This window comes from Rattus norvegicus, chromosome 18 (genome assembly GCF_036323735.1).
Source record: "Rattus norvegicus strain BN/NHsdMcwi chromosome 18, GRCr8, whole genome shotgun sequence".
NCBI lineage: Eukaryota > Metazoa > Chordata > Mammalia > Rodentia > Muridae > Rattus > Rattus norvegicus.
Genome location: NC_086036.1, coordinates 50483044 through 50771401, shown reverse-complemented (window position 1 = coordinate 50771401; position 288358 = coordinate 50483044). Strand labels below are relative to the sequence as shown.

The window sequence follows — 288358 nt, the reverse complement described above, 5'->3', positions numbered from 1 at the left end:
CATCTTTGTCAGAGCAGAGAGCTGTTTACATTCAAGTCACATAATAAGCGTCATGTGAAGGGGAACTGTGTGAGCTCCATTATGGCTGATTAGCCCATTGTACACTGTTACAACTAACATCTTCCTTGTGCTAAAAATAGCGTGAAGTCACGGGACGGAAGCAGCATGGTCCATCCATACTGTACTCCTTCGGAAGATAGGTAACAAAGGCTGCCTCTAACTTCCTCAGGAAAAGAAAAGGGCGACTTAATTCATTTCTGGTGTCCCACAGCATACCTGGTTCATCTGAACTGCCAGGAAATGCTTCAGAAAAAGGACGGAGAATGCACGGCTTCTAAAAACTACCCCTGCCTTCTGGGAGATTTCCCTTTATGCAGACCAGATCTTTCGGATGAACACTGTAATCATCTCTTGGTTGTGATTAAACTTGCATGGGTAATTCATCTGCATCGCCCCAGTGATAGAATGTGTGCATATGAGTCCAAGATACACAAGGGTTTGGAATGTCAGAAATGGGAGGGAATGGTTGGAACAAATTCTGAGTCTTGGGTCATTTCATCTCAGAGTCAATAGCCCTTCTCCTGGAAGGAGGGCAAACAAACTGCTTTCTATTCTATTGAAAGCCTGCAGGAATGTGCACCACAGTAATCCTAAATCCAGAGGCAATCTATTAAGAACTCTGCATTACCAATCCTGAGACTCAACGGATAAGCTCAACCTTCCCCCATTAATCCTCTTAAAGATTCTGCTAGGAAATGAAAGGGTGCCATGAAAGAGGGGGCCCCCCTTTTATTATAACCATATAAACTGCTTGAGTAAATGTTTCATTAACAAACTGCGAGAGCACTGTTGAATGCCCCTTTGCCTCCTCTGTCTGGTCCTTTTGGTTTGGGGCTCCTGGATATAGCATGGTTAAATGTGTGATTTACACATGTTTGAGAGAAACGTTCCCACACTTGAATGCTATTCCATGACAAAGGGAGGGGAGGGCTGAAAGAGCACTGTTGAACCTATGTAGACATTTTAATTTACAATTCTCTCTTTTCATGGGCTGTAAGAGACGAATAACTTCCACGTTCTCAATGGTCTTTCTAATAAGCACTAGTCCCTATGTTAAGTGCCGTGACCAGGTCATTTGCAATGGGCCCTTTGGAAAAATATAGTTAGATGCTTGTGATATCCTTGAAGAGAAGAGACACAAAGAACCCCTCTCTGACTACCAGAATGACCAAAATTTTATCAAATGGCTTCCCTTTATGTTTAATGATACCTGGGATTTTGTAGAAATAGGCATCCTGACTTTCATAGTCACTTCGTTATAATCGGATGTTTGTGTGCTTTAACTAATTCAGTAAATTCTTACAGAATGCCTGTGTGAATGGCTTATAATGACATAATCAATGTCCAGTGGAAGAGTAGATTCATGATACTGATATACATGGAGTCAGTCACTTTACTATAGTCCCATAATTCCAGCAACACTCAAGAAGCTGGGGTAGGAGGCTCTCCAGTCCAAGGCCAGCCTGGGCTACCTTGTAAAACTCTCAAGTTAACAAACACTCCCTTACCCTGAAATCAGCCTCTTGAGGACTATTTAAACCAAGACTACAAGAAAACAAATTAATTGTGATATCCACACAATTGGATTGGGCCAAGTTCTTAGAAATTAGATTTGCATTGATAGCCTGAGAGATTCCAAATTTTGGGACATGGCTACACAGGAAAAAACAAATGTTGTTTGCAGGCCACATCCAGAGTTGCCCAGTTGGGGGAAAAATTCTATTTGGGTCAGTGTATACAATTTTATTTCTAGCCACAACTAAGGTCTGGTTTCAAAGTGAATAGATTCATTTGGGTCAACAATGCCCAGGGGATAAAGGCTTAAATGTATTCATCCTAAGGAAGAGCTGAGCAGGTCAATACCTTTGTAAAGCTGCTTTGATTCGCATTGACTCCTGTCTGGCTGCTAATTCATATACATCATTGTTTGCTTCACGGAGCTTTTAACATGACTTTTGATTTATAGAAATAGTGATTCCATTTCAGCCAGACGTGGTGAGCGCAGACTGCCCCTGGATCCTTCCCTTCTCTCTAGTGTGACAAAATTGAAAGAAAAATTCTCTTGTCACAGCCTAAATTGCTGTATAAATGTTCATGCGCACTTCTTTTTTTTTAAACTTTCATGGTAGCAGGTAATAGCAAAATAGATCATCCAGAGAAGGAGAATCAATTATCTAAGCATGTTATTAACGTGTTCACAGCAAAATTACTGATTTACACTGAGGCAGTCTATCAACTCATATTTCCCCCTTCTGAAGGTCCAGGTGAAGCCATGTTGGCTTAGTGGGCAGCTCTGGGCAGCTCCAAGTTACTGGAACCCCTTGAGCACTTGGCAAAGTCTGTGAATATCATCCTTGCCCCACAGGAAGGATACGAGTCACACTCAGTGGGTTTAGTTTGTTTGAGGCCCCATCAAATGAAGACTGAAAAGTTTTTACACTGTCATTTAAAGCAGCTAAAATAAAATAAAAACTGTTTTAAACCCAGTTCAGTGAGCTGAAGTAACCAGAACTGGATTTCTGCTTTACCGAGTAAATCCCAAATGTATGTCAGGATTGAAATATTTCGAATGTTCACACGTCGAAATCTTATTCTGAGGTGCAGTGGGATGAAAGTGTTGATTTTATCGAGAAAGGTGTTCATTGCTTCAAGGAGCTGCATAAAAGTAAGGTTTAAGTAGACGAAGAATGCAGAATATAAAAGGACAGCGACAGTGTGATACCCCCAGTTACCTCCAGATACCTCAGCATGGGCCTGAACGTGACATAGCCATGGCTCAGGAAAGTTCCACAGTTCTGATGCAGATAAACTTGGAAACCAGAGACGGCCCAGCATCTCACAGTTAATTAAAGACGTGAGTGAAGCTTGCTCCCTTCTGCTTGAATAATTCACCGCCTTTATCCATTATTAAAACCCGTGACTTCCCCACAATGATTCCCAGCTCGAGATGGATTGGTCTCAGAACCCAGAGATGAATTGTAACACGGCCTACAGCTATATTAATAAATTGAAATGAACATTTATTTGCTCATCTAATTAGAACTGTGGTTTTCCCAAATAGTGTAGCCATGCATTACGGTGACAGACAGCAGTACCTACCTTCTGTGAGATAAAATGAGCAGGAGGACTTGGACCCAGATTTGGGGCATCTTTCCATAAGCAGTTCTTTGGTTGATGGCATCTCTTTTAAACCATTCATTCTGCCAGTCTGCTCTGACGATCCCAGCTTGGCAGGATAGATGGGAGCTTAGCTGGTAAGGTACTTCTTCAGAGGGATACAGAGCCAGTTCCATATAGGACACACACTCATCTTTTGTCTCTTTTCTTTTGTAAGTGTTGCTGGGATGGGGCGGGAGATTTTGAAGATTTACCCCAGCTCCCTTCCCTGTCTCTATTTCCCTTCATTGGGATCACAGGCCTTATATGACTCAGTTATTCAACAGCTTTGGGGTTCAGTTGAGGCAGGCTTGATTTCCAGCTCAATGCAAAGCTGTCTATAGTCTCAGTTTCTTCTGCTATAAACTGGAATTAGTAATTCTATGTATTCAGGCTCCACATGCAGTTCAGACAGAACGGCTGTGCATTGGGGAATTTGTAGTGGGTTCTTCATCAGTGACAAGTGCTATTATTAGCCAGCAAATCTCGCTCTTTCCCTGTTTGCAAATTAGATTTTAAAAATCATTTGATCACATTAGCATGGAGAAGTCTATATAACACAGCTAGCACTCAATCCCTGAAGGACTGAAGTGAATAATGTGGTGTTATGTCAACACAAAGCTTGTTCCTTGTGAATGATCGCCACAACAAGAGACCTACTGCCCCCGCTAGACGCTGAAACACCCACGCACAGCATTCCTGTCTTCTGTTGCACCTGCAGTAGGCCCGGACACTCAGGTCAGAGCATGGCTGCATTCGCTTTCTTGGCTTACCTACAATGGGCTTTGAACAGGCAGATGCAGGATGGCTGGGTTTGCTCATCTGACTCAAACGCAGTGAGCCTGGGACACACAGGTAGCTGGGTTTGCTAACCAGAATGTGTATATTTAACTTCCTGTGAAATAAACATTCGTAGTGCGCCCTGGCAGGGAAACGTACACAGGCCACAGAAGTTACACCCTCCCTCCTACAGCGTCCCACAGAGCCAACCATTTGCATGCCATCGTCTCTCCAGGCCACTGTCACGCTCTCTGAATGGACTCTCTTAACATCTGCAGAAGTTTTATTTACCATATACTTATTTCACACCCAAATCTGTTTGATTTAACACTTTTCCTTTCATGAAATGGAAATTTAATTTTTTTTCTAGGTTGCCAGAAAAAGCATCCAGTTCCTTAGTCCGTTGTTTGCCTTGCAGGGGAGGTGTGGGGCCGCCGCTGACTTCTTTGACAGATCTGGCAGAGGACACGTCATTATCTGAAACGGTATTGGACTTGGAGAGAGAGAGAGAGAGAGAGAGAGAGAGAGAGAACTTCTCATTTTCCCTCAGCCTCTTGCTGAGAAGCATGAACTTTCATATTAAACTTTGAAATCCTTCCTGCGAGTTAAGTTTCTAAGAAAGAAAATAATTTCTGCGGAATTAGATTCCCAAGAGATCATATATTCTTTTGCAATGGGCAAAGAGAATAGATTTTAAAAATAAATATCAGGTTACATGTTATTTAAGTAAATAATCAAATAGGCAATACTTTTCTAAAATGGGCTCCTGATCAATAAAGGAATTAAGAAGCAGGACTGGATTTAGAGAGCCCTTCAGTAATTCCTCACACTGCATGCTCCCTGCGAGCCAGTCCTTAAGGACAGTGTACATTGAAACTAAACTGCTCTTTGTGGATCTCACTGTATCTTCATTTATGTTATTATTTTAGGTGTGAGCATTTTGGCTGCATATCACATGTGCATTACATATGTGCGTGATGTAGAGGTCAGAAGAGGACATCAGATGGCCCTGGGTAAGTCACCATGGGGGTGCCTGCAACTGAATCTGGGTCCCCTGCCAGACCAGCCAGGGCTCTTAACCACTGAGCCATCTCTCCGACCCGCAAGCTATCTCTTCAACTCTCTGCGGTTTTTGTTTGTTGGTTTGGTTGGTTGGTTGTGTAGCTTTTAATCTTTCTTTTTCTATTTAAACTAGTACAAATTTTAGGTAAGACTGTGGTTGGAGAAGCAAGTCTCCAACCAAAACAGGTTACAAAGTAGCAGGCCAAAGGGAACAAAGGTTATAAAGTAGAAGTCCAGTCTTTGTTTCTTTACACCAGGAACCTTCCAGAAACTTCCAAGTCTATGAAATTTTAGGGATATGTCACCATTTTCTTACCATTACACAAATGGACTTTATATATATATATGGACTTTATATATATATATATATAATCATTTTAAACTTAATATTATGTCTTGGATATTTTGCAACTTCTTCTTTTTAATGATGCTTTTTTTAAAAAAAGAAATTAAATTTTATACTGCACTTAACCATTGTTCTAGTTAGGACACTTTGCTCACCTGACAGTATATAGAATTCCTATGGAAAAAAATTCTTGGCATATCTATAGAAGAGTCTTCAGATTGGAGAGATTGAGATGTAAAGACCCTAATTGTGAGCAGTACCATTCTATGGGCTAGGGTCCTGGACTAAGTAAATGTAAGAATTAAGCTGCACACACACCAGCAATTCTGATTGACTTCTAACTGCAAATACAGTGTAACCAGTATCTTGATGTGCCCTTCAGGATGCCTTCCCCATTATAACAGTATCTTCAATGTGGGCGTCAAAATAACCCCTTCCTACCTGAAAGTTGCCTATCAGGTATTTTGTCAAAGTAACAGAAAGGTAATTAATACTTTCTGATAGCATAGTAATATGATATATTAATATTATTGATAAACATCATGTTCACATAATGATTGAGTGAGCATCTTTTGTACAGTGTGGTTATTAAAGAAAAATTAATTGTTGCCTATCTTTTTGCTCAAAGTGTATATTTAGGAAGAGTTCCCACTATTCAGATTGCTTCTCCAACTAGGAAATGAAATTAAAATCTACAAAGACACAAAACTATTCCCATTTAATAACCAACAGTGAATTATAATCATTTGACAAGTGTCATGCTCACTCCTTGATTACTGAGTTAGCAAAGCACGTCTTTTGAGATATAATAAAGGAACTAGCTAGATGCTCAGTGGTTAGGAGCACTGGCTGCTCTTCCAGAGGATCCAAGTTTAATTCCCAGGCACCCACATGACAGCTCACAACCATCTGTAGTATACAATATGTAATCTGTACTATATATTAAATAAATTAATAACTAAATAAAAGTTAAAACAAAAAATAAGTAATAAACTCTCAGAGAGATGCCCCTTAGATCAGACAGTACATTGGTTCTACTGAAATTTATTTTCTTTGGTTCAGTTGACTTTTCTAAAACAGAAGGCCTAAAGTTAAATATTTTATCATCACCATCATTGTGGTCATCGTCGTCATCGTCATTATTTAAAAGGTTTGTTTATCACACAGTGTTGCAATCCAAGAGTATAAGGTTAAATCATGTGTGGAGCTAGTGACTCACAGACACATGGCTTAACCAAAACAATGGCAGAACACGTGAAGGAGATTAAAGAGATTGAATATCAAGATAGGGCACTAGAAACCTGAAGGGGCTAGTCTTACTGTTTGACAACAGCCCAACGCCACAAAAACTAGCTGAGGTCTCAGAAGAACTGGAGAAATCTACTCCAAAGGCAAGGTCAGTATCACTAATAATCTTGATACAGGAAAAGGGAGGTGTCCTTGAGTCCCACAGAAGTTTTCTTTCTATATTCAGGTGAGCTTTAACTCAGGAGTTAGGGTGTCAGACACTCATAGTTACCCAAAACTTCACCTAAGTCTGTGGTCTCTGGGATTTTTTCTCATGGATTCAAAGACTGAAACTCAGAAAATGGAGGAATGAGTTGAGAGGAATGTTATCATAGGTTCTGAGGGTGGGAGCTTAAGAGACAGAAGGCGGAGCTCCTGGGTATCGGGAGCAGGAAATGGCACGCCATTGAGGGTCTCCATCTGGGAGTTAATAAGGCTTTCTGGTAGAGGGACAGAAAGGGGTGAACTTGTCAATCAAGTTTCAGCTTAGTTCTCAACCCATATAGATTCCAGGCAAGGAGAAAAGACATAATAATAAAACATACACACACACACACACACACACACACACACACACACACACACACACACACACACACACACACCAGCTTCCCTGGCCACTAGCTAGGACAGAACCAAAAGCATTTTGGCTTAAACCCCTCTGATACCTCTGGTTAAGGACAGATGGGCTGACACAACTGAGGTTAAACCCTGCTTTTGATCAAGGAAAACGTGTTTACTTTCACTGTCTCCTATCCTAAAATGGCTTGCCAGTTTCTATCACCTGTTCTCACATAGCCTTTCACCTTCTGCTAGGTTCTACCTCTAAAAGGTTCTGCCGTTCCCAACACTGCTTTCATAGGCAACCAAGATTTCAGGTTCTCAACACCATTACTTCCTTTGTTTCAATTATGTAAACATGAAAGTAACATATTGTCATCTTATTAAAGTTACTCTCAGACATATGTAGAGGGGCATCACAAGAATGGAGGCTATCATCTTCATAGAGGGGGTGGGGCTTTAGAGGAAGTCAGAAATTTGAAATAAAACTCATCTGAGCTCCAGGTTTGGATCAACTCTAGTCTTGTTTTCATACAGGTAACTCTTCACTGTTTGATGGGGATAGGCTCCTTTGAGAAGCAGTTCCCCGAAAGAGATAAAGGACCTCAGAGGACATGTTTCAGGAAGGACACAATAAGGAAAGACAGAGGGTCAGGTGGAGGTCCAGAACTGACATGTGGAAGTGACGTACTTAATAACATCATTTCCAGAGTCCCAGTTATCCCAACTTACAATGATTGCTAGCATCTCTGCCAGGGGAGTAGTCAGTTTTAAACACCGTAAGACATAGTATCCGTCCTTTCCCACCTCCAGCAGTGCTAGAAGCTGTGACATCATTAACAATATGGTGAGCCAAATGAGATATGTAGAAATCATATATTCAGCTTCTAGAGTATGAAGCTGATAAGAGTGTTTCCCTCCCTTCCTCTCCCCACTTTGACAGGCATAATGAATGTCCAAGAACTAAAAGTCATCTTGAATCACAGTAACATGGAGAACCCTTTGGAGACTAAGAAGCAATAAGTTCCAAAGCCAACCTGAATCCCTCGGCTGGCCTAGTCCAGCCTACCTCTGAGTCTAGCATGTTATTTAAGAGAAAACAATCTCCCCAGGTAGAGATGGCACAGGCTTTTAATCCCTGCACTCAGGAGACAGAGGCAGATGGATATCTGTGTTTGAGGCCAGCCTGATACACAGAGCAAGTTCTATCATAGCAAGTTCTACCACAGTCAGGGCTACACAAAGAAACCCTGTCTCAGAGAGACAGAGACAGAGAGAGAGAGAGAGAGAGAGAGAGAGAGAGAGAGAGAGGAGAGAGAGAGAACAAACTATCTGCCCACTAACTTCATACTGAGTATTGTTTCAGATCCAAACAAGTCCAACTTATAAAGGGTTCATAAAACTCTACAGATTTGGGAATTCTTATCTAATTTCAGTATAGAACTTATGTAACCTCAATATAGGTCTAAGTCTCTTTTATAGCAGTACAGTGTTCTCTTCCACAACTGTTTGTCAGTTGTGTATCTTGTAAATAGGTTCAGCCTCTTTTTTTTTACAGCATTCTTCTTAGAAACAGCAATGTAGGCACTCCACATCTGAATGTCAGTAGACTGCCTTCCTGGGCTGCAACAATGATTTTCTCAGTTTAGTGCACACAAGACTGTCTGCCTTCATCCTCCCACCAATTCTGTTAAACAGATTCACTTTTAATATCCTTACTGGAAGCCCTTGTCCTCTACAAACCCATATTAATGTTGATACCACATTCTATTCCAGTTAAGAAGTATACTAGACGCTGGGCACAGTGGCGGATGCCTTTAATCCCGGCACCTGGCATGCAAGCTCACAGGCAGGGTCTCTGTGACTTTGAGATGGTCTACATAGTGAGCTCCAGGACAGCCAGGGCTAATAGTGAGACCATGTCTCAAAACAAAGAAGGAAGGGAAAAAGGGGAGGAAGGAGGAAAGGAAGGAAGGAAGGAAGGAAGGAAGGAAGGAAGGAAGGAAGGAGAAAAACCAGAAGAAAACAAAAGGAATTACATTTGACTGTGCAAAACAAAGATAGAAAATCCATGGTGTGAATAACACATGTGGTAGATGCAACGTTGGAAGTGCATACGAGGGCTCTATTATTCTCTTCGCTTTTCTTGGTCCATTATAAAATGGCTAGATGGCACCAGTGACTATAAGGACAGATAAGACAGAACAAAATGAGCCACTAACCGCACCTCTCCTATTTTTAGCAGCGTTAAGTAACTTCCTCTTATGTGCCATTGAGCAGAAGTGTGTCATGTGACCATATTAACGGCAAAGATATCTGACTCTGTGGTTTGTTTCTTAATCTGAACCCCAAGCCACTTCCACCGAACCACGATTTTGGAAGTCAAAACGGTTAAAGCCAAAGACAGGGTGGTGGAGACAGTCTAGGAGATGTACCCGTGGGTAAAAGGGCTTCCTGTACAAATAAGATCCCAAGTTCGAATCATCAGCACCTATGTAGAAAGCTGTGTGTGAGCCCATTCACCTGTAACACCAGCACTTGGGAGGAACAAAGATAGGAGCCTTATTGGGCTTACCGGCTGCTAGCCTAGCTCCAGTTCAGTGAGAGGTCCTGTCTCAGGGAATGAAACAGAGAATGATACAACATGACACCCATGTCCTCCTCTGGCCTCAGAGGGTAAATATGCACATATAATGGGCACATGCATTTGTGCGTGTACACACACACACACACACACACAAAGAGATAGAACGAATAGAAAGCAGCAGATGGTTTTATTTATGGCAGTCATGATCATTCTAAAATTTTAACTCTGAGAGTTTAGCCTTTGAAATAACTTTTATCCTTCCATCTTAGAAAGAAAGGAAGGGAGGGAGGGAGGGAGGGAGAAAGAAAGAAAGAAAGAAAGAAAGAAAGAAAGAAAGAAAGAAAGTCCTTTTGCACAATATAAACCCATTAAAGACAGCCTAAATAGTGCGCTTTTGGCTGTAAAGTCCTTCACATGAGCGTATGTTCCAATACATTCTAAAAAGGCAGACATCATCCACGTATTGCAATTTGCTATCACGTTTCAAAGGTAATAATGCTCTGTTTAACAGAACCACCAAGGCCTGGTGCTGCCACTGCGGCAAGCTTGTCTACCCTCTGAGAGATGTGCTCCAAGAAAAATGTGAAAGGAAAAATCAAACTATGAACACTTGTGTAATCAGATATATGAGAAGTGTCCCCTATAACAAGGAATTCTTCTGGGGACACCAAATATGTATCCTATAACCCATTGATTCTGGTCACTACCTATTCTGTCCACCAGGAGAGAGCATGTCAGGTTCTACAGGTCAGGGACTCAGTCCTGTAAGACAGTTCCCCTTCTTGCAATGCCAATGGGAAATCAGGCTGCTCTCTCTCTCTCCCTCTGTGTGTGTGTGTGTGTGTGTGTGTGTGTGTGTGTGTGTGTGTGTGTGTGTGTGTGTGTGAGTGTGTGTGTGTGTGTATGTGTGTGTGTGTGTGTGTGTGTATGTGTGTGTGTGTGTGTGTGTGTGTGTGTGTGTTGAGCAGCTGAGGAGCTCCCCGTCATACTTCTGATAGGACAGCACATTGCTGAGGAAAACATGTTGTAATAATGTCTATTACGTTGGACACAGATCAAGCTACATGAAAAGATAGAAGAATGAGGTTCCCACATATGATATGGGGCAGGTGCAGCTTTCATGCCCTCTTTGGGAGAATTGTCTTTTCCACATCTCCATGTGTTCAGACTGCTCAAATCTTGCCATTCAAGAAGAGGTTGCTCTCCCCTTCCCAGGAAACAAAGAGTGGGGCTGGAAGCTCCTGTGTGGAGTCCTCTAATCACTGGCTCGCTCTGTTGACTGGCCCCATCGTGACACTGTCTTAGGATCTACTCTCAGTCATCTCATTAGCATCTACTCAGGAGTTATCAAAGATGCCTCTGGTACACATCAATGGATTTCGAGCATGGAGATTTTAGGTGCTTTATGACAGGAACCAGGGACAAAGGTGCATCCTGCTTTCTCACACTTGTCAAGCTGCCTTCTAGAAAAGAGAGAAGAGTAAGACAGAACCAGAGGTGTTAGGATTTTGGCTAGTGAGTGCGTCTCCTTCATTCTTTCTACAATCTTAGAACCGCAGCGAACAATTTATTTTTTTAAAAAAAGAAAATGTGTTTGGAGCACATTATCAGTGATGTGCTATAACCGCTCTAGTTTTTTTTCTTTTTCTGGGAATTCAATTTGTACCCCATTATGCTGTGGTCACCAATTGAGGAGTCTTAGTGTCCGTCACGGCTCTGCCTTTGAAGCAGAGGGTCATTGCATCAGTACAAAAGGGGATGAATTCAATGTGCCTGCTCACCAAGTAGGGTTGAATTCACTGAAAGGGAATGACCAGGCTTCCTATTCTGGGTTTCCATCTGGACAATCCGAAGCCTCCCTTATCCCAAACAAGACTCCATTAATGAATATTCAACGGAAAGTATTACTTCATTGTCAGCGCTAATTGCTAGTTTTACCTTATTAGTAGAAGCTTTTCTGCGGCTGAGCCTGACATGCATTTGTTTGCACACTGTTATTAGCCAAGACTCGGTGAAGTCTTGCAATTAACACCTCTACATTATCTCATGCCGGGAAAGCAAAGACAGAACCAGATGACTCACTTTGTTTCAGCTTTGCTCTTGTTGTCTGATATAGAAGCACTTAAAGAGAAGTGTAAGCTCCTCAGAATACCATATGGAGCCAACAGAGACCATAAAAGGCTTTTCAGGGGATGGTGCGTGAAAGTTCATTAAGTCCACAGCACTCAAATCCTGATTTAAACTCTACCCGTCATGCAGGTACAACACCTGTGTCCCTCTCGGCCAACAGAGGATCCATATTCACAAGAAGCGGAGGAAATAACATATTCTTCTCAAAACATTATAAAGTTAATGATTCACAGGACAGTTAAATAGCTTCCAGAACTCCTATCACTTTGGAGATAAAGCAGACAAGGCAATAACTGTATTTTATTTCTTAACGCTGCTCCAAGCAGCCTATCACTGATATTTCTGTAAAGAATAGGGATGGAGGGAGAGGGAATATCAACAAATCATATTTCAGTTTTATATTTGGGGAGAGATCTTTCTCTCAGCACTCTTGGTCAAAGTCATTTTTTTTTTGTTTCCCTAGGGAAAGATATCTGAAAAACAAAAGCAGTGTTGCCTCCCCCCCCCCCCGCCCCTTTCAATTTATGAATTGTTCCTGTTGGTCCTCTTTTGTGATTTTCAGTTTTTTGAGATAAGGTTTTATGCTGTGAGCCAGGTCAGCTTTGAGGTCAAAATCTTCTTCCCGTGTCAGCCAGCCCCATGGGAGCTGAGATTACAGGAATACACTACCAGACCTGGCTATTTAAATATATATACATATATATATGCAGAAATTAAACACTTTATTCTAAAATAAGTGACTAAATCCACTTATTCATGAGTGATGCTAAGTGCTCAATAAACAAGGGAAATAATAGTTCATTATTAATCAAAAATAGGCAACTAATACAACATTTATTTGTAGATATTCAGTGGTTAAAACAAAACATCTGTGTCTGTCATTAAGAAAATGAGAACTGAACATTCAAATACACCTTCAAGGGGAGTTGCAAATTGCAGACACCTTTTGGAAAAACAATTAATCTTCTTTATAAATCTTGTCTCACAATTTTTCCTACACAGTTTGGCTAGCGTTATATAAGGCATGTTTGTTGCAGTGTAATTGAAAAAAAAAAAAAGTCCAGAGAGAAGAATATTGCTTAAAAATATCCATATAGCAGATTTCAAAATGGTTCACAAGAATACTGGAAATCTATGTGTTCTGTAGACTGATTCAGGAAGAAGTATGGAAAGTTCTCCAAAGCGGAGTTTAAAACAGTAACACTTTGTCTTAGAAACATTATCCTTAAAAAAGAGAGATGGATCATTAAATGAGATTCTGAAGTTAAATATGTGAAATCTCCCACACTGTGAAAGGAGTCTCTGTTTCTCATTTGTAAATCTTCATTTCTTCCAACACTGCACACAAGAGAAAACCCAGCTACTCTAAGAATAATAATGGACGCATGGTGGTGCAGCCATAACTGTTCCCATAGCAATAAAAAAAACCTAGCTAAAGTAAAATCACTTTTACACAGAATTTGCCTCCGATAAATGATCAACTGGAAAATCTTATTTACTAATGAAAGCAGACCCAATATTGTAATGATCTCTGTCTACACGGGATTTTTAGTATTTCGTAAGTAGCCACTAGAAAAACACCAACGTAGAATATTTATTTATCTTCCGGCCTTTCTGGATTCATAACTGGTGGCTTGTCTCTGAGAATATCAGAAGGCTAAAGCCTTTTTATGAATGCATTTTTTGTAAGATTCTATTAAGTGCAAGGAGGCAGGGTACATGAGCACGCAGGTGCAGAGGCCCAGGACGAGTAAGATTCCTCGAAGCTGAAGTTACGGGGTCCTGGACATGGGAGCTGGGATCGGAACTCTTCGGGAAGAGCATCCAGTGCTCTGAACTCCTGAGCCTCTCTCTAGACCCCCATTGCATGATTTTTTTACAGGTCCTGCTCTCCAACCAAGTTGGGGCTGGTTCAATGATCGAGTCCCACATATAACGGCATTGAGGTCTAATAAAATCATCAAACGTTGCAGATTTCTCGTGGTAGACACGTCAGGGGTGCTTAACCCAACCTCAACAGAATTAGGATAAACCAGCCAAGGTTTTTGGCAGGCAGAGCTGTGACAGCTTATCTGCATTTGACCTCTGCCTAAAAATACTTCCATTAAAACATTTTCCCCTTCGGGCCACCGTGTTTTGGCAATAGATAACTGCCTAGTCCTGCCGGTCGAGTCCTGGCCTGAGGTTCGGGTTTCTGCATATCTATTGCACCAGAAGAAAGCCGTCTGAAAATAGAAACATGGGCTGTTTTGTCGCTGTTGAATGGGAAGGCTAATAATAGTGTTGCTTCATTGTTTGGCAGGGACTCAAGGCTACCTCGGCCAAGCAGCCGAACATGCTGTGCGGCAGTAACGAAATCATAAAATTCCTCCAGGGACTGGGGCAGCTATTCAGAACATGTTTTATATTCTGGGGTTGCTTGGGAAGGAAATAGTTCAGAAGTTGTTTTGACACAAATGTGGTTTGTTTCCAATTGAAGGAGGGGGAGGGGCGGGGAGCCCAGTCAGGAGGTCAGTTGCAGAAGGGGAGATGCAAAAATGTCGTTAAGGAGCTCCTGACAGGTGGTGATAGGGCTGTCGCTGTGAAGCCTGGGGCCTAGCGGGGAGTTTGTCTCTGCCAGGCTCCCAGAGTGCTCTCTGCTGCCTTTCACACTCGTATTATGTTTATTTCTGTTGAACTTAAAGCGTGACCTTTTCCAAACTGCCCCGCACTGTTGACCCACATGCATTTTTGAGACCTCATTTCCCTGAATGCCTCCCTTCTTCCTGCAGCAAAGCTCTCTCAATAGGAAGAGGCTGAGGTAAAAGAGCCCTGGAATGGAAATCTTTCAGGCATTGCATTCTGCTTGCTATTAATAATTCAGAAGTGTTTTTTAATGCCCTGATATGGAAGGAAGGTTTTTTGACACCAAAGGCATCTAAATATTAATTTCAGAGGAATTGGTTGTTACAAGCAGTTAACATCCATTTTGTTAGTTGACCTCCCCGGGAAGGTTAATGCACTAAAATCTGGTCATTAAGTATAGTAACGAATGTTTTTTCAGAAAGGTTATTACTATCATAAACTCTAATCCGTGGTTCACGGCAGCAGCCTCTAATGTAGGGCTCGGACTAATGAAGAATTAACTATTTCTGAGCAGTTAATAAAGATTTTTTTTCTCCCACCAATCAACAGACCCTGCATGATCTATATAATTACTGAAAACATTAAGCGCTGGGTATGAGTGCACACGTGTCCGAGCAGACTTCTAGTCCCAACAAATGACAAATGGCAAACCTAATCCCATTGCTCTTAATTTTTTTTTGGTAACATGGTCACTGAAATAAGAAATAATGAAAGTCCTAAGTATTTGAAAATGATGGTGTACTGCGAAGCATTTGCTAAATGAGTATTGATGAGGTCTTTAGTCACATTTTATTGTGATGGAAGATTCCCTATTCTGGCTTAGATATTGTTATACTACAAAGGTTAATAGACTGCAAACACGACTCTCTCTCTCTCTCTCTCTCTCTCTCTCTCTCTCTCTCTCTCTCTCTCTCTGCTCCCTTGTTTGTTTTGTTCTTCTTTGCTTAAAAACCACACTCACTGTCGAGAATGTAGGCAACTTTTACACCTCCTGAAGAGCAGAGGGGAAAGGGACTAAGGCGCCTAGGGCGGTGCTTTGCTTCTCAATGGAAAGGTCTTCTCGAATTAATTAAAGTCACTTTCCCGCTGAGGTCCAAGCATTAGCTTTGCTTTGAAGGAAAAAAAAAAAAGTTGCTCATACCAACTTCTTAGAAGTCGTCATTTAAGGCGAAAACAATGCATCAGGCTTTAAGGAATAATCTCCTGTGGTAACCAAAAATCTGAACAATTACTATTCTAAGGACCCAAGGCGCTCTGAAGAGCTAGTCCACGGTTGGCCAGGAAACAGAAGGGATGATCCTCTGGCTTTCTCTGAGGCGGATCAATTCCCATTCCATAAGACCAGTCTTCACCATCTACACGCATCTTTCCCCCCTTTCTGCCATGTCAAACCAGGCTACATTCTGTCGTTTGGGCAGCTGTCCCCTTACTTGAACACAAAGCCAACCATAGTTGGCTGAAACAAAAGAAGGGTCCCGGTAGCCCTCACCCCAAAGTATTTTTTTATGTATGAAAACTCTGAGTGTGTGTGGTGGTGGCAGGGCGGGAGGGGCTAAATATACTGATTGATTGGTTCACATTCCCAAAATAGCTTCTTCCTAATGTAGAAGATTCTCCACATTTGCCTGCCCCGCTAATCAATGGAGCTCTCTAAACACAGTCTTGCTGAGCATTCTTTTAGCACTCTGTTGGAAGATGCTGAATTAGTTTCTCCTTTACTCATGAGAGCAAGAGACTGTCTTTTCTGAATGTATTTCCTCAAATGGAGAGTGATATTGTACATCTCTTTTGTAGAATATTCATTTTTTTAAAGGAGCCATGATGTAATAGAATGGCTCAGGATACACTAGTTTGAGGCAGCTGTACACAGTGGCAAAGCTTTGTACATTTGACCTCACTTTACAAACGTGACTGGAATCTTAAATGCCTCTCCAAAACCTTTCGATCCTAAAGCTGGAATCAAAGGGGCAGTGATATATTAGCCTCACTTCTGAGAACTGGAACTTTGGCTGAGTTCTGCTCATCCATCACGGGCCCCATCACCGGGACACAAAGCCGTCCCTGCCGCCTCAGCCAGAAATAACCCCTCCAATTCCTGAATTCCCATTTGCCTTGTACATTTCTCATACAGTTCTTCACACCCGGTCTCTGCTCAGAGTTATTTGTAGCCAGACCTGGAATTTGTATTCTCAGCACTTGCTGCAATGTCCCCAGTGCGCATGCTCACCCCAGGCTGGTGCATCTCACTAACTGCTCCTATGTAGTTTCTCTGTCTCATCCATGGGGAGGTGAGCAGATGGGTCCATGAATGACCTTGGCAGTTATTAGTTCTTTGTTCAATATTTTGTGGTGTATCCTCCTTTCCCAATTCTCACCTCTAAAAGGAGGATCTAGAAGTACCCTCTCCTCCTCCTCCTCCTCTTCCTCCTCCTCCTCCTCCTCCTCCTCCTCCTCCACCTCCTGCTCTTCCTCCCCATCTCCCCATAGGAGATCAGTTGGCAGGCAAAAATGTTTCTGAACGGCTGGGTCATTTCTAAGGTGGGGGTTGTTCATCAGGGTTGTCCTACACATTGACAGGGATTCTAAATGAATACAGAAAGCAGGCAGCTGCAGGACTAGGGGCTGTAAAGACAGATCAAGTGCCTTTGGAAGTTAGTTTTCCTTAACTCTGTTGTCAGAGCCCTCACTGCCATCACAGAAAGGAAAGGGTTAACATGCTTCAACTACTGATGACCATACCACCACTGACATCCTCTTTAAGCTCTTTGGAATTTGGTTTTCTATCCATAGTAACAAGTGAACTTACCCTAGTGACAACATACGCTGCTGCTCGCTTGGTTAGTAAGCCTGTGAGATGAGGGGTGGGTGCGGAGAAACTCCAACAGGCCCCGAGGAGATGGCTGAGGGGTTAAGTACATTTGCTGCTATTGTGCAGGTTGGTTCTTGACACCAACCTGGCAGCGCTCAGCTTCTTATAATTTCATTTCCAGGGGATCTGATGCCCTCTTTTGACCTCCCACAAGCTTCCGTACAGATGTGGTACACATACGTATGCCTAAATAAGTTCATAAATATTTTAAAAGAAAGAAAACTATCACTGTGTACAGTGAATTTGTGACAACAACATTAAAATGAATACTACCAGAGTCATTTCATAATCTTCTAAGTTTCCTACATTTGTAGTGAAGATTCAGTAGGTTTGGGGGAAAGGACACATCTGAGACAGCATCACATCAAAATGACTTTCCTTTTTTATTTCTGGCAAAAATTGAAGCTATTAATGTCATAGCTACCCTTTTCCCCAACACATACACTTGACTGTTACTTAACAGTAGGAAAATGGCTTCAGTGACTCTTCGCAAATGCTGAATACATATAATTTCCTTTCCTGCCACCCATTTCTATAAAAGGGGTACTAGAGAGTAACTCGTGCATTTAAATCCAGGGGTATCGAGTGCTGAGGACTCTCCCTTTTCTCGCTCCGGAGGAAGATGGCTATAAATGCTTGGAAAAACACAGTTGGGCAAATAATTGGAAGCGGCTTCGATGTCTTCATCCTCTGAGAATGCGTGTGCATGTGCCTGCTTGAAATTGTTCTTTCATGAAATGTGTATGTGTCTGGATTTGAGCTTCCCTGGGCTGTGGGGAAGTTTCACAGAGGGGTTCCGACTTGCAAAGGTTAACTGTAAAAATCAGGGCTCTGTGCAGTTCTTGCAAAGGTCAAACTCATCAACAGCTCCGGAAAGACTACTGGCCTGGGACACAGTACCCACTCTGTAGCCGAACCAAGGCTCCCGATTTTATTTCCCCAAGAAGACAACTCCATTCCACGGTCAGGTCACCAAGAGATAAAGAAGCCAACAGTCACTTGAAATCCCTCTTGAAATTACTCAGATGGAGTCTACCCTCCTGGAGTTTGTCAGCTGCTTGCTGCCCTCTCTGCATGGTAAATGCCTCTGCTCCAGGAAGCTGTTTAATAAATGGCATAGGTTCTTGATTAATGTAAGAAGCCAAAAATAGAGCATGATGTAATACGGATCTCAACAGGAATCAGAGATCAAATTGGATGGTTTCAAGGGACTGTGCTGTAGCAGATTGTTTTCTCCTAAGAAATGGAGCTCTGTTTTTACAGCACCTTGGAGTGTCAAACTGTAGCAGGCATCCATTCAGGGCTTCGAAACCTGCCCTGTGGGTCTTCGGACAGCAGTAACAGGTGACCACACAAGAAACTCAGAGAAAGTTCGAAACTGGACATTGATTGGAGTCTAGGGAGGTTCTTCTCTCCCTCATTAGAAGCTGGTGTTGTTTTAAAGACTGGAAACAGCAGCAGCTGATGAAAATGATGGTAGCAATACCCTGGCTGCATCTCTAAGGTCGGTTATTTAAATAACACATTCAGTTTCTTCAGAGGGTCTGAAAGCCTTGTGTTGCCCTATGCATAAAGGCCCTAATTTAAACTTCTCAGTGGATAAAAATAATTGGAATTCATATGGCTCTGTTCAGGCAAGATTTGTGAAAAGCCAAACCCAACCCTTGTATGCCAAGGACCTTCTTACATTTGCTGATGAATAGTACAGTATGTAAAAGGAATTCGGGGTCATTTTTCCTAATTAAGTGAACAGTAATGGAAGGTTAAAACACACTCTGGTGTGTACTAAAAGGAAGAAATAAAAGAAACCAATTCACTGCTCTTAATGACTGTGTACTGACTTCATACTTTGTAAGTTGCTCGAAATCACTGTGGGTGATCAAAGTATACTGCCCATATATATGCATGCTTCGGGGTCAGGGGGAGCAGTGCTCTCACTACAGTATCAGTTTGTATGAAAAAAAATGTATTCATATGTGGGAGTTAGTCAGTGACAGAGTAGCTGGCATGTACCGGGTCCTGGGTTCACTCTCCAGCACAGATAGGAGTGGGGTAGGGTTATACATATGTATGTTTTCATACTGATAAATTTTATCTTCCTACAATAAGAATAGCCCCATGTTCTGGTTGTTATAAAGTTGTTGACTTTTTACATTGCCTGTGAGGGAAAGCCAAGATGAACATTTTGGGACTCGAATAATTTCCTTTTTTGTCTAGAAAACAGGGAAAAGTATTTTTCCCTGTAACTAATACATCCAAGGTCAAAGATCTCCAAAGAATTTGTTAGTTTTAAACTCAGCCAAATACCCCTAACCACTGACTCCTTACACGATTAGACACTGACAGGAGATGGCCAACAATTCTCTAGAATTTGCAGCCTCACCAGAGATTCTATTGTTTTTCTTTGACAAACAGCAAACATTGCTGGGACTGGTTTTGAACAAGTCCTCCCAGCACTTTTATTCTTGAAAGAGCAGGGGAATTACAATTAGTGTAAACATTCAGTTGTACAAGTAAGTCCTAGAGACTTCCTGCACATTGCATTGTGGGTATAATTGGAAATGCTACATCTCACATTTAATTTTTTTTTCAGAGAGCCTGTTACCATGTTTCCATGATTATAAAACCTTATTATAAAAATAGACTTTACAGAATGGGATGTTATGACTTCTGGAAACTCTAAATGTAGCCTTGAAGGCAAGAGGGTATAGTTCAGGTAGATATTGTTTAGCAGTGATTACAAGTTAAAATCTCTCTCTCTCTCTCTCTCTCTCTCTCTCTCTCTCTCTCTCTCTCTCTCTCTTCTTCCCTCCCTCCCTCCCTGTCCACTGATCCTGTTGAGGGTCCCATTCTACGCTAGACTCCTCAACTTAGTTGAGCCAAGATTGGGGTACTAATTGCTGATGACTCGTGTTACTTCCTTTAAGGTTGATTCTTAAGGGTGGGGTGGATGATTTGCTGTATTAGCATATGCCTATTATCATACTTTCTGTCTGAAAAGCATTACGAAGGTATGGTATCAAATTCAGGATTAAGTTTAAGTTTCCCCCAGTGTGATTAGATACGGATTGAACATGGAACAAGGTGCTCACCGAACATAGACAACATAGACAAGGTGCTCACCGAAAGCAACTTACACAAGCTGCAGGTTCCCTGCTCCAAATCATCGTGATAACTCGAGGTTTGAACCATTGCACTTAAACTTCTTGGGGGAAGGTGCATGGGTGCAGTGTACTTTTACTTGCATATTCTTTGCTACAAGTTCTGGTCATTTAAATGCCTGCCTGACAGTGCAGGCCTACCAGAGCAATCCTAACCCAAAACTAATCGCTGTCACATTTCGCAGGCTTTGTGGCTTCAGAGGGATGTGTATTCAGATTCGATGGCCTTTGTGCTCACAGGCACTTTCCCTCTTCTTTCTCTGTGCCCTGCAGAGCTGACCCTAACCTCTTTTGAAGTCTGCCATTACCCTGGATCTGATCAGATGCACCAGAGTGACTGAGTGACTTGGGTAGGAAAGAAGTAGAGAGGTCATTACTTGCTCAGTTTCAGGCCATTTTCAACAAGTCACAAGGATTGCCAAGGGAGTTCCAACTCTCTGTTCACAGGTATAGGTGCTGATTTTTTTAGATATCCACTTAGTGTTCTAGTAACACAAGTACCAATGTCCTGGGTGGGGGGGCCCAGGGGACTTTTCGCTGATTAAAAAATAATTGTGTTCATGAATGATATAATTCCAAAGTGTGTGAGCATATTTCCCTCTCCATTCCAAGGTCTTCTATTTATGCCATTTCCTGTGTTCACAGCACCACACTTTTGTGCACCCTCCGCTGTCCTCAACATAGTGCGCTACACTACTTTGCCCTTGAGCCATTCAAACACAACCAGCTGTCTTCAATGTGCCATGTTTTCAGACACCAGAAACTCGGATGAGAAATACAGTTTATGTTATGGTGGAGGAGACAGAGAACAAATCCAAAGATAAATAAGAGCTTCAGAATGTGTTTAGGACAAGAGAAGAAAAGATAAGTCCATAGTTACACAACAAAAGTCACCATTAGCCTTAAACAGAGGGGCCAAAAAAGGCCTCTGAGAGGGTACCTTCTGGGCAGAGCATCCCAGAAAACAGCAATGCAGACTGGGAGGCAGGAAGCAGCAAAAGGAAAGGTCTTGAGGGGGAAAAAAGGTTTTATTCTGTAATTGTTTCTTTGTGTGCTCTGTTTTCCTTACACTGAAAGAAAGCATGTCCTTTGAAAAGTAGTAATTATGTGTTTATAATAAAGTGTGCAAATGACAATTCAAAGACCATTAATAGCTAACATCCCAGCTCTTAGCACATTCCATGAAAGGGTTCGAAATGTTTTACCATGTTAGCGATTTAGTTTGCACAATGGACTTGTGAAGTAGAAGACCCAAGTGAAGGTCTAGGTGGGAGATGAACTGCCCAGGATTTCACAGCATGGGGCTGGCTTAGAATTTGAACCTAAGTATTCTGGAAGCTAATAACAGTTACCCACTGTTTATAACTGAATTCTACGATGCCAAGAGTTTTCCCTCTGGGTATGGCAGAATAGAGTCATATATTCTGAGAAATGTTTTATGACAACTGTTTTGTGGTTCTGATTTAACACAGGGACTCACTATGTAACCCAGGCTTCCCTTGATGGTGACCATCTTGACTCAACCTCCCAAAGAAGCTCAGCATAGCAGGCATATTACAATCTTGGGCTGATGTAGACATTTAAAATCACATGTGTGATTCTAAGTAGTTTCTCACAAAGATTTTACAGAAATTAAAATGCACCCCAACACACACACACACACACATGCACACACACACACACACCCCACAGATAACACACACCATACAAACACAACACACACACACCATACAAACACACCACACACACATACACATACACACACACACCACAGATAACACCAAACACATTCAAACACACCACACACACACACATACACACACACACCACAGATAACATACACACACACCATACAAACACACCACACACACATACACATGCACACACACACCACAGATAACACCAAACACATTCAAACACACACCACACACACACACACCACAGATAACACACACACACACACCGTACAAACACACCACACACACATGACTGCACACACGAGAGTATGCATGTGTATGAACACAAAGCATAACTCAATCGTTCAAAGTCTCAACACAAGAGTTGTAATGGTTTCTAAATCTATCCTTGAGTCAGCTAAGGAACTCACTTTTCAACCTCAGCTTTTTTGCTTGCTCATTGATAATGGATCTGAGCCCTTTATTTTCCCTCTTCTTAAATAAAAAAAAAAAAAATGGTGACTAACTTTGGAGAAGGCACTGGGTACACAGCAGGAGAATGGCTCTGGGTCTTAGTTCAGGAGTTCTTGCTGCTTTTGAGTATTCTGTTTTCTCCAGTCTTTATCGACTACAGCAAAAGCACCTTCTCCAGCCCTTAGGATGACAGATTGTCCAGGCGAGTCTCCTGTGGCAGCTTCCCAGAACTCACCTCTGGAGATTTTGCATACAAGAATCCCCAATGAGGCAGCTTAGTATAGAATAGATTCCTAGCAAGTTCCATCAGCCACTAAGGCCATGCCTTGCCAGAAATCTTACTTTCTCAACTCTTCTTGGGGGCAGTGACAATCAGGCATGTCTTTCTTCCTTTCTTTCTTTCTTCCTTCCTTCCTTCCTTCCTTCCTTCCTTCCTTTCTTTCTTCTTTCCTTTTTTTAAACATGGTTCTGGGATCAAACTGAGGGCCAAATGCATGGTCAGCAAGGGATTTGCCACTGAACCACATATCCAGCCTTTTATGCATGGAATCGCTACTTCTTAAAGAGAGAATGATTTGATTAAAAAACAAACAAACAGGGTCACAGGGTCTCATAGCCAAGGCTGTCCTTAAACTCATAAGCATTCTTCGCTGGCTTTCCCATTCCTAAATGCTAAGATTCCCAGTGTGCACCACCACACACACTTCCTTAGAATATTCTTTTGTTCTGCCTGCCCACACATATAAGTCCTGCTCCTTCCATAATTAGGGATACTTGATAATTAATGTTCCATGTTCAAATTACTGGACTTCTTTTCTTCCTCTTGAACCTTGGGTGATAGAACACTAAATAATTTAAGATTTTATTTGGTGTTCCAAAGTAGATTTTTTGAAAAGTCAAACATCATACTTTGACATAGCTCTTCACTTCAAACCCATTAAAAACCCACCCTCTCCCAGTAGGGAACCATATTGGATACAATTAAGATTACTGCCATAAAGTCATGGGATTGGTGGACGGAGGCCTCTCCCATGTATTTACAGCACAGGAAGAAAAGACCAAGTAGTAACACTGCATGTCCTCTGCTGAGCCCGGCTGATGCATGTGGAACCGCCACACCTGGGCCACACCTGGGCCACACCTGGGCCACACCTGGGCCACACCTGGGCCACACCTGGGCCACACCTGGGCCACACCTGGGCCACACCTGGGCCACACCTGGGCAGTGGTCAATTTACTTCTGCCTTTTGCTTCCTCAGCCTTTATCCTTGAGATTTAGGCTGAACTTCATGTTAATATGCTAATGAGGGATTCATGCTCCGCCAATCCCTGAAGGACAATTAGCATAGCCTCAGTCTGCTGAGTATATAAGGCGAGCGCTTTTTTTACCTCTCGAGGTCCCCGTATCAGCAATGAGGTGGTCCTGCAATAAAGGATGTTGAGAAGAATTCGACCATGTTGGGTCTTCCTTGCCGGACGAGGTGGGCGCGACATCTCCCCACAATTATAATTTTAGGGGCTGAGCGTACTAACAGAGCACTTGAATACTGAGCTATACCTCAGCCCTAGTTTTACTTTTTATTTTGAGACAGGCTCTCCTGAAATCATCCTGGCTGGTATCTCACACAGTGGCCCAGGCAGACCTTGAACTTGTGATTTTCCTGCCTTAGTCTCCCAAGTTTACAGGCCTGTGCCATGAGGTCTATCGTCTTTCTAGTCCTAACTAGTGTTCTCATTCTTCGTTTATTATGGGCTGTTGCTTCATATTCTAGGACTGTAAATCACACAAACACTACATACATATATGTAGAGCTATACATTCATTGTGTATCTATATGTATGATATATGTGTCTGTGTATATATCTGTGTGCATGATGTGTGTGTGGGGGTTGGTATGTGTGATATGTGCATGTGTGTGTGTGTGTGTGTGTGTGTGTGTGTGGTGTTTATGTATGTATGCAGAAGAGTATGGAGATCCAAAGTTCCTTAGCATGTTTCTATCTTATTTTATTTTCTTTTTATTATTTTTAAGTATGTGTGTGTGTGTGTGTGTGTGTGTGTGTGTGTGTACACACGCGCGTGTTTATATGGGGGTGAGTGATCTGTTCGAGGGCATGTTCAAGTGGATGATTGCAAAAGTCAGACTCCCCTGGAGCCAGAGTTACAAGTGATTGTGCCCCAACTAATGTAGGTGCTAGGAATTGAACCCAACTCCTCTGGGTTCATGCTCTTAACTACCCGGCCAAATCTCCAGCCTCTCCACCTTTATTTATTGAGACTAGGTCTCTCAATGATCTAGAAGTTCATAGACTTGACCAGGATGACCAGCCAAAGAATGTCTAGAATTCTCCTACCTCCACTGCCACCTCCCACCCCCACTAGAGTTACAGAAGTCGGCTGTTACCTTAGGCTTTTTGAATGGGTTCTGGGGTCCTCCCTAATACCTTCACGCTTGACAAGCAGCAACTATATCACTTAGCCAGTTGTTAGCTCCAGTTCCCTCCTCCTGATGCCGCTCATGGCTGAGCTTGCTTCTGTCCCAGTTATCTGGATGTGGCTCCTTGTGGCTGTGGTGTCTGTGAGGCTCATCTGAAAGTGCTGTGTCTCTGCCAAAGGCCACCAGTTCTATATCTACATCATTAACGACGGCTTGAACATGGAGGCTCCTAGAAAAACAGAGGTGTCAGTCCATTCCTGGCTTGTCAAATGTTGGTTGTGTTTCATTCTGAACTTATCACTCTCCCCCACCTTTCAGTATAAATTTATTCCACCGAGTCCAGGAAAAATGATATAAATTTTCATTAAAGAAAACACCATATTATGACAGCACTAAATGAATCATCTGCAGTCTCTTTTTAAAGGCTTGATTTATTTTCTGCACTTGGGAGACATGTTGTAAAAATATTTCCACTAACAAGCATGAAATATTGAAATACATATTTTTATACACACTATATTTGGCTATGTGATATTTTTCATTTCGGTGTGTATCTGCACTGAAGTGTTTGTCTGTTGCGGGGCTTTCAGGTAATTTCTTGATCACATTTGCTTCCTTGATGAAAGAATAAAATCAAGAACAAATTGGCCAAAGAACCCAGATCCAATCCATCTAGCTGAAGGAAATATTTTCCTGAAGTGACTCATACTCCCATTATTCTGCACTGGGTGACACAGTGCAATGTCACTGATATGCAGGCTATTTCACTTTGCCTTGAACAAACAGAGACTGAGCTGTGGGTGTGCTGAGTCCTATTTCCATCCAGAGGACACGGTTATGCCTGTGTAAGAGGAGAGAGGTGAGTCTAGAAAGCCGCTACCCCATAAGAGCTGGGTTTGAAAACATGTTGTGCCACTGAGTGACTTGAATACCCAAATCCCTGGCAGAGAGATTCTGAGCTAACTGAGTTTGCAAGGAGATCAATGCTCCCCTCATTGATTTTCCTCAGTTGCAAAGCCAGGATTATACACATTGTGAAGCTGTATGCCCTGGGCCGTCCAATCTGATTTCCTTGTCAGCTCTAAAAAGTCACAGTGTTCAGCTGTAAACTGGAGGTTATGAAAGTTGAACTGCATCGAATCTGTTCTTCTACTAAGCCTGCATATTAAACACAAGGGCTGTCGCATATTCCTAGAGCCATAGAGGGGCTGCATGGGGCAAGACAGACTCTGTTTGTGTGCGGCATCTAAATAGATGCCAGAGATGCCAGGATTGAATCAGAGATGCCCTGTTCATATTCACACATCTCCCCAGACACTCCCAAACGAGCCAGAGCTTCACTGGACTTCATTGAAATGCAGTGTAAGGAAATGGTTTCTTGCCCAAATAAAGAGGTTGGCTCTGACCATTATGGATTTGAAACCATCTTAGTATTTATCGCTTGAGAAAGTGGGTAGTTGGAAGACCATAAAAGTGAAGAATATGAAGTTTAAAAAACAAAACAAAACAAAACAAAACCCCAAGGCTTTATTCTACCATTAGGTAGTTTCATAATACAGTTAGTACACAGTCTTCTTGCCTTCCATAAAGTATTGGACTAACATGTAATTTAACTTATCACTGTCACCTACAAACTAAAACACCCCCAAAAGGTAACTTTAGCTCTTTTGGTAGTTCAGCTTTTATACGCATACATGTATGGGAATGGGTCCCTGAGTCTGTCTGTCCATCTGTCAGTCTAAAGTGTTACTGTGGTGACTGGGATGAGAATGGCCCCTATGAGCTCATGAGCCTGAATGTCTCAGTCAGTAGACTGAGAAGGAATGAGACTTGTATCCTTGTTGAAGGAGATATGTCACTGGGAGTAAGCTTGGAGGGATCAGAAGCCCAGGCCACACCTTGTCGCACTTTCTTACTATCTCCTGTCTGGGGTTTGGGTTCTTAGCTCTTAGTTACTTCTCCAGGGCCATGCCTACTGTCATGCTCATGATGACTAACCTTCTGAAACTAAGGTTAGAGCTACTTACATGAAAAGTGTGCATACCCCCACTTGAAGGCTCAGTCATGGTGTTTACATGACAGCAACTGAACGGTGACTAAAATGGTTAGAGAAGGACAGAAAGAAAGAGTCTTATCCCTAAAGATCCACACCTCCACTCCCCTCAGAGAATGGATACCAGGTTGCGTTGTAACCTGGACTTCAGATTCATTCTTAAGAGGCTGGTGACATATCCCAGTGCAGGAGCACTTGCCAAGCATGTTAGGGTCTCTGGGATCAATCTTGATCTGGGGGAGAGATTTTGAAAAGATCATGTAAAGTAAGCCATTCATTTCCTACTAACACAAGATAAATGATCTCATAGTGGTCAGCCTTTCATATACAATTTTCTCCAAATCCAGGCTTGCCATATTATTCCTGTCACTGTTAAGAATGCCCTTTTGTCTCCCTCTCAGGTATACTGGGCTAAGGCACTGGTTCTCACTGTGCCTCTCCTAAAATCCATGTAGGGTAATAAAGTCTCAGAGGCAAGGGAAAACCACTACCCGAGAGACTCATGGGCAGATCTATACTTAGGTTAAGCCTTTTCCAGGTCTCAAGTTCACTGTGGAAATTAGTCTGTTGGATCAACTCTGGTAGCTAAGACATTATAAACACGTTGCCCAGTTACCTAGTCAGAGAAGAGTTTCCTAGTGAAAGATTAGCCATCGTGGGATCAGTTTCTCTGGGGCAGGAGAGGAAAAGCAGATTCTCTGCTCTATATTTCTCTAATTCCCACCTTCTTCGAGACACTTCCATCAAATTTTTTAAAAAATCAAATAAATATTATTTCCCACTATGAACTTCAAGACCTGTCTGGCTCAGTACAACAGCAGTCACACCTCTGTCTCTACTTTTCTCTTTATAGCCAAAGACATTGACGACACACATTTTACTGGGACTCACTGGTAACTAAATGTATTTTCCCAGTTAACCACGACATAGCAAATGGAAATAATTTTTCAAAGCATTAATTTGCTCTCCATAAAGCAACTTTTTTCCCCTCAAAGGAACAGATTCCAAGATATTTGAAAATAAAACTGGAACTAATTTTTCCTGAGTGTAAATCAATGGCGCCCTGACCCAGACTGCTTTCCCCCTAGAACAGTCTCTCTTACTTCTGAGGGAGTTTTGTTTTTATAACTCGGTGCCCTTGATTCTGTGATAGTCTAAGGAAATGTCCTGAAGTAATCTAATGATAGGAAGTAGGAGGAGACACTGCTATTTAACCTCCACACTGTGCTAATTACGGGGATGGGGTGGACTCATCCTGCTGAATTATGGAGTTGCTGTTCTAACCCAGTGGGACTGTTTCTAAGGCATGGCTAAGCACTGATCCCAAGGGTGCTCTGGGGAGCCCACAGCATCTGGTTTCAGGACATCTGTCAATGAGAGTCAGACTTTGGAAGAAAACCACATTTTCTGTTCTTAATAATAATAATAATAATAATAATAATGATAAATTCCTCTGTGTTACTTTTGTCTGACTTATTTAACCTATGCAAAACAGAAGACCAATCTTAAAAAAATTGTTAATAAAAAAGAGCTATGATGTGAAGAGAAGTTCATTCTGTTGAAATAGGCACTTTAAAAGGACCATTTTCACACAGTAAGGGAAAAAAAAATACGCGTTTTCTTTATAAAACCTGAACGTGCTAAGAGATTATTATACACAACATAAAGTTAAGGCTGTTTGAACAGGGAAAATAGAAAGCACTGGCGGTCATTCAACCCTGAATACTTAGGACATTTCAATTCTTTTTACAGCAACCATATTCAGTAATAAAAGATCAAATGCTTCTGGTTACTGGACTGAAAAGAATCAAATTCTACGAACTTTTTAGCACTCCATGTTCCTTGAGTAGTTGCTGTCAGCTGTAGCTCATTGACTTATTCACCGGGGTCTATAAATTGCAAACCAAAGCAAAGCACTCCTGATTTTTTTTTTAAAGATTTAACTTTAAATGTCTGAGTGTTCTTTGCCTGCATGCATGTATGTGCACCAGATGCATGCCTGATGCCCAGGGAAACTAGAACAAGATTTCAGATGCCCTGGAAAAAGACGTTTAGTCTGACAGAAGCTGTCATGTGGGCATGAGTAGTGAAGCTGGGTCATTTGTAGGAGCAGCAAGTACTCTTAATCACTTATCTCTTGAGCCCCAAATTCCTGAGTTGTTGTTGTTGTTGTTGGCGGTGGTGGTGGTGGCACCAAACTGAGATACACCAAATTGTGGTTGCTTATAAGTGTTTCTTGCACAGAGATGTTGTCTAAGTGACATATATTGTCACTGCTCTGTCAGTTTTTCAACAGTAATGTATTTAGTGCTTGTGATATTGTTTGGTTGAAAAATGAAAGCTTCTTTAACAGGCCCAAGTATGACAAAGCTGGTTCCCACAGATTTTGCCCTTTCCCTCCCCCCTGATAAAACATTACACTCCATTCCTAAAGTCCACCCCCCACCCCCAATGTCCATGTCCTTATTTTGACTGCTGACTCAATCAAGAGACTGATCACCGTGGAAACACTGAGATCCAGCAATTCAATTAGAACTTACCAACTCATCCTGATACAGACCTCTACGTTTTGCTCCTTAAAAAACTCACTCCTGAAAACACCTGTTGTCTGCCTTTGCCTAACCCAAAGGTAGCGCTGCCTTTTCCTTGACCCTCTTGGGATATAAATCTCCTTTGTGCTGAGAACTTGGTGTCTGGGTGTGTTCTGTACTGACTCTAAGGAGACCCTTACAGAGGGTTCATGAACTGGAAGATTGGCTCCCAGTGTGGTGACATTAACAATGTGTTAAGACCTTTAAGATGCCGGATATAGATGGGGCGTCATTAGGTACGGGACTGTTACATTGGAAGGGATTAATGTAACTCTTAGGGGACCCCAATTGTTCTTCAGGAATGAAGTTGTTATAAAAGAGCAAACCTGCTCCATTCCTGTCCGCTGAGTTCTTATCCGAGTGTGTGTGTGTGTGTGTGTGTGTGTGTGTGTGTGTGTGTGTGTGTGTGTTACATGAACTTCTGCCATGGTGCTATCCTACGTGAGTGTCAGGCAGCAAGGCAACCCTCACTAGAGCCAGATGTTGGAAATATGGTCCAATACTGTGAGGTAAGTAAACTCATTTTTTTTCAGGTTTTATTGACCCTTGAGTATTTGATGGGCTGATTTTCTTTGGCATCAGTGGTGGAAATGTGGTTACAAGGTGGTACTGACTGAGACTGAGAAAAGACAGAGCCAGGAGATCAAGTTAGGGAATTGAGCATTCGGGTAATGGCAAGACACATGTCGTTACAGGTTTTAATTAGATTTCCCCTAGTTTACTTAAGACAAAAATAGAGTACTTTAACAATTCTAGACACTTTACACAGAATTACAGACATATTCACATATCCCTGTACTCAAGGTAATCACAAACCTACAGTCAGGAAACAGAGTTGAGTCTTAAACCCAGAGTATGTCAGCTTGGAGGTTACACACTTGTTTATTCCACTAACTACCTCTTTCTCCTTCCTAAGAGATGTTGAGCAGGGAGTTTGCGAACCAATGAAACAAGAGTGAGTTCATTCAATGTGCCGTAGATATTTACCCATTTCAAGGTTTCCTTGTTATAATACAACCTATGAGATAAAGTAACAGTCTAGGGGCTGGGAGATAGCTCTGGTGTAAGAGCGCCTGCTGCACATGCATTAGGACCCAAGTGTGAGTCTCCATAAAATAGGTAAAAATGGTGCATGTGATCACATACACATGTAACCCCAGCCCTGAGGGAGGAAAAGGGTCAGACACAGAAGGATCACTGTAAATGACTGGCCTCTAGCCTAGTTCTAAGTTCAGTGAGAGACCCTGTCTCAAAGAAATAAAGCAGAGAGTGGCAGAGTGAGCAGGACATCTAACATTCTCATTTGGCACACAGAACATGGACCTTCAAACAACGGACACAATTAATTAATTAAAAACGTAACAATCTCCACATTCTGATTCCTGCAGAAGATGGATTCGTTCATTCATAAGCAAATGTCTATCTGAAAGGTGATATTGATAATAGTGCCAATTTTCAGATTCAACTATTGCTTGTTTTTATTCCATGTACTAAATTAAAGATGAGATCTTCACAATTGTTGAGTCCTAACCAAGCCAAGATAGCACTGTGACGTCATCTATGCAACACAAGCAGAGAAGGTAACTGCAGGGCTGTTTTAGAACTGTTTTAGAACGATTTAGTTTTGCAACTTAAGGGAGAACAAGTTTATTATGACTCATAGTTCCAGGGTATACAGTTCATCATGGGGAGAAAGTAACATGGCAACAGGAACATGGGTGGCTGATCACAGTGAGGGAGAAAAGGAGAAAGAAAGAGAGAGAGAGAGAGAGAGAGAGAGAGAGAGAGAGAGAGAGAGAGAGAGAGAGAAATGGTAGCAGTCAGCTGGCTTTTTCTTCATACAAAACCCTGGCCCTTAGAATGATGCTGAACACATCAAGGGTTGATTTTCCCACCTCAACTAAGCCAATATAGAAAATTCTTCATAGTGATACCTACAGGTCTCTATAATTCTGAATGTCGTGAAGATGACACTATTATAGTTATCTGTGAGAATCTTGGGACAAAATTCCATTGGGAAAAAACTTTAAATAACTGTAAATCTAAAACATGTATCACAAAAGAGAGCAAGTTCTCATGAAAGAGCAATCGAGATCCATTCTTGATCCCTGCCTTCATCTCCACGTGTGGTTGTCACTTGTGTCTTTGCTTAGATTCATTTATTCCGCAAATACCTGCTCACAACTGAACTTGTTAAAATGAGCTATACACCCCAGAAAAATCTCAGCTGACATCTTGCAGAAACTGACAAGCAAGTCACAAAATTCATATGGAAACTCAAGAGACTTTAGGACAAAAAAATAATAATCTTTGGAGAGAACAAAGTTAGAAGATTTCTTCTCAGTGTCAAAACCTACTACAAAGCTTAGTCATGAAGACAAGATAGAAAGGTTGGAGAGATGGTTCAGCAGTTACAAACACATGTGGCTCTTGCAGAGTACCCCAGTTCAGGTCCCAGCACCCACACTGGGTATATAACAACCACTTGTAGTTCCAGTTTTAGGCAATCTGATGTCCTCCCTCCCTCTTCAGACCTGCAGAGACACAAGCCCTCAGGTACTAAACATAAATATATAGCAAGACTCACATGAGCACATAATTTTTTTTAAAAGGGTAGGACAGACATGGACATATGGTTAGAGGTGCTGAAGAGGTTAGCCCTCACAGTTAAAGCCAGTTACTTCCAAAAAGGCACCCAAAATATTCTGTGATGAGAGAGCAGTCTTTTCAGCACTGTCCAATTCAGTACTGGACAACTAGATATGCAATATAAAAAGAAAGAATGAATCCATATCACATGCAAAAACTATTCGAAAGCAGACCAGAGAGAAAACTATGGTGGTACATGCTTATAATTCCAACAACTGCAAAGCGTGCATACAAGCCCAGGAGTTTGGGAAGATCCAAGGATACAGAAGCATCTTATCTGAAAACAAACTAAACAAGCGAATTCTAAGGCTAAAGTATGAAACTTAGTAGAAAACATACATGTGAAACTTTCTGATCCTGGATTAGTTGATGGTTTCAGGTGTGTGTGTATCTGTGTGTGTGTGTGTGTGTGTGTGTGTGTGTGTATTTCATATATATCAGAGACAAAAAAAGAATACTATATACAGTCAAAATTTAAAACTTGTATATAATATAAGTGAAATATATAAAATGTTCCACAAAAACCTAAAGAGCCAGGTGGTGATAATGCATGTCTTTAATCCCAGCACTTGGGAGGCAAAGACAGATGGATCTCTGTAACTTCAAGGCCAACCTGGTCTACATAGTTCCAGGACAGCTATAACTACATGGAGAAATTTGGTCTCAAAATATAAACAAAGAAAAAAATACAAACAAAGAAGAAGAGGAGGAAGAGGAAGAAGAAGGGGGAGAAGGTGAGGGAGAGGGGGAGGGGGGAAGCTAGGTATGGTGTCATAAGCCTCTAATTCCAGTACTCAGGAGACAGAGACAAGTGATTTGTTCTCTGTGAGCTGAAGGGCAGCCTGGTCTATACAGCAAGTTCTAGGCATCAGAACCACAGATAAAACCCTGCTTCTAAAAGAAAAAGAAAGGGAGGAAAATGATGTAAATCATATACCTGAGAAGTAACATGCCTAGAATGTATAAAGACATCGTACAAATCAATGATAAATGGGAAAATGACCTAGTGCAAACATCAGATAAAGATTGGAATAGGTGTTTCTCCAGCAAAGAAATACAAATGGCCCATAAGCAGGAGAAAAGATATCTTGGTATGCTTATTCAGCAGAGGAATGGAAAACAAGCCCACAGTGAAATACCACTATTTTACACCAGTGGGGTATTAGGATTGCTAGAAAATTTTAAATGTTGCTAGGGTTGTAGAGAACGTGGAACCCTCAGTCAGCATGTTACTGGGAAAGAAAGGAAATATTGTGGGAGTCACCTCATGGTCACATGCATGGTAGATAGTATACCATTTAGCTATACTCCAGACTAGAAACTTAAATTCTTATAACCACTATGAAAAATGATGTTCTGGTTTGTCAACTGATTAAGAATAGGATGGCTATATAACCCAGAAATTGCCATCAATGTGTCTACCTATGAGAATTGAAAAGAATCACCCACACAGGGACTTGTACATGAATGTTCATGGCAATATTATTCATAGTAGCCAAAGGAAAGGAAATCAATGCAGGGCCTATAAAGTGGTGAATAAACAAAATATGGCATAAGCTATTATGGGATATTGCGGTGACAAAATATCAACGCACACTACTATAGTACAGATGAACCCTGAAGCATAACAAGAAATGAAAGGTGACAAAGACCACATGCTGTGCTATTCCATTTACAGTAAATGTGTAAGTGACGGGCAAGAATAAATAGATACAAAGATGAGTGTTGCCAAAGGCTAGAGAGAACAGGGACATGGGAGGTGATGGCGAAGAAGTGCTTCTCTCTGTCTCTGTCTCTGTCTCTCTGTGTCTTTGTCTCTCTCTGTCTCTGTCTCTACCCTCCATGTCTGTGTGTGTGTGTGTGTGTGTGTGTGTGTGTGTGTGTGTGTGTGTGTAGATTGTCTAGGTGTGTAACCCAGTCAGTCCTCTAACTCCTGATTGTCCTGTGTTACACTTTTGGCAGAATTTCTCTTGTACACAATGACAGAACTATAAAGTTAGACTGTAGCCATGACTATACAACTCTGTATCATACTTTAATTTATCGTATAGGGCATTTAACTGTGAATTCTGACATATGATTTGTATCATAAGGCTGGTATTTTTATAAGGATATGTAGTTCCTGTTCTCATAGTGTTTACCTTCTAGAAGGGGTTCTAGTATATTGGGGGCAGGGTATAGGTGCTATAAATAAAACTACAGGGCAAAAAGGTGCCATACAGTCCCACAAACAAGGTCAGCGAGGGTGTTTCCAGGGAGCTGAGTTGACTCCAGTGTATGATGTAAAGACTGTTTTGAGGACTCTGGGTATTCTTGGTTGTGCTGTTTTTGTTTTCTTTCTTCTCTCCTGTAGACCTGGATGATCTCAGTCTCACTGTGGCGCTAATGCTGGATTAGCATTCCTGATCTTCCTGTGTCTGCCTCTCAAGTGCTAGGGTTACAGTCATGAGACGCAACACCCCTCAGTTAGAACTGTATTTTATCTGGAGTAAGATGAGATGCTAGCGGAGAGGTCATAGCAAAACCCTGCAGCTACGATTTTTATTTAAAAGGATCATACCTCCTGCTGGGTCATACGGAGGTGGGGAAGTGAGACGAAAACACACCCTCAGGATCTGAACCAAAAATACAGCAAAAGTGTCAGAAATGAACTGGATCACTCAACTCCTGCTTTCATCCTTTACTGAGAGACTTCCTAGGTTTGGGGCTGGGGGAAAGGATGGAAGGCAGGACTAACGAGATAGCTCAGGGTTTAAGAAGAGGAGCCAGGTCCAGTTTCTAGCATCCATGTGACTGTTGATAGCTACTTTTAACTCCAATTTCAGGAAAACTGACATTGTCTTCTAATCTCTACAAGTACCAGACACCCACATAGTGCTCGTCATGCATGCAGACTAAATACTTCAATACATAAAATGAAAACTAAATAAAAATAACTTTTATAAAAATGGAGGAGAGATAAAACTGATGGGGTAAATTACACCAAAAATTATATGATAATAAAATAAAATACACACACATACCTGAAAAATACCTACTCCAAAAGAAATCCAATCACTGCCAAGGGAGGAAAGCAGTCAATAATCCTACCCAGTATTTAAGGACTTGAACTATGGCAATGACAAGCACAGGAAATATACAACAGGGTACAGTAGTGGACTCATATCTTGGCAATAGCCAACAGCTATCTAATTGGATTTATGAACAACTCAGGGAGAAAGTTATGCCTTGTATGGTAAACTTAGTCAATTAGAAAAGAATTATGCTTAATACGGTAAACCTAGCCAATTACCAGTGGCTGGTAAGGTCATAGACCCGAAAAGAATACCCATTATTGCTATTCTCGCTAGCCAGTGTAGTTCCCAACTTCATCCTAAATGTCTATCCTTTTATGCACAGGTAAGTGTAGCTCTCATCCTTCAGCGAAGATGCTGGCTTTAGATATAGAATAATTACAGAACAGCACAATTGGTCAACATGCCAAGAACAACTGATAGTGGCGTTTTCAATGGCGATTGATACACTCACAATACAGTGGCTACACCACTGTAAGGCAAAATCGTAGAAAACGGGACAGAAAAATTGTAAGAGCCAAAGAACCAAGATAACTGCTACTAGACTGTGTCTTCCAGACATAAAAGGGGAGCTGCGCTAATGAAATCTCAACAGTATGGTTGTGTAAACAAGACTTGAGCAGTAGACATGCCCAAGCCGACAGAGCACAGTTCATGGAGCCTCAGTCTAAGATTAATAGGGTGCGGTGATTAATGTCTGTTGATAGAGGGGGAATTAGTCTTCTCCAGGCATGAGCCCCCTTGATAGATTATACAATACCAAGTGCTCAATCTCTCTTTATATATATACACATATGGAAATATATATACATATTTGCACATATACATATGAGCATTACTAAATGAACTCAAATATATATAATATTAATTCCTTTATTTTACATATTTAGTATATATGCATTTATTAATATTAGTACTATTTAGTATAGTAATATATAAAATACTAAATAATACTATTAGTAATATATATATATATATAAAAGGAAAAATGTCAGAAATTCATGGAGATAGAGGGCACAAGAGGAATTGGAGAGAAAGAGAGATAGGAATGATGAAAGTACAGTACCATGTATAAAATTATCAAAATTTTTATATGTAAAATATAATAACATAGCCAGGAATGGTGGTGCTTTTAGTTTAGTCCCAGCACTCAGGAGGCAGAGTCTGGTAACCTCCAGGGCTGTTACACAGAGAAACTCTGTCTCAAAAACCTGAAATAAAGTAAGACCCAGGCAGTGGTGACATATATCTTTAATCTCAAAACTCAGGAGGCAGATCTCTGAGTTTAAGAGATAGCCTGATCTATTGAGCTAATTCTAAGACAGCCAGGACTACACAGACATATAAACCCTGTCTCAAAATATAAAAATATAAATAAATAAACAAAAAAACAAATAAATATGATGATGAATAAAAATAAAATAGTAATGTACTTGATACACAATTTAAATATATTCAGAGAAACAAATTATTTGGGGAAAGGGCAAGGTGAGGTAAAGACTTGATAAATACAGAGGTTAAAAAAAAAAAGACAAGTAAAACGGAAGCAGGAAATATAACCTAACAAATGGAAAGTCCATGACCCAAACACTTGTGTTCTCAATAAATGAGACTAGATTATATTAGTGTTTCCTTAAAAAAAATAAAAGCAAATTAAGAGGAAAATGCTTATTTTCTTTTATGTGAGACAAAATCTCACTCTGTAGGCTTGACTGGCATGGAACTTGCTATGTCGACTAGACTGGCCTCAAACTCACAAAAATCCTCCTGATTCTCCCTCCTGGGTGCACTACCACATTGGCACAATTATTAAAGTGTGTGTGTGTGTGTGTGTGTGTCTGTCTGTCTGTCTGTCTGTCTGTCTATCGGTCTCTGTTTGTGTGCATGTGCAAGTGAGTGAAAGTGCTCAAAGCATCCAGAAAAGAATGTTGGCTCCCCTGGAGTTGGAGTTACAGGCACTTGTGAGCCCTCATGTGAGTGCTGAGAAGCAAACTGGCTGTCCAGCTCCATATTCTGACAACTTTCAAGCGAATGAAAATCAATCCTTTACCCTCTTTTCTAGTGTGTTTTCTTGTTTCTGGTGTGTTCGACTTGTTTTCTTCTTTTCTTCAAAGGAGCAGTGACCATGCTGGGGATCAAATCAAGAGCCTTGTACTTGCTAGGCAAGCATTCCATATATCACTGGTCTCTATGCCAGCTCCATTTTTTCCCTTTTCTTGCTTTAATCTCTTTTCATTTATATATCTGTTATGGGGAGATCAGGGTGGGGTGTAGCTTGCACTATGCCTTCATCCAACAACTTGCAGGAATCAGTTCTCTTCTTTCGCCAAATGAATCCAAGAGGTTGAACTCCGGCTGTCAATCTCATCAACCTTGGTGGAAAGATTCTTTACATCTCACCAGCCTAACCCTCAGTAGTGCTTTTAGCATCAATCAATCAATCAATCAATAATATTAAATCAATATTGGGTATCAATAAACCACTCAATGTAGCACTTTTGTTACCACTGATGAACTTATACCAGAAATCCACAACCTCACCAGGGTTCATTCTTGATATTGAATATTCTGTTTTTATTTAGGTTTGGGTTTAGGGATTTTTGAGACAGATACACACTGACCTGAGACTTGTTACATAGTCAAGGTAGGCTTCAAGTTCCAGATCCTTGTGCATCAGCCTTCCAAGTTCTGGGATTACACCAACATTACCCAACCCAGATTTTTCTCTGACTTTTGATAGGTGTACTAATGTCTAAAAGCTATTTTATTATCATACAGAATATTATCCTACCACTAAAATATCTTCTGTGCTCTATCATGGAGAATACCTCATCCCAGCCTATGACAAGCACTGATAGATTTTTCTTGTAAATTTCCTCAATAGTTTTGCCTTCTCCAGCATGCCACGTATTGGAATTGTGCATTATACACCTGTTTAGATTAGTAATTAACATTACTCTACCTTCTTTTTTCAGAGACTTTTAAACTATGCTTTTAATTGAAATAATTATATCACTTTCTCTTGTCCCTCCAATCCCAGCTACCATCGCTTGAACAACTCCTATGTCCCTTCACACTAAAATCGATAGCTGCCTTTTCTTTGATTATCATTGTTATGCATATGCATATGTATGGATGCATATATACAAAACCATGTAAGTATAACCTGGTGAATCTCTCTTATTTGTGGTGTATTTGCGGCCAGCACCAGACAACCAAATAAGGAGGCTCATCCCTAGAAGAAGTTAATGTTCTACCTTATAGCTTAATCTCCTTCTTTTCATGCCCAAAACACCTTGTAATATAAAGGCATGACCTTCATCTTTATGCATTTATTGAAGGACCTTTTAGGTCCTTCCAAGTATTGACAATTATGAACTCCTACAATACCTGTATGCAGGTTTGTTATTAGACTCAAGTTTTCATTAAATATCAAAGAATATGACTGCTGGCTCCTCCAACTAGAACATCACTAGCTTTGAACAAAATGACCACACTAGCCTCCAAGTGATGCATTCTCCAAGGGACCTACCACTTTGCCTTCCTATCGGCAGAAGAGCTCATGCCAGTTCATGAGCTCTCAGAGGTCTCCCTGTTTGGTACTATCAGTTAGGTTTTGGCCACTCTCCTGGGTGTATGCTGATAGATTATTGTTGGTTGACTCATATGTAGGTCTACAGTATATATAACTGTGTGTGTCTGTTGCATATACATATTCATGCTCTCATTATACGTATTTTGGGATGACATATGTTCACATCTGTTGCCCATTTTGCTGTATGTTTTGTATTCTAGTTGCTAAGTTCTAAGCAATCTTTAGGTTGGTAATTATAGGTGTGTTTGAGATGGCCTTTGTCAGGTTTGTCTTTTGCAAACATGGCCTTACAGTCTGTTTTCTTTTCCTGCTCTCTTTGTAGTTTTTCATTTTTTTTTAAGCTTGAGGCATTGGTCCACTGACATGACACACAAATAGGAAAATTTAAATATTTTGCCATAAAATGTGCTTTATCCCCTCCATATTAATTGAAGCCATGCGAGTCCCAGTCACCATCTGGTACCTCAAATTTAATTCCTTCAAAGTACCGAGAGTGATTTTCACACTCACCTCTTTACAAGTCTGGCTAACTAGATTTTTCTTGAAAAATAGGCTTGTTATATGCTGCTCTTTAAGCACCAAATGCCTGACGCAAACACTGAAGAAATCTCCTCACCCATTCCCATGTATATGGTCTTTTTTTTAATGTCCTTTTCTTGATCCGATTTCCCATTTACTCTGGCAGTTTCCCCATTCCCCTGCAGAACTATAAAATAAAATATGTACCTTAATTTCACAACTGAGGTGGAAAAAGAATTGGATGCAGTTGCTTTCACTTCAAATACAGTGCTGGAGCCAAAAGCAAAGCGAATTCGTTTGCTCATTCGTATAATCATTTTCAAGTATTAGCATCTTCCTGTTAAGAAGTGAGTCGTGGAAGTTGATGAAAGGGAAGCTTGCAGGGGGAAGTTTATTTAGACTTTCAAATAGTTTGAAAAATTAAAACCCAAGTCTAAGGCTCAGTAGGAAAGCTCTATTCTTCATGTGTGACTGTGGAAATGATGAGACCATGGAATCACAAGGTGTCCCACTTCTTCAGAGTGGTCAAGGAAATCAAAGAACTGTGGAAGCCATTACTGTCCAGGAACCAATCTTGGAAGCCTCATCACTGAAGACAGGACCCTGAAGCAGATGAGAAGGCCAACAACTAGGCACAGATGGTGAAATCCAGATGCTTCCCCTGTTCAGCATAAGGGAGAAAGCATAAGGACAAAAGCCAACCTGCTAAGGGATAGCAATACAGTGTCTAAGAATAATGATGTCATTCAACAGACATTTCTATGTTCTCTACACCGGGTGAATCAGTTCCCAGAGTGAGACAACCACTCAGATGGAGACATCCCAGACAAGAGCAGCTACATGCAGAAAAAGAGCAAATGTAGCTGTGTAAGTTCTTCAGACGAGAAGGCCCTCCCCCAACTAGGAGGTGTGGCCAGCTAGGCTTTACGGAAGTGAAGATGCTGACTAGAGGATACAGGTAGAAAGGGTGGTTAGGATGGGAGGACATCCTGAGGAAAATGGCGGATGTCAATATTCGTGTCCTCTGGTGCTGTGTGAGGACAGATCAGGTGAGGCTCAGACATACGACAGGATACGAGGAGATGTGGAGAAGTGCACAGGTTCTGAGCATTGTATACTACTATTGTATACAATATTACCCATAGCCTAACAGCTTCAGACAACAAAAAATCGTCATTTTGTGGCAGTGTCTGACGGACAGCCATCCTGTTGCGATTTTGTGGGTCTTCCCATTTTCTCATAGGTCTACTGTCAAAGTTTTTCTCTAAGACTGGTTGGCAGGGGTGTGAGGCTGTGGATCTACTTCTAAACTCAAGGAGCTGTCAGTCAAAGACCCCAGTTTACTCTCGTGTGAGTCTCTCCATGGAAGGAAACTTCACCTACAAATGAGGGGGGCATTCGGTGCAGAGGGAGAGAAAAGAGAGAGCTGCCTTGTTTTTATAACCTGAGGCTGGCAGCAGTTCCTCATTGCATCTGTCAAATTCTGGTCTCAGAGACCAATCTTCTTGCACCGTGGAGACACACAGGGTGTTGTGAGAACATTTGGGTCATCTTGGTGTCTAACTATTACAAAAACCACTTTAGATGTATACATATGAGACACATGCATCTTTGAGTATGTTGTTTGTGTTATAATCGAATCTGAGCAGTAGACTACAGGAACAAGAAAATAGAACCGTATGTCTCACAGGTGTACTTAGTGGCACATGAACGTGTGTTTGATGAATGGCAGGAAGAGGGAGCACTGGGGAAAACAGCTGGAAACACGGTACAGGTGTTCCCGAGAACTAGGGCAGCCTTAGCTAGCAGAATGGAGCTGGTGGGGTGGAGGAAGTGGGCCAGAATCTCAAATCAACAGCACAAACCTGGATGAACAAGATCTACTGTCAATCTCCAGACTAGTTCAAGTAGAGAGCTCATATTTTCCTTCTTTCACCAAACACTGAAATACCTCTTCTGTGCCAGGCACTTGCCAGGGCACAAGAACTGGCAAAATCTTCCATTCTATTTGGGGGAAGATAAGTAAACAGAAATTGACATTGCAGGCAATAGGTAGCATGTTCTTGGGGAACAGAAAAACGCGTGTACTCTGAACTGCCACCCTATGGTTTGCCACTTTGGTAGATGGACTTTAATATGGAAAAAAAACCTTCTGACTGAGTCAGGTAGGAAAGTCCGGAGTTAAACTGTGAGAGCTTCACATGCTGTGATTTTTCTAGGGAGCATATGTTATGGGGAGAAAGGAAAAGAGGCAAAAGATGAAGGGTACCAACTGGTACGCAGTTAAACAAAAAGTAATCTAGACAAAGGCAGAGATTTGGAGAGACAGGAAGAGCGATGACAGGGTAAGAGAGACGATGGTGCTGAGAATCAAAGACTGGAGACAGTTCTGCAGAGGCTGAAATGTGTCAGAAAGGGGGATGGAAATAAGGACGAGAAGATATCTGCTGAGTTTAGCCATGGAGCTGTTTGCTGCTACATTGGCAAAAACAGACGCAGTCCCTACCATAGAGAGTTGCAAACAACCATAAGGCAAGAGAGTGCAGCCATTCATCAAAGAATGTGACAACCAACGGGAGGAAGGAAACAGAAGGTGCCATAGCTGGAGAGGATGTGGGCCGGCTGGAAACTGCAGATACAGCAGAATGGATAATGTAAGAAGCAGTGTCTCTTCCGAGATAAGGAATGGGCTCAGAATCTCATGTGGAAGACAGGCTCGCGTGTGTAAAGAGGAGAGAAGGAACGAGCAAGCCAAAAAGTTACACTTCTTAATGTAAATAAGTGAGCTGCTTTGGGAAGGAGTTGCCGGGCAGAAGGAGGAGTTTGAGGAGACTGGTTGCACTGGTGTGCGTTAGTAGTGCTGTTCCTGTGGGATGGAGGCAGGGAGACCGAGTTCGAGACCAACCTGGGCTACAGTGTGAGCCTCTGGGTCAGAATAAATAAATCAGAAGCTCCAGACATTCCCTGTGCAGTGATGAAGAGGAAAGCATCGGTCTTTGAGGAAAGGGAATAAGAGCAGTACTGGGGGGACGTTTGACCTTCTGATTCTATTATGACACCAATTTGTGGTGGTTTTCACTTTGACCGATTCACTAAAAGTTGATTGAATGCTTCCCATGACTTAAACAATGTTGGTGTTGAAGACTAAGGACTAATAAATGATTCTAACAGGCAATCTGACAGCACTCTTAGATACATGTTTAAGGTAGAAAGTTCCACACAGAATGAATCAGAAAACTGACACTCGAGGCGACACTTTTCTATTTCTGTGATAAAACACCCAAACCAGGGCAACTTATGAATGAAAGCATTTAATGTGGCTTCTACTCCCAAAGGGTTAGAGTCCTTGATGGCAGGGAAGAGATAGTGGGAAGCAGGTGACAGGAGCAGGGCAGCTGGACCAGCAGGGGCTCACACTTCTATTCATGAGGAAGAGGCAGAGAGCACACTGGGAATGTTATTTGAAACCTCAAAACTGGCCCCAGGTGACTTGGCAACACCAATCCTTCCTAAACAGTCCCACCAACTGGGGACCAAGTATTCAAACACATTGGTCTCAGAAGCTATTCTCATTCAAACCACAGCATTGGGCAAAGGAGAGCCAAGAGCAGCAGGGCAAGCTCTATTGAAACCGCAAAGTTCAATTTGTTGAAATATGTAGGCCTGTGGCCCCCAACGGTCACTATCACCATAACGGAGGAGTCAACTCTCTTCACTTCCACCTCCATTGCTTCTACTCCATTTTATAGGTTCTGTTTCTATTATCTGGTTTGTGCTTCCATCAACCTCAGATTAAAATTAGGCGGGGGAGGGTGGGGGGTGGGGTTGGGGATTTAGCTCAGTGGTAGAGCGCTTGCCTAGCAAGCGCAAGGCCCTGGGTTTGGTCCTCAGCTCCGAAAAAAAAAAAATTAGGCAGGGGGAAGTATTGGTACTAAACAGATATAGTATTTTTTTGCTCATAATTCCCCAGACAATACTGTGTAACAATGATTCAGGTAGCAATTACATATGTGTCATGTTTTAAGTGGTTATAGGTGGTTTAAAGAAGGTATGTATAAGTTAATATAAATATCATACCATTTTATACAAGACCTTTAGATAGTCTCTGATTCTGGTATCAGCATGGGTTCTTGGAATTAATACCTTTACAGATATTGAGGATGCAGAAATAAATCAAATTTCTACTACAACTAACATGCTTGCTCTATGAACATGAATAGGTGAATACTTTGTGTTTAAACAGTGGGTGGAAGGCACATCTTCCTATGGATTGAGGCAGTGACAGCACATTTCAAGAAGCAACCATGGGGTTGGGGATTTAGCTCAGTGGTAGAGCGTTTGCCTAGCAAGCACAAGACCCTGGGTTCAGTCCCCAGCTCCAAAAAAAAAAAAAAAAGAAAGAAAGAAAAAGAAAAAAAAGAAGCAACCATTATGAAGTCATAGTTGTATTTCTACTGGGTAAACTAGTCTCATAAAAACCCACATAAATAAGGCATGGAAGCCAGTGTGCTGCTGAGTCTCTCTTCCCCACACCAGCACTCTTTACTATTACCTGCCAGCAAACCAACAGGCCAGAACCCACACCTGCCATCCACTTCCGCCCTTGGAAGGCAGTCAGATAGCTGTTGAGACCGTGTATGTCATGAAAGTACTAAGTAGGTCAAGTCGTCCTGTGAAAGCCAAGCTGCCAACTGCTTTATTAGTAAGAAGACCATTTATTTCAATTATTTATGTATTCGACATCTGTTTGTTGAGCTGGAGACCGTTTGATGGAGATTTTGAGTCCTTCCATAATGAATCAGAGACACTTGCCTCTGGGAACTCACAAGTTACAGGAGAGAAAGACACAAGGCTAGCCATGCAACACCAATTCTGCAATGCCAAAGCTCAAACTGTCCATCCATGCTTTGTGGTTTCCCTACTGGTAGGTTCAGAAGTGGACAGGAAAAGAAAAATCTATTTCTGGGCCAGCATGTAGCTGTTCTGCTGGTCCATGACAATATGCATAGTTTAGGTTTCACCCAGATGATGCTTTAAGAACTTGAAATGTCATGCACTTGTACATCGATGTATGCTCCTGTGCACACCCAATTGTGGCCAGAAAAAAAAAATAGCTATCATTTATTATTTGACCAAGACAGTCAAATAAAACTACCAAAATATGTAGGAAGGAAACAGAAGATCAGTAAACACACACACACACACACACACACACACACACACACACACACACACACACACACAATGGCTAGAGGCCAGAGACAGGTCAATGCCACTTACAGGTTGCTCAGACTGCACATCGGAAATGAAGCTAGTAGCAGAGGCAGCTAAACATCACTGATCAGAGCTGCAGCCGAGCAGTAGGTCAGCAGAGGCCTTGCCGGAGGAGATGGGCTCCAGGAAGAGAACACCCCACTTGCACAAAGTCACAAAGAAAGATCCAGGCAGAGTCTAAAGGTAGGTCCACAAGCCAGGTAGGCAGGGGACATGCCAGTAGAAAGGTGTAAAAAATACAGTGTGGGTGGAAAGCACACACCACATGGTTACATAGATGAGCAGAATAGGAGATACACCTAGAAGGGGAACCTGCCCCTGTGATGGCAGAAGCACTGTCTGTCACCACCCAGCTAATGCAGGCATTCCCAAAGCTAGCTATGCTTACACTGCTGTAGCACACACTTTGTGACTGTCCAACCCAGGCTAAAATCTCATAGGAATACTGACTCATGCTCTATTTTCACTGCCTAGTAGAGAGCTTAGCATATGGGAACCATTACATGTTTGCTAAACTAAACAAAGACTGACAGTTTGTTGGGGCGGGGTGGGGGGAGGTTGTCTATTTATTTAATTTTGTTCATTTCTTTTAGTATTAAGGATTTTTGTTTTTGCTTTTTTTTTTGTATGACAGGTTGTTACCAGCAAAATATTAAGTTAGGATGGCTCTCCTGAATATTTATCATTTACTGTGCATCTTCAATCTCTTCCCTTTGACTGTAAGGACTTCCCAGATTCCTTTCACCTTTGAACCAGAGAAAGGAACAGGAGAAAGTGAAGGAGCTTAAGTGTCACAAAAGGAGAAGGGGGCAAGTGGGGGAAGGGCTACCAGCAACAGGGGATGGTGGGGGGGGGGGATAATGGAAGGTAGTGACAGGTGAAATAAAAACATGATACATGTATAAAAAAAATATCCCATGAAATTCTTAAAGATGGAGCCAATTACCTTCCCAACATTCCTTGCAGTAGGTCATGGGCAATGATCTGAAATTCCATTACCTTGAGTTTCAATAGGAAGCCCCTGATGCAAGAAACCAGGCAGAAAGCATCCCTTGAACTGTGTGGTACAGGTACCATTTACAGAACTGAGTACACGTGACACTAGCACCATGCCTCCAGCACAAGGCAGTAGCTATGGTGACTGCTTCAGTGCTAGCTACCTGGGGCAGAAGCACTGAGGTCCTTGTCCAACTAGTTGATGGCCTGTTTTTGAGTACTAGCTCTATTGACAAGCTTCCCAGCCTGTTTCTGTTGCCCTCCTTGCAAGTCTGTGATTTGTATAATATCACCTTCTCAAATCCATTTTTTTTCTTTAAACCAACAAGAGGTTTTACTGTTGTTGTTATTGTTTTGTTTTGTGCTTTGTAATTTGCAAACTGGAAACCCTGACAATCTGTGGCTAAATCCTAGTGGACCAGATTAGAGCTTCCAAATATTATCTACAGGCAGCAGGAAGCCGTTAGTGGTTTTTAAAAGGGATTGTAATAATCTCGGAACTAAAAGAAGATTAAACTGGTAACAGCACACAGCTCCGACTGGAGGGAGATGATTCCAGAAGCAGACAGACTAGGGAGGAAGCTTTTGTACCAATACAGGTGGGAAGTGATATGGTAAAGTGTGACGGAAGGAGGAGACTGGGGTGGAAGGCATGCCCAGATACCTCTCTGGGATATCTGATTCTCATTTCTCACTCCCTGTACTATTTAATAATTCTGAAGAGTCCCCAGAAGTGGTAACATTGCGAAACTGTTTCTGTCTGTTGGTGTGCGATCCTGTACAGCAGCAGTTCAGTTGACTGTCTTTCCCATTGTGAAAATGACCAGTTTGGCCACCATCTCCTCCTTAGTTTTAGTGTTTCTAATACATAAACAAAACTATAAAAAAAACTCTCCTCTGAACCTTCGAACTGGCTGAAACATCCCTAGAGTCATTAAGGGGTTAACTCTTCCGAGTGTTGTTCATATTTATGTGACATATACTTAATCCATCTTCATTTCTTTGTGAATGGTTTCCTCAGAGAAGCTGCAGAATACGACAGACAGCTGCTACTGCTCTTATCGAAGGATGGAAGGTACTCAGCTGCACAGGTAGAAGTTTCTAGAACATGATGGAATTTACCCTTAAGGGGAGTCCTCTTCCACTCTGTGACTGAAGGCTGTGAATTAAATGGATAAGTGACAGAGTCACTGGGGGGGAAATGTTGATTTCATAAGCGCATGGATGAGGCTAATGTGAGGGAACAGTGAAAAGCTCCAAAGAGGCCCTTAGACCTGGAGGATCCTATACCACGTGGTAAACAGAGAGCAATAAAATGTGGAAAAAAGACAAAGCAAGGGCAGAGGGCTGGGCTTCAGTGAATGCTAAGTTATAGGGCGGTGTCTTTTTTTTTTTTTGCTTGGGAATTTTTTTTTTCTTTTTTTTTTTTTTTTTTTTTTTATTAACTTGAGTATTTCTTATATACATTTCAAGTGTTATTCCCTTTCCCGGTTTCCGGACAAACATCACCCTCCCCCCTCCCCTTCCTTATGGGTGTTCCCCTCCCAAACCTCCCCCCATTGCCACCCTCCCCGCATAGTCTAGTTCACTGGGGGTTCAGTCTTAGCAGGACCCAGGGCTTCCCCTTCCACTGGTGCTCTTACTAGGATATTCATTGCTACCTATGGGGACAGAGTCCAGGGTCAGTCCATGTATAGTCTTTAGGTAGTGGCTTAGTCCCTGGAAGCTCTGGTTGCTTGACATTGTTGTACTTTTGGGGTCTCGAGCACCTTCAAGCTCTTCCAGTTCTTTCTCTGATTCCTTCAACGGGGATCCTATTCTCAGTTCAGTGGTTTGCTGCTGGCATTCGCCTCTGTATTTGCTGTATTCTGGCTGTGTCTCTCAGGAGCGATCTACATCCGGCTCCTGTCGGTCTGCACTTCTTTGCTTCATCCATCTTGTCTAATTGGGTGGCTGTATATGTATGGGCCACCTGTGGGGCAGGCTCTGAATGGGTGTTCCTTCAGTCTCTGTTTTAATCTTTGCCTCTCCCTTCCCTGCCAAGGGTATTCTTTTTCCTCATTTAAAGAAGGAGTGAAGCATTCACATTTTGATCATCCGTCTTGAGTTTCCTTTGTTCTAGGGATCTAGGGTAATTCAAGCATTTGGGCTAATAGCCACTTATCAATGAGTGCATACCATGTATGTCTTTCTGTGAGTGGGTTAGCTCACTCAGGATGATATTTTCCAGTTCCAACCATTTGCCTACGAATTTCATAAACTCGTTGTTTTTGATAGCTGAGTAATATTCCATTGTGTAGATGTACCACATTTTCTGTATCCATTCCTCTGTTGAAGGGCATCTGGGTTCTTTCCAGTTTCTGGCTATTATAAATAAGGCTGCGATGAACATAGTGGAGCACGTGTCTCTTTTATATGTTGAGGCATCTTTTGGGTATATGCCCAAGAGAGGTATGGCTGGATCCTCAGGCAGTTCAATGTCCAATTTTCTGAGGGACCTCCAGACTGATTTCCAGAATGGTTTTACCAGTCTGCAATCCCACCAACAATGGAGGAGTGTTCCTCTTTCTCCACATCCTCGCCAGCATCTGCTGTCACCTGAGTTTTTGATCTTAGCCATTCTCACTGGTGTGAGGTGAAATCTCAGGGTTGTTTTGATTTGCATTTCCCTTATGACTAAAGATGTTGAACATTTCTTTAGGTGTTTCTCAGCCATTCGGCATTCCTCAGCTGTGAATTCTTTGTTTAGCTCTGAACCCCATTTTTTAATAGGGTTATTTGTTTCCCTGCGGTCTAACTTCTTGAGTTCTTTGTATATTTTGGATATAAGGCCTCTATCTGTTATAGGATTGGTAAAGATCTTTTCCCAATCTGTTGGTTGCCGTTTTGTCCTAACCACAGTGTCCTTTGCCTTACAGAAGCTTTGCAGTTTTATGAGATCCCATTTGTCGATTCTTGATCTTAGAGCATAAGCCATTGGTGTTTTGTTCAGGAAATTATAGGGCGGTGTCTTAGTCAGGGTTTCTATTCCTGCATAAACATCACCACCAAGAAGCAAGTTGGGGAGGAAAGGGTTTACTCAGCTTACACTTCCACAATGCTGTTCATTATCAAAGAAAGTCAGGACTGGAACTCAAACAGATCAGGAAGCAGGAGCTGATGCAGAGACCACAGAGGTGGTCTTACTGGAGGTGGTCTTACTGGCTTGCTTCCCCTGGTTTGCTCAGCTTGCTCTCTTGTAGAACCCAAGACCACCAACCCAGGGACAGCACCACCCACAATGGGCCCTCCCCACTTCATCACTAATAGAGAAAATGTCTTAGAGCTGAATCTCATGGAGGCATTTCCTCCACTGAGGCTCCTTTCTCTGTGCTAACTCCTGCTTGTGTCAAGTTGACACACAAAACCAGCCGGTACAGAGTGTGAGGAGTATACATGTAGGGAATGCATTGCGTAGTAAGCCTTGTTATACAGAATTGCGTCCTCTTGAGTGATGTGTTATCTCCTGAGTAACTCTTTCTTCACAGCACTGAAGGATCCATTTACAAGTGAACAATCCTAGCACAAAACCAGACTTTCTTTAATAAAAGGGAAACCTATGTCCTGCTTTTATGCAGACCAGGGCGGTGCCAAGAATTCCCTGTGTTTGCTTCAGTTTACAAAGCATCTCCAGTTCAAAAGAATCTTTGTTTAAAGGGACATATCTCAACGTAGTATATCTGATCCCCTTCAGCTGCCATGACAACATACAATGGGTGGCTTTCACAAAGCTGCCCCATTCATGCGTGAAGTATTTGTTACCAGTGTGTGAAATGTATAGGAGACCCAGGTGGAGGCATATGAGAGTCTATGACGGCAGACCTGCTCTGCAGATCTCAGTGTGTACAACAGACAGATGGTAGCTATGTGTGTTGTGCACATCTTGCGGTTGTGTGCCAAGTGTCCTGCGATGAACTCCAAGAACATGACCCAATTCTTTAGTTATGCTAAAATTTGATTATATGGGATGTGACTTCACAGAAGAAATCCATTCCCTGAGAATAGGAAGTCTTGAACCCCCAGTGAACGTGATTGTTGGGGGGAGGACGGCAAGGGAGGGAGCGGGGAGGGGAACACCCATAATGAAGGGGAGGGGGAGGGATTAGGGGGATGTTTGCCCAAAAACCGGGAAAGAGAATAACATTCGAAATGTAAATAAGAAATACTCAAGTTAATTAAAAAAAAAAAAGTCTTTCCACCATGCAGTTGTTTCCGGTAAATAAGAATGGATTTGTACCAAAATTGTCACAATATTCTAAACAGCACAAGTCACCCTCCTTCGGGCTGATGTCCTGTGTGCATCAATTTATCCTAGATAAATGCGCTCTCACCATGCATTGCAATGTGTTTTTTGACAAAATTATAGAAAAGGGTCCGATCTGCCGCAAAAGTGAATCATGTATCAACTAACGGCATGTTGGTCCCAGGCTTCTGACTTGGCAGTTGGGTGAAGAAAACCACTTACTGAGGCAATACCTCACTGTTAGAGTTGGCTTGTTGCTCTTGGCTCCAACACATAGTCGCCTTCGAAAGCAGGTGACAAAGTGACAGCTATAAAGTTTTGAGTATGAGGCTGTCCTTCGGGTCATTTGTAACTTCCCATTTCTGTTTTTTAAAAAACACTTTACAAAGTTAATAGACTTGCTTAGTATCCTCGATCTTCCTGACTAGGGGCATCTCTCAGAAGGAAAACATTAGTAGTACAAGGACTGCAGAGACACACTGCTGTGCTACAAATTATGTCTCTATTGTTTGGTTGTAAGCAAATTCCATATGCTTTCCCATACTTGGTTACTCACCTGTAAATCTCAGTCCTTCTGAGCACTGGATACATAAAGCATTTAGAGTGAAGTCTGGTCTATATAAGTATTTTCTGACATTATTAAAACTTACTTACAGAAATTAATTAATTAATTAATTTAAAATTTGGGCCAAGAGATGCAGAATATTCGAATTAAGTTCCAGTACTCATACAGTTCAAAAGTACCTGTAATTCTAGTTCCAGGGCCTCTGAGGCACCAGCACTCACCTGCCATACCACATGCGGACACAGACACAATTAAAAAGAAAGCAACTCTTTTAAAAGGAAAAAAATCCGAGCATAGCGGCAAACCTTGTAAGCATAGCACTCAGGCACATGGGAAGTAAAGGCAGAAGGGTCAGGAGTTCAAGACCAGCTTCAGCCTAGGCTACATGGTAAGTGTGAGGCCTGGACTATGTGAGATCCTATCTTCACTAAAGTAAAGAAAGAAGGAGGGGAGGAAGCAGGGAGGGGAGGGGAGGAGAGGGAGGGGGAGGAGAGGGAGGGGAAGGGGGAGGAGAGGGGAGGGGAGGGGAGGGGAGGGGAGGGGAGGGGAGGAGAGGTAATTAGGTTGAATTAGAAGCATTCTTACAAATGAACTACTCAAATCCAAGCTACTTTGTAGTATGTGGAAGACAGAATGTAATTCCCAGTTACCAACAACTAGAAAAGATCAAGATGATTGCCTCTTGACGCCTGCATTCTAATATCTCCTGTCTCTCTTCTACATTTTCTACACTTCTGGAAAAAGTCCTTAGTGATGTACACACTTTGCAGACATCTCCTATAAGATGTGGGAAACATGGCACCCAACACTGATGAGAGTTCTTTAAGGAAACTTCCGTTTTTGTTTTCCTCAATGGGGATAATGACAATTTTATCTGATGGGGGTTTTTTGTTTTGTTTCTGTTTTTGCTTACCATTTTAGTCAATCTCATTCGAAATTGCAGTTTTGTGTGTGAGATAACCCCACCTTCCATCCTTCTTGCTCATTAGCTAAGAGTTCTGAGAGGTGTCTGTATAGCCTCTATCTAGTTTGTCTTCAAGATCCATCCCAAAGGAAGGACTTCCTGCTCCAGCAAAAGAAGGGTAGCATGTTACTGATGACCCCATTAGTGTGCTCTGTATAGACGTGGGCACCATATACCACGGTTTTGTTTCTCTAAATAGGAGGAGTTCAGGAACTAGAGAGATAGGTGACATGGACAGAATTCTCACAGCATGAAAAGGTCACATAATTGTGTATAGCATACATGCAAGATGAGAAAGAGACAGCAGGGTAGCAGAGAGAGAGGGAGGGAGAAAGAGAGAGAGAGAGAGAGAGAGAGAGAGAGAGAGAGATGGTGATAGGGAGGGAGACAGACGTAAGCTATGGTAAAGGCAACCTAAAGGTCAAAATTGTAATATTAAATAAATCTTACAAGATTTTATAAACCCTAATTTATTGTCTATGTGCAACTGACATTTTAGCTCTTGGTTTAATACCAGACACTTCAAAGGATTCTTGTAGAAGAATGGTTGATAACCCTCTTACACAGTATAATTGGAATTCTGCATGTTAGAACATTTGGTTTCTGAAAGATTTTTGTAAATGTTAATAGCTGTCTTTTAAAATGGTGTAAGTGTGAAATGCTATGAAAAGCAAAGGTTTAAATGTCACTCCGGCTATAATTTTCATATTGTAAAAACTAAGTTTTTCAAAATGGAAAGCCCTAAAAGCTTGCTGCAAGCCAGAAAATACTAGCGAGTTCACTCTTCCTTCTTGAAATGGATATGACATTTGACTAAATGAGGCAAATTTAAAATTAAAAGTAATCTGTTTGTCCTAAAATTTACTATTGGACATTGATGGCTAACTGAAAAGAATTTGTATTTCTCTGCCCTGTCCGGCTATACTTGAGTCTAGAAACCTCATTCTGACTGGGGCTGTAGAAAACTGAAACACACACAGAAAAGCTGAGGTCAGGTGGGCTATGCTCTCTCTGCTGAAGCTGTACCAAGTAAGCAGTAACAGAACCTCCTCACATTTCGTATATACAGCAGAGGAAGAAGGGCTTATAAAGCATTGTAGAAGATTCTCTGTGGAGCAATAGCTCTCAACTTGTCTCAACCCCTTTGAGAGCCAAATGGCCTTTATACAGGGTTCACCTGTTAGATAACCTGCATATCAGAACCTTACAATACAATTTATAACAGAAGCAAAATTACAGTTGTGAAGTAACAACGAAAATAACGGTATGGTTGGGGGTCAGCATAATATGTAGAACTGTATCCAAGGGTCTCAGCATGAGGAAAGTTGAGAGTCACTGCTATGGAGGAAGAGTCTTGGGTTGGAGTCACCCAGAACTAGGGAGCTGTGGATGCTATTGTTTGCACACACTGTCAACCTTCACACTCAGACCAGAAGAAGGCTTTGCTAATTTCATTTGATCCTCCCCCAGTGAAGCCACTCCCATGGGTCTGAGGCATTGGGGGCTTTTGCCCGTGTCAAACGTTCACTCAAGACTTTCATGGCTCCCTACAGTTCTCTGCTTCTTGCTACTTCATGCAAGATTATGAGCCAATGTCCATCTTTTTTAAGTGTACCCGATGAGCTAGTCAATGGGCGAAAATAAGGGACAGAGTATTTGTTATGGCTGGGAAATCGTTATTAGCCTTTCTGCCATCAGAGCTCAGGAAACATGGTAGGAGAAAAGGCAGAAAGAATGTAAGAGGCAACAGATAGGCAGGAGTGCTTTGAAATGCTGTTCTCTGGATATGGCATGGCTAATTTAAACATGAACTCATAGCAGCTATGGTTACCTGTATGATATCTAGAGAAGATCAAGCCAGCCCAAATCCAACCTACATGTAGTAGATGATTTCCAGGGTCTACCCAACACTAAACCTTATTGGCAGTGGATACCTGCTGAGGATGGGAGAACTGTTCATTATTAAAGCTATTTGCCACTGGCAGGTTTCTTTTGCTTGTGTGGATGCTTCCACATCCGTGCAATAGGGACATCACATAGACTTAGCAGAATATATAAATATAAGTGTACATACTTAATTTAGCATGTGTATATGTATGCATTTATGTATGTATGTCATTAGGTTGGGAGGATGATATGTTGGGAGAACAAGGGGAAAATTTAAAGAAGAAAGTAGGAGTAGATAAGATCATATGTCATTGTATGCATGACTGAAATTTTCAAGAATAAAGAAGAAGTTTTAAGTATACCCAATGAGCCAGCCAGGCGAACATGAATATTCTTGTTTGAATTTTTATTCTTTACTCTGGGCAGCAGACAAAAGGAAGGGGTTGAGCACTATTGGCTGACGATAATGGAGGGTGCTTTCGAAGAACCATTTGTAGTTTTCTTCCATCTTGCAAATTGAAACCAGTATTAAGCCAAACTGATATTAAAAGCAGTCCAGGGAGGGATACTATTGGCCAAGTCTAATGTTGAAACTAAGATATATTAGAGATGCAAATAGGGTGATCTCATTTTTTTCTTAATTTAAAATGGTGTGACCCAGTAGGTATGGTGGCCTCCTTTCTTTCCATGAACACAAGACGTTTTGTCAAAAGGGACAATTGCTGATGATTGACCTTGTTACTCAGTTGGAACAGAGCAGTGGCTTTCAAATGCTAGAAAGGACCAGTCACCTGCAGTGACACTGAGTATAGAGTCTCCACTCCAGAGCTCCTGGCTGGGAAGATCTAGGGGAGCACCAAGGGTGAGCATTTCTAGCAAGTTCCCAGATGGTTCTGGGCTTTCATAGCCCAGCCTTTGGCAGCTGCTCAGGAAGTCTGTTTTCTATTACCAGTGCCAACAGTTAACCGGGTTAGAGTTAACCCTAAGTGGAAAACTCACTATGGTTCCCAGGTATGAATTTTACGTCTTCCTTTGCTTAGTTTAGTAGAAAGACCACACACACACACACACACACACACACACACACACACACACACACACACGAGAGAGAGAGAGAGAGAGAGAGAGAGAGAGAGAGAGAGAGAGAGAGGAATTATACAAAGCCAGGCAGTTTTGCAGTGATGTGCCAAGGTGGCAGCCTAGCAAAACTGCTTAAAAATTTTCGCAAGTAAATTATTGTGAACATGATCTATTTGGAGCTTTGATTAAACATTCAATTATAATTTCTCCCTGAAAATGAAAAGCGAACAACTCCCACCTGCTCTCCTCTTCTTCCAGCACTGCTGTGTGGTTTCAGTGGGTTCACCTCATTCAGCCCTGCCTGCCATCAGGGAGGAAGCTCTGTCATTCCCATCTGACAGAACTGAGGACACGACTTGAGGAGATTAAGAGCACATTTGAAAATAATGCCTTCAGTATCCTCCAAGTTAACCTTGGAATAAACAAGACTGTTCAAAAGAGTTGTCACTAACTGGCTGGCTCCTTTTGTCCTTGGCATGAGGCAATGGACCACAGTGACAAGGAATCAGCCCCGTCGTACATTTACTACTTTCCTGGAAGGATGTGGTCAGGAGCACGATTTATTTCGTGGCAAAGTGTCTTCTCCATGCTGGAGAATTTCCCTCCTGTCTTGGTGCCAAGGAGAGTTATGTTTTCCCTGAGCACTGGGTTCGTTTCGTGGCTGAAGCCTATAGCTAGCAAGCAGTCTGGCTTTATTTTCCCTGGTTTGTCATCTCTCAGTCTATCTGGGATAATACTGACTTTTTAACATATTCTTGGTAATGGCATGACTAGACAATTTAAGGAAGCCGATAATAAACTCTGTCTCAAATTAATTAAGCGTGTTTCCTGCAGGAAGACACCACCTCCTGCTAAGAAGGACAACAATAGGCGGAAGTGGGAAATAACTGCGGGGGAGGGAACTAACGCTGGAGGAGCTGGTGAAGGCTGGAAAGGGAAATCCAAGCTGCGCCATACTGAGGCCCTGTAAACTGCCATCCGGAGTTCTTGCTATTCAATTTCCTTATTTCTATTTCGTTCCTTATCCCCTTTAACATTTCTTTGCCTGCCAGTCATCTTCTCTCACAGTCAGCCTATGTGTGAAGACTATTCCTTGCTTGCTTTGTCAGGAAATAATTCCATTTTGGATAGGCTGGTAGAGGAGAAAGGCTCTGCTTGATTCTGCCCAGGACTGAACGATACACAGTGTGGGAAAGCTATAACTCTGCTATGTTTAGTTTGGTCAAGATTTCTTTTTAATTTTAACTATGTAAGGAATCCTGAATGCAGGAATGTTGCTCCGGGGTAGAATACTGGCTTACCAAGTGTGGGACCCCGAGCTCAATGGCCCCAGCATTGGAAAAAATTAAAAAAAAAAAAAGTAGAAAGGGAAAGACATCGGTGTTGTCTACAATGTGCTTCTGAATGCTCATCTGAGGCCAAAGATAACAATACAATAAAAGGTGTCTCTTAAAATGCACTCATTAAATATAAGGGAGCAGCCAAGAGCTTACCTGTGTAGCTCTCCACCCTCCCTAGCTCAAGGACCCTAGTTTCACACAGTGACAAGGACACAAACACTACCAACCTTGTGTGATTGAGCGGGGAGAACATGCATCTTGAATCATGTTATAATCAAATGTCAAACTGAGGAAGTCGCTATAGAATGAAGGGCACAATCTCTTGAAAACATATTGTGAAAGACAAACGTTAAGGTTGAGAATCTTATCCATTAGTTTTCATAAAGAGTAAAAATCAAATATAATTTCGAATTCTCTCTTAACCGCAGTACATTTGCTCCGAAGTGCATGATTGTGGAGCATTGGTAAAATAGGAATGAAAGTTTACCGTGGACTGTTTGAATTTCAGTCTTTTCATTGTCTCGTGGTTATTGCTGTTCTGAGTGGGTATCAGTAGCTTAGGACATACACACCCAGCCAATAGAAAGTAAATACGTCCACATTTATTCTTAAGTGATTTATAACTACAATAATATAATAATCCTATAGAGATGGAGATGTGGACATATCATACCCCGTGCTCACTAGGACTCAGAGAAAACGCTGATACAGAAGAAAGATAGATGGGTGGATGCATATGTGGGTGGAAGGATAAACTGATAAAGGAATGCATAGAATACTGAGACAAATGAGTCAAAACATAAATAATGCCGATACAGCTCTGTGACATCACATATAATAATTCTTCGTATTTTAGTACAGTTTTTTTAAATTATCATAGATTTTATAGTGCATGTATGTGTTTTGTGAGTGCATTTCTCTTTCTTTCTTTCTCTTTCTTTCTTTCTTTCTTTCTTTCTTTCTTTCTTTCCTCCTTCCTTCCTTCCTTTTAATGGAAATAGCCATTGAACGTTTCTTCCCCATACTGAGTTCAGTAGATGAAGTGTATGTGATATGGGAAAGAACACAGCTACAAAGCAAGGTCGTTCACCTAACAACCATTGCATAGCCCACAGCCATCTCAAGAGAGCCTCATCTAGTCCTGCCCAGCACTGACTTAACAGCTAACAAAACAAAACAAACAAACAAACAAACATTTAAAGCCCTGGCCCTTTGCCGTTGGCAAGGCCGAGTTCTCGAATGGTAGCAATGTTATACCGGCCATCATACAAATGTGTTTATATCAAAAAATGCCCTACCTTCTAACCTATAAAAAAACATCAACATACCAACACATTGCCAGTGCCGCTTGGAGGCTTATACTCGTTTTCTGACAGGTTAGTGCCATTGTTCTTCAGAATGCCCAAGTAGATGTGTGCTAAGCATTAGCACTGATTGTTAGTGTGGAGCAAAGGAAAAGAAACCATTTGTTCTGTTCCATCCCTGAGTGCTTTAATGTGATCTCTCTCTTTCTCTCTCTCTCTCTCTCTCTCTCTCTCTCTCTCTCTCTCTCTCTCTCTCTCTCTCTGTGTGTGTGTGTGTGTCTGTGTGTCTGTGTGTCTGTGTGTCTTTCTTTTCCTCAAAGAGATCATCCAGTGACCTTGAAATCTGCGCTGGCATTTTGTTGGCAGGAAAGAAAGCTCTCTCTTCTCATTTGCAAAATGAATAACAATTTGATCATCCTTAAACTTCTAAAAGGTTAATTATGCTCTCTCTGTGAGTACCAAATGAAAACCTGTTTTATCTCTGCCCAAATGAAGCCCACAGGGCTCACCCTCCTTCTGACTCTGCCAGGAGACCAAGTCCTTCCGGCTGTCAATTACCCGCTATCAACTCTAGATCTGGGAGAGCTGCAGTAGATTTTCTCATCCCCAAACCATGACAGCCCTCATTTGCTAGAGCTGGGTGGTGGCTTTAAAATTTTCTCAGCAGGAAAGTGTTATCTGGCTTTGGGCATGATGGAAAGAAAAGAGAAGCTGCCAGAGTGAGCAGGAGAGAAAGGGAAAGATTAAAGGGTGTCTGATGACTACAATTTCACTTCACTTCAAAGGATTCCACCCAGAAACAATAAACCAACAACAACAAAATGCTAGGATGGTAATAATAAAAAAATCATCACGGTAAAAATTAAAAGCAAATTTAAAATATTAAAAGTCTACCATGCTGAGAAGCCTTAGATCCTTGACTGCAACAACGTTCAGAGCAGTTCTGTCTGTACACGCGAGATAACGGCAACTGTGGGTCAGTGCTCATGGTTGGGGAAGGGGCGCCTTGTAAGGAAAAGTTTGGCCTCTACCCTTCCCCCTTCTGAAGTTTCTGAGCTGCTGCTATTTTGTGGTTATGTGTAGCCTCTTTAGCCATAGCCAGAAATCGTTTCTTTAAAAGCAGGGTTGAGAGAGTTACATTTCATTTTTATTATAAGGGAACCTCATCTTTCAAAGGAAAGTAATACCGGAGAATGGCGGCTGGGGCGGGGGTGACCAGGAAATCTTGCCTCTGCCTGATGGTCGTAGCTTCTTGATTTTTAATAACTTGTACAATTTCATGTGAGTCAATCAAACTTTATGTTATGTGGAAAGGAAAACAGAAAAAACATTGGAATGGCTGAGCAATGTATCCCCACCCCCAACCACCCCACTACCCCCGCTGGAAGGAAATATGGCGCTGCCTAGAACAGCTCAGACACTTCACAGTGATGGGGTTATCAAGACACCATATGGACCTGATCTTTGGTCTAGGGGAGAGAAAGAGACAGAGAGAGAGAGAAAGAGAAAGAGAAAGAGAAAGAGACAGACAGAGAGAGAGAGAGAGAGAGACAGAGACAGAGAGAGAGAGAGAGACACAGAGACAGAGAGACCTAGGAACGGAACAGCATGCTTTCTTTACTGTAGCAAAGCTATAAGAAGACCCAGTGGGGACAACTTTCCCATGATTCCATAAAAACTAGATATGGATATGTTTATCTTCACATATCTGTAACGTGTGTAGCCTAAACACCAGGTAAACACTCCCTGTGAACCCGTCCCTCTAGGTGCCACTCATCTCTGTTCTACTTCCTGTCTCTACAGACTCCAAAGTAGGCCCACATAGAAATGAAATCGATGTTGGTTAGTCGTTCTGTGCCTCCCTTTCACTTAGCTCGTTGTTACCGAGATTGAGCTGTGTTGTAGCCTGTACTGAAACTCCATTTCTTCTCTGAGGTTGGCTATCCTCCCACGGTGTGTTATCTCCTCATCGGCTCGTGGGAGTTTGTCCCGTTTTCACTCAGTTATCATGAAGAGCGGTTTTAGGATTGCCGGAGGACACCGGGCTGTTTGCATCTCTGCTTTCAATGCCTTGGTGTATGTACATAGAAGGGCAATTACTAAGCCCTTGTTTTTTATGCACAACTTATTGTGATCGGTAGCACAGCACACATGGGTTGTGTGATATAAGAGTTAAAAAGATATTTTACTTAGAAAATATTGAGAATTAATTTCATTTTCATTCCACTCTAAGATATCTTTTTCTTATTGTCATTGAGTTATTTGAACACTTGGAGAAAATTATTGAGTTTTTGTTTATTTATTCTAATTTGTCTTATTTTAATCAGAGTGCAGTCCCCAAACTCCACATTTTTAAAAAAGCCTTTCTGGGTGGTATACAAGGGAGTCAAAGCTAGGTAAACCTTTGGGTCTGGTTGCCCAGTCACCTAGCTCATTTGGAAAGTTCAAAACCAGCGAGAGATACTGTCTCAAAAACTATGCAGAGGTCACGAGGCAACTTAGAGGACTTGGTTCTTCTCCTTCAACCATGCAGATCCAAGGCATTGAGCTCAGGTCCTCAGGCTTGGTAGACGTGTTTTTGCACGCTGAACCATGCCCAAACATGGGAATTTAGATGGAATAAACTCTGAAGCAAAGAGAAATGACTTTATTAAGATGTTAGGTTTAGAGGGGACATGTCATTTAAAAATCACACAATGCTAAAGTTTTGAAGGAAAAGAGAAAGGTAGCAAAGAAGACAATAAAATCGATAGTACGACAGTAAGATAGTAAGATAGTCCCCTCACAGGGACTGGTACAGACTCTGTGTGAGTTACAGATCTGTTGGGAAGAGCTGCCTGTGTTGCTAGTACCATTTCAAGATCTCCCAGTAAGTTTCTACACCAATAGACACTGAGTTGGGTTGCCTGAATTCTGTACCTGTTCCCTGAGCCATTTTGTTCCCTGCCCTTCCACCCCCACACACTGCCTTGCTCTCATACCCTGGAAACTGGCAGAGAACTTAGCACTCCGCTGAGGATGACCTTGAACTTGTGATCTTCTGCCCCACCTCCCCAGTGCTGACAGAAAGAGCATGTGTCTCCTCCCCTGGCTTTAGGTCATGCTGGGACATAAGGCAGCACTCTATCTCCTTAATTACATCTCAAGCTTTTTTGTTTTAAATTATTTTAGATGTGTTATGTGTATAGAGGTTTTGCATAAATGTATGAATGTGGAAAATGTATGTACCCAGGGCCCTCTGAGGTCAGAAGAGAGTGTCGGATGCCCTGGAACTGAAGTTTCCCAGACATCCTGTTGGGAGCCAAACCTAGGTCCTCTGAAAGAGCAAATGATACTTTGATTAGTGAGCTGATCTTCCAGCTCCCCGAACCTTTTAAAACTGAGAGGCCTTCCTGTTGCTTTTTCTCCTACATCTTCTGCCTCCAATATCCTTGCCTGTACTTCTGAGTTTCCCTTTTCCTTTACCACGGGCCTATGTCTCAGACACAGTGATGGACCCATCCATATTGAAGATCTGGAAAAGCTCACGGGAATAATATAGTACTTCTATGTAGCAGCTCTGTCAGAACGGGTTCCAGGCATCACATTTTATATTTGAAATGCACGGTTAAGCTGGGTGTAGTGTCACACGCCTTTAGCCCCAGCACTTAAGAGGCAGAAGCAGGCAGATCTCTGAATTCAAGACCAGATTGGTCTATAAAACTATACAGAGAAACCCTGTCTCCAAAACATCACAACAAAATATATTTATTTTAAAGTGTACATGTGTGTTTAAGGAGCAGGGTAGAGCTGTCCAGAGGCCGGGACATGGGAACACAGAACATTTGTGAGCCACCTAATGTGGGAAAAACAGTGTGCACTCAATGAGTAGGCCATCTCTCCATCCCCATGCAGTTCTTTCCTGGACACTGAGGTGGGTTTTTTTCTTAGAATGATGGAGAATCGCTTGGTTCTAGTGAGCTTAACTGAGGGAGCTTAAGGTATCAGATAATCAAATGTCACCAAAGTCACCCTGAGTCACTGGCTTCTCAGTTTATTGTCTCAGGATCAATATGAATAAGAAAGGTGGGTAAGTAAGCAAGTATAGAGGATGTTATTTTTATTCAGGAAAAGCTCCTGAGGGAAAATTGTCCCAAGACAAGGGATTCTGGTTCGTTTCCTGCCACTGGCCTTTGTAAGTCTTAGGATGGGAATCCAATGGAGGCCAACATATCACTGGCTGACCCAGTGAGTGACTTGCACACCCTTTGCTATTCACCTTGACTCAACAAGAGAGGTGATCATGTATTCATTCTCCAATCAGGGGAGTGGTCATGTTTGTCCACTCTCCCCCAACCCCTTTTAGATGTTTCGTAGACTGCTAATGACATCACTTCTCTTTCTAGTTTCTAGGCTACATAACTGGCTTGTGATTTACCAGGGTCCCTTGTCCTTATTGCCTGTGTAGAGTCAATCCCTGTCTCACCACGTATCTAGTTCCGTTGGGAATAAACCTAAAGCCTGAATTGCTGGGCCTCATGGGAGGAGTCAGCCTATTGAGCTTGACCTCCTCATGTTTTTCCACTTTCTGCCTGGTGTGAATTGCTCTGCCAGTTTTGTTCCTGGCTGTTTGGTATTCTTTTTCATGTTTCTCGTCTTCTTGTGTTTCTCTTTATTATATTATCATTTAAATGAAATCCCCCTAAGTCCTTTTCTTTGGTAGCTTTTGTTACATACGTTTTATAATGCCTTTCTCTTTCTCTGTCCTTAAGCTTCAGCAACGTCTGCCTCACCCAGAGAAAGGGAAGACTTATGTGGAACATAACCCCATGAGTAGTTCTATGCATGAAGACTTGGGAAACAGAAGGATGCAGTCAAGGGTGCACAGATGGAAGATTGTAACAGCTCAGATTTTAATGGCCACGCTGGTCAGATTTTCATCGCTGTATTCAGCAAGTCTCACCAAGAGGCTTAATGGTGGCCTGTTGTCCCTTCCATCCATCTACCCAAGACAAAGCACAAATGCAATGTGACTCACCGATAACGGCCACAGCTGCAGCTGCGGGGTATGTCACCCTCAGCAGCACTAACCCTTTGCCTCAGGCAGCATATGGACAGTGACAGGCTGATCACCCCGATGATGAAGAACTGGGTAGACGGAGGATGGATGCCTTTGAGTTGTCGAGGCCCGGGTGCCTCCCATTCATTGGACGGCTTCTGTCTCCTTTGCACGGTAAATTCAGGTTGGATCCGAAGAGGTTCCGATTTTGCTCAGGGAGAGATTATTCATATTTTCGAACTTTTTGACAGCTGACCAATTAAAAACTAGATGATGCCATTAACAAGCTCTAAATAAGCCAGGATTTTGAGCAATAGAAAGCACCGAAGTCAGTACAGTCGCACCACACGCAGCAGGAGCTGGAGAGAAATTCAAAGATAATTACAGTTGATGCTAGTGGCCTCAGGGGTACTGGGCAGGACTCAAGTCATTAACTATGGTGCAACAAATTCCGTGTTTTATACATATCTCCAGTGAGTCTTTTATTTATCTAGTTTAGAATTTTCTTTTTGTCCTGAAATTTCTGAGATTTTCTCCAATTCCGGTTAATGATGTCCGCTGACCTGATATGCCTAGCTTCGCCATCATCACCACCTTAATCCTCTTAATTATCAGAGAATGTTTCACTCAGCCTGAGCACCGTGCCTGGGTGAGGTAGTGTGGCCGATTTCACGTGTAACTTAGACAGCATAGTGCAGTCAATTTTCAGTCAGATCCCATTAACCTCTTGGTCCGTGAGTGGTGAAGCCGGGTTACGTGTGCAACGAGAAGGCAGCATGAACATATTCCTAAAATCCACTTAAGTCACCATTTTGCCAAAGCTGTCCGAGCTTTCTCGAGACTAAACATGAGCTATAAAGAGGCTGGAAGAAAGCATGGCTTGCCATTTTTCTGAGCCCATAGTTCTGATGATCAATCCACACACGTTAAGCGCTTGGACTTCTATGGGCATAGTGGATTCGGAGAACAATGGGGATTTTTCTTTTTTTAATTTTATTTTTCTTGGATCTTTTATGTATTTACATTTCAAATGTTATCCCCCTTCCCCCCCAAACTCCCTCCCCGTGCTCCCTGCTTCTATGAGGATGCTCCCACTTCTGCCCACCCACTCCCACCTCAACGCCCTAGCATTCTCCTACACTGGGGAAGGGAGCCTTCCAAGGACCAGATGGGGATGTTTTCATTCTTATGTTTGTGCTCTTAATTAACTACTATACAAAAGTCTTTTCTAACGAAGAGCTCAGATCATACAGGGCTTTCCCTCGTTTTTATTTTATTTTGTTTTATTTCATTCTTTATTCTTCTCTCATATATTACATCCTGATCACAGTTTCCCCTCTCTCTCCTCCCTGCACACAGGTCTTTGGACCAGGAGTGCATCTTTACTTCTGAGCATGACATGTGTGTCTGCTCAGGTAACCTGTGCTGGAGGCTGCTGGACTCCAGCATGGGGTGGGGGTTACTATTAAATAATGCATATGTAAGAGGCTTCCCCATAGCACAGCATGATGCAAATTGCTTCTATAAGCATCAAGCACACAACCACGAGGATCACAGCAGTGGTAGCAGGAGGGATGGTAACAATGCTGTGACTGGAGCTACCCTTGGGAGGACAGAGCTGACGCTTCCACTATGCTGGTAGCAACACACAGAGCCCCAGCAATACGCACCACGTGAGACCAATCGAGAAGCAGCTGCAAGGTTTCATGATAAGCAAAACTTGGGGATCTGGAGGCGAGGAGAGGAAATAGGTCTGTAAGCAACATTTTATTTTGTTCTTATCAGAAATGAGAATGTCCACAAACTCTGTGTTAACAGGAAAATGACCCACAGGAAGAAGCCAGAGCAAAGGCTACTACATCTGTTTCTTATGCTGAAGAACCCTTTCCTTTAATACCTCAGCTCTCTTTTCCCCAAGAGCTTGCAGTGTTGAAATTAGGGAAGCCCCCAGAGTCACACCCTGCCAAAAACACTGGGACAGCCCAAGTTTAAAGGATGCCAGACACAGAGAGTTCCCATCCAGCACTGGCATTTTTACAGTCACTGGAAAAATATCAAACTAGCTTCCGATTTATTTCAGGCTGAATCCAAGGCCTGGTGCAAGTCTCACATCTACCAGGAACCAGTCATAGTGCAAAACTTGTATCCACCAGGAGCCAGACACTCAGTCCAGATCCTCAGTGAGTGGTAAGGGCTCTCAACCTCTCCTTTTCCTCCACACAACAGTTTCCTGACACCCGCTCCCTTCACACACAGACTCAAACCCCTCACAATGGTGTACCTCTGTTTCCTGTCATAAACAGATATTTACTAACCACTCTCATGTGCCCAGCGGGTAGGTGCTTTGGGAAAAAAGTGACTACAAAGTAAACATGAACCTTGCCCTTACGTTATTAATATTTACTTGTAGGGGAAGAGTAAGAGATATCAACCATGTGCCACTTAAAATTTATGTTAAAAAAAATAAGTAAACATTTTGATTCCTATCCTGATTTCCCTGCTAGCTAATCTCTACACAAAAGGAAGAAGGAGTTCAAAATGCAAGCAAAGTGGACTCAGGATGGAGTTAGCTCAGTTGGCATTATGCTTTCTTAATATATGCACAGGGAACTGGGTTCAAACCCCTGTTGTTCATAAACCAGGTATGGTGATGCATGGCTGTTATCCCAGCACTAAAGAGGTAGAGATGGGAAGGTCAGAAGTTCAAGGTCAGCCTGGAATATCTATATCTATGTCTATATCTATATCTATATCTACATCTATATCTACATCTATATCTATATATCTATATATGGGTTGTGTGTGTATACATACATACATACATACATACATACATACATACATACACCGACTTCGCTGGCACTTCCAAATATTCTGGTGAAAGACTATAAAGTCCCTTGCGCTGTCAAAGTTCTAGCCCCTGCTCTCACTTCTGAACCTCAGCCACACTCATCTCTCAGCCTGTCCTCCAGAGACAAAGGCTGACCTCCCTTCAAGCTTCCCAGTCTATGGGATACTTTCTAGAGAGCTCTTGCTCAGAGGTCTGGAGTGCCCATTTCTCAGTGTAGACTACACTGAAACGTCACTTTGTCTAAACCACTCTTCCTAACAAGTTACTCTCCGTGCACTCTGGTCTCTTTATTGATTTATTTATTTTTATCTTATTTTTCGGAGCTTTATCCTTTCCCAAGGATGTTTATTATCTCCTGTCACAGGACATATTTGCGTGTTGACTATTGTGATAGTTAATCCTAGTTGTCAACTCGATTGGAGTTAGGAGTGCTTAGGAAAGGATGAGGCACACCTCTGGGTGTGTCTGTGGAGTGGATTCCAGAGAGGATTAACTAAGAAAGGAAACCAGCATGAAAGTGTCTGGCACTGTTTCAGGGGTTAGTGACCTGCACAGGACAAAATGGAGACAGCCAAAAAGTGTCAATGGTGTGCCTGCCTTCTCCTTTATGGTTTCCATTGGCCAGAAAGTGAGCAGTTCTCCCAAGCCCATGACACCTGCCTCAGCAGACTGGGACAAATGACCAGGGACCAAATCGGGAGCCAAAATAGTGTTTGCCTTCCTTGTTTCTTTCAGATATTTTGGTCACAGTGACAAAAAGTAACAAACACACATGGTTTTCTCCATTCACAGTCATGCATGTGAAAACGCGCACATTCATCTCCATTCACATCCGTATTCGTGAGAACTAAATGCTCAGCTTTAGCGGAGCTGACCCTCTGCAAAAAGGTTAAGCAGAGAGAACGACATCTGGGAATTCCAGAAACAGGACAAACTTAAGTGTGCCAAACCATAGACAGTAAAACTGGTGGCTTATTCAATTCCACTAGGTAAATACTACCTGAAATACAAGCAGAATCAAATTTAAAAGTACCAACATTTCCCAAGTCTTGAAGTGGGATCAAGGACAAGAGCGATGCCGGACTGAAGACTTTAAGGCCCGGAAATGGGAAGCCAAGCCCTGTCAGTGAAGCCTTAGGTTGTTTTAAAACTCAGGTCAGAAAATCACCCCCAAATGCAGCATAGTTATTCCATGGGTTTGTAGAGTTATTTTCCCTTCGTGGGGAGGGTGGTGGTGGTGCTATGTAGAGCTAAAATCATGGACTTCTACACTGACTCTTTTCTTTGAAGTGCTGAGGATAGGACTGATAGCCTTGCCTAACCTAGGCAAGTGCTCTACCACTGAGCTACAGCTCAGCCAGAATACCATCTATGAAATTACACTCAAACTCCACCTCGCGTCTGAGAACAAAAACCCTTCTAGATGTCGAGGAGATTCTCTTCCAATATTCATAGTTGAATCCTCTGTACTTGGTCAAATTTCTTTATAACAGAGCTGTGCCGTCATGTATTTCTAACACTTTTAACTTAGTTTTCATCGAAACCAGTTCATTTTCAACTTGATTCTTTATTGGCTGAATAAATGTTAATTATATTTTATAATTTTGAGAGCAATTACAACCTGCACAGTAAACAGGCTCAGGAAAAGGTGTAACTAGCTACATGAAACATACAGCCTGTGGGAGGAGGATTGTTGAGGAACTGGTATTCCTTCATTAGCTGTGTCTCTGTGATGTTTCCTCTCAACACTTGATGTCTGAGACCCGGACCCAGGTTGACTCTGTTATCCGAAAAATATAAGCAAGTTAATATGCACTTTTAAACCAGTTTTTGAACTATTGTACAATAGTTAGTGTCTTAGTTTAGTGTCCTTAGCTGACATCCACTGACTCTCTACTTGGAACTCAGCATGTGTAAAATTCTTTTGTCCCTTGTCTCTACCCACCACAACATTTTTTATCTGGTATGTTCATAGTTTTCAACAGGAAAATATTAAAGCAGATGAGAGGGGGCCAAGGAAAATATTGACCTTAATGATCTCTCGTAGGGCATGGGGAGATAGCTCAGTTGGTAAAGTGTTTACTGAACGAGCATTAGAACCTATGTTCAGATCCCTAGCAGTTACAAATAAGGAGTAGTGGTAGAGGCCTGTAATCCATGGGGAGATGGGAGACAGGAAGATCCCTGGGAATTGCTGGCCAGTCAGTCTGGCACAATTTGTGAGCCTCAAGTTTAAGGGAAGCACTTATTTGGAAAATGTAAAATAAAATTGTAGTAGAGGAAGGCATTCAGTGTTGACTGCCCCACACATGCATACAAGAGCATAGGCACATACAGAAGACACACACAGATATACACAACACATGCAAAGGACTCCACTGCTATTGAATGAAAAGTTGTAATTAACAATCGTCTTTAGCTGACCTCTGCTGCTGCCTCTTTTGAGCTCAGTATTATGCAAAAACACTTTCATCCATTGCCTCAATTTATCCTCATAGCATTTTTTTTTCCTGAGAGACAATCCCAACCCTGTTATTTGCAGATATGTCACCTGAGGCTAAGAGAGCTACTTAGCAACTCTCACCAACTCAAAGCTACTGCCACCCTGCTTCTTTATCCCGCAATAGCATCAACAGTCAGAAAGCCTGCCTTCATTCCCCACTCCCCCTCGCTGAGCCCTTGCGATATTCTTTCTATCACAACAGAAAGGTTTCCTTAAGTCACTCTCTCCACCCAAAGTAACCACTGAAATGAACAAGACTGAAAAAATTTTTCAAGGCCATACCAAGTGTCATCATCCCAAAATCCCAAGCAAGGGACAAGTTGCAGGTACCTCACGTCAGCAGTCTTGAGGGAATCCAGTGGCCCAGGGTGACATTTTGTCTAAAAATCATAATAAATTCAACTCTTCTTACTTTGGGACTAAACCCCAAATTTTATTACATCCATTATACTTAATGGGACTTTTTAGTTTTCAAAGAAAATTGAATAAAGAGGGAAAAAATGAACAAGGTAAAACATTAAGAAGGAGCCATGAACAACTTCTAAGACATTGTTAATTCAATGCCCAGATTCATCAAAGGCCAAATGTCATTCGCTGTGCTTGTAGTTTTATAATAGATTAAATAATACAGTCATTATAAATTACTCCAGGGATACAGAAAAACATGAGATACAAGAAGAAAAAGAAAAGAAGGGAGGAGGAGGAGGAGGAGGAGGAGGAAAGAAAATTCCCTCCCCAATGACAGAAACATTAATTTATATCTCATATTTGAAGTGCACAGATAAAGTTTTGATGTCATACTTTTTTCCCTGTAAATAATCATCTCAGATTTCACCTTCGTGGAGGATGATGTGTAGGTGCCAGGCATCATCTCCTGAGGGTGTTTCGGGAACACCTTCTGCAAATCCAATTAAAGTCAGGCAAACACTAGGATGCAGGTTTAACTGCGTCTCATGTCAAGCACCTTGGCATTTAAACAGTGTGACTCACGCGCCTCTCTTGTGAGCATCCATATATACTTTCCCCAGTAGAAGCAGCTTCTCCTTATGCTTCCACCATATAATTGATCAGGGTTTAATTAAATTGAATTCCATTGATTTATTGCAGTGTGCTAAATTGAGTTGAATTAAAGAAGAGTCATATGGGAATCACTGAGCAGTTGCTAACATCTCTCTATTCTGTGGTACTGTGCTGTCTTCAGTATTCTGTGGTCTTTACAGTGGAGCAGAAGGACTTACAATCATTGGAGACAACAAATCCACTCTGACCATTGTGGTGTTATTTCATCTAAATGTCCAAGGTAAACAAATTATGCTGCCACAATTCTCCTGAAACGTAAATCAGAGCAAAGGATCTCCTTTTTTTCATATGATAGGTAGATACTGTTTTTATTTTGAAAATCACATCGTAATCTGTGCCCAAAGCCTTCCTACGAATGGAACTTCTGCTAATAAATATTTCAAATATATTAAAAAAAATCTCCTGTTAGGAGACCTCAAGAAGTTACAACTAAAATTATCTAATGGTTAAGCTTTTATGACTTCTCACTAATGAGTTCTTGGGCATCATGACAATCTTTTGTTATTCTCGTTCTTGGGTAGAGTACAAAAGGATAGCATTGTTCCAAGTAACACAAAACAGGGTCCAGTGCCCAATCACTGCCATGATAAGCCCTGAAGTAACATTGTTTACAGAAGCAGAAGGTTTGAGAAGAACTTTTTGATTTTTTTCTAACTGCTTTCACAGCTGTGAGACTTTTAAAATTCTATCTCCAAATGGAAATCAAAGTTCTTTAACATGTGGTATGATCAGGCAATTGGTTTTTGTCCTAAGGTGGGCTTTACACTTGAAACACACCCTATTCTTCAACAATAAACAAGGAAAGCCAGGCAAGTCCTACTGGAAAGCCATTTCACTGCAAAAAATGGAGTCTAGAAGCAAAATAAGGTAAACAGGAGCCTGTCCTTTGTCCATAGAATCAAAAACAAAAAACAAACAAACAAGCAAAGCAGGAGAGAAATTATAAACCCCTGTGGCTGATAACTAGCCACCATCTGGCTCCCATATAGCCTCCAGGAAGAGGAGAAAGCATTTCAGGTGCTAAATGGGACAAAAGTTATAGCCCATATGTCAGAAACCAGCACATTCACAAGTAGCTATACCCTCTTTTACAGTTCTTTGCAAATGACAGCAGGGACAGTTAATTTGGGCCCCATAGTCACTCTCTTCTTGTCTAGAGTCTGGTCCAGGAGCCCAGACACGGGACTGTATTTTTCAGCCTCTCTTGAAGTTAGATGTGACCATGTGAAGATCTGGTTAATGACACAGAACCAAATTGTTTGTAGTATTTACTGAACAGTTCCTTACAAGGCTGGAAATGAGCTCCCCTTTTCGCCTCGGACTTCGAACATGAAAACAAAGACCCTCTCTTAGAGACAGTGGATCAGAAAAATCAGGAAACTCGAAAGATTCCTGCTAGTCCTTTATTTCTGACCTCTGTGGCTAGTTTACTTAATGAAGAAATAAACAATTTTTTATCATTTATACAACTGTTATCTGAGAGTTCAGTGCTGTTTACAAGGAAACTAATCTGAACTAATGCAGACTAAGAACAAAGACAGATTTATATAATGCCCCAGATGTATTGATCAGTCAACATTTACACAAACTAATGAAAAATGGTGCCCAAAATTAAATGAGTAAGTCAGCAAAAGAAAAAGGCTGGGGACAAGGAATGCCAAGCAGAAGGCCATGAGAGCAATCACATCTCTCTCCCTCCAGTGAGCCTGAACACAGATTCCAGAAACTATGCAAACAGAGACAACTCATGTCATCACTATCAGTTCTGTGGCTTAATGCTTGAAATTTCAGCAAAAAAGAAAAAGTTACAACTACTACTACTACTACTAATAATAATAATAATAATAATAATAACAATAATAATAATAATCTTTTACTATATGCTTCTTCTGATAAATACAGAAAAGGCTTCAAGCCCTTGTCCTTGAGACAGGGATACATTGCAAAGAGTGGACAGTCAACTCCCTCAATGCTATACTCACTGAGACTAAATAGACGTGAACTCCTGCAGCTGCCCAGGTGCTGTGGGTATACACGAAGGGGCTCTGTTCTTTGTGTACAAAGCTGCTGTCAGTCTCTTTTTTCTGTTTCAACAAATGGAACAGATGATACCTACAATGAGAACCACCCATGGGCTTGCCCACAGTGAGAAGAAATTCCCCAGCTTGCTAACCACAACTGTGTCATTTTCTATCCTCCCTCAAGAAATTACACAGGACTTAGAGTAAAAATGACATTACTATAAAAGATGTAATGAGGTGACAGCTTTAAGTTTGTTTTACATGGATATTAAATAATACTGAATCTTCATAAATAACTTCTTATTTGGAGAATTTGTTATGATACTGATGCAAATAACTCCAATATTTAGTAGCAGCTTGGAGAAAACTCATTCATTTCCTCAATGATCTCCCAGCCTGGGAGAACCTTCCCTGCGTAGAAAGCCATTCACCAGGTAAACAGCTGAGCAGATTTCCTTGTGCAAATGAATACTGAATAAAAATCTCTTTAATGAGAATAATGAGGATGGTGATCAGAGCCAATTATTTCAAGCTTCATAATTTGTATATTAACTAAACATCCTCATAATTAAGCAAGTTAGCCCAGGGATATACCATTCATTACAGGCTCTAGTGTTTCTTTGCTTCTGAAATTTCTGCTTTCAAACATTCCTATGAATGGGAAGCCAAGAAGAGAAGTTTTAAACAACTTTAGGCTATTATTAATCTATTATCATAGTTATAACAAGGAGTCTAGGGGTAAGCTGACTAGAGTGACTGCTATGCCTCCCAAGAACTGGGTAGGCTTTTTATCTCTCTGCTGTGTGTGGCCTTTAGGTGGGTTCATCTCCTTGGGACTCCAAGATGGCCACTCCATAGTTCAATCTTGAGGGAGGAAAAGGGAAAGACTGGGAGCAGAGGGAGTAACAAGTTGAGACACTTTCCAATGTGTCAACAATCTCTACTAGCACTTTTCAGTTCTATAATAGTGATCCTAAGTGTCCTGGGTTACTTCCAGTTGCAAAAGATTGTAGAGGCTGTAGAGTTTTTAGAGCAAAGAGGCCGAAAAGTAGAAATGAAAAGGCAGGCAAGCCGTCAGCACCATCTTCTATCTCCCTGAGTGCAGAAGGGTAAAGAAGGACTATCATTGACAAATTCTAGAAGTTGCTTTTTAAAAATCTGCACTCAATTCTCCAACTAAGGTCATCAATGCCTATTTGAAAATGACGTGAACATAAAGACACATGCTTGGCAACAGTCGACCAATGCAGACACAAGTATCCATGTCTGTAAAGAAGCACAAGGTAGACACAGATGAACCTGAAAAACAGACAGCTGCCTGAAGCAATCTAATGGGGTGAGGACAAGGGTCCTGTAAAAGATGAAAGAGAGTTGAAAGGTGGTTTCTACTGTTTTAAATTGTTTTGTTCCTTGTTTATCCCTATAGTACCATTGTTCGTTTTATTTAACCTTCTGTTTTGCCCAGATCTTATGATTTAAAAAAAAAGAGTTCTAACAAAGATAACCCAGTAACATATTTCTCCTATCTTGTCAGGGCCTCCACTACTCTGTCCAGTACAGACCTTCTTTATAAGGGTATTATAGGGGTTATTTAGATATCAAACATGGTTTGACATCTGACAATCAGGCAATTCCCAACTCCCACATTAACAAGGACAACAATCCTGGAATTAGCAGTTTGTCGTCACTTTTGAGGATAATGTTTATGAGTGAGGAACAACCCCTTCTTCCAAAAAACACACAGATTATCTCCAGGGCCAGCAACAGTTAAAAATTGTTTAAGCCCAAGATAAGACTTTTAGATAGGTCATAAGTTCTTTTTTTTTTTAATTTACTTTATTTATATGAGTACACTGTAGCTATCTTTAGACACACCAGAAGAGGGCATCAGATCCCGTTACAGATGGCTGTAAGCCACCATGTGGTTGCTGGGAATTGAACTCAGGACTTTTGGAAGAGCAGTGCTCTTAACCGCTGAGCCATCTCTCCAACCCCCGGTCATACGTTCTTAACGTTTGTGGAAAGAGTTGATGGAGTCTTAACATATAAAACCAAATTGTGAAAATCTAAACATTTGATTAATATGAAATTTCTCAAAATATTGTTAATCATTAGAAAAATTTCAGAGGTAGGAGGAATGACTCAGAAGTTAAAAACACTGACTGCTCTTCCAGAGGACACAGATTTGTTTCCAGTACCCACAAAGCCACTCACAACTCTCTGTAACCCCAACTCCAAAGGATCTGATACCTAATTCTGGCCTCCACAGGCACCAGGCACACACATAGCACACAGACAAATGTGCAAATGAAACACTAATATGCATAAATAAAATAACTGTTTTAATTTAAAAAGAAAGAAAATGTCTATAAGTTATTCCACCCAAAATAAAAATGACAACTTATTGATATTCACAGTGATCCTCTCAGTAACTCCAGACAGAAGTTATCCAGTTTTTAACATAAATAGAAATACTGGTTTAATAGCTTTTACTGCTTTTTTTGTATAAAAATGAATCACCCATGCTTATAGATTGATAGGCCAAGGCAGTAAGCATATCATAAAAAATGATTCTCTCAGCAGAATACAGTTTTAAGTTTGAGAGTTTAGACTCCAGTCTTCCTGCTAGGATTCCAAAATGCTTATTCTCCACTGTAAGCACCAGGGTTCACCGTTCTTTGCTTTGAGTCATTGTTAACAGGCATCTTTTTTTTTTTTTTTTTTTTTTTTGGTTCTTTTTTTCGGAGCTGGGGACGTTAACAGGCATCTTAACGGTCTTTGTCCAAAATGGATTTAGAGAATGCTTCTCGATCCGATAAGATCTTGTGTTCTTATCTCTCACATCATCAGTCCTCTGAAGTAAGTAAATACTCTACTGACTTCTGCTTTTTTATCAAGTAGATTGATAAATCTGAAATGTAAAATTACAGGATGGAGCAAGAGTGTGTTCTACCTTTAGGTTACCTCATATGCTAAAACCATCGTTTCCGTGAAAGCCTGCTATAAAGCATAGGAAGGGGCCTGAAGAGATAGCTCCGTGTAAGAGAACACTGACTGCTCTTCCAGAGGTTCTGAGTTCAATTCGCAGCAACCACATAGTAGCCCACAATTATCTGTAATGAGATCTGATGCTGTGTCTGAAGACAGCATACTCACATACAAAAAGAAAAAAAGAACAATGAGACAATTAGTCTTCAAACCTTCAGGGAAAACAGATTTTTTCCCCCCATGTTCAAAACCAAAACAGAACAGCGCAGTGGTAAAATAAACATAGCATACAATTTACCATCTTCACCGGCCAATCTTGGTTGTCAAGTTAATGGGGTTTGGAATTGCCTAGATGTAGCACTAGGAGGGCATCTCGAGAGTGGCTTAATCAATGAAGGAAAACCCAGGCTTGAAAGTAGGTCAGGTAGAGTCCTGGAGTGAATACCAAGGGGAAAAGTTGCTTGTAAAAATTTACCGCTGTTTCCTGGTCTGAGCAGGTATGAACAAGCAAGTGTGTCTGTGTGTCTGTCTGTCTGTCCGTCCATCCTCCTTCCCTACCATGATGCTCTAGGTCTTCAGACTGTGACAGAAATAAACCCTTCTTTTCCTAAGTTATTTTTACATGCTGTTTTTATTGAAGAAGTGAGCAAAATTAACAAATGTGTCCTCTTTAACTATCACCCAGCACCGCCACCTACCTCCAAACCACTAGACAGTCTTCACCTTCTCTACTCGCTAAATAGCAACTTGGACTTGGCGCCCCTGCCTTCTCCCCAGGCTACACTTTTACTTCCTGTCTCTGTGAGGCGGACTAGTCTGTAAGTGGAATCACATGGCTGGTATTTATCCTCTCCTGATTGATTTATTGAACTAGGTTTGCCTTCAAGGTTCATGTGTGTTGTGGTGTGCATTAGAAAGCCCTTTCTTTTAAAAGCTGAACGTCCCACAGTGTGTGCCCACCCTACTTTGTTTGTTCACTGTGTATCTATAAGTACTTGAGTTGCTTCTCTTTTTTGACTTTGGGAAATCTTGTTGCTAAGAGCAACTGTGCACAAATACCTCTTTGAATCCTTGTTTTCAACTCTTCTGCTTCCTGTTATTTTTTTTTTTTTTGGAAGAAAGCTGAATGTGGGTGTTCATTTTGTACACAAGGGGGGAAAACTCCAGGAATAGTCAGGAAAACTTCCCACAACTAAAAAGAACAGAGCGAGAGTGTTGGGCAATATAAAATATAGCTTTGTCTCTGGCTTCCCAGATTTCTATCCTATGAGACTGGATTACTTTCCAGTTTCCTCATCTGTGAAACGAGGGCACTAAGGATGCGATTATCAAGTCTAAGCACCGAGCAGCTGAGAACTGTGGTTTGCAAAGCTTACACTATGGTGTTTATGCTGCTTCAGGACCAAATCCAAAATTAGAAGCACTGTTTTTAAAGTTCACTCTTCAAGGTGTGGTTAAAGAAAATTTAACCCAGTTAAAGAAAATTTAAGGAGAAATTAAGATTTATTTTTAAAAGCCTTAAGGTTTTCCAACTGACACAGTTGAGAAGAAAATTAGGGCACCAATTCATCAATTCATCTCAGGTAGTAAGCTTTCTGGAAGAAGAAAGACATTCATCTGTACACTGAAGTGCTAGTCCTCAAGATTAACCACCACCTTGTTCTTCTTAAAATAGAGCTTGACAGAGTCAGAGGGATGGATTCGAAATCAGAGTGGATTCCCAGCATCCACTTGGTGGCTCATAACTGACTATAATAACTCTAGCCCCAAGGGACCCAATGTCCTCTTCTGGCTTCTATAGGCAGCACACATGTGCAAGGTGCACAAAATACAAGTGGGCACACACATACACACTTAAGAATACATTCTATACATTTAAATAAAGTTTAACTAAAAGAACATTACATTATTGAAATGAGGTTTTTCAAATTTAATCTTAGACTTTTAGGATGTGTGTTTCTCTCTCTCTCTCTCTCTCTCTCTCTCTCTCTCTCTCTCTGTGTGTGTGTGTGTGGTGTGTGTGTGTGTGTGAGTGTGTGTGTGTGTCAGAGAGAGAGAGAGAGAGAGAGAGAGAGAGAGAGAAGAGCAAGTGTGATAATGTTGGTATCTACATTTTGTAATAAATAGCTTCAACTTGTTGATTTTACCAAATTTGGAAGACTACTTGGTTCACGTATATTAATAATTACTTTCCTCTTTGTTTTCTGTAAATAAAACAGAGTTTATTTATGTCTGTCATTCTATAATGTTACCCAAGCCAACGTCCCATTCAGGGATCAAAGCCAGTTGTCCTATGCCTTTAGCCCCTGGAGGAACACCCAGGTTCTACTCTCCCTAGAGCAGGGAAATAGAGAGTGAAACTGTGTTTCTCCAGAATGAAAGTTATGGCAACTCCTGTAGCCGTCTACATTTTGTGATGCCGGGAAGGATGCAGGGAGGAACGGTTCTGGTTGCAGTGGTTACCCATAAGCCAACACCTGCACTTTTTTTCATCTAAAGCATAACACTACCCATCCCTTTCTGCTTCCATTCCTGCAAAATGTCCATGGTGTGGCATCATGTTCAGTCTTTGAGCCGTGGCCTGGGGATATCTTCTTAACTTCCGTGTCTCGGTTCCCTCCTCTGTAACCAGAGAGTCTTGTTTCACCAGTGCCTTTGTGCATCCTGTAAGAAGACAGTGACATCGCTGGCTGTGTAAGTGGCCCACCAAGAGCACTGGGAAGCTGTCGGTGATGACTGCCATTTTGTCCTCTGCACCCTTGACCCTGACCCTCTGTCAGAGCTTACCCCCACTACCTCTGCTGATGATAGAACTCTCGTGTCCCTTCTAATTCTGAACCTCTTTCCTGGCTCCAGGCCCTTGAAGCTTGCCTAATGCATTCAGGCACTGATTCCACAGTCTGACGGATTTCCAAAGGGAGCACCGCCCTTTCTTATCACATTCTCCCAAACCTCTGTCCTACTTCCTTGTCCAGCTGCCCAGCATGGCTCCAACACTAACACCATTTAAGGTTTGGGCATCAAAAGCTCTCTTTTTACAACCTGACCTGAGGAGACTGGCTGAGGCGCGTGTGGCTTGGCTGCTGTCTGAAACCCCAGAAGACTGGAGCTCCTGCAAACCCTCGCACCACTCTTCCCCCAGTCGGTTCCGTAATAATTTCGGGCTGAAGCCATGTCTCTTGCCCTGAATCACAGGATTTCAGCCACAGAGCCAGGAACCGGAGCCAGCTCTCGGCTTTCCCATGGTTCTGTTCTACCCACTCAACAATAATGCCAAAAAGGGGGGGGAAAAAAAGGCTCAGACATTTCATCAAACCTGTCTCTTCTGTCAAATTGCGTTATTGTCAAATTGTGTAAGACTTATGTAAACACTCTCGCTTCACACACGGGGTTCCACAAGTCCATGTTGCTGTGTGTTTCTCACTCTGCAGGTTTCTTATGGATGGGCATGTAAAAAGTGCCAAGATTTCAGACTTAAGAAAACACTTACAGGGCAGCCGTCCAGTGGTATTACAGTCAGCTTGTGCCCAGAGGCACAGAGCAGATCGTAGCAGGACCTGCTGGGTGACACTCATTACCTACTGAGCCGGGCAGCCCAGTGGCAGCGCTAACCTCTCCGCTGTCCGACTTTTGAGGTGTGTTTTTTATACTTCCCAGCTGCGTATTTCTTCCTTCTGTCTCTCCTCATCACTTTGTCTTCCCGCTCCGTCACTCATCCTTCACAAGAGCCACTCTTTTCTCCTTCACTGCCCCCTCCTTTGGGTCCCTTCCTCTCTGTTAACTAACTCCACTGCAAGCTGGTGGATTTGTTTGAAATGATGTCTGAGAAAGGGTACTCCCACTGACAACTTTCTACAAACAGCCACATCCATTCACACGGAAGGACTCTCCTTATATCTGATGGGTGTTCATAACGTGGCTGGGTTTGCATTGGATTTCCTGTAACTGAAAGTTGGGGTTTTCCTCTGACTATTACTAACTAATAATCATTAAATTAGCTTTCACTACGATAAAATGAAAGCATTAAGTTGATTATTAAACAATTTAAGGTGGGCTCACCATGGCATATTGGTGCAAATTAATAGGCCGTAGCATAAAAATGAAGATGCCAAATGTCTAATCATGAGCAGCTTTAGAATGCAGCAGCCAATGTTATAATTTATATAGGCCACGCCGATTAAGACACTGTGCTACACAGACAGACTTCCCAGCTTCCCGTTTATTTTCTAGCCGTCCTAGCTAACTTAGAGTTCCCTTCTTAATCTTAACCTGCCTTCCCATTCTTTCGGGAAATGCATGGTTTAGGTTAATTGAGACCAGGAGCGTTAGTATTGGTTTCTGGAAACAGCCTGCGCCTCAGGTGGGAGGGCAAGGTGGAGCCTGATAATTTGCTTATCTAATGGGTTCTGGGTGAGACTGCCCAGTCTAGAGACCACAGTTTGATTTTGATGCTGAAGACCTTGCTTTTAATGCTGTAGCCTTCACCTGCTGCTCTGACTGAGCCTCCCTGTGTGGCCCTTCCTGAGAACCTACTCTGAAGGTGGAAATCTTCTCTTCGCTTTCTTAGGGATGTCTTCTCTCTACTGAGATGGTGTCTGCTGCTGAAACTGCACACCCACACCTTCTCCATGCTGTGGAACATCCTAAAGGACCTCGGGGTTTTTTTCCTTTGTGGAGCGTCCTATAAGGCCTTTGGATTTCCCCCATCCCTTGCTTTTTTGTGTGTTTGTTTGATTGATTTTTTTTCTTGCTATGAATTTGCTTGTGTATATGCTTACCTGTATTATTGCTTAATTATTCATAAATGTGAACAATTCGGTTTTTTTAAAAAAAATCTTCATCTTGGCTAATAGATTAAACAGCAAGATAACTGTTTTAAAACTTATTTTGGATGCTGTTTTGGAAAACCCTAGGAATGATTACTCAAGGAATCAGATTGCTGTGGTAGTGCTTTGGGAAGCATCGAATTGACCGTGTGGTGGATGAGTCCACAAGATTCTCTGCTGAGTGCTGAGGAAAGACCTTTTACCAGCACATCCGGAGGAGTTGAAAGCTTTCCACAGCACGGGGCTTGCTCCATACAACAAAATGAATTCCATAAGCCACACGCAAGTCAGTCAGACTCAGATGAGCGTGTGGGTTACTTGAGCTTCCTGCCCCTGTTTTGCTATGTCCAGAGGTGGATTTACCATCAGAGTCCATCAGACTCATCATCTACATCTCAACTACAGAGTATCCCCAACGCCAAGCTTCTTTGGCCATCTCTCTTTGTAAGTCTTAGAAGAGTAAAAATAAATAAATAAATAAATAAATAAATAAATAAATGTATCTTTTTTTTAACAGAGCCTACAAAACTGTGTGAACATCCAGTCCTGTGTGATTTGGATCAAGCCCTAGAGATGATGCATGTTTATCTACGTAAAACAAGTTAGGCAGCCGAGTCAGAAGAGTGACAAACTCAGAAATGAATGAGTGCCCTTCCCCAGCTGATTGCTTTTTTAATCCGGAAACGCAACTCTAGAACTATTTAATCAAATGAAGACACACGCCTTACAATTGAAAAATTGACTGCCATCTTACTCTTTCCTGAAAATGGGCAACATCAGTTTGTGTGTTCATTGATTTTTTGTGATTCGGGTCATAGATAACATTTCTTGAAACTAGGCCAGGACAATTACAATAGCAGTAACATTTGTAAATCAATGTGGATTTCTGATTGTTTGAGATGAAGGTCTTCCATTTATTGGAAGAACTGCAGTAAAACTCTGAGGAGGATCTACGAGAAACATTTAGACAACTCCACATCATTAAAGAAGGACTCACAGAAAGAAAAAGCTCATATTTTTATGACTGGACTGAAGAGCTACAAATCCTGAACCAACCCACATCTCACTGTTGGCTTAAGAAAAACATGGAGCTCAAGATGCAGCAATAACGCACTGTCTAACTCTGCTGCCCTAGAAGACACACGGATACAGCTTAGAAATGAGACTGACGGTGGGGTAGCGGGTAAAGGTGCCTATCATCGAGCCCCAAGCCCTGACTTCCAGAAGTGACTCCTAGAAGCTGTCTTCTGACGTGTGCACACACCTGTGCATCCATGCACACACGCAATAAGTACACAGGAAGTGATTTAACTTAGTTAAAGAATGACCTAGGGTTGGGGATTTAGCTCAGCGGTAGAGCGCTTGCCTAGCGAGCGCAAGGCCCTGGGTTCGGTCCCCAGCTCCGGAAAAAAAAAAAAAAAAAAAAAAAGAATGACCTAAAAGGCATAGCTGGCCCTTTGAAGTTTCTGGTCAAAGAGTGTGACTTACAGATACTGGAATAGATCTCGTGTTTACACAAATTTGTTTCAAAAACAAAAAGGAGTGTTTTCGTTCAAAGCAATTCCTCGTGAGCCATGTGTCATCACTGAGCTTCTGGTACTTGACCAATTCTTTCAGAAACTTGCTGTAAAACAAATGGCCATTAAACTCTCACAATGTCACAATAGAGAATTCTTATTATGACTCATTCTTAATGCAAAATTGGCTTAAATTACTATATTCATTGAGCGCGATTGCCAAACTCCATTTCATAAACAAAGTCATTTTCATAAGCAGTAAATCATAATTCAAATTTCTCTTCACTTTCATCAGATGCGCTTTTGCTTCCCATGTGTAAGATCTTAATTGTTTTTCTTCAAGCAGTCATTTTCATGAACAAAGATGTTCATTTCTAACCCTCATTCCTTGGAGGGGAGGCGGAAAGTGAGGGAGATGAAGTGAAATTGACATTATTTGGTACATTAGAAATTAGGCACACCGTATTTAAAGCCAAGAATCACAAGCTGTTAAACCTGGGCTTCAAAAATGGTATTTAGTAAAGCCATTACAGCTTAAGTTAAATATTTAAATGAAATAATAGCTGTGCGCTCAGTCCTTGAAGCAGAGACACCATTCCATAAATGTTAGTGGATGACATCACATTCTCACTTCCAAAGGTTTGTTCTGTGATTTTTGCTAAGGAGCTCAACAAGAAAAGACCCCCTTTATTTCCAAGAGTCTGTGCAGAACTTTATTCTCCTGAGAATAATGTTTACTTGAATTGAAAACTGGTGCATGTCAGAGAAAGCTCTTATTTATCCTGGGCTCCAAAAAAAAAAAAAAAAATACACAAAAGTTGACCCAAGCTTAGGGTTACCTGGAAGGTAAGAATGTGTCAGAGTTAATATCTCTGAGCTGTGGGATCTAACAACCAGTTCCCCCAATACGATTTCCAGAGATTCCCAGATATGATCCTGGCTTAGAAGTTGGGGATGTCAAGTCTCCAATCCAGACCTGCTGAATCAGAGCCCACCTTGAAACAAAATGCCCAGGTGGTCTTGCAAACACACCGAAATGTGTCTGATTTAAAATTTAACAAAAAAACAAAACTTGTTGAAGGCAACAGAGAATTGTCCCACAAATGCCATCCAGCAGGATTATTTTTAGCTGATAGAAGTTGAGAAGCGGGGCTGGGGATTTAGCTCAGTGGTAGAGCGCTTACCTAGGAAGCGCAAGGCCCTGGGTTCGGTCCCCAGCTCCGAAAAAAAGAACCAAAAAAAAAAAAAAAAAAGAAGAAGTTGAGAAGCTACTGGAACAGGAAGTATACCTTGGTGTTCTCTCTGCTGCCTAAAACAGAGAGAATATCTTTACCTTTGTAAAGACGGTTCCGTCTCCTTACCTGGAAGGGGCAACCTCTTAGGACTAGAAACAACGCTTGAGACACAAACTTGACTGCATATATTTCCAAGTCAACCCCCCCACCCCACCCCATGTACTCCCTTCAGGAACTCAAAGCACCATTTCATCCTTTCTGAACAAGTTTTCAGACTTTAAGGGGTTGATTTGTTAGCCTTTGTCATGCATGGCTTGATTTTCACAGCTGTTCCGTGAAGACCTTGTGCTCGATTCCGCAAGTCTCCTTTTACTTGATTGTTTGCCATTTGTCAGTTAATTTCCAGTTATCTTGAAGGGGGAGGTTTAGCTGGGTGTGGTGGTGCATGCTTTTAATTCCAGTACACAGGAGGCAGAAGCAGGCAGATCTCTGGGAGTCCGAGGCCAGCCCAGTCTACAAGCGAATTCCAGGACAGAAAGGACTATGCAGAGAAACCGTGCATTGGAAAAAAGAAAGAAAAAAAAAAGAAAGAAAGAAAGAAGAAGAGAGAAAGAAAGAAAGAAAGGAAGAAAAGAATACAGTTTTACCTCTCCTATGCTACTTTAGGATTAGTGCATGATTTACAAAAGGGACAAAGGACAGAAAACAATTTTGGGTATTTAAACATTTAACACATTCACTTAACACAAACCTGGTCCAATAAAGAGAACCCCCCCCAAAAAAATTGCTTGCTTCTAACGCATATAGTATGATTTATATTAAATCCACCTCCCATGCAAGAATAAGTGGGGTCTCTAACTGAATATTAGCATTTCATTCTCTACCCGAATTCTTAGCATTTCATGAGGGTTGCACTGAAGGGTCCAGGAGGCCGGTGTTCAGCTCTGCGCTGCCTTCTTTGCCATGCACAGACTCAAGCCAGCAGAGATGGAAAACACTCAGAAGAAGAATCGCATCTCTGTTGAACAAGCCCGAACTCTTTCTGTCAAAATACAACGGAGTGAGATAACAGTGTATACAGTATTTGCATTGTGTAAGGTATTTAAATAATTTAGAAGTGATTTAAAGTATCAGGGAGGATGTGTGTGCATTGTATACAAACACTGCTGTTTTGTAGAAGGAACTTGAACATCAGCAGATGTGGGCACCAGAGAAATGGGGGCGGTTCCTGGAACCGGTCCCCTCCCACTCCCCACCTCCCCGGATATCGGAGAATGCCTGTAGTGGAATAGAGATTGCTTCTGAATTTAGAACAGAAGCTTCTGTCTTTCTACTCTTCTAGACTTCCTGCTGGCTAAGAGCACCCCCTTGCCTCGAGGTATTGATTATAGCCAGAAATAAATCAGAAACTTCTGTGCCTGCTTGAGTTAAGAGAAATCAGACTTCCCACTCTTGACAGCTCTGCCCGGGCTGAGAGCTGCACCCAGCCAACACCAATCATCTATAAACAGAAATGAGAAAGCATTCTCCCAGCAAGGCCACAGCCATTGAAAGCATTAAGTGAAGGCCGCGCTCAATCCCAGAATTAGCAACAGCGGCAGCAGCAGCACTTGGCCACATCTAGACTTATTTAATCAGAAACTTAGGGGGCGACAGGGCCCAGTAATCAGAGTGTTAGCCATGCTTCCAGCTGATTCTCATGCAAGCTAATCACTGAGCTAATGAAGGCTCTTCCTCCACGCACTGCGCTCCTCCCATGAACTGGCGCATTTCTGAACCTCTTAACTCATTTATGCTTCCGCACCAACCCTACGAGATAGGAACCATTTTAAACTGTTTTACGGATGAAGGCCAGTACAGAACCAGGCATGAGGCTTAGGTCTATGACTCCAGTACGTGGGAGGCTGAAGCAGGGGAATCATGAATTGAGACCAAAGAAGGCTGGGGCTGGGGCTGGGGCTGGGGCTGGGGCTAAGATGATGGCACAGAACCTGCCATCCAAGTCTGGAAACCCGGATGTGGTCCCAAGAATCCACATTAAAGGCTGGATATTGTGACACTCTAATTCCAGCACTCCTACCAAGACTTGGGGGCAGAGCTAGAACAAGGACCTAGAAGGTCAAGGGACAGATAGCCTTGAGTATGCTGCAGAGATAAGAGTCTGCCTCCACACAGGCAAACAGTAAAATGTGTAAACAAATTCTAAAAGTTGTCCTCCAGTCTCCACAAGCCCACTATGGATATGATTTAAGCAGCAGAAAGTTCCTTGGCAGATGGGGACTAAGGAACACTGCAGAGGCACACCCTGCATGGTGTTTCACGTGAGTGGATTACTCGACGAGAGGGGTACTTAGAGGTTGACTCTGACCCAGGGTGGAAGGTAAAGAGGGTGGAAATGAGAAGCTACTGGCTCTTTAGAAGAGTGTCTACACAGAGAGAACACCAGACTCATGGAGACTGAAAAAGTGTGTTGCATTTTCAAGACTGATGAGGACATGGCCTGCTGTCCCTAAGTAACTGAAAGTGGACTTAGGGGTGAGCTTTTCCAACAACAATGGCTCATACTTATGCCCATATACACACAGCACACACAACACACACACAACTTTTTTTTTCTTTTTAAAGGAAAAGGAGTCAGATACCAGGGGACGCGCCTTTAATCCCAGCACTTGGTACGCAGATGCAGGTGGATCTCTGAGTTTGAAGCCAGCCTGGTCTACATTGCAAGTTCCAGCCAGAGATCCTATGTCAAAAACAGAAAGAGGGAAAAATATACATAGTGAGTGAGGATGGGAAATGAGTCAAGTCTTAGGAGTTGTACAGTGAGGGTACTTGGGCATCGTGGTGGGTGCTGTGCTCGTGAAACCTGTGGAGAGGAACCGCTAAGAACAAGACCAAGCATACAAGGGAAGATGAACGAGGCTCATTTGAATATGTAAAGATGAATGAGGCTCATTTGAATATGCAAAGAAGTAAACTAAGGACTTAGAGCACTGCAAGGTTGCTTTCTCTTACAGACAGCCGGATGATGTTACAGCTGAGGATGTCTCAACTTCTCCTCACACAAGCTGCTTTGTGAACATCCCTGAAACATGGTTAACAATCCAGGGACGAAGGCAAACAAAGCCAGATGCTTTTGGGGGGCTTACAAGAAAGTGAAAATATATAGCAAGAGACCAGATCTTGGGTTCGGATTCCTTCTTAGAAAACCTGACCTAAGACTGAACTCGAATTAACTAACGAGCTGGCATCTAACACCAGTTCTAGGAGACTCCTCAACCAGTCACTGTCTAGCGCCAGTTTCTGGGTTACTCAAAACACTTCCAGGTTGCAAGCCTGCCCCTGACACTTCACTTCCTAGCAACCACCAATCCGGAGGAAAACGGTAGTTAAGTTTCTGATTTGGCTCCCAGCACCAGTCAATTATGTTAAAGGTCAATAAAACTCCATAGTGGCCCCCCAGTCAGATATGTGCCAGGCTAGAACCCCCCTCGATTGCTTACCATTTTCTATAAAACATTGTCCGGCCGAGAGCTTGGGGCTTCAGCCTCCCATTCTGCTGCGCCAGAGATGGCGGCGTAGCCCAAGCTCCGGCTTGTAAATGAATAACCCTAGTGCGATGGCATCGGAATTGGCTCCTTGATGGTCTTTCGGGGTTCACAAACGAAGCAAAACAAGGGCACCCACTTGGATCTAATTTGGAGACAATTTCAGTGCAAATCCAGTACATACAAATGAGAGACACTGTTTTACTAAAATAATGCCTCTGTTTCTGAAATTTTCAAATTAACTGAGCAGAGTGGATTACTTTCGTTCGCAAGTCAACCTCTGAGCAGTCAGTTCAGAGGTCAAAGAGTATCCTTCGTTTAAGACCCACTCTGCCAGTTTCTGACTCAGTAAGAAGGAAAACCACATATGAGCACAGATAAATGAAGAGCATGAAGGTGACTGGAGTTTAAAACATCAGATCTCTATCTAGTCTCCAAAGTCTCGCTCTGGGGGATCATTTAATTTCCCCTATCCTCAGAAGGGGGAGCAACCTTAACAATATAGGTAGCAATTATCAGAATATTATAGTGTCAGAACACAAAGAACAAAAGGAAAGGGAGTATAAGCTTAAAGATAAAACTATCAACAAGATCAGCGTTTGTGAATATATGTGAGTGGATATTTGTTAAAAATTGCATCTTTGTCTGCAATACGAAAGGCTTCCAACATCAGCAGCACTTGTCTTCTGCCCTTTAGGATTTCATTGATGACGGTTGTGGGGATTTTAATCAGCTTCTACGTGAACTTTCTTCTTTCCACTGAAAAATAGTATGTTGCTTCCATTCTCAAGCCACATAAGTCATTACGAGCCAATAACTTCTGACCTAATAGCATTGTTAAATGAAAGACTTTTACATTTTGCAATACCAGAAATAAGCTTGATGCATCCTATTTTCTCAACAGTTTAGAAAAGAAGTAGAAATGGACATTTTAATTAATGTTTGGAAACTTTTCACCTCCTTTCAGTCTTGCTGAAAACCTGCCAGGCAGGTATTTTAACATGACTTCCTGTTTCTCCTTGAATTTTTATCCCAGCAATGTGCAACCCAAAGACATCATTTGGTTAAAGGATTTTCAGAGAACAGGGTTTTAAATGCCTGCGTGATTCTGTCCAGTTGCACGAGGTGTCAGAGCAGGGGTAGGAAGTAATTACTGAGTGTCCTAGTGGTTTGACAGTTGGGTAATAGGTCAAAAGGAAATGCTACAGCTTCTATGAAGTTACTCTAAAACCTCTAATTAGAATGTACATTTTGACAGGCTGGTGAGACAGCTGAATGGATAAGGGTGCTTGGTACCAAGGCTGATGACCTGACTTCAATCTTAGCACCCCACCCCCCCAAGGTGGGAGGACTGACTCCCACAAATTGAAACTGTGAGCCACAATAAATCCTCAATTCGCCCTTATCAAATCAAAGCCTGGCAAAATAGGTCATAAATACCTACTGGGACTTCTAAACCAAAGGCTCACAGGCTGGGTTGCAGGATGTAATCCAGTCTGCCCTGTTAATATAAATTTTTGCAAAGACAAAGACAATATTTTAGTAAAAACTTTGTCTCAAGGACAATTTCCACAAATTTTCCTCTGACTTCCTCATGCTAACTAACACACACACACACACACACACACACACACACACACACACACACACACACGCATGCACTAAATTAATTGACTACTTGACTTTTTAAATTTACATTTGGTACCCTACCTCTTGGAAAACTGTTCTTCATCTCTTTTCTTCAATGAAACTATATCTGTCCTACATAACGACGACCACAGAATCCTAATCATCCCAAGAGCCCTGGAGACTCAGCTTTCTTCCCCTCACTCCATACTCAGGGAAACTGATGCTCAGAAATGCAAAGTTCCCTTGTTTGTTTGTTTGTCTGTTTTACAGCCTTGAAGCTCACAGTTGCGGCATGATTCCTGACACAGCATTCCCTACCTCTCCAGTCCATGAGAGCTTGGTGAGCACTGACCACTTCTTTGAGGAACTCTGCAGGGTCCATTTGCCTCAGCACAGTGCTCAGAGGAAACACTGCTACTGATCCAATGAGTGTATGCTCCTGTTTTGTGCCGTTTGCATCTCTGTGACAATTTAAGGGAAGAAGAACTTATTATAGCTCTTAATTTTAGAGACTCATTTCTTGGTCAACTCACAGCATCCCTTTCAGGACTGATGAGAGGGGAATCAGAGATGGAGATAAGATGTATCTGTTCTTCAAAGGAGTACTTCTGGTGACCTAACTCCTCCAATCAAACTTTCCCTGTTAGTATTTTCACCACTTCCCAATAATGTTCATAATTATGGATCCTCAGGGCCAGATAGATGACCAGATCACTCCTTTAAAAACTCACCTCTGAATATTGCTTGTATCAAGGTCAAGCCTCTAATGCATTTGCTGGCTACTTTATACTGAAACTGTAGCAGAATTAGAGACATAATTTCAGAAAATTTAAAATCCAATTATTTTCCATAAAAAGGGGTTAAATAGACCTGTAAATGCTTTTAGAACCTTGTTGGAGGAGGATGGGTCACTAGGGAATGGGTATAGGCATTTCTGAGTTGTAGTGTTGCTGATATTCCAAAATAACTGAGACCTATCAATAATCAATTCCAGGTTACCAGGGTGAAACTTCTGAACATGGAGGTAGGAAGATATGATAGAGTAAACGATTGGAATTAATATTTTTATCATATAGTATGTTCAAATAACCTCAAGAGTACAGGTAACAGGAAATAATCTGGAAGTAGGGGGGGTTGATGTATTTTCCTTGTTTTAATAAAGATTTATTTAATCACAAGTTTGCATACTTTGATTTCTAAAATAAATGACTATTTAAGTACTAACTTGCCACAATCCTAAAAATGTAATAAGTAGTTCTTTCAATAATTTTTTCTGCTTGTTGGAATTGTTCTGGCTTATGTAATGGCCACATTTGTCCCACTGGAGAAATTACTAGTGAGTACTGTGGCTCTGGAAAACCCTATCAGCATTCTGAGAGAGAGAGAGAGAGAGAGAGAGAGAGATCAGAATGCTTTTACTTCTACTATACAAAAAGATCAGGGCATATATTTCAGAGGAAAAAAATCAAAATTATTCAAGTCACATTGGATGATTTTAGAAACTTGGTGAGCAATTAAGACTTATGAAAATATTTCTGAGTTGGCTAAGTATCACAAAAGACAGTGGTGTTCCCTCGTACTTGTACATATTTATTATAACTGACAGATGAAAACAAACTTTAGCCAATTTCCTGGAAAACATGATGGCCTAATTTAACCTATTTGTGATTATGGTCTAAGGACTGAGTTCTAACATTATTACATTTGCATATTGAACTATAAATAGTGGAAAACATCCATTATGTTTATGATCTTCTGTTGGCTGAAGTATCTCCTCAAATGAGTTTTGTATAACAAGATAAATTCAAAATTAATAATAGAAGTAACTAGGAAAGTGACACATTGTAAATGGACTTCCCTGATTCAAAGGAGGTTTTCGCCTGTGCACACATCCCCTCAGCAGCCGCTAGTTCTACAAGGAATCCTTCAACTGCACACAAAATCCCAAACAAACAAGCGACAAAACGGACTTCCTACCAAATTCATACAATTGTTCTCTTGCCGTTATTCCCTAGACAAGGAGATGATTTATTTATACTTTATTAATAATCTAGAGATGATTTAAAGTATACAGGAAGCTAGGTATAGTTTATATGTAAACACTAGATAGAGCCTGTTATACAAGAGCCTAAAGCACCTGTCCATCTCTGTAATGGTAAGAAATGAGAGGGAGTCCTGAACCCCATGGATACTCATGGATACTCAGGGACAATACCTCTCACTCTATCAAAGCATGGTTTCCGGTATGGTAAGATGTTGTCATTGCTATTGTTTCACTGTTTCATGAGACCAGGTCTCCTGTAGTCCAGGCTGGCTAGCCCTGAATTCCATTATATGGCCAGAACTTCTGATCGACCTGTCTGCCCCTTCTGAGTGCTGGAACTCCAGGTGTGTGCTACCACACCAGATTTGTTGTTATTTTGGAGCCTTGTTTTGCAATATAATTAACTCCAAAATTATGTTTGAATGAAAAAGAAAAGAATCCCCAAAGCAATTATCCACTTCACAACAAAAAAGAATGCTTGAACAAGCAAGCTTTTCCAGGAGGGCTGGCTTTGCTCCTTGGTTTTTCCTAGCAGAAGTTGAAGTGTCCTTGTACTTTGTAAAGGTCATTATTTCATGGTTGTTATGCAAAAGAATTTGGGTTTCTAGGGAATCTCTTCTGGTACTTTCAAAATGAAAGTGAATCTAAAATGTCCAAACTCTCTGAGACTGGCCAATCTATGACAATAACACCAATACCCATAAAAACTTGTAGGGTCCTATAAAGCAGCTGGCCTTGCATGACAACTTTGGCTAAAGGAAATAGATCTCGCTCGAATGCTTCCATTGGCTTATGCCCCATGGAATAATAAGAGACCGTCATCAACAAGCTATATCAACAAGCTATATCAACAAGCACAAATGAGTCCCACTGAGTGCCTGAAACTCAGTTAAGCACTAAGACTGTATACTTAGAATTCTAGCTTGCTTTCCACTGCTGTGATAAAGTCCATGGCCCAAGCAAACAGGGAAAGGAAGGGAAGGGAAGGGAAGGGAAGGGAAAGGGAAAAGGGAAAGGGAAAGGAAAAGGAAAAGGACTTATTTGGCATCATTTCCCAATCTCATTATTCAGAAAGCCAAGGTAAGATCTCAGGACAAGACTTCAAGGTGAGAACTGAAGCAGAGTCTACCAAGAAATGCTGCTTATTGCCCTGTACCCCTGGCTTGCCCAGGTTGCTTGGTTTGCTTTTTTAATTTAACCCCAAGTCCACCTTTCCAGGGATGGCATCACTCATAATTATCTGAGTATTCCCCTAATCAACCATCAGTCAAGAAACACCCCCACAGTGTTGCCTGCAAGCCAATATTCTCTTTTGAGGTTCCCTCTCGTTAGAAGACTCTCACTAACGTCAAGTTGACAAAATAAAACAACTAAGTAAAAGAGATGAACTCCCTCTCCTTACTGCAGGCTAGGGATATAATTCAACCTGGCCACGACTTAACATCGCAAGAAGGACTTACATGTTTGCTTCTGGTAATATCTGTAAATAATATAGTCATAGGAATGTATTGACAAGCTTGCAATCTTTTCTAAAGGTCAAGTATACTGAGCTATGATTTGCATCGTAGTAATTCACCTTTCTAAAGTGTAAAGTCGAATGAATACTGGCAAAACGCTACTACTACCATCGCAGAACTATAAGCTTGCCTTGTATAACTGATCACACTGTCTTGCGTTGTGAATGACCATTTTAAGTATTTAACCATTTATTATTTTGCAAATCCAAGCTTTAAATTTGTCAGCCTAAGAGTCTAAATATTTGTTAATGTTTCTATGCCTATCTTAGCCATACTTCATCTTTAACACCATATCATACCATCAAACAAGCCAGAGTATACTGGTTTCTTATGCTACGAGATCTTATCACAATTATGTAGGTTTCATACATAGCTTTACTTTTTAAAAAAAGGAGAAAGAAAACAAAAAAGGAAAGGTGCATGCATGATATAGTTTCTATATTAATAATTAAGTTGTATTTCTCTTACCCTATGCTAACCATACTCTTTCTTTAATATTCCCCAATGTAAGTGTGGAAAGATTACATGATATAGTATGTGCTAGTCGCTCTGGACATTCTAACTGTAAAGACAATGGCAAGGCCTTTTAGCAACCCCTCCTTGATCCCATTCCCACTTTATGCTGCTGGAAAAGAAGAGTTACTGAGGTTTTTTGTTTTTCTTTTCTTTTTTTTTTTTCTTTCGGAGCTGGGGACCGAACCCAGGATCTTGTGCTTCCTAGGCAAGCGCTCTACCACTGAGCTAAATCCCCAAGCCATGAGGTTTTTTGTTTTTGTTTTGTTTTGTTTAGCCATTGGTTATTTACATCATAGCAATAGTCCACCTTAAAGAAACTGGTCCCGGGGTTGGGGATTTGGCTCAGTGGTAGAGCGCTTGCCTAGCAAGCACAAGGCCCTGGGTTCAGTCCCCAGCTCCGGAAAAAAAAAAAAAAAAAAAGAAACTGGTCCCAACATAGGAAGGAAGACTCAGTCAATGGAATGAATGGCCAGGCAGGATTCCACAACATCACTCAACAAAGATTTGCACCAATGACAACAGTGGAAGGTACATCCATTCAGAGAATATTTCCCCAGTTCAGTTCTCCATGCACTCAGTGTGAATTGGTGCTGCATTCTCCATTTTCCCATGACTATAGATTGTCATCTTTGAGATGAGTGCACATGAGTACACATTATATACCATATGTGTGTATATGCATATATACACACACACACATGCACGCGCACACACACACACACACACACACACACACACACACACACACACACATACACAGAAGTATACAACAAACAATTTCCTGGGGGAACTCAGCGAGTGACCTATTTATAAGCAGATCCCCTAGCTCCAAAACGGTGTTTGATTATTTCAATTCCTTTTATCCCCCTTTTCTTAAAAATAAGTTTCAAAGCCATTTGTAGCTATTAAGATCCACATTAACCTCAGATGAATTTAGGGAGATGATCAATTATGCAGGCCCTTCATGAGAGTATCGGGATACCACAGAAGTGCAGAAGTAAAGCCCCCTCTCCAAGGATCTACTGTCTCAGGGTTTCTTATCTCGAGTAAGTTAAAGCATCTGTGGCAAATTCTCCTGTGTGAGCAATGGAACAGCTTGTCTTCAATCTAAAGCAAACCAGAAATTACGTAAGCAAAGGTGGGGACTGTCTGAATCATAAACTGCTTCCTCAGACAGCAGCTATTGCGTGAGTCTGCACAGATTCAGCCATTTTTATTCAGTTGCCTTTTGACATTCCTTTAAAGGGACTAAAGAGAACAAGACTGGACTACGGCCTTCAAAAATTCATCACTGAATATTTGTTAACCTTGCTCCCTGAGATGGCTGAAATGCTAAGGTAATGTCCCTCGAATGGAGATGAATTACAGTCTTTCAAAAGATTATCACGGTCTTAATCAGGTTTGCTCCGGCAGCTGAACAGCCTGTGACCTTGTTAGCTACACAATACACAGAATTGATACTCTCTGGTCCTGAGGTGGTGGTGATGGGGAGGGGGTGGAAGGTGGGAGGGGCCTTTAACCTACCTGTTTTCTGCTTCTGTGTCTGGAGGCAGATTTCCTTTAGTCAATGCTTCTGTAGGTGGTATGGAGGGCTCTCTTGTTCTATATCAAGTGTTGTTGTTGTTTTACAATGACAGGGATTTAACCAAGAGTCTTGTGTGCACACTTGACCGCCGAGTTGTATCCTCAGTCCTTGGCATATTTTAAAAGAACATATAAAACAAGTTTGGATATGTATAGTAAAATTTTTTTTTAAAGATTTATTTATTTATTTTATGCATGTGAGTACACTGTAGCTGTCTTCAGACACACCAGAAGAGGGCATCAGATCCCATTACAGATGGTTGTGAGCCACCATGTGGTGGCTGGGATTTGAACTCAGGACCTCTGGAAGAGCAGTCAGTGCTCTTAACCGCTGAGCCGTCTCTCCAGCCCCCGTATAGTAAAATTTTAAGAGTGTTTTTCATGACCTAATTTCAGAATTACAGAGAAGCTGAAAAAGTCAGACTCACATAAAGACTTGTTCAGATTCCCCAAATGTTAACATTTCATAGATGGAAATTTTAGTTATAATTACCTTGGCGGAGGAATTAGAGGCACATAGAACAGTGGTAGAGAGACCTCCTACTATGTACAAAGCCCTGGATTCAATTCCCAAATTGACCTAACAATAAGAATGATAATGATTCCAGAAAATATTAAAGAGAGCACATTACTAGTCTCTTTGAAAGATATCAACAACTTTATAAAGTATAGATATGACACTAACTATATATTAGCAGATTCCAACATCTGGTCCAGTTTTTGAAAAATATGATTATGACATCCCAAAAAGAGCTCAAAGTGTATTTATCTCAAATGTGATATTACAAGAGCCTGGGAATGTGAACATTGAGTATTACAGAATGCCAGCACACCACTGGTTGTGCCACAGTGCCAACTTTCAACAGAAGGGATTGAGAGCCTGAACGGTATTAATTATTAAACGTTAACATTTAATCTTAGATCCTCATTATCTGTGCCAAGAGAAAACATCTGCGGTTGCTTAGAATGGGCAGATCCAGAGCATCCACACAGACTCTTACTAGGTTTCCATGAAGCTTCCCAGGGAAGAAGGCGATTTGGGAAGCTAGGCCTTTGCTCTCCCACTTACTCTAACAACTTCTCTGCGAGTACCTCCCAGGTTCGAGTAGAGAAGGGGAGAGGCTACCTTCCCACTTCAGCTTGGCAGACATGGGTTTTGTGTCCATGAAGGGCACTCAGTATCACTGCACACCACTCTAGCGGAGGCCACCATCCCTAGGACAATAGCCATTCATTCTGCTCCTGGCACCTGGCCTCTCTGTTGTACTGTTCCTTTGTAAGTGTTCCTGACATTTTGTTTCTCTTTTTCATAAACCTTCTGCCAAGATTATGTTTGAAAATGAGTAAGAAAGAAAAGAAAAAACTTCCCCATCTTTCAAGTGTAAAATTTCCTGTAACGAACATAATTCAGTGCCAACTTCTAAACACTGAGGACTTTTCAAGACTCTGAAAAGTCCTCCACTAACTTGAGGGGAGAAAAAAAATTCAGATCTGAGTTATAGATGTGAAAGCAGAGGACAGGGGAGACCTCTCATTATGAAATCAAAGTTTTAATTAATATTCTTTTCTCTCTATTGGCAAGCAATGGTAAAGAAGGGGGAATACATTTTCTCTTTCAGCTCATAAGTCTTTTGATGTGTGTGTGTATTTCCTCATTTGCTCTTTTAAAAGGGGCTTTTTAAGGTAACTAAAGACTTGAAAAATATCAATAGTATTAATTTTGATTGACAGGTCACAATTGTATATTTCGTGGGGAATAATGTATAAGTTGGCATATAGATACAGGATGGTGTGGTCAAATCAAGCTAATTAGCATCATCATATCCAATAAGCTCAATGACCTATTCTTTCTTTTCATTAGACTTATGGAATCTACTCTTCTTTTGAATGTACAACGCAGCACTATTGACACAGCCGTGTTTCAGGGCAGATCCCCTAGCTTACTTTACTGATCTAACAAACTTTGCATCCATGGTCAACAGCATCCCATTTCTCCCCTTGTTGTCCAGCCTCCATAACTATGCATCTAGTCCAGACTTCTGGGGCGTCTGAGTGCTAGATGTCAGCAGCATTGGCAAGCGTTCATTATTTTAGCCTGAAAACTGTCACCCATTTTAACAATGGATGCCCCACTGTAGGACCTTGGCATTCTGTGGTGAAAAACTGCAAAAGACTGCAGTGTACCAAGACCAGTTTGTGGAGAGGCCAAAGAAAACACATCTCACAGAGAAGCCAAGGTCGACTTTTAAATTTAGATTTAATTCACCATTGTAAATCTGATTTCCCTGTTATCTGATTTCTGGCCCATGCTTGTCATTAGGTAGTGGGTAGATGCCTTGCCCCTTCCTCCATTTCTGACCTTCCTTTGATCTCTCCTTCATGTATTTGAATCATTGTTTTCTTCCCTGATTAGGGCAATACTTTAAAAATGAGAAGACCTGGGGTTGGGGATTTAGCTCAGTGGTAGAGCGCTTGCCTAGGAAGCGCAAGGCCCTGGGTTCGGTCCCCAGCTCCGGAAAAAAAAAAAAAAAGAACCAAAAAAATGAGAAGACCTTTAGCAGAATAGCCAGAAAATTTCACTGACTTCTATATAGTGTGTTTATAACATTTATAAATCCATCGGTAAGACTTAAACATTTAAACTTGGTTTTCAGGTAAAGGCAAACAGCCAAAAAAGTAATTCCTGGTCTTTATTTATGCCCTTCTTACATGCCTCAGAGCACCCAAGAATCTGCTGCTCGCTACAACAACTAGATACCTTATTCTGTCTCTGAACTCCTGAAACTCTTCCATCTCGTTGCCCCATTGTTGTCTCTGTCACTGCTCCCTTGAAAAGTTAACCTGTCTTAATAAGTTAGTGCTGTAAATAAAAACCAAGACCATCCAATACTTATGAAAAACCATTTCATTGGGGCTGGGTAACAGTTCAGAGGATTAGTCCATTATCATCATGGCAGGAAGCATGGTGGCACACAGGCAGACACAGTGCTGGAGGAGAAACTGAGAGTTCTCCATCTGCATCCTCAGGAAGCAGGAAGTGAGTCACCAGCCTGGCTTGAGCACCCGAGATCTCAAAGCCTGCCCCTGGTGGCACACTTCTTCCAACAATGCCACATCACATAGTGCCGCTTTCTGTGAACCTAAAGGAAAGCCATTTTCTTTCAAAGGACCACAGTGTGGAGGATACATTTCTCCTGCTTTATTACCCATGATGAAAGCGCTCATTGGAATTTTTTTTCACTTCTGTGTTGCCAAACTGGCAAGGTGGAAAGCTGCAACAAGAGCCACATTAATTACCATTTTCTTTCACTCTCTTTCCCATAGCCATTTTAAGTCTTAGGACTCTGTGCAAAGCCCAGTACTTGGGGGTTGGGGATTTAGCTCAGTGGTAGAGCGCTTGCCTAGCGAGCACAAGGCCCTGGGTTCGGTCCCAGCTCTGAAAAAAAAAAAAAAAGAAAAGAAAAAAGACCAGTACTTTGAATCCTCAAGGGCCATTTCTGAAATTATGATTAGGAGGAATTGGTGCCACTTAACCATGTGGCCCCACATAGACATATGCAAAATGTCCCTGTCTTCTGTAGAGGAATGTGTAGTATCCTCTGGAAGTCAGTGTCTATCATAAACCTTAGAATGTTATCTTGTAGTGATAATTTTGGGCTTCTTTAAAAAAGAAAGAAATGTTATAAGAATATGTTTTTGTTTTAACCGCAAGTATGAGATTTGGGGCTGCTTCAGCCCACAGCAGCTGACCATGGTTTATCTCTAGGAGGGGCATGATTTTACCAGCTACACCTAGTTTCTGAAGTTGTGTGACGTTTGGAATTCTGGGGACTTTTCAGAGGATATATAAATGTTGGTGCTCAGAGAGGTGGCAACGGTAGTGGTGGTGGGCTATTGATGTTGTTGGTTGATGTTGGTCTCAGTTTGTTAAATAGTCATGCTCAGAGAAAGAAGAACAAGAATAAATTAGATATCCTGACAGTGAGGATCAAATTTGCCTGGAGAAACTTGACTCCCTAATCAACATTAATAGTCTAATGATAATGTTGGCTCCATTCCCCTCTATCCCCCTTTCTCTCCTATCTAATGTTGGGGTGGGGGGTGAAAAGGGGATGGAGAAGGATAAAAGAAAGAAGAACCCATGAAGTAGCCAGTCTGGCTATATTATCTAATCCATAGTAAGACTCATCAATTATAACTAAGAAACTACTGTGAGATCTTACTAGATTAGAGTTGATATTGATCTACTGAATATTCTTGGAGACAAAGAAGTAGACATCAGGATCCATAGGGAACATTCTGTGAAGAAAAACACTGGGTTCTGAGCTATGATGCCACAAGCCAAGGAAGGAACACCAAGCACCTCCACTAGTCAAAATATGCAAGCCCGCTTCTCCCCTGCATACTTGAAGGTGTCTGGCCCCAATGGCATTTTGAATTTAGATTTGTGGCCTCTCACAGAACTATGGCACACTCGCAGTTGTTTTCCAGATTCAATGCATGTGCAGAAACTGGTGCACGACCAGGTTCTAGGCTCTACTTACTCACAAGCAGAAGCACAGCTCAATTTATCTGAGCATCATTATGCTACTTGTCAATATGAAAATCAGGGAAATCGGTGCTCCACTGCTCTGCACTGCACGATCACTGCACTGAGCAAACTAAGTCATAAGCCTGAAAATTCTGACGTACAAGCAACATCAAATAAATGTGGGTATCTACTTCTTTCCCTCTTTCCCCCCAACTTATGTTAACCATGATAACTTGATAACTTGGATAGGTCTTTCCTTGAGGCAGGATGTCTCGAAGTCCAGGCTGGCCTCAAACAATACAGTCAGGAATGACCTTGAACTTTTATTGCCCTGCCTTTCCTTTCTGAATGCTGCAATTAGAGACATATACCACCACTCCCAGTTTATGTAGTACTGCTCAAAGAACCCAGGGCCACATGCATGCTAGGCAAGCATTCTACCAATTGAGCTACACCACAAATTCTACCAGCTTCCCACAAATAGTTACATCAATAACAAGAATGACCTATTGCATGTGCCAATTCTAAAGAATTGAACTGTACTTTTGGGTTGGATCAACTGGGATTGATGAAGATCTTGTCCTGTAAATATAATTTTGAGAAGTATTAAGACAAAGCAGGGTAGTTCTTTATATCCTGCATTAGTCAGGGTTTTCATGGCCACTATGCCTTAAGATCTCCATGTCAAGATCCAGGTCAGAAACCTGTGTTTTCCAGCCTCAAGATCTGGGCCACAGGTGTGTTCTCTATGTCTGAATTGTAGTTCATTCCAGATGTAGTCAAGTTGACAACCAGGAATAGCCATCACATACCCCAAGTTTGACATGTCAAAGAGTACTATCGATGTGTTTTCCTTGGCATTGTGACACTTTCCAGTAAGAGTGGGGATGGATTACTTGGGAGAAAAAACAAAGATATACAAAGTACCAAAACAAGACTGTGGGTAAGTGTGAACAATCTAATACATTTCAAAGATATACAACATTGGAAGCTATAACCACGGCTATAATTCCTTCCACACATTGACCACAAAGACCACCCAAGTATGGCAGGGGGATCAAACCAGGGAAATAGTGATGGGAAGCAGCTATTCATTCAGTGATCTTGTGTTTACTACAGGCCTGATGATCGGAGGCATCTGGGCATTGTCCTCCCAAGAGGATCTGGAAAGATTGAAGCCACAAACCCTCAAAGCCAGAAGCTGTGAAGGCTACCAGCTGCTTGCCAAGGTCACTACCTAACAGGACTACAAAAGTCCTAACAAGTTACCAGGAGTACAGATTTAGGGTTAAGTATGGCTCTGATGGCTTTAGCTCTTAGATAGGCATGAATGGCCCTAAGAAAAAGCTTTGGATGTCTCAACTGTAATAAAAAGATAAGTAAGTAAGTCAACAAACAAACAAACCCTCCTCGGCAGCTTTTTGTAAGACCTAACTGGTTGCATATGAAAGAACTCTGAGACATAAGACAGAAGAAGAAATTGATTCCTTCCTTTGAGCTCCTATAAACTGGACTTAAAAAGAAATGGAACATTAGCAGTATCTCCTACAGACAGCTGGATTTTCAGAGTGAGTGACTGTACAAAGCTTCCTGTCTTTTTGTCAAACAAGAGCTGGGGTATACATGTTATACACACACTTCGGTGCTCCTGAAAGCCAGTTTGCTATAGATCAAGAGTAGAGAAATGATCTTTTTTTAAATGGCAAATTAATAGGTACTAAGCTATCGGAGGGTCATAAAGCTTAAAAAAATAGGATAAAGAATGGCAAGGTCAAGAAGCTAATAAAAGATACCTAAAATTTCAGGATGAATTAAGATCTTGAATGAGAGGTTTAGACTTAAAGAAGATGGATTATCTAGATGGATTTCAGTTTCAAGTAACAGAAAATTCAGCTCCAAATTGCTCAAAGAGTAGATTTATTGGCTTGTATATCAGGGGGCTCGACAGAGGGAGGGTGAGAGCATTGTTGGATACTGAGCTCAATACATTGAGTCAGGTCTCCATTCTTTCACTCATGGGTCAGTGTTAGATTAGGACAAAGGTTTTTTTCCCCCCTCAGTCACAAGAGAGTCATAATGGTCCTCATTACCATAGTGCTTTTGGTCCATATTTGATGAGAGGAGAGGATCTGCTAGCCATGCAGGAGTCAGCTATCCTTGAAGTATTAAGGCTGTGGTAGATCCCTCATATCAGGATCAAATCAGGCTCTTTCAGGAAGAAGTATAAATAGATCTAGAATAAGCTATTGATCTTCTTACACTCGGGAGTATTAGAAATGTAAGCTTTACCGATTTCATGGTGTTCAAGCCCTGGTTTCTTGGATGCGGCACAATGGTACACCATGAGTAACTGAATAATGAAATCAAATCTAGGTAGTTCCCTCAAGTTCAAGGTTGTAAGCTTTTTTTTGTTATTGTTAAACTATTTTGTCTTAGCTATACCTCACTGCAAGAGTTCCAATGAGATTAGACCTCAGGAGGGCCTTTGTAAACTAAAAATCCCTACATTGAAAATGTGTTGCTGACACATCTACTGTTACAGCTCAACCTCTTTACCTGCCCTGTTGCTATGTACTGGCTGGTTTTATGTGTCAACTTGACACAAGTTAGAGTCATCAATCAAGGAAGGAGCCTCAGCTGAGAAAATGCCTCCATGAGAACCCTCTGTAAGGCATTTTTTCAATTAGTGATCAGTGTGGGAGGAGCCAGCTAAAGGTAGGTGGTGCCATTCCTGGCCTGGTAGTGCTGAGCAAGCCAGGGAGAACAAGTAAGCTGCACCCCTCCATGGCCTCTGCCTCAGCTCTTGCCTCCAGCTTCCTGCCCTGTTTGAGCTCTTGTCTTGACTTCCTTTGATGATAAACAGCAACAAGGAAGTATGAATGAGATAAATCCTTTCATCCCCAACATGGTGCTTCATTGAACTAATAGAAACTCTACCATACATTAGAACTCTTCTATTACTACAGTTGTGCAAGATCATCTTCATACACACCTTCTTTTGACCGATTGAAAATTCCATGTAATTTACTGATGACAGCATACTGTTCAATATGAGGTTTAGCTTGTTCCTGCTCCTCCTGATTGAATAGCTAGCTAGGAGCTGAGACTAGCGGCAAATGCTCGATGACTGTAATACTGCCATCTGTCTCCAATGGAACCTGAGCCTTTTCTGTGGAAATCTTTTCCTTGTTATCAACAAGACACTGGTAGAAACCCTGGTGTAGCTCTTTGGGAGTGTCTCTGCTTGTCATTATCTGGTATAGAGGTCTTAAGGACAGAGACTAGAGTGGCACTATGCTATGTACCTTAATGTGACTATGCACCATGAGGGTATGGGAGCACTTTCAGAAGCCTCTTGTGAGATAACAGAGGCCTTGTTCTTTCTTAACTTTATAGCCCTAAGGGTCAGCAAGTTAAAGATATTACAGTGTCAAAAATGTCTACCATTCAAATGGTAGACATTATTTTCAGAAGGGAATAACCCGTACTCTATCTTTCATAGCTGGTTGTGGTTTGAAGGAACCACAACGGAAATTCAGTCCAACCTAACAGTCATTTCACAAGAATGAAACAGACCATGTGTCAGCAGAGCAGTGCTAAAGTGCTTCACACAGGATGCATTTTAAACTGTATGTAACTCACCTGACAAATCCCTTCGTGTGTCAGATACACAGAGAAAGTTCCCCCTATAATCCCCAAGGAACAATGATATTACAATTATGTAGAACTGTACAATTGTACAATTATGTAGATTTTGTAATTATGTAGAATTTTGCTGTAGTTGTTTTTTGACCATAGTTCCTGGCTCATTCTCCCTCAGTATGGCAGGCCATATTGGCTAAATCTTCTCTTCTCCTGGCCATGTTATCAAAGATCAACTCTTCCCTTGCCTTTCTGTCTTGGACTTCCTGCCTGGCTGCATCTCCTAGATGTCCACAAATTCTCAGTGATAAGATCTTTATCTCAGAAGCAGGGCTTGGCTCAAGCCCAGGAGGAAGCAATGCTCCACAGGGCCTACAAGAATCTGGCCCTTCTGAGCTTCTCATTTAGCTCTATTCGAATTAGATTATAGCCCTTTTAACCAGCTTCATTTCAGCCTGGTCATCCACACTTTAGTCAAGGATCCAAAAATACAGAGCTCAAGAACCTTTGAGGAACTGAAGTCTAGTATAAGGATGGGGCAGTCCTGAAGGAGAGAACTTTCTGTAGTTCTCCTCTCTTTCCTCAGCCTGTCTATCTCTTTGTCCTGTGCTCTATAGTAAACTAGTAAATGTCTTTCACTCCATTCTTCGAACTGCTCTTTGAGAGCATTATGGAATATCTCACAGAAATCCAACCAGATGTAGAGATAAAACAATTATGGTTGACACCTCAAACTTAAGGTACAATCTGTTGGATGGGTTTCTGAGGCTGTGTTCAGGTGCTCAGTGTCAGAACTATTTGCATTAGGGGACACCCCACAGGCATCTGCCACCACAGAACTACTTGCTTGATGGTAGAAAGAAAACCTCCTACTCTCTGATATCACAGAAGTGATTTGGGAGCTGAATACACTCATAAATACCTACATAAGATAACTCTACTCAGTAGTAAAACCACGTCACAGCAACTTCCTAGTAACATTTATTTGAGATTCCCCAGGGAGGAAAAGTTTCCTGGCAACTGCTGGGTTTTTTTGGGTTTTTTTGTTTGTTTGGTTTTTGTTTTTTTTTTTTTTGTTGTTGTTGGTTTTTTTTTGTTTTGTTTTTTGTTTTTTTTCTAGAACAGATCAGCACTTTACCTGGACCCAGGCTTCCCAGCATGCCTTGCCTAGGATCTATGTTGCCTTTTCCAGTCTTCAAATTACATAGTCCAGAACTTGTACTCTCAATCAATCTGTTCATAAGAAAGTCATTGTATTTGGATGTCATTGGGGGAGCCTCAGCAAACAGTATATTCCATCACAAATCCCAGCCCCTTAAAACCAAGGGATTCTCAAGGTGCTGGCCAGTTGTTGAGGAAACAAACCCAGTATCCACTTATTGGCCCTTTGTGGTTGAAGTAGCACGCTCAATCCCGACCTCTACTATCTACAGCTTTTGGATTATTTCAGGATGCAAAATCATTAGCATTCTTAATTTAAAGAGGAAACCTTTGGACAACAGTCTGTGGCTATAAATCAATAATAAAGATTTACTCTGAATTATGATGTTTTTACCTGACTCTGAAATTGGATCTCTCCTCATGCTTGTCTTTAAGCTTTTAAATTTGACTTAATGTCTGACTGTGTCAGGTTCTTGTGGTGAATTGATAATGAAATTAGAAGAGACAGGGTCCATTGACTCAGAAGACCTGTGCCATTAGTTAAGTCTTTCCTCTGTTTCTGCAATTGGCCTGACACCTGCTTAGTCACCATGGCTTTGCCCCTTACCTGTGAAACTGACACTTAATAGAGCAGGACTCAGAGTGGAGATGGGGGGGAGGTTAAATAGGAATTTTCTGGTGAAAAAAAGAGATAAAGGTGAAAAATCAATACTTCCATTAGCACTTAAAAGCAGACTTTTCAAAGAACACTTATTTGTTTAGCTGACAGTCATGTACCAAGAAAACCAATTCTTTTAAAGACCAAAAGTTCCATAACAACCAGTATGGTAGCCCACTTTTTTCCTCCACATTTTGCTTAGAAATCTCATGAATAGAATTCAGAGTTGAAAGGAAACATGCAGAAATCTGCTTCCCCTCAAATATATGCACATAAAGGGTACATTTTTCCAAGAAAAAATATAATAAAAGCCTACTGAAATATGCCAAAGTTACTAGTAACATATCAACCCAAGAAGCTGATCTCTTGAAGTCTGCTGTGACGAGCATAAATTTGTACATCACACACACACACACACACACACACACACACACACACACACACACACACACACGGTTTCTCTGTGTTGTACAGACTGTCCTGGAACTCACTCTGTAGGCCATGCTGGCCTTGAACTCAGAGCTCCACCTGCCTTTACCTCCGGAGTGCTGGGAAAATAAAGGTGTGACCCACCACAGCCCAGGGGGAATACCTCATTTATAAGTATAAGGTGCTCCAGTTTGCTTTTCTGTTGCTGTGATAAATGCCATAACCAAAAGCAACATGGGGAGGAGAGGGTTTATTTCATCTTACAACTTATATTCCACCATGAAGGGAAGTTAAGGCAAGAACTGGGAGCAGAAAGGGAAGCAGAGACATTGGAGACATGTCGCATTGGCATTTTGTCTAGGACCTGCCCCTCAGTTACCTGGCAATATCTAGGTGTGCCTGGCTCATTATGAAAGGGGCTGCTCACCCGCTCCTCCCTCTCTTGCTCTTTCTCTTGTTCTTGCTCCCCAATTCTCCCCATTTCCCTCCCGCCTCTTCTGCCACTATCTCATAGCTGGCCTCTACTGCTCTATTCTCTCATTCTGCCTTTCTCTGTCTAATCCCTCAGCTCCCCTCCCTATGCCCTGAATAAACTCTATTCTATACTATACCATCATGTGGCTGGTCTGTTGGGGCTGGAGTGGGAAGGATGGATTGGAGGTGGGGGGCAGGGAGGAATACCTCAGCGTGGGCAGAAGCACTCCCTTCCCCTACACACACCTTACCCCACCTCCACCAAATATTTCCTTCTCTCCTTGTTTCTTTATAAAACACAACACTGGCTGGTTTTCAGACTTCGGTTAGGTTTAGCTACTTTTCTTCAGATATCCTCGGACCCATATGCCCAGGGGTGACACTGCTTATCGACTCACTGACCAGTCTGATAGAGTCAATCCCTCAACTGAGGTTCACATTCCTAGGAATGTCTAGGTCTGTGTCAACTTTGTAAAGTAGATAGATAAAATGCCCGTATTTCATTTTTATTTTTTACTTTTTATTCTTATTTATTTGTATTTCATGTGTGCATACCATGTACCTATGCCTGGTGTCAACAGAAGTCAGAAGAATGCATTGAACTAGATTTATGAATGGCTAAGAGCCATCATATGGGTGCTAAGAACAAAACTAGGTCCTCTGCAAGAGAACGAAGGATTCTTTTTTTTTTTTTTTTCGGAGCTGGGGACCGAACCCAGGACCTTGCGGTTGCTAGGCAAGCGCTCTACCACTGAGCCAAATCCCCAACCCCAGAACGAAGGATTCTTAAGCACTAAGCTATTTCTTCAGCTCAAATATATTTTATATATTTTTTATTTTTTTGTTTTATTTTTCTTGCCCTAAGACTTCTCCTGGCACTGTGATGTTAAAAAGCCGATTAATATATCACTCAATTTTCTCCTATGTCCCCACAGTGTCAACAATAAGAAAGGGTAGGTTTGCATAAGAGCTTAGCACAGGGCCTGGCTCCCAGCACAGTCTACATACATTATATCTGCCACATGCTCACCTTGCTCTTCCTTGTTTTCGAGTTCTACTATCTCGGTCCTTGGTACCTTCTGATCCATCAGAGGGGAATGCCTCTGGGTAAAGGAGACCACAAAAGAGGGATGTTGGCATCAATCACTGGAATCAGAGTGACATGTAGCCTTCGCCCCAATATCAGGTGAGTACCTATCCTGAGACCGATTGGTCCACTGGCATTTCCTTCTGGTGCCTATGAAATGAGAACACGCTTCATGTGACCATCACTAAGCAGTATAGGATTTGGGATCTCTCTGGTCTCTGAAACAAATAGAGAAACGAAGCTTGTCAGCTTGGACATGTTTGTTTTTAACTTGATTCAAATCTTCAAGGAAGGGCAGCTGTAAAACAAAGAAGGGCTAAGCATGGAGGACAGAAGAACATCAGAATTCAAATGAGAAGACAGAGGCGTTGAGCTTTTATTGCCCAAGCATCCAACAGTATGGAAAAACACATTTTGAAAGTTCAAAGAAAATATGTTTGGTCTCATTCCCAGGTCCAGAGGTTTTTTTTGGTTTTTTTTTGTTTGTTTGTTTTGTTTTTTGTTTGTTTTGTTTTGTTTTGTTTTTAAGAATCAGAAGAGGCCCAGAAGAAGGACAAAATTAAATTCTAACGATACAATAAAAGTTATTAGAGATGGGAGGAAAACTAAAGAAATCAATACGGTTGCTTAGGGAACTCTTTGAGCTCAGCCCTTTAAAAGCATGCTTAGGAGCTCAAAGAACCTGCAGCCAAGAACAAAGCAATTCAATAAGCCATCCCTAGAAAACTGCTGCCGTAAAGAAATAAAGTTTTGCTCACCAACATGGATGCTGAAACATGACCTGAACTTGAATGACACCAATAGCCATGCTAACACAGACAGAAGAAAACCCATAAGGCTTCAGTCCTCGACAAAAACCGACAGGTAACTAAGGCATCCTGAGAGCAGGAGACACAGTCTTTCCCAGGGAAGAGTACAACAATTGGTTATCCAATACCAAATGATCAGCCCTGAAAACATACAGATGAGTAACATTATACAGACAAAGCAGATTGTATATTTTATGATACACACACACACACATGTATACATGCCCAAGCACACATGCACACAGTAACAATTAAAGAAAAAGAGGCCAAAAAGTTCATGAGGCAGTTTGAAGGATAAGAAGGGAAAGAAAATGATATAATTATATTGTAATCTGAAAGAAAGTATATTAATAACACCAAAACAAAGCATGCTGAACAAAGCATAGGAAACAAGCCAGAAAACAGCATTCTCCAAGGCTTCTGCTTCAGTTCCTGCCTTTAGGTTCTTGCCCCAACTTCCTAATGGCCTGTGATTGACACTTGTAGCCTGAAATCACCCCATGCCTACCCACCCTGAAAAAAAGAATAAAGGTGTTTAGTTGTGGTAGTGGTTGTTGTTTTGGTTGGGCTTTATGTGTGTTGTTTGTTTATTTGTTTGTTTGTTTTTAAAAAAGAAATGTGAGGGTATGTGCCTCCACCTGGGAGGTGGGGACAGCAGGTACAGAACTTGTGCAGGATTGTCTTTGACTACATAGTGAGTTCAAATCCAGCTTGGGCTACCTAAGATCTAATCTGAAAACAAGCAAACAAGCAAAAACTAAAAAAATAATGAAGTAAAAAATAAAGTGTGTGTGGGGGGGGGGGGTTGGGTTGTGGCTGGTGAGATGGCTCAGCAACTAAGGATGTTTGCTCCTCTTCCTGAGGACCAGAGTTCAGTTCCCAGAATCCATATTAGGTAGTTCTAAAGGATCTGGTACCCTCTTCCAAACTCCATTGACATCTACACCCTTGTGACAAATTCACAAATACACATGAACAAACTATTCCTCATTTAAAAAAAAGAAAGTCAGTTCTGATGAAAAAATAAGGATTAAAAAAAGAAAACAGAATGCTTTACCTCTGACCTTGCTTCTGCCGTAGACTGATCTTGGACTACAAAAGCAGATACCTGCAAGATAGGCCTAGCAGACATGTTTTCTGGACCTCAGGGAGATTCCAAGTGGGTCTTCATGAAAGAATGCAGTTTGGCAGTGTGAGAGCTTATGGAGGTGGGAAACTCAAAGCCAGAAACACTGACCACCATGATGGTTCATGGACCAGGTAATGTGGGATGGAGAGAGACCATACTACAGGATATCGAAGGGGCAAGTAGTGAGACTCTGAGAGTTGACTACAGAAACTTAGGATATTCTGTCTGGGGGGGGGGGTGTGTCTTGAAAAGAGTTCCAGAAGGAGAAAGCCAGCAAGACTAAAGAGAATGAAAGTGCAGAACAACCACACCCAACCGTGAGGGAGAAGGACAGCCAGGCTGTTTTTCCCACAATTTGGTTAGGTTTTAATTTTGCATTGGGATTCAAAAAAAAAAGACATATTAATTGCTCAAATTAATGAGTTTTATTGTAGCATTTTTACACAAGCAGTGCTGTTCTCTGAGTATGAGCCTCCTCTCTTCCGATTTCTTGCCCTCTACTCCTGTGTTAGGGGGCATTTAAGGCACAGTGACTTAACACCAGACCTGACAGAATCACAAGACGTCAAAGAAGGAATCAGCTCTGTGTAGAGTTGATAAAGGAAGGGGTCAAGTCTATCTCCAAGACTTACCACCTGTCTTAAGGCCTATACAAAGGGTCCCATGCCTGGAAAAGTTTTAGAGGTGATTGCGTTCTTGTTGTTGTGGTTGTTGTTTGTTTGTTTGCTTTGTTTAGTTTTAATAAAGTTTTGCCAATTCCCAATGTGAGCTGGTACTAAAGATCACCCTGCTCAACCTCCCAAGTACTGGGATTACGTAAGGTCATCACCATGCCCAGTGAGGTGAGTTTTTAAGTAAAGCCATTCATGAGGTGAAGATGTAACTCAGCTGATACAGTGCTTGTCTGCTTGCTTGAAATCCCTGGTTCCGCCTCTAGCAACACATAGGCCAGGTATGATAGAACTCATCTTTTATTTCTAGCATTTGGAAGGTAGAAGAAAGAGGATCAGGAATTAAAGGCCAGTTTCAGCAACATATCAAGTTCCAGGCTACCTGACCTATCGGAGCCCCTGTCTCTGACAATCCCTCCATCGTGTATTAGGTACCTAAATGTGGACACAGATGGCCTCTAGCCACTTTCACTTTTTTGCAATTCATTTTCCTATAGTTAACACTACTCTGAAAAAGCTAAATGAAAAATTCCAGGAATAAACAGCTCACGTATTAAAAAGCTTATTACACCATATTGTTATAATTGTTCTATTTTATTCTGGTTGTTGAACTTTAATAAACTTTAATATAGGAGTGTATTGAAAAGTCCACAATAGGGGTTGGGGATTTAGCTCAGTGGTAGAGTACTTGCCCAGCAAGCGCAAGGCCCTGGGTTTGGTCCCCAGCTCCAAAAAAAAAAGAAAAAAGAAAAAAAAAGTCCACAACAGCTGAATGTGGTAGCATGTGACTTTAACCCAGCCCTCAGAGGCAGAGTACAGGAGACCTCTAATAGTATCAGGCCATCCTGGTCTAGTGAGCTCTAGGCCAGACAAGGCTACACAGTGAGATACTGTTTTAAAACAAAACCAGAAATGAACAAGCAAAAAAGCCCACAAACATATGGAAGAGATGTATCTTGGTTTTGTGTGTGTGTGTGTGTGTGTGTGTGTGTGTGTGTGTGTGTGTGTGTGTGTGAATTTGACACGAGCTTGGGTCATCTGGGAAAAGGGAATCTCAGTTGAGAAAATTCCTCTATCAGATTGGCTGTAGACAAGTTTGTGGAGGGAATTCTCTTGAGAAATAGTTGATGTGGAAGGACCCAGCCCACTGCGGGCAGTGCCACCCCTTGGCAGGGGCTCCCGAAAAGTATAAAAAAGCAGACTGAGCAAGCCAGGGGAACCAAACTGATAAGCAGCATCTCTGGGGTCTCTACTACAGCTCATCCTTTCAGATTCCAACCTTGAGTTCCTGCGCTGACTTCCCACAGTGATGGACTGTGATTGCGATGTGTAAATCACAGAAATTCTCTCCTCCCCAAGTTGCCTTTGGCCATGCCTTTGTCATAGCATTACAAACTAGGGTAGATATAATGCAAGCAGAATACAGAATATGTCCAGAAGAGTTTGTGAACTTCCTTCAGCAATGTATAGGGATTAGCTAGTTAGCTAGTTAATCTATGAGTTAACAGGGAAACTACTGCAAACGGCAATGCTATCCCCTCTTTCCTATTAAAGGCGAAGAATTATTAATTATCCATTTGCAAGCTGTGAAAGTTACCAGTGGAGCTTATGATGAAGCTTCCGGAGATGGACTGGAGGTAAGGAAGGCTCTCTCAAGGAGGTGACAGATGGTCTGAAAGCCTGAAGATGAATAGAACTTAGCCTGAAGCAACAGTGTAGACATTGGAGTTAAGATTCGTTCAGATCCAGCTGTCTCACTTTACGGAGACATATTGCCAAACTGGAGTTCCGTGATAAGAGAAACCAGAGACAGCTAGCTAGGAGTCACTGGCAGAGTAGAAGAGCTGTTTCATCAGCTCTCCACAGCCTTACAGGAAGAATTCATCCAATGGTAAGGCATTCCATCTCAGCAGGCAAGCCTAATAACCTGAGGTGGAAGGAGAAAACCGACCTCATCAAGTTGTCCTTGGTCCTTGCACGCACGCATGCGTGCGTGTACACACACACACACACACACACACACACACACACACACACACACACGAGCTAATACATAAAATTAAATTTTAAGTAAATGTTTCTCCAAATGCCAGGGTTGGGGAGCCTGATCCTGTGTGAATTGTTAACGTCTCAGGTATTATCTGCGCTGCCCAGGTAGCATTTGTGAAAAGTCTGTTTTGCACAGATTGTTAGGAGGGAGTAAACACAGGCCTGGGGTATAGCTTTCTTTTCCTGGAGCTTGCCTGGCCTGAGGAAAGCCCTGGGTTCACTTCCCAGCAGTGCATGGTGGAACACACCTGTAATCCCAACACTTAGGAGGTGAAGGCAGGAGGGTCAAAACTCAAGGTCATTCTGGGCTGGAGTCTGAGGCCATCTGAGCAATACTTTTGTTTTTAGCTAAGAAGTCTAATGAGTATAAGCTGTCATAAAATAGATAAGCATATTGAATGAAAAAGAAAAGAAATAAAAAAAAAAAAGAAAGAATGTGACTGGCCCTGGGTTTCAACACCAAATGAATGAAAGGAAAAAAAAAATAAAAAAAAAAAAGGACTTCTCTTCTTCTCTTAGGTATGGTGGAAGAGGAAGTTTATTGTAGACATGTGGAAGAGCATAGCCAAAGGCAGGGACTTCTTGGAGAGTCCAGAGTGGCCATGAACCTAAGCCATGTGAGGAGAGCGGCGAGAGGAAGGTGAGGGGACAGAGAGGAGCCAGGACCAGCCTCCAGGAGGTCCAAACAATGAAAGTGGTTGAATTATACAGGGAAATGCAGCCCAGCCCTCTGAGCTGGACAGTTCAGGGTAGTGTGTGCAGTATGCCAGCCAGAAGGACCTGTAACAAGTAGGGGTGGAGGGAGGCAGGGAGAACCTGGTGGCCATCATTTGCTTTGATATGTTAAGTAGGTATCTTAGCCATTTATCCCAGGCTTGAACCCTAACACATATGTTGTTGCATATCAAACTACATTTTTGCAATTCAAATTATTAAATGATGAATGATGCAACTTAAAAATACCCGAAAGGGTTTGGGGACATAGCTCAGTGCTAGAGTGGTCGCCTTGCCTGACAAGGTTCTAGGTTTGAATTCTGAGGAGTGCAAAAACAAAATAAAATTGAGAGAGAGAGAGAGAGAGAGAGAGAGAGAGAGAGAGAGAGAGAGAGAGAGAGATGCCTGGTGTATAGCCAGAGGTTAGCTGGTAACCTGGAAGAAAACAGCAGTTGTTAGCTGCCTTGGACGAGCTAATGCATTAGGTGATCCGCCTTACTTACTTACAGACTCAGTAACTTTACGTGGACTTTGATATGTTTCTTCTAGTAAATAATTTATCAAATGTCCTGAGGAACACCTCTTGGCAGGAGAAAGTGTCTGTTTTATAGATTCACAGAACTGTGGGCTTTCAGTCACACCAAGGCTGTATATTTAAATCTCTGTTGAGTCTAATCCTGGGAGAAAACTACCTGTTCCGTTTATAAGGTCTAGACCACAGCATTGAGCTTTCAATAAACCTTCATCCAAAATGTTTGATGAAAGAGTTTTAATTTACTACCAAAACCGCTGTGCTCTTTTCTTAAAACAGTTGTCATTGTTGAGCTGACTGTATGTCAGTTAGCTTGCAATGAGAATCTTTTAGAACTATAGCAGGTTCTGGTGTGTGTGTGTGTGTGTGTGTGTGTGTGTGTGTGTGTGTGTGTGTATGTATGTGAGCATATGAATATATGTGTGTATGTGTGTTTATGTATGTACATGTGTGCACGCATGTGTATATAATGTGTGCATATGTATAAACGTATGTATGTGCATGTGTATATGTGTGCACATATGTATACACATGTGTATATGTGTATGCACATGGCATGTATGTGTATGTAAGTGTGTGTATGTGTGTGCTTGTATGTATATGTATGTATACGTATATAAGTGCACGTATGTGTGTGCTTACATGTATGTGTGTCCGTCTGTCTGTCTGTTGTTGTTGGTTGAGTTTGAGATGACTTGGGGTTGTTTGTCAGCTTCCAGAAGGTTTCTTCAAAATCCATGTTGTCAATGAGAGGCAGTGATAAAATAGTTAGTGACTCATCTGGGCTCTCAAACACAAAAAGAAACCACAGAGACCTTCGCAGGAGAGTATTGGCCCAGTTTGCTAAGAATGCAGCCAGGCTGATTTGCTCAACGGTGAAAGAGTAACAGCAACTACATTAAGCACCAGAATGGTCAGTGCAATTAATGCAATTAAAGTAATTAGTCCTGGCAGCTGTAAGGTCAAACAGAGGTAGCTGTGTAACAGCAATCTGCCACTGCAAAATTACTGACATTTCCAACCAAATTATATTCTCTAAATTGTTGCCTTAATGATAAATAAATAAAGTTATGCTAATGTAGGGACTGATTACAGATTGAAATTAGCACAATTGCTTGTTATACAGTCTGCTAGGGTTAACATTTTTTTAAAAACATAATTAATGGCCTTTGCTTACTGTCTCTGGTTATAGATCCTGCAGCTCATTTGCATTCTTTTGCAATATGCTGACAGAGCTAAATGTCCAAGAAGGGTCTCATCTGCAGGCAGAAAATGTGTTTTTCACGACACCAAGCTGAAACTTGCTATGGCCTCAGAGCTGTGTCCGTCTCAAAGATGACGAGAAGGGGACCAGCTAAGAATGAGGCTAGGATCCATTTTTTTTTCCTTTTCCATCTTGTGATCCAAGCCTTTTCTGGAGTCAATGTGAAATGTAATTGCTCTTTTGACTCCTATCTTCTCTCTCTCCAGGTCTGGGGAAAAGCTACACTGGTTGATTATTGCAGGAATGAAAGGCACTTTGACCTTGTCGACCAAACGCCTTGCTGCTTTCAGTGTTGCCCATTATACAGAGACCAGGCAACTCCTGGAGAGAGGCGGAATCTAGAGCGAGCTGCTCCCCGGGCAGCCTGCCAGAAAAGGCTTCATCAGCAGCAGTTGAGACAAGACCAAACAGCTCAGGCAGTGAAGGAAACAGCTTTGGGGGAGGAGAAGCCTAGTATATCAAAATATTGTTAGCACACACCTCAAGGGTTCTCACTGTGCTAAGACTGCCCTGTCTCAGGCCCCTGAGCTGAATTCTGACCTAGAAATATTTGTTGGGGAATAAAAGAAGTTATTTACTGTAAAGTACACCCAGTAATTGGTTTAGATGGACAGTTGCTTTTGCAGAAGCCCTTATGGTAAAACTCCTATGCAAATCAGAACATGGAGTGATTTTTTTTTTCCTGGCAGAAAGTAGGCTCAGGTATTCACTTACAACAATTGCTCTAGATTCTAAATTATTCACTACTCACCTGCCTGGACTATTTTTAGAATGTGTGGTTGGAATAAAGGTTAGGCTACAACTAGTCACAAAAGCAGCATGCTCCCCCCCCCCACTCCCCGCAAGTGCTGCAGTCAAAAGAAGCTTTGTTTAAAATCAGCTGAGGTTCGTTTGCATAACTAATTTAGCTCCAATCAAGTCTATTCAATAAAATGTTATTAAGTATTTATTACGGGCTTAGGCATTGTGAGAAATATAAATGACTATATGAAGTACCTATGTGTTCAAGAGACCAATCAGATGCATAAATTTTGCCATGCTTTTTATTGCCCCATTTTGTACCCAATGATATTGGGTAAGTCTGACAAGTTTTAGGTTTGTCTTGTAATCCCCCCTCTTTCAAAGGTGTAAATATTTCTTTAAAAATTTTTAATGATTTATTTTTATTTTATGAACATTGGCATTCTGCTTATGTGTATGGGCGTGTGTATCAGATCCCCTAGAACCAGAGCTACAGACAGTTGTGAGGTGCCATGTGGGTGCTGGGAATTGAACTCGGGTCCTTTGGAAGTCATCTCTCCATCCCCTCCAAGGAGGAAGTGAATGTATTGTGACACTCTAGACTTTGACACCTGAATTGCTCGAGCTCGAGTTGTTCTCTGTCTTGTTCGTGTTTTCTGTTGCTATATAAAATCGTCAAGACTGGGGAATATAGAAGGAAATGTGTATTTTGCTCACAGTCCTAGAAGTGGAAAAATTTTAATGGGGTGTCTGCCTCTGTTCAGCTCCTGCTGAGAATCTCACTGCCAAGGCCACTTGGGCACATGGTCCAGAGAAGGCTGATTAAACTTTTTTTTTCTCTTATAATCTCATACATGGATATACTAGAGTTATTTTCAGCTTCATTTTCTTTCCCATTGAAACCCTTGTTCCCCACAAGATCCCTCCTCTTCTGTTTGTTTGTTCCTACTGAGTTTAGTGATGGCTGCACACAGGAGCATGAATGGAGATTATTTACTGAAATAGAACCATTGATGAGCGCTTACACATTGAAGACAATGGTACCTGCTTTCCCAGGCCCCATTACCTGCCTGCTCTCCTTCAATGAGTGATTGAGTTTCCTGAGCTCCTCTCCCCGACATGATGAAATGGAGATGTGCCTAACCTTGTACAAGTCTTAGGTCACTGAAGTAGCAATGAGTTCTTTTGTGCAATGGATGTGTCCAGTACAGACTGGCCATGAGCTCTATGAAGTCAAGGAGGACCTTGAACTTCTAGGCCTCTTGCTGCTATCTCCCCTCTTCACCTCCTTTGAGTTGGAATCATAAACATGGGCCACCACATCCAAATCGGAATCTTTGCAAACTTAAAAATATTCTACATTTCTCTCATCGTTAATTGGCTTCAGCATTGCAATGGGAGGAGATCGGACGAATTTCAGACATTTTCTGTCTTCACAGTTCTCTGAAAAACATTGTTCTGCAAGCACACTTTTCAGATTTCCTGGAACATTCTGACCCTTGTGTTATAGCCTGCTGTGCACACAAAAAAGGTAATCCTTGTCAACTCTCAAATTCAGAGAATGTAACTGCACTACCTAAAAACAAAGAATTACCTCAGGTGATTCAAATGATGGTTAAAGGCTAAGGATAAAGGTATTAAGAGATAATTTTCAAAAGAAGGATAAAATCATGACCTTCCTACAGATATAAAAATGAACACATGTCCAAGATTTGCTTCTAGTCATTGATCAAAGAGGAGCCCAGAAGATATTGTCATCACTTCAAGAAAATCTAAAGTGATGCATGGAAAGACAGGAGCTTGAAATAAAGATGGAGAGGAACAAAACACTGGGGTAGCCCCTGCCCCCAGTGATGGAAGAGTGAAGTCAATTAAATCTTTTCCAGACTGGGAAGATTTGCATGTCTAGCAATTACCTACAGAGATGTAAAATTGCTCCCAGGGAAGACCAGCTTCCCAGACAGAGAGAGAAGGAATTCGGAGATGCAGATTCCCACCACAGCAAGCCCAACTTCCTTTCTTTTGGGATGGAAAAGGCCCTTTGGGATCAGTGTTACTCTAACTTGAAACAAGACTCCTTGGCATACTAAGCATTTTAAGCCAAAGGAATTTGAGAAAGTGGAGTTGGAAGGACTCTCTCCTGAACCAAGTCAGAAAACCTAGGAAGGATTCCTCTACAGACCTTAGCATCCTCCTGTGAGAGGAACTGTCCTGGCACCTTGGTGCAACGAGCATCCTCCTCTCTAAATACTATAGAAATCCAAACTAATAAGTGTCTTGGTGACCGCTGATGTAATAAAATACCCTAAAAAAAGCAACTGAAGGGACAAAGGGCTTTCTTTTGATTTCAGGTGTAGAAGGATACAGTCTTCTATATCTGGAAAGTAACTGCAGCAGGAAAGGCACAAGAGGCTGACTGGCCATGTGACAGTCACCCAGGAAACAGAGAGTCAACAGGAAAGTGGGGCCAGTCCGTAAAGCCCCAAAGGCCACTCTAGTGACCCACTTCCTCCAGTGAAGATGCAATCCCCAAATTCCTACAACCTCCCCAAACTGAGCTGCCAGCTATGGTGACCAAAAGTTTGACCACTCTGGCTTTTGGAGACACTTCACATTCAAAACAGAACAACAGGTCTGTTTGTGACCAGGAAACACCACCCTTTTGTCCTCCAATCTTACTTCGTCACCACACCACATCCTTCTCTAAGTCTAAGCACAAGACTATACAAGTCAACGTGCTTCTTCATTTCCTTCCGAAGGCCTTTGGTTCACATAAAATATATAGTAAATCTGTCACTTTGGGTTTTCATTTGATCTTCTTTTGTTATAGAAACTTTGACTGTGACACAAGTGACAAGACAATTAAAGGAAGTGTGTGTGTTTTGTCCCTTCTACAAGTAACTGTTACACTGAAATATATCAACACAGAAGGGGAACACTGTTATCTTTACTAAATCCTTGAGACTAGGGATACCACAAGAGGAAGAAAAGTGCCATGCTTGTCTACATGACACAGCACAGATGGCCCTGTCAACTTCCGGTGGGCCTCACAGTGTTTGCTAAGTCCAAAGGTTAAACAAACTAGCACCATGAAATAAATGTTAGCGAAGCCTGCATTAAGTCAAAGGTTCAGATAAATGTCCCACAAAATAGTTGCTTTCCTTTTTATTGTTTGAACCTCAGGAATTAAGAAAAATGTATCAACATCAGGTTGCTTTTCTTTTAGACAGACTTTGATTGTGTAGTCCTAGTTGGCCTCAAACTTGTACTCCTCCTGCCTCAAGCTCTCCAGTTGTGGTATTATAACTATAAACCACCGTGACGGGCAATCTCAAATTTTAAAAAACAGGAAAACAAAAACCTGTGAGAGCTAGGTACTACATCCAAAAGAAATCAATAGTAATAAAAGTATGTTAAGAGAAAAAACCAAGGGTGGAGGGTAGGCACCCAGAGCGGGGCTTGCCTTTTGAGAAGGGAAAGGTGGGAAGCGGGAGGACTTATGCGTAGGATAGGAAAGGAAGGTCTGATATTGGGTTATAAAGTGAATAAAGAAATTAATTTAATTTAAAAAAGAGAAAAACCGATAAATGCATAGAAGTTTCCCTCCACTGAGACATGGATAGGGATTGGGGTGTGCCAACACAAAATACAACACTGTGGTATGTTGACTATTTGAAAGTAAAGAGAGTTGAGTCAACTCCAGAACAGAACAATCTCTCTCATTTTCTCCATTCCATTTCTGAAGATGGTTACAAAGCCTGAGGAAGATTTCCTGACCTTCTGAAGCAGGCCCCTGGGACATCAGCTGGGAAACACCCCTGAGCCCCAAAGAAAGAAACCTTTTTCTCTTAGAGCACAGCATCTTGGAGAAGAATCTCAAGGAACAGATCTATGACTTAGTTTCTTCTTATCATTATGTCGTGATCTGTGCTCCATCCGTATTTCTCAAGAGCTACCCAAGCCTCCATCAAAACCAGAGCTGAAATGCTCAAAGCTTCCTGTTTCTTTGGGTCTTTATCTCCTTACAAGCTCGCATGTTGTGTTAAATGTATAATAAGTAAAGATGTGCGCTCTGTCTTTCAGCTTCTAACATTTTTCTATGGGGTGTGGTGGTGTACAGGTTTGATCCCAGTACTACAAAGACAGAGGCAAATGGATCTCTGTGAGTTCGAGGACAGCCTGGTCTACATATAGAGTTATAGGCCAGCCAGGGTATATCAGGATAGTCTGTACAAACATAAAAACCAGGAAAAGGCATTGTCTCCTGGTTTCTAAAACTACAATGAAATACCATGACCAAAAAGCAAGTTGGGGAGAAAAGGGTTCAGTTTAAACATGTTGCTGTTCATCACTGAAGGAAGTCAGGAAAGGAACTCCAATAGGGAAGAAACCTGGAGGCAGGAGCTGAGTAAGAGGCTGTGGAGGTGATGCTTGCTTGCTTGCTTGCTTGCTTGCTTGCTTGCTTGCTTGCTTGCTTGCTTGCTTGCTATGGCCTTCTCAATCTGCTTTTTCGTAGAACTCAGGACCACCTGCTCAGGGTTGGCACCACCACAATGGGCCTTCTCCCGTCAATCACTAATTATGAAAATGCCTTACAACTGGATCTTCCAGAGGTTCCCTCCTTTCATATAACTCTAGCTTGTGTCAAGTTGACATAAGACTAGCTAGCACAGGCATTTTTCTTTCTCTAAACGACATTCTTTGCCAAGGAACTTGGGAGTCAGTATTCTTCTAGTCTTTCCCAGAAGCTCTGAGATGTAGAAGATACACCAACACTGTGTTTCATCAAAATGTCATGTTTTAAATAGAAGCATATACATGCCGTCTGAGTTTTCAAAAGCCCAGTGAATGTTTAAGTAAATGCAAGTTAGCAGAATGAGCAAAGGGCACACTTCTAAATATAGCAACATAATTACTGTCATGTAAATTACCTCCTCTATAAAGCCTTAGAACAGCACAATAAAGGGCTTATCTTGACAAAGCTGAGATAAGTAGAGAGGTGGACATGTTCTGAATGTCCAGGATTTCTGCCTTCATGGTATGGCATGGGGATGCCCCCTTTCATTTCCTTTGTATGTGGGCAGCTCCGCACGATGTGATCTTACACTGTGGGGAGCATGTGTCCCTATTGGATCAGATAAAGAAGGAATTGTTGATTACCCACCTGTAGGGCAAGAAGGGAAATCAGGTCTGCCTTCTCCCCACTGGTCAACGGATCTGTATTTCAAACCTCTCTGTTTCTTCCTTGCCCTGACCTGTGGAGGCTGTTTCCAAATTTTCATAAAGATATTGCACATTGAATTCCCTGGTTCTTTTTCTAAAATACCATTCAACAGGGAATTTTACATCATCCCAATGCCTGGGCAGTCATGCGCCCTATTATTTGAGTGTACTTGTCATATAAAAATCATTCAAGGCAGTTTAATTTAGATATTTCTAAGTAGGTATTAGATATCTTTTCTGTAGAGTGGAAATAGTAAAAAACACAAATGCTTTGCCATTTTAAAACAAACTCTAAATAGAAAGACAGAAACTGGAGCCAGTCAGCTGAGGAAGAGAAAGAATAATCAAGAGTTTGAGGTCTACATGGGCAATTCAAGAAGAGTATGCCTCAAAAATTCAATCAAACAGGGGCTGTAGAGATGGCTCAGAAGTTAAATGCACTTGGGTGCTCTTATAGAGGACCCATGTTCTGTTTCCAGCACCCACATTGGGGTTCATAACTATCAGTAATTGTAGTTCTAGAGGAGGGATCCAAACTCCTCTTCTGGTCTATGGGCACTAGGTACAAAACACTTTATTGTATATTAATATAATTATTATATTCTAATACTATAATATATTATAAATACTCAACCAAACAATAACAGATAAGGATAAAGCTGTGATTCAGAGCCATGCTCAATGATTAGAAGGGAGATTGGTAGCTGAGTGGTAAGAAAGTACAAAGACGGGCTGGAGAGATGGCTCAGCCGTTAAAGGCTAGGCTCACAACCAAATATATAAGAAAGTACAAAGACCTGTACACTGAAGTTACAGAGTATACATGACTTTTTTTTTTTTTTGATTCTTTTTTTCCGGAGCTGGGGACCAAACCCAGGGCCTTGCGCTTCCTAGTCAAGCCCTCTACCACTGAGCTAAATCCCCAACCCCTATACATGACTTCTTATCTTGTTTTATCTTTAGAGAAATGAAGGGATCTACCCAGAGTCCTCAGAGGGCAACCATTTCCTACTCCCAAGTAGAATCCAAAGACTAGGAACCAGGTCTGAGGACTGAAGCTAGAACACAGAGCAGGGTATAGGGAACTCGGGGATATAGAGAACAAAGAACCATGCTTTTTTTTCACTTCTGCTGGCCTGTCAGTAACTGGATCTGCTGAAATAGCATAGCAGCAGGCAAACAGGGGAGAAGGGATGCAAATTTATTACTGGATAGTGTGAAAAGTAGCACCCACAAAGAAAACTGAAAGAAACTCAGAAGCCTTCTTACCTTCTGCAGATGGGAGGGTAAAAGGAGACATAGGTGAGGGTAGAGAGAGAATATGTGAGGTTAGGGGAGCCCCGTGGACCTGAAGAAAGACAGGATAACTGGGGTAAATTTCTCTGGGCTCTAGGTGTGGCGTCAACTCCACGTGTCTTTAAGATACACATCTGTCTCCTCAGCTAATGAGCTACCTTGGGAAGGGAGTCACAGAAATTGACTGTCTCCAGGAAGATCTGTTCCTCAGAGGCCCAGAAAAGAACTTCAGAGGAAGTCCTTGCCTGCATCTGTGGCTCTTCTTTTGAAGATGAGAAAGGTCAATTTTCAGAGATCATTTTCTGAGCCTCAACAGAGACTCTGACAGGCAAACCGGGACACTGAATTTTTTTTTTTTTATTTCATTACAAACTTTCAAAGTCTCCATAATGGGGAAACTGTGTGCATAGCAAAAGTGTGGGGAATCAGCATCTCCCAGTGAGGGGAGTATAGCCATTAAATATAAGCATTTTTATATAGTGAAAAACAATATGGAAATGCATAGCAAGAAAGACACCATCTCTAGGGAATGTTCTAAAGGTCTTGGGGGCAGGAAGCACTCCTTTAGTTGACCAGAAAAACCTTAACAGCCTTCTTGAAACTTCCTGTAGCCCTTGACACCACGCCCTTCCTTAGGGTGAAAAAGAATGGGATCTAGAGAGAACAGAAGCACCCCAAAGCTGACGTCACCCTTCTCTGAATCATCCGGAAACTTCATCACTCCAGGCTGACCATTCACATGTTCCTGTTGTCCATGGTTAGTACAGTCACATTGTGTCTGGTAAAGGAATCTCTCAGGCTGAAAGAAAAGAATCCTGGGCTATTTCCTATACAGAGATCCAAAGCAACTATGAAATAAAGTTTTGTGAAGACATGGTGAAGCCCAAATGCCATCTATAGATGAATAGGTAATAAAAATGGGGGCCATTTACATAAGGGATATACAAAAAGTAGATAATCCAAAAGTATCATATTAAGAAAGGTGACCCAAACTCAGAAAGACAAAGAAAAAAGAAACAGCATGAAGCATGTTAACTCTCATATGTGGACTGTGGATCCTAACATGCATACATTCACACACACACCCACACACACACATGACCATTGGCAACTATGATGAAATCATTGTGAAAGAAAGGTGGCGGCTACAATGAGAAACCATCGGGAGCTGTTTGCTCCTAGGTGAAAGTACATTAATTAATAACATGAGAGGTCCATTACAAAAGGGTGTCCAATACAGAAAACACCTTCTAAATGTATTTTCTTAAGCAAAGCATCATAAGATATCCTAAATGAAGACCACAAACGAAAGCCATTTTGAGCCATGTGTGCCAGCACATAACTCTGATCACAGCGCTTGGGAAGCTGATGCAGAAGGATCACCTGTTTGATGGTAGCCTGAGCCACACAGTGAGACCCTGTCTTAAAACAGCAATGAAGCAGTGCAGAGAAAACAAACAACAACCCTTTGGTCTAAACTAGGACACCCCTTCTTTCAGATAAGAGACAAACATGATTTAGTAGCGTTGACGGAGACCAGCAACCATGTACTGCCAATGTCTTATGTGTTAGGAGACTGGGATACAAGCTGGTACCAGATAGCCTTTATTTTCTCTGTGTTCATAGAACGACACTAGCAGAGAGAGAGTAGGAAGGGGAAGGGAAAGAGTGAGAGGCATAGACAAAGAAATAGAGACAGAGAAACAGAGAGGCTGGTTACCTATGAGATTATAGACACTGAGGAAGACAAACAGAAATGACTAGAAATAAATGGAAAGAATTCCTAACAGTAAGGCCTACCCAAACCAAGATAAAAACAGGTCAATGTCTATGTTTTCTCAAGACAAATTAAATGCCATACAGACATAATCCACAATCTTAGAATGGAAGAAAATTACTTTATTGGAAAATGGTTATAGTCTTTAAACCCTAAGCAAAGAAATAATGAAAGCATTGAATAGCTAGCAAGTTTCTAAATCATTGCTTGAAAATAGAATTCTTAAATATGTGCCTGCTCAGGTCAGTAGGTCAAACACAGTCAGTATGGCCATTGGTTCAGAGGCCCTGCAGTGTTCGTAGGGGTTTAATTCTGCAAATTGGAAATACTAGCAGATAGCATTCCTGCACAGAACGCTGTGTTCCCTTAATGAGGGCTTTGTATCAAGGTATAGAGCAAGTGAAGAAAGACAACAAAACCAGATTTCCTGAAAATCTCTAACAAAGCTAGTTACTAAAAACACTCAACATCCAGTTAGCCTTAGACATCCTATTTAGCAAATACTTCTAGGCACACATAGAGTTCAAACACAAGAGAGGAGACAAGGTACAATGTTGGTGGTCTTGGTGATGGTGGAGGTAGTGAAAGCGATGTTGGAGATGGTGTTGATGGTGGTAGTGATGGTGTTGATGGTGGTAGTGATGGTGTTGATGATGGTAGTGATGGTGTTGATGATGGTGGTAATTGGTGATGGTGGAGTAGTGATTGCAGTGCTGTTGGGGATGATGGTGATGATTGTGGTGTTGGTGAACGTTTTAGGTGTACTTTTTTTTGGATACTTTATTGGGTTCTATTACCTACCACCCATCCAACCCTGTGGGGGATGTGGAAGTCAACGTTGTGAAGAAAAAAAAATGGGATGGCGAACGAGGCGCCAAAGCTCCCTGGGACTCCTTGAAGAATCTGGATTTGCGGGATACCGCGTTAGATCAAAATTGGCTCCCAGCACACTGGGGAGGCCAGGGTGGTAGCTGCGTCCCCTATATTCACAGAAGTCCTCACAGAAGACACTATTCTCCCCACTCCTTCTGACCGCATTAGGCAGGGCTTTCATTGGAGCATGGTGTGGCGATACATGATTGGCCAAGAATTCAGGGGCTTGAGACTGGTTCAAACATTGTATAGAAGCTTATTGGCTGGACCATAAACTCAGATCTGCACCCTGGTGCTGGTCTGTGGAGTCAGATTTCCTCTGATTCATCATGTGACTCCATTGTTTCTTCGGGGGCGAGTCCAATCTCCATTGTCAGGGTATCTCCAGCCCGCAATCCAACAAGACAGCAAATCAGCAGTGCATCAATAGCAAACATAGCAACAGGAACCAGCAGCGGCCAGGGCAGCACCAGGGCGAACAGCAGCTGCCACAAGTCCCCTCAGGCCTCTCACAGTTACACCCACTTAAGAGTCCCCAGAATTCCAAACTTAAAACTACCTGCAGCTGGCAAAAATCCCACCCCGTCTAGAGCATGAGACAATCTCATTGTTAGTATCTGTGGACAGTATGAGGCAGCCCCATATCCCACACCTTTGTTTGACATTAAAACAAAGATATATTCACATAACATAACTTGGCTTTTAAAGAAACCCGGAGTCTCACAACAGATGATGGGCGTGGTAATGGCGGTGTGACGGCAGTAGTGGTGCTGTTGGCGGTAATAGTAGCCATTACTCAAAAGGACTTATTTTGCATATTGTTCAAAGTCCCTGCCATACCCCTGGCTCAGTAAGTGCTTCTAACAGCCTTCTGGGAGATTTAAATCCAAGAGTGCAGGAGCAGAAACTGAGGCATAATGGTTCCTCCCTCTGAAAACGAGACACAAGATAACGGAAGGCGAGCTTTAAGGAAAAGTCAGCTCTCACTCTGCCTTCTTCTCTCTCTCCCCTTTTCTGAATCTGACACATTCTATTTTAAGACAGGGTCCCATGCACCCAGGACTACCAAATTAATAAACAGCCAAAAAGTAGTCTTGAACTCTTGATCAACCTCCCTCTACCTCCCAAGTGCATGAGACGCGTCTCTTGTTTCTATGTATTATATTAGTGTGTGTGTGTGTGTGTGTGTTTCTTTCTGTCTGTCTGTATGTGTATGTGTATGTGTATGTGTATGTGTATGTGTATGTGTATGTGTATGTGTATGTGTATGTGTATGTAGGCCATGACATGACATGAATGTAGATACCATAGAACAGCTTGTGGGAATAAGTCTTCTCTGTCCACCATGTAATATCCAGACATAAACCTCAGGTCATACTTGGTGGCAAGCACCTCTCCCTGCTAAACTCTCTCACTGGCCCAGAAACCAATCTCTTACTTTAAAAATGGATGGATGGAAAGAGGACTCAGAAGTCTTCAGACAAATGAAATTATCGCTTAGGTAAAACTCTAAATCTTGATCAAAAACAGACCAGTTTAACTATATTGCATTATATTAAATCCTTTCAGATTGTATGGATTGCCACAAAGATATATTTAGAAATTATCACAGCTTTAAAGAAACGACGCCTTTCGATTGTTGATAACATTGGTTAGTGGGAACTGTGGAAGCCAGCTGGAAGCAACTATATTCAGTGGGTTTCTTTTTTTTTTTAACATTAAAATATCAGATGATAGTGTGAGTGCTGCTGTTGGGAATGTGGGCGTGAATGTGTAGGAAAACACACAGTTGTTCACATTTTAATTTAATCTATGCTTTTATAAAGAAAGAAGAGGGGGCTGAAGGGATGGCTCAGCAGTTAACATTTGCGGCTCCTACAGAGGACAGGGTTTAGCACTCATGTCGGGTAATTTACAGATACCTATAATTCCAGTCCCAAGACATCCAACACCTTCTTCTGACCTCTTTGGATACCCACACATATGTATGTGTGGACACACACATATGAAAACTCTCTAAAAGAAAAAATTAGGAAGGGACTGTGCCTATTAAAATATTGCATAATTATGTCCTAAGAGAGTTTCTACTACCCACATTTTAAAGAACCATTTTCATATTGGAGCTGTTCCTCCATTAACATGCCTAGCTATCATTCCCTATAATTGCTGGCATTGGTTTCTTTTAACTCCATCAAGCGCATGTGTCCTACTCCCTGCAGCTTCAAGAGCAGAGTACACATTTGTTATGCCACCCAGAGAGAAAAGCTTGACAACTTCTCTAAAATGTTCCGCTTACTTTATTGACGTCATCTAAATGGTGACACAATTGGTGTCCATTTGCTGTTGCTGCCTTGGAAATATTGAAACGTCATTATGACTTAGCCCTTCATCCCAGCTTTATCTCTAAAATTAATGCTGTTAGGCTCAATGTATGCCTGTCAACAAGTAATGATCATGGATGGGAGCTGGCTCATAATCCTGGGGTACTAAGTCGCAGAGGGTTACCATGGAAACTGTTTTATTGCATTTCTCTCTTCTTGATTTAAGGCATTTGACAATCATAGCAACTGTTTGCCAGTCTTCACACATCATAAAAAATTCAAAAACACAAACAACCAATAAGAGGAAGAAATGGAAGAAAATTGAAAGAGGAAGGAAAATGTTCAACTGTTCTTGGACCTCAGTAGAAACATTAAAAAAAAAAGAAAAAAAGAGAAATAATTGACAGCCTAATATTTAACATGGACCTTTTGTGAATGCTTTATCTCTCAGATAGTCCAGGCGTGTTGGAAAATTCAATCAGTGGTTAGTCACCGAGCAGGCCTGTCTGGTTCGTTTTGTTTATAACATCATGTATCTTTTATGATCTCTGGGACTTTAGCCTGAAACAGCATTTTCTTTAACAAGGGCTGTGCTCCTTTAATGTTGTTTACTACACTCCCAACCATTGGAAACATGGTTTCCCAGTGAGCAAAGGTCTGCAACGGAATCTTGCATGAATGTGTTTATTTAGGATCTAGAGAGGTTTTTTTTCTAAATTCCTCTTTCAGTTCATATAACATTAATCACTTTGCAGGTTCAGCTGAGGTCACTGACACATTCGCAGCAGTATTAAGGCAAACCCAGATTAATCACGGACATTAAACCTTGGAAGAGGAGCAGGTGAGAAGGACCTAAAATTAGACATTTGTTCAAACACAGAGAACAGACAAGCAAAAGGGGATTAGCTTACTGCAGTTTGTCTTGGACACAGCCTGCCTGCCCTTACCACACATGGTCATATAACCCCCTGAACCCGTAGGCCCCCTTTTACCTATTTCTGGAAGCTTTTTGGTCGATCTCAGGTCTTTCCAAAGATTTGAAATGAACATTCGTTCACCAATTTTTTTTGTTGTTGTTGTTCAGTACATACACAACAGCAGGCACCACCTACCCATTGTCTGTGCAAAGATGGAGACAGCCCTTCTCCAGGACATGTGTGATCTACATAGTTAGGCTGACACCAGGCATGTGCAATGGGAACAGGGCTCAGTGGGAAAACAGAAGAGAAATGTGGTTGCAAGTCAAGAAAATACTTTCCTGGCACTGGCTTTGGAAGCTGAGGAAAGAGAAAGAAAGCAGTCGGGCAAAGGGAACTAAAAAAGCTTAGGGACTGCTGGTAGGACACATGATGCTGTGTGCTTTCCTGATGTCATAAGACAGGTGGAGCAATATATGTGAAAGAAAGTGGCCTGACATGGGATTACAGTGGAGGCTGGAGGCAAATTGCTGAGTTTTGTAACCATGTACCATATGTAAAGACCAATGGGAAGTCTCTGAAGAACTTTATGTGGTGGAAAAGTGGGATAGACTGATTACTGTATTACATATTGGTTGTTGTTCTAGAACTGATGGCAGATTGGGTGGCAAGGAACTAGAGTCGCTGTCTCTGAAGAGGAGGAGACCAACATGTTGAGATGTTGTCCTAACAGTTTCACTGTGAGCACAGAATGGATAGAGAACCCAAGAAGAAGATGGGAAGGGACCACTGGCCTGAATTCCTTTTAAAACCATTAAAGCCAGAGTGTTGGGCATGAAGGAGAAATCGTGACTGGAAGCTGGTTCATTGGGTTAAATGTACAGATGGCAATGCTATTGGCCAAGACATGTGGTCAGGAGAATATTTAAGTGGTTGTTTCCATTAGGGTGTTGAGCCTGGCCTGGTGTTATGGCATTGATGAGGGACAGAGGGTCTAAAAACATTGACTTACATCTGATTAAATCATAAGAAAAGATAAGAATATTAAAGCCATAAAAATAGAAAGAAGGAGAGCCCAGGAAAGAAATTATGGGAGAGAAACTATTTTCTATTTATGTGATAGTTTTTTTTTTTTTAACATTAAGAGAAAAAAATACAGATGAGGAATTTTTATGTTTTTATCTTGGTAAAGTTGGCACGTAGGACAATATTTTCTGAAAGACAGATAAAATTCAGAAACAAACATTAGATTAAAGTATTTTACGGTGTTTGCCTATATGTGTAATGCAATCTGTATTTAAGATGCTAGTGGGTTCATATTTAGAGAGTAATGTTTCAAATAAGGAGCTTAACATTATCTTGAGCCATGGCTGTTTTAAACGTTCATAATATGCATATTTAAATATGTACTTACATTGTATATGACAGATTCACACACTTCCTGTGTCAACTATCATACACTTCCATTAAAGATTTATTTATTTTTTAAAATACGTTTTATGCTCTCATAAAAAGGGGAAATTGAATCGTAAAAATATACATGAAGTTAGTGTTTACAGTTTAACTACAACTCGACCAAGATTCCTGAGAGTCGGGGGATTGTATCTCTTGTTGAGTATGAGGAGAAGTGTGTTGTTCTCCTTCGTGGAACTTTGAGGTAGCTGGATTTCCTTCAGACCCACATAGAACACGTAGAAGGCTGAAGTGGTTTTCATCTCTACTTCACCTTATTCCATTAGTACTGAAAGTGTCAGAATTAGTCATTGCCCAGTAGAAAGAGACTATTGAAAAGTGAGTTTTGTGTGTAAAGAAAGGGAGTATATACATTCCAATGAGTATTTCGTGGTCTTTTATAGTAAATCATTCATTCATATAGTGACCCATTTACTCATATAGTCATTCATTCATTCATTCGTTCGTTCATATAGTAACTCAATTATTTAACTGAACTGTTCACTGAACTATAATGTTCCAGACCGAGTACATAACTTGAAGATGTGTGTGTTTGTGTGTGCATGTGTGTATACACATGCATCTGCCTGCATGATCCACAAAACGTTTGTGTAGATCAGAGTACAACACGTTTAAATCCATTCTTGCTACGTGGGGCCTGGACATTGAATTCTGGCTCGGCCACAGGCGCTCTTCCTTCATCTCCTGGCTGCAGACTCAGGCTGACTTTGTGATTTATTGTGCAAGCTATGTTTTGTACAACTCCTGAGAAGGCCGTTCACACATAGATTGCATAACCTTGACTTCAGTCAATTGGCTTGTCCAACATTCTGGCATAGGACCATGTCATTTCCATAAGAAAATCTGTCCCTTAAAGTCAGTAGTGAAGGAATGGAACACCTTGCAGCTCGGGGTTTATATACTTGCTTGGATCCTTCAAATGATTTTTTTTTTTTCGGAGCTGGGGACCGAACCCAGGGCCTTGCGCTCGCTAGGCAAGCGCTCTACCACTGAGCTAAATCCCCAACCCCCAAATGATTTTTTTTAAACATTTGACAGGTGTGTTTTGGTTTCTACAGACACCTAAGAGGGGGCTCTGAAAAAGCGTACCCCAAAACGGGGAGCCGCGTCTCTCGCTCCGATCGTGGGGGGGGGGTGCCCCCAGGAATCATGAGTAGCCATTCTTGATGTAACAACAAGAGGTAGCTTTATTAACGAGATCCCGGGTCTTAGCGGGATCCCAGGTCGACACGTATCTCACACAGGAGACAGAGGAATCGACCCTGAGCCTCCAGACTCGGGGGATTATATAGGGGAGGTTAGGGGCATTCTCGAGGTTACACATGATTGGTCATTTCAAATGGTGCACAGTTACTTTTGGCGCGAAATTACATCAGCAAGGAGTACGTGCTCTCTAGCAGCTCGGCAGGCAGGTAGGGTGGCTCATCTCACTCAGGGGGGTGAAGGAAGGGGAGGGGGTGGCTACAGATGGTCAATGTCCTTGGGGCTGATAGCTGGTTTGGCAAGTCCTATCTCTGGCTCTCCCTCAGGCACGTCCGGCCCTGCACATCCGGACTCCGACAATGAGTAACTTTTTAAAAACTCTAGTTCTACAGCTCAAGGGACTTTTTTCCCCAGTATAGGACCAATCACATATCTTTAGCTGACAGCATTAAAAGATCTTGATCTTTTAACAAGTAAACAATCTCACCATACACCAAAGTTCTCTAGAACTATTCCATGATTCAGGATATTCAATACCCACATGGACATTTTTTCTTTTTTTCTTTTTTTTTAAAGAATTATTTATTTATTTTATGTATATGAGTACACTGTCACTGTCTTCAGACACCAGAAGAGGGCATCGGATCCCATTACAGATGGTTGTGAGCCACCATGTGGTTGCTGGGAATTGAACTCAAGACCTCAAGATGAGCAGTCACTGGATCATCTCTCCAGCACGTGAACATTTTTTCTTTATTCACACACAAGTTAAGCGCACGGGTGCCTTTTGGGAAACACAATGGGGTGGGTCCCAGTGTGATATTTAATCTTAACTGGATTGAGAAGTGACTAGGAGATGAGGAAAGCATACTTTGTGTGTCTTTGAGGAACGTCAAGATAGTATTAACTAAGGGTTAATCTGCTCTGAATGTAGTGGTACCATTCTGTAGTCTGGGGGCCACATGGGTTAAACAGTAGAATGGAGAGGGACTGTTAGCTCTCTCTACTCCCTGGCCACTATGGCATGGGATGCTGTTTCCATCTGCTCTTCCACTCAGATGCTCCAAAACCTCCAAAACTGTGAAGCAGAGAAGCTCCTTCTTCTAGTAAGTTGTTTTCTCTGATATTTTGTCACAGCAATGATACTGACTCAAAGCAGAGAATGGACAATGTGATCAGGAGACCTCGGCTAGAACCTCAGCTCCAAACCTGGGAAATGTGAGAAATTCTCCAATCCCCTCCCTCCAGTTCAAGCAATTATTTGTTGCTGTGTTACACAGAAGTCCCAAACTGAGCAAGCTTGAAACAGTCTTCATCTTATGACTGAAAATTGTGTGGGCCAACAAGTTAAAAGAGACTTCACAAGGGGCTGGTTATGTATTTTGGGATCAGACATGAAGTCAGAGCCAGCCATATTGTCAATTTGCAGAGGCTGCACCATCAACCTGTGGGTCATAACCCCTTTGGCAAACCTCTATCTCAAAAAATATTTACATTACTGTTACTAACAGAAGCAAAATTATACTTATAAAGTTACCACAACATGAGCAACTGTATTAAAAGGGTCAGGTTGCAGCATTAGAACCATTGGTCTAAAGATCACATGTCTTTCTGGGCTTCTCCCTTTTCTTCTCCATGAGTGAGAAGCCAGCTTAGACTCATTCATACTGTGATCTCAAGGTTACAGTCATAAGCAAAGAGTATAAGGCCATGTGTGAAGCACTTTTAGTACCTATTAATGTCCCACTGACCAAAGTGAATAAGCTGGTAGTCAAGCCTACATGTAAAGACAAAGAAATTGTACCTCAGTGAAAAAACAGGATCACACTAAACAAACACTTTTGTTTTACAAACCGGCCCAAAATGTCTGAGGTGCCACATATCCTGATTACTAAATCACAATGTTTTGTGATTACTAAATAAGTCCCCTCCCACCTATTTGTTGCCTAGATCACTGAGACACAGAAATACAAATGGAGTAGGCCAAGACTGATTTCAGTGTCATAATAGAAGTTTCTTGGTACTGAGTTGAGGCACGGGGAACTTACTTGAAGCATCGGGAGAGATAATAATGCTATCTGCACATTGTGTGGTACAGTCTGAATTTATTTAGGAATCTATTCTTGTGGTCATATAGAGAAAAGATTTGGAGGCTCAGTTTTGGTTGATCAAACGGAATAGATACGGCTGCAAGGAAGAAAACAGAAAGAGTAATAAGAATTAAAATCCAAGGCAGTAGAACGAAGGTCATAGCTAATGAGTTGACTTTGTGGGTAAAGAAAAAAGCAGGATCAAAGGCTGCATTCTGTGTACCTGAGATTTAATGGTATGAAAAGCAGAAAGGCCAGGTATCATAAGAGGTTCTTATTTGGCAGAGCAATGGAACCTCTTGTGGGGATGTCAAGAAGACTCTGAAATCTCAATGTAGCTGTTTTGTGAAAAGGACACTGGTTGTTTGAATAATAATGTCCTCCAAAGGCTCGTATATTTGAATACTGAGTCACCAGGGAGTGGATTTCTTTGATAAAATTAGAAGGATTAGGAGACTTGGCCTTGGTGGAGGAGATATGGATCAAGGCATAGCTCTCAGCTACTGCAGCTACTGCTCCAGTCCCATGCACACCATCATGCTCCTCCGTGAATATCAAGGACTAAACTTCTGAAGCTGTAAGCAAGGCCCCATTAAATGTTTTCTTTCCCTTTTGTTTTGTTCTGTTTACAAAGACAGGGTTTCTCTTCATCGTCCAGACTGCTCTGTAAACCAGGCTGCCTCTGTTTCTCAAGTACTCTGTCTCTCAAGGATTAAAGGCCTAAAACACTATGGTGGAACCAGGGAGTAGCACTATTAGGAGGTATGGCCTTGTTGGAGGAAGTGTGACTTTGTGGGGTTGGGCTTTGAAACCCTTCTCCTAGCTTCTTGAGAAGATAGTCCTCTCCTTTGGATCAAGATGCAGAATTCTAAGCCCTTCCCATAACATGCCTTCCTGGATACTGCCATGCTACTGCCTTGATGAAAATGGACTGAACCTCTGAACCTGTAAGCCAGCCCCAATTAAGTGTTGTCCTTTTTAAGAGTTGCCTTGGTCTTGTTTTCTGTTCATAGCAGTAAAACCCTAAGACAGAAGTTGGTACAAGGAGTGGGGTTCAAAGCCACAAATACATAATTCCAGAAAAGCTTAAGTCTAGGGATGATGGTACACACATTTTAATGCCAGCATTCAGGAGACAGAGCTATGCAGATCTCTGAGTTTAAGGTCAATTTACAGAACAAGTTCAAGGACAGCCGAGCTTAGGCAGTGAAGGAGTTGAAAAACAGAAAGATGGTGATAATGTAGTAGAACAAAGGGGACATGATCCAGATGCACCAAGCCACAGACCTCAGCAGCTTTGGCCATGTGACTCTGGCTTTAGAGTCATGAATAGAAGGAACTACTGGGACAATTGATGCTGGTTAGCTGGAGCTAAGAAATTAGCAGTGATTAAGAAGAAAACAGCATCACTGAGATGAAATCTTCTGGGAAGTATTTTTGCAAAAACAAAAAAGCTGTGTTTCAGAGATATCAAAAGTTGTACCTTGCGCTGGACTTGGTCAATGTGTAAGAATCTCCTAAGGAGCATTGGTTTTGAAGGCATAAAAGGGATCATGGAGAACGACTGACACTTGGCACTGTGACAGGTCAGGAAAAACGATTGGTTAAGGGTAACCTCAGTTGCAGTTGATAGCATAGGACTGAAGGGGTCATGCAAGAAAATTGAGGCTTGGCAACATTAAGGGAGCCTATGAGAGGCTATTGGTGAAGCCTAGTTGCGGTGAAAGACTGCAGTATATTGGAGATGCCAGTATGGGATGATGACAAAGAACAGCAGCAGCAGTGGGGTAGAGTCAACCAGAGCCTAGAGTGCTACAGAGGACAGAGCTGTAAAAGTGACCCAAGTCCCTTGGAGGAGCCCAGAAGATCATGTGTGGATTCCTGACATTGGAAGAAGCTATAAAGTTGAAGTTGCCTTTGGAAACCCCAAGATGTAAGTGATACCAGAGTTGACACATACCTGCTGAGAAAGGCTGCTAACAAGGAGTAGAAGTAGCCCAAGAGAGCAACCCAAAAGCAACAACCAAAGTTTGTTGCTGCTGAATGCTCCATCTAGCCCATTCTTTGTTAGGGTTTCATTGCTGTGAAGAGACACCATGACCAAGGCAACTCTTATAAATGCATTTGATTAGGGCTGGTTTAGTCTACTATCATCATAGCAGGAAGCATGGCAACAAGAAGGTAGACATGGACTACTATAAAATGAGCTGAGAATTTTGCATTTTGATCTGAAGGCAGACAAGAGAGGACTGTCTTCCAGGCAGCTAGGTGAAGGGTCTCAAAGTCCACCCCCATAGTGACACATTTCCTCCAACACAGTCACATCTCCTCATAGAGCCACTCCCCAAGTCAAACAAATTCAAACCACCACAACCACCAATCCCTGGCTTAAATGTCTTCTTGCTTTGGAGTCTTTTCCCGGCAGTGGAACAGTAAAGAGTGAAAAAACAGGGAGAGTGAAAAAGGTGCTGACATAGAAAAGAGTTTCAACGGCTATAGCAAATGCCAAGTTTCACATTGTGTATCAGAGTGACATCTTACCAGGAAAATAATCTTTTATCACACAGAGCTTTTTCTTTTTCTAATCTTTTTTTAAACATTTATTTATTTATTATGCATATATACATCATACGGCTTTCTGCCTGCATGTATGTGCCTGCAGGCCAGAAGAGGGCACCAGACCTGATTATAGATGGTTGTAAGCCACCATGTGGTTGCTGGGAATTGAACTCAGGACCACTGGAAGAGCAGACAGTGCTCTTAACCGCTGAGCCATCTCTCCAGCCCTCACACAGAGCTTTTTTATGAGAGCAGAATCCATCTTGTTTGTTTGTTTGTTTGTTTGTTTGTTTATCAGAGACATGAATGTTTTAGAGAAGTTCTTGCTATGTAGCCAGGGGTGATCTTGAACTCAAGGTCTTTTTGACATTGAAGATGACTGACACATATTGTCAGTATTTATTCTTAAGATGTGTGAGTGGTTCTTTTTTTCTTCTTTTAGATCTTTGTTAAAATGACAACTATTTATCAAATCTGCCACCTCTGTGGGGTTCTTTTGTTTTGTTTTGTTTTCTTGTTTTTTTTTTTTTACCGGAATTTAGTATACCACCACCACCACCACCACCACCACCACCACCACCACCACCACCACCACCACCGCCTTCCTCTTTATCTGATGGCTTTTGACACAATTATAGTGTATGGAGTTTTAGGTTCTGTTTATGGAGCCTGCCCAATACACAGCCTGGAGTAATGCTGTTATCTGAGGTCCTTACCAGCACCACCAGGCTCCAGGCCACCATTCACCTACCTTGGAATGTGACTCTGACCCTACCTTTTCTCCCACCTCATTTCCGCATACCATCTTGCCTTCTGTCTGGTCCATAGTACATTCTCTAGATAAGAGCCCAGCCAGTATTTTAAGAACAGAAGTGAGATCCTATCAATTCCCTCTTAGTACTTTCCAGTGGTTTCCATTTTCACTTAGAAGGAAATCTAGCCTCACACATGGCCTGGAAGAGCCTGGCTGACCTCATTCCTATCCACATTTCTAACAGCAGAGCTCCTTCCCCCCTCTGTATTTCCTTTGCCTCTGTCTTCATTCTTTGCCTCAAGACACCAAGCCCATCCTTGCCTTGTGACCTTTGCATAGACTGATCTTTCTGCATAGAGCTTTGTCCCAGATTTCAAATGTTCTTCCTCTTCAATGGGGTTTCCGTGCTCCATCCTTAGACAGATATTCTCTGGCTGCATCAAATGCTGACTGAACCAGCCCTCTCTGTTCTTCTATTATTTTAGTCTCCTCTTAGTGTTTATCACTCTATAAAAATGATCTGTTTTGTTGGGTTTTCTTATATTTATGATCTATTTTCATTCATTTAGTTTTAAATATCACAAGACAGAGTAACAGGTTTGGTTTTCCACTTTGTCCCCAGCTCAACAAGCTCCTGGTCAAACACAGTTCACGAGACTTCAAAATTCCTCCTGTTGTAAGGTTTCTAGATTTTTTTTTTTTTACTCCAGACACCTATCTTGGTACATAATGTCCTCTGGTCCTCAACATCCTTCAGAACTAGCATATTCCTCCTCCTAGATTTGATGACAGTAGGAGATCTGAAGTATTTCCCAGTTGCTTCTTTTCCCTAGGTGTGGTCTAAAACCAAGTTTATAGTTGATATGAAAATTACAGAAAGTCAAATCTTCTATGGTGTTCTCTCATAAATTGATCCCAATACACATCTTAATTCTGTCCCCTCCTCAGACTGTCCCTAAGTACCCCAACCTACAGAACAATTGTCTTCGTTCAGTTTTCTCATTCCACCAGTCTCATCCTAGTTCGTCTGGATCCATATTATGTCAACAAGGACGTCTGCTTGCTTTGCTAGAGGTGTGTCAAATTTGATAATTGCTTTCCTTCCCCCTGTCTTCTGCAAAGTAGATGACAAAATATTGGCTAAAGAAGCCCTCGGATGGATGTCTGCCACTCAGAGACCTCTAAACATTTCTCTGGAGCACTAATCGGTCACATGTCAACCAAGGCCCTCACTGTCCAGCCTTCGTCTCTCACCCTTCCTTAGCACGTCATCGAAATTTTATCTTACAGTGTTCTCTTAGCTAGCATGTCAGGTTCATATGACACTAATTTTCTCTCTACTTCACTAGTATTATGTTTACAAGTGAAAACAGAGTTGTACCTCCCTGGGAAAATAAATGCCTAGTACTCGTCGTCTCTAGATTTGATCCCTACCAATGAAGAACAGTTTGGTTTTTTGTAATTTATTTTTATACCCCCCCCCCCCTTTGGTTGTAATTCAGTCACTAATTCATTCTTTCTAAGGACTTTCTCTATTACCTCCAGGCATCTTCTTGAAGACACAGGGACCTCATCCATTCTGTAACATCACTCTCTTTCCTTCCTGATGTCATCATGGTCATCCTACTGCTCCACTGCCTTTCAAACTGGATATGCCCTCAGAGTTACTCAAACGCCTCTTTCCAATCCAGATTCCTGCATTTCATTCCCAAAGTTTTCAACAAGAGTGGAGTTGAAGTGAAAGTTTTTCATTTACATTAAATTCCCAGATCATGCTAATATAGCTGGCCTAGGGAGATTTAACAACTAATGAGACTTAACAACCTAATGAGGTGTGTGTGTGTGCATATGTGTGTGTGTGTGAGAGAGAGAGAGAGAGAGAGAGAGAGAGAGAGAGAGAGAGAGAATGTGTGAGTGTGTGTGTGGGTGAGAGAGAGAAAGTTAGTGTGTGTGAGTGTGTGTGTGTGAGTGTGTGTGTGTGTGAGAGAGAGTTAGTGTGTGTGTGAGTGTGTGAGTATGTGTGAGTGTGTGTGTGTGTGAGAGAGAGAGAGAGTTAGTGTGTGTGAGTGTGTGTGTGTGTGTGAGTGTGTGTGTGTGTGTGTGTATGTGTGTGTGTGTGTGTGTGTGTGTGTTGGTCTCTTTCTATTGTGTGTGTTGGTCTCTTTCTATATCTCTGACTGTTCTGGATCTTACTATGTTTCAATAGGAACAAAAGGCTGGCCTCTAACTCTTTTGGAAAGATACTTCTGCTCCCAAGTACTGAGATGAAAGAAAATACCGAACATATTTCTACTTTTCTAAAATCACAACAAAAGTTTCCTTTGATTTTTTTTTTTCCAGAGACCTCTAAAACTGGTCTCTGGAAATTTCCTCCTTCATGGTCCAACTTGCTCAGAGTACTTTCTATCAACCCTTTTCCATTTTCTTAGGTTCATCCTGATACCATTTAACCATCTCAGTAACTTCTGTCATGGATCTCTGGTTGCCAAGTTTCAAGGTCACTTTCTTCTCTGGCATACTCTCACCCAGTTCTTTTTAGTCTACTAAGATTTATTCCTCAAAATACTTTTCTTCTTAGCAGTTTGCAAATCACCATGATATGCTATAATAAGTAGACTGAAGGAGCTAGAAGTCATGATGTTGGAGGAGTTTGGAAATGGGTTATAGTCATAACCAATGTTTTCTGCGCCACACCGAGCTCTGGACCTCCTTATTCTGGGTTCTCCTGGTGTCTCTGTCCCAGTGTATTTTGCTTAATGCACTGGACTATCCTGTCCTTGCAACACATCAACTCTTCAAGCCATTTTGCACCTCATGATGGCTTCTTAGGTTTCATGTCTGAATTTAAATAGCAGCTTATCAAAAAGGCTTTCAACTTGCCTCTCCAAGTAAGGCATGCCATGGTCACCAGCTTACTCATTAAAGCCATTTGTGCTAGACATTGTTTAATCATGTCTGTACTCCCAACACTCTGGAGGCTCAAATTTGGAACCCAGCCTGATCTACATGTTTGTCGGTGCCTAGCCCTGGACTCAGAGTGAGCATCTTAGAAACAAACCCAAAGAACAAGTGTAAATGGCCGTCCTTGGTTTGTTGCATTTTTCTCCTCAGCTAAAACATTCCGCTGATTCAGCATTAAGTCCCCAGTGTCTACCAAGGTGCCTGACTCACAGTTGGTGGGAACTAGATAACTCTTTGAAATCTGGAAGAAATAAGAGACTGTGTGAACAAGTGAGTACTGAGAGCATGTTTGTTTATTGTTTGTTTGTTTCATTGAAATTCACAACGAGACAATACTAAAAGAGAGTAGTTCTTTTGCATGCAGTGTGTTCCAGTGTTTTACAGCTACCATTCAGGATTTTAAAACATTTTATCCTTCACATGATATACACGCCTATACCTGATAAGCAGTTACACCCAATTCCCTCCTCCGCCAGTCACTTACAACTGACACTCCACTTCTGTTGTCTCTGGATCTAACTATTCCGCATACGTCATAGAAATGAAATAATTCAGCATATGATCCTTCATGTCTGATTTCTTTCATTTAGTGTAATTGTGTCAAGGTCATCTACATTATCGCTTCTGAGTACTTTGATCCTTATTACAGCTGAATAATATTTCATTGTATGCACATGCAATTTGTTTAACCGTTCATTTGACGGACAGTTGGACTGGTTCCACTTTCAGCTGTTGGGAACATTGCTGCCGGAACACACGTGCACTTCTTTCTAATAGGTCACAAGCTCCACTTTGGAATCTGGGGTTAAAGCGGTGTTCCCCAGAGTACAAGTTCCTTTAACTCTTCCCTCTCTCTGACTTTCTGTGTGTCTCTCGTGTTCTAGAAGGGTTCAGAGTCTTCGAGAGCTGCTTTCCACACACATTTGCGTAACCTTCACAGTTTTTAATCAAGTTATTTACTCTGTGGATTAGGGGAGCAGATCCTAAACCTCATAGGTCTAGAACTAGAAGGGGGAGTGGGTAGGGAGAAGCTAAGGGGAAGGGAAGGAATGGTAGCTAAAATTATGACTTGTGAAGAATATGCCCATTATAAGAAAATCAGTTTACTCATCCAGCAATGAGCCCTGAATCTCCAGGAAGTGTTAGGAGGCACCAATGTGCTCTGAATTAAACACTTGGAGTCCCTTGGTGGTATGTTTAATGCCATCACCAGTGTTAGAAACTTTTAATCTGCAATTAGATATATATTAAGCCATTAAAATATCATTGCATTTTAATGATTTGAATCTATGAAAATATGTAAATTAGTAATGGCTTATTAAACTTTACAGTTTTGTGTTATTGTAAAAAAAAAATTCCTCATAGAAAATGTTAGGTTGGGGTGGGGAGCCTTTGTGTGTTTTATTACATCATCCTTCAGTGAGGCTGACAAAAAGGAAAATGTTCCTGCGATCAATAATTAAAAAATATAAGTATATTAGTCATTATGAGCAGAAAGGACTCCTGCGAAGCCCGAGAGCAGAACTTGTTTAAGGCTGAGCACTTTATCTGCATGCCCCTGCTCTATCTGTGCTCTGGAAAGCTGAACTCAATTTAGAACATAAATTTCAAAATGGTTTCCTCCCTGGAACTGTTGGAAAGCCTGTAGTTATATGGTTACTTAAATATTACTTCCGTAGCTCTGCTGGCTTCCAGCCTCAGCTGGAACGCATATCAACAAGCTCCCTGTGAAAATTGGAAGGGAGGGAGCGAGAGAGGAGACAGAGGACACTAACTTCCCTTCTTCCAACGAGGAGGAGGTATAATGTCTTTATAAAGTAATAATTAAAAGAAAAACAATTGCTTGAGCCTTATCAGGGCTAAGCAGCTGCACTGCCTCTTTTGGTGTTAGCGGTGTTTCTAAGGTTATGACAAACCATGAAAATTGCATCTTTAGAGGAGTGTTATTCCTTTTCCTATGATTTGATTGAAACAGACAGCTACATTTTGTGGATATATAATTAGGCAGTAAAATGGGCTTTGAAGGCAGGTTCCGTTTAGTATGTGAGTCACATGCACAGCAGCGTTTCATTCAGCAGCCAAAGACTGATCTTTTTAATGCTTCAGCTTGCTCCACGTGTTTTCTGAATGCTACATCTTACACATCGGGAGTTGAGGAGAGGAAGGGGAAGGGAAAAATAATAGCTTTTAGCCCGCAGTTCCTTCTTTTCCTTTTTTCATCTTCTTTCCAAAGGAAAAGCTTCCAAAAAGCCAATCTAGGAAGTCTTTGGTGGTTTAACCTCACGACAAACTGATTTTATCATCTTTTTTCCAGATTGTCGTCAGGGGCACCGCTGAATGCTGCACCAGCTCCTGGCGTGTCTAATCCCTCTCATAAAAGGCCATTGTGGCAGTAAACTGAGACCAGTGGCCTTTTCATTTTGTGCCTCTCAGCTTTCAGAGTAATGGTGCTGGGTCCCACTCACAGAGCTTTTCTCCTTCAGAGGAATAGTTTCTCCCTTTAACTAGGGTGGGGATGGGGTGGGGCCGGGGAGAGGGGGACATCTGTGTGGAGACACATGCTATTTTTCAACAGTGTCCCTATATGCACTACATGTTGTCTCCCGCCCGCCTCCCCCCACCCATCCCCCACTTCTTACATTGGGAAGAGCTTTAACATGGGGCTGTTATTTGAGAGGCAGTCTGTTTTTATGAGAGATTCTTCTCTGAGATTTCATGAGTGCAGTGAGAACCATCCTGGATGCCACCCCGCCCCCACCCCAGCCTCACCTCTTGTAATAGAAATCAAGGTTATCAGCTGGTGATCACTACCTTGTCTGTTTAAAAAGTCAGAGGGGTTGGGGATTTAGCTCAGTGGTAGAGCGCTTGCCTAGCAAGCGCAAGGCCCTGGGTTCGGTCCCCAGCTCCGAAGAAAAGAAAAAAGAAAAAGAAAAAAAAAATCTAATCTCTGCTAATCTCTGTTCTTTAGTTTGCTGTAAAAGGCTTGCAATCTCCCACCCGTCCCCTAAATGCACAGGAATCATATCAACCTACTCAGTTGATTTATGCAAGTAAAAGTCTGCCATTGGTAGGAGGTCTTTCTTCTAAAGACCTGAAAGGACCTTAGGTACACTATCACATTGACAGGGTTCAGCTCCGACAGAAAGGCACAGAGGTAACCACCGTAGTCTGCCAATCTAAACTTCTCTGGTGATTAGTACCCTGGTAACCAGGAGACATACCTAGGTTTTCATTTTTGATGTGAATTTCAATGTTCATGCAAGAATTTCAATTTTCAACTCCAGCCTATCACTGGGTAAACCACTCAGTATTCAATTTACTTCCTGGGATGTCCCCCTGGGGAGTCTGCTCCCCAAGATGAAGGGCTTTACATGACAGGCAGGTGTATATATTTCCTCAATTGGCCTAATCTAATAAAGCCGGACTTGATTTATATGTGCAAAATGTTGCCATGTTAAATAATTCAGAGTGAGACCGCCGTTTCTACTTGCACTGCAAATAGATGTCAATCTGCATTTGATGGAGTCAGTGTCCCACAGGGATTCTGGATCAACTGAAAGAAATGCATGGCTTGCCCTGGTTCCAAGGAAGAACACCGGGGACAGCTCTCTAATGGAAGCCTATGGATTTTGGTCCAAGCTAAATGAGATTTTCAAAGTATGCCATCTTCCTTGGCTTCCACAGAAGGTATGACAGCCATCCGGATCTCTACGTGAATCTGATAGCAGGACTTCCTTGTTGTAAGCAAGATACATCTGTAATCAAGATGCCCCTCCCTCCCAACTGCCCCCACCCATGGGATAAGCACAGCTCTCCACCTTAGTCCTTTTCTCTCTACTCCCACCTCACAGCCTTTCCTATTCCCTGTGTTTAACCTCGGACTGAGCATTTCTTGACGTTTTCTGTTTATTATTTTCTCTGAGGCAGAGTCTTGCTGCTCATGCATCTCAGGCTGGCCTCAGACTCAACGTCTGCCTGTCTCAGTTTCCTGAGGACTGGGGTTACAGGCATTCACTGTTGTGCATGGTAAAAGCATCCTCTGGGATTATTCTGTATTAGCCATAGTGACACAATAGGAGCTTATAGAAACAAGGTATGCATATTTCCATTATCACTGTGCCTGTGAACTTCAGCCACAGCTTTGTATGGATGTGCTGATGTATGGTGGACAACGTTTCCCCAACACAGTCTCCTTGCTGATGAAGATGATATGGAGGCATTACGAAAATGGTACAGCCAAGATTGGGAGCTTCTTGATAATAACTTCAGGACACCAGTCTGGATATTCAACTTGGCCTAATGTTGTGAACTCAGCAGACCACAGCAGTGAGCTAATTCATCAATCTTTAACAGCTGGTTGGGATCCAGGCGTTGAGTTACTAGGAAAGGAGATGCTGCAAAAGGCCAACGGTGGTGAAGAAACTGTGCAAGGAACCCTACTCCTGCCGGCTCCCAGGCACACAAAATCCAAGTCATGGTTTCTCCAGGACTGGCTCTAATGAAGCAGGCAATTCTTGGTTAATATTCCCTTTAATTAAAGCATAATTTCGAAGTTTGTTTTAAACCCAATTCTTAATTGGTATATGCACATGCTCAGCTCTAACAAAGAACAGAGTTAAAATATTTGCAGGGAAGTGGATGGAGAATATTAAACAAGGTGACACAGGCTCAAAAGGAAAATAAATGCATGTTAAATGCATGCTTTCTTTCATATGGAGAACCTGGGAAATAATATGTGCAAATATGTAAATAAATGTAAGCCTAATACAGTATAACAGGTAGAAAAAAACAAGAAAAGCTAAATATCAGGATGAAGAAGGACTGAGAATAGGTAATGGACACAAGTTATGAAAGGGAATACAAAGCTAAGTGTTTTTCTAGTTCTAGTTCTGACACTGGAGCTTTTGGGTTTGGTAGTCGATGGGTGCATGAAATGTGTCCTACACTGATTATGTGGAGGACTCCAGTGTGAAAATCCACAGCTTTGGTGTCAAATTCCCACTCTAAGTGCATAGATCAGCAGTTCTCAACCTGTGGGTCATGACCCCTTCATGGGTTACATATCAGATATCCTGCATATCAGATAGGTACAGTACCATTCATATCATAGCAAAATTACAGCTATGGAGTATCAACAAAATAATGGCATGGTTCGAGATCATGAGAACATGAGGAACTGTGTTAAAATGTCTCAGCATTAGGAAGGTTGAGAAATTCTGTTGTAGATGTAGATTGAATTATATAGACTTTGGGTTTGGTTGTCTTTGTGTATGATATTTTTATTTATTTGCAGGGTTTTTTTTTTTTACAGTAAGTCCTTAAACTTAAAAAATAATTCTGGGGTTGGGGATTTGGCTCAGTGGTAGAGCGCTTGCCTAGCAAGCGCAAGGCCCTGGGTTCGGTCCCCAGCTCTGGAAAAAAAAAAAAGAATAGAAAAAAAAATTCTGAGGAATATTCTATATTATAAAAAGAAGACCATATTTTACTGAAAGGAAGCAGATAAAGAAGTAAATGTCTCTTGTCCCACCTCCCTTGTGTCAACCTTTCCTATTTTCTTCATAGCATTTGTTGCTATTTGAAATCACTGTAATTTGCTAGCTGTTTAGTTATTATATTGCAACTTCATTAAAAATAAGTCCCATTAAATATAGACTTTGGTATATCTCATATCTAAAATAGAGCCTAGTATACCATGGGACTCTACAAATATTCTAAAACAAACAAACAAAATTAATCACAGGATTTAAAAGATGTAAGTTAACATTTGATAGATTTTTTCTATAATTCTATAAATATTTAACTACTACTCAAATTACTTGATTATTATTTCAATAACCCTCTAGAACTAATTGTTTGACAACATTTAAACACTACTATTCTTTAAAAAAATCTACAGTGAAATGGAAATGTAAAATGCATGTAAGTAACCTCAAGCAACAGATGTTAACTCTAAGCTAAGTTACAACTTAAAGACAATTTTGGATACAGGTTCTGGGTAACTTTTTATATTCAGACTCATTGAGAGTTTGCAGGAGGCCTGCATTGTACACCTTGAGTCTTGGCTTCTCACCTGGTAATATCTGAACTACACATCATCTTCTCCCTCTTACCTCAGTGATGGAATTTGAAAGTCTGTAGATCAAGCTCCAGCTCTCACTTGAGTGCTTGCTTCACCCCTTCATCAAAACCAGGATTGATTGATTGATTGATTTTGAAATTTTAAGATGAGAATTATGTGAGCTACTTAGTGTCATGACTTGTAGATAGCCTTCAATAAAAGTCACAATCATTCTTTCTGCTAGTTTCAAACCTATTTTAGCTAGCCCGACTGGACTTCTGAAATGTATTCCTTCTGTTTACAGGTCTCAGGTCTCTCTTCAGCTAGCTTGGATAGTTTTCTCTTATGAAACTTGCTTGGTTGATATCTGGCCTTTTACTGGAATGACACTCTCAATCATGGTTGTACCTGCACTTCCTTTCGTGTCCCCAGCAGCATCTTGTCTAGTCCAGGAACCATATTCTAAATCTAACTACCACCTTCACTCGGTCTCTTATTTTGAACTTGAAAACTGGTTCCAAGGAAAATTATGAGTTGCTTAAACATCAGAATAATCTTGTCACTGTCTTGGATGTGCAGCTGTGGACAAGCCACATGCTAACTGAATTTCCAAGTTTTCATCATTAAATGAAGAGTTGTTGAGTTAGAATCTCCTTGAAGGGTTGTGATTGCACATCAGTGTTAAGGTGTTTTCCCAGCATGCCCCGTGTTTGCTTCTCAGTGTGGAAGAGGAAGAGGGGAGGTGGGAAAGGAGGGGGAGAAATAATAAATCAAGAGTGTTCTTTTAAGTTATTTCCAACTAAGAATGTTCGATTTTAATAAGTAAACGTTTACATCTATATTTTATGAGTTACATTTTCAAAGAATTTCTACTGTTGCAAGGTATCGCATCTCACCATTTTCTCCAAAGTTAGGCTACCTGACCAAGACTTTATATGTGCTGTTCTACCTCAGTATCTCCTACACCTGAAGATTTCTAACCCTTTGGCATGTTTATATACATATATACATAACGATGTGACTCATCTATCGATTCCTACCAGAAGCGCAATCTGAGGTTTAGTATTAGAAAACCAGTAAGACCTATTTTAAAGTCTACAGTGTTCAAGATGGATTTCCATCAGATGCCAGGTTTGGTAGCTTCACTGGACAACATAGAAAGAAACAATGCAGCTGGGCAGTGGTGGCACTTACCTTTAATCCCAGCATTTGGGAGGCTGAGTTAAGTGGATCTCTGTGAGTTTGAGGCCAGCCTGGTCCAAAAGAGAGTTTCAAGGCAGTCATGGACTCACAGAAACCCTGTCTCAAAATAAAAGGAAAGGAAAGGAAAGGAAAGGAAAGGAAAGGAAAGGAAAGGAAAGGAAAGGGAAGGAAAGGAAAGGAAAGGAAAGGAAAGGAAAGGAAAGGAAAGGAAAGACATTTCATGGCCTCTGTGGAAATCTGTGTTTCTTAGGTCTCAGAGAAAATAAGTGAAGGCCTTGCAGCAAAGCTTCTGTGAACCCCTTCCATCTTCCAATTTCTACCCTCTGCTCTGTTCCTAAAGCACCTTATAGAAACTACAACATTTTCCTTACACCAGCCATAAAACCGGAAAACCTGACTTTAACCTCCAACTTTCTGTAAATGCTGGCCATAAAAAAATTCTTTGACCTCCTTGTTTGACAGTAAGTAATAAGACCCCCATTCTAGAATACAGTTCACTCCATATCCAGGAGGAAGAGATTCTACAAAAATATAAGTGCAAGAAAAATCTGAACAGACAGGCCTTTCTCGTTGACCTGCTCTGCCTATGCCTAGTGATCCAATCATTCTCGTCCACTCTAAGTTGTTTGCTTCACTGAGCCTTAGCGTGACATAGATGTTTTCCCCTGAGTCTTTCTCCTGAAGGCTTCTATGTCACATAGAGCTATGAGTGACTAAATCTGGTGTGCTTTTCATGGTGGCTTGCATTTGGTTATAGAGGTGACAGCTGTAGGTCTCATGAGGGACAGGAGAGGCATTGTTCTTTCCCACTTACACAGCTTCATGACTCAAAGTACATTTAGTCACAGTGACTTCTATGACCCTCACAACAATCTAATGAGATAAGTAGGGCGAGCTTATTGTCCCAATTTATACGAAAAAAAAAAAAAAAAACTAGGGCACAGAAGAAAACTGAAGTGGCTTGCCCTAGGCAATACAGTTGATTAGTAGCAAGTAGGACAGGAACCCAGGATTCTAACTCCCAATCGACGGTTATTTCCAAGTTGTCTGGCCCTATTCTTAGCAACTGACTTACCCCGTGAAGTGCCCATCACCAAACCTCCAGAGCAGGAAGAGATCTTTCCTATCCACTGGCCACATGACTTTCTTTGTATAGAACTTGTCTTAGACTCAGTCATGAAAAAATACATACATCCATGTACTTCCCTACAGATGAAAAGGTAATGGAGTTACACAGATGTGGCTTATAGTTGCAGATGTGACGTGTTACTAGAGATCAAGACACTGGCTGTGCTCTGCTTTTGTGTACTCTTGCCTCCTCCAATAAGTCCCCCCTAGTGGGATAAGTGTGGAGTTCTTGAAAGAACTATGAGGCCAGATGTTCACGCTTACTGACTTAAACATACCTGCCCAATTTTATTGCTGTTACAATATGTATTTTGACACATAAACCAAACCAGGATAATTAGTAAATCAGAAAAAACCCTCTATTAATACAACTATCTATGTTCTACCTATATGCCCAAGGAAATTTCTTGCGTACGGTCCTGTAGAGTTCTCAAGGCCTCTGTTTTTGTTTCCCATTGGTAACTTCCTGGTTAGAGCTGGATCAAAGTTTGGAGAGTATTTATTTCAGATCTCTTCACTGAAACAAGGCAACTGACACTCAGTTTAAATACCACATGGCTTAGAAATTTTGTCATCCAAAAATACTTGATGTGTTCCCCTCGAGCCCTACGGAGAGAAATATGTCTTTCCTCCCTTTGAAGGGAGTTTTCCCAGTGACACATTTGGCTCTTGTAACCAACTATCTGGGGTTACAAGTATGAGTTTTTAGTATTGGAAGTCCTCCAGTTATCCACTCTGACCCAACAAATTAGGAAAAGGAGTCATCCGAAATGACGAGTGTATGTAATTTTAAAGACTGGTTCATAAAGACCATGCAATTCACTGTCAAAGACCTAGAGTTCCAAGGCCACTGTACTAGAATGGTCATGAGTGCCATTTTGACAAGGTGCCAGACTGTGAGGGCAGTTGCTTTGGACCTTGGAAACCAGACCGTGCTCTAGCTCAGTTCTGCTAAGTCACCTCCAGTGACATCACATCAAACACAAAGGTCCACCAGGAAGGTATGCTCTTACCAATGCCAGCCAAAATTGTGAACCACATCGGATTCAGCTGTCCTTGAAGCTTGCAGGACTGAGCATTGCTTGACACAAAACTATAGACAATGAGAACCCTGGTTGAAACTACAAAGATTGTCAGGATACTTCATTACTGGCTCAGTGTTCTCTCTACCAGAACCCAGTCCTGTGATGTGTCCTTCCAAAATTATTATGGATTCCCTTTCTGAGCTGAGATGCAGCTGTATAGACATTACTTTTTTTTTTTTTTGGTCTACATAAAGTAAAATGCATTTTAATAAGAAAATGAACCTAAGAATGACATTTTTAAAAAGACATATAGGCTTTGCTCATGGTATATTTTTATATTACCCTTGGATAATCACAGAAGAGAAATTTGAGAACAATTTGAACAGAGAAAATTTACTCTAAAGAGTTAAACAGAGGCTGAAGTGATAGGTCCAGGTTATGAGTACATAGTGCTCTTCCAGGGGACCTGAGTTCAGTGTCTACAACCCCAGTAGAATGTCACACAGCTGCCTGTAACTCCAGCAGGTATAATAATCTCTTCTGGGATCTTTAGGGTGCCTGAATTCAATACAAAAAGAGAGAGGGAAACAAAAAAGACACCCACTCCCCAAAAAAACAACAAAACAACAAAACAACAAAACAAAAAAACAATCCGTAAGGGCCGAACATATGAATCACTGGAAGAGTACTTGCTCTCCTCACTCCTATTCCTAGTTCTGGGTTCCTGGAGTAACCTCTGGATCTTTGCATAGGTTCTAGGGATCCAATCTCAGCTCTCTTTCTCTCAGTCTGAATAACATCTTTTAAAAAGGGAACGCTCTATTCCACTGGAGTGCAAGTAATTTCTCCTCAGGAAACTGCTTTTTAAAAAATCCACCCTTCTGTTGTACATATTGCCTAGGAGGTAGCCAAGGGAAGCAGTAAGGCCCAGCCATGGCCAACCTTTTGACAATGCAACATAACGCCATTGTCTACAAAGCTAACACAAACCAACTAAACACACATAACCACGTATGCATGCATGTACCACCTCATAATTTTTTCAAAGTTTATGATTTTGTGTTAGGCCATATTCACAAGTAACCTTCAATACACATAGCCCAGGGGCTTTAAGTAATACTGGTGTGTGAGAATAGGCCACTGAATGTTGTTGGATGTTCTCTACTGCAAGATCGTGCGGCTCTTGTTGCTCAATACTGCTGCTGTAAGAGCCTTCTGTGCTTCAGGAGCCTACCAGCTGAACATGCAGAAACCAAACACACAGTCCTTTCCTTCTGCAATTCTTCTTCAGTACCGTCAGCTAATACTGCTCAAGAGTGTGTCTGTCAGCAAGGGAAAGCAGGGTTTAGATTAAAGGGTTCAGATTCACCTCACCTAGCAGATAGAACGGGTCAACTGAGTGCAGCAAGTGTAAGAAAAGACAACTGGAATTCCTGTCTGCTATGCGCCAGAATTTTACTTTATGATAGATATAACTTGAGCTTCCCATTTTAATGCCTATGAAAGATTGTTTCTAAAGGTGACTAGTGATGGTCATATATTGTGATCATATTTATTTTTTTCTTCTTAGTAAAGAATTATTAATAGTGTGTGTGTGTGTGTGTGTGTGTGTGTGTGTGTGTGTGTGTGTGTGTGTGTGGTGGGTATGGGAGTGTGTGCATGACCATAGCACTCCTCTCGAGGTCAGAGAACAGCTCTGTGGAGTTGATTCTCTTCTTCCACCTTTATGTAGGGTCCGGATTGAACTAGGACATCAGGCTCATTCCTCGACTGCTTTCACTGCTGAGCCATCTTCTTTTGTGACTACCCTGTAATATCAAGTAAATGTGGTTTCTAATGTTTCAATTTGAAGTCCATATGCCACTGTAAATAGAGCTGCAGTTTCTTTTTGGGATAATCACACTGTTCTAAAATGATATTGTGGTGAAGGTTGCGAGGCTGAATGTTAAAATTCATTTAATTGTACACTTCCCTGAAAGAAAAATCAATGGAGTCTTCAGTCTGCAGATGACTTGATTTTTTCTGAATCATGGGCAATCATTGATTGTTTACTTCCTAGACATTCTCTGTCTTAGGGTTTCATTGCTGTGTAGAGGTACCTCGAGCAAGGTAACTCTTATAAAGGCGAACATTTAATTGGGCTGTTTTACAGTTGCAGAGGTTAGGACTATGATCATCATGGCAGGAAGCATGGCAGCCTACAGAAAGACATGGTGCTGGAGGATCAGAGAGCTCTAATCTTGATCCGAAGGCTGCTAGGAAGAAACAGGAATTCTACACTAGTCAGGCCTTAGGCCTAGGAGACCTCAAAGCCCAGTCCTACAGTGACACACCCCCCTCTAAGGAAACCACATCAATTTCAACAGGGCCACATCTTCTTGTAGTGCCACTCCCTGTGGGCCGAGCATTCAAACACATGAGTCTATGGGACCTAAACCTATTCAAGCCACCACATACTCCCAATTTGTATTTTATTTTGATTAAATTTACCTTTCTTTTTATTTATTCAAGTGTGTACATTCCTTTTTGCCCTTTTCAATGGTGTTGGTGATGGTGGTGTCATTTTTTTGAGGAAACTCTGGGCTGGAACTCTGTGCAGATACCACTTAGACCAGGCTGTCCTTAACTGAACTTTTAGTGATCCTTCTGCCTCTGCCTCCAGAGTGTTAAGGTTTCTGGTATATTCTACAATCCCAGGCTTCTCAAGCCTTTATAGTTTTTGCTCCATACTTACATGTTGGTATTCTCCAATGTTTCATGATTTATCTTATGTTTTGTCTATTGACTTAACATATACATATTATATATAATATAATATATATATACATAATATATATATATTATGCAGGGAGCCCTCACTCTTCATGTTTTCAGTCACACAGCCCCTTTCTTGGTTAATGTATTAGGCTGTACTAAACTCAGGATTTCTTTAGTCCAGAGAGAGAGAGTTGTCTAGTTTCAGTTTGTCTTGCAATAAGGAATGGCAAAGGTCACATTTGCCTCAAAGTTGCTACATAGCTGAGGACGACTTTGAACTTCTGATCCTCGTGCATCTCTCTCAGAGTGCTGGGATCACACAGATGTGCCACCACACTGGTTTCATTCAGTGTGGGGGGTCAAGAGCTGGGGAGGCAAGTGCCCTCATGGCTGAGGACCATCCCCAGCCTGATTACCTTCTGTCCGTGGATGTACTTGTTAGCAGAAATAGTGTCCCAGTGCATTCTGATTGCTCCTGTTTCATGGGGAGCTCTTCACACACATGGACATTCTGTACAAATTAATACCAAACCTTCGGAATAGCCTGATTTCTACAAACTTGTCCAGACATGTAGTATATGATTTACTAACTCTTAGACCTTCTCAGAATACTTTTTTATATATGTCAATAAAAGCCTGTGAAGAAGAAGAGATTGAAGTGTTTCCCATAGTTACTATTCAGGGTAGGCCACCACCCTGTGATTAACTCAAACTCCTCTGTGCAGGACAAGTGACAGGAAGCAGCAGGGCCTTCCACTGACACAGCACCGAGCCAAGGGCTCACTACTGAACCTCAGCTATGCAGGTGGCAACTTCCATTGTTCCCAAGGGAGAATTTGCATGAGGTCATAACAGTCACCTCTGCCATGTCTCCCCTCAATACTCTGTTGCTCTTCTTCAAGACTCCTACGATTCAGCCTTGGCTGGCACTGAAGCCCCAGTCTTTGCTTTCTCTACCTCAGTGTTCATCTCCTCTGCCCTCCCAGACCTTTCTTCCATCTCTATTTGAGCATGGCAGTCAGTTTAAACTGCTGCCTCCCCAGAGCCCGGACTGATGCCTTAGATGAAGCTAGCCTTTCTTCTTCCTACAGTCATACTTCTTGTGTGTATTACCATAAATCAATTCCTTCTCAGTTTGGCAAGTATCTTATCTTCCCTAGGAAACATGAATCATCACGAGGGCAGAGACAACTACACCTTCTGCCCCCTCCTGTCTTCTGGGAACTTCATAAAGCACAGTAGAGGTTTGCTTAATCACCGAAAATGGGTTAATACTTATCAAAGGTGTAATTCTCGGCTCAGGTTGTTATGCAGGTGTTTGTTAAATAAAACGAAAGGTTGACAGGACATGAGCTTGGATTTAGGAGCGCCATTGCTATTGTAATTACTGGAAATGGTGTCTATAATTTATTAACAGACTCAGATAATTTCCTCTTTACTACCAGATTCCTACGAATGTGGAGCCCTGGATGGAAGCACGGCTTTCTTTTTTTATATTCTGTCCCTTTTTCTAATTACATATCATTTCTCTCACAGTGATAGTTAAATCTCATTATATTTAATGATTTATCCATTTTCTGCTGTAACAGTTTTATCAGCAACTCCTTGTATTATAATCTCATTATTTCACAAAATTATATCCTATTTGTTAAGAACAGTAGCTGTTACCATGATTTTATCTCCAATGCTCTTTTCAGTGTCAATGTCTCAGCCCTCTTTGTGTAAAGATTAAACATTTTCCTCTCTTCCTCTCGTCAAATTCTGCTCAATGTTGCATATATAAGTGTCTTTCACTCTATTTTGCTATCTTATTTGAAGAATTTCATTCTCATCTGAACTGAACTCATTCATATAATTCTATGTTTTGAGGGAATAAGATGGCATGGGCTAAGGAAATTTATAAATTATCGATTTTTTTCTTTATTCTGAGGTATAATATACCTGCAATGAAATACCAGATCTTTATTTCTTGATTTCTGTTGACTCAGTTCCCCCTATGTGACTGATATTTTTAATGTACTTTGTGGGAGGATCAAAAATGTTCAGCTAAATCTCAGAACTGTGTGCCGGACAAGCAGATAGACCACACGTGACTTGCATGAGCCTTTGCTTAACAAAACAAACAAACAACAACAACAAAAAAAAAAAAAAACCCAACCTGTGTCAATACAGGAGAGGGTTCAGATGTAGCCTGCTGTTTGCTTGCACATGTTGTGTGTATTATACTGTCGCTTGTGGTTGCTTCCCTATATCAGAGTGATGTGGAAAAGTTTTCAATGTCAAGGTTTAAATTGTACTTCTTTTTTTTTTTTTTTTATCATCTCCTCACTCATCCAGGAAGAAGGGGAGATCAGTTACTACTGTACTTTATTGTGTTCAACCAAATCACCATGTTACAAAAATAGCAAGCTGCCATGATAAAAAATAAGGCTCCTCTATCCAGCACCAGATAGCATCATTTTACTTTCAAGCCTAGAAATTGCACACTTGTATATAAACCAACCGAAGATGAGGATTGAGAGTTCATCTTGGTGGATTTTTCCTATGAAGTGTCCTTCCTTATCTTTTTTGATGACTTTTAATTGAAAATTGATTTTATTTGATATAATTAGAATGGCTACTCCAGCTTGGTTCTTCTGACCATTTGCTTGGAAAGTTGTTTTCCAGCCTTTCACTCTGAGGTAGTGTCTGTCTTTGTCTCTGAGGTGTGTTTCCTGTAGGCAGCAGAATGCAGGGTCCTCATTGCGTATCCAGTTTGTTAATCTATGTCTTTTTATTGGGGAGTTGAGACCATTGATGTTGAGAGATATTAAGGAATAGTGATTATTGCTTCCCGTTATATTCATATTTGGATGTGAGGTTATGTTTGTGTGCTTTTCTTCTCTTTGTTTTGTTGCCAAGATGATTAGTTTCTTGCTTCTTCTAGGGTATAGCTTGCCTCCTTATGTTGGGCTTTACCCTTTATTATCCTTTGTAGTGCTGGATTTGTAGAAAGATATTGTGTAAATTTGGTTTTGTCATGGAATATCTTGGTTTCTCCATCTATGTTAATTGAGAGTTTTGCAGGATACAGTAACCTGGGCTGGCATTTGTGTTCTCTTAGGGTCTGTATGACATCTGTCCAGGATCTTCTGGCGAAAAGTCTGGTGTGATTCTGATAGGTCTGCCTTTATATGTTACTTGACCTTTTTCCCTTACTGCTTTTAATATTCTTTTTTTATTTTGTGCGTTTGGTGTTTTGACAATTATGTGACGGGAGGTGTTTCTTTTCTGGTCCAATCTATTTGGAGTTCTGTAGGCTTCTTGTATGCCTATGGGTATCTCTTTTTTTAGGTTAGGGAAGTTTTCTTCTATGATTTTGTTGAAGATATTTACTGGTCCTTTGAGCTGGGAGTCTTCACGCTCTTCTATACCTATTATCCTTAGGTTTGATCTTCTCATTGAGTCCTGGATTTCCTGTATGTTTTGTACCAGTAGCTTTTTCTGCTTTACATTATCTTTGACAGTTGAGTCAATGATTTCTATGGAATCTTCTGCTCCCGAGATTCTCTCTTCCATCTCTTGTATTCTGTTGGTGAAGCTTGTATCTACAGCTCCTTGTCTTTTCTTTTGATTTTCTATGTCCAGGGTTGTTTCCATGTGTTCTTTCTTGATTGCTTCTATTTCCATTTTTAATTCCTTCAACTGTTTGATTGTGTTTTCCTGGAATTCTTTCAGGGATTTTTGCGATTCCTCTCTGTAGGCTTCTACTTGTTCTCTAAGGGAGTTCTTTATGCCTTTCTTGAAGTCCTCCAGCATCATGATCAAATATGATTTTGAAACTAGATCTTGCTTTTCTGGTGTGTTTGGATATTCAGTGTTTGCTTTGGTGGGAGAATTGGGCTCCGATGATGCCATGTAGTCTTGGTTTCTGTTGCTTGGGTTCCTGCGCTTGCCTCTTGCCATCAGATTATCTCTAGTGTTACTTTGTTCTGCTATTTCTGACCGTGGCTAGACTGTCCTATAAGCCTGTGTGTCAGGAGTGCTGTAGACCTGTTTTCCTGTTTTCTTTCAGCCAGTTATGGGGACAGAGTGTTCTGCTTTCGGGCGTGTAGTTTTTCCTCTCTACAGGTCTTCAGCTGTTCCTGTGGGCCTGTGTCTTGAGTTCACCAGGCAGGTTTCTTGCAGGGGAAAAGTTGGTCCTACCTGTGGTTCCAAGGCTCAAGTTTGCTCGTGGGGTACTGCCTAAGTCCTCTCCGCGGCGGCAGCAACCGGGAAGATCTGCGCCGCTCTTTCCGGGAGCCTCCGTGCACCAGGGTTCCAGATGACGTTTGGTGTTTTCCTCTGCGTCTGGATGTGCACAGAGTGCAGTCTCTTCTGGTTTCCCAGGCGTGTCTGCCTCTCTGAAGGTTTAGCTCTCCCTCCCACGGGATTTGGGTGCAGAGAACTGTTTATCCGGTCTGTTTCCTTCAGGTTCCGGTGGTGTCTCAGGCGCAGGGGTCCTGCCGCTCCTGGGCCCTCCCCTACGGGAACCCAGAGGCCTTATACAGTTGCCTCTTGGGCCAGGGATGTGGGCAGGGGTGGGCAGTGTTGGTGGTCTCCTCCGCTTTGCAGCCTCAGGAGTGCCCACCTGATCAGGCGGTGAGGTCTCTCTCCCACGGGGTTTGGGAGCAGAGAGCTGCTGCGGGCCAGGATCCTCGGGTGTGGGTAAATTGTACTTCTTAAAGGTACCCCTCCTCCAGATCCTCATAGCTTTCTTTTCCTTCATATTTTAATATAGAGAATGTCATAATACATTATATAAGTAACGTATGACGTAATTTATTCTTTGAAAAGTTGTCTGTGTGTGTGTGTGTGTGTGTGTGTGTGTGTGTGTGTGTGTGTGTGCTTGCGCGTTGTCTGGGTTGAAGGTGTTATCACATAGGGGTTAGCATAGATATGAAGGCTATCGGGCAGCTTTCGGTGGTCACTTCCCACTTCCCCCTTTGTCTCACTGACAGCTGTGGCTCTGCTGCTGCTGCTGCCGTTGCTGTGCTGCTCAATCCAGACCTGAAAATTCAAGGAGTTTCTTTGCTTTCTGCCTCTCCTCACAGCGCACGAGTGCTCCAGTTAAAGATGGTTGCAGTGCTGTCTGGACTTGACAGACTTGGTTGTGTAGCCTCATCTTTGACGCACTGAAACCCCCCCCCCCCACACAAACACACTACATTAGTCTTTGTATAAGACAACCACGTGTACATATTCTACGCCTTCATTGGTACCTGTTCCTGAATCTTAGAACCAGCGAGAATACATGTCCCGTAACTGCTTACCCAATAGTGTCACGTTTTGTACCAGACATAGTCTAGATCGTTAATGGAAGCTTTGACACTTTGTTTCTCTTTGATATGAAAATATTTCAATTCTTTCATCCAGGAAAATAATTCATGCCCTCTAATGCTCCTGTGTGTAACTTAAAAGCTTTATGATGCTGGCATACATTTTGTGGCAAGCCAATATAGCAGTGAAGTCCACAGGGTTCCTGGGTTAAATTTCAATTTCTTCATCTGATGAAACTGGTACTTTGTGTTCTGGTCTGCTGTGACCTCCAGGGAGAATTAAGGAGTGATTTTGGGACTTGTACATCAGGGCTGTTTCCAGATGCTGTTTCCTTGAACTATATTCTCTTTCTGTTTGTATGTTGTTTGGTTTTCAAGACAGGGTTTCTCTGTGCAGCTCTGGTTGTCCTGGAACTTGCTTTGTAGATTAGGCTGACCTCAAACTCAGAGGTCTTCCTGCCTCTGCCTCCTGAATGCCGGGGATTAAAGGTGTGTGCCACCACTAACTAAAGAGTTTTAACCTAAAGCATTTCAGAGCAGAGTATATACTGGTTAAACGTCTAAAAATCAATGCAAATGTTCTTTGTTCTGTTCAATTTTGTAGGGATCCTCCAATAAGCAGGGCACCACACTGAGAACCTAAACAAGCAGAAAATATTAAATGAGAGGTACATTAAAATCTATTTTTAAGGGCTAGAGAGATGTCTCAGTGGTTAAGAGTACCTTCCAGAAGACCCAAGTGTGAGTCCCAGTTCACAGCTGGCTATGAGTTCATTTCCGGGGAATCTTAAGTCCTTTCTGGTACCTGCACACACATGGTACATACATTCACACAGAAATGTATACATAAATAAGGATAAACCTTAACATTCTGTGTTTAACAGCTTCCCAATACGATTGTTATGCTCTTTTTTTTTTTTACAGGTGTGTGTGTGTGTGTGTGTGTGTGTGTGTGCGTGCGTGCGCGCGCGCGCGCGCGCAAATGTGGGTAAAGAATGGGGGATGAGGAAGAGAAGGAGAAATGATTAAAATAATTTCATAAGAGGATCCCACCAACAGGCTAGCTTGCCAGCGTTTGTAGAGCTGGAGAAAGCTGAACAGCCCAGGTCCAGGAACCATCCAATCAGGAGGCTGAGAGCCACATTTCCATAACGATGATTGGTTAGTAGTCTGGAGGCTGGCTGAGCTGCAGGAGGATGGGGAAGAAATGCTCTACTGAGAAAATAGCAGAACAACTTTCTGTTGTTTACTGCACATTCTCCAAATGACTGTAGTGGTTCATCCTTTAGCAAGGCTTGTTTAGCAAACAAAAGAGGCACAGTTGTTCTCAACAACAGTAGCTTTCCACGGCCAAGGAGCTGAGCAAAATGGAAGTCTTCTGTAAAATCAACTTGAGGCTCCTGAGTTCTTCTAACTGAATATGTAAACCCTGTCTAGGAGAGGCACGAGGATCATAAATCACTAATTCGGGTTTGCTGGTTTTGACGAACGCCACCTTTGCTTATTAAACGTGTGTCAACTTTATGAAATCTGAACAAAGTAGAGTTTATCAAGTATGAAAATCCTTTTAAATATACCGAGTGTTTTCATAGTTGGGGGGGGGGTGTTCTGCCACCCTCAATTACAAAGTTGTCCCGGGTATTTCTTTTTCCTCCTGCAGTCATTTATACATGAAAATCTTAGAGATGCAATGTGTTTCATAATGCTATCACAAATTTTTATACTTAGAGCTATCTGCTCTCAGTAAATCACGGAGAGATTTCTCCCACAGAAGGACACAAAGAAAAGAAGGCCAGGAAGATAATGGCTGTATCCCACAGCCTTTTGTCCTTTCCAACTTGGTCCTTTTCTACTCTGTTGTTTTAAAATCACACAGAGTAGTGGCAACATTTCACCTACAAGTTTTTAAGTTTTGCTTTACAACCCCCCCTCCCCCACCCAGCGTTTCTCCTTCTGGCATCGAGGCTAACCCTGCACAGCAGAGTAAGCAGAAGTATTTTGCAGACTTTCCCAGTGACCATTCCTTGGCTGGCTAACAGACCAGCCATTCAGAAGCAATTTTCTTCAGGCTGAAATTATGTGCTGACCGTAGCAGATCACTTCCCATAATAACCCTTCCCCCACCCAGCGCTAAATACAATCTGTCTCCTACTCACTGTAATAACGTGCAAATGACTGTAATTTCGCAGACAAGAAACAGCCCAAAGTGAAACGTGTCTAAACAGAGGTCGATTTGAAAAATCAGGGCTATTACCTAAATCCGTAAAATACATATTGTAATAAAACCAGCAACAGCAATATCCAATAAGTAGTTCTAAAAAACGCAGCTTGTGTTTTGATCTTCGTTATGCACTCGGTCTTCAGAAGCATAAAAGAGAACTCCTTCCCTAGAAATGGTTTCATTGCATGTGATGTAAATTGCCTAGCTGATCCCAGACCCTGCTAGGGCACCCATGCAGACCAGACATAGTAGCCAACACCACCCTGACAGTGCCCAGGGCCACGCTGAGGTATGATTTAAGACACTTAAGGCTGACCTACCTCCATTGCTGTTTTCTCAACACAAGTACTATACAAGTGTTTTTCAAAAAAAAAAAAAAAAAAAAAAAGGGAAAGAGTGCTGTTAGGTTTTCTCAAAGTGAAGTGTAGCAGGGTCAGACTGCTGCCTTTTCTTCTCCATTAAGAAATTGGAACTGCATGAGAAAACAGGAGCTATTTGAGCATACAGGGAGAAGCCACCTTTGTCTTTCTTTTTCTGGCTTGGTATTGAACCCATGTCATCGAGCAGTGTGGCAAGCACTCCACCATGGAACTATATTTCTATAATTTTTATTTCTTTACTATTAAAATTCATTGTAATATTAAAAATCACTTGATATATTTGCCTTATATTGGTTTTTTTTTTAAAACTAAGCTAGATTACAAAGACCTGTCTATCAGAACTGCATAATTCTCCCTGCCTTTGTGAGTCAGCTGGTAAGACTGCAGGCTAAAAGGTGTTAGCAGGATATAAAAGCTACCTGAAAAGAAAGCTAATGTGGCAATATTATGATATGGAACAATATCAATATTTGTGAATGTCTATCAGAAATGTTTTTTGCCAGGGGCTATCATGAAGTCTTTCTCCCCTTTTGCCAGGGGCTATCATGAAGTCTTTCTCCCCTGACCTGTTTCTACCAAGGACTTAAAAAGGTTCTGTGTACAAGATCTTTTCCCCACTTGGAACTTTATTTTGGTCTAAAGCTACTTCAGAATTATGCAAACAATCAAATGTTTGACCAAAAGAACAGTAATTGGCACAATTTGATGACAATTATCCAGAGATAGATATTGCTAAAAGTACTCAATGGAACCTTGAGTCGGATTTAGTATGCAGGGTGTAAAAGGGTAGCAGTTTTTTGTTTTGTTTTGTTTTTTCTTTCTTTTTTCTTTTTTCCCCCCTCTTTTCAGAAGCTCTTTAGCAACTAGGAGCAATTATCTGTAGGTGAAAAGAGTAAAGGCCTAATGTTTCTGTGGGTGTTTCATTAATCAACTTTCTATTCTCTAGAAGGAAGCCGAGGCAGACCAGTGCTTAAGGGCTCTGGGTGTCTAAGAGTCTTTCCCTATAGTTTTGTTGGGTAACCAGTACATTTATAATTACATCTAACCTAAGTCCCTTTCATGCAAATTAAGCTCATATTATTTATATTTTAGGATTTTTCTCTTTTGGTTTTTCTCTTGATCTTGAGAGCTCCCAAGAACTCCCAAGCATGTGGTACGTGTAGATTTAGAAAAACTTCGACTTGCTTCCAAGTAAATAAAAACCCAAGAAAGATGTCTGCTGGCCATGAGGGTACACTCTATAACCCTGCCACTGGGAAAGCAGAGAATGTCAAATCCCTAGCTAGCCCGGGCTGCCTAGTAAAATGCTTGTAGAAAAAAATGGTGTGTGGGGGGGGAGGGAGTAATAAAACTGATTTTGATTTCTGGCCTTTAATAATACAACCCCAATCAGAAGAAAGACTCTCAAATAAAAACTACCTGTGTTGTTGCCTGAAGTTGTTAGCCTCCTCTTGAACTCTTTCCAGAAAAAAAAATAGAAAGGAAAAGAAAGAAGGAAAGAAAGGAAGGAGGGAAGGAAGGAAAGAAGGGAGGAAGGAGAGAAGGAAGGAGAGAGGGAAGGAAGGAAGGAGGGAAGGAAAGAAAGGAAGGAGGGAAGGAGCAAAGCCAAGCCAAGTCTTTTGCCAGGATGGCAGGACAACTGTTCCACCTCCTTGCTGACGATGTGTTATGTGTAGTGCTGAGCTGATTTGGGGGGCCCATGGAGGAATGATGGTGACTATTGCTGGTAGGATGACACTTTCTAATTACCTTCTTTACACTAACCTCATGTCTCCCCCTCCCCTCGACTCCAAACACTGCTCTTTTTTCCCAGACATCTCCTCTGTCTCTCAGGTAGACACCCGATGACACATAAAATTACCCAGTACACGTGTTGAAAGAGTGTACCAGTGTAGGCAAGTAAATGAGTGAATGTCACTGGGGAGACAACCACTTCTTTGATAAGAGGCACAGGAAGAATTGGAGGGGAAGGGACAGAGGGGTGGAAATTATGTACCCATATGTGGAATTCTCAAAGAGATTAAATTAAAAAAATAGATCAAGATGAAAAACTTTTAGTTCTGTAGACAGAAACAAACTTTCCAATTATGTGAGGTAAGAGAGTAACTCCACTTGTCAAAGCTGGTAGCTAATTATCTTTCAGCCTTCCATTATCTGAGAGTCCTCACATGCCTCCCGATTGTCCTCCACCCCTTGTCAAGCAAAACAAACACATGCAAAGCCAGTATAACAATAGCAGTCTATTCAAAAGTTGCCTGGAAGAATTTGGGAGGTGGGAGAGATGGGGGTGGGGAAATAAAAGGCCTGTGGGAATAATAAAATGGAAAGAAAAAAAATGCTTTGATTTGCCAAAATAATTTGAATTGAATATGTACTCAAGTTGACCTTCTTCAGCCAAAGATTTAAAAAGGTTATGGGTTTAGGTTTGGCTGTAGAAGACGGGGTTAGGTTCAATTACACATCTGGGTGGTTACATTTTGGATCTAGTTCAACTCTGTGATTTCTTTAGTAAGGAGGCCTTTTGAAAGAGCTTTACCCTCCTCTGGTGCTTCTAGGTGACATTGTTTAAATACCCTGGGAAATGTTTCTGTTTTGAGAGATAATGGTTGATTTTTTTCTAAACTAATGAAACATATGGGGTAACCTCAGCTTGACATGGAGAGAACACCCCAGGGACACAGGAAGCACACAAGTTGGTCTTTGGAGGAACCACACTCCCCCCCCCCCCCCCCCAGCTGAGGACCGAACCCAGGGCCTTGCGCTTGCTAGGCAAGCACTCTACCACTGAGCTAAATCCCCAACCCCGGAACCACACTTCTAAAAGAAAAAAGTTATGACTTCTGTAAGGCACTGCACCCTAACCAAGGAGCCACACATGGATGTAAAACCTGGAGAGGAAAAATACTACCCAGACATCAAAACTAGAAGAGAAGAGGAGTTGATACTAGGTTTCTAATTTGCCCCCAGACAATGTTTGTTATTGTATATCTTCAGTGTGAGTGAAGAGGAGTTGTAGGGCTAGAGATCCCTTTCTATGTCTTACCCCAGAAAAGGCCAGCACTTGCAATTGCATTTTAAGGCATCTACTCTAGTTCATCTAGGGCAATGGAACAACAAATTGGCATTTTTTTAATGGACTAAATATATTAAAAACACAAACATTAGTCAATAGCCATTACTTATAACATGTGGCATAAATGTTTTTATTGATCCACAAAGTCGCCTCCGAACATTTACATCATAGCTGTCTTCGTCCAGAGGCAATTTATTCTTCTGTGCCCATTTGTGTAAGCTACGGCATGCCTAAACCTCCAATTGTCAACTGAAAAACCCAGTAATATCTGATCCTTCACACTTTGGGTTATAATTGGTTTACTTGAGACTAAGTGACCTTAAAATCCCCACATTCTAGCTCCTCAAATAGTTGAAAATAACAACTCAAACTTAAAAATAAACCGTGCTCTAAAGACTTACTATGTAAGACTACATTAGCTTAAATATATTAACGGGCTGTTTTCACATTAGCCTCCTGTCCTGGAAATTGAGCCCCATTAGCTTGGCTGCGTTTGTCTTACCATAAAAGTGAGAACATGTTGTGTGTTTGTGGGTTGTAGACACAGCATTAAGAGAATTTAGAATCTCTGACCCCAACAAGAGTTAAAGATTTGAGGAAAGAACTTTGGCAGATAATCCAGATAATTAAAAATTGGGGACTGAGGCCGTTTAAGGGGTTAATATGCCTAGTATATTTTTATCTTCCACAAATCGATTTATTTTTTTAATAAGACTCATTTGAGGTCTTAATGTGGTTTGCCGCGGCCTTGTTATCTGTCTATCATCTATCTGTCTGTCTTTCTGTCTGTCTGTCTGTTCTTCGGCCGGTCGCAGAAGATCAGTTGCAGGAATTTTGTTGGTAATTTGAAGAGAGCCATTCAGTACGTTTGCTCAATGGTTGTCTGGGTCCACAGTTCAGGAATTGCAGCTCAGAAACCTGGAAACAAAAGGGTTACTTGTTCCCCCACCACCGGACGCTCCCCACTGATTTTTCTTATTTAATGAGAGAGAGAGAGAGAGAGAGAGAGAGAGAGAGAGAGAGAGAGAGAGAGAGAGATGGGGGGGCAGGATTGCAGTAGGACAAGGTGGTGGGGAAGGGCTGAGAGGCAGAAGCTGCAGAGCTGGGCTGCGGAGTCCTAGGGACATGGAAGGGACAACAGTAAATCGCTCGCGTGGGTTTCCACCGAGCGGTGTCCCCGCTCTGTACGGGTGGCTCAGCTGGCTTCCCTCTGCCACCGAGCGATCACATACATTATTTCCCCCAAGATAACACAATCAAACTTGCATTTACCGATATCCTCTCTTCGCAGCCGGCTTGAGATGTGTTTTAATAAATAAGTGTTTTATGTGAATGATGTAGTAATTGAAACAGGCGCCCCAGCTCCCCCCTCCCTCCGTCCTGCGGGAGGTTCCGCAACCCCAATCTGCTTGGAAAATAAAACGCTTTGTCTCCACCGCCACCCCCCATAGCACCCCCACCCGCGCTCAGTGTGTGTTTTATACGTGTGTATATCTCAACCCCCTACAGTAGCCAAGAGAAAGCAGCTAACCAATGAGAGAGCTCAGTTTCATAAAAGCTGCTCTCTGATTGGCCCTGCGCGAAAGGGCATTGGGAACAAAGAAAAGTCCCTTTCAGGTATACAGGCTGAGAGCTCCTTTGGCTCCACTCCCCCTGTGCGTGTGTTGTGTTTCAGTTCTGATTTCACTGTTCCAGAACAAGCTTGGTGTGTGTGTGTGTGTGTGTGTGTGTATGCACCGGGGGGATTTCTGTGTTCTGGCTTTTTGCTTTATTTTTGTTGTTTTTTTATTTTTATAAAAAAAATACACGGGACGGTCTGTGACATTTGCTGGTCCATCTTTAATAAAAAAAATTGAAGAAATTATAATTTCCAAAATAAAGCGGCTGCAACCAAACACACTCAATGCAGTTAGAAGGAAAAGGTCAACTCGCTCCCATACAGACCGTAAGTACGGTTGCGTGGTGTGTCGCTATATAGCACTTTAGTGGGGTTTTCATGCAGGGGAATGTGAGAGTTTTATGCATTGAAATGAGGAACTAGTTACAGGGTTTGGCTATGCATTTAGAACAGCCCAAGAACGGTGAATTTTATTCAGTGGAGGCTGACTTTGTAACTTCTTTAGACAAATTAAGCTTGACTGGGCACTTGGGCTAACTTAGAGTAAATTACCTTTTGGGCTCTAACCCAAAGGAGACTAAGAGTGATTCAGTTACACACCCTGGTCCTCCCTGTCAGGTCTCCTGCGCACCTTCCCCCTCCTTTCCTCTTCTACCGGAGCTGAGCTGACCCCCGCCCAGACCGAGCCAGGCAAATGGGAACCCGGGTAGAACAAGCTGATTTCTCTCCTGTCACATCCCCCTGCTCAGTAATTTAATAGTAAACTAGGGAATATTCATCCATTACATGTAATGACTGTAACTACCATTTTCCACCTTCTTAAAAAAGGGGGGGGGGCAAGAAGAAAAAAAAACATTAAGAGAAGGTGTGTGTGTGGGGGGGAGCCCCACCCAACCCAAACAAACCCACAAATAGTAACAATGGTGTGTTTATTACAAGTCCCTGTTTGGGAGCTAGCAAAATGTTTTTCTTTGTTTAATACATGGTGGGGGGGTGTTTCCTAAAATCCCAGCAGCTCCGAGGTACTCTGCCCTCCCCCCAGGCGTCCTCCGCTTTGGCCCCTTGGGAAAGCCGACAAATTGGAGATCAGTTGAGGAAAGGTTTATAAGCTGTTTCTTTAAAACATCTGCTTTGCTCTTGTGGCCATTACATTTCCCTCCTTCCGAACTTCCGAGATGGCTGAGAAATGTTTCACATTCATAACTTGTAGCTTCGCCCACTGTAGGGCGTGCGGGGGGAGAGGGGGTTGCAGGGGGAAGGGAGAAACCTTCAGCTTTTTTTTTTTTAAAAGACCAGATCAGTATTTTCTTGATACGCTTGTCACCATTTTTGTTCTCACGACAACCAATTGAGCCCTTGATCCTCACGTGATGTGAAAGGCTTGCACTGTAACAAAACCGCTCCTTTTAGATGGTTGGTGTTGCTAACGCGCCCATCCCCCTCTCCCAGCCCCGACATTTCCAGCAAAGCGACTCTCCACTTCCAATCCATCAACAATTCATTACTGCTTTTAGCTTCCAAACGCCAGCTAATTAAAAATACTAAGCCAAGCTCCGAGGCCATCTGACTAAACACAGGAGGGGGTGGGCGAGAGGTGGAGAGAGGAGGAAAAAAAAAATAGAGACGCACTGTTTGCTGCGTGTAGAGAAAGAGAAATTGTCCTGGAGAAAGGTCGCCTTAAAAAAAAAAAAAACCTTTTTGACTCTAATTATCGAATTACCACATGACAGATCGGCTTGCGCGGCGGAGGATTTTAACCCCTCCTCGGGGACTATTCTAAGAACTCGGTTCTTTTTTTCTCAAAAACAACATAAAACAGGAAAACATCACATCCTTCAGGTTTCCAAGGCAGCCCCTTTTAGACGCCGTTATTTTCCCCGCTCCACCGCCCCCCGCCCCGGGCGAAAGCTGCTCTAACTGGTTTATCAGCTCCCTGCACAGTCTGCTCCCTCCTCCTCCACACCTTTCTTTTTCTCCTCCAGCCCAGCGCCTCATCCCACCCTTTCTTCCTCCTCCTCCTCCTCCCCATCCTTTCACCCCCTCCTTAAGTTAGTTGGAGAAATCAAATGTCAGGACGAGCGGAAAAATGCCACTTCCCGACTAACAGGCGGAATCCAGCCCAGATTTTCAGTCCTTTCTTCTTATTCTTTCTTCCCTTTCACTAATTTATCCCGATGTTAGCACATTCTGTCTCGTTACTAGAGGACGCCTGTAGGTTTGCTACATGAGATCATTACTTACTGATCACGGTGACTCTGAAGTCTGCAACCGAAAGCGGAATGAGAAGTTCGGAAAAGTTTTTTCTCTAATTCTCTCTCTCTCTCTCTCTCTCTCTCTCTCTCTCTCTCTCTCTCTCTCTCTCTCTCTCTCTCCCTCCTTCCTTTCCCTCCCCTCCCCTCCCCCTCTCCTCTCCCTCTCTCTCAACACCCTATTATTCTGAATGCTTGTTAAGAGGAAAAACACCCTTCGGTGCTTGGGTTGCGAATGTGAAGCATCTCTCAGCTGCACAGTGACACATTTTTTTTTTTTTTTTTTTTTTAAGGAGAAAAGGACTCCAGAGCTTTTTGCCAAAAGGGGGATGGGGAAGTGGAATAATGTTACTGAGTGATTATTTTGGCTGGGATGTGTTACTTGCTTTCTTCCTTTTTGATCATTTGGTGTTTAAGTAAAATGAAGCACACGGTTGTGTGCCTAGTGGACTGAGAAATGTTTTTTTTTTTTATTTGCGGGCCTAATTAAAAAAATGATAAAGGATTTAAAGGTAAGCATTCTCTCTCTCTCTCTCTCTCTCTCTCTCTCTCTCTCTCTCTCTCTGCGTGCCTCTGTATGTCTTTCTCTGTATATTTATTTATTTTCTTGACAATCAACTGTTAAAAGGGGACTGATCCCTTTAAAAAACTGTTTTAACTGCTCTTTGTCAAACACACACTCATTTGTGGTCACTGAGGCCACCTTGGCGCAGATCACTTAAAGTGTACGTCTTAATCAGTTTCCCTACAGACAGTAGCACCATATTTAACTGACTGAGCAGTTCTGTGACCCAGGGGTATGGCAAAATTATTTAGATGGATTTTTCTTTTTTTCTCCAGAAGACAGATATTTAACCTTTCCTCTCACACTGTCTTTTTACTGAGAAAAATACTCTTAAAGAGGTCTGTGCATATTTCATGAAGAATTGTGTAGCTGCTCAGGAAGGAGGGTGGTGGGTATGTGTGTGTGAGGGGAACTACTGTTGTTTTTCTGTTTCTTGTGGAGAACAAAACCTAGGTTGTCTAGACAATTTGTAAGAAGTATTAGAATTAGAAATAAGGAAAACTTAGTGACATTTTGAATACTAGTCCTAGAGAACTTTGAGGGCCTCTTTTTGTTTTTGTTTTTTTGTATGTTTTGTTTTGTTTTTACATTGCAAGACCCAGGACATGTTTAGGGGATGTTGAACAGGGTGTTTTTCTTGTATGAATGTCCAGGATCTTTTCCTGGGGTTGAAATAGCACGTGTGCCAGGCAAAAAAATAAAAATGTTCAACTTAAAAAAAAAAGCCACAAAAACCTTTCTGGGCTTGAATCAGATCCTTGGAGATATTTTAATGCTTTTAAAGAACTGGCTATCCCCCTGCTGTTTAGAGGGATTTTCGTTTTAGCTACTGTAAGATGTTTATTGTCAGGGGGGTGGTTTTCAAGTCTGCCAGTTTTCCTTTAAACCTGGTATTGGACTCTGAAAACGATAATGAGCCCCCTCCTCTCTGTCCTTCCTTGTGTCCCTTACTCACTCCCCAGTATTAATGGTTTTCTATTCCGGTAATACCCAGACAAGAAATATTCGACTTTTTCCCCCCTCTACAGGAGAAGGTGGACCTAGAGTGGAGGGAGTGAGATCCCGGACACATTTTTGGGGCAGGAAAAAGAAGAGGAAAATTGGAAGAATTTTTTTTTCTTTAAAAGAAAGCCCAGAGGAGCTAAACGAATGTCCCCTCATCTCTCAAGGAAAGTTCATTGGATTTTTAATCTCGAGAGCTCATCTTCAGGATGTCCGTGAACGTTTCGACTGCAGGAAAAGGTGTGGATCCAAATACAGTTGATACTTATGACAGTGGCGATGATTGGGAAATCGGGGTTGGAAATTTAATCATTGATTTGGACGCCGATTTGGAAAAGGACAGACAGAAATTTGAGATGAATAATTCCACCAACACCACTACCAACAACACTAAGGATTGTGGAGGTCCGGCCTCCAATGGGACCTGTGCTACCTCAGCCTTAGCTGATGGCCTAAAATTTGCTTCTGTTCAGCCCTCCGCTCCCCAGGGGAATTCACACAAAGAGACCAGCAAATCAAAAGTGAAAAGGGCTAAAACTTCTAAGGATGCTAATAAATCTCTGCCTTCTGCTGCCTTGTATGGAATTCCCGAGATCAGCACTGGCAAGAGGCAGGAAGTCCAAGGGCGCCCTGGAGAGGCTACTGGCATGAATTCAGCGCTGGGTCAAAGTGTGAGCGGCGGCGGCGGCGGCAACCCAAACAGCAACGGTACCAGCACCGGGACCTCGGCTGCCACCGCGGGGGCAGGCTCCTGTGGGAAAAGCAAGGAAGAGAAGCCAGGGAAAAGCCACAGTAGCCGAGGCGCCAAGCGGGATAAGGATGCTGCGAGATCCCGGAAAGACAAGCACGACGTGCTGCAGGGCCACCAGAATGGCGGAGGAGGCCAGGGCCCCTCCGGTGGTGGTCACCTCTATGGCTTTGGGGCCAAGAGCAATGGAAGTGGCGCGAGCCCCTTTCACTGTGGGGGCGCTGGGAGTGGCAGCGTCGGAGCTGCAGGGGAAGTTACTAAAACTGCTCCGGATTCAACGCTCATGGGAAACTCTATGCTGGTCAAGAAGGAAGAAGAGGAGGAGGAGAGCCACAGACGAATTAAGAAACTGAAAACCGAGAAGGTAGGATACGGTCGTCTTCTTGTGTGCCCCACTCTGTGCGTTTGTTTGGGGTTGTGGGATGTGCCTCCGGGTGTCTTACACTTCCTAGCGCTTTCGGGTTCTCTGTGAGATTTCTATGACGTTCACCCTTTATGGATGCTATCCTGAGTGCAGTGTTTGGCTCTTGCTTGCTTCTGCTGCTGCTGCTTCTGCTGTTTGTGGTGCCAACGTTTGAAAGGTCATGGGGTGGGGAGGCTCTGAATGTCCCAAGTGCCTTTTTGCCTTGTAAAGAGCTCCTGGGCAGTCAGCAAGTTGTCCGTGTGTGCTTTGACCAGAAAACCTGCTGCGGCACTACCTTGAGTTTCGTCCTGGTTTCTTCCCTAAAGAGAATTGTCGACTGTGTTATTGTTAACAGTGTGTCCTTAGGAACAGGGTTCTAGTTCCCTCTGTGGAAAGGAGTGTGTAGGGTTATTTATACTCATTGTTCTGTTACTTTCACCCAAATAGTTCGGTCAAAGGCTGTACTCTAAGCTCGGAGTACTGGCCACTGACTTTGTAACTATGTAGCCAAACCGTGCGGTTTTTGGTGACTGTGGACACACTCTCTACCTTTGCTCTCTCACCTATTGCAGCTAGAGCCCTGAGAATGTTAGCACTTCGCTATTTAGCTTGCCGGGGCAGCTGGAAGAGGAGTTAAGTAAGAAATGGAAAGCATATTAAGCTTGTGTTCCTGAAATGCGAGGATACGACCGAGGGGGCCGTAGGGGCAACTGTGAAGCCAACTGTGGCTTAACAATGCTTGACTTGGGCCATTTGGACCCCTGCACTCTTATTGGTCATTTTCTTAAAGTCTGTGGTTAGATACTGTCCCGGAAAACCTGCCCCGGTGTTATCTCGCTTAGGCATGGAGGCCTGGGTTTTGCTTGTCTGGGATGCAGTTGCTTTGGGGTAACGTCTGGGAACTGATGGGTATGTGTTCACCAGGCACATTGGTTGGGAGGTGAGAGTGGTGTTTCTGTGAACTTAATCTTTAGATTTATTCCCTAAGTTGTAGCATGCAGATGTAGCATGCAGATGTAGTGTTTCTATTAAGCGGTTGTGGTGATGTGATTTCTTCTAACTATGCTTCTTATGTGATTTTCTTTTCTTTCTTTTTTTCCCCCCTTTCTGGCTGGAATGATGCTAAGAAGTCTCCTGGGAATTACTTCTGCATGAAACAATTCCCAGTTCTCTGACTCTTTATTTTCAACTTCGGGTGCTCAGAATTAAAGTTGGAACGAACATAGGAGTAAAGTTCTGATTGTAAACATTGATGGAGACAGAGAAAGGTGTAGGCTACACTGTCAAACTTGCAAAAGGCTACTGATTACTTTTTGAATCCAAATCCTCTTAGCCTTTTACATTGATGAATTTAAATTAACTTAAAAAACATCTCAGGGTTTGCTTCTGACTTTAAATGTGTGGTTTCACATAATTTCTACTAAAAGACATTTTGAAATCTTCTTATTACTTAGTACAGTGGGGCATTTACTTTTGTTGCCAATAGTCTTCAAATTGCAGCTCTAATCTGCTTTAACTATCTGGATGAATTGCCCTAATCCACTGCTCACAATGCTGTGGTTAAGGAGTCAGAGCTATTTGATTGGATCCACTGGCTGCTGGGAATGTGGGAGGTTCTGGCCTTTTGCATTCCTCTTAGCCTTTTAATCTTCCAGCCAAATGTTCACATTCAACAATTTTGTTTAGCTGGCAATCGGAACATTTCAGGATCTCAAAGGCTGCTGTCATGGCAACTGAGATTAGTGCCTGGTGTCGGTTCTCCAGTTTGTGTTCCTTTTCCTTCCCAGTCACAGAGGGAAGTGGTTGAAGAATGAAGGCGCTGAATTATTCACACGCATGCAATGCGTCTTCAGGCAGAGCAGTAATAAGTGGCATCGTAGGAATTCCACAAATGAAGAGCAAACAAGTCATGCTGGGGGGCGGGGGTGGGTGGAGGTGGGGGAGGGAACAGAGAGAACCTTGCCTTGCAGTGTGGAAGCTAGACACCAACCTCAGCCACCAGAGTTGGCCCAGAAATCATTTTAGGATGGTTTCATGGCCCTGGAGCCTACACTGCTAGCCACTCTTGTCAGGCTGAGATGTTGGCTTGGGATCTTAAACATTGTTTCTTAAGCGCTGTCCTCCCCATCCCCCAGAAGACTTCATAATACCATCCTTGCCTCTCAGAGATGGCAACTCCCTGGCATGAATACCACCCAGGGAAGGAAGCCTAATTTCACTAACTAATGGTTCTATCAAATTAGGCTTTTTAGACAATGCTTCTAAATGGCAGAAGGATGCCTGTTTAGGAAGCAAGAACTTAGTAGGGCACACTTCCCTTGAAAACATGCTTCACATCTGAGGCATCTTTAAAGAAGTTTTTTAAGAAAACATTCTATATGTTTTATGTTCAACATAGTTGAAGAACCAGGCTACTGGAGGGTAAGTACCTTCAGAGTGAAGAAGGCAGCAATCACGTGTGCGGGGAGAACACTTTTTTTTTCCTGGTTGGAAGGTGAAAGGAGATTCATAAGACGTGCTGTCACTGGTTAATTTTCACAGCATGCTTAAACATCTATATTTGGTCTGTTTCTTCTGTTTCTTCACTACGCAGAATCATGTAAAGCATGATAAATTGGACCTTATGAAACCTAATTAAATCAGTGAGTGTCTGGCTCCTTTATGTGGAAACCACAAGTATGTTGTAAAATTCGCCACTCCCTTAATACGTGAAAAAAAAATCAAAACACACCATAATTCCAAGATCTTTGAGCTGTATTTCTATAGCCCATTTTGTGGTTAAGCCACCAGTGAGATGTCTGCCTAAGTAGGTTTGATGACTTGGCTTTTGGTTGTTGGAACCTGCCTCTCTGCCTTCCTCCTGTCTCTCAAAGCAGAATGGCCCTGCATTGAAACTGTTTGCATATCTCTCTTCATTTTCTGACAGTTTAGATTTATCAGAGAAGAAACCATTGGGCTGATCTAAATAGTTATATTGAGCATTGTTACAGTCAGTGGGATTATTCAATCACTAGAATACTGGGAAACACACAAGAAAAACAAAACAAAACAAAACAGAGTCCTAAAACCAGATAACACTTAAAACAGAAACAAATGAAAGTTAGATAGTTGTGTCTTTTCCAAGAAGGGTTATTTCTGTAACATCATATACATTTCCATGGGCCTTGTTCCCCGAAAGATGGTCTCTATCAACGGACCTGTCTATAATAAGATATTGTTCACTTTGTTTTATTCTCTGGTAGAAGCCTTTTTACACGTCACTAGGGAATCCTGACACATTCTCTAAGTGTGTGTGAGCAGTTTAAGAACATATTTTGATTAATGACTTTTGTGGCTATGTCCCCCCACTCCCATAATGTAGTGTGTCCTGTGAATTAGGGAGTCCATTTGATCTATGGTGGGATGAAGGGCAGGAATGTCACTTGCTTTAATGAAACAACTGAGACCACTGTAGTTAGACAGTGTGCTGTTTTGAAAGTTACATATGGATTTTAGAGGTGGCTTCCTGTCAGCACCGATCCAGCACCGATCCTCCTTCTAGTCTGGTCCAATAGATAGATATCCTGGGAGGGCGGCAGAGGGGCTGGCCAGAGGTGTTTGTGAGAACACATGAATCTATGTACATTTAAAATCTGTTAAAAAAATGAAAGATTGAGCTAAATAAAAAAAAAGATAATGTTCAGCCACTTTAATAACTTGGCAAATAGCCCGTAATACTAGGGGGAGAAGGACAGGGGGTGGGAGTGGGTGTCCAAGTGTCTAAGGGTTAAGAATATGCTCTTCAAGTAAAATTGTTTGGGTGCAAGATGGTTTTAATTAGAGCATTATAAAGACTTATTTTTTCCTAAGCAGCACTTTTAGAGTTAGTAAACTGAGTGAATGCTGAAAGGGCTAAGCAGAAATCTCCCTAGCCACGGAGGTGTTCAATAACCAGATTCAAACAAGACGGAAAGTACCATCTGTTCTTGGTTTCCAGCATGGAACATGGGGATTGAATGAATGGCTGAGATCTGCCCCAATTTTGACGATGTCTGTGCTTTTTTTAATTTAAAAGAAAAAGTTCACCTGGTACTTCATAGAAAGTTGAAATTACAATAATCCCCACACTACTGTGAAAACACGTGTTCCCACATTTCTTTTAACCAGTTCCACTTTTTTCTCTTTTTGGAGGATTTCCAGAAGCTCAGCCATTGACCACTTTCCTCTGGGTTATTTTGTTTCTACAGGCCTTCACAATGAGGGGGTCAGTTCTTCAAAGATCTAAATGATCCTGTCAATTTTCTTCCTGGAGGCTACAGGGGAAAGGCTCCCCAGGGCTAACCCGGTCATCACTCTTCATTAAACTAATTTTGCGTGATAGTGCTAGGAACTAGTGTTTACTATACACAGACTATACTCTCAGAGCCACCTTCTAGAATCCCGGATAAACAACAGCACACTTCTTTAAGGATAACTTTTGAGTATTTGGCTCAGAGAGATGGGTATTCTTGGATTTAGTGGGAACCCTGGGTAAAACATTATCCGGCCTTTGTTTGAGGTCTTTTATTGAAGCTAATGACTGGGCTTGTGCCTTCCCGAGATAAATGACATTATCTCTGAGTGGGCTGACAGGAAACAGACATGTTAATGGTGAAGCTGCAGGGGAGTATCTGCTTGGGTTCTGACAAAGGAGTGGAGAAGGGACCCCTGGTTGTGGTCATTAGCACATAATGCATTCTTGCTCATCCTAAGAGGCCCTTGATAATTGGAGAGCTATTTTAGCTACGAGCACTTAAATCATACATTTACTACCTTAGAGTAGCAATGTAAAGTGTTTTTGTTAAGAGGTATCTGCTTGGCCCTTTGAAGGTGGTGGCAGTTGAGGCTGTTGGTCCTGACATTTGGGACAAGTGGCAGGTTGAGTCGTTTGTTTTAGAATCAGGTGGGCACCCTCTTTTTCCTTCCACATTGCTCAGCCAATGCCTTCACAAGGCCAAAAAGAAAAAAAAGAAAAGTCGATCCAAAGCTTCAGGGAAGTCAGTTTTGTATTTGAAGATGTCTCGTGGGAGGGGAATAAAAATCTCTTTTTTTATAAGCCGGGAAAGAGATTTTGTTCAGTGATTTGAGTGTGGTGAAACCTGCCTTTTGAAGTGTATGTTTAAAAAAGTCATGGGTATAATTGAGTTTCAATGCAATTTAAATTCTGCTGCTTGAACGAAGATAATTGCCACGTTGAACACACTCTAGAGGTGTAGAAGAGGTGGAGGGATCATACTCTCCTATTCTCTAATATTAAGCATTGGGAAGTTTGTCATAGTAATTACTGTAACACAACATAGTTTTGATTGCCAGAGCTCTCAACTTGCCAGCGATCTGAACATCAAGGGTATAACTTGGATACTAAACAGTTTATTTCTAAGTCACTGGTATAGTGTTCTTCTGTCATGTAGAAGCTAGAACTGAGGGAATGCTGGGCTACCCTTGGCCGCAACTTCACAGCAGAATATCATTTGTTTGCTAGGATCATTACCAGTGAATTGTACATGCTTGATTCTGGGTCACTGAGTATGGATGGAATAGGGAACAGGTGAAATCTGCTTCAGTAGTCACAGAGTAAGTAATGTAAAGATCATATTGGAGCCAGGGAAGGGGTCTTGCATAGAGGTCTCAGACTCTAAGTGATGTAATTGCATATGTAGATGTTGGATTGGAAGTCTTATGTGATGTGAGCTCTATTCTTAGAATGCAAAACAAACAAGCAAACAAGAACAACAAACCAACATTTTGAGATGGCTCAAAGGATAAAGGCACTAGTCACCAAATTTCAGGATCCAAGTTTGTTCCTTAGGACCCACTGGAGAACCAACTCTTGTAACTTGACCTCTGACCTTCTTCATATGCCCTGTGACAGGGGCACACACCTATACCCAAGGGCAGACCATGCACCTGTAAATAGATAAATGCATTTTAAAAATAAATAAAGGCATCACTAATTTTGCATTTCACTCTGCTAGAGACAGAGACAGAGACAGAGAGAGAGAGAGAGAGAGAGAGAGAGAGAGAGAGAGAGAGAGAGCGCTCCTTCTGGGTCCAATTCTGTCTCCCCACTGAAATTTCACTAGTGACTGCCTGCTTTCTGTAACAACTTCTCAATTCAAGCTAAAGGTTTTGGCAACTGTAACAAAGCCATTGCGACTGAATGAAAGGTTGTTAAAACCACTCTTAGCTGCCTGACCCGTAGTTGGGCTGTTTGTAATGTTATTTTGAGAGCTTCAGGGGAATTCAAGATGATGAGTCTGGCACTTTGGAACCTGAATGTTGCATGCCTGCTGAATTTTGCTTAGGAACACCTTTGGGGATGTAGTAGAAGAGATTATGGATTCTGCTTCAAGAAGTAAAGTGACCACAAAGCAAATGCCTGAGTTTCGGTAGGCCAGTGGGCCTCAAACTATAGGAATCCCATTCGATATTCAAGGAGTCCTTTATCCCCAGGGAAACTAAGTGAAAAATCTAATATCTATGCTCTAGCTCTAATGGAGAATTCAACGGGTAGGGTGTTCGGATTAGGACAAGTCCATTTGAAATGGTGAACAAGTGTCTGAAGACAGCTACAGTATACTCATATAAATAAATACATATAAATAAATACTCATATAAATAAATACATCTAAAAGAGAAAGAAATGGTGAGCAAACATCATTGCTGACTTTTCAAAGCCTCTCTCTCTTCTCTGCCATTTGGTCATTGGAACCAAGTCTGATTATTATTCAACGTGACTATCAGCCACGTAGCTTTCTTCATCCTGGGACTCTTCAGAACCCTAAGAAAAATGTACAGTTAGGTATATCCCAATGATGCCTTATGAATGTAGGCGACACTGTTTAGGGGTAAATAAAAACATACTGAATATATTTTTGTGTCGTTCATAATGGTCTTAGAAAGCACGCATTTAGGGTTGAGAATGGGCTTATTATGTTAACCAGAGAGCAGATGGCACGGTGCCACAGACGTATAATTTTACTTAAAGGGACTTTTAAGGTTTTTGATGTGTTTTCTTTTCCTCTTATTTCCCCGATGGCTTCTTTTTATTGAAGGGTAACTTAAGGAGACCTGGTAGCAATTTTACTGCTTCCCTTGACAGTTTGAAATAATAGCTTGGTCTTTGGTTGTACTGATCTTCTACCAGTGAGCTTGATTCTGGTTTTTGTCATGTGGCAGCAAATTTATTTATTTATTTATTTATTAAAAAAAGTGTAATATGTTTTAAGAAATGAACTCTTTTATATGCTTCAATTAGCAACAGACGACCAAGTTCCAGTTGGTCACACTTTTGTAAACTCCTGGAAGTCATTGCTTGTGCCTTTGATTAAAGAGAACTCCTGATTTGGTTGGAAAGCACATCTGGCCTTTGGGACACTTGCTTTCCTTCCACCTCTGTGTCCTTCACATTAGTCACTGAGGGTTCAAGGGTCATGTCCAAGTTGTTCCTTGTACGTTACCAGCCTCTGTTGGAGGGCTGCCCTTTGGTTAGATACTGGCCTTACCGCACCTCTGAATTCACTGAATTCACTGTTTATGTTTCTGTGCAGATTTTACAGTTTAGCTCATTCTTCACTGAAAATAAGAGGGGAATTTGGAGAACATTCCTCCCTCCTCCTCTCCGCCCCCTCCTTTCCTTTTTCAAACTGTGCTCAGCCAGACCGGCTTACTTTTGAATTTCCTGTCATCTCCTTCACCGATTTTTATGGATAGCTCATATTAAAAACAATAATGTTTGACTTGGAAGGACTGAAACCTCGGCTTTTCATTCTTCGCGGGGAACTGTTTATTTGCATGTGGCTCACCACGGTGCATGGATAACGCTATCAAATCTGGGCTTTCGCGTGGGCTCATGGTCAGCACAATGGCTCTTAGCTCTGCGTTCCCCGGTTCCAGTTCTTTTGTGATGGAAATGAAATTAGGACCCAGTCTAGGAAGCAAAGGAGAAAACAGGCAACAGCAAATAGAACCTGACCCTTGACCTAGTTCAAAAGCAAGCAGTGGTGATGTAATAAGGGGGGGGAAAATCCCAGGGAGTGAAAGAGAGGGTAGTCCATTTTAACTTGGTGCGAAGCTGTGTGGAGGTTGAGCGGAGCACAGATGAATGGTGGCCAACTGGTCAACCAGACAAACTGACGGCTTGGTCACTGATGGAGAAGCTCTGAGCCTTGCCAGATCTGTCAACTGCTGGAAGGGACAATATGAGCGAACTCTCTCTCAGATGTGCTGGGGTTGCCCAAAGGGAGCAACAGGATTTCACAAGGGAGCAATTGGTCTCCCTCCACCCCCCAGGTCCATGCATCCAGCTCTGTTTGAGCAATTTACATTCCTCGCCCAAATCCTTCCCCCACTCTGCCGTCATGGCGAAGCAGATGCCAGACTCTGAAGTCGAAAGCCCGCAGCTGTTTCCATCACTTAATGGCTCTATCGGCCCTCACTAGCTGCTTCCCCTTTTCCTCCCCTCCCCCACCTGGTAAAGGAGGGCCCTCTCCCTTGACCTTGGGTCCCGACCCGTATGTCAGTGTGCAGGTCCCTTTGTTTTTTGTGGGTGATGGGTACCAGAGACCGGCCTGGTTCCCTGGGGGCGTGGCCTGGGCTCCTAGGGGCGAGCTGCTCGCTTCTGGACTTAGGGGACTCACCCTCCTTGCAGCCGGGGACCCGTTTATAGCCCTGAGCACAGTAAATCTGTCAGCTCTTCAGGACGCCTTCACCTCTTTCTTCATTTGCTCCAGCTTCTAGTCTGACAACGTTCCCCGGAGGCGGAATTCTAATCTGCTTCCAATTAGTTGTAAAATGTGACTGAAATTTCCACATTATGACTGCTGTTTTACTTACACGCACACATCTAGAAACAAATTAATGCCCTTCAATGTTTGTTTGTTTATTTATTTATTTATTCATTTATTTATTCATTCATTTATTTATTTATTTCTTAAGCCCTTGGATTTACTGGAAGAGGAAGAGTTACCGACTGTTAGAATGACTTCCATGGGTCTCATCTCCTCCACTTTTATAGGTGGGATATATTAAAAATAATAAATAAAATAAAAACAAGAGGACTCCTTCAGTTAGGAGTTCCCTCCCAGACACTCTTCAAGAGTTCCCAGAATGTATTGCATATGTTTAAGTCTTGCAAAGAAAAAAAAGTAGAATTGCTAAAATAAGCTAAGTAGGGACCCCTGTAGCGTGTTTTAGTAGATACAAATACAAATTTACTTCTGAATATAGCACAGCTATATTTGGCCCAGACAGATTGCTACCTTTTAAAAATTATTTCATTACATGGCCAAAAGCTGTAGCCCCTGATAGAGGAATTGGGTCGCCCTGGCTTGAAAAAATAGGGTTGTGCTAATAATGTCCCTGAAGGCACTAAGGAATACACTAAATTGTGTCTGAGGCCGGGGAGCAAAACTTCTCAGGGCTCTTGGGTCCCCATCCACGGAATCCCATGACTTAAGCCCTCAATGCAATGTCCATGCAGAAGTGGTTGGCTCTCTGGTGGGAGGAATCTTTACACATCAGAGCTCGCTACTCTATTTTCTCCTCTTAGTGAATTTTCACGAAGTTTGTTGATCCACCTGATCTGTGTGAATATTGGAAGGGTTTAAATCTTGGCCTTCAAAGAGACATTAAGAACACGATTTCATTACATCCCTTGGAAACTACTTTCTCAAACACTGTGCTGGATAATTTTCGTACATCTAATGGTGGACCCAAGGCTTAGCACTGGTGTAGAGGTGGTACTCTTGATGTTAAAGGATATAAACAAGAGAATTTATTGGCACCTTTTATAGTAGAGTTCCGTCCTCAAGCATCTTGGCAGATTGATACAAACAGTAATGGGCTTTAAAGAGGTGTGAAGGATTTTATTGATGGTAAAGAGCTTATGTTGATCACGTCACTCTGTTAGTTTCTAAGTAACGCTTTCTTTGAGTAAATAGAGGCATCTATTGTCTTTTCAAGGTCATTGTCATCTAATAATAAAAGACCCATGTTGATTGATTTTCTTTTACCCTCCTTTTTATGTGCTATTTTCAATCTCTGCAATCAAGAGAAGTGTTTATTTATTTCACTGCATTTAAACAGGTCTTATTTTACATTATTTATTGTATATGGAATATAAATTACTTAGATGATTTTATCAAAACTCTTAATGTTTATTATCTATGAAATAGAAATGGCTCAAATAATTTTTACAAAAGCCCTTTATTTAAACTACTTACGGATTCCATAAAAGCAACAGGCAAGTCTTTTGTAATGGCTTCCTTTCTTCTTAATGTCTGGTAGCAAAAAAGAAAAATGGGCAGATTGAAATCCCTAAAATTTTTAAACACGGGCCTCTTAGATTGTGGAAACCCCCTAGCCTAAAACACTTTGCTGTTGCCATATTGAAACCTCACAAAAGGCAAGACTGTGGTAGCCCCTCCAGTCCTGGGGTTCACTAATTACCCCTTAATGAGGTCAGTCTGCCCCAGTCGCAGAGGAGGAAAAACACACTGGATAGTTGGATTTCAAGTGGATCTTGCCGTATTTGCAACTTACCATAACTGCTTTGAAGGCCCCCAGGGTGCTTAATTGGGGCCTGGCATTTGTGTTTGGGGGTGGGGTGGGGGTGGGGCTGCTGCACACAGCTATTCATTGTGTGTCTGGAGGCCACTGTGCATCTTGGAAGCATTTCAGGCTTTTGTTGATGGTGCATAGTTTTATAAACTCTGAATGAGCTTATTACCTTTTAACCATTGGGAGAGCAAAATAGTGGGTGAACTTAGAAGTCTTTGGGCTGGTCAGCAGCCAACCTCTTAACCGCAGCAGCAGCAACAACAACAACAAGAACCACAACAACAGGGATGATGAATGGTTGAATTTTAAAGCAAACCATTTGTTTCCCAATCAAGACCTAACTCCTCACTGAATCCTATGGGCTGGATGTGAGGCTGTACAGTACAGGAACCTAAGGCCCAGGATTGTGTTTTTTGATTATGCTCAACCGTTTCCCTCACGTCTTTCCTTTGCATGAAAAAAAGAGGCAAAAGGGAGAAATTATTTAGTTATTTAAGGGTGAGGCTTCTTACCCAAGAGCATGTCTTAAACTATTAAGAAATGAGGTAGGAGGTGGAAATACAGGTTCCTTACCTGGTCAAGACATTAAACCCTAAGAGAGCTTGGGGAAAGGCTTGAGGACTCTTGCTATGTTTCGTTTTCTGTTTTGTTGAGATGGTGGTGGGGAGGGTCACTTGGGGACGTGGACTAGGAGGGGAGCAGAAGAAAAAAGTCTGGGTAGTGGAGGGCCCTTGGTGCCCCAAAGTCCCACCCAACACATTCTCCAGAATTGTTGGGAAATTTGTCAGAAACATCCCCTATTTAATTGGGTAGTGACATGGTTCTGAATAGAACGGGACTCTCCAGGAAGGCAGTGATGTGGTTGGTATACAATCAAGGGGCCAAAGAGCTGCTGTCTGGCAACCTAAAATTGGTGTGATTCTCTTTAGAAAAGGACAGATGAACATTTTTCTTAGGACAGTAAAATACCAGAAACAATAGCTTTTGTTCCCATATGAGCTGTATGTAGTTCAGCTTTCTAATCTTGTGGATAAGAAGGCTTAGGAATGTCTCCAGTAAACTACTGTTTTCCAGAAGTGTCAGGCTAAACACTTCCCCATTCACTACTTTTATTTTTACATCAATCTTGTGGGTGAGAGCTGCTCTTTTGTCTACAAGCTGCCACACTTCCTGATCACTCCAGGTCCAAATATGTTTTTACTGCCTCTGATCTCTTTGACCACAGTTAGAGCCGTCCCACTGGAACATTAAAACCATTCGTTCCTTACTTGGTGTGTTCTTTCCTATTCTGTGTGTATGAGTGTCTGGGCCGCATTTGTGTGTGTGCGCACCATGTGCAGACTTAATGCCCCCTGAGAGGCATTAAGAAGAAGGACATTGGATGTCCTGACGTTGGAGTTCGAGATGGTTGGGAGCTGCCTTGATGCTGGGAGTGAACCTGAGTCCTCCCGGAGAACAGCTGGGTGCCCCACATGATGCATTTTTGAAAAAATGGAACTTAAGATCCTAATCTGCTTCAGGTGACCTTGATTGTTTTCTTCCTCAAGATTTAGTACCTCTACTTCAGTATTTTTATCCCTTTGCCATGGCATGACTTCCTATTCAAATGGAACGAGGTGGCTTCATTCGATAGCTCTCTTCTACGGATTTGTGTGTGGAATGAATAGGATATGAAAGATCAGGTCTTAATGGCTTTACTGTCAAACTTCTTATGGCTTTTTAAAAAATGTGCTATTATTCACATCTGATGCTTTTTCCTAGGAATATACAAATGAGGGAAGTGACTGGGCTTTATGTCTGTGAGAATTCAACATAACTTTTAAAATCGTAGACTTAAATCTTCACTTTTACCACCGAAGTACCATTGTCTATAAGATGACTAAATGAAAATGTTTCTAAATGTAAAGAATTACTGGACCTGGTGCCTTCCAGTTTTAATCCTTGCACTTGAGAGACAGAAGCAAGTCTATGAGTTCTAGGCCAGCCGGGGCTACACGTGAGAACCTGTCCCGCACCCCCACCCCGAACCAAAACACTGAACCATTTCGAATGCTCAGATTTGATTCAAATGCTTAGATTAGACTCTTCAGGGAGCATTTTTTTGTTTAAATGTTTATGTGTGCTCAGACAAGGTTTACTTCACACACCAAAATGTAAGTGTGAAAAAAATATCTCCATTCACCTGTGTGAAAGTCCAGAAGTATCATAAGTACGTCCCTACAGCTTTAACCTTTCCTGAGAGAAAGCTTTTGTCGCCAGTTGTCACTGCCTCCCTCCGTGATGTAAATACTTGCCAGGCTTTTAAGTCACCACCTAAACATGCCCTCTACTCAGTTTGATTCGCAGGTAGCATAAAGAATTGAGTCAGGCAGGTGCCGAGTTTTCTGCCCCTATAACTTAATATGAGTTCCTCTTGGGTCTTGCTGGTCCCAGTGAGCCTGTTTTATATGCTATTTAGATGACTCCTTTTTGTTACCCGTAGAACGTGTGTGTGGGAGGGAACTAACCTAAGACGCTCTGAAAATGATTTTTATAAGTCTGCTTACCCCAAGTCTAATACTTGCTATCGTAGCTTATATTAAAGGATTAGGGAGCGCTTTGAAAGACTACCACGTGACTCCACAAGCTTCCTGCAAGATCCGGTACATTATTCCCTGGGACCAACTAATCTTTTCTGGGTACTGGAGCTAGTGCAGCTGTGGTTACTTCCACAGGCTAATCCCGCTCACTTTTAAAGCGACAGGAGCTCTTACTAGCTGCGGTTACGTACCGGTCGGTGATCAGATAACATGAGATAATTTGCTTTGCTAGAGTTCAGCTGTCTATACGTAAAGACCCCGAGTTTCTGACAACTGTAAACACTGAAGAAGCTACATGACTTTTATACTCGAACGTTCTATTTATCCCACATCTTTCCTAGAACACTGGACAACATAATTGTTCAATTTTGAAAGGATTTATTCTAATTATTAAAATTATGTGTATGTGGGGTGGTACGGGGTATTTGGATGAGAGAGAGAGAGAGAGAGAGAGAGAGAGAGAGAGAGAGAGAGAGAGAACTGGAGACACAGGTTGTGAGGAGCCTGGCATGGATACTGGGAGTCAAACTTTCAACCTCTGGCTGAACGGTATGGCCTTTTAACTGCTGTACTTTTTCTCCAAGTGCTCAAATTGCTTTTTAATCTGGCGAGTAGCTTGCGACCATATACCAGTAGAAGGAAGGGGCTAAATGGTGGCAAAGAAATAGGTAATGATTTATCTTTCATCTGCCACAAATTCTGAAAGCTTCGGTAGCCTCCCTCATTTTGCGTATACTGTCCTTTGTTTTAGGATCTGAGGGATGGAACTAACTGGGTAAATAATTCTGTGCAATAAGTCGCCTTCATGTTATTTGAGCCCGAATGTGCGTGCATAATTGGGAAGATTATTGGAGAGAGAGTGTTTTGCTGTGGTAGATGTGGTTTCAATCCTAGCGTTGAGCATAGCATTTAGTTTCTCAGCTTACCCACAAAATCTGTGACTAATTTAGTGAATGTGAAGATTTTTGTCCAGATGGTTAGGTTTAATTGTAAAAACTGGAAAGATTTCAAAGTACCCTTTGGGGGAGTGTGGGAAATGAGTAAACAACAAGAAAGAATTAAAAGTAACGATAAATCACCAAATATAGAATATATGCATATTTTATATTTATAAACACACGCTTATATATACTTAAACATACACGTGTATTTATATACAGGCAGAAAAAAGCTTAAAGAATTGATTATAGTGGCAGGAAGGTAGAGGATCTAGAAAAGAGGAGTTTGCTGTGTTCCTATGGTTTGCTTTCTCTCAGCTCAGAACAAGCTTTGTCACAAGGGCAGCAAGGACCCACTTCCTCGCCACCGGCTGTTCATGGTTAAGGTGACTGGTTATGAACTCTCTAGACGTTGGAGTGGATTGTGCTCTCGCCTGAGATGTGGCTTAGAAGCCTAGGCCATCATGTTCCATGCACACTGCTGTGTCGCCTAGAGTGGTAGGAAGTTTGATTCCAGCACTCATTTCTTCCCCACAATTCTCGCCTATGATAGCCATATCAGAATGGTTAAATAATCTGGGAGGATGCTCTCCCAAGTACTGAAGAGCTCCTTCTTCCTGTCACTTCTTACGGAGACCGGTGCCGAAAGCACAGACGTTGCCTCTCTTGTGCTTTGTGGTCAGGATGCTGATGACCTAGATCCTGACCTCATAAATTATCTTTCTTTTCCCTAGTAAGTTTTCTTTGAAGTTGGTAGGCTAATAGATTCTATACTGAACGTTTTTTGTGTTGCCTAGATTTGCAGGGAGAGAAAGAAGTGATGTGCCAGTGGCTTTAGGAAATATCTAGACAGAAGGGGAGGCCACATGGCTGTGGACAACATCTTTGTGTTCAGCAGACATGGGCTATGGAAAAATGGTCCCTAAGGAAGCAACACCGGCATATTTCTTGCACAGGAACAGAAATGTGTCCAGACATCAGAAAGTGTCGAGGAGTGAGCTCTGCGAGCTAAATCAGCGTGCTACATTTACCATATACCAGTTGCTTCCTTAGCTGATCTGGAGCACTTTAACAGCAAGAGGAAGGAGGCTGAGGCTGTTTTGCATGAACAGAAGATTTGAGAAAAAAAGATCGGGATGGTGATTTTCAGTTTCTGAAAAGACATGTCTACGAGAAATCAGACCATGGGAAGATAACCCATAGAATCAACTTAATCAGGGCTCGTAAGGCCTCCCAGAAATGAAGCTACAAACGGGCTCTAGGGGTCTGAGCTGGGTCCTCTCTATATACCTTGTGGCTGTGTAGCTTGGTGTTTTTGTGGGAGTGAGGACTGTCTCTGTCTCTTTTGCCTGCTCCTGGAACCCTTTTCCTCCTACCGGGCTGCCTTGCCCAGCCTTGAAATTAGGGTTTGTGCCTAGTCTTACTGTATCTTGTTATGTCATGTTCGGTGGGTATCCTGAAAGGCTGGCTCTGTTTTCTTTTCTTTTTTAGAAAAAGAGAGGAGGTGTTGATGGGGGTGGTGATGGCTGAGAGGAGTGGAATGGAGGGAGTGGAAAGTAAGGTGAGAGAAGAATTAGAAAAGAGAGCAAAGTTTGGAGAGAGAGCTTTCTGTGTGGGAGTAAGTTTAAGTCTGCTAGGCTGTTGTTAACCAATGACTTTGGAGAGCAAGGTTAACTGAAGGTTCTCTATTCTAATAAGGAAGTGGCTGCTCCCCTAGGCTAAATTCCTCCAAAAAAAAATCTTTTCTCTATCTCTTCACAGATTCCTATCTGGCTAGAGTCTGGTTTTTCTCCTTCTGTTTCTCAAGAGCTTTGACCTCTGTTAGCAATCCATTGAATGGTTCCTCCTGATGATCCTGCTAGGGTGCAGCAGTGCAGAGTGAATGGACTGATACGGGCAGAGATAAGAACGCAAATGTGGGGACTGTCCGCAGGAGAGTGTGGTCGAGGTCTTCAGTAGCTCGTCTTAATGAGCTACATTTTCTGCCTTTGTGTCAGGCTGATTTCACAATCAGCTCGCTCTAAGCTCTAGTCCTTTTCTTCCTCCTTTGCTTTCTTCCTGTTTCCCTTCCTTCATCCTCCTCCCTCACCTAAGGCCTCATTCATGCCAGGAAATGCTCTATCACTGAGCTCTTTCATTTCCTCCGTTCTTTCTGTGGAGATGTCTTTTAATACGGTCCTACAAACGAATGCGATTCTGATTTTCAAAACCTTTTTATAACTTAATATAGAGCATGTGATTCGAATAGAGAACCAGGAAGCCCTAGTTGATCCTGGGGATGGACCCTGCCACTCAAGTAAGTGTACTGAGAGACAGCTTGAGAGCACCATTCATGCTGTCTATTTCTGTGTTTTGTATTTGTTATGAATTTCGGTATATCCGTCCAGGTACGTGGTGGTTTCTAGAAATGATTGCAGATTTCTCATGGACCTGATAAGTTAGTTCCAGACGTGGGAATGAGAATAGTGAACTCGGAAGAGAGGAAGGCAGCTTTCCACAGTTCAGGTCACAGAAGCCCCCAGGATGCCATGGGTTCTAAGAACACAGACATGTGCGAGTAGTAATGCATTCTAGCTCTTTCCGAGCCTTGATTTGGCGAAAGGGAATTTTGTATGACAAAGCCTGTGGTTGTGTTTTTCTGTTGGAACTCTGGACTATCTTACGACACGATGGAAAAGAAGGTCACTGGAAAATTGTAGCCTACTTTTGTCGCTGCTTCTTAAAGACTCTCAATGACAGGAAGTTCCTATCATAGAGGAGGTTGGATCTCAGAGGCTGAGAGGGCTGTGGTCTGAAGCTGTATTATAGGGTACAGAGCCTTGTCCAGTTTGTGCTTGAAGTGGAAGGCAAAGAAGAGTTGGAGTGGGAGGATCTGCGCTAGCAGATCCAGCAAGGGATGCTGCTCGAGAGGGGACGCGAACTTAGAATCTGGATTGATCGGATTGGACACAACCACAGTTTTTCTGGATGCGCTTTCTTGCTGTTTTATTGGCTGACTGCACATGCTGTTAAACCCCCTCAGACAACACACAAGGCATGCATTTTGCCCAGTCTGTGTCCAGATTTGGTTGGGACCTGGTCCTAGGCCTTGTCATGCAGGGCCTTGTACTCTCTGGTTAAGGAGTTTGGATTCTAGCTGGAGTAAAATAAATAACACGATTTAGTTGAGTAGAGGGAGCCAATTGCCAGAGGTACAGTGAAACTGGTTGTGGACCAGAAGTTCCTATAAGACACAATAGATGTCTTCATTAACCACAGAGTTTGGTTGAAAGTAGTCTTGTCGTTCAAAGGGAAAGGCAGTCTAGGACTTGATCTGGAGGTGTGAAACAGTAAATGCTGAATGGGATGGGGATGGGTCTGAGGAATCAATAGGTATGAGTCACTTTTTTTTTGCTTGTCTGTTTCCGTTTTTTGAAAGGGTATCTCATGTATTCCTGACTGGCTTCTGTAAATACTTATGACTTGGAACCTCTGATCATACTGCCTTTGCCTCCTGAGTGCTGGCATTGCAGTTGCACACCAGCACAGCCAGCTAAGGTACACTTTTGACACAGCCTGAGGCAAATTGATGTATGCGACGGTTAGGGTCCTGATACAGATTAGGGTGAAGTTGTCTTGGAAGTTGGTAGGCTGAAAGAGGTCACCCAGAGTGTGAGTGTCCTTAGAAAAGACAAGAACGCAGAGACGAGCCATGGCGTGTTAAGAGGAGTCTGGGGCACATGTGCTTTGGAAGAGGAAACCCCAGGCAATCTGGTGTTTCTGGAAAGCAAGTTGAGAAATTCCACCCAGGTGGCTCTCATCATCTGTGCCAAATGCTGCCAAGAACTCAGGTTAAGATGCGACTCAGAATCGATGGCTGCTAAACTCAGCAGTCATAGTCCTTACTGAAACACAGGGACAGGGAAACACAAGATGTCACTGAAAGACTCAGGTTATTGTGTAGATGATGGGGGGTGGGGTGGATCAGAATATATCAATCCCCTTTTAAAAAAAAGCTTGACATAAGGACTGAAATGTTAATCTAAATGCTTAATTATTTACCAAGTTACCAAGCAGGGGGTGTACTAGTGGGTGTAGCTCAGTTGGTAGTGTACTTGCCTAGCGTGCACAAAGCCCTGACATGGATCTACAGTGGTTTCCTTAGCACTAAAGCAAGTTCAAGGACAGCCTAGCGACCTATCTCAAAAGGAGGCAGGAAAGTAAATATCTATCACTTTCAAAATGTAAGGAACTTTTAATAGCCTGTTTATGCACTGCCGTGGAATGAAGGCAGGTAATTACACTGGAGCCAAGGCGATAAATGTTCTTTATTAAGCCTGGGGGTCAGGGTAGGGGAGATTTGGTACAGGGGTGGGGCGTGAGGAGGATGGGGCTGCCTTGGAGCTTGGCAGTTGAATGAGTCTTCTATTGTAATATGGAAAAATGAATTTGTGGCTAAACAAAACAAAACAACCCCTCTGGATTAAAAATAACAGCAACATCTAGCAAATTTTTGCTGGTGATTACACAGGCCTTGAACATGCTAGGCATGCTGGGGCACTTCCGCCCCTAGCCAGGAAGATTTTATTTTACCATCTGTGCAGTGTTGTTATGGTGTTAAGGGACTTAGAAATTTGTTTAATAGAGATGTTGTAGACAACAATTGTGTATCCATTTTTCCCCATCTCCCCTGTGGTTTAGGGATCTTTGAATACTCTGTGTTTTTTCAGGAGTAGCAATAGTAGGAAAGCAAGGTCCATATATGTTTCTCAGTTTAATTTTCCATTCACATCTTTATCCATCTCTCGGTTGAATGAGTCTTTTTTGAATGCCTGTGTCGGAGTCTCCAGGGCACAGCAGTGAGCAAACCAAGTCTTCGTCCTGTGAAGCAAATATTCTGAATTCTTATGGAGAGATCCTTTTTGTTTCACTGTATTGTGTGTGGTAAGGGGGGATGTAGCAGGGGAGGATGGAAGAGAGGTGGGAGAAGGGAGAATTTATATGTGCTTATGCTGGATTCGGACCTGAATATGGTCAGGGGCCATTTGACTTGTGGAGGGACTCTTACTAGACCCAGAGTGCGATCCCTGAGGTGGAGAGTGTTTTCGAGCCTGAGGAGATAACAGTATCCAATGTGTCCTGAGAGAGTGATGGAGAGGACAAGGGGGCCCTGTGATCTCAGTGGTATTAGTTACACTTCTGAGCCCATCCCCCAGGTCATTGGGTTTCTCATTTATTTCTCTGTGGTCCTGGGAGATGTCAAATATGCATCCCACACAGAACACTGTGAATCCTGAGGGCTATTCATAGAACCTTCCTCAGAAGACCTTAATGAAAGGAATACTTTCTGAGTGGAGCGTTTTCTTGGTTTTTGGTGTTCACATGTGCACACACACAACCGCACATACACACATTTCACATGCACACCTCATATGCTGGTCACATTACAAATAACGTTATTATTCCATCTTCAAACAACAGAATTAAAAAGCGATGTGCTAATGATACGAAGACCAAGCCCTTTTGTTTTGCAACCCTCCACCTTCACACTCCCTTGCAGCTGACTTATCTACATGTTGGGTGTTGAGCAGGTTGCTAGTACCAGCACGCAGAAGACTGAGGCAGAAGGATCACAAGTCAGAGTCAGAGGACAGCCTGGGTAATACAGTGAGGCCCTGTCACAAACAAACACATATAAAACAACTGAGACCTGCCTCACTAAACTAAATTAATTGTGCTGAGTAAATTGTTGTTTTGTTGTGTTGTGTTGGAATCTTTTATGTAGCCCAGGCTAGCCTCAAACAGAGAGCCTCCTGCCTCAGACTTAAAGTAATTCTTAAATAACTTTAAAACATAAAATAATATCACTACATGAGTCTTTAGAAGTAGAAATTATCTAGCCCATGATGGAAACTGGGCATTCCTTTCCCTAATACTTCACCCCTCCTAGCCTGCTCCCTAGAACCAGTCCCCATTAAGCTCCATTCATATCTTTCTTGAAATGGCCCTTCTCTGTCGGTCATGTGTCCTGTATGATGAGAGCACGAGAGATGCTCATCTGCACGTTTCCCTTTTCATGTAGCTGTGTTTTGGAAATCACTCACTGCCCTTGTGTCTTGGATCCCACGATACTGGTCTCACAGCCCGGAGGATGCAGGCAACATTTTTCAGTTATTAGAAATGTTCTACTGAACATCTTTTCATGCACACATCTCAAAGTTTAATTTCCCTCCAACCCGACTGTACGGTGTGAGTCACCCAACACTAGAACATTCAGTCAGCCTTTCTCTACAACTCCCCACCACCGTGGCTTATGATTGTCCGGCTCCAATCTGATAGTGATTGGCCATTTCAATTTGTATTTTTCATGAGTACTCATTGATAACTTGTAATTTTTGCCTGGTTTTATGGTGAGCCAGCTGCTTCTTGACTTTAAATATTTCAGGTGTATGTTAACTAATCACACTAATTTTTTACGTCTCACAGATTTCTTGCTTGCACCCACACGTTTGCACTCCCCAGAGGTCTAACTAGACTTCATGGTGCATGGTTTGCAAATATTTTTTCCCATCTCTTACCTCTGGATTGTGTTTATTCAAGTCCCCTACCTGCCCCCAACTACCAGTCCTGTGTAAAAATCTTAAAATGTGTAATGAAGTTTATAATTAATTTTCTTTCATGGCTGCTGGGCTTTGCACTGACTTAGGGAGACCCCCTAAGAGTATCACATTGTTTTCTACTATTTTCTGAGTGCTGAAATCTTCCTTTAAGTCATTTTTGTTTTATTGAGATACAGTCTCACGTTGTAGCCCTGACTAGACCGAAACTCACTATGTAGATCAGGCTGGCCTACTGTTCTCAGCGATCCATCTCCTTCTTCCTCCTGAGTACTGAAATTAAGAACATGCTCCACCATACTGGACTTTAACATTACTGTTTGATCAGAGCTGTATTTTTCAATTACCTAAGGAATTCTTAGTCTTCCCCTCCCATTTTCCAGGTGCCCTGCCCTGTTTTTCCTTTGTGCACTTTTGAAGACAGATTCAGACAATCTGAAGATTCATATCCCACCCCACTTTCTCTCAAGAATGGTTATTCGAATCTACTTAAAAAAAAAACTCCTTATTTAAAAAAAATCACCATGGTACTCCCTTAAATAGCAGTTCATAAAGGTGTTTTGCAGGTGGTTAATTTGTGGATGTGGCCAGATGGGAGATGGAGCCCAAAGCACTGACTGTCTAGACCCAGGGAAATATATGGCCAGGACACAGTCCTGCTTCCTGCAATCATGGGGCAGGAACTTTGCAGTACAAATGAACTGGTTAAGTAGTGAAGATGAGGCGGGCCGCTCTTGGTTGACCACTTTGGCTTAGTATTCCAGATACTGGCCAGGGTAAGGGAAATGTTTAGGGAGAGTCCAGACAATGGGTTCCACCAATTTCTTCCACAATCTTACTAATGCAGCAGGACCATCTCTGTCAGTCAGCTGGGGGTTGATCTCTAGTATGATAATGCACAAAAGCCACTGTTTGGGTGAGCTTGCTTTTTATTTTTATTTGTTTTCTTCTTCTGGGGCTGCATTTTCTGAATGCCCTTCTATTTCTCCAAAAAGCTGTAACTCTCCCATCCCTATCTCTAGTGTTCTGCACTGCAGGCGAAAGTCTCTTCTCTGCACCTTTTCCATTTTTTCTGTGATCTGTGCATGCACATTTCTCTTGTGTGCTGGGGGACCCCAAGGACACGTTTACTTATTTTCTTAATCTCTGTCAGTACTTGTTGAGCTGTGAGTTCTTTTGCTGTAGTCACAGAATAGAGGAAGATCTTCAGTGTGGCTCCTCTGAATCCAGACACATCTCTCTCTCTCTCTCTCTCTCTCTCTCTCTCTCTCTCTCTCTCTCTCTCTCTGTCTCTCACTCATATACAGTTTTAATTCTTTAAAAATGCCGTTATGTGTGTAATTGGTTGGATTGCATATGCCGCTCAAGTCTGGTAAGGCCTGTCTGTTAGGTAAAGAGCAACAATAAAGATGACTACCTTAAAAGGCTTGTACTGTTGTACTGTTTCAGCATAACAGATTGTGGTGATGTGCTGTGTGGTGGGAGATTTTTGTCTGATGGTTTCTTTGTTAACCACAAAACTGCCTGGGCAAAAATGGACAGCTACTCTTACAAGAATGGGGTGGGGGGACCCTTTCAATAGTTGAATGAAAAAGAGAGATGCCTATGGGAAAGTTTGTACCAACAAACCTGATTTACAAAAGAAATAAAATAGGATTGGGGGGATTTTGGGGGGGGATGTAAAAAGTTTGATGCATTTGCATGAGGACCTGCAGAACACTGGCACCCATTAAAAAGCAAAGCATAACAGCATCCACCCATAATTCTGGCTCTGGATGGTACAGACAATGTTCTCTGGGGATTGCTGGAAGTGGAGGGTTCTGGGTTTAGTGAGAAAGGTTATCTCAAAAAATAAGGTGGAAAGTAGTTGATGAAAAGATCCAAAGTCAGTTTCACATGTGCACACACGTATGTGTGCAGATCCAGTCATGTATAAAATGTTCAGCCCATGTGTTTGGAGTGAGATGAGCTCTTAGGAACTCAAGCATGAATTTGGCCTTTTTCTCTATGCTAAGATTCATGAAAGAAGTCTCAACACGACCCTGTCTGACGCTTTCTATACGCCACCATTGTTTGTACTCACCCGGAATCAGTCATCACCCATAACTGTTGTGGAAAAGAACAGTGGTTTTGGTGCATCACAGTGGTGCCAGCATTCAGTAGGCAGATGCAGGCAGATCTCTATGAATTTGAGGCTAACCTGGTCTTTAGCAAGTTACAAGTCACTCAAGGATTTGCATAGTGCGAACCTGCCTGAAAGAAAAAGTTGAACGGTCTTTTTGATTTATGTTATGTTTCTACTTTTAAGTTACCCGTTAGACCCTATTTAAGGATACTGACTTTATTTTATTATTATTTTTGCTTTTTTTTTTCAAGACAAGATCTCCCCATATAGCCCACTATATCACTGACTATCCTGGAACTCACATGTAAACCGGGCTAGTCTTGAAATCACAGAGTTCCACTACACGTAGTTTAAGCATATTTTTAAAAAAGTGTACTTTGCAGTATAAATTCTGCCAATCAGATGCATGCTTGTTTATGATGAAATATCGGTTTTAGCTGAATGAATCCTGCTACTTCTGCACTGCGCAGGAATGGTCATGGCTCTTAGAAAGCCTCTACTGAGTGGTGGTTTCCTTAACATTTAATGGTTTTAATTGTGCAAAGCAGCTCACACCTGTAATCTAAGCTCAGGGAAGGCCAAGGTAGGAGTATTCATTCCTGCAATTCAGAGGTCAGCCTGGGCTGCAATAGTCAGAGCCTGTTTTGAAAAATAGAACTACAGGCACACACACAGACAAAAGATAGCGTGAGCAAAACCAGTAGAGAATTCTTGTGGCAAATATTGGAAGAGAGCATGTCCATCGATGGGAAATCGTTGCATCCTTCTGATGCTATCCGCCGAGCCCACCACTTGAGACTTTTACCCATTACGTTTCCTAGGCACATTATTTACCTGGAAGGTTATTTCTTTTCAAATAAGTTAAAATAGTCAATACTTTTTTGATTTTGATACAATAATCTTTAATCATGTTACCTGAGGAATGTTTCTTGATTTCAGTAGCATCTGCAATTATGTTTAAGAACTTTCGAAATCCTATTGGTTTTAGGACAACCTTCAAAGATGTAATTATTATCCCCGGTTTGCTGACAAAAACCCCTCAGGTTTTGTATGAATTTCAGAATCTAGAAAGAGATCCTTTTTAAAAAAAAATTTAAAAAATTCTTTTGTTTTTTTGTTTTTTGTTTTGTAGTCATGACTGTCCTGGAATTAATTCTCTATGTAGACCAGGCTGGTCTCAAATTTACAGAGATCCACCTGAGTGCTCTCTGCCTGAAAACAATTAGAATGTGCGACGTAAGGAGCGTTCCACAAACTTTACCTGAATCTCCCTGCTGCTCAGTCGCCTCTAGGATAACAAGTTAGGATTTTAACTGAGCATCTATGGTTCCTGTCTCCAGGGTTTAGGGAAAAGGAAATATATACAGACAGGAGCTTTTGTGATGGCGGGCCTTCTACTGATCCACCAAGTGTTTGAATCCGAATGCAGACTCAATGATTTAAAATTACTTGTCAACAAGCCCTTGAATTAAGTGACTTACTGGGAACCAAAACAGGAGAAGTAACAGGAACCCCCTGCTTCGCTTCCTTCTCCTAATGTTTTCCCCCCAACGCCCCATGCTGATTTTCAAATGAAGAACAACAAATGAAATAACAGGCGAAGACTTTGTAAATATAGAGTCTTTTACAAATCCAAGCACAAACAAATCTGTAAGTGGTAGGGAAACCCAGGCCACGAATTTTGTGATGGCTTCTGTTCATACATTAGGAAGCCTGATGGGAACCCCACTAAACAATTAGTTACCAGCTGTTGGCTTTAATCTGATCATTTACAAAAATACAGCAGCTCCTTACTGGTAGTAAATCTGATATACATAAAACCAATAACATGCTGGTGATTGACACTTTCTTGCAAATGCTATCTGGGTGGTGGAAACTGGTTTAATTCTTAATTCCAGAAATATCAATAAATTTATATCTGTCTTCCCGAGAGAGCTGGAGAGAAGACACTGAAGTCTTAGAGAGTACATATTGTGATTTCTTCCACAATGGAGAGCACCGTGTTAATTTGGAGAAACTCATTAATGTGTAGGTTAGTCCTAGTAGTGCCTCTTAATTAAATTTCAATGGATGGAAGGAGTATTAGGAACAGAATACATAAGAGATTTTACAGAATCTCGGATTGAGGCAAGTCACTGGTTATTTCTACTGTGCATGCTAATTTACAAATAGTTCAATAAGGATTCAATTTGTGTCATCCTGGCATTTACAAGGGCACATGAAGAAGTCTTGCTTGTCTCTATTCACCAAATAGCAGTTTGCAGACCCTTACAAGTTCCCATATGTTATCGAAAAACATTTTCCAAGAAATTGGCAGGACTGCAGCTTGTAGTTGATGCCAGCTTCTTCCTGGGGCCAATTCAACAGAGAAGAGAGAGAAGGCAAAAGGAAAAAAAAAAAAGAAAAGAAAAGAAAAGGCCTTCCTTGTGTTAGTGGCTGAATTACTCTGACAAGCTTTCACCTTGCCCCTCCTCTTATTAATATTCTTTTTGATGTGAGCTTGTAAAACAGAGGATTGGCTGTTAATCTCCAAGATCTCAAGGGCTTTTGGCAGTGGCCCATAATTGATGTGTTCACATGGCTGTTGTCTGACTACTAATGATCAGACAGCAGCGTTATCTACCAGGTAAATCTGTGTTGCTTATAAATCACACTTGATAAACTGAAGTTTCATTTCTTCAAAGAGTCCGTACAGAATGCCAGGGGCCTTTCATGATTCTCTGACAGCTTAGATTGGGTTTATTTTTCATTTCTGTTTGACAAAATATTAGACTCCCTAACTTGAGGGAAGGGGAATTTGTTTTGTTTCTCTAACGAGGCAGCCAGAGGACGGGGCGATAAGCAGAGAAGGATGACCTGCCTTCTACCCAGAGGATGCACAGATTGGGGTGGCAGATGGAATTCCGATAGTGTTGCCATCCTTCAAGGTGAGTGGAGTTTGGTCCATGGCATAGTGAAAGACAAAGGGCAGAGGAACGTTCTAAGAATGTGGGCCTGGGCTCAGATTGTGACATGGTTGGGGCAGGGTAACTGGAACTGTGAGATTACAGTAACCATTCAGTCACAGTGTGTGTTGAGCCTGTGTGTCAGGTATGACTTCCTTCTATGGAAGGCCAAGAGGAAGAAGACAGAAGGTTTTACACAATAAGGTAACCACCACAGAACTTCTGTCTTCTGTCCTTCACCACTCACTGGGGATACTTAAGGCCACAAATACACCCAGAGTTCCCCCTCTAATCTGGAGATGTGAAACCAGGTTACCGGACGCACATTTACGATGTGATATGACTGGGAACTTCCGCTAAGTCATGGTTGTTTGTTTTGGTCACAAACTCCTGTGACTCTGAGCTAACTTCCAGCATGTATAAAAGGGAAAAACAAGAGGACTAAATTTCATAGCTCATTCTGTAAATATTTTGTAAATATTCATGTCCTTTGACTTTTCTTACAAAGAATTTCGCTAAAGCATTGGTTTGTGTATATGTGTATTATATATATGTGTATATACAATACATATGTTATATATGATATTGAATATTTACAATATCCTATACATGATACAAGGTCTCTCTGTGTAGTCCTTGCTTTCCTGGAGCTCCCTATGTAGACCAGGCTGGCCTCAAACTCACCAAGATCTTTCTGCCTCTGATTCCCCATCTGCGTCACCATAAATTCTTAGATTTCAAGGAAAGGGTTAAAATTGTGATATTTAAGAATGAATTTTGTTTTGTTGTGTTTTTGAGATAGGGTTGTACTCTAGCTGGGCCTGAAACTACTGGTGATTCCCCTGCCTCAGATTCCTGGTTTCTGGGATTACAAACACCCCAAGCACTATGCTTGGCTAAAAACCTAGGTTGGCCTTGAATTTTCAGTAATTCTCCTGCCTCTGCTTTCCCAGTGCTGGGATTAGTGGAGTGCGCTAGTTATTATACCTGGGCTGAAACAAATTAAAAACATAGTATTTTAAAGAGAAACTTACACAGTTTTGAGATGTGTTGGAAGTTATTTTCTTTACCAAAATGGGTAGCTTTTTGGCCAGTGACGTGGTTCGGTTAAAGAAGCATTTGCCATCAAGTCTGAGGAGCTAAGTTTGATCCCCAGGACCTGCATGTTAAAAGGAGAGAACTCACACCTTGTCCTCTGACCACCCCATGTGCGCATTTGGATGGTTCCACATTGGATGGCCATCCCAAAAAATAGATCTCTTTTTATTATTATTTTAATGTATAGCGTGATTCAGGGTAAAATCATGTGGCATCTGGTGGAAATAGGGATTTCCTCATTGTGATAGTTCAAAGAGGTGTTGCAACTCTTTCAAACCAGGAGAATGTCCTTAATTAATAGCAAAGCTACTGAAGTGAATTCCACCAGTCCACCCCTCGACCCAGTCCAACCCAACGCAACCAAGCACAGCTTAAGATCATAGGAAACCAAAGCTATACACATCTCCAAGTACTACGTTCTTGAGTACTTTACTATTTTTTAAGATTCAATAAGAGGTGTGTGGGGGGGGGGTGCGCTCGCTCGCTAGCTCATGGGTACTAACGGAGGCTGTTGAAACCTTTAAAGCTGGGGATACAGTTAGTTATAAGCCATAGATTCTGGGAATTCAACTCAAATTCCCTCAAAGTACGGGCTCTTAATTGCCGAGCCATCCCTCAAGCCCAGTTTTTATGTTTTAATCCTAGGTGCCAAATGTATTCCTTATCTGGCAACAGTGGCCAGACATGAGCATTCCCTTTTCCTGGAAATATGCTGTAATTAAAATTAGCACTACCATCAAGGAGTGGATGTTTATTGATAAACGTCAATGCTGATTAACAAAGGAACTTATTTCTGCTACTTACCATGATTGATGGTTCTGAGTAATTCCTTTTTTTTATTATTAAACAAAAACAATTTCAATGTAAGTTGTTTGGGTTAAGGTTATTAGATTTTAATATACTGGAAAAATATCCATGATTAACTTTGAGAAGCTAGTTCTTTGCCTATTCAAATGGAGTCTTCATTGAACTTTGTTATAGAATCAACGATGTAGAGTTTCTAATAGCTGTAAATTATGGGACGAAGTGCATTAAGAGATGTAGAGTGCAATTTTCATTATAAAAAATGTGTGCGTGTAGAAAGGCTGGATTATGGTATTAAAAATAAAATACTGAGAGCACTGAGAATATTTGAAGTTTTTTAAAATCTCATCTTTAAATAATAACCCACCTGTGCGTTTTATAAAGTTTATAGCCATTATAGCAAAAATAAGCATGAATTCTTTAATTTTTAAAAGATAGCAGTTTTTCTTGACTGATGATTTAAATAATGACTCAAGTCAGCTTGATTTAAATTTAGCTGAGTCTACTTCTAAAACTGCAGGTGTTTATTGACTAACTGGAGAAATGAATAAAATTTTAATATAGATATGAACAACTCCAGTGGCCACCTTGTGCTGGGAGTTTGGTAATAGTGTATGGAGAAAGCCCCTGTCATTTTTGGAAGAGCACATTCTAAGAAATCTATGATTCACATGTTAAGAAATCTTGGACATTCGGGACAACCCTCTGAAAAACATAGCCACATCTTTTTTCTGTTTTCATGTGACTAAGATTTAGAACAGACAGTATTTATTAGGTATGAATGAGGCTGCGTGAAGCGTCCTTGAATTAGTAAACCTCCATGGCCACCGTTTATGTGTGTGTGCCTGTGTGTGTATGTGTTTGCGTGCGTGCGTGCGTGCGTGCGTGTGTGTGTGTGTGTGTGTGTGTGTGTGTTTAATTTCAAGTTCTCCTTTGTCAGCCTCCTCACAGTGGGGTTAGAGATACACGATCAACATTTTACCTAGGTACAAGAGACATGAACTCAGGTCCTCGTTTTTACTGACTGATTGAGCTGTCCTCCCAGCCCCCTGGGATAGTCTAAAATTAGATTTTTTTGTCTGTCTGTCGTGTTTTGCTTTACCCTTTTAAGATTTACTTTTGTTTATGTATGCAAGAGCTTTCTTGGTTGGTTTTGAGACAGGGTCTCACTGTATAGCTCTGGCTGGCCTGAAACTCTTTGTAAACAAATCTGGCTTCAAACTCACTAAAATCTGCCTGACTCTACTTCCTGATTGCTGAAATTAAAGGTATGCGCCACCATGCCCAGCTCTGTGAGTTTATGTACACCAAGGGCAAACAGAATCCATGGTGACCAGAGAAGTTACAAGCAGTTGTGAGCTGCCCCACTGGGTGCGGGGAACTGAACCAGGGTCCTTTGCAAGATCAGTAAGCACTCATAACCACTGAGCTATCTGCTGTCTCACACTGAGTCTTTGTAACTTCTCCTGATGGTCTAAATTATCTTCTGAAATAAAACATATCTAAAAATATTTTGGAAATTTGAATGTCCAGAGAATATGATTCTGTTAACACCTCCTCTGTCTGGGTGTCTATAAATAAGAGATATTAGTAAGTGTGAAAGGTTTTTAAATTTGCATTTGTGATTCATAAAGATCTCTTTCTTTTCTTTTTCTTTTTTTTTTTTTTAATTCTGGAGGTTCTACTGTGGCATCGTTGTTACACACCTTCAGAGTGCCATTTTATAGATGTTGACAGCAGAAGACTGATCCCCAGTCTTCACCTAGGGTTTTGCCCAGAATACAAGTTTTTAGAGGAGGGAAAAAAAAATCACCCTTTGTCCAAATCTCATCAAACACCAGATTCTAAGTGGCTGTAAATATTGAACGTTACTTTAGCCACCTCAGCCGGTGACACATTAAACAGACGGTGAACTTTGCTGTACTTGGTGCCTTAGGGATGGATCACTGGGTGGAGGAGGACCTGGCAGGGGAGCATGAAACGGCTTGATCCCCACAGGTTTTGTGACTCCTCTTTTCTCCTGGCTGCCAAGGAGACGCCACAGGTTGAGGTGTTGAGGCATTAAGGGTTTTGCAAAGGCGGTGAGTCAGTGAGTGAGTAAGGAGCACTGACATTGAGTCATCATCTGCGCTGAGACGGAAGCTCCTGGTCAGTGAGAGGACCACACACCACGAGTGGCCTGTAGCTATAAGGGTGAAGTGATGGAAAGTGCTTGAAAATGCTAACAACCCTGTTCTTCTGGCTGGCGAGAGACAGGGAGACTTCAGCCAGCTCCTGGTGGGGTTGAACATCGGACCTCTGACACCAGTTTCCTTTTAAATCGGGTCTTCTTTGATTGAGGCTACCTCCTGATGACTAGGGCCATCATTCTGATCAGCCTCCCTTTCTTCCTCAGCTCTTTTGGGGTTTATTGTATTCCTTCCTCCTTCCTTACAGCCCTCCTTGAGAACTGTGTTTGAAATCATCCTCATCCCCCACCTTCTCAAGTCTTAGCTGTGTTGGAGTTCAGCCATGGCATCTTATAACATAATAAATTTCAAAATATCTCTCTCTTTCTCTCTCTCTCTCTCTCTCCCTCTCTCTCTCTCTCTCTCTCACACACACACACACACACACACACAAACACACACACACTTATATAAAAGTCCAATATGGGCCTTACCCAATGTGCCAGATGATTTTTCTATACCCCTACTTCAGAAGCTCACACCTTATTTTTTAGTTTCACAGAAACCCCTAGGTTCTTATCCTTGCCTGAACTCTTGAATTCCCTCTTGTGCTTGCCAGCTCACTAAACTGTCAGTCCCTAAACTAAAGTAGCATTCAGGATGGCTTAGATCTATCCTAGCCTCTGATTTCTTCCTTAGGCCAAGTCCTCCACAGGTTTATAAATCCACCACAGTACACTCACTGCCCCGCCCCCTTGATGCTCCCATAATGCCTTGGGCTTAACTGACCATCTGAACCCTGACCATATTCTCTACTCTGCAGTGACTATTCATCTCTGCTGGAACAATGCTTGCCACATAGAAGCACCTGACAGACAGATACTGGATAAGAGGATGACTTCCCTAACAGTGAGGCAGCTTTCTTTAGCCACTCTTACAAAGGGGAGGGCATGGGGTCAATACACGGTCCTTTTGTCAGAAAAAACAGGTCCTTATATTTTGACTAACTCTGTTGCTCCCCACGACTTGTATAGGGAGCTATTATGAGGAGCCCTCATCCTCAGCTTTGGACTGTTAGTTCTTCTCTTCCTCCTCTTCTGTTTTTCTGAAACAGGTTCTATGGAACTAAGGATGACCTTGAACTCCAGATATTCCTCCCTCCACCTCCCAAGCCCTGGGATGACAACATGTGCCCCTACATGCCCAGGTGCTTGTTTTTATTCAATGTGAAAAGCTTAGCACCATTTTTACTAAAAGATTTAAAAAAAAACCCATCTGAGTGTGTTAGCACACACCTGTAATCCCAGTTCTTTAGAAGGTGAGAGTTTGAAGCTAGCCTGGGCTACACAGTGAGTTCCAGGGAAATCTAAGGCTGAAGTGTGAGACATTATCAACAGCAAATTGAGAGAACGTTTTTAATGACACCGGTGGTTCCAGTTAGTATTTTATGAATATTAAAGACTATAGCGGAGGCATCTCCTACCGTGGACGTTATTCTGTGGATAAACTTGCTCAGAGGATACTTAACATACTTTAGAAAAAAAAATTGTTCTCACTAGGCAGAGACCTATTGGGTTTTAAAATCTGTTCTGTTCTCAGAAGGGAAAATAAGCTTGAACTTGGGAAATGCAATTTTTTCGTGGAGGAGTTGTGTTATGGGTTTGGGGCAGAACTTAACCCAAGCGTGAAGCTCTGGGTGAGTCTGACCCTCAAAAGCAAACATACATAGAGTTTGTGTGATAGTGAACTTGGCAGAGGCCAGTACAGGCATTACTGGGAAAACTCACAACTTCTAGTTTGTTTATTGTTCTTCTACCCCGAACCCCCACTCCCTGGCTTTCCCTTTATACTTCAGTTTCATCATTTCTCACAATCAAATAAGACTCACATTTGTCTTTGAGTCGAGGTGTGGTAGGAATGACTGTGTTGCAATATGTCCTTTAACTAAACGGGTAGGCATTTGATACCAAGATACAAAAGGTCAAAACTCTTACCCTCTATGAGTTCTAAGCCTTTGCAAGACACTGCCTGAGGGCTTGAGGTGACTCAGATTTTTCCTTGTCCTTTGTCACTAGCAGCATATATTGTACAATGCAATATATTTTACAGGACTGCCTTTGGGTGGTTGGAAGAGATCACCTAACCTGGGTAGAGAAAGGATTTTAGTTAAGAACAGAGACAAGAGGTTTTTCTTCAAATAGACTTCCCTTTTTTCTTTTTAAGATTTATTTATTTTATGTATATGAGTATACCGTTGATGTCTTCAGACACACCAGAAGAGGGCATCAGATCCCATCATAGAAGGTTGTGAGCCACTATGTGGGTGCTGGGAATTGAGCTCAGGACCTCTGGAAGAGCAATCAGTGCTCTTAACTGATGAGCCATCTCTCCAGTCCCCAAATAGACTTTCTTGTCCCTTCTTCCTTATCTATCCATCCTCTAAGAAGTAATATCCACATCTAGCAGGGTGACATGAGACGCGGCCATTTATTCCTCTATTTCAACCTGACTTCATTAGAGTTTAGGAACCCTGAGTTCAGTTGAGTTGAAATTGACCCCTTGACTCCCACAGGTACCCCTTGCTGAACAGCATCAGAGATCACTTCTGAGATGCCTTCGTAAAGAAATGGGAATGAGACTTAATTGGTTGAAACAGCATTTGGGTGGAACTTTTCCCCCCCGAACTCCGCTTTACACCAAGGGATAGATAGTAAAAGAAAGAAGGCGGCTGTTCTAGTACCTGCTATGATCTCCACCACCTTTGCCTGTGGCTTGCTTTTATATTTTAAGAATCTCTGGAAACGATGTGAAAACCAACCATTGACTGCTACTATTCAGAGCACACCCTGCTCACTTTCAGAATTGACTGAGTGTCTGTGGCTCGGCAGTGGGGCAGACATTTATGAGAGAACCCGGAAGAGACTAAGCACGTAACAACTCGTGGGATATGGGGGAGGCTTCTTAAGACCAAATCGGTATGAAATCACATCCTGAGCATCTTTGAGGGGAGATTTAGTTTAGCTTCAAAAACAAAATAAAAACAAAACAAAAAAATTTAAAGCATTGGGCTGAGTGGTGTAATTATGCTGTCAGTGCACACTCATACCTTTGATGGCACTTGGAGAAGAGACAAGGCTAGACAACGAACTTTAAAGACATGCTGCTGTTTAAGCATGTTTTTTTTTACATGTGCTTGTGCATAGGGCCATTTCTGGGATGACTCCTGATGACAGTGACAACCCCGCCCCCACAAGCAACATGCTAGCCTAGATTGTTGACATTCTGTGTGTCCAGCATTCTGTTTGTCTTGGCTGGAAATGGAAGCAGTCTTCCCGGCCCCAGGGCATGAGAGCCATGGTTTTGACTAGGTTTTCGCAGCATCTCAGCTATGGTTTCTCCCCTTGATGCTATTGAGAATGGAGTCCAGGGTTTTTCATATATGCTACTCTACCATGCAGCTATACCCCACTGTTCAAGTGTATGTGTGTGCGCATGTGTGTAAGGTTTACGCACCTGTATGTATTATGTATATTGATTTGCTTCTGCACACCGTCTGAGAGGGCACAGAGGGTATGCTCAACCATTATCTGCATCATTCCCTCAACACAAAACCTGAGCTAGGAGACGTCCAGAAAGCCCCAAACTATCTCTTGTCTGTGCATCCATCCTCCTCGATACCACAGGGTTTACAGGTGTGGGCTCAACCGTGCCCAACATTTTTTCATGGATTTTGGGGATTCAAACTCAAGTCCTCTGTCTCTGGGGCTTAGTCCTTGCCTTAGGGCTAGGGGTTCTGGAGAGATCACAGTATTTGTGTGGAAATATCAAACTGTAGGCGTTTAAATAACTCAGGTGCCTGGCTTCCTGTGTGCACAAAAGGATAAGATAGTCCCTATGGAGGAGGCTTTCTCTCAGTCTCAGGCTCTGTTTTACATTTAGAGCAGGTTGCTGCTTTTGGTTGACCTTGGCCAGTTTAAATTCTGGCTTGGTTGCTCACCCTGAGAGACCCTTCATCCTCCTCACCACTTTGTGAAGATCAAATGAAAAAAAAAAAACCTTAGTGCACAATATAATCCTGCCTATGACGTCTGTCTGAAAACTATCCTAATCCCTTTACGTCCTGTGTGTTAAACTGGCTCAGAATGTGAACTCTTTCTACAAACAAATCTAAAGCAACAAGCAGGCAGGGCTTTTGAATTTTTAAGCTCTGGATAATTTGCCTTCGTGTTGGGGTTCTTGTTTCTGACTCTATAAAGTGGCAAAAGTGGAGACTCTGGGTTGGAGGTGAATGGGTCCCTTAAGTCATTAACATCAGTTTGCCCCTACCCCTTTATTTTTTGCACAGCAAGTACCAAACCATAAATTGCACTGATCTTGTTTCTCAGAAGTGTCTACTACACTTAGCAGAGGCTAAACTAAGAATAATGACCGAAGCTGGCGCTGTTCTGGTTTGTCCACCGGAGATGGAAATTTAAACGTGATTAATTTTGGAGAGGAGATCAGGGTCTAAGGAACATGTTTTTAAATCGACCCGACTTTGCTAATGCAACAGTGACGTCAGTCAGCAGCTGTCTAACACAGATTTGCTGCCATGTCATCAATGGTCACCTCCAAAAAAGCCGGGATTTCTACTCATGGCAGAGCAGTCTTCTGCCTAATGCGTTTTAAATTAAGAGGTGACTGTGGGCAATCTAATAAAACAGCCAAATACCAGGATATGAAGAAAATATGAGCCTTAAGTACCCATGCCCCAGCATGCTCCGAGAATCAAAACATTGACTCTGTGCAAACTGAAACACCACTCCTCCCGCCTGTGGCGGTTGGCAGTCTGAGAATCCCAGGATCGAGGGGTTAACGGCAGGACCGTGTGGAGATTTGTGAGAACAGATGGCAGAAACCTAGGTGCCTTGTCAGGGTTCAACCCCGATGCAGGCCAATAGGAGTGGGGGATGGGGGCGGGGTGCTCTCTGCCTTAAGGATGCTCCTCTGTGGGAAGCCCTGGGCTCCTTTCTCAGTCCTTCAATGCAGCACTCGATGGCTGTCTCCTGTAGCAGAGCCACGTGGATGTGTCTTTGTTGGTTCAGAGTGCCTGCTGCATTGCCCCTCAGCCCAGCCCCGGAGACCCCTCTGTATTTGCTTTGGGTTTCCTGGTAGTGCAGACCCACCCTGGCTGACACAGTCAAATGTTGGATGATGAAAAGCAGCCACCAGCCTTCCTGGCTCATCAGCACTCAGGAAGCCCTTGAAATAAGGTGAACAGAGAAAATATTGCCAGGACCTCTGCAGGGTCGCCCCTCGCCCCCACCGCGCGCCCCTAGCCCTCTGATTACATACACTAAGTGCTGGCTATCTGTGGAAATAACCTCTTCCCCGCCTCCCTCCACCCCTCTGCTCCCGATTCCCTCCGCCCCCTGCTCTTAGGCTCTCTGGCGTGATAAATAGCCAAGGCTACTGCACAGCGTGCACCAACACCTGGGAATAATCATGCAAAAATAACAGTGAGAGACTGCGGCGCGTCTGTTCTTGACATTAACTTTCCTCAGTTTGACAGGCTGCCACCACCAGCTGTTAGACTTACGAGTCCTTTTTCCCCCCCTGCCCCCTCCACCTCCACCCCCCCCCAGATGGCTGCTTTCCTCTTTTGGGCTTTAATAGGTTACATCAGTGTCCTATCAAGATGACAGTCAAGAGTTTTGACCAAGGAACCCTTGCTGTAACTGGCCAGTACTTTTACACCCCCCTCGTCTTTAATTTTCCGCTATTAGTGGCATGTAAGCCCAACCTCTACCCCGTGAGTTTTAAATGAGGGCTTAGCTTATTGGAAGTATGTTTCTTCCCCAAAAGGTATGTAAAGTTGTCATTCCTGAACTGCTTTTTGTACTAAAGCCTAACCTTTGGCCTTTAGGACCAAAGCACTCATCAATTTCCCTTCGCTCGGGTCTCAGACGTTTTTGCCATGATGGCCGCACTGGCTCCTACTTACTGTCCTACACCCTGAATTAAGGTTGTGTGTGTGACTCCCTGTCCCGTCATCTAGGGACTATTTGTGGTTCTTTTTTTCCAGATGAAGGCAAGAGTCACATAGAGATCCAGTGCCCTGCCTGAGCAGCCACAATGAGTAACCGAGCTAGGTTTCCAACTCTAAAGACTATATTGTCTGCACCACACTGCTGATCATGAGTGTCTCACCTCTACACTCTTCCCTTAAACACAGCTCTACGACTGAAGTTGTCATTTCAATTCATTTATGATTAATTAGCGTTGACTGATTCTCTTCATGAAGCTTGTTAGCCTTGGGGGATAGGGGCTCAGGCCCACTCTTTTTTTTTTCTTCTTTCTTTTCTCTGCCTTTTTTCCCATTTCTTCCTTTTTGTTGTTGTGTGTTGCTCAGGGTTTCGGAGTAGTAGCTCTTTAGTGGATGTGGGGTTTGATCAGGAGCAGACTTTTGTGAAGGCTGTGTGAGAAAAGGCACAATTGGAGATTGGAAGACTTCTTGGCAATTCGGGGCTCATCAGGACCTGGGGTGCTCTGATCTTTGCTAGGATACTATGAAATGGGTGTGGGCCGCACCAGCGGACGGCTGCCAGCTGTCAGTGTTTGAAAGAGCCCATGTTTCTCCAGGCAGAGCTTCTCTGGGTTAAGCCCCCTTTTCTTATACTTTTAACACATTTCAACCAAACTTAGCTATATGTTTAGAGGGGGTTACAGATTTATGTTAAATATAGTAGCATATGAAAGTAGCTTTGTAAGGTTGTGTGTAGGGTTTAGATGGCTGTAATATCAGACTGGGGAATCTGCCACTCCTTAAGACATAGTGTTTACAGAGATGCACCAGTCTTCCAACCTGTGCAGGTGTTGGTCATCACTTAATACCTTCTTTTGAACTGTCCCCCATGCCGAACATTCCTTTTGCATGAGCTCTCTCAGTTTTCCTTGCAACCCAGTGGGTGCGATGGCCATTACTACCCCTTTTCTTAGATTCTGATCCCGATGATAGCTGTCATTAACTTGGCATGAGTTGGTAGAGCCAGGACTTGAACCTGGGCCTCCTGTTCACAGAACCCCTTCAGCTGCCCTGCTCAGAAGCTGCTGCCCCAGACAACAGACAGGCCTGTGGAAGCGGTGTGCAGTCCCTCTAACCTAACAAGCTTCATTGGCTGAAGAAATTATGGCCTCAGTGTAGATCAGTGGCCTGAGAAATGGCTCAAGTGGAGTCGATCTATTTGTATAACTATTAAGGCAGGGTGTGGGTCTTACAATCCCAGAACTAGGAGAGGAGGAGAACGCACGGATTGGAGGCAGATTATTCTGTCTAAGGAGACCCTGTCTCCACAAATACTAAATGAACTTTAATACATCCTTTAAGGTCCTGCTCATGGATATGGTATGCCTGTTTGATAAGACCATGACATAAATGAGAGGACTGGAACCTTCTCAGAGGACCATTTCCACCAGGCATTATCTGGTAGAAATTCCTGGCCATATTTTCTGAACATTCCTCTCTGTTTTAGTCTCCTGAGCTAGGTCATTCTCTTGTGACTGTCCTACTGCCAAGTGTTCTCTCCTGGCCTGGCTGACATCAGAACTAGCTTATTGTTCTTGCCCAAATGTGGGACATGAGTTTCCCTAGAATTGAGTGGGTTGGTCTAGGTAGCCTCCTTGCTGGAACATTCCATGATGGCCTCAGCCAATGTTTCGAGGCACGGACACACCGAGCTGCCCGTGGTTGATGTGAGGAATGTGGGCTCCGTGAAGTGCCATTCCCAGTCCTTTGAGCTAATGGAAACTCAGATTCTTCTCTAAGCTCCTAAGTGTTTGCAAATAAGAGGACTGCTTTTTGAAAATAGCAAATCTGCCAAATAAAACACTCTGGGAGTGACTATAATTCCCATCCCGAAAGCCTTCTTTCCATTTGGTGACCCAGAGGGAGGAGGACCTGTGGAAGGCCACATGGGTGGTCTTTGTGCCCCACCTCTGTAGGACTCCTAGGGCTGTGGGAGAGAACAGTTCTTCTGGAAACCGCAGTAATGGGTTCCATAGGAAAAGAGAGAATACTTCACTTTGTCCAGCAAAGATCTGCATATTTGAGATTATATTACCTACCAGGTGTTAAGGCCTTTAGATGATTATCATTTTATGAGTAAGTTCATATTTATCGTCAATCTCTGAACCTTCTTCATTCCCTTGTTTTCCTTACATTTGAATTGTGTTCATGAAAATAAGCACGATTGGCTTCTTATTCGGATGCCTTTCTTACCAAGAAATCCATATTCTTCAGGAATTTGAACCTAGGGTCATGAGTGTCTCACAGTAAGTAAGAGCATAGACTGAGTCTGCCTCAGACCCTGAGTTTTGCTCCCCCCCCCCAGCAACAGCAGCAGCAGCAGCAGCAGCAGTAGCAGCAGCAGCAGCAGCAGCAGCAGCAGCAGCTCCACAGGAAAAATTTCAAAGGAAATTTGAGTTTTGGAATTATATAAATATCACAAATATTATAGGGTGTGTCCGATCTGTCTCTAAGTGAAACCAAGTTGAATTTAATGCAGAAACAAGTGTGATAAGGTTTGCTTGCAACATTGGGAGGCTGAGGAATCCATTTTCAGATTAAAGAATGTGGAACTTAGTTAGAGAGGTTAAAGGATTAGGGAGGGTCACAGACTAATTAGCTTCAGGTCCAGAGCCAAAGTCCTAGTGTGAGCGCACGCTGTACCCAGAAAGGGCCTGTTCATTATCCACTGGGTCCTTGCCTTCAGAATCTAAACCACGGCTCTCCCAGACTCTTTTTCACACATCAACTCAAGAGTCTTTGTTCTCAGTATTAGTGTGGACTGTGAATCAGGTCACCTGAGGCTATTTTCAGGAAAGTGTTCCCTATTTGTCCTTTTGGCATCAAACCATCGCCTCGCAGTTTTTAATTTGGTAGCGTGATTCTGATCTCACAAACAGCTTTTTATCTGCATTAAAGACTGTAGTTAGGGTTGCGCTCCTCTCTCTCTCTCTCTCTCTCTCTCTCTCTCTCTCTCTCTCTCTCTCTCTCTGCCTTAATTTTCTTCCGCAGAACCCTTTCCTCTTTATCAGCCCCCCACTTTAAACCGGAACTTGCTGCGCGAACTTTGACCCACATTAAGCAGCAGTAACTCGAAGGCATAAATCACCTTATCTAAGACTTGGCCCTGCTGAGGGCTTTTCTTTCTGGTACTGTGTGATGATGAGGATCAGGAATGCAGAACAATAAAAGGCAAGGAGCAAAAGAAGTTTTATGGCAGCTTTGAGAGCAGGAAATTAAGTTTCTTTAACATGCAGATGGGTGAAGGGCTGTTCTCTGGCGTCTAGAGTAGCCTCAGAGGAAGAAATGCCAGTTTGTCATTTTAGGTGGGATGCAAATGGTAGAGGGTCCTCTGGTCCTTTCATCAGAGCCCACCCAGCCTCTGTCATTTAAGAAGAACAATTTCTCATCCGACTCTTTTGAAATACTTTTCTCCCCCTTGCAACAAAGACCATGTAATATTAAATCTGTAGTCAAAGACTGCAAAGTAGACGCTATGAAGCAAGGGATGCATGCACAACAGATGGAGTTTTACTAGGTCAACCATCTGTGTGTCCTCCTTAACATTTACTGTTTGCTAACCCAACTGATAGCAAATGCAAGATGCCATTGTCTGTGCACAGTGCATTGGTAATCCCGAGTCCCAGTATACAGGTGTGTCCCTCTCTGTCCTCTTCTCAACCAACGACCTGTTTCCAAGGTCAAATCGGTGCTGTTCAGTAGCTGTACTAGCAGCTGTTACGTGAGCCAAATAAATGGCTGGCTATGTGTCTTGTACATACATGAGCTTTGTTTTCATCCCAGCTGAGCATCTAAGCTGGAGAAGAACACCTCTGTTGCTTGTCTAGGGGCGCCAAGGGGGACATTGTTGGACAGCTAAACCTTGTCCTTGGCTGCCGATCTCACTTCTTTTGGGTTTTGAGATGGGGCTGCCAAGGTTTGGTCAAGCTCCTCATTTGCCTTGATAAGATGAGCCACTGAAGGCTTTGTGGTTTGGAGAGCTCAGGTTATGTTGATGCCAGGCACACACATACTTATTTATCCTCTTTATGAATTCCTGCTAAACTTCACGCTAGAACACTTAATTAGGAATTGGTTCTTAACACAGGCTAATATTCAGTTTATGTGCCTCAGTGTGTATAATCAAGTTATAAATTTTATGTATTCAGCAGAGTAAGTTAATATATTTTAGTACTGATTTAATTCATTATGCTTTATAAAGTACTCTGAGAATAATTGTAAGTCCATCTCCTTTATTTACATGTCCAATAACATAGATGTTGTTGTTTATTAGCATTTATCAGAGTTTCCCCTTTTAGATAATGTTATAATCTTGAAAAGGAGGTTCCTGTATGAATGGGAAGGAGTGTTAATTTTACAGAACATTTTCCATTCACGTTCCCAGAGACTAAGAGGTGGTCCATTGGTGAATTTAGAAGGCCTGCTTCTCCTTCAGGAAGCTAGCTCTCCCCTCTTCACCTTCTTGGACTTGCAAACACCAAAATGCTGGTTTCTGTTCGCCTTCTGTTTTGGCGCCCCGAAAGCACTCCAAGCCTAGATAATTGCAAATGGAATGTGGGATAAGGGGCTGTTCTAGAAGCGATGTAAGCAGATTGCAGTACAGAGAACTCCCAGAATGCATCACCCTGCAGTAAGCCTGTCTGTCTTTCAGGTTGACCCCCTGTTTACAGTGCCGGCACCACCGCCGCCGATTGCCAGCAGTCTCGCACCTCAGATTCCGCCCTCCTACTTTTCCCCATCTTCATCCAATATTGCAGCACCAGTCGAACAGCTTTTGGTTCGGACTCGGTCCGTGGGTGTCAATACGTGTGAAGTTGGAGTAGTGACAGAGCCAGAGTGTCTTGGGCCCTGTGAACCTGGGACCAGTGTCAATTTGGAAGGGATCGTGTGGCACGAAACAGAAGAAGGTAAATATCATTTATTTTTATTTATCTCCCTCTGCCCTCCTCTCCATGATGTATCTCTGTTCATCTGTGAGGGGAATTTATTTTCCTTGTGCTTTGAGAGGGCAGAAAGTTGGTTTGTAGGTTCTCTGACTTTTGGGTTACACAATGATGCTTAACCGTCGTGTGTGCTTGGCTGCCTTTACCTGAAAGATGAGTCGGAGCCTTAAAAAGGCTTCTTCATACTGCGGGCTAGCATGGAGGATCTGTGAAACTTGGGGTCAGAAGCGACTGTCTCTTAAAAGGTATCAAGGAGACAGAGCTCAAGTTCATTTTATTTGTGATATGCCAGCCAATCTGTCTGTTTCTATGTTGTGGGGTCTTACGTTTCTCTACCTACCCACTGAATCAAACAGTGCCCCTTGCCGATAGTCAGGGCCATTGTCTTGATGCAGCTCAGAGCTAATGAAGCTAAGGCTAACGGTTTAAGGCCCAGTTGAGCCAGTCATCTCTTCTGCATCCCCAGACAGAACCTTTCTTGCCCCTTAACTCAGCAAGATGTTTGGCAAGCGCAACCCATTAGTCACCAGGGAAACGCAGCCCTGGGAAACTGGATGCCTCCACCTCCACCTTTGGGAATATAACTCAGTGTACCAGCCATGCGGATAGTCCACATCAGGTCACCATGTCTCATAGCACATGACGCGGGGCGTGTCAAGTGGCATGCATCACTAACAGGCCAGAAGATAGAAAAGAAGCTCCCAGAATGCTCCCAGGGAGCAGCCCGCACACTAGTTGTTTCAAGAGGACCATTGGAAAATGAACATGGGGAACCTTTCTCCCCTTTAAGCTAGGTTGGCCAAGGGCGTATTCCTCTGAAGGCTTTATTGCTGGACAGAGTAGTAGCTCTGACTGTTTTAAGAAGGAAAGATTGGAGAAATCTGTGAATTCCACTGTAATATTATATGTATTCTTGTATGGTTTGGTTCTTGATAAATAATTTAAAAACAAAGATTGTAGGCAGTAATGAGGAAGAAAGAATTAAATACAGTAAAAGGGACTGAAAATAGCTATGGCGTTAGTTCTTGTTTGTTTAAATAGAAATGATACCTAAAGTTCAATTTGACTTTAGAACATTTTTTTTTCCATCTTCTCTATCTTTGCATTTTAGCTTGGGTTGGCTGGCACTCTGAAAAGCCACTTAATACAATACTGTGAGAACACAGGGCTGGGAGGTGATGCGAGAGCAGAGAAATTTAATCTTTTCTTATCCTGCCTGTTTGTTTAGGACCCACTTCCAAGACCAAGGGCCAGTTATATCAAATTCTAGGCCCCAGCCCTCAGGCTGTATGGTTTTCCTCCCTAGGGTTCTCCCTGTAGAACAAATGGTGGTCGTGGTGGGGGGGTGTTCAGGCTGATCCTTCTTCTTGTGGAAAGAGAATCAAGACATGAAAAACATCACTTATAATTAGTTACATAAAGATTTTCAGCAACAGGGGTAAAAAAATGATTTGAAGAGAATACGAGCTAACTTTCATAAACTTGAGATTGATATTTCTTAGAAAATTCACTCATTAAAGTGAGGCGCTGTCTTCCTGGTTCTTAATGGGCTTAATGCTTGTCATGATTTTATTTATGTAAGCGTGGGATAGGACAGGTTTCCTGCGGTGTAACCTCACTGGGTGGTAGATGTTATAAAATTAGCCGCAAGCTTTCTGGGACAGTTTGGGTTATTTTTCAGTTTGCCAAGAAGTCTGTTTAGTTTTGACTTTTAACCTTGGCCTCTAATAAAAGTGGATTATTTGGAGCAGAGGTTGTTGTAGGGTTGCGTGAATGTATAGCCAAAGAAGTCCATACATTGAAGCAGAATCCAGATACTCTGACCCTGGATTTAAAGAGCTTGAAGATACTGGTTTAATAGTATACAAATAATGAAAGCCATAGAACTTTCAGCCCAGCCTCTAAAAAATGATTTTTTTATTTTAAAAACCTTTTTTTTTGAGACAAAACTTCAGTCTGTATTGGAGTCTGAACTCATCATGATCCTCTGGTCTTCGCCCTTTTGAGTGTTGGGATTCCCAGCATGTGCCACCATGCCTGATGATCTCCAGATAGAGAACTGGCTTTCTATGCCTCCACCCAGTCATATCTGTGGATGTCTCTGCACAGTCTCATGGCTAGAGAATCAAACCATAGTAGCTGAGCATGGGCAGACCCAGTCTCCTCATCGCCTCACAAGTCCAGGTCACGGCACGTGCGGATGTCTCCTGTGGTGCTGTAGAACGTAAGGCCTCGTCTTTACGGAGGCCTGTGTCTTAAGATGTGTATTTAATATACACCCATTTTCAAGAAGCTTAATTTACTTTATTTCTTTCTCAGTACAGTGTGCTGAAGGCAGTGTCCCCATTTTAAAAATTCAACTCAAATGACTCTTTCCCCTTTTCAGGAAAAGTAAAGATATTTGGAGGCAATTAGTCTGCAGAGCTCAGAGAGGAGGGACTCGGGGACTGAGGAAAGGGAAGGGCAAAGAAAGATGCGAGAGTTTGTCCTATGAAGTTTGACAAAAGAAACGGGTGCTTACCCTCACACTTGTGACACTGTCAGGTGCCATGAGCTGAGTCATAGCCATTCCTACGATCATAGAGAGTGTCTCACACACACACACACACACACACACACACACACACACACACACACCCCAAACATAATTTGATAGTGTGGAGATTGTATATGCCTATGTTTTAATTTGATGGTGCATTTGAATCTCAATAATTCATAGTCACAGTCTTCACGGGCTATTGGATAGTTTTGCAATCTCTTGGAGGTGGTAGATATAGAGACTGGGCTGGACATTGAGTTAACTATTTAGCTGCCTCCTGAATTTGGAAACCCTCATTAGGGTTGGCTTCTGTTTAGCTAGTCTTCACTTCTCCAATTACAGCCTGTAAGTGAATTTCTGGTTGTTCAAGAACCAAGTTGTGCATGGAAATAAAGTGTTAATAGTGAGGTTACCTCTGGAAAAAATTAACAGGCTTCAGCCTGTGCTTAATAGGAGAGAAAAACTATTACTACATGTGTGTGTTTGCTTATTTTACTCTGATCTTTCTTCTCTAAGGTGAACGTTTAGGAGCCATGATGGATTGTACGAAATGACTCACAGATGTTGGAGGAATTTCCATAGTATTTCATTTGTGACATTTGGGACACACATGCCTAAAATATAAGAGTTTGTTTGAAAACTTGCTCTTAAAAATGGGGGGGAAATTGGTGAATTCAGCATTGTGTGTAAATACATGTGTTGAGCTTGGCTTTAGGAGTCTTGAATTTTTTTTTTTTTTTTTAGCATTTTATTTAAGTGGGGGGATTTTCAACAATTTTTATTTATTTTTAATTATGTGCATGTGAGTGCATCTGTGGGCATGTACACAAGAGCACAGGTGTTTGAGCAGGCCCAAAGAGGGTTTATATTCCCAGAGCTGGAGTGATAGGTGGCTGCATTGCAGGGCACCCTGGGTGTGGGTGCTGACAATTGAACTCGTGACCACTGATCCAGCTCTCCAGCCCCTCAATCATGTTTCTTATTGGGCCTTTTTTGCGTAGGTGGCCATCCATGGGAGAAAAAACTCAGTTCAGCTGTGTCCATTCCTATAACAGCCCTTCCCCCTCCCCTTTAGTTTTCTAATGGTTAACTGAGTACAGTCAAGGGGAGAAAGGAAAACTGGCATTTGCCAATGACAGCCTCTTGAACATCTACAGACAGATGAGCTCTCGGCACTGTCCTGTTGGACCAGTGAGAAAGGAATAGGTACCTTTCAGACTCATATCACCCTGGATGTGGGTATTGAGTTGGTTTGGTTAATGACCTGCCATTGGTGGTGCAATATTCCAAACGTGATTGGGGAAGCATGGGAGAGAAAGGGAGAAAGAGAGATGCTAGGTCCTCTCCAAGTTCCTCGATCCTTTCTCTTTAAGGGAATTTATGTATTCATTGTCTCAAGTACTCAAGCATAAAATGAGCCAGGGCCACTTGCCTTTGCCCAATGGTTGATAAGGTCTACCAGGATGCTGAAGAATGGCAGGAGAGCACAATTGTTCAGTTAGTAGTGAGGGCTGTGGGAAGCCTTGAACATCTAGATGAACCAGAGAGGATTTGAAGGATAGCCCTCACAAACAACAAATTGATACCACCTTCCAATTATATTGGCACCTGCCTGTTGAGCTCTCAAATGAGCCAGGCACTATAAGTTTATTCCTTTGTAGTTTCTGCTGAATTACTTTTGAAACAGTCCAGAAACCAATGGCGATGTTACTGTAGCATCTATGCTGGAGAAGGTGGATCTCTCTTGCAGTTCCAGCAATCTGTAGTCAGACAGAAAGAACATGAGCCCGAGGCCAGCTTGGGCTCCAGAGAGATCCTGTCTACAAACAAGCAAGCAAGCAAGCAAACCAACCTTGCTTAGATCATCAATGGGAAATTTCCTAGGAGACAGCGGAATACCAGTGGCTCACTGAGTGTGACTATAATAAGACAGAATCTATATGACAGAATATAATAATGATAATATAATATAATAATATAATAAGACAGAATATATATGACTATAATAAGACAGAATACGAAAGGAAGAATGCCATATAGGAATTTCTTCACCTTGTGTTCTGTGTCTTTACTTTCCAATGGGGGTGGGGCTTAGGAAGTGAATATTTTAAAGGTAATTAACTAGAGAAATAAATGACTTTTTTTTTAAAACCACTAGAGACACTCGTAAATTCTGCTTCTCTTGGATCTCCCAAGTCATAAATGTGCTATAACTCATTAACAGGCAAATGGTCTGCGTGATTGAGGATAGTCTAAAATACAGAGTTATGATTCTTATTCTGCCGCATTCACTTTACTGATCCCACCACTTCCAACAGAACATTTCTTTTAGAATTCTGATTAATTTGAGAAGAGATTACGTACTAATCCAGGCTTACACCATGTTTGCTGCGACTAAGCATGGAGTATGGGCGATGCTTTGCTGGGTGAGAAACTGTTATTGAGGTTCATAGCTGTGTTGTTATAAACTTGTCTGTGATTCACAGGGGCATGAAATGACACTGTTGACTTGCATGCTTCATTATCCACTCTCATTACTGATAACCACGCTGTCACTGGAAACGTCGAGCTAGCCAGTGGCTGGAGCTGGTGACCAGTGCTCGGTAGAAATGTATCAGCTCGTGTATTTGTCAAAAGTAAATAGTACTTTAATTACTATACTGAAAAGAAAAAGGGTCTAGTCTTGATTTTCAACCCCCATGTAGGTTTTGAGGGGCTGAAGGAACTAATTTTTATAATTTGTCCCACTGCGTGTACTAGCCATGAACTTTTTCGTCGCCTTCGTTGCCTGACAGTGAGAATGAGATGGTCCCTTGAAAGTCACCATCGCTGGTGGCAGAGCAGTGCAAAGCTTGTATCTTCCAGAGTGCATGCACATTCATGTGGAGAGGAAACCCACATCAAAAACTAAAGAGTGTGTTCACCAAACACAAACCATGAATTTATTCTGGTTATTCTGAGAGCAGGGTTATTGTTTTGTTTTTGAGAGTCTTACTAAGTTGTCCTAGGACCAAGCCATCCTCCTCCTTCAGCTAAGTAGCTGGAGTTTCAAGTGCAAATCACTGGGTCCATCCAACATCTTTAAATGATGAAACCATTTGCCATGACAACAGACCTCTGGGAAGTGCAGTTAATGCTGTTCTGCTGAAGTAATGTGGGCACGCCTTGGACACAGTGAGGGTTGGACTGCGTGATTTGTTAGAAAGACCAAGTACCTTTCCTGTTATCAGGAAATATGAATAAGAAAGTGTGTTCAAGTAGAACCCTGCTTCATTGTTTTAGATCAACATTTATTTTTTGGTTATCGCTAGCCGTCCCTTGGCGGTGGCATCAGGTGTTAAGTAATGAAGCAGAAGTCTTGAACTCATTCAGAAAAACATTTGAAAACCCTTTCTGTAGCTTCATCTCAAAGATAAGCTTCTGTCTTTGAATATAGAACTTCAAGCATTTTAAAGTAAATTTTTCTTGGGACTTAGGTATGAGAAAAGATGAAAGTTGTCTTGTAAGGTGTGTGTATATGTAAGTGTGTGTGCGACTGAAGTATTTTTTTTCCTTAAAAGAAGGAATTTATATAAAGAAAACTTGAAAGAGTCTTAATGTTACAGTGGCTTTGAACTGAAGATACATTTATAACTAGAAAATGGTAATCAGCTCACTATTAATAGCTACTGACCCTTCTAGATAGACACATCAATTGAAGAATTTCATTGGTTCTTCCTTCCTTCCTTCCTTCCTTCCTTCCTTCCTTCCTTCCTTCCTTCCCTCCTTCCTTCCTTCCTCTTCCTCCTCTTCCAGTTTTTGAACCTTTATTGAAATGTAATTAACACAGCGTGCAGTCTGTCCATTGAAGGTGTGATCATTGCTTTTTCTCTGCATTAGAGCTAGGGAAACATCATGACAATTAATCTAAAAAGGTTTTCACCACCCCAAATGAAAGCCAGGACCTTTCTCCTCCTGCAAGTGATTTTTTCATCTTTGTTCTTGACTCTTGGCTGGTTTATGGATGAACATGTGGGGTTTTGGGTAAGACAAAAGGTTGGTTCAATAAGCACTTTCACTATACCTGAGCATTGATCCGGGACTGATTTCACTTAAACCAAAGAAAGCCCCCTGTCATCATCCCCATTCCAATAGAGATGTGGAACTCAGTTGGCTTGTGCCAGGTAGCATACCTGTCGAGTGGGAGAGCCTGAATGTGAACTCTTATGCGTTTACACTCTGAGACCCTTGTCTTTTACAACGCCTCTCCCTTCTGAAGTTCTACTGCCTTCCATGGGAGTTCTCTGGGAGTATGGTGTGATGTCTGGAGACTGAGTGTGAAGTGTGAAGGGAGAAGAGTTTCTTTGTGTTTCATGAATCTGATCTTGGCAGTCATTTTCAAACGTCAGCTGGGCTGATGTGTACACACTGTCCTTTTCAGTTCCGCTGTCCTGCAAGCTACTTAAGGGTGTATCAGCTTCTCTTTCAGTGTTAGATCCTCTATGCTTGACTAGAACAAGCCCAAACACACAGATTTGTTGACTGTTGAATAAATTCATGAAGCAAAGTGATACCCACTAAATACCTCTGTCAGTTGGAGTCATGGAGTTTTCTAGCCAGGAAACTATTTTTGGTCTGGACAATGAAAAATAACATCAGAAATACCTTATTGTTGGTTTTTTTAAAAAAAAACAAATGTTGAAAACTCAGATTTAAAAAAAAATTCAACTTCTAACCTTGCTATTTTACTTTATTAATCAGAAGCAAAAGAAAATATTATCAAGATTATTTATTCAGGGATGGTGACATAGTTCAGAAGTTAGGGGCACTTGCCTCGAAGATGTAAGATCTGAGTTCCATCCCCAGGAACCACAAGGTGGAGAGGGCTGAATCTTGCAAGTTGCCCTCTGGCCTCCACATTCAAGTCACGGCATGCCCATCCCCCCATACGTACATAATACACATACAAAATAAACAGATAAATGCAATAACCTATTCATTCATTATTACCCTCAAAATGTTTTTTTTTTTATTTTCTGATTATAAAATGACAATAAATGGGATTCTGGATGGGTTCATGTAGGGCTACTTGGGAGTAAAGGCAAAATGTATAAAACTCTATAATTATGTTCAGATGACTCTTAGTATGTCAGTTAACTTTCTTAATTTGTTAAGATTGTTAGCTACAGAGAGCATGTTGTGTATGAGTCTTTAGAATAGAGTCATCTCTCAAGGTTTATTACATCCAGCATTAATTGATTTCACACGACGTCACACATGACAGGAATCACTTGTAATTTAGAGTTGCATAATATTCTACCTGCACACGCGCGCGCGCACACACACACACACACACACACACACACACACACACACACACACACCCTTTATTTTATTTTATTTTATTTTTTTTTGGTTCTTTTTTTCGGAGCTGGGGACCGAACCCAGGGCCTTGCGCTTCCTAGGCAAGCGCTCTACCACTGAGCTAAATCCCCAACCCCACACCCTTTATTTTTATTATCCACTGTTCCATTAAGAAAAATTTCCACATCATGACACAGATAAAGAAAGAGGTTGTGTGTGTGTGTGTGTGTGTGCGCGTGCGCGCACATGCGAGCACGCCGGACAAAACTACCAGGAGATCCTGACTTTAGTGGTATGGGGTAAGTACCCGAAATGTGAATGCTATCTTTTGATTTCTATATAATAATTGCTATTCTGGCAGACCTAGCAGTGCATGCCTATGAGGGCAGTGCTCTGTCATTTGATTTACATTTTCTGGATGGTTAGTGGCGTTGGGCACCTTTTCATGTACTTGTCAGCCATTTTTCATGCTTTTAGAGGAAATGCACACTCACGTCTTTTGATAATTCTGTGAAACACTGATGGATCAGAGGTTTTTACTCCAGATCTGAAGGCTCTCGTGTTGTTCCTTTGTTGGTCAGATACAGGTTTCACAGCAGCTCTCTTCCAACCCTGCCCCTGTCTTCTCTCCCCATCACTGCCTCTTGCTTTGAGGAAGCCGTTAGCTTTATGCAGCCTCACTAAACTGTTTGCTCTTTGCTTCCTACTGGCACAGCATTTCCCTTCGATTCAAAAGAATAGTTGAGCTCAGATACTAGACACGCTTTCTAGGACAAATGTTTAATAACACGTTCATTAAAAGATCTCTGTCAAACTGCCTTTGCCAAGCGATTGGGCCATTTCTGAATTCCCACCAGGGATGAATCAAAGCTCCTGTTACTCTACACCCTTTAGTATTTAGTGTTCTTAAGTTCTGACTTTTGACCCATGAATGAGCATCTTGTTTTGGGAAGTTCCTATTCACCTACAGGATGCTGGGGTAGAGCCTGCTTCATGGTCACATTGAGCATCTGTCTGTCTTCTGTGATGGTTTGTGTCTTCTAACATGGATGGGCCATTCAAAACACTAGTTTGTTTTCTTGCTACTTAATTTGAAGAGCTCTTTGCCTATGGCAGATGATAAATATTGTCTCCCAGTGCAGAGCTTGTCTTTTACTCCTCTGACAATGGTTCTGTCTCTCTCCTCCCCCCTTCCTGCTTCCTCATCCAATTCATTTAGATTTCTTCGATGCTACCTTTCAGTTTTATAGTTTTGAACTTCCACCGAGGTCTTAGTCCATCTTGAATATCGTTGTGGAGGTTATGAGACATGCATCTAGATGTTTTTGTACAAAGTTGATGTAGCACCTTTCTGTATCTGTCACCTTTGCTTTGTTGCCGAAGATCAGTTACTATATCGACACATGTCTAAGCCTGGGTGCCATTATGGTAGAATGCCTTTATTCATTTCTGCCTAATGCACATGTGACTTCGCAGGCATGCCATGGTGCACATGTGGAGTTCAGAAGACAACATGTATGAGTTATCTCTTCCCCCAGTGTGTGACTCAGGGGTGAAATTCAGGTTGTCAGGCTTCCATGGCAAGCCCCTTTTACTGCTGAACCATCTGGGCAACCCTGCGTTTTAAATGTTAAATTCCACTTGTTTCTGACTGAGATGGGATGGGAGGGGGTGACTGCCTTTTGTGCCCTGTGCCTTGGCTTAATTGTTACATGTACAGTGCTATGTTGGGTGCTGCCCTCCCCCTCCGTCCCTTCCTCCTCGTTACACACAGCTGGGCATTATAGCCCACATATTTAATCTTAGCACTCAGGAGGCAAAGGAAGGCAGATCTCTTGAGTTCAAGGCCAGCCTGATCTACAGAATGATGTCCAGAACAGCCAGATCTACACAGGGAAGAGAAACCCCACGTGCTTCTGGCTTCTGTGTCTGTGCATGTGTGTGTGTGTGTGTGTGTGTGTGTGTAAAATGTTTTCTACTATTTTTAAAAATTGTTTTAACATTAAAAAAAAAGACTAACTCTCCCTGCTCTTTGTTTGGATTTAGGGACAGGTGCTGTGCTTGCTCCCACCTATTTTAAGCAGCCATATTGTTACAGTACCCTAAGTGTAGATTCCATGATGTTTCTAGGAGACAGTTTTAGAGCAGGCCTCCTGATGCTCGGACTCCTACAGTTTCCTGAGTGTGTAACCTATTCTGCTGTTTCTAAAGCATTTCCTAAGATGGGCGTGGTGATGCATGACTGTGATCTCAGCACTTGAGAGTCTGGAGTGGGAGGTTCATGAATTCGAGCCTATGCTACACGATAAGTCTATGTTTCAGAGAGAATGGCACCTTTTCCTTCCTAAGAATAAGTTTTCGTTGATATGGAATATTCTGCAGAATAGATATAATTAGTTTAGTGCTTATTCACACGAGTTCCATGTTTTAAATGAATGCAAACTCATAGGATGACGCATCTTTATGTAAAGGGAGGTGCTCGTAGATTTGGAATCACAGGTTTTCAAGAAACTGATTGCTAAGTCTATAAAAACAGACATTTGTGATGTGATACAGTAGGACACATGTTTTAACTCCTTTGTGGAATGGACTGGACCAGTGTGGATGCCTAGGGTGGAAAGAGGTGAACACTTTTCTCACCCAACATAGCTTTGGACCCCTTCATTTTAATAACAAAGGGGATTCGGCTCCAAGTTCTGTATCTAATTGGTGATGCCAATGTCCAAACAAATTGGTCTCTGCCTCAGTAGAGGCCTTTGTTCTCTACCATGGAAAGGTTTGGCTTTGGCCTCTGCTTCTATCTAGAACGGCGTACATAATACCCCATTCTACATGGAAAGGGAAGGAAGTTAAAAGGGGCTGTCAAACACCAGAGATTCACACCCACAGTGAGGAAACACTAGTTCATCTTCCAGTTCCCAGAGCTCCAACCACTCAGGCTTGTCTTCCCAACATCTCTTTGCTCAGTGAGGAAGCAAGGACCGGATATTCATAGACAACCTTTGAGTGTCATAACCTGTTCATTATACACACTGTTATTTGACATACTCAAGCAGTGTACAGATTTGTCTCTGTCACATCTATGCCTTGTCCCTCTGGCTGCCTCCTATGCTTCCTTTCATAGTGTCTCCTCCCTTGACAGATAGAACTATCAGGGTACCTTTTACCAGCAATGTCAACCAAAGCACCCCCACATATCCTCCTTCTCCTGCATTCCTGTTCAAAAAGAAGCTTGGCTGGTATTCCCTTGGCAAAGGGAAAATAAGCCATAATATGGCAGAAGGCATATCCTAGGTTCCACATAGCTGTTCTCAGCAAAGAAAATTGCAGGAATTAGACTCATGGGCACAATTGCAGACTATCTAGCAGTCTCACACCCATTCAGGAGACTCAAGAGAGGGGCAGATAAAAAGTGCAGCGAGGTACGCAAACCCCTGATTGCTCGTTCGATTACGTCTTATAACCTAATGGTAAATTGAGCAGTCACACGCATGTTCGTATTTATATTTTTCATTATTAAGCCTCTCGACTCAGTAAGTATCTGAGGCACTTTTGTGGCATTTCAGTCTCTGAAAGGTGCCTCCTGGCTCTACATGACATAGGACACACTTGGTAGGTCTATGCCCTTAAATGCTTTTGTCAGGGAAAGGGGGGGGGGGTTACCTTATTGTTAGGGTTTGAGTCTGCCGATCCCCTGCCGAGCTCACACTTTGAGCAATTGGTTGCCAGATGGTAATTTCATTTGGGGAAGGTACAGAATGTTTGGAACGTAGTTGGCAGATTTGAGACACTAGGCCTGAGGCTTGGAAGGCTATGCAGGCCCACAGATTTGGTGTAACACTCTCTCTACTTCCTGGTTGGGCTCCCATGTGAGGAGTCCCTGCTCTCACTGCTGTGAATGTTGTCTTGCCTTCCTTACTGCAATGGACTGAAGTCCCCCAAAACCGTGAGTCAAAATGAATCCTTCTAGACTGAGTGGCTTCCTTTGGGCATCGAGTTACAGCACTGAGCAAACTAATACACACTCATGAAGCTCTATCCATCTAGTTAGTCTCATGCTCTAATGTAGAAGACTCCATAACAAAGCTAATTCTTTTTATATATAATATTTTATTTAATTTTTTACTCTTATACATAGCTTTTGATCATATTTACACATACCTCCTCCCAGACTCACCCTTTCAGCTTCATGTTTTCTGTCCCCTCCCCTACCCCACTTTCTTTATAAAATCCACTGAATCCAATTTGGACTGCCTATAAACCAGTGGTCCTCAACCTATGAGTTGTGACCCCTTTTTTGGGGGGTGTCTAATGATTCTTTCCCAGGGGCCACTAAGACCATTGTGCATATCCGATATTTATATTGCAGTCCATAACCATACCAAAATTACAGTTATGAAGTAGCAACAAAAATAATTTTATGGTTGGGGCGCATCACAGTATGAGAACCGACATTAGGAAAGTTGAGAACCAATGCCCATAGACTCGTGGGTATGGCCATCCTTTAGAATATGACCATCTACCCGAGGCCACAGTCTTTAGGAAACTGACCCCCCCACCAGCTGTCAGTAGCCCTTCAGGCAGGGATGGATGCTCATGTCCCCTTACCCCTACCTCAACGGACTGCTGACTATTGATCTTATACAGATCTGATGCAGGCAATCACAGCTGCTTCTGTTCATGAGAGCAGCAACCTCATTTCCAGAAGACACTCTTGAGCCAATGCTCCCCAACCTCTGATTCTTACGATTATTCCAGCTCTACCCTCTATGATGTTCCCCAAATCTTGGAGGGGAAGACCATTTTAACAGAGTAGCAGAACATCTACATAAAGTGACTACTGGCAGTATTTTTTTCAGACTCCCTCATTCCTAACTGAAGTAATTAATCTTCTCTAGTTGTGAGTGTGCGGAGGGATATAACTAGTTTTTAAAAACTGCCAAAAAGCAAATAAACACTTTCCTGTCTGTTAAGATTTTGGCTGAAACATGGGAACTCAGTTTGGCTTCTAGAGAGAAATGTTTTTTAAATTTAATATTCACTAAATATTTTTATGAAATGCCCCAAATATAGTTTTCATCTATGCGCGTCATAACAAGAAAAATAAAAACAACGATGCACGTTCCTTTCCTCGGAGAAGAAGCACCGCGTGTTCTCCTGGGCTGGCGGGAGGCTTGGATCCTGCCAGCTCTTCAGAAGCTCCCACGTACATCATCTGCAGTCTGTGTTTGCCCATGTAGACCTCCACTGACAGACAACTTTTGAAGTCTCTCAAGTCAAGAGAGCTGGCTAAGAACATTTAACATGTCTCACTTCACTGGCGCAGCAGCAGAGACCAACTTGTCTAACAGGACCAAACAAAGGCAGCTCTCCTGGGTTCCTCAGCTTCCTGAAGAGAGGCACTCACTTCTCAGAGTGTGAAAGCACGCCTATTCCACATAGCGCCGGAAGTTAGTCTCTTCTTAGCAACACCTTTCTTGTATATGTATAGAATGATTTCTTTTCCTAACAGATGCCTCGGGGTAGATACTCAAGTTGGATGGAAATGGAACAGGGTCAGTTGCCTTGATTTGAAGTTCTTGGAACCTGTCACCAAGGTGGCTGCAGTAAGATGATTGTATGAGAGGTGTCTTACTTTCAATGGATGTTTGAGTACTCAAGGGCAGACTAAGGTTCCTCTAGACAGGATAGCATCAGAGACACGGAACTCTCTGTAGCCCCTGCTTGATAGGAAGACTGGAAAGCAGTGCATCAGCTTGGGAGGGTTTTGTTGTTTGTTTCTTTGTTTGTTTTTGGTTTTGAATTGAGAGTGGGACTTGGAGAATAAGGGGTCCATTTTTGAAGAAAAAATGTTGGGACCTACTTAAAATTATATTGACTGACATGAATCTTCAATGACTTAGGAGAAGAGTATTGTCTCAAACTCCCCAGTCTGTTACTCGAAAATTCTTGAATTGTACACCTTCTAAGAGATCTCATTTTATGTCTGGCTTATGGATTAACTATCTTCTTGAAATAAATGTAGTCAGTTGGGCTAGTCCCCCTGAGTCTGCAGTTTCTTGCAAGCAGCAGGTTTTCTAAGTATGGAATTTCAACGAATCATATCATATGTCGGATGTAATTGTTACATCAGTCTGCGAGACTGATTTAACATCCCCACCTTTATTTTCTTGCATTGAAGAAAATAAAGCAGTGTGGGGAATTTATGACCCATTGTGCAGTCAAGACAGGATCCAAAAGAGAATTTAGAGTCACAAAGTTCCAAGGCTTTCGTGATGGTCTGTTAGGAACCTGCTTGCTTACCTACACCTACCCCACGGTTCCCGGAGAGGGTGGGCTGGACCATACATGAATGAAGAGTCAGCGACTGCAGCTCAGCCTGATCCCTGGGAGCCCAGTTTTGGGTTTGCTGAGAGGAGTTAGGGTTCCCCTCTAGGGTTGCTACTTCACCTGACCACCCTCATGAGTAGAATCACTATATTTTACTTGACCTGTGAAGAATGCAGATAGCCTAGCAAGGGGTAGGTGGTCCCTGTTTACTGTGGGAAAATTGTAGGTTTATGTCGAAGGACCACTTTGCAGAAGAGATTTGTCGGGGAGCCTGATTTTGTGTTCTTCGGCTATGAATTCTGGCAGCCCAACTTGTTATGGTTCAGTGTTTGATGTCGTGCTCTCATGTATTTCCTTCTAGTCATTAATGAAAAATGATTGGAGGGTAACAGGAGCGCCTGGTTTGTTGGTGAGCATAATCACACTGATTGGAGTGCAAAATGGAATCAGGGCAGTCCCTCCAAGGCAGTCAGAGCCTTCTCCCCACTCTATGCGGATCTCTCTCTCTCTCTCTCTCTCTCTCTCTCTCTCTCTCTCTGTGTCTATATCTCTCCATTATTTTTAAGTGTGACAGTAAGAAGGCAGACATAAAACATGGCTGCAAATTGTGGGCCTTCATCTCTTGTGATGACTGTGCAGAAGGATCGTTTTTTGTTTTTTTGTTTTTTTTTTTTTTAAGATTTATTTATTTATATGTAAGTACATTGTAGCTGTCTTCAGACACACCAGTAGAGGGCATCAGATCTCGTTACAGATGGTTGTGAGCCACCATGTGGTTGCTGGGATTTGAACTCAGGACCTCTGGAAGAGCAGACAATGCTCTTAACCACTGAGCCATCTCTCCAGCCCCCAGAAGGATCGTTTTATACTTCATAGAAGATGTTGGGTTCGTTAAGACCTAAAGGGGCATGATTCCATAGCTCAGGAAGCAGCTACAACATTTTTGATTTATTTATTTGTTGTCTTGTTATCTGTGATCTATTGTCTCTTCATCTAGTTATATGGCAGACTCCCCCAGGGTCCTTAGTAATGAAATACTGAAACCCTAGACACACACTTTTTGGGGAAAGATGGTAGGTAATCCAAGAGGAAAAAAAGTAAACAAAGTGACAAAAGTACAAACAACAGACGAAAACTACGGTGACAGAATTGACGCAGCTCTAGGTAAGGATAATAAGCTGGTACCAAAGCAGGTTGTGAGGGTTCATACTTAGAACCTCAGCATTTGGGAAGGCTGAGGCCGGAGGACTGCCATGAGTTTGACACCAGACTGGGTGCATAATCAGTTTGAAAGCAGCTACACTGATGATAGCCTGCCTTAAAAAATATGGTAGGATTGGAAGACCAGGTTGGGGCCTCACCTCATCCTTCTGTCACGATGTGCTACATAAATATCTGTGTGTACTTCAATGTATGCCTGTTGCTTCCTCTGCTCTTGCAAACATGATGGACCCCTCCTCTTCTGTTTGACATCAGACACATTTTTTGTAATTCAAATGAAAAAGATGGGGGTCAGACATGCTTTGGGACTTGGGGGGATTAATAAGATATACTGAATAAAAGGAACCCAAGATAGCAGTACTGGCTTGGGTGTCAAACCCACTGCTAGGTTTGGTGGTATATGTTTCTAATTACAACCTGTAGAAGGTTGAGGCAGGAGGATTGTGAGTTTAAGGCAAGTCTGAGGTACCCATGACTGAGAGAAACAGAGACATGCAGAGGGAGAGAGGGAGGGATAGAGAGAATGAGAGTGTGTGCACAGGCTACAGTCTCACTGCTCAGCTTTCCTCATCTGTGAAACGGAGTGGATTGGAGTGCATGATCTTTTTGGTAGGATTGAAGGTCCCACAGCAAAGGAGTGAAATGATCTTGGTTGTCCACACCAATATCATGCCAGACTTGATGGGTTCTGTAGGGAATGCTTAGCAGATCACTCCAGTGGCACTACTCTTAAATATCTTCTGGGCTAGTGACATGTGCTACACGGGTAGGCTGGATTTGCATCCTCCTGAACTGACATTTCTCAGACTCTTTATTTACTGGAAGCGCACTTCGATCCATCAGCACTTGTGCAGGTAAAGTGACTCCTGACTCCTGTAGCTCGCTCTCTTTGAGGAAGGGCTCAGTGAAGGTCTAGTCTGACAAGCTGTTTGGAGCCAGGATAGCTTCACTGGCAGGCAGGTCCTGAGGCCCTTGGCCTAATGGCCCTGTGCAAGCACCACTGTGAAAAAGAGATGATGCTAGATTCAGAAGAGCTGACATAGGAACGCAGTGTCATCTCCATTCTAAATTCTAACCAGGTTACACACACACACACACACACACACACACACACACACACACACACACAGATGAAAAGTCCACAGATTTCTCTTAGGCTGATACCAAAAAAAAAAAAAAAAAAGTAGCTTCATACCCCAGTTTTCCTTTTCCCATTTTGTGTGTGTGTGTGTGTGTGTGTGTGTGCGTGTGTGTGTGTGTGTGTGTCTGTGTCTGTCTGGTCTGTCTGGTCTGTCTGTCTGTCTGTCTGTCTCTGTGTGTGTGTGTGTGTGTGTGTGTGTAAGTAAATATTTCTTTCTTATTTGGAAACAGAATGACTAAGCTCTCTTTTTCCCTCCAACACAAATATATTTTGCCCGACCCTTAATCCCAATATAATTATGAGTTACGAGCTCCTTATGGCTGTTTTACGAATTATTCTAAAACATCGAGCCTTATAATAACAAACATATATTATGTCACCGTTTCCTTCGGTCAGGAATGTGGAAGCAACTTAGCTGTTTGATTCAGACCAGGCAGTCTCCCAGAGGTTTTTGTCAAACTGTGGCCAGGGCTGCTGTTGATTGAAGACTTGGCTGAACCTGAAGGACTCTCTCTTTTGAGCTCACTTATGTGGTTATTGGTATGCTCTAATCTGTTGTGGGCTACTAGGCTAAAGGCTTTAATATGGGCTTTCCATGGAGCCACTCACAGCATGGCAACTTGCTTCTTCTTCAAGAAGGATGGATGGATGGATGGGTGAATGGGTGGATGATGGATGGATGGTTGATGGTTGATGGGTAGATAAATATAAAGTCCAAATAGAATCCATACTTTTGTATAACTTAATGTTAGACATGATAGGTCTTTAGCTATACTCACTTCAAGCTGAGTGTGAGTACTAAAAAGAGGGTGGAACCAGGAACCACTATAGGAACTGCCCACCACAAGTAGTTCTCCGTTGGACAAATATTCAATGTTTACATTATTGTGGTTATGAACGTACTACCCACAGCACAGCAGCGTGCTGTGATCACCTTGCTGTGTCGTCCACCTTTCTTTTCTCCTTGGAGTTAATATTTGACTTTTACTTTGTTTGCCTAGTGTTCCCTGATCCCATCACTAATTCACCATGCATTATCCTGCCAGAATTAAATTGCCTCTCATTACTTTGAAAGGCATCGAGTATCCCACACCGCTTACATATTGGACTAGGTTTTCCCAGTCTCTTGACCTTCTCTAGCTTTGACTGATGAGATAGACAGGCATTACCCATGCTGCAGAGTCTGAGGTTGCTACTTTACACTGTGCTGAAGATACAGGCCATCTCGTTGTATTGGATGCCCTTCTCTCTTGGTCTGCCCTTAATGTAGGGGACTCTATCTTCCAATAGAGTTCATGGGAAATAAAAGTTGTGAAGTCTGGAAGGCCTGAAAAGGTGCTCCTTCCATCCTGACACTTAGTTAATACTACCTAGTTGACTGGAAGTTGCTTGAACTCAGGCCCTTGAAGGTGGAACCTCACTGGCCTGTGTTGTGTTGGAGATGTCCAATGCCACCCCAACTTGAGATCTTGTATTTGATCCTTGTCATGTCCTGTAAGCCTTCATCTTTTCTTTGTTTAGAGCATTCTGACATATCTTGTTGACATCCTTTGTCGTGCTAAGCTTGGTCCTTTGCCTGGAAGGGGTCTTTTTAGAGACTGTAGACAGGCTGCCTTAGAGCAATCATCAGTTCCAGTTTACTTTCTCTATTTAGACCTCTTATTTAGAACCTCCTGTTACAATCATCCCTTTCCCCCCTTTCTCAAAACTCTGGTATATAGGTATTTATGTATTTTCTGATTTCAGCAGACTTTTCCCCAAATTTATCATTGTCTTTTCACTGACAATTCTGTTCTCATGTATCTTCCATTTCTGAAAGCTTTAAAAAAAATAGAATTGTTTCCTTAAGACTTCCATTCTAGTTTTATGAATGACCCTCTTCATGTTTCCCCTGGGAAAAAAACGCTTCTTTTCACCTTTGTGTTAGTTTTAATTTTTCTCTTTTGATTATGCCTAATTTGGGCTTTCACGGTGGTGACACTCCTCAAGTTTCTGTGGATCTTTGGCTGTCTGCTCCTACCTGCTAAGGAACAGACCTTGGTGGGACTCAATGGAATAAAAGAAATGGAGATGGGCCATTTCTAGAGCTTCCCTGAGCTGTGGATTGCCTTGTAACATTAGTCTGCTTTTGTCAGTTTCCCTAGAAAAGCTTTCTCTAATTCTCCACTGTCATCTTTCTTGCTACTGATTTTAGGCAACCAAAGGCCATCAGCATTCTCTTTATTATGCAAATTTAGCTCAATCTTCCTGATTTTTAGTGACTATATTATATTATATTAGTTCTTAGCTATGAATTCCTGGTAGCCACTATGAAGTCATTTCAGTTGATATATAATACACCACTGTAATTATCACTTAAATACAGCAATTAGTTTTTTCAAGATTATTGTCATTTTTCTTTGAATCAGAAGCATTTGCACATACCATGGAGTGGAGATTGGGGTCGTGGTGCTTCAGACTCCCATGATCTGGGGTTGTGGTCCATCTAGTATTATAGAATGTTAGACCAGGTTATCCCTGATAAGTGTGGCCTCCGTTGTGTCTTAGTCTTATACAGACTCTAAGTTTGGGAACTTCGAACAGGAAATGAAATTTCTAATGTCACCAAACTCCTTTGTCGTTGTTTGGCTATGGTTGTCTAACACAAGACTAGTGGCTTTTGGGATGAACTTTCTGCAGCCCTCACCCTGCCTACCTCCATATGGGTCCTTGCCAGTCATTCTTTTGGTCAAAACTCTGCTCTTCTTATTTTCATTTAGCAAGAAGAGCTTGCCACAGCACGGACATTTTTTTCCAAAACTCTTTTCAGCATTTGTTGTAAAAAGATAAAAACCCTTCCTTCTTTGTTAAACTTCCGTGAAGTTGTAGTCGAGGCAGGTTTCATAAGTACTTTCTTTCTCCAAAGGAAAGATGTCTTAAACAAAACAATTTCACTGTTGTATACACTTGTAAAGCCACACTTGGGCAGGGTGTGTTTGGAATGTCTCTGAGAACCATTGCTCACTTAACCACACACAGTACATGCAACTACTTGTATTTTCAAGTATTGTTATTTGTCTAGAAAGGTCCTGTTTGGTTTAGTCTACCCAGTTTAGTGTAATGGTACCTGCCTGTATTTCTTGAGTATAAAGACCAAGAACATTACATTGATGTCTCTGGGACATAGATGTCTGTCTTCTTCACAAAGCACGCGTTATTGTCCAAAGACTTTATTTGCTAACCTGCAAAGTGATGATTAAATCTGTTCCTCCTTCCCATACCTCTGTCCCACCCAGTTCAAGTCTGTGCTGGCATGGAGTGGGTGATTGGGTTGTGTTGTGTTGGTGCAGTAGGCTCGAGGCTCTTGCTGTTCTATCAGTCAAGTCAATGAGATGACAGACAGTAAACCGAGGGAAATACTGTTATAACGTTTAAAGTGTTATCTTGGAGGAGCAGGGCTTGTAAAGCTGGAGTGAAGAGAAGCCCCTTTTACATGGGTAAGTCAGTGCAGGCAAAGCTACTAATTTGTTGTTAGCTTCAAGGAGACTTAGAGCCTTGGGCGTCCCTGGCAGTTGGAGTGTACAACGGAATCATTTTTCTCTTCCTTTATCAAGTCTGCTACCCAGTCTAGGGAAGGCTGGGGTGCTTAAAGAGTGGTAGGACCAAATGCTTCTTTTACTGATAGACATGGGAATTTGTTACACAGAACATTTCTGAAATAATGTGTTTTGTGGAAGATGCGCTCATCCTGTTTTACATCTTGAGGCAACCACAGCCTGGCCACAGAAAGGAGAACTGGAGCACTAGTCCCCAATCTGCTGTTAAGGAAACAAACAAAGCGAAAGATTTTAACCCCCATCCTTGAGCAGTGCTGTCTCCAGCCTGGGAGAAATAGATAGCAAACAGAAATATACACATCCGCTGACATGCTAGTTAGCTACAGTCCTTTTGTAGGGTGTTAGCTGAGCTTAGCTAAACATGGCCAGCAGGTCAAGGTGTATACACAAGACCTGAGGCTTGTTGGTAAAATTCTTGCCTAGCATGCATGGAACCCTGAGTTCTGTCCCCAGAAGCCATAACCTAGGCATGGTAGTGCATACTAGTAATACACCCTTATATCTACCCTTATATATATAGGGCATGGAGGTACATACTAGTTATCCCAATTACCAGTATGAAGAGGGGAAATAGAAACAGGAGGGAGAGGCATTCAGAGTTATCCTCAGCTTCTCAGTGAGATCAGGGCAAATCTGGGCTACATGAGATGGCATCTTTATTTAACAACAAAAAAGCCTTGAGTGGCAGGACTGCTAGTGGCAGCACCAGCTCAAGTTGCGCTCCCTGGTTGCCAGTTAAGTCTCAAGTTCAAGCTAGACTATATTTACTTGTTGGTGGCACTGAGCAGAGTAATACAGAGGACAAAACACAACTGGATGGTTTTTGTTTGTGTTTGCTTGTCCAGAACCTTCATTGGTAGTTAAGTTTCCATTCTTAATTGTAGTGTATCATACTTTTCTAGAAGAATTTTTTGTTGTTTTGTTTGTTTGTTTGTTTGTTGTTTGTTTGTTTTTGGTAGTAGCTGGATCTACATTCTAGAAATTGCTTCCTTGGCAGCTTTTCTCCTCCCACCCCACCCTCAATGGAAAATACATGAATAATTCCTTCTTTGAAGGTTTAACACACACACACACACACACACACACACACACACACACAATAAGCTAAGAACTCCCTAACTGAACTTTACAGGCTGATGGGTCTGACGTATAAACAGCATTTGAAACAACTTCTAGTCACCATAATTTAGTAAGGGGTGGCTGCCAAAAGCCATGGTAAGCTTTATTTGATCCATTTATGAATTAAGAGCCCACAGTAAATTAATTACCACATATTGGGGCTAATAAAGTCTAGCAGAAAAGAGACCGCCTTTGGGTTCATATTCAGAGAGGAATCAAAGCAGAGAGAGAGAGAGAGAGAGAAAGAGCTGCTCCCCAATGTCTGAGGGTTTCCTGGCCTGCGGGCCTTCTACAGTGCCAGGCAAGGATGCTGGTATGTGTGCCTCAAGTCCACCGAAGAGGCCTTTGAGCCAGCTTTTGCCTCTGAACCGCTGCGAGGCTTCACTTTATTGATCATAATAAGCTGTTTCGTCTTATTAAAGTTGCATCACGGAGTCTGGTTTTTAGGAATCCTGTTGTGAATTAGTTGCAGAAGAAGTGATTTGCTTGTATTTCCCGACAGTTAACAGGCCAAGCAGATGGGACAGCAGACCTGAAATAGTTGGATTGGCTGACTGCCACTGTTCTGTGAATTTTGATTTGCATGGATCTGTAATGTTTTTATTATTCTTTTATTATTTTTTTCCGAGGTACTTGCCTACGCTGATTCAGAAAATTAAGCTTCAATTTCCTGTAAACACACCGTTCTAAATGAATGGAACTGCATTGTTCCTCGAAGACTCTGTGCTATGTCACATGTGAGTTAGCTAAGGACACCATAGGTTGCACTGTCAAAGATGAATACACAACTGGGTGTGATGGTGCTTGCCTTTGATACCAGTACTTAGGAAGAAGAGGCAGGATGATCTCTGTGAGTTCAAGGCCAGTCTGGTCTACCTAGAGCTACATAGTAGGACCCTGCCTCCAAAAGAAAGAAAGAAAGAAAGAAAGAAAGAAAGAAAGAAAGAAAGAAAGAAAGAAAGAAAGACAGACAGACAAAAGATGAACACACACAGATGAGTTTCTCCTGTTGAACAATTTTCATTCTGAATTTTCTTTTCATTTCAGAGAATGGAAATTCTTTTCGTTTTCTTGACATCGTGCTCATTGAAACAGAGTAAATACAAGAGAGATGTGTATACACTTTAAAAGAGGGATGTTGGTGCATGTCATAAGCAGAAGTGTCATTTGTCTCATGATCTGGATTCTTGCTGACAGAACAGTCTAATATCTTGTTCTGATTAGTAATGCTGAATGCATGCAAACTATTACTTAAAATGTTTGAGGCATCACTCATAAAGAATAACATGGGAACAAGTATTTGTCTTTCTACGCCAACTAAGAATAGAACTTTCCAATTTCCAACCATTGAGGGATCTAGGTGAATCTTCTGTAGTCTTCCCTCTCCATAATCTCTATTCTGAAATTTGTGGGGTTGGTTCCTATATTTTATCACAGATCTCTAAGCTTCTACATAAGATGCTGACTGCTTGGCACACACACAGGGTCTTTCTTGGGTTTGCGGTTTTTCATGTAGCACTAAGCCGGAGCTCATTACAACCGCTGTATCTATCAGCCTCCCTGAATGCGTCCTTACAATGTCTTCCTTCTTGTGCCCCTGGACTTTTGGACTGTGGCCAGTTCTTTGCTGTTTCAAATTGCTGTCTCTTGGTTTCCAAGCTTGTGTTTAAACAAACCAATCTCCTTCAAACAGCACGTTGCTATTTTTCCTTAAGGTTTGTTTGGCTAAGGGGATACGTCACTAAGTATTTCGGGTATTACAGATTATGAAACAATCACTCATTACACACTTCAAAGAGAGGGGTGCGTTTACTTGGTCGTGGAAGGGCTCCACAGCATGGCCTCTCTCCTCTTTGCAACCATCCAGATAAGAGCCATTATTGCTCCAAAATGGATTGCATTCGTGTTTGCTCAGACCACAGCTCAGAGAGCCAAGTGGAATTTTAAGACAGAAAGGAAAGATAGAGAGAAAGAGCAGTGTTATTTCCACCTGTGCGAGGGTTCACAGGGCGCTGGCTCGCCCAGCCCTGTGAGTTTCTGCTGACGTCTCTCTACTAGCATCCAAAGGCATTTTGAGGGCAGCTCTTGGATTTTTGCAGCCTCTCTTCTGCTGCCTGTGGGCCACAGTATGTCATGACCTTCTATCTCATGGTTTTTCAATTCTTGGCTCAGATATTACCTCCTCAATAAAGTATTCCTTGACTGCCATCCCCGCAATGCCTTTCCCTCCCTTGTCTGTTTAACTTTCCTTAGAGCCCTCATGCCTAAAAGTGCAGCTGTTCCCTTAGTGATAATCTGTTTTGCTTCATATGGCTGCAGTTCGTCTTCACTGTAGTGTCTAAGCTTCAAGAGAACAAGACAGGAAAACAGGCCTAGGAAATTACTGTTACCGACGCAACACAAAGACTTTATTTCTAAATAAAGGATAGCTGTACTCTCACAGAAATGAATCTTGGTGGCACAAGAGATGTGTAACTAAACCATTAAACTCCTAAAGTCTGTTTTAGCTACAAAATGGGGTTAAGGATTTGGGAGGTAGTGAATGGTAATAGATTAAAAATAAGACTTTGGAAAAACACGGGAAAGCTGGTGCGTAAACGATAGGATGGTACACTATCTGTCTGGGCCACTGGCAGGACCATGACATTATTCAAAGATAAAAGAGTGGGTCGAGTTTGAAGGCTCTGGAAAATGTTTTCTTTCAACTGAATTTCCCTCCAAGTGAATTTCAGACATTTTCATGGCGTATCTGGATACTTTTGGATGATTTATGTCCTCACCAACAGGAGGCATGTTTTCTTTTCAACACTTAGGATATTCGGAGTTCTATAAATATCACCCTTGCTGATGGAGTATTTGTAAAAGTCTCTTGTTCTTTGACCTTGGTGTATTATTTATCTGAACAGACGAGCTCAATTTCCACCATAGGAGAAAAACGGTTTTGTTTTTTTAAGGCATATTGTATTTGGCAAGGCATAGTCTTCTGGTTCGCAGAGAAAGTATGTTTGGCTAAATGTAATAAATTGTTTAAGTGTGTTTTATTAACCTTAAAATCCACTATGTTTTTCTCAATCTGGATTTCACCTTCAGATCATATTAGGACTTTAAAAAAAATGCTTTTTCTTTCTTTCTTTCTTTTTTTTTTAAATTGGTTCAGGTTTCTGGACCAAATAATTGTATTCATTTTGTTTCAGAGAGAGTGACATCTTTCTTTTCCTTTTTTTTTTTTTAGCTTCCTCCCTCTCTTGTTTCCTTTCTTAGTTAGTGCTGTTAGCCTGTAACGTCCACATGTTGCTCAGATGAACAGAGTGGCTAACTCCTCATCTAGACTAGGATGTCACTTCATACATGCATGTGTTTCTATCCAATCACCAAGAGATTAAAACATGTTGATGCTTATGGCCCTTCTCTAGTCATTGGCTAAAAGCACCCAAGATAATCCTAATGTACTGGCAGTTTCTGGGCCACCAACACTCACACAGGTTTCAGTGCCAGACAAAGATAGTGTCTTCTCCCCTGATGTCGCCTGTCAGTGTAGTTTATTTGTAATGCACCAACTATGCATAGTCCTGAACGCTGCTCTTTATCCACAGGGAAATGCTAAGAATTCTAGCCATGAGCTCCCTCTCCTGTCCCTTCCGTGTGTGTGTGTGTGTGTGTGTGTGTGTGTGTGTGTGTGTGTGTGCGCGCTTTATAATACAAATTTGAAGACCCTTCCTACTATATTATGGTTATGAGCAAACTGTTGCATAATTTTCCTGCTTTGCAGACACATGCTATCTTTGAATAATTAAGATTAAAGACTTTGATATTTAGGGAAAATGTAGAAAAGCTGCAAAAGGTGTCAATTATGCCATTCCAAGGAACAATTATTGCTTTTTCTTTCTGTAGTTAAATGATCATAAACTGCATGCTATGTAAATCTGAGAAATAAACAGCCTATTTGGAGGTAAGATTTTTGATCATAGGAATATGGCAGATTCTTAGCTGTAGTCTAAGGAGTACAGTGATCATAGGTAATTAAAGCCAGAACTGATGAAAAGACTCAGCACTTTTGAGGGTTCTCCCTCCTTCCTCTTCCTGTTGTGTTTTTTAATTACAGGTTGTTTTGTGTTTTGCTGTATTTCATTTTCATGACTTGTGTTTTGTAGAGATACTGAGAGATACAGTGTGTGTGTGTGTGTGTGTGTGTGTGTGTGTGTGTGTGTGTGTGTGCGCGCTTTATAATACAAATTTGAAGACCCTTCCTACTATATTATGGTTATGAGCAAACTGTTGCATAATTTTCCTGCTTTGCAGACACATGCTATCTTTGAATAATTAAGATTAAAGACTTTGATATTTAGGGAAAATGTAGAAAAGCTGCAAAAGGTGTCAATTATGCCATTCCAAGGAACAATTATTGCTTTTTCTTTCTGTAGTTAAATGATCATAAACTGCATGCTATGTAAATCTGAGAAATAAACAGCCTATTTGGAGGTAAGATTTTTGATCATAGGAATATGGCAGATTCTTAGCTGTAGTCTAAGGAGTACAGTGATCATAGGTAATTAAAGCCAGAACTGATGAAAAGACTCAGCACTTTTGAGGGTTCTCCCTCCTTCCTCTTCCTGTTGTGTTTTTTAATTACAGGTTGTTTTGTGTTTTGCTGTATTTCATTTTCATGACTTGTGTTTTGTAGAGATACTGAGAGATACAGTGTGTGTGTGTGTGTGTGTGTGTGTGTGTGTGTGTGTGTGTGTGTGTGCGCGCGCACGCGCGCAGTTCACATCACAGGCAGTCATGGAGGGCTCCTGCAATTCCAACACTTAGGAATCAGAAAGAGGAGATCCTATTTCCAAGCTGGATAGTTATTCAGAATTGGTAAGATTCAATTTCAATAAAACCCGCCACAATAAATACAGAAGTGGGAGGGCGAGTGAGGAAGACACTGGATGTGGACGTTGAGCCTTCATGATCATATGCAATGCTTGTGCATTCACCTGCATACATGTAAACACGTGTGTACACACACTCAAAGAGAGAGAGGCATGCAAAATATTCAATAGAATTTATTATTTTATTTATTATTTTATTTGGCTAACATTGTCTAAGCAACTAGGAAAGGAATTAAAAGTATGGCAATGTCGTATGCTAGATACAAACATGCCTATCCAATGTCAAATTTATTTTTATAATCCACCGACTTATTAATTTATTGTGAAAATGAGAAATCTATCTAACCTCCATCTACAGGTATGGGACTGTCCAGCATTTCTGATCACTTATAAGACCCCTCCAGTTATCGGCAAAGACAGTTCCCATTGGTGGATATTAAGAAACCAAGTTTAAGAGCAAGCATTTCTAGCTTTATGATGTACTGAAAGGATGAACAATCTCCTGATGCTGAGAGATGCTGGGAATCATGCTATTTCAGTAAGGCCTCCCACAGCAGACGGCAGTCCAGAAACATAATCCCATGTGCTCGCTCTCCCGGACCGTGTGCCTCCTCCAAGCTGAAAGTCAGGAGAGTCATCTGTGGCTTGTGCTGTCCTCTCCCCATGGTATTTCTCAAGAGTTGGCAATCATTTAGTAAAATCTTGCTGATAAGACCATGTGCTGACTACAAATGGGTTCACATTGAGGAGACGCATTTGTTTTCTCTAGACTTCCTCTGAACAATGTTAGGATCTGAGGTTTTTGCCTCTTGGCATGTGAGACCTAACATCAAAAGGATATTCCTTCAAAGAATTTCGTGTTGCTATATTTAAATGGTAATTACTTTCCCCCTGGCTTAGCTCTGAGCTTGATAAATTTCATAGGCTCAGTTATTTTTATTTTATTTTGTTGGTACTGTGAGATGAATTTCTTTCTGAATCAAAACCACCTAAGCTCAGGTTAAAAAGACAGATGAATGCTTAGATTGAAGCTCTTTTACCGAGTTACATGTTAAAATGTCTATGTTCTAGCAAAATAAGTGAATAATCCTTTTGTTCTTTATTATTCCTTATGTGTGAGGTTTGTTATTCAAGTGTTGGAGCACGGTTGTAACAGACACTCCAGCCTACGGAAGTAATAGAGGGCACAGATTTGCTTGAACAGTTCTTTAGAGAGCTACGGTTTCCAAGGGAAGAACTGAGGCAGGGGAATTTCAGCCATGTCCATACATTATGCGACATGCATGCCTTTTAGAAGCTGTGCTGGAACTCAGATCAACAGACCCACACAATTTAGGGACTAGTATAGCATCATGGTTGGAAATACAAACTCCAGTAAGCATGGCACACAGCACAATTGGAAACCAACTACCCAGACAAAGCAGTTCCACTCTGTTCAGCTGAAGTTAAATGACTTAAGTAAAAGCTCTTTAACTAGATCCCTGGGAACGTTTTCTGTTGTGTTTCTCAGTAGAGTTTTAGGGAAAGAATGGTTTTCTAGTGATTTCTGCCTGTCCATTTCTTGACTCATAATTTGAGCCTTTCTCTGTAGAACTGGGTTTCTGAGAACTGGTGGTTTCTCTATGTATTTCTTTTTCTTTCTTTCTTTTTTAAGGTCCATTGACAGTTAAACAATATGAGGCATCCATTTCCTAACCACAAGAACAACTCCATTTCTCTCTCCATGTAAAATGGTTCTAGTTCAGAACACTTTGCCTTTTGAGGGAGAGCGTAGGCGGAGGTACTGGGGTCGGTTGTGCCACCATGCCTTCTTGCTGAGGTAGCTCTTGGAAACTTGGTGGCGAGTGGGTTTTGTTTTTGTGGTTTCAAGTGACCTTTGGCTCTGGTAAGCTATTTAAAACCCCAAGCAGGAAGGTGAGTCTTGGCACATCTAGGAATTAGGTTGGCAAGGTACACATAGAGAAAGACTTTTCTGGGCCTTTCCTCATGTTATGTATCTATTTCCTGACCATTTAGCTGGCACTTCCTTTGAATATTTTATTATCTGCTTGGTTTGTAATCAAGACCACCCACTTGATTTTAGCCTGCAGACTTTTCCTCCCTGTCTTTTTATTCCCTCAAGCCCTCAGCGCATGTGTATTCATGCTTTTGCTTTCCATTCTCGGAGACCTCCAGCTGGGAAAATATAGTGTGTACAATACTCTCTGCCTTCAGCTGACATTGCTCATAAATTGCAACAGAAACACTGCTATCAGCAGCTTAATAGCAGGTAGAATACAGCTCTACATATCAAGCCTCAGCAGGATACAGAATCTATGGTTACCAAATTTCCAGAGGAGCAGGGGAGGGGCAGAAAGTTTTCTAAGAGCAACTACAGCAGTACTGGGTGCGTTCACTGAAAGCAGCTTTCTGAAAAGGGCTTGGAGCCCTGACTCCGTGGCTGCTCCACTGGCAGGCATCTTTGCTGAGCTGTTATTTTTGAAGCACTCCCAGAGTTGATTCTGTGGTAGAACCAGATATAAAGAGCGAGTTTGTCTGGTTCTCCTCCTCTCTTTCTCTTCTGTCCCTTTAAAAGGAAAGGTCTTTGAAAATGTAGCGGAGAGGGTTCTGATTAGCAGGTTTTAGGGCGTTGTATATTTGGTGTGCTTGTGCGGCACACTCACCTTCCCACACAGGCATCTGAGCAAGCAACGCTATCTCTTTTGTCTTGGGTTAGTTTATTGTGCATAGCGACCTGTCCAAGGACGTTTACTACAAAAGCACAGAGATCTGAGATCACATCCTTAGAATCTTCATAAGAAAGTTGGACATGGGGCCAGCGAGCTAAATCATGTAGGTAAAGGCCTTTCTCACCGAACCGAAGTTCAAACCTCACAACCAATGTGGTAGAAGAAAACTTCCTCCCACAAGTCATTTTCTGAACTTTACCATTCTTTTTTTTTTTTTTTAATTTTTTTGGTTCTATTTTTTCGGAGCTGGGGACCGAACCCAGGGCCTTGCGCTTCCTAGGCAAGCGCTCTACCACTGAGCTAAATCCCCAACCCCTATTTTCTGAACTTTACATGTGTGCTGGAGCACATGAAAACATACAATAAACAAATCAATCAATAAATTAAAAATTAATGTGTGCATGTTTAGCTGAAACTCCAGCACCGTGTGGGACAGAAACTGAAGGGCTGCTGAGTCTTCCAACTTAGTTCCATACTCAGTGAGAGACCCTGTCTTGTGGGAATAAAGCTGGAGGGATGAAACATGACATCTGGCATCTTCCCATGGCCTGTGTGTGCTGCTGTACCTACACACACATACATATGTGAACCTGTGTATATGTTTGTAGGGGGAGTCTGAAGAGAATAGGCGTGTTATAGATGTATTCCGTTAAAAGTTGTTTGGCAGTAGAACAGATAGCTTCTGTGGTGTAAGATTTTCTGCGGCTTTGTTATCGTAAGTGAGGTTATATTAACATTTTGAAGAGTTGCAAGCTCCTGTCCATGAAGGAAAGGATATCTGGGGCCCTGTGAGAAGCTATTGTTGGTATTCTGCCTCTTGCCAGAAGAGATTAGTGTGGAGGGTGGAATAATTCCCTTCTTAAATCAAGTGAAGCTGCTCTGCTAATACTTCTGTCAAAGGGCTCAGGCAGTTAAAAGTCTTTGGCCTCTGTTAAAGTGCCTTAGCAAATTTCCCCAAAGGGAATAGCAAAATGCATCCGGGCCTCACCCTAGAGTATAGGGAAGGAACTCCTCAAAATCATGGCTCCCCATTTCTTTCCTAGAAGTCTTCAGCACTGATATATGTACATCTTATTTTATACAGTTTTCTTTAAAGACCACTAGCCTGATGAATCTAAGAGTCACCTTACACCTTACAGTGGTTAGAGCGCTTGCCTAGGAAGCGCAAGGCCCTGGGTTCGTTCCCCAACTCCAAAAAAAAAGAACCAAAAAAAAAAAAAAAAGAGTCACCTTACATCCTGTGGGTAGAGCTGGCAATTAGTATCTTCAATAAACATGCAGTGGGATTGTATAGCTCATGGGGAGTTTGGGGAAATATTCAGTATGCTAGAGCTAAAATACAGATACACCATCCAAAAGGAAAAGAGGTTCACATTCCTTGTGGTCCTTTCAGGATAGAACCTTGACCCTCGCTGTGTAGAGAGTCTTGAAACCTAAGTGTCCACATATACTGACACTCCCACTTGACTTGGCCATTGTGAGCTTCAAAATGTCCTGCCAGGTCTTTCAAGTAGCTGCAGGCTGACATACTGGTTCATCCCCCATTCAGAAAACACTCCTGCTTCTATTTTTGATACTCACGTCAAATGCATCCATGAGGATCCGGCCCCTACCTTTCAGCCATCAGGAAGGACTTTCTGGCTGATGTGAGTTAATAAAGCAAAAGTAGGCAAGGGTCTTAGATGAGTCAGATAAGCCCTGGTCCTACTGTGATTTCCAGGGAAGGACCAAGTGTCACCTGCAGCTTCACCCAGTTCTCTGTGAAGTGTCTGTGGTCAAGGTCATTCACCAAATCCTGTCTCTCAGGGTTGCTTTCTCTGTTTTTGTTTGTTTCTTGACTTTAAACAAATTGAATTTTGTAGTGTTATTATCACAATGAATAATCCTCATGCTCATCTTTTTAAACATTTTTTTGTGTCATAAATTTGACACAACCCTCTTTAGTTTTTTTCCTTGCTAATGGGGCCAAGACATTTAGGACTTATTAAGTGAAGACTCCCAGATTACCTATCACAGGACTTCAGTATTTCCCAATGCATTTCTTTGTTTATTCTTTTTCTTCCCTTCTCTATGAAAAAAAATAAGATTTTTTTTGAGACATAGCTTCTCATGAAGCCAGGTTGACCCTGAATTTGATATATGACTGAGGAGGACCTTGAACCCCTGATCTTGCTGCCTCCACCACCCAAGTTGTGAGACTGTAGGTGTGCACTACTCTGCCTGGCTCATATGATGTTGGAGATGGAATCTAGGGCGCCATGCATGCTCGATAAACATTTTGCCAACTGAGCTACATCCCTGGTCCAAGAAACTTTTTCTTGATTCTCCTATTTTCCAAAGCAACTTTTCCTCCCTATGTGTTATTCTCACCAGAGTGGAATTCCTGAGGACTCTTGGCTGTGGGCCATGCCACCCCACTGTGTTGGGCAAAGCTCTTACTCAGAAGGAACACTAAGAGACCTAGATGGGTGTCTTTAGCCATGCGGCCACGGCCACGTAAAGACAAAGGGCCACTGGCAGGGAAGATGGTAGGATACACTCTTCGGTCTCTGTCCTGGTTTCCACAGTCCTCATTACATTAGTCTTGGGAGCCCAGATCATCAGCCTTTCATATCTCTAGGCCTAATTTAAGGTGTTTCCTTCTCAATAAAGATTCCCCGAGATGCTTTTGTGTGTAAACATTGGTTGGGTCTTTATTTATTTGTTAGGTTATTTGGGGTAGGATTCTCTTCCCTTTTAGTTTGTTAGTAGGGTTCAGTAAATTAATATTTATGAGGTCCTTTGAAAAAGGCTTAACACACAGTGAGCAGCGTTGTTCATAATCGTGTTTGTTCTAGAACCAGCCATGGGAACGTTCCACTAGCCAGCCATCATGTTCCCTGTGATCAGATTTCCTCGAATTTGTAGGTCTTGCGATATTGCCTACCTATTACACAGAGGTGGTGTGAGGGACAAGCTCTTTGGTGCAGGAAACAATGCTTGTGCCTAGGGCCCAGCTCCTCTGATGATCCCGTATGCCTAGTCTCTGGGTTGAGGTGACATGTAAATACCAAGATGACTGGGGACACATCTAGCAGCTAATTGCTCGGTAAAAATTATTTAAGCACCGCCCCCACTCCCACCCCCACCCCATCTGCTGTTAATCCAACATCCACACGATCATGTGAGGACTGGGACTGTGAACACTGTCTAAGGAGAAGTGATTTTATAAGGTTGACCCCAAATCCCTCCAGCAGCCAGGGATCAGGCAGTTCATTTTGAGTTTGAATTGGATTAAGTAAATGGAATTTACATTTCTGCAATCTTATGGGAAGAGAGCAAGGCAGCTTTGATCAGACTTCCATCAGAATCTGAACTGGGCTGTACTGTGACCATATTTTCTTTTTTTAAATGACAGATTACGTTTTAAAAACATGCTTGTTTGTGATGTTTCCTTGTCTGTTCTGTGTAACACATGCCTGGATAGCAGAGTTTCTGTCTACTTACTGTTTCTATTTTCAAACATGCATCCACATAAAATTAGATTAATTTAATTAATTAGAGGATTAAGTATTAGAGGCCATCCATGATTTGTTAAACAAATTCAACACACTCACACTAACAAGTCCACACACACACACATACACACACACACACACTACAGTCACAAACACATATAGTATTCCATATGGACAAGAATTTAATCCTAATTCTTATCCACATCTGTCCCCTATACTTGAGGCCAGGTACATGATTCCTAACAGGCTGGCCACCTGGCATTTATAAAGAAACTTCTCTATTATCTGAAGCATAAAACTTAAAGTTCCCCAGAAGTACACAGTGAGGAAACACCTAGAGGTCACAGGCACTTGTCAAAGAAAAATGATGGCGCTGCCCACTTCTGTTTGGCAGGAGCACACCCAGCAAGGGCGCATGAAGCCATCTGTGCCAATACTGGTCACAACAGGCAAGTACCTACTGAGTTGTCCGATGTGGATACTTGGGAATGTGTGATCTCTGAGCTTTCACATCACCAAGCAACAAGCTGAATAATTTGGTGTCTCCTTGAAATCAATTTCTGCTGATCACACACGGAGGTGGGAACCGCGGCTTTTGAATATTTACATCCAGCAAATAAAATTTACGTTCCCTGAAAGGCAAAGAAGGCTGCCATTTCATGCTTCCTAACCTTCATTGTGTCTTTCTCTCTGCTGCACACAGCAGCCTTAGTAGGCACAAACGTCCATGCCCGTTACGGAGGGGGGAGCTTTCTGCTTCGTCAACTTTGCTTTAGAAAAAGCTCTGGTTTCTTTATTGCATTTATCTATTACATCTGTAAAATTTATTTAAGCAATGACAGATCTCTCTTTGGGGCTCCAAGTCTGCGAGAATAACCATTGGCGAGCTATTGGGAGGAGATTTGTTGAATATGACTGTTCGTTAAATTGCGAGTAGTCTGGGAGGCTAACAGTCCGGATCTGCCATGCCTGGGCAGGTTATGGTCTATGTTTCGAGCCTCTATGTCAGGTGGACGACAAATGTGTCTCATCAATTACCTTTGGAATATTTAAAAAGAAAATAGAAGAACGGAGGGAAAAGGAAAGAAAGCGAGTGCTTTTTGAAATCCCAGAGGAAAAGTTCCTGGCCTGTTTATCTTACAAGACTGTTCATTCCACATGAGTTTTCTATCAGACAACAACAAACCTAGAAATCCAACCGATTTCTGCCTGTTTTATAAGATTGAGAAGTAGAAAGCAGGGCCTCAGCAGCTGGGGATTTAATGGGTGTGGCCCTTTAGTCTGCTACCCCTTCATTCAAGGGCTAGGCTTCCATTTTACCTGTTTGGCAAGTGCTCACCGTTGCCTATTGAAAAATGTTACTTAACCAGAAGAAGCTGGGTGGTGAACGTCAGGACTCTGGGCCTCATGGGCAACTCTTTTGGCAGGAATACCACAGGAATGGTTAGGTATTGTAAGGGATTTGGAGAAAAGGCTTTCTGGAGCACAGTCTTCCTGAAGTTAAAGAAAACCAGGTCCAGGGAAGGTGGGCCATGGTTCTCCAGGCCCAAGATGGGAACAAAGAGTTATTTGGAAGTATTGGGTCCCAGAAAAGATTAAAGGCGCCTTGAAGTGTGAGGCAGGAGAAGCTACCCACAGAAGCCAAATCCAAGCCTAGGATTGCTCCGTGATGTGGGTAATGGGGAAGACGTGCTATCAGGAGTCCTGGTAGACACAACCTGATGCCCAGAGAGACGCAAGTGCTTCAGCAGAGAGGGATCTCTGAACTGTCAATTTTGATTCCTTTGAAAGAGAACCCACATCAGAAGATGTTAGAACTCTAGCCCACAGAGAGTTCTGGAATCATATACCCCAGATCTTAATTAATTACCTCCTGGGTACATAAACATAGATTTAGAAGGGGTTTGAGACTATGCTTTGTCCAGACATCTATGACAAAGTGCCTTATGGGGCAAGAAATGAATGTGGGAACCACTAGAATGCTGCAGTAGGCGTCAATCACATGGCCTTGGCACAGGGCTTGCAGTTGAATTGGGTGCACTCACCTCTCTGTTGCACTTGCGTCTTTCAAGGCTGTCCACCTGCCATGACCATGGTCAGTTTCAAGCTTCTGAAGTGATACCACTTACACCTCCAGTCATCATAGGAGGCATTGTTATTTACCCCTAGGGCATCCCCATGCAGGCTCCTGTATAGAAACTGGGCTATTTCTACGTACACGTGGGAGCAGAACAACAGAAGATCATGTTCAAATCTCTGACTTTCTAACCAGGGGACGTCAGTTAAGCATCCTTAGAGTTAATTTGCTCATTAGTAAGATAATAATTAAGGAACCTGACACACAAGCTCTGGGAACACAAATGAGTTGATCTGTGTAAAAGTACTGATGCTTGTGACTCATGCGTGGCAAGGTCCCACCCCGTGACTGTCCCTTGTGTTTCTTTTCCATCTTTTTCTCCTGGCAACTGCACTGCAAATATTAGCCACTTGATATAGAAGATACATTTTAAATCGCCTTTTTGATGCTTCAGTGGGTATCCCCAACCAAGGTTCCACTCTATCAAGATTCAATGGGAAAGTCTCCAGTTCTGTTTGTCTGTGGCTTTCCACTATTAGTAATGTGCTTGTGTCTGTCTTAGGATGTTTTGTACCACTCCAACAGAGTACATGGAATTGGGCAATTTACAGTGGAACAGAAATTCATTTTCTTACAGTTGTGGGTCTGAGGAAGTCTAAAGTCAGGACTATGACTTTCACGCTAGGGAGATGGCTCAATTGGTAAAATGTTTTCTTTCCACACAGCCATGAGGCACCAGATCCTTAGCTGTAACAACTACATATCAAAGATGTCACTAGTGCTATGCCAACTTGTTTCTGTTGTCCCAAAGCAACATGAGAGGACAAAACATTTATTTGACTTATACTTCTAGATCATAGTCCATTGGCAAAGAAAGTCAGGACAGGGACAGATGAGAAGGGAAACTGGAGAAAGCAACTGAAGCAGGGACAAGGAAGGGACAATGCTTGTCCCTACTGTAGGAATTAGCACCCCAAAAAACACCCTCACAGACAAGCTCACAGGCCAATCTGATGGAAGAAATTCAAGTGAGACTTCCTTTTCCTAGGTGTGTTAAGTTGACAACCAAGACTAGCTGTCCCATCACCTAAATAATAGAACAGCTATTTTCATAACCTTAGTGCTGTTTAGGCCTTTTAAGAATATAAGAGGTTCTACCTTGGTGTTTTACAAGAATTGTGCCCTGTAGGTAAAGCTTTCAGTGTCTGTGCTAGAAGAGACCTTTGTCCTAAAAGTAGTCCCCCAGATCTGACAGGATAACTTGTCTGCTCGGACTTTATTCACACAGTTATTTGGTTTCTCTCTGGTTTCTTTCTTAATTTACTTCTTGTCTACAAAAACAAAAAGTAAAGCAACAACAATGAACAAAATTTTAAAAAAATGGAAGAGCTTTTATGTGAAAAGTCATTCTCAATTTGAACACTTCGAGAAATATATCTTGTCCTTTGGAGCCCATTGTGTTTGTGAATTTAATTGGCTATGATATTCATTGTTGTGTTTTATTTTTAAAAAAAAGATAAGGAAAGAAGGAATAAGTTTGGTGTAGTCAGGTGTAGGGGAAGGGGATTCCTCTGCGAGCCCAGGTTGAGGCATCCCTTTTCTCTGAGGGACCAATAACGGGACAGTATAGTATAGAATAGTTTATTCAGGGCACGGGGAGGGTAGTTGAGAGAGTAGTAGAGACAGAAAAAGGAGGGGGGGAGAGAGAGAGAGAGAGAGAATGAATAGTGGAGTATAGGCTGGCCATGAGCAAGAGGACCGAGAGGAGAGCAAGAAGGCAAGAGTCGAGGGGGCAAGCCGGCCCCTTTTATCAGGCACACCTAGCTGTTGCCAGGTGACTGTGGGGCGGAGCCTAGACAAAATGCTAACAGTCCTAAATACACATAAGGATTTATAAAAACACATTGAAACTATAGGAACAAGACTATGATCTAAAAAGCAAGGCTCAGAGTGTCCCCTGATTGAATTTTCTCTAGTGTTCAACTTGAGTGGTCCTCAGTGGGGAATATAATCGGTCAAACCCATAGGCTCACCCAGATAGAGAGCCGCACCCCGTGTTCTCTGAGGCATTTAGCCTTCCCAGAAAGCCCATTTAAGAGTCCCATTACGTGTCCATAAGTTACCAGCACACACACAGAACAGACTTTAACATGGCAGTAGCACAGTGGCTTTCTGGGAAAATCGTTCCTTGCTTTAAGAAGTGTATGTGAATTCATGCATACTGATCCACACCCTGGAATACACTACCAGAAACAGTATAATCCTTTGGTTAAATGTCAACAGTTTTATAGTAGAGAAAAATTTTTTTCAGTTTAAAGCTTAATTTACCCATTTAGTGTTAGTGCTTCTGCCCCTCCCCCATTCAAAAATACTGATTTCTAAATCATCAAAGTATGATTTCTTCCCTCAAATTCTGCCCTGTTGTTTACCACTTTCCACAACAAAAGGTGTTTGGCACTGTGACAGGCCTGAGAGGGGCTGAGTGTAGTGGTTAACAGGCCTGGTTGGGCAGGGTCCTTCCATCAGCCACTGGCTTTCCCACCCTCTCCCAGAGCAGTCAGTCTGCTTGGGTAAGAAGAGATAATAGCTCGCCTGCTTTTTCTTTCAAAGAAAGGCAGGAAGCCTTTGGACCAATAATTCTGCAACAGCTTTAGAGTGCTGGATTCCTCAAACAAAGCCGAGTGGCATCTTGTTCTCTTCACCCCAAGGCCATCTCTCCGCTGCTAGCTGCTCATAAATACAGCTCCCAGTTTCTACTGAAAACATCTTTAGTTGTTGTAAGCAAGGGACATCAGAAGGAAATAATAGGTCTGCACCTCATTCTTCCACCAGGCATTTTCCTGTCCTGGGTACCAACCCCACAGCTTTTTGTTCTGAAAACAAAACAAAACAAAAAACCCTTATCTATTGCTTCCTGTGCCAGCTTCCAGTATTAGCCATGCCTAGCCAGAGAGCCTGTTTGCAGTGACACTGATTTAGCAATCCAGGGATGGGAATCAAATTCTTGTCTCCACCCACCCTCTCCCTCTCCCTCTCCCTCCCCCCCTCTCCCCCCCTCCATCCTTCCCTCTCACCTCTCTCCTCTCTCTCTCTCTCTCTCTCTCTCTCTCTCTCTCTCTCTCTCTCTGTGTGTGTGTGTGTGTGCGTGCGCGTGCGTGTCCCTATATATCTCATCTCTCCCCATGTATCTGTCTGTGTCTGTTCAGTCTTAACAGAAGTACAAGACAACCTGGGCAGACATTTGAAACGTTGAGCCAGGTCTTTCTGTGTGAAGAGGTGTATAAAGCACATCCCAGTCATGAGTACCAATTAACTGCGCGTTGCTTTCTGGAAAAGACTTCAAGTTGGCTGCCCTGCAGGTCAGAGTCAATAAAGACTGAGTTACTAACAATAGCCTTTCTCTCTTGCTGAAGCCTTGGACTTAACCCTAACTTCATCAGAGCAGAGAAAGAGAGAATAATGCGAACAATAGGAGTCTTGGGGGTTGACTTGAGCCTAATGCTCAGAGGCTGTAAAAACTGTCAGAGAGCTTGATTGATTGGTTCATATGCTCTAGTCCTCCATGCAGAGGACTAATGTTTCTGCCTCTTCTGAGCGAGTTTGATGTGCCACCTGGGGTCAGAACTTATCAGCCTGTGGGGCTAATGTTTCTGATGAGGCCAAAGTGCAGTCAATAATTTATACAGAAATGTGTGTTCAGGTTCACAAGGGGAGCGGGTTTTGACTTGCATCCCTTCCTCCGTCTGCAAAAGTGTGAAAGAGCTTCAGGTTGTCCGGCCAAGAGCAGCGGCCTTGGGTGTGTTTGAGAAACAATTGTGACTTCAAAGAGACTTTTCAAAATCATTGTGGAGTATTCGGTTGGCAACGAGGCCCGATTGTGGAAGTTTCCGAGTCCATTAGTAGAATGGGTAAATGGGTAACGGGATATTATAAATCAGACTCGCCTCTAGAATGTAGTGACCATGTCGGTTAGACCTGGAGTGACTTTGAAACAGTTCTCAATGACCATGGGCCAAGTCCCCACAGTAGAGGTCTCAGGGTAGAGCCAGCAGAGAGAAATAAATGCTGTCCAGTAAGCAGAGAAACAGAATCTAGAGTTAGCCATGATGGCTGTGCATGACCACGCATGCATACAGTGCTTCACACTCCCATGTACACGCAAATTCATAGAGCTCCTAGAAATTGAGAGAAAGGCAATGACACGGAGCAGGGCTGGTCAATCAATACCCGGCTAAGTTCTGTTCTCCTGCAAAATGACAGTTTGCTCCAGTAAGTGCTAACAAAGGCCCCTTTACCTTCGCCCAGCACTAGGAGAGCACTGTTAGTCACACTTCATTAGGTTTGTTTACAGAAAAGAGCTGGTCTCTAAGCAGGGTATTGAAATCCTTGTAACTCTATAGGGCCTTTAAAAAAAAACTTCCCTCCCTGAAAGATAAGAACTTTGGAATGTGGGTGGGGGAGGGTGCAAAGGGACCTCAGACCATTGTTCGGAAAACTGGTTTGTTCAGATGGGAATTGGAAAAAAAGGAGTTGGCTTTTAAGGTGTTGCTGCCTTGCTGGGAACCAGAGCCCTGAGAATCAGACCAGATACGAGAATCAGACCAGATACGCTGTCCTCACTCAACTGCGAAGCTTCCATTTGGCCTTTTCGTAACCTAGCAAAAGTGAGGTGCTCTTGAGGACTTGAAATGAGTCGTCTTTACCTTAAAAGTAATTCCAGGAGTGGTTTCCAGGATTTCAAGTTGTAGTCTAGAGTCAGAGGAGGAAACCTTTGCTTTCAACAATGAACGCTTGTTAGGAGAGATAACTTCCTAATGGTTGAGATTAGTGGTGTGTATAGAGAAGCAATAAAAGGTTCTCAAGGTTGGAATTTGCCACCCATAAGACTTTAAAACACAATAAGTCACATCCTGTGCCCTGCTCCTTACTAGGAATATAGAGACTAATGGGTGCAGAAGCCTGGCTCTGAAGTTGCCTCACCTAGAATGAATGCAGGAAGAGGTGCCTCCTTAGTCTGATTTCCTTCAGCAGTGGCCTGAGTTACAAGACAGCCTAAAAGATGGGGCCGCATGGCTCTGACTAGTGAGGGTAAGCAGAGCTCAGGAAAGTGTAGGTTAGCTCCAGAGAGGATTGAGAATGAAGAGAAGCTGCCTCAGTTGCTGCATTTGTTGGGGGTGGGGCACGGTGCTCCCTCAGGTTAGGGTTCTTCCTGTCTAGTCTTTTCACCACAGATCCCTGTAGGGTAGAATACACGTCTTCATCTTCCCCTGCTACTTCTGAATCTGAGCTATATTTTACGGAACCCCATTACAGGAGTAATCAACCCTTGTGCTACCTGTGGGATACGGCCAGCGTAGGAGGGAATGGGAATGGGCCAAAGTGTCCATCAAGCTAAATTCAGTAACAGAGAGAGTGCTGGGCCCAATGTCTCTGATATCCTGTCCTTCGCATCTTTTCAAGTCTGCACAAGATGGTGGCTTTATCCGTTGTATAATAGTTACTGCTTTGTATGCCTCATTCCTGCAAAATCTCTCTCTCTCTCTCTCTCTCTCTCTCTCTCTCTCTCTCTCTCTCACACACACACACACACACACACACACACACACACACACACACACACACACACACATCCTGCCGTTCAGAGAGTCAGTTCCCAGTTTGAGCGGCTGCTGTTGTAAATTGCTATTTTAAATTTCAGCGAGTGGAATAATAGCTGAGCGATGATCCCCAGCAAACGTTGTTGGCCTTTGTAAAGAATGGCTCCTTCAGAGGCTTTCTGATTTACAGAGGACACAGCTGGTGGGCAGCAGAGCTGTAGGAATCTGTGCTCTCCTGGGCCTAGCAAGCTACAGATGAAAAGGGCCCAGAGCTGGCACAAAAGCAAATAAGCGCTCTGACTTTAAATAAAGCATCCTAATTTATAGGAAGCCTAGCTCTTCAGTCCCAGCGAGATCTATGGATCAGTAGCAGCCTTTTGATGTGGAGCGTAATTGTCAATTGGTTCCCACTGTTTCCTTATAATTCAGGACCAGGCCTGGTTTTAAAAAAAAATTTTTTTTTAAAGCACAGTCATGTAATCTAGAATGGTGGTACACATATTTTGACAAGCAATTCAATAACGTTTAAACCTGAAACTCTGCAAATTACTGGGACCTATAACGTGGTTCTGATCTGGAGAGAGAATGGGTGACTAGAGGACCACCGCCTCCTCTTCCTTTGCCCACTCTTTCCCTAGGGCCATGAGGCTTCCCATTCTCAACTTCCTCTCAGTCCATCCGATTCACTCATCTACAGAATTGCTTTCTTTCCTCCCAGCTTTCCCCTCCCCAGTGCCTGGTCCAGATAAAAATGGGAAAGCTGTCTGCTACGGGATTCCATATTGACAGCATGTGAACGCCTCTACTCTGGGTGTTGAATATGCTCTTCTGAGGGACTGATCTTGAAGAGCCCTTTTCGCCTAGAGTAACTGTTCCCATCTTCACCGGCTGCTCACTTTGCCCGTTTCCCAGCTGAAGCCATGACAACACGAAGAGCTTGGCTAAGGAGGAGTTGTTGATGCAAAAGAGGCACAGGAAGTGCAGGGAACTGTGGGAGTACTGATTTCATAGGCTGTATCTTTTGGAGTCTCTGTTGGTTTTGCTCTGGGACACCTTGGCCGTGTGCCTGTGTGCCCAGGGCCACTTGCACATAGCTGTGTCTTGAAATAACATTCTTAAGAGAGGAGTGACTCTTAGGAGACGATATTGCTGGAGTTCTTAGTAAGCCTGATTCAACAAACATTTATAAAATGCCTTTCTCACACTCTTGAATGGCTTTATTTAAAGGAGTGGATTCATGCCTTCCCAGGTGGGAGGGGTAAGAAGGCCTTCTCTAATGAGTGAGCGAACTGCCTCAAAGGGTGTAAGAAATCTGCATTGGAAGTGTCCATCGTGGCAATTCAGATTTTGCATGAACCAAAGAATGCCTGCAAAGCCCAAGTGCATTATTAGATATCGGAAGTAAGAATGGCTTTGGCCTCCATGATGTCAAGCCTCCAGGGAAGCAGCTACTTACTGGAAAGCATAGTAAAAAATCAGAAGTGAAGCCTCTTTGTGCAAATATATACAGACACATTGTACTCACGGTATAGCATTTGCTTGTCCTGTTTATGCATTTAGATTACTTCAAATGTTTGCCTCAGAAGATTCCCTCAACCCCCACATCCCCTGTGCCTCCTTGTCCTTTCCTTCCCACTGTGTGTTGACTGAGCCTTGGTGGGCCATGACCTGCAGGGGTTGGCACAGTGCCCAGTGAAGTGTCTCTCTGGCTTGTTGCCTTGTTGTGGAAGCTCCCCGGAGAGATGTCCTCTTCCCTGTTCTGGCACTGTCATCTCAGACTTGCTTTCCAGTGTGTCTCTAAGAAAGGACTCTGGACACTTTAGAGCCAGAAACTGTTATAGGAGTTTGCCAGCAATAAGGGTACTTACTGGTATGAATGCTGTCTATATAGAGAATATATTCGAAAGCCATGAATGCTACTTTAGGGTGTCTATCTCTGCTTATCATAAAGGCAAATGCGTTTGTTACCGATCATTCATAAAGCTACTTTCTAAAGGTATCCACGTGGTACTTTCTTCCATGGCACTTTCATGACATTTGAAGCCTATTTGAAAACCTTTGACATTTTGTAGGTAGGAAACTTGCACAACATAGGTCCTCCAGGCTCTTGCAATCAACAGGAATTTATCTCTAATGACCGGTCAGGAAATGGTTTTGTTTTTAGACACTCTTATATCTCAGCCTGACCTTGAACACGTTCTTTTCTAGGCTGGCCTTGAACTCTTGATTTTGCTACTATCTCCTAAATACTAGGATTGTGATCATGTGCTAGCATGCCCACCCATTGTCCCAGCATTCCTTAGAAGTTGTGTCTTAGGCTATTGTGATGTTCGTTCATCCTTCTACATCGATGATTTTTGGCTAAAGGACATTTTATCCCTATCTTCACAGGCAGCAAACACATAGAATAGCCTTTTAGTGTTTCTGATTATGGCTATCAAAAGCCTCATTCCTACTCCCTGTTCTTTGCCAGTAGACTTCTTAATAGGCCATTGTAATTTGTAGACATGGGAGAAGGTATCGTTACTGGGGAAAGCAAGGAAAAGAAAACCAGCAGGAGCTTCCTTTAGCTGACCAGTCAGCTGGATATTGACCACCTGTCTTCATGGGAAAGAAATAGATGGCAGTGAATAAGTGAGAGTCTAGTTTTCCAAGAAGCTGAATGATTTTCCCAAATCAATACAGCTCATCAGACCTCGGAACAAAGGCTGCAGGGGCGGTGACAGAGATGGAAGTGGTTCTGTGTTCTTCTGTGTATTAAACCATAAGGCCCATGGGGAAACAAGGCTTCTCTGGCAGTGGGATTGTGCGTGTATGTGTGCGTGTGTGTTCTTTATTAAAGACTTATTAAAGTATATTCGTAGAAAGGACATCCTTCCAGATTGAAACAAAAAAGAGCTACATAGATTATATGTGGATGCTCAAGTATTGGGGGGAAACAAAAAAGAGCATTGAGACTATTTGTCTTCTAAACGGTAGATTAGAGCCTTACTTTTTGAGTTTTTCCCTTCTTGCTTATGGTGGTGTTTAGACAAGCTCAAACAAATGTCTAGATATGAACATTAGCCCCTGGCAAGCAGCCCAAACTAGTGTGCCATGAATGAAACCAGCACCTCATGCCCTGGGAATAGCAACAAAATGGAATGCTGGACCGTCATATAGAGGTTATAATTAACAAAGGTAGAACGGTTCCAGTGTATTCCAGCCGTCAACAGAGACTCACCAGCAAGCTCCAGTCCTTCTGTCCTTTAATCGTTACGCCCTCTGTGCTTTCACAAGGTAGTAAGTTAAGGCCAGAACAGCGTGTCTGTGGGCTTTATGACTGGGGTGGCGGCACACTGGGGCATAAAGTATTTCATTATCCTTCCTTTTGTCAGTCCTGCCCTATCTCGCAAGCTCCATTGCCATACATTATTTGTTCAGATAAAACCAATGTTCAGGGTGACTAATCGCAGAACTGTGTTCCAGATGGTTTGATTGCAGGATGTGGTTAAAGTGACTCTTCAAACATTCAGCCCAGCAGTCGGGCTCTTTTTAAAAAAGAAGAAGAAAAAGAAAAGAAAAAGAGGGGGGAAACAGCAGCAGCAGCAACAACAACAAAAAAACCCATTATTGCATGGTCATGTGACAACATTGACTTTTCTTACCCTGATACACTATACGTGCATCCTTGGTGTCCATAATAGGAAAATCTTTTTGCTCTTTGGCTGGCATGTATTTTATGGTCAAACTTAGTTGTAAATTTAAACATTTCACACACACACACACACACACACACACACACACAAAATGAGAAGCTTTGTCTTCGGAAAGAGAATCTAGCTGAAGGCTGAATGGGTCTGAAGCCTGACCCGTGAATAAAGGCTCTGTATCAGCTTCCGCTCTGAAAAAGCACCAGGACAACACTCAACAGAACAAAGCCAGAGAAGTGCTGTAGAGCGAAGTTCTGCACAAAGGAACGAGATAAGCCCCACCCTGCACAGTGGTCACACTAGGACAATGTAGGGGTAACCCCCACTCTGAAATAGTGGCATTTCTGTTATCATTGATGTTTCTCTTGAAAAAAAATAAAGTGTCACCATAGAGGGGGCGGGGGGACCACAGCACAAATGGCTTACAACCTGGAGTTATTAGAACGAGGCTTGCATTTTCTGCCTGAGTGCACACCAAGTCTATCCAGATGTGGCAGACTGAAGAGGAGTTCAGGAAAACTGTGGGGTTCCTAATTTGGCATCTGTGATGCCTGCCAACGTTCTTGGTCCTGAGGATGGAGACTCTTTGAAGACTCAGTCTTTAAACTGTAACATAAACAGATTTATGCAAAGCCACTGGGCTATCAGCCTTTGCCCAGTTCTTGAGGAAACAGCTTCACAAATACAAGGAGTAATAATTCATAAGCCACATATCTAACCGCAGTGGAGCAGAATCTCGCCACAGAGAAAGACTGTCTTCCATAAGCTAGTGGGAGGTTACCCTTATTGGAAACGTATGGTAGGAGTGAGACCTCAAAAGTCAGGGTTCTGTTCAGAGTCTTATTGGTTCCAAGATGTTCAGTGAGCTTCCACTTAAGGTGCAGCACTTCTCCTCAGGGCTCTGTATGCACACAGCATACCAATAACAAAGGAGGACTGTATTGTTGGAGGAGACCAGGTCAGCATGCACGTGAATGGAGGGAAATGTTAAAGGAACATCCTCTCAGGATATGACACCCGTCCTCAGCCATATTCAAACATGGTATGAGTTTCTCACCTAAGGACTGAGAACTCCTAGTGAGTGGAATACTTTCTTCGAGGGAGACTTTGCTGCCTTGAACTTGTAGCCTTCAAGGTCCCTTTGGTCTTTCCTATTCCAGGCCAACAGAAAGAAAAGTAGACTGCGGGATTGTATCCTAGAAGTTCTTAAGAACTGTGTGCGCCCTTTCACGCTCTCTCCTTCAGTAGAGGGTAATCACAGCCCCAGGTAGACAGGCAGAGAGAATCCATCTATAAACCAAGTTAAAAGGGAATAGCTAGATAGATGCTAGTGAACATCTATCATGGTGGAGACAACATGGAGTCCAGTCAGTGTCCCAGGAGAGAACGGATTTACGGGGTAAGACAGTATGTGTCTGCAGATGGATAGACGCTATCACAGGAGTATGTCCTGATTTATTAGGAACTTCAGTTCTCCCTGAGGAATTCTGTGTAGGCACTCAAGCCCTCTTTAGGGGAGTTAAGTGTGATGTGAGGACCAGCCAGCAAGATGGCAGAATGTGTCAGGGAGCCTGCAGTCAAGCCTGATGACATGAATTTGATCTCCCAGATCCACATGGTGGAAAGAAAGAACTGACTCTCAGAAGTTTTTTCCCTGACCTCTGAATGTGTGCCACGGTGTGCAATCACAAACAGACAGACAGATGCATACAATGTGATAAATGCTTGTTTTACAGTACTGCTTAAGAAAAGGCTGGAGAAACTTGGGCTGGAGGGACAAAAGGTGTGACCTGGAGGGGAAATAATGATAAGTTATTATTCTGCCAGGAAACAAGGCCTTTTGGCAGAGGATGAATGGGATGTTTCTTTGGGGTTTCAGACAGTAGAAACAGGAGCATGGCACTCTGCTGTAAATCAAGGGAATACACACACACACACACACACACACACACACACACACACACACACACACAATGGCAGGATGGTATCTAAGACCTTGAGCAAGTGCTGATAGTGTCTTCTAGGTGATAAGATTGCAGGAAAGGGGACACATGGGTGCACACAGGCACACGTTGAAACTTTGGCCAGTATTGGCATCTTCATCCAATCTTTTAGCTATTATATATCTGAGGTTCTTCCCTATCCTGGTCCTCTTAGTTAACACAGAGAGCTTTTGACTTTACTTTGTATCATCATTTATAAATTTATATGTCATTAATCCAGATTCCTGACATATGTATGTCTGCAGCGATATGAGGTCAGGTTCAAGAATATTGGTCTTCGATCTTGCTGGTCTAAGACATATTTATGAGCAAAGTGTGAGGAGAGGGCACGAACCAAAGGCATCACACCCAGGCTTTAATGATTAGAGCCTAATCTAATGTGTGAGACTAGTCTAGTCTAACAAAGAGCCCACTCTGTAAGCACAGGCGACATGCAAAACAATGCTTCTATTTCTGGATCGTGATGCATGTCTATATTGATTGTAAGACTGTAGACTCTTTAAGTACAGAAGCTGTACAGGGTTTCCAACAAAATATGATTGAGTAACGCCAAGTAGGTAATTTAATAAAGACCCAATAGATATAGCCAATCCTGATGGGCCTGAATAGGAAATAGAACATAAATTTGTATGCAACTTGCAACTTCAGTGTGTGTGTGTGTGTGTGTGTGTGTGTGTGTGTGTGCGCGCGCGCGCACGCATGCGCGCTTGTGTGTATTCCAGTCATATGGGACCAGTATCAACAATATAAAGAAGAAAATCCTATGGGGTGAGCCTCCCAATCTATCCTCATACACTTGGTTCTACTTGCCCAGGATTAACAGTAATATACCGCAGGTATTTTTCAAATAGCCCTTGGGTGGAAGGGGAAGGACAACAAACCCAGTGAGATACTTGCTATAAGCATAAAAAGGGCTTGCAGAGAGTCTCACCGCCTCACAACCTCCTAACTCACAGGCAGGGCATCCAGGAGAGCACATGTGCTTAGAAAGGCAAATCTTTGGGGAGCTAATGCATGTGCCAGTGTAATTTGTTTAGAGAGAAACATAACTTTAAGCCCGGGGTTATAAACTCCACACCTGTACTTTTCTGAGCCCTAACTCTCATTGGATCTTTATCACTCACTGTGCCTTTAGTGAGTTATATGCTCTGTATGGGCTTAGGTTACAAAACGTCTGAAATTTGTAATTTCACCAAAATAATATATATGCTTGACTTATTGATTGAGAGAGGGTCTCACGATGCAGCCCTAACTGGCTTGGAACTTGGTATGTAGATCAGGCTGGCAACTTGCTATGTAGACCAGGCTAGCTTCCAGCTCACAAAGATCCATTTTTCTCTCCCTAGAAATAAATGTCTGTGCCATCATCGCCATCATTTTCCACATTTCAGAGTTAAACCTCTTATTTGGACCTTCAGAATGGCATGTTTTCTAAATGTAGGTCTCCTATCCCCCCCAAAACAAAACGACGCCAACAGAGACCCAAAACAACAACAATAACAGCAGTGCATTGCAGTTCCTAGAGGAACATTGTTTAACCTCTCCTCCAACACAGAGCCACAACTGTCTATGGTGGCACCGTGAAGAGCCTTGTACACCACAGGCCCATGAATCTAATTAGCACTGCTTGAGAAGACTATTTGAACAACAACTCTCCCTGGGAGTGGAGCATTTGTTTTGAGCATTTTAAATTCAGACTGCTTTTAAGGGGGGAAAAAACCTAGGGTGACTTACTTAGGCTTCCTGGAGTTCAAAGTAGGCTTTTCTTTACAGAATTGTACTACTCTTGGTACAGACAACAACGTGGCCCACGTGGCTTCTAGGCAGTAGCAGGTGTGAACTGTTTTCATGAGGAAGTTGCAACTGCAGTTCATCCTTTGTGACCGTTTCAACCTGCGGCCCAAGATAACCACTGATTGATGGCCTGTGTTGTTAGGTCCCTTCCTTTTCTCTGGCCCAATTACCCTCGCCTGGCTTGAGGCCGCAGATTTGGGTACTGCGTGCTTGGCCTCTTGGCTGTATGGTAGGGATCATTGTGGGGGCGGGGATGGGGAGCCTGCTTCCAGCTTCCAGGGCTTTGGTGAGGGGCTCTGGCAACGCTTCTGCTTCCCCGCCATGGGGAGCATCCTTCCCCTTGCCCAGCCCTTTCTCCTTGCCTTGTCTTCCTGTGTTCGGGCTGCATCAGGCCAGCCAATCAGACGCAAGCGTTCGCTGCAGGCACGGGCCAATCGGCAGCCCGCATTTGCTGGAAACGCGAAACCCTTTGGGGAAAAGCAGTAACAAAAGCCTTTCACTGCAGACAAATGTTAAGTGTCTGTGCAGACTTTTCCTGTTTTTAATTTTATTACTGCAAGAATGGAGGGTTTGTTGTTTCTTTCATGTTTCCTTTCAAGCAATTTTAATTATACATTTGTGCTACATCAGGGACTCTGGAACGGAGTGATTTCAGCCTATTGCCTCTGAAGCTAAAATGCAGTAACCTTCTGGCAATACAGATACATTCCTGCACTGTAAATATAGCTGACATGCTAAAGAATTTTAAGCAGCTGCAGAGGTCTCTGACACCACACACAGTGCCCCAGAGAGCAGATGATGAGAAAGCCAGCCCAGTCTGCCCCTCTCTTCCATGCCCCACCCCTCTTTCCTGAAGGGACGTGCTCATAAAGACTCCTTTCCGATTGTTCTGTCTTGTGCAGTTTTTGACCGAATGCCTAATTACCATTGATTCTCATTGCAGTGGGATTTTTTTTTCCATACTCAATGGTTAAACTCCACCCCCACCCCCTATGGGAGAATCACAAAGGAATCAAGCATGATTTGAGGCGATTCTTCCTAGCTCCCCTCCCCACCCCCAGCTAGGCTATTGCTACAATAGTAGGTGGAATTTATAGTGAATAAATTTAGCTGCTATATAACTAATACAATCCCGACCATATGGAAAACAATTTAAGAATCTCCTTTTGAGATTTTGGGGAGAAAATTTTCCATTATCCAGTAGTTGAGCCCTGATCATTCAGATATTTTATCTTCTATTTAAAGATTCCCCAGTAAAGAGAGTCCCGTAGCTTTATGTGGTTCCTAAAATGGCAGATAGTTATAAGAGAGCAAGCCTCCCAGGAAAGACTTGGAGGAACGGTCTCCGAGGGCGGAAGTGTAGGCACTAAAAGAAACAAAGGCTCCCTTAAAAATGTTTCATTTATTTACCCTACTCTTTTGTACGTCTCCGAACATAGTTTCTTTACAAATATGCTTGAAGGATGTGATTTTTTTTGTTTTGTTTTGTTTTGTTTTAAATGGCACTTTTCCCCAAGAGAACCAGCCTCGTGTTAGATGTTGTTTCCCAGTGACATTTGGCATACTAAGCGCACTTAAGTTTAGTAATTCACAGATGCAGCTCTCAATTAAAGTGTCTGTCTGCAGAGCAGCAGAGGAAAAAGCAGGGTAGCTGGAAGGAAACACGTGTGTTGATTTTTTTTTTTTTGAGTTCTCTAATCCTCTGTAGCAAATGCTTACCAAAGTTGACTGAAGATAACCCCAAGAGCAGATGTATTGTGCACATTTATTTTCTTAAGAGAGCTATTTTAAGAGCCTCTGAGACGAGACCAAGCATTGACACAGAGCCCTCTCTGAGGTTGATTATTGTCTCACACAGGCAAGGAGGGGCGGGTCAAGAAGAAATCCCAGCTGCCCCAAGGCCCCACTCATTCCTCCGTGCCTATTTTTACGTATCTGCAAGGCTTTTTTTCCCTCTTAATAAAAAAAAGTTAGCATTGTTTTATATGATTGAATTGGAAACCAGATTCCTTTTAGTCATCCTCTGGCTTAAGCACTGGTAACTCGGGCTTAGTTTATGTTGGCTGCCTGCCAAACGAAAGCAATTATGTGTAATAATAGAAAAATTAAGAGGTGAATGTTACTGTTTTACAGCAGGACAAGGCAAAAACCATTTCCTTCTGTCAGCAATATCTTGATCACACCCTCACACACTCTCACCCTTTGCCCCACACTCCTGAGCGTGCGTGCGCGAGCGTGCACGCACGCACAAACACACACACACAGAGGGGGAGGGGCATATTTCCTGTGGGTTTTAACTTGAGGTCACTGAAACCAGAAAGAGGAAGGTTGCAAACCGCAGCTTTTGAAAGCCAAGTGAGAATAGAACTTGGCTGGTAAAAATAATATCAATGAATGAAGTGGAAATCAAGTAATAAGTGATAAATGTGACCCCATTGACCCTCCTCCGCTCTCCCCTCCAGGTGTCCTAGTGGTCAATGTCACGTGGAGGAACAAAACGTACGTGGGGACCCTCCTAGACTGCACCAAGCATGACTGGGCCCCTCCCAGGTAGGTGCCTTTTTTCCTTGCTCCTTCCTCTGCTCCTCCCTTCCCGTTTCTGCATGGAAACCATAGAAAGAAATTAATAATATATAAAACTCTTCCTGTAATTGAAACCAGGCAAAGGAGAAATGAGCCATTCAGCCCTGAGCCAGTAAAACCCAGATGCTAGCTCTCTTTTCTATCAGATCTCTCATCCTCTCACTTCCCTCTCTCCTTTGTTTTCTTCTTCTCCTTTTTTTTTTTCCTTTTAAATGGGAATTTGAACTGATTGAAAGCCAGCTCTTTGAGCTGCTTTCCTTTGATTCTCTGTGGGTGAATATAATTCTCAAGGTGGGCTGTTGTATCAGTACAAACAGAGACTGTCCTTCCCTTGACTGCACCTCACCATCAAGCTGCCAAGGCAATGGGTGCTCTTTGCTACCTTGTTCCCTGAGAGCCTACCTGTCTCTTTCGGAGATGCTCATTATGACACCCGTTACTTGCTTCTCTAGGTTTTGCGAATCACCGACAAGTGACCTGGAGATGCGAGGGGGCCGGGGCAGAGGAAAGAGAGCGAGATCCGCTGCGGCTGCCCCCGGTGCCGAGGTCAGCTTCACAGAGTCCAGAGGGCTGCAGAGCAAGAACAGAGGGGGAGCCAATGGGAAAGGGAGGCGTGGCAGCCTCAACGCCAGCGGACGAAGAACACCCCCAAACTGTGCTGCAGAGGACGTAAAAGCCAGCCCTTCCTCAACCAACAAAAGGAAGAACAAGCCCCCAATGGAGCTGGATCTGAACTCGAGCTCTGAGGACAGTAAGCCCGGGAAGAGAGTGCGCACGAATTCCAGAAGCACCCCTACCACCCCTCAGGGGAAGCCAGAGACTACTTTTTTGGACCAAGGCTGCTCCTCTCCAGTGTTAATTGACTGTCCCCACCCAAACTGCAACAAAAAGTACAAGCACATAAACGGCCTGAGGTACCACCAGGCACATGCGCACTTAGACCCAGAAAACAAGCTAGAGTTCGAGCCTGATAGCGAGGACAAGATCTCAGACTGTGAAGAAGCCTTGAGTAACGTGGCCCTTGATTGCAACGAGCCAAGCACAAGTGTGTCATCTTATGACCAGGTGAAGGCACCTGGGTCCCCCGGGGCTGGGAACCCCCCTGGGACACCCAAGGGAAAGAGAGAGCATGTGAGCAATGGCCCAGGTCCTATTATAGGTTCAAAAACTGGGAAGAATTCTGGCAAGAAGAGGGGCCTTAACAATGAACTGAGCAACCTTCCGGTCATCTCCAACATGACAGCCACCGTAGACATTTGTTCAGCAGCAGACGGCAGTCTAGCTGCGGAAATGCCCAAACTGGAAGCGGAAGGACTGATTGACAAGAAAAGTTTGGGGGATAAAGAAAAGGGCAAAAAAGCAAACAATTGCAAAATGGATAAAAACCTCTCTAAACTGAAAAGTGCCCGACCCATTGCCCCCGCCCCCGCCCCTACGCCTCCACAGCTGATTGCTATACCGACAGCAGCCTTCACATCCACCACCACGGGGACCATACCTGGACTGCCCTCCCTCACAACCACTGTGGTCCAGGCTACACCAAAGAGCCCTCCATTGAAACCTATTCAACCAAAGCCCACAATTATGGGGGAGCCCATCACCGTGAACCCAGCTCTGGTGTCACTCAAAGACAGAAAGAAAAAGGAGAAGCGAAAGCTGAAGGACAAAGAAGGGAAAGACACTGGAGGTCCCAAAATGGATTCTAAGCTGGGGAAGCTGGAGGATGCCAAGGTGGCTAGCAAGGATTTGTCTGGGCATTTTTTAAAGGACCATCTCGGTAAGAGTGAAGGGCTGGCCAACGGATTGTCAGAGTCTCAGGAGAGCCGCATGGCCAGCATCAAAGCCGAGGCCGATAAGGTTTACACGTTCACGGACAATGCTCCCAGCCCTTCCATCGGGAGCGCCTCACGCATGGAATGCAGTACCCTGGTGAATGGGCAAGCACCCATGGCACCACTGCACGTGTTGACACAGAATGGGGCTGAAAGTGCAGCAGCTAAGACCAGCAGCCCAGCCTATTCGGACATATCAGATGCTGCAGATGATGGTGGTTCTGACAGCAGGTCAGAGGGCATGAGGTCAAAGGCCAGTTCCCCATCAGAGACCTTTTCTAACAAAGATGGTGTTGTGAAAGGGCATCCTCAAACTTCAGCACAACCATCTCAGCTGAAAGAGTCCCATTCTCCCTATTACCATGGCTACGAGCCTTACTATTCTCCAAGTTACATGCACCCTGGACAGGTTGGTGCCCCGGCAGCTGGGAACGGTGGGAGCGCGCAGGGCATGAAGATCAAGAAGGAGTCAGAGGAAGACGCGGAGAAGAAGGACAAGGCGGAGCAGCTGGAGTCCAAGAAAGCAGAGCATCCGTCAGCATCCCTGCAGCCTCAGCACCAGTCAGTCATCACGCAGAGACACCCCGCCCTGGCGCAGTCCCTCTACTACGGCCAGTATGCCTACGGGCTCTATATGGACCAGAAATCTCTGATGGCCACCAGCCCTGCCTACAGACAGCAGTACGAGAAGTACTATGAGGACCAGAGGCTGGCAGAGCAGAAACTGGCCCAGAGTGGGAGAGGAGACTGTGAAAGAAAGGCTGAACTCCCCTTGAAAGAGCTGGGCAAGGAAGACAGTAAACAGAAAAACATACCATCAGCCACTGTCTCTAAGGCTCCCTCTACCCCGGAGCCTAACAAAAACCATTCTAAAGTAGGGCCATCAGTGCCTAATAAAACTGAGGAGACAGGTAAATCCCAGCTTCTCTCCAGTCACCAGCAGCAGCTTCAGGCCGACAGCTTCAAAGCTAAGCAAATGGAAAACCACCAGCTTATTAAGGAGGCTGTAGAAATGAAGTCTGTCATGGACTCTATGAAGCAGACAGGTGTAGACCCAGCCTCGAGATTTAAACAAGTAAGATTGTGGAGTGTGGCCCCCACAGACAGGGAGCAGTCGGAGTCGTGCACATGTCTTGGGCTTGATCTTGCTAGACATCCAAACACCTTCGTCAGGGGGTTTTCCTCTTCCCTTAAGAAATATTCTTAAAGATCCTTGGGAGTTCCTATACAACTCTAAACAGTACATTGCTCACCAACGCCACGGTGTGCAGCTGAAGGAACGCTGGGCATGCGCCCTGCAGCTGGGTGTGACCTAAGGTTACTCTGAAGAGTAATTTCTTTGTCAGTCAAAGGCATTTCACTAAAGGGCCTCTGAAGTTTCTCTGAGATTTCATGTCCTGTCTCTGAAATACTTTTTTTTTCTGTCAGTGTCTAAGATTTTTAAACCCAGGTCACTGAGTTCCCACTTCCCATTCATTATTTAATCTAATGAAGTTTGAGCACCCTACATCTCTCACAGAGAGGTCCGAGATGTCTGGGTTTCTGTTTTATGTTTAGAACCCAAAGTAGAACTCTTGAGCTGTGGCTTTACAAGAAATCAGGAGCTGGATGTGACAGTTCTCAAGAGTGACAGTCCTCCAGCCAGGCTGAGTACACTTGAAGTGCAGTCACCATAAAACCATACGCATCGATTGTTCTGCCACCCTTACTCACTGCTGCCCTGTGGGCAAAATTCTGGTATTCCCCAGAACCGACACCTCAGCTTTACTGCATGCCGGTGTTTGCCCCCTAGTGAGTCAGAGCAAGAGTTCTTAAATGCTGTGTATTTCCGGCCAACGCCGGGATTGAGGGCCATCTTCAAATTCTCTGTCAAGACCTGAACCCTCAGTGGACTTACACCATGGGTGTGCTGAGTGACAAAGGGCGTTTGAGTCCTCAGTCCCACGCCCTCCATAGCTCTAAATCAGGGTTGGTTCCTGGGGTACAGTAGAACAAGACAATTTAAAAGGGCCTATGGATGGGTTTGTTTTCTAGTAAGTAAATCATAATGTATGCCATTAGTTTGATATTTGGGGGTTTGATTAAGGCGTTAGCATATTAATGAGAAGCGAGCCAGCATAGTGAGATCTTCAGCTGTAGTCAGTGAAGAAAATGCACTAGGAAACCAAGAGTTTACTTTTGCCTAATTGATGTTAATAACTGTAGTCATTGCTTAAAATTTTTACTGGCAGCTTGAGGTAGAGTTTTCAAAATCCCGCTTACCTGTGAGAGATAAGAAAAGGAAAATGTAGACTGAATTAAATATCTCTGAGGATGTTAGTATCTAAGGCTCTTCATCCCGGCTGCCGTGTTGTGACCTCGATGTTGGCTGAACTGTAAAAGCGTTGGTTTAGCCTGTGGTGCAAGGATTGATGCTAAAGCCTACCTCAGACATTGTTTGTTTGTTTGGTTGGTTTTTGGTTTTTTTTTTTTTTCTTCAGAGTAGGCTGAACAGTACGTGTTCACATAGAATGAAATAACAGTAAACACTGCTGTCATGGAAATGGATGAATTTGCTTTGTGAACAATGCCATTTTAAGACAGATCTTTATTTTCAAACCAGGATCCGGAGTCAAGGACGTGGCATCACTATGTGTACCAGCCCAAGTATCTGGACCAACAAAAGCCAGAAGAACTTGACCGAGAAAAGAAGCTAAAAGAGGACAGTCCAAGGAAGACTCCCAACAAAGAGAGTGGCACGCCCAGCCTTCCTGTGTCCTTAACAAACATCAAAGAGGAGCCTAAAGATGGCAAGCGTCCCGATTCTCAGTCCGTGGAGGAAAGCAAGCTGAAGAACGAAGATCGAAAGACGCCTGTGAACTGGAAGGACTCTCGGGGGACACGAGTGGCTGTGTCCTCACCCATGAGTCAGCATCAGTCCTACATACAGTACCTGCATGCTTATCCGTATCCACAGATGTATGACCCCAGCCACCCTGCATACCGGGCTGTCTCTCCTGTCCTAATGCACAGTTACCCTGGTACGTGCTGTGGGTTCTAACTACATTGGCGGGAAGAGGCTGTGTTCAAATGATAGCTGTTAACAACTGGAGATAAATTAGAAACTTCATGAGTGACCTTTGTTTTTTGCTTGTTTTTAATGCTGCTTAGAGTCCCAAAGATGAAACTGACTTAATGTGAGGTTTTTATATTTTGTAATGAAATGTCAGGAGTCCTCGGGCTCTAGCCTTCATACTTCCTGATGGCTTACTATAGACGTTTAGACTGGCAGATACTTTATTGCCTGTGGAAATATTCTAAGCACTTACTGTCATAATCATTATAGTTACTGTTTCTTTCGCTTAAGCGGAGACATAAATGGATGAAGTAGCTATAAACTCAATTCTGTTTACATCCTCCATTCATCAAGATGAATTAACCAGAGAAGAAAATCAGAGAACCTAGACACAGATAAACAATCATGTACCCTATTCTTAATGTAACCTTTTTTAGGATGTCTGACTCGTAACCCCAAATTCACATGCTCCAGATGATTTGTTTGTTTTTAAGATATCGCCTTTAACATGATGTGACATTTGTTGTTTATCTGCAGGGGCCTATCTCTCTCCAGGATTTCATTATCCTGTTTATGGGAAGATGTCTGGGAGAGAAGAGGCAGAGAAAGTCAATACCAGCCCCAGCATCAGCACAAAAACAGCCAGTGAAGCCAAAGCCCTGGACCTACTCCAACATCACGCCAACCAATACCGAAGCAAGTCCCCTGCTGTAAGCCTCCTTTTGTTGGTAGTTAAAAGGCCATGTTTGGTGGGGGAAGGGAGAACAGCAACAGAACAGTCTTGAAAGAGAAATGGCTTAGGAACCCAGCTGGGATTTCAGGATGCTGTTCTATTCCAATACATAAAGAATGGAATGTTGAAATATAAGATGTGATCACACAGGAGGGGGAAAATGTCCTTGAAGCCTTTGTGGGAACGGGGAGACTTTCTGTTGCAAAAATGTGTGTTCTTTGCTTACTCAGAAGGAGATGTGTTAGGGAGAAATTTAAATTTATGGTGGCTTTTGGTGTCAGACATTCGCTGTTAAAACATTAGGAAAGGAAGTACCAGAAGTCTAGTTCATTCCACCCTTGTTACTGATCAGTTCAGAGGCCACAAGCTTTTGACCTATTTGTCAAGTTGAGCTTTTGCTAAATGTCTTCTTACGGATGGGGTTGTAGCTCCGTGATAGGGTGCTTGCCTACCATGTACCAGGGCAACATCCCTAGCCTGCAAAAGAAACAACAATGAAGACACAAATTAAAACAAAACAAAACAATTCCAAAAACCTAAAATATGGTGTCTTCAGAAACAACTTTCAAAAATCAAAATTTGTTTGTTTGTTTTTTTATACAAATGGATAGACTTGTTTCTTTTAAGAGGGTAGCAAATGTAGCCCACAGTTATGTGACAGTGGTTGATGGGAAAATGAATTCAATCAAGACAGTCGGTCTAGCTTCTCCTGCGCATAAGCATGGTCATAAATAACGGTGACCGGACAGATGTCACCCCTGGCCCTCTGCCCCCCTAACCACAGTAGGCTCAGAGTTTCAGATCCTTCTGTTGACCAGGGCATTCACACATTGCATACTCACAGTCAGAAGCACACACGAAGCAATTCTGAGGGTCCGTGATGCACTGTTACCAATATCGTTATTCAGACATAAATTTGAGTCTTACGCAATGTGGAGCTCACATGCAAGCCTGAGTCTTATGGCAAAGCAGTGAAGGCTGCTCCATCTGCTGCCTGCTGGCCTTGATGCATGATCCTGTCCCCATCATTCCGCAAGAGTAATGCAAGAAATGTGTCTCTGTGAAAGATTCACTCCCAGAGAAGGGGCAACTAACAGTCCTAAATACTGTTTATAAAGAAACCACAGAAATGCAATAGCTCCTGGTTAGAAAAGAAAAGGGGGTAAGATGGGAAAATGGAAGTGACTACAGGGCAAACATAACCACTACCGAGAAACTAGAAAGGTGATTGATCTAAGCCGGATCCTTTTTCTATAATTTCTCCTTTCAGCACACACGCAGACTTTGTTCCAGTGAGAGCCTCGAGCAGGAAAGGGGAGCTAGGTTCTAAAAGGGAGAAATGTGTTTGAGAAACACAGTCCTTAATCCTCTCTGATGTGGAAGATCTGGAATTTGTGGTAACTTCTCAGAAATGAAGAATCCGGACTGTGGGCAGGGCAGTGGTTTCCTGTTGCGTCTGCCCAGCCTTGAGCATGCAGGGAATTGGTTCCTGAACCTCTTGGGAGTGCTAAACCTGAAGATACTCCCGGTCTCCTTTATAAAGAAATGGCACAGATTTTGCCTATAAACCTACATTCATCTTTGTATTTTTAGTCATCCCCAGATTACCTCCCAAGTATCTACTACGACAAAAGTTCCCATGCTGCACTGTTTAGGGAATAATGACAATCAAGCAAACCTTAAATTCTTAGTATGCCAGTTTCCTTTGTGAGACTTTTTATCCAGGCAAGCTAAGTCACAGAAGTGGGGCTCACGAATACGGTCAGGAGAATTATAAAGTGATTAAAATATGTGTGTAGAAATAGGCATTGTATATTATTGTGTGGATTTGGGTGTGTATTTCTGTAGGAACACAATAAATATTTTGTTAGTTTTTTGATCTTTGAGACACACTTTCAAAAATCAAAGTTTAGGGGTTTTGTTTTTGTTTTTGTTTTTTATACAAGTGGAAAGACTTGCTTCCTTTAAGACAGTAGCAAATGTAGCCCATAATTATGTGACAGTGGTTTCTCATTATAGCCCTGGCTATCCTGGTCCTCCTTTGTGGACCAAGCCAACCTCTGTCTCAGAGATCCTCTGCCTCTAGCATTGTAGGATTAATTGTAGCATTGTGTGCCTCCATGCCTGACCACAATGAATACTTTTTTAAAAATCATGAGAAATTTCCTCCACAAAGTATAAAGGTATATAATTAGAAACTAAACCTTTACGAATAGTCTCAAAAAGTCCTTTAAATCTTCATATATAAAAACTGTTTCTGAAAGACACCAAATGGTTTCTAAACAGCCATTTTAAGTAGTGACTTTTGAGAAAAATTTTGGGAAATATTTGCAGAAAATATGGGTGCCATTTAGATTACTTTAGAGGTTCTCTATTGTTAGCTTTAGTTCTTTTTTTTTTTTTTTTAATGTCTATCTTTTGAAGTTTTCTTCCGTTGGTATAGGGTTTTAAGTCTGTATCTACTCAATGACCTGAATGAAATACTGTGGATACAGGGCAAAGGGTGCTTTGATACGTCTGATGTTTGTATGTCAGCACATTAAAGGAGAGTGTTTCTCTTTTCAGCCTGTGGAAAAGGCTTCCACGGAGCGGGAGCGGGAACGGGAGGCAGAGCGGGAACGGGATCGCCACTCCCCCTTCAGCCAGCGGCACCTGCACACACACCACCACACCCATGTTGGCATGGGCTACCCTCTCATCCCTGGTCAATACGACCCTTTTCAAGGTCAGTGATCTCAACACATTGGTGCCATTCTGTTTGGGCAAACAGTTGCTATGACTGCCTGTCAGTATTTTAAAATAAAAATACTGAACTTGGACTAACACTAGTGGTAGGGATGATTCCTAACACTTATTTCTTAGTATTCCTGGAAGACACAACTAAGAGTGTTTGTATTCTACTGAGACATGAAGTGGCTACCACTTAATAATTGTCACAAGGAGATGTTACCTCACAGACTGAGGGTGGTAGCTAGTATCTGGGGCACCAAATGTAACAACTCAGATCAGATAGCTACGTTGGGGAGATCGGAGGGAAAACAGAACCATGGTAGGAGGCTTTGGTGAAATCATGTACTCCGATACCTCTAGTCCTTTTAAACTGACTTTTCCCCACGAAAGTAAACAGCACGGTCAGTTCCAACATTTTATAGCCCAGCTAAAACCTGCTTCTCATCCTTTCCACAATGTAACACTTTCACTAAAACTGCAGAAAGAGCTTGTTCACAAGATACAAGGCAAGCAAATCCTACCTGTCCCATTTTCATTACCTCAGAAAGGGTAGGTAGCTATCTTTATTTTTGTCACAGTTTTGTAGCCTGATGGAGGTTATACCAAATCATTTGTGGTGAGGACTTTCTTAGTAGCATCGGGGAGGAGGCTTCCTATGTTTCTTCATAGCACATAGCAGGGAAGCCAGAGTTCTGGACTCTGTTCCTACAAGAACATTAAGCCTGTCAGGTCAATCAGTATGTGGCCCTCAGGACCTCATTTTGCCTTAATTACTTCTGCATAAGCTCCTGAGTCCAAATGTACTCAAATTGAGAATTTGGGCCTCTACATGGGATCTGAGCAGGATCTGGGGCAATTCAGCCATTGCTCTGTCTGAGGTACTTAGCAAGACAATGTTGAAAAATGCTTCCAAATGCAGGATATGTAAAGGAATTGGATTTTTATTTATTTGTTACTTGATGTTAAAAGAAAGCAAATAATGATCTGATAGATACATGATTTGATAGATAGATAGATAGATAGATAGATAGATAGATAGATCTGATAGATCTCCCAAATCGCCAAGTGTGAGGAGAACAGGAAATGAGTTCTATTTCTAACATATCACAGATGTAAAGGGGTTTACATGAACAAATTAAGTATGCCTTTTTTGTTTTTTAATGTCGCTGTAATGTCTCAAATTACCTCCAGGGAAAAAACTATCTGAGGTTGGCCTTGAACTGTACCTCCAGTATTACTGGCATGCACTTCCAATGACTCTTTGCCTCAACAATTTTCTATGGGATTCAAATACTTCTTAATGTGAGGCTGCTCAGGTCTCTGCTCCCTCATTAGCCTTACAGATTAAGACCATCATTCTAAGTCCATGTAGACTTAGAGGGCAGGTTTATTTATTTATTTTTTAATTTTATAGCTTTATCTCATGTCCTTTCTGGAATGCATCATCTTTAAGTTCCTGGAGAAAGTGTTACAATGATAAAAATCCTTATAAAAGTTTTCTAAACGAAATAGCATGTTGCTTCTCTAACTCACTGTGACCTCTGCTTCCTGTTGCTAGCTGGGTGGTACCTATTATTTTTCTTGAGTTACCTGTTCAGGAATACATGCAAACCACTTAGCGCTATGCAGAGCCAGCGAGACAGAAGGCTGTTATCCTCTGAGTAGCTATTTCGAAAGCCACCAAGAACTCAATAATGGAGCAGGTATAGGCTACACCGAGTAGTTCATGGTCTGTCTTTGCAGCATGAAACAATTCACGTGCGTGTTTGGGAAACGACAAATCATGGCTGCTGGTTCTGTGCCCTTTACCACTGGACCTGTGTCCACTCTTTTCCAATGTCATGGAAACCCTGTGTTTTCCTCCCATTAGGCTTGACCTCCGCCGCCCTAGTTGCCTCTCAGCAGGTGGCTGCCCAGGCATCTGCTTCTGGAATGTTTCCTGCACAGAGAAGGTAAATATTCCTGACACCTGGAATTAGTTTTCTGGCAGAGATGGGCTAATGGTAACAAGGAAGAGAATAGGCTTTGCAGATGAGAAACTTGACACCTGAGTTTGATTTTACTGTAATGAGGGAACATGCTATGACAATATGTTTCACACCGGACCTTGATTCCATGAGCCCCATTCTGTAAGTGTGATGTAGGTCTGTAAAGAAACGATTTTTTTTTAAGTCTAAGATAAGGTTAATTGTCCTTAGGTTAAGAAAAGGCCAACCCTACAACTTTGTTAACAGTATTCTTGGGGCTAGGGTAATTTAGTGGTTCAGCAGTTGACCAGAATGGCTAAGGTCCTAGGTTTCATTCTCAGCTCTAGACAATAAAAGATCAGGACAAAACTTTTCATTTTATTATACTTAAAATTAACGTTGCACAAGGAGGAATGAGTTACCATAATGCTAAAGCGAGTATTTGTTTCTCTTGTGTTCTAAGTTACCCTGCAACTGTCCTGAGGGGGAAAAAATTAAAAAAAAAAAAAACAGATTATCAATCTAAAATTACCGCCCCCTGAAAATGTAGCTCGTTACTTTGTGTTTCTTCATTTCCCGGGGAATTCCAGGAAGGAAACAGAATTGCCTGTAAAGGAAGACAGACTCTCAGGCCCACTGTTTTTATGTAGTTCCTTTCCATTGTTGACAGAACCGGTTACTAAGGTGTGTTCTTCTTTTGCAGAGAATAACAGAATCGGAAGTGTCCGGTGTCATGTGACTGGATCACATGGGGAAGCGCTTTATATAGACATCAGTTCCATGGTGTTAATTTGAAATGCCTTAATGGCAGGCAAAAACCAGTCATTTCATTTTTGTAAATTACAGATTTTATCACAGAGTAACAAATGTTGCTGTAATTAAACTTCTGTTTTATATATATGTATATATATACGTATACATATCTGTATATATACACATATATATATATATACATATAAATATATTCTTTACTTTTTTGTAACAGTAACCAGGCTCGCACACACAGGGTCTGCTGCCAAGTTGCAAACCACTCAGTAAAGGAAATTAAAAGAGAAAAAAAATGTATTTGTCATGTTGAAAGTGTTAGCCACAACAGGCTGCCTACACTCTTTTCCTTTTAAATTGTAAATAAATAATGTTCTGTATCAGTGTGCCTGAACCTTGCATATCCTTCATCTCTCTCCCATAAAACCCCTCAGAAAGGCCAACTGTGATGATGACACTTGGTACAATTTAGATGTCTAATTGGTGGCTCCTCTTAAAGATGCATCAGTGTAAAAATGTTCCCGTGGTCACTCTTTGTACTTGTTTATTGTGGAAATAAATACTTTTTGGAAGGCATGGGGTTGCCAGAACCACAAAAACTGTGTTGTATATATAATGTAAAAATTAAGATAGGGAAATAATGAGCATCTGTGAATAATGAGGTGTCAGTTTTTGATAATCTTGAATGGCAGATAACCCAATAGCCTGCATACCAGAGACATCTGCGATCGCTCTCTTACTTGAATAGCCCTTCGGTCTCTTTTTTTTTTTCTTTAATGTTTACAGTTATACAATTTTAGAGGAGAAGGATTTTAACGCCATTGCCTGGTTACTTGTTTTATGCTGTAATCTAGTTTATTTTATGTAAAATGTATATTGAATGCTTTCCTTTTTATACCTGCCTTAAATAATTTGGCAATCAGAATTAAAAAGGTTTTGTTTTTTTTTTTTTAATAATGGTTTCTTGTGTGTGTCTGATGTTACTTCTCGCTGGCTGGGAGTGAGTCTACCTTTCAGAGGAGAATTTCTTCATACAATGAGTATGTAACGCAACAGTACACAGCTACTAACATTTCATACCTGATATAACAACCAAATGCTGTGTTCAATTCTATGAATATGACCCGAATTACAGGACTACTCTAAACATGGATACATAGCACCCCAAATTGGTAGACACTGGTGGAATAGTCTTCTAACCATGTAAGTGTGTGTTTGTGTATGTGTGTGTATATGTGCGCGTGCACATGCGTGTATGTGTGTTTGGTTTATTTCTTAAAACAGGTCTCTTTACATCATCCCAGTTGTGCTGAACCTCACAGACATCCTCCTGCCTCTGCCTCTCCCAAATGTTCCTATTAAAGCTGTGTATCACCATGCCAGGCCTGAACACGCAAGTCTTGTGACATGTGGACAGTTGACAGAACACATAAAAGAGTCAAGCTAGGCAGGGCGTGGTGGCATACATCTTTAATCTCAGCACCCAGGAAGTAAAGGCAGGCTGATCTCTGAGTTCAAGGTCAGCCTAGTGTACAGAGTTTGAGATCAGAACAGCCCCAAGGTTACACAGAGAAACCCTTTCTTGAAAAAAAAAAAACCAAAGCAAAAGGATTAAAAAAGTCAGCTACTTGTCACTGACATATATAGATATTTCATATCTAATTTTACCTTTTCTCGGCTCTTCTTTCCACCTATTGAGCCACCCACACTATCCTAAGCTGGGATATATCGCAACGAACAAAACAGACCAAATTCCCTTACTCGTGGATCGCTAGTCTCCTAGTAGAGGGTGCAAACATACAATAAAGTTCATTCGCAGAGGAGACTGTTTGATAGGAAGAGTGGGGACTCGTTGAGGAGGCCTGGGAGTTTATAAGGCTACTAGATCTGGGAAAATGTCACTAAATTACTGAGAAGGGGGATCATGAGAATTTTTGAGGGGAGAAGCACCACAGTGAGATGGAAAAACTCATGCAGAATTCCTCCACTGGGGATTTACTTTGAGTTGGTTAAATTTTTCTTTGTGGTGCTGGGGCTCAAACCCCCACCTGGCAAATGTCACTGAGCTACACGACACAGCCTTGAGCTGGCTCGGCTTCCAATCTCATTCCATTCTCTAGTCTCTGACTTTCCTCCAATCACCAAGGCAGTTCCACCAGCTCACTAAGACGTGCTCTGGCGGGCAGAACTTGTTCAGGTACCTTTGTTTAGCCTGCCTACTACTGCTTCACAAATTTTGGCCCTGCAGAGCAATGCTCCCTCTGCTTTGGCAAAACCACTTGCTCCCAAGTCTAGTCCGTGCTCAGGAGCGACCCTTGGCTTCATTCTCAGATGGTTTTTCCTTTGACTTTCAGTTGCAGTTTTTGTGTGTTTCAAGCTCCGCCAAAAAAAAAAAAAAAAAAAAAAAAATCCTTTTTCATTCCTTAAAGACTTGGTGCCGTCTTCTAGAGTTAAGAGCACTTGTGTTTCCTCTGTTCAAACAGTGCTTTCTAGCCTGTCTGTTGGTGGATTTCCTGAGACTCCAGTTCCTGACCAACCTTGTAACTGCCAAAACACTAGCTCGAAATGCAGGTCAGCTTTGTCTTCCAGCTAAAGCAGCATCCTCCTGCTGAGGGCTGAGCACCATGAGGGATCCCTGAAGACTTTCCAACAGTTTTCAAATCATACACAGGAAGCCAGTCTTCTCTTCCAGTTGTAAAATCCTGACCGTACACTTATCACCTATCGGGCTTCTGATCACTCCTACTTAGGTGGCTGAATAGACAGCTTATGAGTAGACACATTAGACTATACTTAACTCTCCGTCTGCAGTGAATTGGGTGTGCTGATAAATACGGAGAGATGCATGCAAATGCTGATAAATATGGAGAGATACATGACCAAAACCACAAGGCTATTTGACTGGCCTTCCTCTGCCCCAGGCTTTTTGCTTATTCGTGACTGGTTTACAGTGATCCCAGAATGAAGTTTTCTTTGTCCCCCTTACGGTTATGATTGCTGTCTCTACCCAGGTCATGAATCACCGAAGGCCAGAGCTCATTAACATAGTGTATACCATTTCTCTGGCTGAATCCATGTTCAGCACCGAATGGTAAATTAAAGATTCCCCAAAGACAAGCATACTTGACTCCATTATATTACTATGATGAATCTGCCATTAATATGCTTCTAATTGTTTTACTTTTATAGACATAAAATCAGTCCCCTTAGTGACTAATAATAGGGTTTATTGATTTTACTAAACATTATTCATTCCAGTCCTGCACATAGCAGCTTGTCCTGAACATATGCAAAAAGCCTGCAGTGCTGGCAGAGTGCAAATTAACTTCGTGGAGAAATGAGGATGGAGAGCTGTTTACAACTGCAGTCCCATTGAATACCGAATATTAAAAACAAGGCAGCCGGCTCTACATAGAACCATTTATTTCTAGGTTAGATTCTCAGATGGCTTTTTCATGGAAACTTGCCATTGATGTTCAGCCCAGGTCATTAACACATGCAGAGTGAAAAGGCTGGCCTTTTCCATTCACACTGGCTCTGACCCCGACTTAACATGCCTGCAGCCCAAGGCTCTCTGAATGACCCGAATGAATAGCTCTGATTGAGACCGGGATGAAACAGCCGTTTAATGATAATTACTGGCCAGTCCAGTCTCTCTCTGACTCTGAAAAAGAAACAAGACAGGCAAAGCCATTTATGATTGTTTGTGTCACTAACCACAGTCATTTTCTTCCCTCTTCCCACAGCCCTCTGAGTCATAAATGCTGTTTTCTCTCAGTTAACTTACCGGAGAGAAAACAAAGTGAAGCCTTGCAAGCTGACCATTAGCCAGGCCTCAGCCATGAATTCTCTTTTAGTTCTGTAAACAAGCCCTCTGTAAAGCCAGGAATGGTTGTCGGCCTCAGCACTGCTGACTTCTGGGAGGGAGCTGGTAGTGCTTTGGGAAACTGGCCGGTATGCTCTGGGATGTTCAACACTACCCTGGACTGGGAAGGGGCAACCTGCCCCACAAGCTATCGTCACCTACGGGCACCCTGCCCAGCTCCTGATGCACAGTAGACCCCTGAGTTTTTTGGGGGCTTTTTGGGTTTTTTTTAGAAGTATTTAGAAAACAAGAAACCCGGCTGGGCAGCGGTGGCGTGCACCTTTAAGGTGCTCTCAGAGTTAAAGGATTGCCACCCCGTGTCTGGGGACCGGGTGGGGGGGAATGGAGGGTGGGGTTGGAGCAAAACAACCATGGTAAAATGAAGGGGAAGGGCCCTACCCGGAAATATGCAGTTGTGGGGGATGAGAGGTAGGGGGTGAGGCGGGGCTTTAGAAAGTCCCAGAGACCTGGGGTATGAGAGGCTCTCAGGACTCAATTAAGACTGCCTTAGCCAAAATGCCCAACAGTGGGGAGATAGAAACTGAAGAGACCACCTCCAATAGATAGATAGGGCGCCCAGCGGAAGGATGGGGTCACCAACCTACCTTCAAAATTTTGGGCCCAGAATTGTTCCTTCCTAAAAGGAATGCAGGAACAAAAATGGAGCAGAGGTAGAAGGAAAGGCCAACCAGTGACCCATCCAACTTGGGATCCATTCTATGGTCAGGCACCAAACCCTGACACTACTACTGATGCCATGTGCTGGCAGACAGGAGCTTAGCATGGCTGTCCTCTGAGAGACTCTATCAGCAGCAGATCCTTACAGCCAATCATTGTACTGAGGTTAGGGACCCCTATGGAAGAGTTGGGGAAGGATTGGCAGAGTTGAAGGGGATCACAACCCCATAGGAAGAACAGTAGTATCAACTAACCTGGACCCCTCAGAATTCCCAGAGACTAAGCCACAAACCAAGGAGCATGCACGGGCCTTGTCTGGCCTCAGTGGGAGAGGATACACCCAATCCTGTAAAGATTTGATGTTTCTGGGAGGGGGGATACAAGGAAGGATGGTGAAGTAGGGGTAGGTGGGGGTGGAGGGGTAGAGGGGGGTTTAAGGGGTGGTTGGGTGGCAGATCGCCGTCAGAGGCAATGGGGGATGGGGTGAAGAACTCTTGGAGGGGGAACCAGGAAGAGGGGCAACATTTGCAGTGTAAATAAAACAAACAAACAAAAAAAGAAACAAAAAATACTGGATGGAAGAGATTGTTTTATGAGGAACCGAGTTTGCAGCCCCATGAGAAGCTGGATATTCAGTGACCATTATCTGTGTCAGAAACAGAAACAGGAGAACCCCCAGAAGCTCACAGGCCAGCCAGCCTGATATACACAGCTTTCAACAACAAAGACACTTCTCAAGGTTGAGTGCAAGGACCAATAGGTGAGGGGGCAAACACACACCCACACCCACACTCACACACAGGCACGGACAAGCACACATGTACACATAGAAAGCCGTTGATGGCTCCTGGTGATGCCAGTGAGATGTAATGAAGGTTGCCATTTCACTAACAGATAAAGTAGGATCAAATCTCTGGTTTGTTTTGGTCTTTTGAAAGGAGTTTACTACTCTGTGGCTCAGCGTATATTACCAGGTCTGGTAATTGGATGCTCCAGACCTGTATTTTTAAATGTGTTACTGTTTATTTATTCATTTTATTATTAATATTTGTGGGCATGCACGCACGTATACACACACACACACACATACACACACACACACACACACACACACACACACACACACCACAGTACATGTGTGGAGATCAGAGGACAGTGTGTATGGGAGTTGGTATTTTTCCTTCACCTAGTGGAGCCCAGGGCTTGGTAGTCAGTATCTTTACTAGTTGAGCTATCCTGAAGACCCTGGTCTACAATTTTTTTCTTTTCTTTTTTGATTGTTTTTTCAAGACAGGGTTTCTTTGTGCAGCCTTGGCTGCCCTGTAACTAGCTCTGTAGACCAGGCTGGTCTGGAACTCACAACTATTTGCCTGCTTCTTCCTCCTTACTGCGGGGATTAAAGGTGCTTGTTTCCACTGACCAGTCCTAGTCTAAACTTTTACATAGCGATCAGTACTGTTGTTACAGGTTAAAAATCAATATAATTTAAAAACCGTGCCTGAGGCTAAATTCACTTTAGAGTCCATCAATTTGCAATATTATTTTGTATTGACCTTCCAGTATAGTGTCTCCTAGCACGGAAGTTAATAAATTGGGAAAATGGGTAATTCTTAAGGGATTTCAAGAATTCAACTTGAAGTTCTTCCCATCAAAACCTTCATTTTATCCACAAAAGTAAGCTTTGAGAGATTTTCAGACACAGTGTCTTCGTGTGTTTTATGTTGTTGATATAATGGCATAAGCTAGGGTAGTTCCTGAAGTTAGTTTGGCCTATATTTATTGAATGTTCAAAGTCCTTCACAATGGAAGTGTACCTTAGGAGGACCCTCTTGCTGAGTTGTTACACAGTAGACACAGGGAAGAAAAGGACAAAACTCATTCTTATATCATAAATCCATTCCTGAAGAAACCCACTCCACAACCCACTTTTAAGGTCCACCTCTCAGCCTACTTGCTGGGGACTAAGCTTTAGGAATCATCCGAATCACAACATAGAAGTAATCTGCCAAAGCCCTTGCTTGTATGTAATGGGCAGAGTTCATACCATCTGTGCTCTGCTGCTTCAGAAAACACATCATAAACTTCCTAGAGAAAAAGGGCCAAGTCGTTCCGTTGCTAATCCTTTTCTTTCAGGGAGTCAGATGAAGAAAACTCAGTCTGTTTCTCCAGTTTGTGATGAGGCTGAGTCTATGTCAGAGCCAAGCCTCAATCCCTGTTAAGCTCCACACTCAGGCCCAGGACTCCTCAGGAGCCTGGGAACAGGGGTGAGCTCGGGGCATTGCAGCAATAGTTGCTGGGAGATCTGTGTTTGCCCTCCCTTTCATGATGCGGTATGGCATGACCTGGCATGAGGTAGCAGGCACGTGTACTCTGTGGTGTGCTTCTGATAGCTAAAAGCCTAGAACACCAAAATTGGACTTTGGGCTCTGAGGCCAAGAGGGGAAGCTGAAAGATTAGATTCTGGTCATAGGGTCCAACACTGGTCATTGCTACATACTGACATAGGGTCTCAACTTTGTACTTAATTATTTCCAAACGATGTCATTCTTCTGGTCCCAGAGGACTTGTAAGTTAGAAGAGGAGGATGTTTAAACCATAACTTTAAACTTATTTCCTGTAACTAGATCCTCCTCCGGTACAAGCTGTATGCACTGAGGGAAGTAAGCAATTTGAAACGTTGATTTGTACAATGTAAATGTTTAAACTGGAATTTCCTAACCTTGAATTGGAATAGCTTTTATACTTTTATTATGACAAACCCTCACAAAAAAAAAAAAAAGAGCTTAGACTTCTCTCCCTTCCCACTCCTCTCTCCCTCTCTTTTTCCTCCTCCTTTTTCCTCTCCTTCTCTCTCTCTCTCTCTCTCTCTCTCTCTCTCTCTCTCTCTTCTTCTAGACATGGCATATTCATGTCTGCACATGTGTGGGCCTAATGTGTGTGACAGTTTATGTGTACATGTGTGCATGTGGATCTGAGGCAGTCAGTCTAACATTGATATCCAGAATCTTCCACCAACACTCTCCCTACTTATTCTCTGAGGTAGGTTCTTGCAGTCAGCCTCAGAGCTCACAGATGAAGTGACTGACCAATTTACTCTGGAAGCTCGTCTTTCACTTTCAAGGCTGGATTGTAGGCAGGTCTCCCTGACCACTCAGCACTTCTCCGGGTCCCAGATATATAAATTCTAGTCCTCTTGTTTGCCCAGCCCTTTTAAAACTGAGTGGTCCCTCTAGTCTCATTCTTGGTCAATTAAAACGTCTTTGATTCAAATGAAAAATTTGGAGACCACAATATGCTAATTAAAAAGTTCCTTCCTAATAATAGTTTCGAGGGCTGGAGTCATCCTGTCCCTATTCAATCACTAAAGACAATAGGTCAGGAATAAATGGAGGTCCATTCTTCCACAACTCTCCACAGAAAGGATGAATGGAGTCATGACTGAGCTTGAGCTCAGGTCTAGTAAGGTGGTTGGCTGGACACTTAGGTGCTTTCTGCTGTATATACCCAACATATAACTCAGCCTGCCCTCTCCTACACAGAGAGCTCTTTTCTACCCAAGTATAAAGTTGGAAACTTGGTAAGCTCCAGCACGCTCTTCATGCAGCTGACTTTACTCCTCCAAAATATTCGGCTTAGTCTATGCCTAAGGCAGTTCTGGAGCACATACCCAGAGGCATCAACATCCAGGGAAAACACTTTTGTCTTCCTGTCTGTCTCTTAGGAAGGAAGAAGAAACCTTTCCTGATCACTGCTTGACTTAAATGAGTCACATATCCATCCACAAACCATCACTTATGAGAAGAGGAGTGTTAAGTCCCCCTCCTCAGGCTAAATAGGATGTGACTGTGCCCTAGATGCTTATCGGATAGATAGACTATGGCCCATAACTAACGTTGCATTAGAATGAGAGAAGAAGATAGTCAAGGTTTTGTTGCCTTACCTACATCTTGCTTGGAGACCCAAGGATTTAATTGACTCTCTTGTGCCCACTCTGGTCCACAGATATTAATCTGTAGGGGATGGAGCAGTTGATAGCACTCAAGTGGGACTTACAGAGAGTTTCAGTTGATTTTCCTTCATATGCAAAAGCTGAACTGCATAATAAAAGTGAAAGGGTAACGTACAAACCTGTCACATTTGGTTTTCTTCTTACCATGTCAAAGTTAATTTGGACTTTATTTGTGATAACAGATAAACTACCACTCCCTAACAAATACTCACACACACACACACACACACACACATACACACACACACACACACACACGCCACCCTACCTCCTGCCTATGTGATACTGAGAACTCACAGTTTATAGGAAATAAGAGGAATATCCCTTCCACCCAAGTCAAGCAGTCTTTACACCAGACACTTAAAAAAAAAAAAGAGGGGAGATGTTGGATGGATATTAAGTAGGGCATGTGTTGGAGCCCTGTAAACCCAAAATGGGAAGAACAAGGATGCAATCACTAGCAGGAAGAAAATCCCCCTGTATCAGGAACAAGGAAGATGACAGAAGAAACCGTAGACTTAGTCATTGGCTTGGAGCTACTGAAGGCTTAAGGTCAGGAAACATCCTTGCCTAGGTCTCAGAAAGCAATGTGCTATCAATGGAAGGCTTGTGGGGAGGAAGTCCTAGGGAGGTCTAGTTGCAAAAGGAGCCTGTCCTTTCTGCCACCATACTGTGACCATTCGTAGAGAACAGAGTGGAGCCTCTCAAGTGGAGAAGAACACTAAGGAGTAGCCACAATTCCCTGCCCTTCTCTAGTCTTGCCCAGATTTCCTACAAAATGGACTAACTCTCTTACAAGAGGAAGTAAAACTGAGTGGTGTTTAGGGAGTCTCTGACCTGGACCGATGGACTAGGGCCCCACCTACAACATTTCATACTTAGAATCTTAGGGTGGAAAAAAATAAGAAGGATGCCCTAGCTTGCTTTCTGTGCCATGATGAAGTCCCTGATCAAAAGTGATTTGGGGGGAGGAAAGGGTTTATTTGGCTCATATATCACAGTCCATTGAGGGAAGCCAAGACAAGAATGCGGGGTAAGAACCTGGAGACAGGAACTAAAGCAGAGGCCCTGGAGGAGCACTGCTCATTGGCTTGCTGCACTCATCTTTCTCAGTTTGCTGACTTACACACGCTCTGACCATGGGCCAAGGATGGCACTGCCCACACAGTGGACTGGACCCTCCCACATGAAACAGGCTTTTCTACAGGCCAATCAGATGGTAGCACTTCCTTAATCTGCGTTCCCCTTCTTAAATTACTCTAACTTGTGTCAAGTAAACAAAGACCATCACAATGGATATTTGGAAATGGATGTTGCCATGAGACAATCTACCTAGGACAAGTTTCCTGAGCTCCGTGGATTCCTAGAAACAGAAGGTCCAGACATTCTCCTCCTGACATATGGAATGGACAACGGGCAGCCTTCTCGTCTGGGAGAATCTGGATGTTTCTAAAGAGTCAAACAAAACCAAATCTGAAGACCTACTGTGCAGAGTAGTTTCCACTTTGAAACTTCTGGAAACTTAACTCTGGACCTCCAGAAACACCCAGGTGCCTGTGCATCGAATGGTCTCACACCTGTGCAATCCCGTCAATGATAAGACAGACATATAAAATAAGGATCAAGAGAAACAACCCAATTAGTAGAGAGTTTGACTAGTAAGCATAAGGCCCTAGGTTTAGTCTTAGCCCTAACACCATATAAACTGAGTGTAGTGGTGCTTGCCTGTAGCAGTAGCCCTGACAAGGTAGGTTGCCAGAGGATCAGAAGTTCAAAGTCACCCTCAGATACATATTGAGTTTAAGAACAGCATGGGCTACCAATGACCCTGGGAAGTGAAGGAGAGAGGGGGATGGGGGAAGAAGAAGAAGAAGGAGAAGAAGAAGAAGAATAAAGAAGAAGAAGAAGAAGAAGAAGAAGAAGAAGAAGAAGAAGAAGAAGAAGAAGAAGTTTGGTTTTCCGACAGACTGTCTTGTCTTCTTTTCATGCTGAAATACAATATCACCAAGCCTCTGATCTGATCTTGCTGTGTGCTCGTTTGTTACTGGACACTGGGAAGTAGCAAACCTAGCTTCTAATTCTTATACCTTGGTGGAGTCTGTCAGACCTTCACGTACCCTTCTGAATGAGGTTAGACTCAGGGGCAACTGAATGCCGTACCGCCACACCTCATCTAGAATCCAAGATGGTTTCAGTTTCACACTTCCCTTTGTATCATAACATGGGCCTTCTATGGAGCTAGGGACAGTCCCCTGACTCGGGTGAGTGGGGTGTTCTGGAGAATATTCCAAGCTACATTCCAAGTCAACTAGAAGAACTTACTTTGTGCTATGTGTGATTGGGTAAGATGAATTGGCAGTAAATATTGATGTGGCATTCTCCTGGAAAGCAAAGTATCTAATCTCATCCCACTCGATGGGAACAGTTGTATGAGCTCTGTTGCTCCTTCTGCACCCTTGGCAGGGCTCCTAGTGTATTTTTCTCTCAGCAGTACCACCAAGCCTTAGTCAAGCCTCTGCAGGTGTAAGTAACAAAGCCGCAGTAACATAAACAGACTTATTTCAAGGGCAGAGGGGTTCAAGTGATCAGGAGTAGGAAGTGAGTTCAAGTTCAAAGGCAGTAGGACCAAAACCAGGCTCTGATGAGTCTGAGAGTCAGTAGGATGGGATGAACCCGCTTGCTTGGAAGGGTAAGTGACTGGTGAGAAGAGGCACCAGCCTGCTAGGTCGGCTCCTAGCTTGGGCTTCTTTAGATCAAAACTGTAACACTGCAGTCTAAGTCCTTTGCTGGCTGGAAGCAGAAGCCTATTCAAAGCAGCTTACAAATCAGGTTCACTGAAAAGCTCCAAGAGTATCTCGTAGTATGGAAGGACAGGAAGTGAAATGGCAGACAAGCCATGTATCTCGAAAACCTTAAATCTCAGAATTTCACGCTTCTGTGTCTCTGTGGGTGCTGTTCCTCCTGCAGCCTGTTGCAGGCTTTCCACTCCCCTGCTTCTGTAATTGGGAGAGCCGTGGGGTAACTCTGGAGCTGATTCTGCCTCACACTGAGCTATCATCTAACTGGGCCAGCATTCTACCTACACTCCCAATTCCCATGCCAGGTGGATTGGGTTCCTGTCCTTAGAATAACCAAACGTGGCTGAGCACACGTGGGACTGCTGGCAGCATTATCTAGCTGAGGACAGTCCAGCATGCCTATGATTTAGGACATTCCAAGAGTTTTAGTAGCCCTGTGGTAGGAAAGGGAGCAGTGTAGGGGAAAAAGAAAATCCAACTATTCAGTTTTTTAAATTACAGATCCAAACTAGAAATTCCCCTGTTCTCATTCCACAATTCCAGTCTTCTTCGCCCTACTTTACTGGTCTGGCATTTCCTATGATCTGATACAGTCTATATTTGTTATAGATATTTTATGGTTTCCTCCTCTTTCGGAAGATACTCAGAAAAGGCGTGGACTTAATAACTTTACTGTTCTTATCTCTAGGGCCTAGTACACTTTTCTTTCTACATTGGGCACTTGATCTATAAATGCAGTCAGATGAGTGAAGACAAGAACTTTACATCTTGGAGCACACACTCACTCCTGCTTTGAGAATGTGCATCTCTCAATCTCTACTCCACTTCTCATTTGTAATGAACCACTGCCAACCACACTCAGATTCATGTTAAAGAGTTGAGCCTCAGACTGGAGACTGATCAACAGAGAAACATGATCAGTGGGATAGTAATTTAAGGAAGAAGACTGAATATTGAGTTGAGTTATCAGTGGCTAATGAGTTACTCAGTCATGCCTAGAGAATGAGATTCCAATACAAACTGCAATGACAAAGTTCAAGGAACTTCAAGGTTGGTTCAATACCATTGGCCTGGAAGTTCTGTCCCCTGCTCCCCAATGTCCTCGCTGCCTATTTATTGATTCCTATACTCCCAGGATGTATCATTTATGGTAAAAGCATAGTTATAAGTATCACTGTCTTGAATTCTGTGAGTCATTTTAGCAAATTATTAAGCCAGAGACAAGTATGAGAGTGAATGGCCATGAAAACCTCAGATTTGCAGGTGTCAGGGTAGATATACAAGTACCTTGATGACCTCATTTGTGGTTAGCTTTTGAAAGTGGAAGAGTGAATACTTAGCCTCCCGAATCTGTCTTAGCATCACAGAAGTGTCAAAACTGAATTTTAAGGTAAGTACTTGGCAATGGACTGTCAGAGAATTGTTAGAAAATGATGCAATTTACGAGCTGGAGAGATGGTTCATCAGTTAAAAGTGCAGAGGACACAAATTCATTTCCCAGCCATGAACATAGCAGCTCACATCTGTTTGTATGTCTACTTCCAGGGGACAATGCTCTCTTCTAGCCTGTGTGCTTCTGCATGTATGTGGTTTATAAATTCACACAGTGCACACACAATATGCACATAAAAATAACAAAGAAATAATCACGGCATCGTGTAAGATTTTGGAGGAGATACTGGAAGGAGATGAGGAGAAAATTCATATAGATATTGGGAGAAAACGTCTCCAGTGGAAGAAAGGGTAAGTAAGGAGAGCCTGGGGGAAGAGCATGCTTGAAGTGTTTCAGAGAAAACAGGGAGGCGATTGTGGCTGGGCTCCACGTAGAAGACAGAGATGGACGAGATGCTCTATGACACAGAGCTCACTTGCTAGTGCCTTTCAACCATATAGCCTGGCAAGAGATCCCACAGTCAGAGGGCTCATAGATCAAATGCGGGGTTACACAGTTTACCAAAGTGATTTTGGCCAGCACACAGTGCAGAGAAATGGAGCGGATTACCACACTTCACAAGTTCTGCCCTACACAAGGGTAATACGAAGTGTACCTTTGTGTCGGACAGTCATTCTTACTGACAGTGTAGTCACCAGGGCCAGAGCGGAGAGTGAGAAAAGCTCAAGAGTCTTTCAATCAGCGCTTTCTGGTTCTACTGATCTGCCTGGACAAGGGCAGTGGTGCTGGTCTGATGGACAGGTTGGGTTTATTTACGTCTTCCGGGTAGGAAGCAGTAGGTGTGTGCACAACTGTCACCAGTGAGTAGTAAATAAGACTTTATAGTTATTGAGTATTTTATGCCCCCATGTATATTTAGGATATAATGAATATTCAGTCCTTCATGCTTTTCATGTATTTTTAGTGTATCATGAATATTTAGTGTTAACTTGGATTTTTTCTTCTTCCTATTTCTTTCTATCTAGGTTTATACACCTCTACTTACTTTCTTCCTCTGACATATTTCCCAGGTGAAGAATTCAATTACCTATGCTTAACACATTTAAATGTACGTCCACCAATCTCATTTGTTTTGTTGTTTTTCACAGCAGAATTGAATATTCTCTATTCAGAAACATCCGTTGTCTGATGTCCAAGAGTTGGGTGGAGAGACGGGTAGGATCTCGTAATTTCCTATAAGGAATATTTCCTCTGATTGTTACATCTGCTGTCTGTGTGGAGGAGGCTGCGTCACACCTGTGAGTTTAGGCGAGGCAGGAAACAGGACCCAGGACAGAAGCTGGGTTTGTGGAGTGGTGTCAAGTAGAAGATGACTAGATTGGCCTTCGGGGGGAAGGGGATGTGGGCTGGGAGGCTGGGGGGTGTGGGGGGGTTGTTAATGGATATTAATTATACCTGTCTGCCTACCAGCCAGTCATTGTGATTTTGCCATGTTGATAAGACAATAATGACAACAACAACAAAACAATGACAACAGTAACAACAAAAGGACAGGGCTAGACATTGTGTGGACAGACATTCATCAATCTCAGAGACAGAGACAGAGACAAAGACAACTAGCTTGGGAATTTTAATGTGGGAGATAGAAATGTAGGAGATAAATTAATAAGAAAATATTGCTTTTTTTTTTGGAGCTGGGGACCGAACCCAGGGCCTTGCGCTTGCTAGGCAAGCGCTCTACCACTGAGCTAAATCGCCAACCCCGAAAATATTGCTGTTATTAACTAAATAATCTTTGCTGCACGGAGCCATATTGGATTTGGGCCTAGCCGCTTTTTGAACTGCTTGGCTCAAAGTGGCTAGGTGACTCTGGGCTGTTTGGCCACAGAGACTCACCCCTAAGATGACTGCCATAAGTCTTAAGATTGTTGGACAAAGCCTCTCCCATGAATTTACGGCACAGGAAGATAACATTCAGGGGATGCCTCAGCTCGAGCAGATACCGGTTATCTCCTCAGTCAACACCCGGTGTCTCCACCACCTGACCTCATCGCCTGACTTCTTTGCCTCCAGCTATCACTGCCTATACCCTCATCTCCCCCTCTTTCATGTTTCACAAAGGTCACTCCCCCTACCTGAAAGCCTTAAAAGCTGTAACGTTCATCCCAATAAACGAGACCTTGACAATAGAATCTTGCTTGGTCTCCTTCTTCTCTCGCCCCCCATTTAGGCCCAAGGGTAGCGCCCCTTCGGGACCCTGAATAACTGGGTCCCCGCTGGCGGGGACACTTTGCAAATAACTTGACCTATCCCTATGAGATCCCTTAGCCTAATTATTGTAGGTGTCTTTGGACTCCTTTTAGTAGATTTTGAATGATATGCAAACAACTGTTTTTAACTGCACCATTCCTAACATTTCAGTGAGCTAGGACAACACTGAGGTATTTTCTATTTTGTAGAAGTATTGCAATATCATTTAGTTAGCAGGACAACTCTGAGAGCTTGCTTGATTGCTTATGGAAAAGTTATTTCAAAATGTTTTGGGGGGCCACCAAAATGTCTCCATGGGTTAGGAGCTTGCAGAGTTTGGTCCCTGAGAACCAATGGCAGGAGGAGTGCAAATGCAAGTTGTCCTCTGACCTTCACATCTGTGACATGGCTTAAACACTATAACACAAACACAAACAGGCACGTGAGTGCACACACACACACACACACACACACACACACACACACACACCCCATAAAATGTTTTTGTAATCGTTAAAAACAATGCAGACCAGCAAATACGGCACATTATTTCTTTAAGTATATCTTCACACACTGGGGAGCTATACCGAAGTAAACTAGTCTAGAATCCCATTTAATTTTCTACAACAAAATGAATTCCAGATGGACCAAGCTTTTAGTGAAATTTCAAAGTAATAGAAGCAAACATGAGTGTGTTTGAGTATATTCCCAATGGAGTGGTCCTTCTGTGCAAAGCATGAGATTCAGAAGCCATTAAAAAATAGATGATTTAATCACATTTAAAAAAGACATTTAAGTTGCATTTGGGAAATAATGTCATCAATAACGTCAAATAGCAAACAAACAAACTGAAGGAAATATTTGTAAAGTGTTTCTTTGGCAAAGGACCAAATTTCGTACCCAAGTTATTTGTTAAAGGTTTTAAACTAGGGGTTGGAGAGATGGCTCATCAGTTAAGAGCAATGACTGTTCTTCCAGAGTCCTGAGTTCAATTCCCAGCAACCACATGGTGGCTCACAACCATCTGTTAATGGGATCTGATGCCCTCTTCTGGTGCTTCTGAAGACAGCTACAGTGTACTCATATAAATAAAATAAATACATCTTAGGAAAAAAAAAGAGTTTTAAACTAGCTGGGAGTGGTGGCTCATGCCTTTAATCCCAACTCTGTGGACATAGGGGTAGATGAAACTCTGTGAGTTCCAGACCAATCTAGACTACATAGAAAGTTCCAGGCCACCCAAGGCTACATAGTGAGGCTGTCTAAAACAAAACAAAACAAAACAAAACAAAACAAAACAAACACCCCAAACAAATAAACGAATAAAACACACCAATAAACCAGAAACCTCACTGCCTAAAGGTATGAATATTAGCAAACAGAAAAGACACTACATTAACAGATGAAAATATGGAAGATAATAGTGGCCAGAGACTAGGCAAAAAGGACAATAGGTTATTTCTCATACAGCAGTATGACAAAGGCCATGTTGGTGACCATGTGGGTCAAGTTTCTTACATTGGTAATGAGAAATATTTTAGAGACACATTTTTGTATTGTATCAAAAAATATAAGTGTAGTGCCTAGAAAGAGAGTTCATCTGCTAAGAGCACGCACTGTTCTTGCAGAAGACTGAGTTTAGTTCTCAGCACCCACATCAGAGGCCTCACAACTGCCTGTAATACCAGCTTCCGGGACTCCAGTGCCCTCTTCTGGCTTCATTGAGCACCCGTGTTCCCATACATATACTCACATACATACAAACATATATACACATGGTTAAAAATAAGACCAATCTTTAGAAAATATATAGCTGTACATAGTAATTTCCTTTTGAGACAACCATTCTCACTCATGAAGACACTGTACACAAATATTCATTTCAGACAGTGGAAAGCTATTTAAATTTTCATCAGTGTGGCCATGTGCAGCTAAAATATCCTATATTGGAAAGAATGAAAGCAGTTTCCACAAATTCACAAGCCAAGACAGTCATGATGTATTTTTAATAAGTCTGCTGGATTCTATGTATAGGTACAAGAATAAAATCTCATTTCTCTAAATAGATAGGTATATACTTATGTTTGTCAAAGTGGCACATACTTGAATTTATACATGAACACATGTGTTTGCACAATATATTTGTCTTTAATAGGGAAATCTAGAAGGTAAATATCTTCAATTATTCAAGTTAACTTCTTCTGATGACTAAAATTGTGGCGGAAAACACCCAGAGATGGAAGAAACTTTTGTAAATGAATGTAATTGTGAACCATTTGTTTCTCTTAATTTGGTGGACATAAATCACTTTGAAAATAAGCTGACTTTTTCCCCCACCAATAATATGAGGCATATTGGAACTTCATCATCTCCCTCTTGAAACCTCTCTCTGCCTAATTCATCTTCACTCAGTTAATTTGGGATCTCTTCAGTGGAGGGAGAAGGTCTACCACTTCTAGAACTTTTCACAACTATGTAACTTTAAAATACACTTAATAAACTGTTTCTTCCTATTAATGAAATGATATTTGTGTATGCATTATTTTGCAAGCTTCATGAGGAGATGACTCAAGTCAAAATAATCAAGTGCAATAGGGGACGTGATGGAATACGCACTTGATTAATATCAGAGTAAGTACCTTCAGATGGTATTTCATATTCTACGGTTAGAGGCAGGACACTATGAAAACATCTATATTAAGGTCTTTTAATTTACGTCTTATTTCACTTTGAAATGATGAAGAGAGAGGCTCACTTATGTTGGGGACTAGGACCCAGTGTCCTCATCAGCATCACAGGCTATGATGTGAAACACCCAGGAGCTCTTGGAGACAGAAAACATACAGGGTTCCAGTGTTTACCAGACATGGAGGAGAGTTTGGTAGTGTCCACAGTGGTACCCAGGCTGTCCTCCTCTTCCTGCTTTGCCTCCCCGGCCTACAGTAATGGGCTATAATAGGATCTGGAGGCACTCCTACTCATCCATCCTTCCATGACAATGGAAGTTAGGTAGTTCTTGATATTTTGTCTTGGTTTGATGTATCTTTGTCCATCTTTGACTGAACGTTGCTTTTATGTAGGCTAGAGAGATGTTTCCTAGAAGCCCATGCTAAAAACCAATTTCTTTGAATCACATTTAGCCCATTTTTGTTTATGGCTCTGAAAGACAGTTTATTTCTCTTCTATAATTTTGTTAAGTGTGTGTGTGTGTGTGTGTGTGTGTTTACATGTTTTCATAACCATAATTCCTCTGATAGTTGCAAAGCCTCCTACTTTGTATAAATATTTTGTATTTTTATGTAGATATTTTACATGATTCTTTTGTGTGTGTTAAAGAAATACTACTGCAAGAGGGACTTTGGTTCAGCAGTAAAGTGAGTGCTTTGCACGTACAAGGTCCTGGTTCAACAACACCCAGTGCCACAAAAGAAAAACAGAGATAATTACCTCAAACAAAGTCTACCTCATACAAAGGTCACTTCACAGAAAGGCTGCCTGTCTCTCTGCCCATGTTATCATCAGTGATAAATTACTTTCTACGAGCTTCCTTCCTTCTGCATGTCCCTTCCTCCGAGTTTAATATCATCCTTCCTTGTCACCCTTTACACTTTTATGAGCCATTTGCTACCTCGCTGTAAAGAACATGCTTTCATATTCTTCTAGTCTACCTTCTTATTCAACTTTTTGTTTACTTTTATTATGTATGATATAATATGGACTGCTTCTGTCTGTCTATCTTGAATATGTCCATTTTTATGGGTCCACTTAGAAGGGAAGAGACCATCTCTGAGGTGTTCTCTTCTACCCATCATTTCCTTACTTGCCATAAGACAGGGTCTCCCATTGAACCTGTTGCTGGTAGGCAGGTGGCCGGCAAGCTCCAATGGCCCTCCTGTTACTGCCTCCCTTGGCTCTGCTAAAGCATGGGAAGAGGGAGCCTCAGTAGAGGAACAGCCTCTATCTAACAGATTGACCTGTTGGCCTGTGTCTTGGGTGTTGTCTTGATTAATGACAGATGTGGAAGGACCCACCCTGCTAAGAGCAGGGACACCCCTGGGCAGGTGGCCCTTATGTGAAAGTGAAAGCAGGCTGAGTAAGCCTTGGGAAGCCAGCCAGCAAACAGTACTGTTTTGTGGTTCTACTTCTGTTTTTGCCCCTGGGCTCCTACCTTGAGTTCTTGCCCTAAATTTCCTTCATTATAGACTCTAAGCTAAGATGAGATAAACCCCCTCCTCCTCAAGTCACTCTCGGTCTTGGTGTTGATCCGAGCAATAGCAAGCAAACTAGGACATTTTTTAAACTACTTGGGGATTGGGGATTTAGCTCAGTGGTAGAGCGCTTGCCTAGGAAGCGCAAGGCCCTGGGTTCGGTCCCCAGCTCCGGGGGGGGGGGGGGAACTACTTGGGTTTTTTTTTTGGTTTTGTTTTTTTTTACATTAAAGCCAACTCATGAACTCATGATGATTGTGTTACATGTACATGTAATTAACTTCCTCAACTGATCACAGAGAGACTACATGCAAATGTCTTTTCTGGAGACAATTAAACTTTTAGAGTTGATGTCTCACAAATATAAATAAGGTGAGAAAGCTAGAGGAAAAATGGGAGAGTAAAAATATTAATTTCTAGAGCTGGAGAGATGGCTCAGTGGTTAAGAGCACTGACTGCTCTTCCAGAGGTCCTGAGTTCAGTTCCCAGCAACCACATGGTGGCTCACAACCATCTGTAATGGGATCTGATGCCCTCTTCTGGTATGTCTGAAGATAGAGACCAGACTGTGTTTTCATATATATGTATATATGTATATATGTGTGTGAGTATACATATATTATATATATATAATGCTCCTTTATAAAAGAAGCTTAAAATATTAATTTCTTCCATCTGTGGCTCTACTTTTTTTTTTAATATTTTTCTCTGTTTCTCAAGATAGTTTATTTCTAATAGTCCAGGTTGATCTGGAACTCAGTGATCCTCCTGTCTCACCCCCTCCAGTGCTTGGACTAAAGGCAAGTACCACATGCAGCCTCCCCTACCTTTTAAATATGCCAGTGTACGTTCTGAGTGTGTCTGGGCTAACGCTCTTCAAGGCAGAGGCTGATGTAGACAGGGCTATCGTGACTTTAAGAGCCCAGGGCAGAGTGGTTAAAGCTAGGGCAACACTGGGTACTGGCCACACTTGCTCTGGGTAGACCAGGAGTAGACCAAACTGTGAGTCTTGCTAGGCTCAGAGACTGACTTGGGTCGGCAGGTCATTCTTTATCGTGTTCTATTTTGCTTCATATCTGCTTATTGCACTATAATGTAATTAGGGCAAAGTGAGAGGTTCAATTAGTCCGAGAATGTTTATCTGCCGCAAGCCTTCTGACTCAAACATCTCTGTTCTCCTGCATACACAACTAATTTCCACCCACAATCAGTTTTAAGATAAACAGTAATTCAGCTAAAGAGACAGGTGGGGCTTAGGACTAAGAATCATCACCCACCCAGGGTGGGAGGGAAAAAATCCTAGGCTTAGTAAGTTACTCAAAGGCCCTTCCGCTGCTGCCTTGGAGGCATTTTCACATAAGTGGATGGTGACCCACAAGGCCAACTGATGTGTCTTCCCAGGGCACCCCTTGAAGCACCTCAGGCCTGCTGTGCACCAGGTGAAAGTTGGAGCCATCACCTTAACCGAAATCTTCAATGAGCTGTTTCTCAGGCTCGCAGGTCCCAGGTAGCTCCCTTAGAGCGTTGCCGTTTTTAACTTGACTGACTTTTCTGTTCAGATTGCTCAGGTTGCTTTCGTCTGCATATAGTTTAAAATCGGATGTGGCAAATCTTTGGATACCTGCCAGGAACTTGACTAATGGGGTTGCCGGGCTTCCTTGTGCAGCCCGGCCATTGATAGGAAGATCCCCCGCTGCATACATGTCTGTAGTCACACAGTACGGCCTCCAATTGGCTGAAATGTTTCACCAG

General features: G+C 42.3%; 1 protein-coding gene and 3 long non-coding RNA genes across 12 annotated transcripts; 3 read left to right on the top strand and 1 right to left on the bottom strand.

Annotated features, from left to right (window-relative positions):
• The first annotated feature begins 58306 nt into the window (after positions 1-58306).
• LOC102556416 (uncharacterized) lies at positions 58307-62890 on the top strand. Its single transcript, XR_597004.4, has 2 exons — positions 58307-58361; positions 62137-62890. It is a non-coding gene; the product is annotated as an uncharacterized LOC102556416 (long non-coding RNA).
• Positions 62891-74920: 12030 nt separating this feature from the next.
• Positions 74921-80358, top strand: LOC134483025 (uncharacterized). 3 transcript variants are annotated; one of them, XR_010059826.1, is made up of 3 exons: positions 74921-77501; positions 78780-79136; positions 79210-80358. It is a non-coding gene; the product is annotated as an uncharacterized LOC134483025 (long non-coding RNA). The 3 variants fall into 3 exon arrangements; XR_010059824.1 differs by lacking the exon at positions 78780-79136; XR_010059825.1 differs by lacking the exon at positions 74921-77501 and having other exon boundaries at positions 77590-79136.
• A 1795-nt stretch (positions 80359-82153) lies between these two features.
• LOC108348794 (uncharacterized) lies at positions 82154-162757 on the bottom strand. Of its 2 annotated transcripts, XR_005496361.2 has the most exons (5): positions 162622-162714; positions 104208-104414; positions 102224-102291; positions 92223-92390; positions 82154-82486 (listed from the first exon to the last, which is right to left on the bottom strand). It is a non-coding gene; the product is annotated as an uncharacterized LOC108348794 (long non-coding RNA). The 2 variants fall into 2 exon arrangements; XR_005496360.2 differs by lacking the exons at positions 82154-82486; positions 92223-92390; positions 102224-102291; positions 104208-104414 and adding an exon at positions 161293-161766 and having other exon boundaries at positions 162622-162757.
• Zfp608 (zinc finger protein 608) lies at positions 160383-268359 on the top strand. 6 transcript variants are annotated; one of them, XM_039096782.2, is made up of 10 exons: positions 160383-160707; positions 164223-165308; positions 205894-206149; positions 256203-256290; positions 256776-259230; positions 260758-261175; positions 261748-261920; positions 264509-264668; positions 266544-266625; positions 267344-268359. In XM_039096782.2, the coding sequence occupies exons 2-10, from the start codon at positions 164406-164408 to the stop codon at positions 267348-267350; spliced, it is 4542 nt and encodes a 1513-aa protein (XP_038952710.1). In that variant the 5' UTR covers positions 160383-160707; positions 164223-164405; the 3' UTR covers positions 267351-268359. The 6 variants fall into 6 exon arrangements, with proteins under 6 accessions (XP_038952710.1, NP_001100848.2, XP_038952714.1 ...); NM_001107378.2 differs by lacking the exon at positions 160383-160707 and adding an exon at positions 162780-163141 and having other exon boundaries at positions 267344-268357; XM_039096785.2 differs by lacking the exons at positions 160383-160707; positions 164223-165308 and adding an exon at positions 165333-196087.
• The last annotated feature ends 19999 nt before the right edge of the window (positions 268360-288358 follow it).

Coding starts and splice junctions, on each gene's coding strand:
- Zfp608 (XM_039096782.2), top strand. CDS start 164,406: ATGTCCGTGAACGTTTCGACTGCAGGAAAAGGTGTGGATCCAAATACA. Junction 261,176..261,747: donor CCTAATGCACAGTTACCCTG/GTACGTGCTGTG, acceptor GTTTATCTGCAG/GGGCCTATCTCTCTCCAGGA. Junction 264,669..266,543: donor TCAATACGACCCTTTTCAAG/GTCAGTGATCTC, acceptor TCCTCCCATTAG/GCTTGACCTCCGCCGCCCTA.